The 205397-nt window shown below is 40.4% G+C and overlaps 3 protein-coding genes and 2 long non-coding RNA genes across 22 annotated transcripts in view; 3 read left to right on the top strand and 2 right to left on the bottom strand.

Annotated features, from left to right (window-relative positions):
- Positions 1-1399, bottom strand: part of STAT1 (signal transducer and activator of transcription 1) — a 41605-nt gene extending 40206 nt beyond the window's left edge. The window contains exons 1-2 of the mRNA XM_049615294.1: positions 1213-1399; positions 757-909 (exon numbers count right to left, since the gene is read on the bottom strand). The gene's annotated coding sequence lies outside the window, so the exon portion shown is untranslated. The remainder of the gene's footprint in view (positions 1-756; positions 910-1212) is intronic.
- A 13249-nt stretch (positions 1400-14648) lies between these two features.
- Positions 14649-127954, bottom strand: STAT4 (signal transducer and activator of transcription 4). 15 transcript variants are annotated; one of them, XM_049615279.1, is made up of 27 exons: positions 127846-127953; positions 126001-126418; positions 125368-125463; positions 125135-125256; positions 120037-120129; positions 102176-102304; positions 100740-100884; positions 52317-52415; positions 50092-50184; positions 49138-49216; positions 45948-46033; positions 44331-44482; positions 42385-42543; positions 41578-41670; positions 38623-38682; positions 38298-38315; positions 38117-38210; positions 35830-35874; positions 25852-25935; positions 24272-24370; positions 21441-21576; positions 19840-19889; positions 19483-19577; positions 19056-19192; positions 18310-18501; positions 17098-17164; positions 15272-16746 (listed from the first exon to the last, which is right to left on the bottom strand). In XM_049615279.1, the coding sequence occupies exons 6-27, from the start codon at positions 102301-102303 to the stop codon at positions 16545-16547; spliced, it is 2313 nt and encodes a 770-aa protein (XP_049471236.1). In that variant the 5' UTR covers position 102304; positions 120037-120129; positions 125135-125256; positions 125368-125463; positions 126001-126418; positions 127846-127953; the 3' UTR covers positions 15272-16544. The 15 variants fall into 15 exon arrangements, with proteins under 15 accessions (XP_049471247.1, XP_049471248.1, XP_049471249.1 ...); XM_049615280.1 differs by having other exon boundaries at positions 126001-126410; positions 127846-127952; XM_049615285.1 differs by lacking the exon at positions 120037-120129.
- Positions 105446-130082, top strand: LOC125911434 (uncharacterized). Of its 2 annotated transcripts, none has more exons than XR_007454326.1 (5): positions 105446-105814; positions 106339-106390; positions 111240-111377; positions 112291-112396; positions 116754-117000. It is a non-coding gene; the product is annotated as an uncharacterized LOC125911434 (long non-coding RNA). The 2 variants fall into 2 exon arrangements; XR_007454325.1 differs by lacking the exon at positions 116754-117000 and adding an exon at positions 129784-130082 and having other exon boundaries at positions 105447-105814.
- Positions 130083-158712: 28630 nt separating this feature from the next.
- Positions 158713-160240, top strand: LOC125910891 (uncharacterized). Its single transcript, XR_007454207.1, has 3 exons — positions 158713-158839; positions 159147-159317; positions 159785-160240. It is a non-coding gene; the product is annotated as an uncharacterized LOC125910891 (long non-coding RNA).
- A 33215-nt stretch (positions 160241-193455) lies between these two features.
- The window catches only part of MYO1B (myosin IB), a 187025-nt gene continuing 175083 nt past the window's right edge, over positions 193456-205397 (top strand). For all 3 annotated transcript variants that reach the window (XM_049615267.1, XM_049615266.1, XM_049615264.1), the window contains exon 1: positions 193456-193719. The gene's annotated coding sequence lies outside the window, so the exon portion shown is untranslated. The remainder of the gene's footprint in view (positions 193720-205397) is intronic.

Below are 205397 nucleotides of genomic sequence, written 5' to 3'. Positions count from 1 at the left end.
ATATATATATATATATATATATATATACATATATATACATATATATATATATATACATATATATACACACACATATATATATGCACATATATATATATACACACACACACATACACACAAACTCTTCGGTATTAGACACAATTTTTTCAAAGACTAATATGGGGGTTTGCAGGAACTTTTATATTCCTGAAAGACATTAAGTTCCTTCATCTTTTTTAAAAATATTTTTTTAAGTTTATTTATTTTTGAGAGAGAGATCGAGACAGAGTGCGAGCAGGGGAGGGACAGAGAAGAGAGGGAGACACAGAATCTGAAGCAGGCTCCAGGCTCTGAGCTGTCAGCACAGAGCCCGACGCGGGGCTCGAACCCACAGACCCTGAGATCATGACCTGAGCCGAAGTCCAAAACTTAACTAACGCTTAACCGATTAAGCCTCCGGCGTCCCTACATTCCTTCATCTTCAAACACAGATGCAGGGGTGCCTGGGTACCTCAGTCCCTTGGGCGACTGACTTGGGCTCAGGTCTGATCTCACCGTTAGTGAGTTGGAGCCTGCGTGGGGCTCTGTGTTGACAGCTCAGAGCTTGGAGCCTGCTTCAGATTCTGTTTCCCTCTCCCTCTGATCCTCTCCCACTCGCACTCTGTGTGTGTTAGTCTCTCTCCCAAAAATAAACATTAAAAAAAATTAAACATAGAATCAGAATTAAATTTCCAAAATTATGCGCTCATTCATTTGCTTCCATGAACAATTACTGACCTGTCACCTTGTGTCCCAGCAAGGGGCTAAGGATCCAACCCAAACAGCAGCTATTCACGTCAGATGCCAAGACTGTTGGGTTTGCATGCACAGGATGTGAGCGTCTAACCTAGACAGCTCTCCAAGGATGGCACGCGGCAAATGAAAACTTTTCTGTGAAAAGAAGAAAAGATGACTGTGGTGGAAAGGGGCGGGAAGGAGGAAAAGGTGGAGGTAAACGGGGAAATGTAGTGTTTTATGTGGGAAAATTCTATTTCAGAAGACATCTTTACTGCCAGAGCACGACTGCCAGGAACAATCGAGTTGTCACCAAGAACACCTGTGATAGTGGGTACGCATTCTTTCCGGGATGACGGATTCACCTGCAAAGCCCGTCCTCTCCGTCCGGCTACCAGGCCCCGACAGGGCGGTCCTGGCATATCACACCCCGGCACCCGGAACCTCATGCCTACTCACTCTGAGCGCTGGGTCGGGCAGCAGTGGGCGGAGGCGCAGCAGTGCTGCCTTACCCGGGCTCCCGGGTCACCTCTACTGGGTCTGGGGTCTAACGGGCGTCGTCCCGCGTCCGGCGGAGCCACTCCGCAGACTCCGTGCAGGAAAACGAAAGTACCAGCTGGGAGAAAAGACTGCACCCGGCGCCCCGCCTTCTTCCGCTTCCGCCAATCACCGAGAGGCTGCTGCAATCCGCCAATCGGACGTGGCTGTTCCGCGGGCGGGCTCTCTCCCCTCCGGAGCCGCCGCTCTGCCAGCCCGCGAGGTCCTTCCCTAGTCTTTGAGCCGAGCCCCGCGGTGGGGGTTGGTTGACGTGAAGCTTCCCCTGTGTGTTGCAACTCGGCAGACTGCCGGTTACCTCTAAACATTTTAGAGAACAAGTAAAAGGAAGTCTGTATTTGCAGAGGCCCAAACTTGAACCCAAGACAAAGGACACAGGTGGGGACGTTGTCTTTCTAGAAGCAAAGTTTAGCAGCTGACCTGCGTGTTGTTGAGCCCGGGGCGGGGGGCGCTTTTTCTGTCCTCACCTTACTGGACCACTCAGAAACAGTTGGCGTCTCCATTTCTCAACATTTTCTCCATGGCCATGCAACGACATCCTGCTTGTTTCTTCCCACCTCTCAGGCACACTTCTTCATCTGTGCTTCACTCCACTGCCAAACCGGTCAGTGTTAAATGTTGTCAGGGTCCAGATGTTGGTTAGCTTTACCTACATTTCTCACACTGTCAGTGATGATCTCACCCACAACTTCAGTTTCCCTCTAGATGTGAAGGGCTTCTACATGTGGATTCTGTCCACACCTCTCCTGTAAGTTTCACACATGTGTATAGTCTTCACTGGACTTAACACATGGATGTCTAGTAAACTCTGCAAACTAGTTCTATTCAGAACCAACTCATCATCTTTCTCTTCAAAACTGCCACCTCCCTTTTTTTTTTTTTTTTTTTTTTTTTACCTAGAGTTAGCATGTGTCAGAGAGCTAGGAGTCATCTTTGACATTGCCTTCTCCCTCACCCCCCACACCTGGTCCTCCAGCCTTGCTGATTCTTCCTGTTAAACATTCCTCAAGTCTCATCAACTTCTTTACAACTCTTATACCATCTGCACTTTTTTCTCATTTGGATTATTGCGGTAGATTCCCAAATGGCTGCTTCACTTAAGCTCTTAATTCCACCCTTTTTTAAAAGTTCATTTTTGGGGCGCCTGGGTGGCTCAGTCGGTTGAGCGTCCGACTTCAGCTCAGGTCACGATCTCACGGTCTGTGAGTTCGAGGCCCGCGTCGGGCTCTGGGCTGATGGCCCAGAGCCTGGAGCCTGCTTCTGATTCTGTGTCTCCCTCTCTCTCTGCCCCTCCCCCGTTCATGCTCTGTCTCTCTCTGTCTCAAAAATAAATAAACGTTAAAAAAAAAAAAAGTTCATTTTTTTTAAGTAATCTCTATACCCAACCTGGGGCTTGAACTCACGACACTACGATCAAGAGTCACATGCCCTACCACCTGAGCCAGCCAGGCACCCTGCTCTTAATTCCCTTTTAACCCATTCTTCTAGAACAGTTTGAGTGATTTTCTTTTGGATTTCAAAGCAGAGCATGTTTGCCAACTTGAAAAATCCCATGATGACTTCTTTTTAAAGTCTATTTATTTTGAGAAGGAGAAAGTGCATACGTGCATGTGTGCCTGCACCTATGAGGTGGAGGGAGGAGCAGAGAGAGAGGGAGAGGGAGAAAGAATCTTAAGCAGGTTCCACACCCAGCGCAGAGCCCAATGCAGGGCTCAATCTCATGAACCATGAGACTATGACCCGAGCCAAAATCAAGAGTCAGACGCTGAACCCACTGAGCGACCCAGGTGCCCCTTATAAATTCAAAATTCTTAATAGAGCATACAAAGCCCTGGTTCCACTATCACTTTCTCTAACCCCATCTTGTGCCACTCTTTCCTTTCCATACTTCAGCATTTTTGTTTTTCAAATATGCCAAGCTCTTTCCCCAAACTCAGGACCTTCTCACCAGCAGTTCTCCATTTGGAAAGTTACTTGGGGCAACATCCCCTTCCCCCATCCTCTTTTCTGGCTAACTCATCTTTTATGTCCTAGCTAAAAACTCAGCTTAAATGGCACTCACCCAGGTAGGCATCCCTGAGTCCAGCCTAGATTAGATCTTGGAAGGTATGCCCATATGATAAATTGACTCCTTGAAGCAGATGGAACTGGAATAATAAGGCAACTTCAGGTAGGAAAAGGATCTAAATAATTTTCCAGGGATGTGTTTATACATGTGTCTATTATTTTTCTCTTCCCACATCTATATACTTCTTCTTGTCACATATTCACTGACCTGTGATAACAATGACCCTTGTTACCAAAGTAGCAGCCTTCTGTAAAAAGAGGTGCCAGTCCACTGTAAAAAGGCTTTCCCCTCCTACTCACCTGCAGAAGGGCCCAGACCATGTTTGAGTAAATGTGACTCTAGGAAGTCAGCACTTATTATCAAGTTCTGTGGGTGTCTCCTTCCCTGTGCCTTTATCCTCCTTTGTTTTACCATCATTGACCATACTCTGTAGCTCTCATCACTTCAGCACTGGAATGTTACCATAGGTACCAGGTACACCACCTTCTTCCCATCCCTTTCTTCTCCACTATATTTGCCAAATTAAGTTCTCTAAAACTTTAACCACACTGATACACTTAATCCATGCTCAAAGGCCTTGACGGCTCTTACTGCATTTATGATAAACACAAACTTTGTCTACTAGTCTGGATCTTCCACAGAATGTCCTCACTTTTCTTTCCAGTCTTGTCCCCCACTGTCCCATTTACCCAACTAAACTCTATTCCCTGTTTCCCCCTGCCCCCATCCAAGGTTTTAATTTTCCTGTTTCTGTCCCTTTGCCCATACCATTGACAAGTACTGCACAAAGTAAATGGCATGTCCTGCCCCTTAGTCACTTTACTTATGAAATCTTTACCCAACTTTTAAAACTAAGCCGAAATCCTGTATTCTCCTTCTGGAACCACCTCAGACTGTGCTGATTAATCTTGTCTCTGAAATAACCTGATATATAAGTGTCTCTATTTATGTTGACAGTCACCACACACTCCCTATATAATGGTTTTGGAAGTGTCCAAGTCTTATTCCCTCTAAGATTCTAAGTTCCTGGAGGGCAAACTATATGTATTTTGTAAGTGTGATTATTTAATATGCCGACTGATGAAAAAGCAGCCAAATAAACCAAACCAACCAAATAAACAAACAAAAACTAGAGAGTCAGAAATACAAGACCCAAATGTGTGATGACTCCCTTAGAACAGTCAGTTTAGGAAACTCTATCTCTATATCAACAGTGTCAACTTTGCAAAAGACACAAATCTGGAAAAAAAATAAAAAAGCTAATACCATGTTCAGTAAATTGCCTTATTTTCATTTTTTTTCTTTCCCTTCCCACTCCTTGCCTCAGTTCACTTTGGCCTTGACATGCTGAGTAGTGGAATATAAGCAGATGTGAGGCACAGTCCAACCAACCTGAGACTTTGAATGGTCCATGTGATTGACTTGTCCTTATATGCTCCTTCTCTGCTCTAGGAGATGTCAGGCTCAAGCAGCCACTGCTCCTCCGGGTTGAGTCCTAGAAGAAACGCTGCGTGGAGCCCCCTCACCCACCCCCGAATGTACCAGAACTGGTCTAGCCTAACCACATACCCATGAGTAAGACGTGTTTGTTTGTTGTCATTGTTGTAAGCCCCTGAGATTCCCTCTCCCCCCACTGAAATAACTGACTAATTCACAGATGACAGAATCAAAAGTCTAAATTATCTTGGGGTAGAATGTTGCTGTGCTGAAACCAACTGGATAAAACTTGAAACAGTAAATGCAAAGACGTGTATTTGAGTTTAAAAAAAAAAAAGGCAACAAATGACAGGGTACTCTTTGCTGCCAGTGCCCAGCTTCTGAATACCTTTCCATGTTGTATCTGGTAAGTCACAGCAATCAATCAGAAATGGCAGGTAAGATAAAACTTATTATTTGCCATCCCTCAACTGGCATTTATTTAAAGGACAAAGATGGTGAGGAGTCCAGATGCCAGATTTTATTATTATTTTTTTATTTTTAAATGTTTATTTATTTTTGAGATTGAGAGAAAGAGACAAAGCGTGAAGAGGGGACGGGCAGAGAGAGAGGAAGACACAGAATCTGAAGTAGGCTCCAGGCTCTGAGCTGTCAGCACAGAGCCCAACACAGGTCTCGAACCCCCAAACCGAGATCATGACCTGAGCCAAAGTGCAACGCTTAACCGACTGAGCCACCCAGGAGCCCCTAGATGCCACATTTTATGATGAGTTATTGAAAGCACTGTAGTAACTCATAAATTCCCATGATGATACAGTGGAAAGATTCTTAGAAACCATCCCAAACCTCCTATTTGAAGCAAATTTATTTTTGCTTGGGGAAGTCATCAAGACAGTATCATTCCTCTTCTTTTTTTTCTAATTTTTTAAAAAGCTTATTTATTTATTTTGAGAGAGAGAGAGAGAGAAAGAGAGAGAGAGAGAGAGAGAGAGAGAGAGAGAGAATGAATGAGCAGGGGAGGGGCCGAGAGAGAGGGAGAGAAAAAATCCCAAGCAGATTCTGCACAGAGCTCAATGCAAGCCTCGAAGTCACAGACTGTGAGTCCATGACCTGAGCCAAAACCAAGAGTCAGACATGTGACCAACTGAGTCACCCAGCTGCCCCATCATTCCTATTCTTCATTCATCCCTTATATTTCCAGTCGCTCAGTTCTATTTATTTAATTATATCTACAATAACTAGTAATATAAAGAATACAGTGCAGCCTACAAACCAAGGCAAAAAGATATTATCAGTTATATAATTCTCATTAGAATTAATTAGGAAGGATGTTTTGGTAGATTGTTTTCAATAATAGCCACATGATCCTCTTCCTCTTATGCACTCATTTGCAATGTGACTCTGTAGCCGCTTCCAGCAAGAGGCAGGGATGATTCTCCCACCCCTCATATCTGGGCTGACTTGTGACTTGCTTTGACCAATATTGCACAGCAGATGTGACATTGTGCCATTCTGAGCCTGGGCCTCTGGGGCCTTACAATACTCCATTCCACAAACCCTGCCCTGCCTCCAAGGCAAGTCAGCCTAGCCTGCTGCAGCACAAAAGCCCACGCAGAACACCACTGAGTCTGCAGCTGTCAGGGCTTAGGCCTCAGGCAAGTAAGACAGCAAGATCAGAGATCTGACCCAGATAAGCAGAACTGCCCAGTCTACCAAAGACTCACAGGCAATGATAAATGGTTGTTGTTTTATTCCCCTCTGAGTTTTGGGGATAGTTTGGTTTGTTACGTAGCAATAGATCATGGATACAGATCTTATGGGGGAAAGCAAAGCATTCTACTACCGAATTAGAAAGTGGATTTCTCAGGTGGTGCAGGACCATTGTCCTGCAATGAAAAACTTACTCCCTCTGTGTTTTGTCTTTATGGTCTTGGCCTGTCTCAAAATGGCAACTATAAATCTGATGAAAAAAATCTATAGTACCATATTGCATTTTAGGCATATTTTTCCAATGTTGTAGTAATGTTGGTAACTGAGATATCTAATTGTAGGAATTACACTTCATCAGTAGGAATTACACTTCATTGGTATAAACCATATTTGTTAATCTGTTAATATAACAGGATTAAAATAAAGGATTTCTAAACTTTTTTTTAAAGTTTATTTTCAAGACGGGGGGGGAGGGGCAGAGAGGAGACAGAGGATCAGAGGTGGGCTCCACACTGTCAGCTCAGAGACAGATGCAGGGCTCTGTGGGGCTAGAATTCATGAACCATGGATCATGACCTGAGCTGAAATCAGATACTTAATGGGGTGAACCACCCGGGTGCCCTCAAAATAAAAGATTTCTAAAATTCCCAGTAATTTTCTGGATTTTTGATACTCATATGCTAGAATATGAAAGTTATGCTTTCAAAGATTATTTAGTTACATTGGAAAATACCCACGTATAAAATTAAATTAAAATGCAGTATAGAGGGACGCCTGGGTGGCTAGTCGGTTGGGTGTCCGACCTAGGCTCGGGTCATGATCTCACCGTTCAGAGTTAGAGCCCTCCATTGGCTCTGTGCTGACAGCTCAGAGCCTGGATCGAGCCTTTTTCGGATTCTGTGTCTCCCTCTCGGTCTCTGCTCCGCCCCCACTCGTGCTCTATCTCCCTCTCAAAAATAAATAAACATAAAAAAAAAATTTTTTTTAATGCAGGATAGAAAACATAGAAGGTATTATCCTATTGCTATAAGAACATGTAGAAATGTAAACACATGGAAATAGAAAGGGAAAAAAGGAGAGAAGGAAGGAGGGAAAATATTTGAAAGTGTTTAAGTTTCTGGGTGGTGGGTTACTATATAATTTTTTCTTTTTTTCCCCCTACAAATGTCTATAGTGAGCATTCATCATGCAAACACCGTCGTGAACAGCTTTTGAAGTCCTGTGCTTTCTGGAGAGCAGCCCATGCCTGCCCAGGATGCGGTATACTGGGAGGTGCAGGTAGTCCGGCTCTTTGAAATGTTTCCAAAACAGCCGGCCCGGCGCGCGGCGGGAGGGACTCGGCTGCTCAGAAGAGCCGCCCCACGTGCTTTCGGGGAAACGGCCCGGGAGCGAGAAGGAGCAGAATTGGGAGGAAACCGAAAAGCGAAAGGCTAGAGACTCAGGGAGTAGTGCGCAGGCGCGGCCCGGGGTTTTCCCGCAGTCTGGTCGCCTGGTCAGCGGTTCCTTCCCACAGCCTCCGGGAGGAAGGAGGCGGGATCCGCACGCTAGTGCCAGCACCAGCCCTGCCACTTGCCCTACGCCATTCCGGTCGGCAAAGTCCTTACAGTAGTGGTCCTGGACTAGATGAAAGGCCGAGGCGGGGGGGGGGGGGGGGTGTGCCGGGGGGGGGGGGGTGCCCGCGGTGCCCGTTAACTTGGGAAGGAGGAAGGAGGGAGGGGAATGTTTTCTAACTCCTGAAGGTGCTGGAAACCTTACTCTTCCCACTTGCATCTTTTCATTCTTCCCTTGGCCTGGAGACGACCCGTTTTCCTCCCTGTCTTCTTTCTACACAGTCTGCACGCGTGCTAACTCAGACCCTGTTTTCCAAGCTCTGACCTTCACCCAGCTGGTGTGAAGGTGAAGTTGAAGGGCTGGCTGGCTCTTTAGGTGTCCCTTTGCAGTTATCTGCAAAAGGGGCTTTTCTTTTTCTCCTGTGATTTTCTTGCACCCCCACCCCCCCACCCGCCCTTTCCCTTATGGTGATTATACCAGAAGGAGTGGGGGAGAAGTATAATGGAAGAGCTCCAGCACCAGCACCAGCAAAGAGCCATAACTACGTAGGGTGATACAGGGACCAACCCAGGACCTCCAGTGTGTGAGGGTATCCATCCTACTGTACCATAGACTCCAGTCTCATGGGAGAGTGAGCACCGGTCCCCATGGGGACCAGTAAGTGTTCCTTACATAATTCCCACAACACGAATGAAGGTTTATCTTCCCGTTAGAAGGACAGGACAGGCTGGGGAGCCTGGGTGGCTCAGTGGGTTAGTGACCGACTTCAGCTCAGGCCATGATCTCCCCATTCTTGAGTTCAAGCCCCACATTGGGCTCTGTGCTGACAGCTCAGAGCCTGGAGCCTGCTTCAGATTCTGTGTCTCCCTCTCTCTCTACCCCTACCCTGCTGGCAGTCTGTATTTTTCTCTCTCTTAAAAATAAACATTAACAAAAAATTAAAAAAAAAAAAAAAAAAAAGGACAGGGCAGGCTGTACAATTTGCAGGACCCAACAGTAGGGCATTAAATCAAGCATGGAGCCCTTGTGAGTGCTGGCTCTGTGCAACTGCTCAGGTTGCACCACCACGAAGCTCCTAGTCCAGGAATTGAAGCTGAATTTTTCTGTAGAAACCTTGTTATATATTTACTTGAAACAAATGAAAACTTCAGTATAATGAAGAAACAAAAATAATACCACCACTCTTTCCTATAGCACTTGTAATAAAATCCACAGCCTTCGGCTTTCCCTCCAGACTCCTACATGATCTGGTCTTAACCCTCTCTCCTACCCATGTTGCCCCAGTCACTCCATGTCTCCCCATGCTCCACTCCTTGTGGCCTCCCTCTTTTCCTCAAGCACTCAAGATTTTATCAGCAGGGGTCTTTTTTAGGTACTGTTCTTTTAGGATGCTGTGTTCCTGACTGCGTCTATGAACTTGCTCCTTCTCATTCTTTAGGTCTCAGATCAAGTATCTCCCCAGAGAGACCTTCATTGACCACTTCTTCCAGTTACTCTAGTCTTCATAGCACTTATTAAATCTCTCGTTTATTATTTGTCTGTTTTCATCTCTCCTCACAACAGGAGGGACTTTGTACTGTGACAGTCTGCCTGCTCCCAGGTTCCGTGGAAGAATTAAGCCTAATGCTCTGAGGCATCTGTGTATGAACTACTGTCTCTCCCATATACCTCAAAGGGCACTGCGTACCATCCTTGGGTCAACTGAGAAAATAGTCAAGCTAATTACTTACTGTGTCTTATGGTTCAGATGGGAAACTCTAGTTGAGAAAGGCAGTCCCTGATACACAATCTCAGTATTTTTATAATATACATTTTTTAACGAGTGCATAATACCATCAACCAACACCGGAATCAGGAATCACAGGTTAATTCAACCATTCAGATCTCAACACTGGCTCTAGACTTCTTGAGCTAGAATTGAGGGGAGGAGAATAAAGGACATGTGTACTCTGAAAAACTCCCCAAAGGATTTTAATGAGAGCACCACTGTTCGACATCCTTATCAACCTCTCCCTCATCTCCACCCTGTCTAGACAGCCTCTAGGGTTCTTCCCATTGACAGCAGTCTGTGAGGCATCTAACTGGATGACTGTCAAGCCTAATGTAAGAGTGTTGTGTAGGGCTTTCCCCAGGAGTAGTAAAGGCAATGAGTTTAATGAAGGCAGAGTTAAGGGGAACTTTCAAGAGCACTTGGTTCATCTATGGATGAACAGAAGTCTGGGATGTTAGGCACGTACGTATAAGGTTTCTAAATTAAAGAGAAGTTAGAATAAGCAGATAATCAGACAATCTTATCCAGAGCATTTCTACAGAGTTTGGAAGTTATGAGTGAGGTGAAGTAGAGGGAAGCAATGGCAAGCATGTTTTGGTTACTAAATTTGAAGTATAATATTAGTGACTGTCCCATAATTTTAGAATTTGGAAGGTTGTATGGAGAATTCTAGCTTAGTCTTGCAGGCAGGTCAAGGAGCAATATAAAGAAAGGAACTAATTACTGTCTTCTATGTGTTCAAATATTAAATCATTAACAAATATTTATTAAGAGGCAGAGACTACATTAGATTTTAGGGATATAACTGTTAACAAAACCTTCTTGGTCCCTGTCCATAGAGAGTTTGCTTAGAGTCTAATGAAGAGGACAGCTAATATGCCTTTACAACAAGGTTGATAGGAACGGTGCTGGGGGATCTGGAAGCATGATGTGACCTGGGGTCATTCACATGTGCACATGGGGAGTGTGGGGGCAGAAGGCTTTCTAGAATCCTCAGGATGTATGAACATTATCCAGGTAGCAAGGTGGATAAGGTGGGGTTGGAGACTTGAGAAGATGCAGTGGAGGGAGGCAGGAGAGCACCTGGGTCATCAAAGAAATGGAGAGTAGCACAGTCTTGTGGGTGTATGTTTTGGAGAGTGAGAAGCCATTGTTGGGGGAGGTGATGAGAGAGGAGTTGAAGACTAAGAAGAGACTAAATAATATATGACTTTGGAAAGATCCCTTGAGAATTATGGTCATCATCCCAGAGTTGGGATTCTTAAATTTTTGTGCCACAGGCCCCTTCAGCAGTCTGATGAAGCCTATGAACTCCTGCAAAGAATAATATTTTTAGTTGAATAAAAGAAAATACATGAGATTAAATGGAAAAGCAACCACAGTGAGATGCAGATATCAAAATATTAAAACCAACTTTGTGATATAGTGATACAAGTGCCTCTTTGTTAATGGCATTAAATAGGCTCTAGCAGTGGGTCTGATGACAATTTCAAAATTGTGCTTAGCATAAGAAATATTTCGAGATAATTGTAACAACTCTAATGTGAGAAAAAGGTGCGGGTTATGGTTTGTTGCCTTTATTCATAATTGAAGGAAATTCTAAGTTTCAGTTAGAAGTCTGTGAAAACTCTTTTGCCATCCAAACTCATGAGTACCCCAGGTAAGAACTGCTAATCCAGAGCACCAGAAACCATTTGAAGGTTATAAACAGAGGGTAAAATGATCTGATTTATTTTTTTTGAGTAGGCTTCACACACCCAGCATGGAGCCCAATGTGGGGCTTGAACTCACGACCCTGAGATCAAGACCTGAGCTGAGATCAAGAGTGGGACTGAGCCACCTAGGCACCCCCCTGATTTATTTTATTTATTTATTTTTATTTTTATTAACTTTTTTTAATGTTTATTATTCTTGAGAGAGGGAGAGACAGGGCTGGAGTGGGGGAGAGAGAGGAGACACAGAATCTGAAGCAGGCTTCAGGCTCTGAGCTATCAGCACAGAACCTAACATGAGGCTTGAACTCACGAGCCATGAGATCATGATCTGAGCCCAAGTAGGACACTTAACCGACTGAGCCACCCGGGTGCCCCTCCCTGCCCCCAACCCCCAATTTATTTTAAACAGAGCTGTCTGCCTACATAGGAAGCTGCATGGAGTTGTTTGTTGTATTTAAGGATGTTGCAGAGAATGTCCTTACTCATGTTTTTCTAGCGTCCTCTTTGTGAGGACTCTGGTGGAAATGTTCTTACAGTGGTAGCTACACAGCTGTATGGGCTTGTCAGAAAAGGGTGAATTGTATTATATTATACTTCAATAAGCCAGACTAAAAAATGCAGTCAAATCAATGAATGCTCATGGTCAATTTGAAAAAAAAAAAGTATCTGTGAAAAATTGGAGTGTGCACAGAGGCAGTTTGCTAAGTCCAGACTACACTTATCTGCTGTTGGAATATAGCTCTGATTGGTTTGACCTCTACTCTGTTCCTTCTTCTGCAGGGAGTTCTTGGGTCTCCTGAACATGTAAAGAAAAATCCCTTGGGTTTGCCAGAAGCATACTCATTCTTTATGGGTCTCTGGGGGGTCTTCCTTGCCACCTGAAGACTTTGAGGAAATCCACTGACAGCTGCCTTCTTTCAACATTATAGACAAAGGCATTGATATTTGGGACAATTGGTCAAAATGAGTCTACATGAAAAAGAATTTGCAAAGGGGTTAGCAAAATGGATGTCTGTGATTGGTCTGGGATGGGTGAGGGGAGAAGTGAAAATGTGATTCAATATTTAAAAAATAAATCTACACTATGTTTCATTAAATGCTACTTATTTGCTGCCGCCAGTTGTGAAAAAAAATTTTTTTGAGGGAGGATTTGTTGGAAGTGTGGTCTAAATTCCCTTCCCATTCATTGCACTTCACCTCATGTGGCACACACCTTGCCCTGAACTAAACAGGGATATCCAGGAATACCCTGCCAAAATCCCGTTACTCTCACAAACATGATTTCTGGAATGCAAGACTCACACTCTTGGGAACTAATTCTATACTGGGATCAAGAGCTTGGTTTTGCTTTTCTGAACCGAAAACAGGCACTTGTTGAACTCTTATTCTTACTACATGGCCTCTGTTTCTATTATAGGGAGCAAACTACAGATGTCCTTGTATTATCTACCCTCAAATAACAATGATGGTTGAGATCATACATGAGACCTTGGCATTCTGCTACCAGGCTCTATATTAGGCAGTTTCTAAAAATTTTGCTGAATAAGAGTGCATAATACTTTTAATACATTCCAGGGAATGAAAAGCTTCTGAAACCTTTTTTAGCTTCTAAATCCAATTGTTTAAGAGTATTTCCAGGTAGATTTCCTGGAGATTACTTCTTTAAGGTTTACGATGGTTTAATGTTGCTGCCAATTGATATATTTGAATTTCAGAAAATGGGGCTTATGGAAGAGAGACTGGGAGAATGCACCTCAAGTTAGCCTGATGGTCTTCCATCCAATAAACACCTTGACCATAAGAGTACTATTCAGGAGCTTGCATAGGAATAAGGGAACTGGCCTTGGGGCAGGTGCAGAGCTTGCCTCTCAAAGAACAATATAAGATCCAGTCGGGCGCATGTGAGTGGGTATAAAGGATGAAATTGGTAAGATGGACTCTCTTTAAGAGAGAATACAGGTTATATTAAAACCTTTTTTTTTTCTTCTTTGTAACCTTTTCCATTACACATTAGCCTCTCTCTGTGTGGCTTGCCTCAGGAATAAAAGGTGGGCAGAAGAAGTTACAGAGAGATCCTCCAGAGGGAATGGTCATCTCTGATTCTGCAGTCAGACCTCACCTTGAACACCAGCAACAAGATTTTTTGTAGTTGGTCATGGCAGATGTCTTGGTATTGTGACTTCCTCACCTGGTTCAACAACTTCCCTAGGGCTTATAGACATAGAGACCTCTCCAGGTCTTGGGTATTGGGGGATCCTGCATTAGTAACTAAGGGCAGTATCTGGGCAATGTCACCACTAAAGCAAGGCAAGGATCAGAAAAGATCTGCAGCTTATATACTTGTATTAGCATCCAGTAAAACCCCTCTCCTCCCTCATCACCAGAGAAAACTGAAGGGATGGAACTTCTCTTCATCCTAAACTGCTTTCCCAGACTCAAGTTGGATTCATGGGACTGGAGACTCAGAGCTGGAAAGGATCATAGGACTCACCTAGTCCAAGCCCTTCTAGAGCCCTTGTTTCATGAGATTTTTACCTCTGTACCTACTTTCAGTGCAATTTACCTGAGACTACCACCAGAGAATGATACTGAATTCCTTCCCCTAAGGAGAGGTCGTCCCCGGCAGTGGTACCAACAGCTGTAAACCCCAAAGTTGGGACAGTATTGACATGGCAATCACGAGGCTTCATAATTCATTCCAGGACACCCTGTGAATTGCTGTTGTTCGTGTCCCACCGTTCCTTCCATCTGGTATCTATTGTGATGACTCTTACCTGCCAGAACTCAGGACATTAGCTTATTTGGCTTTTCTCTTAGGCCTTCTTGCTGGTTTTTGACTGATGTAGGTGTGACTCTATCATTCTTGACCTATTCTGAAATCTTTTTTTCTTTTTTTTTTTTTTTAAAGATTTTATTTTTAAGTAATTCTACATCCAATGTGGGGCTCAAACTCACAACCCCAAGATCAAGAGTCACATGCTCTTCTGACTGAGACAGCAAGGTGCCTCTATTCTGAAATCTTAATACTTAATCCTTCTGGAGCCAAAATCATAAGTAACATGTGAGAAAAAAATCAGAAATGAAACAAATATATACAAGTCTTTTGTTAATGTTATATTAACAGTGGTTTCTTCAAGTGTCTTATCTTGCAAGTTTATCTGAAGCGTTGGTTTTTAGCATTCCAATCAAAACATTCCCAATTGGTGGTGTCATGCCAGTGAAAGGAGAGCTTCAGACTTCAACCATTTCCTGGAAATTGGTCTATACAAAGCTGAAGAAATAAGATATGATTGTTGGCAAAGATCAGTCTTTAAGCTTTTTCATTTGCTTCCTTCTTTTGAGTGTCAAGGGTTTATCCTGTCATTCAGCAGAATATGGAGACTTCATCTAAAATTGGAAAATGAAAATGATTTTTGAGGAAACTATTAGTTTTGCAAATAAGCCATAATTTCTTAGTAGATAATAATTTCTTATCTACTATATACATCATAATATTTCTACTAATTAACTACTAAGTATTCACAAATTTCATCCCGCAAAAATGTAATGAGAAAATGCTTGTAAAGTGTAGCAAAAGTTCTCTTATAGCTAAATGATTTAAGACAACTAACACTGAAATAAGCTGTCAGAGGGGACTATGGATTTTCCATCCCTGGAAATCTTCAAGAGAAGGACTAAAACTCACTTGATTTATAACCTGTGTAGAGGAGTAATATTTTCCACCCCAAAATGTGTCTTTTTAGCATGTGGATTATTTTAGGATGATGATGATTATTATTTTTTTAATGTTTATTTATTTTTGAGAGAGACAGAGACAGAATGCTAGTGGGTTAGGGGCAGAGAGAGAGGGAGACACAGAATCCGAAGCAGACTCCAGGCTCCGAGCCGTCAGCACAGAGCCCGATGTGGGGCTCGAACTCACAGAGCTATGAGATCATGACCTGAGCTGAAGTCAGACGCTCAGCCGACTGAGTCACCCAGGTGCCCCTAGGATGATTATTTTTAAGAAACAAAAGGCTCAGGAAGAAACTTTGACTTTCCGCCTGTCTAAAAGCATTTAGATAGAGGAACTGCTCCAGGAAGGGAGCTATCACCATAGATAACTACAGTATAATATGAACTAGGTATGGTAGACAGGGAGGAATGAACACTTTGTTTGTTAAAATTCTTCTCTGTGTCCCATCGTTTCCGTATGGTCCAGCAAACATTTACTTATGAAATGTTTACTCTTTTTCATCTTCCTGTGAATTGTCTTCATTCCTTTGAAGTCCCATACTCCTAGCCCCTTTTCCTTGGCTCAGAATGGCATATAAGCCTCAAGTGTCTGACTGTGAGCCTCAAATTCTAATGGCCTCTCTCTTAGTACTTCATTTAGTTAGTAATTATTTGGCTTTCTCCTATTCATCCGTTTCATGTCAATTTAATTCTTAGATTAGCCAAATGAATCTTGATGGGTAAAGTAAAAATTTTTCTCCCAACACCAGATAGAAATCTCGTGGGGCTCAGGGTCTCTCCAAGATTCTATTATTCTAGTATGTTCATCCGTATGTAAATTGGGGGTTTGAATCACCTGATGGTATTGAGGAGCAATAATAGATAAAATGCATCCTAAATCACATTTCGCATTTAAGATTGTGACTCACTTCTCAGGAGGGTATTATTATGCTGCTATTGATTGTAATTCATATACTACTTGAAGACTAATGTAAGTGACAATTAATCAAGAAGAATTGGAATTTGTGATGCGTGAACTAAAATAAATATTGACCAGTGGCCAATGGTGAAAGTAGAGACAAAGAGAACATGAGTGAGGCACAGGAATACTTCACCCTTTAGTGGCTTTTGATGGAAAGAACATAAAGCAGTTCAAATGAGGGAAGGTGTCTGCTTTCAATGCCCATAATGTCAGTGACCCACAGCAACATACAGACACACCCAGTGTTATGCACATGGAATTGTTCCAACAGATGTGTTTTCTCACTTCTCAGGCAGAACTTGAGCCCTTTTGAGTAACAGGTACCACATTTGCTTCATTAGGAGTGCCCCTGACCAGCAATGGAAAAGAAAGGGAACATACTGCAGTTTCAATTGTTGTGGGACTCAGGTTTTCTCTCAGCACTGCATATACACTTGGAGACATGGGAAGAAGATCTGTTGGAGAATGTGGCTCAGTTGAATCACTTCGGCTTAAAGAGATAACAAAGTACATATTGAAAAGGATTAAATGGCACTCATCTCTAGGGCTTCATCTATTTGTGACATGGAGATGCCTAATTCATTGTTTGAAATGAGAGCACTCAGCCTATTATGGAATATACAGCATATAGAAGGGCAACTTTATAATTCCAGTTATGGTAGACTATGGAGCATTCTGAAGAGTCGCTTTATGTATTAAAGAAAATGGGACATTGAGCATTGAAATGCTTTATTGTCAGGTATATGTACTCTGCTCTATCCTTCAATTTCCTGTAGAAAACCTTAGTTTTTAAAAAATAAATTCAATAATAGATATTTTACATGTGGCTAAGGTTACTTACATTGTTGAAATGGGGATAAATACAGATGGAACATAACCTTTGTCCCCCCTTTCTGTTGGTCTTGAGACTAGAAAAGAAAGGCAGGATAAAATGTTACCAATATTATTGATAAAATTATTAAAGAGTCTAGAAAAATATAAGTAATGTTAAAAAGAAGAGAGATAATATGATTGTTTAGCGATTCACAAAAATTTTTAGCTGAATAGATGAAACAGTATTTTAGAGAACCTGAAATGTGCCAGAAGAGAAAAACAAATCTCTTGATAGGCCTAATCTGACTTTGCATATTACTGTCTCCAAAATGCATGGGAAAAATTGAGAATGAGCTATATTACCTATCTTCTATCTTCTATGTTATGTTTAAGTTTGATTGTAAAGACTGATTTATTTGTGTGCTGGAGGGATTTAAGGTAACTCTAGGGCAGTAGCAAGTCACCATCTAGGGGTTAACTACTGCAGGATATTTCACAAGATGGTGCTCATAGATTTAGTGGCTATCCATGAACATTGTAATGGATCATATACGCTTTTATTAGAGACACAGAATGGTGAACTTACATTACAGTTACATAGCTAATTTTATTTATGTCCTGTCATGTATTTAACAAATATTTACCAATTGCTTATTTTGATCAGGTGTTATTTAAGCCCCTTTGCAACCAGGAAAGGCAGGCATGTCAAGACTTGTTATTGGTAGGCCAGCAGTAGTGGGGAATGAAGCACAGACCCCTTTGTCCCCTCCCTGCCAAATAACCATACAATCTGAGTTGTGCGATGATAGTAGGTAAAAAATATAAAGCTTGTAAACCCCAGGCTTCTTTTGCAGAAAACAAACTCGCCTAACTTGTGACAGCTTTCTAATCATTACTTCCTCATTATTTTTCTTCTCCCAAAGTCATAGAGGTGAAGTCAGCACCACTTCTATTTTAGGAAGGAGAAAACTCAAACTCTACAAGTGGCTGTAAGAGGCCACCATGCCATGGTTAAGTCCTGTCACAACTATTGATTACTAACTACTCTGCTGGAGTTGGACAGCCCCAGCCATCCCTCCTCAGAAACTGACACACTACTTCATTTCTAAGGCTTTGACCTCCATGTACCCCCTAGGTCTTATGATGATCAAAGTAAACATAAAAAGAAGAACTTTGTTTACTCCAGTATGAGGTCATTTTCCAAAATCTGGACAAAACAAGCAAACTGAAAGAAACTAACCTTCGCACGGCTGGGAGCTGTAGTGTTTACCGAAGGCTTTGTCTTTGGGAATGTCAGGATAAAGGAACTTCAGAGGGTTTTCAGGAATGTTTTCAGCCATAATAACCTTGTAGTCTCGAAGGATATCAGCAAATGGCAGAGCAGACAACCGGCCTTTATTGTAGGGTTCTACAGAGTGGAATCTCACTTCTCCTGGAAAAACAGAAAGGGTGAGGGGCCTCTGGGTGGCTCAGTTGGTTAAGCATCCAGCTCTTGGTTTGGGCCCAGGTCATGATCTCATGGTTCGTGAGATCAAGTCCCACGTCATGCTCTATGCTGACAGTGTGAAACCTGCTTGGGATTCTCACATGCTGCTTCTCTTTCGCCCCTCCCCCATTCTCCCTCTCTCTCTTTCAAAATAAATAAACTTAAAAAAAAAGGGTGGGTGAGGGGAGGAATATTCAGGCTTCTGCAGGGCATTCTTTGCGGACATTCTTCCTACCCACGTTATCTTTATGTCACTGGCTATAAAACAATGCTAGCCCTTTTCTGCAGTGTGGATGGTACATATGGCCATATGATAGAGGACACCCACATAGGCTGTGAAAAATTCACGGTTCTCTCTTCTGGGACAACTGTAACAACTAATATTCAAGCTCACCGAACACATGAAAAACAGAACACACACTACACACTTCTGAAAACTGAAACACCAATAGTCAAAGTGAATACTAACTTCACATGAATAAACAAGAGTAAGCATGTACCATTTTCAGAATGGTCTACCCAGGTGAAAGTTATTCCTCCAAGGTGGCTTTCACTGAATCTTAACAAAAAGGTTCCAGGCATTTTATCCTTTAGCAAGAGTCGTTCCTTCTCTTTGCTAACAAAGCCCATGACATACCTAAAAATAGAACAATGCATAGTTTTATCTGATCAAACACTATGATTTATTACACTTGCATTTATTTCATCCACAAAGAACAGATTTGTACTGAGTGTAATAAAAGTCAATGAAATAGTCTTCTAAGATTAGATATCAGTACTCTGTGAAGAATGTAGGAAACCGAACCATTCCCACCACCCCCCTGACACTAAACATGTTTAAAAAGAAAAGAAAAAGAAGGGAAAAAAAAACCAGCATAAAAATAAGAACCTAATGAACTCTTATGGAAAATAGAACCTGTAACTCACCCATCGATCCAAAGAGGAAGAATGTGTTTCTTAATTAGATCTAATATTGCTTCAAGCCATGTCCAGAAGGTAAATGATTTACCAGGTAAGTGTTCCTAGTGGAATAAAAAAACATGTTAGGACAATGATTATTTCAATGGTAATAATCGAATATTATTTCAAATACTATTTCAATAGTAATTGATATAATAATTCAAGTTTCATTTTTCAATGAAATATTTCCTCTAAGTCAGACAATAGAGTTAAAAAAATAACTGCATCCAGGAAACCCTTAAAACCCCAATTATACTATGGAGGCTTTAAAAGAAGCACTACTAAAAAATGATCTAAATGATATTCTTGTTCCCCTGTTTGTACCTTGCAGAACTTGGCCCAGGTGAGATGACCATCATTGTAGCTAGACTGGACTAAAATGAAAGAAAAGAATGAGATTTTTATTAAACAATTAAACTCTTCAGTATGGTGCTCAATTTAGATTTTTCCCAGCCCCTTTCAAGAATTTCTTAAGCACCTGCTATGGGTTTACAGTGTGCTTAATACTAGCAACAGTAAAGATGTAAGATACGAAATTTATCATCTAAGAAAAATTCTTTCTAGTGGAGGAGCTAAGATAGTTTTAGGAAGAGGGTGAGTTTTTAGGACCAGGTCCCCAGTGAATGAATAGGATATAAGTTATCACAGGAGGATGAATAAACCACTCCAGTAGTAAGAATAATGCAGGATGAGGCATAGTGGACATGAACATGGCTTAGGTAGGAGACAGTAAGAGCTGCCTAATGTTGGTTAATAAACATAAATTTATGTAAGTTAGATACAGCCAGATTACCAGGAGTCCTGATTATTGCCATGAAAAGAATGAACTAGAGATCCATTAGGCAATAAGGAGCCTTTGACTACTCTGATCCAGGGAAATGAAAGGATACACAAGTTTCTATCTACATTTTTAAGGAAATTATAACCCACAAGGATAATTTAATAATAATCTGAAAGGGTATGGCCACTATCTGTACTATATATTTAAAAACTTCATTCAGTTAACAAATATTTACTGAATGCCTACTATTGAATTTATAAACTAAAGTTCAAAAAGCATATTTACATTAACTAAAATTTTCAATATTCCCCAAAGGTCTGATTTATTTATTTATTTATTTATTTTTTCAATAGTTCTGATTTATTTAAATACCTATTGATCACATAGTAGGTACAAGTGGCAACCCAGCATCACTTGCCAAATTACACACGATTTCACTGCTGTTGCTCAAATCCATCTTTGGCCCTACTTTAACTAGAAATGCATACAAATCCTATGCTAAATGTGTTCACCCAGACTTGTCAAAATGTAGATATCTTTTGAAATTCTTTTAGAAAAATCTTACACTATAGTCACTATATGAAGTATCAATGACTATTTTGCAAGTTTAAAAAATACTAGTCAAAACTGAAACTTTCTTGATACGGAGGATTAAGTATTGCATGGGTGGCTTTGAATTTCTAGTAAATTCCCTGGTCCTGGAATCAGCTATTGTCCAGTTGTTAATGACCATTGTGATATTAACGTGAAGGATCAAGGCACCATCAAGGCTTCACATCACACTCAGTGGAAATGGCACAGAAACACCCTGGAGACTGGAGAGTGGAATGGAAAGGAAGGGGCTTTGGACCTGGACAGACCTGGCCCGTGTCTTGGCTCTGCTGTGTACTAGCCACGCAGCCATGGCAAGTCACTTAACGTCTGAAACTAAGTACCCTCATCTATAAAATGTAGAAAACAATGAGATACCCTTTCTGAAGAAAGAAAACATAACATTTAGCTCTGTGCCTCACAATATGGTAGACAGTCAATAAATTATGACTATCATTATTATTATTATCAGTAGTAGTAATATCACCTTGTTCTCTAAAATACTTGAGTACCCAAAACAGAGGCCAAGTCTTCTACATCTACCAGCTCTCACCTGTAAGCTTCTCTGCCAACATATTGAGTTGATCTGAGTTAAGGCCACGACCTACATATGATGAAAACTGCCAGCTCATCACTTCCAGGAGTTGACTCAAAGTGGCAGACGGAGGATTATTAAAAAAAACCAAGTTCTGAAATAGAGTTTTTAATGATGATTATATTCATTAATTACATTGAGCACACTATAATTCAATATATAAAGTTCCTGTTTTAAACTCTTCATGCCAATCTAAGTTAATACAGAATATTGTCTCATCTCTCTTGTGCCTTTCATTTTTACTTCTTTAGTTTTTTAAAGTTGGGGTATCTTTTGAACTGCTTTTTTTAAAAGGATTTATTTTATTTTTAGAGAGAGAGAGCATTAGTGGGGGAGAGGGGCAGAGACAGAGAGAAAGAGAGAGAGAATTCTAAGCAAGCTCCATGCTCAGCACAGAGCCAGATGCAGGACTCAATCCCACGACCCTGGGATCAGGAATTGAACTGACATCAAGAGTCAGGGGCTTAACCGACAGAGCCACCCAGGTGCACTTCTGTTGTGCTTTTTAATTGAACCGATTTTGTCTTTTCCTAAAGAGTTCCTTAATCTTTGAGTCCAATAACATATATGGCTCCATCTATCCTTGAAAGAATAATTGGGCATCTTTTAAATTTCCATAGACTATGGGCTATCAATTAACTCATATAAGTACTTAACATTGTCCAACAAGTCATCGGACAAATACTCTTTTCTGAACTAATAATCTTAAACAAAACCTATATCAAGTTATTAGTTTATCACGGGTTGGTACAAGTTACACCTTGAACAAACAAAGCATCCCACAGCACAAAAATGGTTAAGTTTCAGGCTAAAGAAGGTGACCCTACACTATGAATTCATAATTCACCTGAGTCCTGTTTTATGGATAATAAAGTAGTCTTTTCTTTTGATCTGGACAGCAGCATCTTCTGTGTGATTAACTGCAAACAAGATTGCTTGTACCAGGAACTGGGTCAACATTAATGAAAGAGAAGACTTTATCTCAGATTACTGGGAAGCAGAAGGTGTGAAAGCCAAAAAAGATGTCCTAAGGAGAGTAGCAGGGCAAGAATTAACTAACCTAGTGCAGTGCAGGGAGAAGGCCTTTGGTGAGCGGAAACTAAGCTGGGCAGCAAGAAAAAGAATCAATCCAAGAGATTTCAGAAAATGGGACTGGAAGAAGACACAGCACCCAACACCAACAAAGAGTGGGAGATAGGAAGGGGAGGAATGGTGAGAGAGAGTTTCTGGAAAAGCAGTTTCCCCTGAACCAGAAAATTGTGTCTGGATAAATGACCAAAAAGCATAGAATATAATCAAGGTATAGGAGCTTGGGTTTTGAAGCAGAATAGAATAAAGAAGAGAACCAGAGTTCATTGTTATGCTGAACTCTAAGTAGGCTGTGCATCCAAGTTTTAGGAGCTATATATGATCTGCATCTCCAGATTCCTCATCCAGGAGCAGAGTAGAATCTGGGATGGTCAGTATGACAACTTTGGTGGCTTTCTTACAGAAGAAGGATGCTGAGGAAATCTTAGTGCAACAGTACTGTGCCAAGGACAAAGAAGTGACCCATCTTCCCTCCTACATCCTGGAGTTGAATGAAAAGCTCTGAATATGTGTAGCTCGCAACAGGAAATGGCATTTATTTCCAGGGGTGTAGGCTCTTCTTGGCTTTAAAGACCAGGCGGCTTCTCTAATGAGTCCTGTTCTCACTATTATCCTGAGAGGAAGCGAGGTACCATGTACCCCGTGCAGCCTTCCTCTCTACAGTTTATCTGTTTCCTCTCTACAGTTAATCTGTTTCAGATGCCAGGGCACCGGAGGATGAGAAAGAATAAGGCTGAGTCATTTTCCATGTTGTTTCCTTATTAGGCCCACTTTTAAAAAAGAGAAAGAACACTTAGAGCCAACTCATTATGTCTGTTCTTGTTGCTAGAACCCAAGGTAAAAAAAATTCTTCCCTTAAGAGTGAATATTTGCTTTGAATTAGGAAGAAATGTTATTTACATTTGACCTATTTTCTCTAGACCTTGGTGGTTTCCAGGACAACACTGAGGTTTTGTAAGATGGAGCAAAGGGAAGGGCTGACTCATCTTTTTTGCCACTCCCTTCGCTGGTTGTCTTTATAAGAAGAGCATCTGTTTTGGGCTTGCTTTGTAACTTAGGGCCACTTTTTGATCTATTTTTCAAATAACCACCAGATGGCATTAAAACCCAACTTGAGCCTAGAATGGATTAAATCTATAATCAACCTGAAAATATTTATAATCGGAGGGTAGGTTAGGCAAGATTGGTTAATGTTCTAGTCACTTATTTGGAAGCCAATTTTCTACGTTTGTAGAAAAGTCTCTTTGGAGGTGTGGCCAAAAGTAAGGAGGTAAACACAGCAGTCAGATACTAAATTCTAGACCAAGAAGTCTCCCCAAGCCCAATTAACAGAGCCACAGGATGGGCTTAGAAGTCTCTGTGATGCACATAGTTGGAAGGTGACCAGACCCTCAGAAGAACAAATACCTGTCTGTCAGTTTTGCTAAATGGAACCTTCCCAGCATCCAAGCACATCAGAATATATTGCTTTAAATATAACATGAGAGAGGATTCATACAACTAAGTATATTGGAGTTCTGGAATAAAATAACCCAAAAAGTCATGCCAAATTTCATATATATAGATATATGGATACATATTCAAAATTCATGTCTATATATCTATCTATATATATATATCTTTTGATGCATATGGGTTTTATTGACAATAAAACAAATCAAATATAATTAAAGGAGGAGAAATAAGAATAGAGACTCTACCTGGGAATCATTGGTTGACACATTGTACCAAATGATGGATGCCCAAGCATTAGGTAACTGACTGACATTGGAAATCATCACCACAGGTAATGAGCTGGTCTGGTTAAAAAAAAAAAAAAAAAGCACTGTTATTACAGGTAGTTGCACCTTGCACTGATTTTATACTTGACTCTGTCCCCTGAAGGGCTATCTCAAGGCAGCTCCACTCCTTTAATCCTGGTGTCTACACTGCCTTGGATACTAAAATGACTTGTGAAGGTACGGGCACTTTCTGAGCATGTATGAGTCAAAGTACAGGGATGAATGGAGCCATAGAAACAGGAATTCTTTCAGACTGCTTGGTCAGTTAGGTTCTCCAATATCTTCCCTTGACATCATACAAATATTTATATTTTCTCATATATATAGACTAAAATGCAGCTAATTAGAGGTTGTATTGATTTTGCAACTTTCCTCTTAATAAGTTACTTTAAAGAATTTAATTTTAAATTTATCTCTGAAATGGTCAATATATTCAAGTTATGATCTGACAGTCTAATTAATGTCAGTACTAAATATGGGGCGTTTTAACTGCAGAAGATGGAGAGGTGAGCAATTCTGGAGAAACATAGCTGCCTGGTCTGCTGTGGAACTCACCCTAGTAGCACTGGTACAGAGTTTTCAACCTTATGGAATAAACAGGCTTTCACAGATAGTGTGTGGAACCAATCAGCCTACGTTAGTCCCTTCCCCATAACAGGTTAGATCTTTGTAGACAGTAAAATACCCAGCTTAAGAGGTCACAGAAATAGAAGTTTAGGGAAAAGAGATGAGGAAGGCATTTATGGAAACATTTTACAAATTTACATTCATCAAGACAACAAAAGAAAGGCAGGACTTTAAAACAATACATCCGACAAATAAGATCGTATCTGGGGTGTGTAAAACCGTGTTTGTTCATTCATGCACTGGTTCATTCATTTATTCGACAGATGTTGAACAGCTACTATGTGCTAGACATTGAGTGAGTCACTGGTAAGGAGTGACAAAGTCATGATGTCCTGCCTTCAAGTAGCTCAGAGTCAGTCATGTTCAATTTAATCCTCAGAATTTTCTTTATTCCTTTTTTGAGCACAACGGTGACTGTTACAAGAGAATCAAATCAATGCACTGTTAAAGTTCCTATCATTTGTCTTTACTCATTACGCTAGAAAAACCTTCCTTCTGAGGGATTTTATGTAAAGGTTAAAATTTTGAAAATACATCACTATGTGACATAGTTTAAGGCTTTCCACTGAGTATTCATGACTCAGAAGAGTCCAGAAAACGAACCAGCAAACATGCAATATGGGTAAGAAATTCAATCTGTATCGAATTGATAATGCCCATGAGATTTTATCATTTATATTTAACTAGAATGGTATACATTCTAACAGTAGAATGTTGACTAATTAGTAACTGACATAATGATTTTCCAAAGTAAAACAACAACAACAACAAAATAAGAGAATGTACTAAAACCTATAAAAGACTCAGCTTTCATCTACAAATGACAACAAATTACTGAAAATATTATTAACAAAGAGTTAATTGATACCTACCTCTAAATCTATGGTCAGGCCATAGAGGCAGATCTGTGTTTCAAAGGTTATAGAATGAAGCTCTTCAGTCACCATGTGACAGCCCTAAGGAAGAAAGAAGTAAGTTGTTATCTTCCAAATGCATTCCTGCTATCTATTAGTAGGCCTGCTTCTATACAAATTAATACATTCTTGAATGCCCTAAACATTCCCTATTATGGAACATTCCCTTTTATTATTTGAAGAAGTTATTTAGAGTATTATACAGAGTGAGAAATCTTCATTTCCACAAGCAGAATGATTTTAAGTCTCCATAACAATTTAACTTCTGACTCAAAATTCCAGCATATTTTTATCAGTTTAAGTGCAGACAAATAATTATTTATTTTTAATTTTTAAAAATTAGTCCTTTCAACTTACAAACTATTAATAAAAGTGAGGCATATGTGTGTAGATATAACAGAAACAAGTGAATATCATAATTAATTTATTTAAAAAGAAAGCAAGATTTCCTTCTGGTTAAACATGGCAGGTGGAAAACATGTATTTTCCTCTGCTCCCTCCAGAAACTGCAATAAGTTTTGTTAACTTTTTAGTAAAGTAAAACTATAATCTAGATGCCCAATGAGAGGTGGGGGAGTATGGAGTGAGGGTGGCAATGAGGGGCAGTGTCTCTCAGAACAAGGGGTTGGAAGCATTGAGGCCCTGAGGCCAGAGAGTGAAGAGGGCTGAACAGGGGAGTAATTTTGAACCCATGTAATGAGGTCCCCACCCCTCCCTGTCCCTGGAGTGGGACAGAAGGTTTACTGTCTAGAGTGGATGAATCAGAGGAACTAGAGAGGCTATCTGCATTTCAGATCCAAGGCCAAACTGAGGGAAGGGATAAGATACAATGCAGAAAAGAGGAAGATCCTGTAAAAGTCTATGAAGAAGTCTGTGCCCCTTTCTTTGACATCTCCAGGAAAGACATCTGGGAAGTGGACACGATCAAGGAGACAACTTACAGACATTGCCTTTGGGGGCCCCCAATAAGACATTCAGGTCCTAATAATCACCCTTAAGTCTACAATTCCCAACATGCACATAGAGCTTCCAGACTTTTAGTGCCTTTCTCCTAAATAGCAAACATTTGACAATCACCAAACATGACAAAACCTGTTACATGAATATTGATACAAAAATCAACAAGAAAGAACTCAGAGAAAAGAGATACTGCAAAAAAGCAAATGAAGAGTTTACAAAAAATGTATCAGGGTCAGTTTTATACATTAGCTTAACAAATAAATGGCATAAGAATGGGGCAAATCAACCAATCATAATGGGTGGACATCAGTTGGATACTGATTTGCACAAACCAACTGTAAAAAGATCTTTTTGAGAAAATGGAGAAATTTGAATAATGGAGTTTTATTAAGGAAAGATTTTAAGAAATTGCCATTTTTTTTTGTTTTTTTGTGTGTGTTAAGTGTACTGTGGTTAAGGTTTTTAAAAACCTCTTATCCAGAAGTTTTGCCTACCAAAATATCAATGAGTAAGATGTTATCCTATCTGGAATTTAAGTACTCCAGAAAAAAAAGTGTGCATATAGGGGGAAAACAGATGAAATAAGACAGGCAAATGTTAATCATTGTTGAAGTTGAGTGATGTATAAATGGAAGGTTCATTGTATTTCTCTCTCTCCTTTTGTGTGTGTGTGTGTATTCACTAAAAAGCTCTTCAAGATGTTTAAAGCTCTTTATTAATATCCTTAAAGATGTAACAAATGTATTACATCAGTGAAACAAGACTAAGATTCTATCAAAAGGAACATTCAGAAAATAATAATTAATAATTAAAAATATAATAAGAGAAGTAGACAAGTCAGCAGAAGGACTGGAAACAAGGTGAAAGAAATGTCCCAGAAAGTAAAACAAAAAAAATGAAGAAATTAAAAAAAATAGGATAGAAAAGATAGTAAAGAATTAATACACAAACTCCAATAACAAGCTAGCAGAAATTCCAGAAAACTAATAGAGAAAATGGAATAGAAAAAAGATCAAAAGTATAACCCAATGATAACACTCATACACTGCTGATGGGAGTTGGTAACATCACTTTACAGAATAATTTCTCAATATCTAGTAAAGTAGAAAATGCACTTCCTAGGATGATGGTGAAAGGAATTAAAAAAACCCAAAAAATAAAAAAATAATTGTGCACAGAATCATAGGGCAATCAGCCCAAATTAGAGCAAGTGATGGAGGATTCTCAGAGGGATGTTGCCAAGAAAAAAGAAAAAAAACAAAAACTCAGATTGAGTTGTTTGGCCATATTGCAAAAAGTTTTCAAGTTTTGAAGAAAGGTTTTGGGCTATTTTAGTGACAGGTACATAAAATAAAGTGATGAAATAAAAAAAATTGAGGCAACTAATAAATCCAGGGAAAATTAAAAGTAATACAAGAATGGAAATACAATTATACTATGATATATGGTCAGCTGTTAATAATTTTTATATACTCATAGTAATGTAAACATTGAATATATTGACTAAGCCAAAATATATTATATAATGATACTGTGGGGGGAAATTTACATGTATGGAGATCTGGTATAAAAGAGCCATAGTTTAACCTTTTATAGAAAGAATTCAGGAGTCAGATATATAATTTAAAAAAAAAATCAAGAAATGGTAGGGGCGTCTGGGTAGTTCAGTCAGTTAAGAGTCCAACTCTTGATTTTCCTCAGGTCATGATCTCACTGTCATGAGATTGAGCCCTGCATTGGGTTCGGTGCCAGGCATGGAGCCTGCTTGAGATTCTCTCTCTCTCTTTCTCTTTCTCTCAAAAAATGCTAGTATGATGTTAGTATAATACTTCAACTCAAAAAATGATCACCTCTGAAAAGTGGGTTTAGAGTGGGAAAGAGTGGGACAGAGATTGCTGTTTTCCTTGATGAAATCTTACAGCACCTTGCTATGTTCCCAAGACCAGCAGCACTGTCATATAAAAGCTTGTTAGAAAAACAGGATCTTTGGCCTTATCCTAAGCCTACTGAATCAGATTCTGCATTTTAACAAGAACCTCGGGTGGAATTTGTGAGGCCACGAGTCTCAATGTGCTGTATCCACATTATGTTTAGTCTCAAAAGAGTTGTGGAAAATTTGGAGATGGTATAAAAGCCTTCAACAATTAAAAAAAAAAAAAAAGCCTGTGGGAACCTGTAAACAGAAGTGGAATTATTGAGACTAGAAACTCAGGGTAGGATTGGAGGCAGCAGAATCAGCTTTAGGAGAAATGATCTAATATTAAATATGTATTAATAACAAGTTGGAATCTTCTTGTATTAAGCTTCAAATAATAAAAATAGTTCTAATATGATGATATGAAGGACAATTACATGAAGAAGACTTTATTGACAATGAGGAATGTTAAACTTAGGATTTGTTCCTGAAAAGGAAGCAGAAAGTTAAAGACTCCTCTCTCCCTTGGGTTAGACCCGTGTGATATCTCACATTGTCTTCAGGTAGCTGGATTCATGGGATTGCTTCTTACTGGGTTACTAGAAATTATGTTAATGGAAATTTTGCTTACAAATCCCTTAGACCATCCCTAAAATTACTCCCAGGACATCCAACGCATGAAATAGCTACTTTCCCCCCAAACCTCTCCTGTCTTGAAATAAATAAATTGCTGTTTCTTCGGTTGAGCATGAGATGAAGGAGTCAGGTTGTGTTTAGGCACCAAGTTGAACAAAACCCATATTTTTTAAACAACAGAGAATCTCACTGCCCTATATAGGGTATTTACACTATGCAAACCCTGGGACAAACGAAGAATCCACAATTTCAGGTTCACTAACGGGTGCCTTTCACATTCTCACTAAGTTCAATGGCAGACAGGATGATATAAGCCTGCGTAGAACATTTAAGAGGCTTGAGGCAAGCACAGATGGAGACCCACATACCATATGTCTAAACATTTAACCATTATAAATCAAATTAACAAACTGATATATGATATAGCCTCCTGCCTTGACATCTAACCTTTCATATTACCTAACTGGCCAGGTTTCAACTCCTCAAAGTTCCACTGGAACATGGTGGCCTGGAGAGAGGTGAGCCAATCTGGACCATTGCCCATTCCCTCTACCCCCACTTCCACCTCTGTGAGAAACCTCACTGACTAGCGTGGCCCACTGGCCTCTGCTTGTGCCTAGAAATATTTGCATTGGTGGTGCCATCTGTGCTTGGGACTCTGGGAAATCACCCTGCCTTGATCCCACAGACATCTTTCTCAGTAGGCGGGGGGGCACAGCTGGCAGACAGCTAAAGGGAGCCTTTTTGAGTATGAGGTCCTATCCATCCCCTATACTAATAGCCTCTATAGTCTAATTTATACAATTAAATGTAAATATGATATAATTATTCATGATTATAGATGATTTCCTCAGATCTCTGTGTTATGGCACCTGTGTATTCACAATCCAAAGTGTGAGAAACCAGGACTCCACAGACAGAGCAATGACGCTTAGAGTTGTCCATTAACATTGGGAAAAGGCTTCGTGCTTTGGTTATTACTTTACTGAACTGGAATGTAGATGGTGAGAGGTTTCTTCAGTGATTCAAACTAATATCTAATGATTAATTAAAACCTCTAATGCCGTTGTGAGGCATACTGAGAATGAAATCCAGCAAGGAAGCTGACACACAATACACATGACTGGAGAAAAGTGCTCTGACAAAAGGAAGCGTCATTAAATTTCAAAGCTTGCATGGCCATCGGTCAAAGTCTTTATTACTTTATCAGTGTAGTCCAAGCCAGGGACGCTATTCAATTTCACATTCTCAGGGTCTATTCTTTATAGACTGGGGAAAACATTGTGGAGAACGTGCACCATTAATGGCTGTGTTAAAAGCCATCCTAATCAGCTGAGATGATTATGGATTTAAAACATCCATATTTATGATATTTATATTATATGGCACTGAAAATATAAATGATTGACTTTATTGTACGTGTAAAGTCACTGTCCAGTGTACACACTGGATAATCTGCTAAGAAACTGGAAAAGTGGCAGAATAGCTTGACCAGGCTCCATCTGGAAAAAAAACACACAACCTCAGGAAAGGTAGGTATAGATGTCACCATATTCTTCTTTTCTCTGCTCAGTGCCAAATAATACACCCTGGAAACCTAGACTATGTTAACAAATAGCTATGGCTTTTGACTTGACAGGAAACCTCCGTTAAGAAAATATGACTGGGATAAAGCTAATTTTCACCTAAATTCCTTGCTTATCTCTTAACAAGCCACAGTCTATGATAATGTTTCATGGGGAAGACCACGTGGAATAGAAAACAATCATCCATTCACCTAGAGTGTATTTGTTGACTACCTATCATGTGCTAGACACTGGCTTAGATGCTGGGAAACAATGATAAAAGGGGAAATGATGGTACAATCACAGGAGATACAGACCCCAATCACAGAATCATAAGAAATAGATGGAAAATCTCAGCCTCACACAGTAAAATAAGGGGACTGTGTGAGGGTGCCACATAAAAAGTTAACGTTTTTAGTGTTATCCTTGTACTGACGTCTCTTCTAAAAAGTGTTGCCACTTCTTAAATTGTTCAGAAGGAAATCAACTTCCTGTGACAATGCATGGGCTAGTTGGCGTGTGAGTAGTGGATCTGTGTCTGAGAACCCTGAACCTTGAAAGAACATCTGTTTGGCTACTCTGTTCAATGAAACTCAAGTCACCCAGGCTTTGCTAATGGCTTCTTTGTGCTTCATGACTTTCCACCACATAAACAAAATTACCCAACACCTCAGTCTAAGACTAAAACTGTCATTTATCAGTTAAAGCCTACCAACAAAGAGCAAACTCAAGAGACTGCACTTCCAGCTTTCCTGTTCGAACAGTTTCCACATTTCAACAATCACTCTCTAGTCAGCATTTTGCCAGATAAGGACCTCTGGGAAAGTCTCCTTCCTGGGAATGTTTATTGTATAGGGATGAACTGATGCCTTCCAAGTTTGGCCACTTGGGAGGTGATGAAATTGTTTCTTCACAGTGGTTCTTCCAAGGAAAAGAACAAAGGTGGGAGAAAGAAGGAGTAATTGTTAACCTTGATTCTGTGACAGTGTGTCTACAGATTTCCCAAGGGATGTTGTGAAGTTCCAAAGCAAATTATTGAAATTAAATTCATTTTTTTTCAAAAAAGTAAAGCTCCTATGCCATGTTGCGCTCTTGCAGATTATAGAACCTTAGTCAAAAAAGCTTCCGAAATTGTCTAACTCCAATGGTTTTCAAATGTTTTTTTAACCTTGAAACACATTCTTGAAAAGAAATTTTCCATCTGGGTTCCAGCCTGTAAAATATATAAAACAGAGCTATCTTGACTAAAACAGGGGTGGGGGACCCAGAGCTCCACCGTTCACCTCCCCCGCCCCCCAAAATCCGGAGGTGACTTCTAAGGTACCTCTTTGGTCCTTCTGGAACGGTATGGGTCTAATGCAACTTCCTCCCTTCACCCAGTCCTATAGCCAGGATCCCTGTACAACCAGACCGATCACCTCTTTTTGGATAATGTGAGTCAAAGAGGCATGGGGGTGCTAGGGAGGCCTGGAGTGGTGCCCCTGGGGAAACTATCATTCATGACATCTTGGTCTGTTCTCAATCATTCAGTAATCATTCAGTCCAAGTTCTGACAACCACAAAAGCAGAACTGAGGGGCCCCATGTGTGCCCCGTGTGTGTGTGTGTGTGTGTGTGTGTGTCTGTGTCTGTGTATGCACGCGTGCCTATCAGACAGGGGGTGGGGACATGTGGGGTGGGAGTAGGAACCCGAGATATGTGATCCTATAAGAAGGGCACACACACGTGGTGCTTTGAGGTTTCAGGGACCTGGGGCCAGAGAAGGATGTGCTCACGGGCCCTAGAAAAGGAACATCTGCAGCCGAGCAATTTGGCAGTGGGCAGAGAAGGATAAGGATCAGCAGTTTGTCCTGTCAGGTACCATCTTTACAGTCATTTCTCCACTCGTGTAAATACCCGTTCTTTACAAAGGGGCAGCCTGGAGGGCTGATCAGGAAGAGCCATAGCAGACATCTATCGCACAGCACAGCACATCACAGTTGATTCTCACACATACCATGTCATTTGGTCCTCTTAACAACCCTCTAAGTGCAGATCAACATGATGCCCATTTTACAGATTAGGAACTGGGAGTTAGTGAGGGTAAGTGGCTTGAGCCAGGTCAGTTGCCTACAGGGGGCAGACCCCAACACGGTGCTATTTCCATCCCCCCACTGATGCACATTAAACATAAGGGAGAGGTCAAAAACAACATTTTCTGAGAAAGAATTCTTTTAAATTTCTTCTAAACTTTATAAGGATTCTGGCTAAGGTAGCTACGTGATTTCTGCGTGGGTGGGTACAGTGAGAACAGTAACAGCAGCGGCTGGAGTAGAGAAAGGATGAGATGCTCCTCACACACCTGCAAAGACCTCCCTTCTTGGAATCCCAGCAAACGGAGGGAACATGATGAGGTAAGGGGCAGGAGGAGGACAAAGATCAGTGCCAAACGATAATGCTTCTCCCAGGGCAGATCTTCCGATCCCAGAGGCAACATCGCCTAGTGGCCAAGAGCATGGATATGGGAGCCATGCTTTGAATCTTGGCCTGACCGTTCTGTGCCTCAGTTTCCCTAACTAAAATAAGTACACTAATAGCATCTGCTTCATAGCACTGTTGCAAGAATTACATAAATCAATGTCAGTGAAGCTCTTAGTGCCCAGTATATAGTAAATGCCACAGGAGGATTTGTTAAATAAGTTCTTATCGGGCTGTGAACTCCTGCTGCAGGTGCTCACAGATAAGGAACAACTACTATTTGAAATTTGAAAATGAGGTATCATATCCTACCTTCCTGTTTTCCTGACATTTTGATTACTACAATCTTTGGCCCTATGACTTTATGAACTCCATTTTATCACTAGATCTTCCCCAGGCTCTTTCCTGACTTCCTTTGATCACTCCTACTGCCTGGCCAACCCCTTGGGTTTTTTTTTTTTTGTTTTCTTTTTGGCCCATCTTTCTGAGCCCACTTGGTATATTTTGTGACTTCTCAGTTATTCCCGTAGTACATAAAACAACTTTCAGGTCTATGGTTTATTTTAAATGTACCTAGGAGTCATATTACAATTCCATCAACAGGGGGAGCTCAAGGAATAGCTTAAATCAAATTTTCTTGCTCTAGCAAACTTAGGGGGAAAAAAGGAAGAATACAATCATTCTGACACAACAGTACGATTTTGTTATTAATCCAAAAATAAGAGGAAATTCATTCGACGTAATATAAGTAGACAGTGTTAATAAGACATTGCTTGGTTATCATACGGTAGTAGATGATATACTTAGATTTCTTCTCTAAGGAAACCGGGGTAAAGATTTTGATTTTACATTTATAAAGATGACAACGTATTGGAGAGTTGACTATTTAGATTTATTTCCATTTGATCTGTTTTACTTAAGAAAAGTTAAGAAGCATTGTGTTTCGTCTATTCACACTTAGCAAGTACTATTCAAGGATGTTATGCTGCTTGAAGTGTTTGCAGCTCGGTCCAGAATTCCAGTGAGATGTGTGAAATAGATTTTTATTTATAATGTGCTAATGTGGTCAGAACAATAACTCTACTTTCCGGTTTACTAGAATATCCTTAAACTCAAAAGCTCTGCTCCTGTGGTATCTGGGTGGTAGAGACCCGTTTGCAGCTCTGGCTTAAGACAAGGCTTACCCTGGGAGGAAGGCTTAGTTCATCTTTGGTGTGGCTGTAATATTTGGCAAATGCTCTCTAAGCCATTAAGAGAATGAAGAATTTTTGGAAGAGAAAACGTAGTGTATTAAACCTGTTGTGGTCAATCATTGCGGTTTTGCGGGGAGAGCTAGATTGATTGCAGTTGAAAGCTGGATTTTATAAGGTGCTTTCTCCTTTCAAATAATTCCAAGAGATTTCTCATAGAGGCTGTGACTGACAATAAAGCCAGGAGATTGAATCCATATCAACCACACCAGAGATAAGCCTCACTATTTTACAACTGCATTGTGTAGATGATCTTGCATATGCAGCATCTCTGAACAGAGAGCGTTGGGCATTATACCCTGATCTGTAAAAGGAAAACATTTTCGCTATCAGATCATTTGCCAAAGGTCACATTTTCAGTCACTGTCAGAATACTCTCAAACCCAGGCTTTCTAATTCCAAATACGTTTTAGTTTTAGTATATTTAGTCCTAGCATCTAGTCCAACAAAACATGATCCCCAAGGCCACTTCCAACCCAGGATTTGCCCACTCTGTCATTTACTGACTCAAATGTAAATACTGGAATGGCATCAGTTTGTTCTGTTAATCAGTTTCATCCAGTGGAACACAAGCCTGAAGTAAAAAGGCAAGGTAACTGATACCATAAAGTAACAGGGCTGTTTTTCACGTCTGATTTTCATATAATATGTCATGAAGTTTGAGACTTAACTCTTATCTGTGGAAAATGAGTGATTTTAAGATGTTTTATAATAAGGGAGAACTGACTAAAGACATTACAGCACACCTGTGAAATGCAATTCAGTGCAGGCACTTTAAGTGATGTTCTCTAGGAGTATTTAAGGTTATGGAAAGCTGTTCACCTTACATTGTTATGTGGGGGAAAAGCAGGTTATGAAACAATGTGTACATATATTGTAAAGTAATATATACATAGATAAAGATCTAGAATGATGTGAACCAAAATGTTAAGTTTTTCTTTTAAAAGGGTATCATTATATGCAATTTCTATTTTCTCCTCTTTAAGACAAAACTTCTTAGACTGTTTGCACTTATCCAGCTTTACGTTTGTAACCAGAGAAACATGAATTTGACTTTACATAAAACTATAAAGGGCAGTTTAAAAGCTTTGTAAAAATAAGATATTATAGAGTTATTTCCTAAAAATAATTATCTTGTAGAAATCATTTTGTACCTCATTTCCTTTGCTTCCAGCACTGGACTTCATTTCCTTTGGTTGCTTTGCAAAAAAAGGAATAACAGCATTATCAATTAAATATCGAGTTGGTCATACCTATTGGAGTGATTTTCTGGGCCACAATTCTGCTTTCTAGAACAGTAACCCAGATGTCTTCTAATTACGGAAACCTGACACAGGTGCCCAGATTCAACAGAAAGAAGCTGACGGTTTCATCTCATGGGATGTCACTTTAGAAACTTTCACTAAGGGACGTGACGAAGTTGGCATACTGTTAAGACTATGATTTTCAGCCCACGTTTTGGAAAGAGGAAATCATGCTGGTTTTTTAAAATCTACTCAGCACTCCTTTGTACCTGGAAAGCATCACCTGAGCTAAGCTGCAATGGTTCTCAATCCCTGTGAAACCAACACAGAGGATTGGGAAAACAAACAATGGGAGGTACTATGCCACAGGACACAGCAAGCTACTACATGGCGTTAGAGACTCAGGGACACAGAAATATTCATGATATAGATGACTTCATTTTTAAAAAGGCAGACAACAGTTTACATAGTGTCTACAGTCTGATCTCACTTAAAAAGTACATACACAAAAGTTAGAAAAGAATGAAAATGAAAGTAAAGATGTAACAGTGCTATAAGGTAGTGAGATTACAGATGATTTTTAATTTTTTTCATTTTTGCCTCTCTGGTTTTCTACATTTAGTTTTGTATTAAAAAGCAACTAGAAGTTATTATGCGGGGCGCCTGGGTGGCTCGGTTGGGTGAATGTCCGACTTTGGCTTAGGTCATGATCTCACAGTGAGTGAATTCGAGTTCCGCATTGGGCTCGCTGCTGTGGACGCAGAACCCTTTTCGGATCCTCTGTTCCCCTCACTCTGCCCCTCCCCAGCCTCAAAAATAAAGTTTTTTTTAAGTTATTATGCAAAAGATAATATATATATAAATGCTTTGTAACTAGAAGAGCACCTTAAAAAGTAAGATTTTATTTTATGTGTTATCTCTCCTGGAGTAAAGACCTAACCACTTTTTTGGTATGTTCCTTGTCCTTTCCACATGACCTGTTTTGAGAGATAGACATCTCTAAGTTAAGGTCTCTTACAGCTTTATTTATTAGCAAACATTGTCCATTATTGAAAATTTCTTAAGAATAGGAAATGAACCTATGTGAAAAGAGTATTAGTTATAAGGATGTATAATACATAACTCCTCCTTACATTTTATTTATTTATCAGTCTCACACTGGAGGGATTCAGTGAAAAAGAAATGTACCCTTCAATAGTACAGACCAAACAAAAAAAAAATTAAAAATAAAAGCCAGCATACATTTGTGTATGCAGATATCTATTAACCTAAATTTTATCTTTTAGAAATTAGACCCTTTGAAGCTCACTTAGTGGTACCCCAACATTCGGGTGAGGTCCTTTCTAAGTGCTAATCATGAGTATCATGCATCTGGCAAGAAAAGCAGTAGAGTCTTTGGGAATCTAAGAACTATACAAAGAATTAGAAAGAAAGCAGGAAGAGAACTCTAGGTTAAGAGGAAGTGGTATGAACAAGAAGCAGCAGGTTGAGGCTGGGTCAGAAGCTTTCTAGACATGCCAAGGCAAACTCTGTGCAACCGCCAGACCCAGGAACTCCTACCTGCCCACAAGCTACTCTAAAAATGAAAGCACCTTCGGCCAGACATGTTGTTGCTGGATATCATTTCGTGGGGACATTTAAAAAATGAAACCAGGAATTCCTATCCATTACAAGACCAATCATGTCTGTTATTATTTCCAAAATATATTGAACAATTGCTGTATATACTCAGGTACTATCTCACCATTTTTGAGAACTTGGACTTCTGAGTTAAGTTACTGTGGTCTTTCTAACATTTTTAATTCTTCAATAATGGCATGTTTTATTTCTCAATGTGGCCCTTAATCTCACATAAGAAATGCCAGAAACCAAAATATATTTAATTATAAGGCCTATTCTTTTTTTTTAATATTTTTTTAAAGTTTTTATTTATTTTTGAGACAGAGAGAGACAGAGCATGAACAGGGGAGGGGCAGAGAGAGAGGGAGACACAGAATCTGAAACGGGCTCCAGGCTCTGAGCTGTCAGCACAGAGCCTGACGCGGGGCTTGAACTCACAGACTGTGAGATCATGACCTGAGCTGAAGTCGGATGCTTAACCGACTGAGCCCCCAGGCGCCCCATATAAGGCCTATTCTTAAGGATGTGTCTGATTTGGGAGGGGGAGTACCTTGTGTAATTTTACTGTTGAACTCACCAAATGTCGAAATTCTACTGAGAGACTCCCGTTAGAAGATTCTTCAATGGACATGGCTTTGACATGAGTTCCACAAAGAACAAATCTTCGATTGCTAGACAGAAAATCTTAGCTATTTACATGGTCTCAGGTAAAATACATTTATGGGACCATCAAAAAATATATAAAATAAATTTCTTACCTTAGAGTTGAAACATTCCTGTAAAACCAAGAAGATTCCTTAAGATGAGCTATTTTATGGATCTAGTAAAAACTTTCTTTGATACTTTAGAGAGTAGTATAATATAGTCATAAATTTTCATTTCAAGACTTTATAGTAAAATTTTTTAAAGAAATCTTCATTGGAGTTCTATTAAATGTTTGAACTTCAAAGTCAAATATTTGAAGTACATTGATATGTAATGTTAGAGAAATATATTTAAAAGTTTGAAATAATTCTATAGAATGAGGGAAGTTCTTTTTACAAAGTCTCATTTTCATGTTTCAAAATGAAATTAGAAACTTACTTGTCAATAGATGCTTTCACCTTTACCTGATAGTTCAGTTCTGGCAATTTTATTAGTAGTCTGGAAAGACACATAAATAAGAATCAGAGCCAAAAATTGAAAGTGCTAAGAGCCTTTTTATATTTAAGTATATAAATATATTGAATTTAGGTTATCTTCAGTTATATGTTAGTGTGATTCGTGGTTGAATCACTATATTGTACATCTGAAACTAATATAACACTGTAGGTTAACTATACTGGAATTAAAATAAAATAAAAATAAATAAAAATAAAAATGTACAATTCCTCTTTAGTTTGTCATGTTACTAATATTGACACCAGCCATTTCGTATCGTATTGACAAACATTTGTGAAGTACTTCCATATTGCTTTAGTTGATATATGTTGGATAATACATTGGCTAGGTCAGAAAAATAGCTATATATTTTGGCTAAAGTTCAAATTAGGGTTAAGTGTATAAATATAAGAAAAACATTCAAGTGTATCAATATGGCTCCATTTTATTCTCATATCATAAAAAAATTGTAAGCTTGGTAAAACTAAAATGTTTTGATGATAACTGTTTTATGGCAAAAAGTCTGAGAAAGACCACGCCTCTGGGATCTGAAAAATTCCAATTCAAATGTATTTGCAATCTTTAAGTACACTATGTAAGTCCCAGCAAAAATGTTCATAACTTAAAAAGATTTAATTCCAAACAAGTGATTAAAGATCAGAGTAAGAATTCCTTTAATTTCTTCTTCTGGTGTCAGATTCTTTATTCTTTTGCTTTTCCCAATCGTTTGAGTCATAACCTCTAATATACCCTCTCTGTGGGTTCAGTCGATTTCAGAGATATTAATCCAATCACTCATTCACTCATCCCAATCATGCACTCATCCCAAAACTCATTCATTCACTCAGCATGTATTGAGCTCCTCATGTATGGCCAGGACAGCCCTAGAAGTGTGGACGTAGCTACACATAAAGGGAAGAGGTCTAGCTAAATATAATAGATGGAACATGGAAAATGGAAATAAGCAACTAATTGGCATTAGAGAAATATAATCATAGATGATAGACAGCTCAAACAAAAGTGTGGGTAGAATGTGACAAAGGCTCCTTAAAAATCCTGCATGAAGCACAGGTTTGGTGTTAGGGTTTGGAATATGATAAGTGTGTAGTTGTTAGTAGTGAAGGGTGAGGAGGTCATATGAAATAGGGCAGCAAGTTTTCCCTCTCTGCCTTCCTATCATACTTCAGGAAGGATCTGATCCACTGTGAGATGCTGATGACTAAAGGGAATCCCATGTCACTGCTCCTTTTGAAATAGGAGGCTGGAATTCTTTGGGAAGGAGGGGTTTTAGGGAAAAAGTTTGAATATTAGTAAAGGATCATCTATCAAGACAGTGAAGAACAGGGTACAGAGAAGGATAGGGAACCAACAGTCAGGTGGAAGAGAAAAGCAGAACGCTGCTTTCAAATCAGGGACTAATGGTCTAGGCTCCTGGCAATCAGTTCAAACAACATGTAAGGTGATGCCCATTCAGGGAGCTTCTTCCACTCTGAACTCTTGGCTGAGAACATTCCCTAATCATCTCCCTTTTTGTCCCAGAGAGCATCTTAGACTTACCATTTCATCTCTGGGGGTATCTCAAGGAAAAGTAGGATGTTCACCACCCCTCTATCCTATTTCCCTTTAGTGTTACTCTCTTCTGGGTTGTAGAAATGTAGGGATGAGGAATGAATGAACAACTTTTGAAAATCATGAAATTTTGAAAGGGAACCTGGCCTCTGCCTTTTGTTCTTGGTTTTTAAGTCTTCCTACAAAATTCACACAAAGGAAATGATTAAGAATTTCAAGTCAGGTATTTAAAATGCAAACTGAAGAAAAATGCCTTCCCTTTAAAAATGGAGTTCTGAGGTGATGGATGTTAACTAAACTTATTGTAGTAATCATTTTGCAACTTATGTAAGACAAGTCGTTACACTGTACATCTTAAACTTCTATAGTGTATGTCAGTTACATCTCAATAGATTTGAAATGAATAAAATAAAATAAAATAAAATAAAATAAAATAAAAATAAAGTTCCAATAGTGATGTGTGATCAGGGACCCTATTGTGGGGCCTTAAATCACTATCTACCATGGCATCATTACCTCTCGTATGGTAGTCAGAGGTGACTTAGTGATTAGGAATTTAAAGCTTGGCGGCCTTGCAGATTGATGCATGATGAAAATCTTTGAAAGTTTGAGTTCAAATTCCTTATTTTAAGTGTCACTAGGGAAAATGATACGTCTTGGTTTCTCATGCTAATGGAAAGGATCAAATGCACAGACAAAGCAGCAATAACACAAAAGTCATATGTCTTTAAATCAGGTACATGGTAAGGATATATTGAAAATTAGAGCATTATGAGTTTTTGTGGAAAATCCTATAAGCTAGCTGCTGGGCAATCACAGGGGAAGAACATACCATCATATTTCATGGGTAAGATACTCAAAGCCTTTCATATTCTGTCCCCAATCTACTCAAGTCTACCTCTCCCTATTTCACATGCTTACAAAACAGACCCAGAAAGTCATTATTTCTGTCGTCTTGCTCTCCTACAATCCCACTGTCCTTCCTGTCTCTGCTCTTCCTGCAAGGTCCTTCCTCATAGGGACCACAAGGCTTTGCTAGCCTCTACCAAGTCAGCCTTTTCAGCCATTAATCCCATGATGCCTGACGTTGGGATTCCACACTGTCATGATAATACCCTTCAGGCCTTCATCATTATTGTCATATTCTTTACAAGCAGGGCCCTCATATTAACATTTCTGAGGGTATCTACCAAAGCTCAGTGCTGGGCATGCAGGAAGTGCTTAATAAAGAAGAGTTGAATGAAAGGCACTATGAGAGAAATGAGTTGTAATTAACGCAGTGGCCGAGGCTCCACAAACAAATGAAACGATAGAGCACATTCTGCCTACCTTAGCTTTACAGTGAACTGAATGAGAGTTTTAAGTACCATCGGTCTCTGAGGGTGGGTTGGCATGCATGGCTGTCGTTCAACCACAAATGAGCTAGATTAAAAGGAAATAAAGCACGTCTTGAAAACACTGAAAATATTGACAGGCTGAAAACCACAGAGAAACAGGATGCTGTCCTCTTAAAAGATCCAAATTTTCTACACTTAGAAGACATTCAAATGTCCATTAAGTTCAAATCTTTCCAAAGATTTCTCATAAATAGTTACCAGGAGATGGAAAAAATGCCTAAAGATTGTCCCTAAATAACAATGGTAAATAATTCTTAATTGTTATACTTGAGTCAAGAATAAAAGTCTATTTTTATCATACTAAACATAAAGGAAAAGTTAATTTCATGCCATCTTTGAACTGGATATTAGAATTTCCGGATATTAGAATTTTTTTTTAGATGAGCTAATACACATAAACATGGTCTCCACCCTTCATTTCTTGGATATATACTTAAGAAGAAATCATTGAAATCTTGTTTTCTAAAATGTGAAAAATGAACTTCAGCTGGATGATGTGCTTGGCTCATGGAAAATTGAGTCAGCTCTTGGGAGAAGTGTTGAATAAATAGTGAGGAGCAGAAAGGCTTCTGGAACTCTCTGTAGCTTTATTCCCTTTACCCTGAGGCTCACTGTTTAACACTTGCCTACCGCCCGCCCCCCCCATCACCTTAACACTAAAACCCCAGCCAGGGTGTCCTTACAACCCCACAAGACTGAGGCTTCCATGAGGCATTTAAATGAATAATACTTCACTTACTTCTTAAAAAGGTTGTAGATCAAGAAGGTGACTCTTTCTAGCAGATGGGCTCTTTGCATGGGGATGGGATCCCCTTCATATGTCATTTTAGTCGACTGCTCCTCTAATTTCTCCAATTGCCTTCTGAGTTGGAACAGACTTTCTGCCAACAGTGTAAAGCTATTGAACAGCAAATGAAAATCAGCAGATAGTTTTCCCATTTAACAAGCTACCGTTTTAACTATTAAACACACACCAGCAAATAATAAATTATTAAATAATTTTTCAATTAATACAATCATTTACTTAATTCCATTACAAGTTAGTGACAGTTCTGTATGTTTATTTCCCAAATTAGTTTTTTCTCTAAGATGTATGATGCATGGGAAACGTTTTCAACGTTTTCTCATTTTTACCTATAGTTATAGACATCATTTACAAAATTTTGTCAACATCTGAAACCAAATCCCTTTTAATTTTTTTGTTTACAAGTCTGTTAAACATATATATGTTAAGGATATGGTACTCACTAACGGGTAGAGAAAGAGCAAATTTAAAACTTTAAAAATATATGATATGAAGAGTGTTATGCATAAGAATACTAAAGAAAAAAGACAGTATGAAATGAACTGCCTTCCCCACTCCAGTATGTATTTTTCAAATCCTAAGTATTAGCCAAAAATTATCAGTGTATCTGTCTGGAGAAGGTACATGCTTAGAGTTTTACTCACTATGTGGCGATCTCACCTCAGAAATGGAGGTGGGCTCTTGGGCCTGAAGTTTAAGAGAGAGGCTGAAATGGATACTGAAGGGACTGTCCACTCCCAAGGAGGCAGGATATCTGGACAGACTTGCTAAGTCTTTCTGGCCCTGACAGCAGCTCTTTCTACTTAGAAGTTTATTCCCCACTTAGTGCTATGAAAAGATCTGTCAACCCCCCACAGAATTTGGTGTAAGCACACTTATCTGCTAAATTCTTGATGGCTTCCTTTGTTGTTTATCTTGTTTTCAAAACAAGGGATTACAGTGAGGTTAGGGAATTAAAGCATCTCCCCAAGGAAAATCAGTATGTTTTAAAAAGAGCCCAATTCCTTACTCTTCTTGACAAGTGGGACTGGCAGGGTGCAAGTGGCCCCAGTTATGCCATATCTCCCTTGTATTGCTCTGTACCCTTTGAAAGCAATTTTAGATTTCAACTGAACATTTTCCTTCTTTTTCATTATTTTTTCTAAGTGCTCATTCGATCAGATAATTTTATTTGGCACTGATGAAAAAGAAAGCCCTATCCACATTTTTTTTTCGAATACAAAGGATATCTGTATATGATAGCCTATGTGTATACAGTAGGGGATGCCCTGTTGTATTAGCCGTTTGAGATATTTCATTTAAATACAAAAATAAATCACTTTGTTGAACACACAAAACTAACGTTGAACCCTGACTTCTTAAGATATACATTTAAAAACTAAGATATCTTTTTTTAAGCTTTTGAAGTTAGTGCTTCTTATGTCCTTATAGAAAGCTATATTTATTGCAGGTTTCAAAAACTCACTTGAGTCTTTTAAGATTAATATATTAGATGAGAAAAAGTAAGCATTTCTGATGCATTCTATAGACTTCTATAGACGCTTTGTTTTTGCCCCAAAGGAATAAAATTAAAAACACATAGGGGCGCCTGGGTGGCTCAGTGGATTAAGCATCCAACTTTGGCTCAGGTCATGATCTTGAGGTCTGTCAGTTCAAGCCCCGCGTGGGGCTCTGTGCTGACAGCTCCGAGCCTGGAGCCTTCTTCAGATTCTGTGTCTCCCTCTCTCTCTGCCTCTCCCCTGCTTGCATTCTGTCTGTCTGTCTCTCTCTCAAAAATAAATAAACATTAAAAAAAAACACATATACATCTCTGGCTGAGCTACACTGAAGCTTTGTACTTCCTGTGGTTTTCACTAGAAACTAAAGTCAATTCGCTTTACCAGTTTTGAAGCTGGTCGAGCCCATTGTGGAGCGGTCCTCCAATGCAGGCGATCTGCTGGCGCCTCTTCCAGTCCTGCAGCTCTTCCATCAGCATGCTGTTCATTAACAAGTCCGTTTCATTGACTATTTGTGTCATTTTACTGAGGGCTTCCTAAAAACAAAGGTGACTACTGAAAAGATTTTCAGGAGACACAACCAAAGTCACTTATAATTCAACCTGTAAAACAATTTGTCTGACCTGGAAGATAGAGGCTTGGTTACAATTCTCACTACATACTTTATGAAATACTACCTTATAGTTATCATAGCACTGCCTTTTCAAACTATTAAATTATCACAAATAACATCACAAAGAAAGAAGCATGACCACAGTTAGCAATCTCGTAATGTAATATCATTTAGTGTAAATGTATTGAGTTTGTACCTCCTATGACAATATTGAATCTTCTAGTCATGCAGCCATTTCTCCATTATTTAAAAAGACACAGATTAAATTTATATTCTTATAAATATGTTTATTCATTTATTTTTAAATGCAATGACTAAAATTGGAGCCTTTCTGTATTAGTTTTTATTAGGTCTTTATCTGAATTTAGGAAGTATAGCTTTCAAAGGCCTAAGGATTAGCAGTTGTGAATTCCTATCCTGGTTCTGTGACAAGCTATGTGAATTTGGATAAACCACTTAATTTGCTGGAACTTTACATTTTGATCTATACAATCAGGTGAATGGACAGAATTATTTCCGAGGTTCCTTCTGTCCTTAAAATCTTATTTCTGAAGTAGAATAAGATAGCATGCATAAAGCATATAGTATAGATTCATTATGCATAAAAGCATTAAGCTTATCTTGGATTAAATACTTGCATGCTTAAAATCTGATATCTAACTGTTAAAGTTTATAATTTAAGGTGAAAATAAATTGTACATTTATCTGTGCTCACACAAATTCCTGCACAAAAAACGAAGCCAAACTTTTAGAAATAAACTCTTGACTTATCAGTAACAGCTCAGATTTCAATGCATTTATTTTCAAGGAGAGATAGAAAGTTGAAATAGAAATGTTTCCCTTTTTAAAAAAATATTTCATTTTGTCAGAAAGGAGTTCTTCCTCTCCGTGAAAGGAGGTTAGATTGAATACGCTCAGTTGTCAATGAACTATCCTGAAATCTAAGAAATTACTTAGCATGAGGTCATTTTTCAGAGTAGAAACTGGAACATTGATTTTTCTATTAAAATTTTAGTAGTCATCAAATAATATTTTAATTATACATGTGTAGGAGAAACCACATCAGCATATTAAGTACAGAAACTAAGACAGCCAAGTCTGAAATAGTGGCAAATAAAAATTGGGTAAAACATTCACCTTGAAATTAATGGTAGCTACAGTAAATGTACAGCATAAGCAAGATAAATAAACTCACAAGAGGTCCAACTTTGTGAACTTAGCAAGAGAAGCATGGCAAACAGCATGGCACTCTTTCTAGAAACATTGCCATCTATTCATTCAGCTTAAATAGAACTGAAGGAATCCAAGAGCTTGATTCTTTTCAGTAGGATCAAATACAGGAAAAGGAGAAAAACGGGCAAAAGGCCAAATTAAAGTTCTTTGCTAACCTTTCTCTTGAAGTCGAGACTGTTAAGCATTTCTTGCAGAGTCAAAACTTCTTGATTCATTAGGGCATTGTTCTTGTCCCCCTGATCTGTGAAGGAAAAGAGATGAGATGTGGAGTCCACTCCAAGGCAAAGGTCTCTGTCCTGAAAGCTACATCTGCTGCAATTCCCATCCTTAAGTCTTAAGATACAGAAGCCTAATGCAACTGTTAGAGATGAGCATGAAAGTAAGTCCCTATCTGCTCATTTGCCAGGAAGGATCACCACCAAGTAAGCCAGTGAGCTCTCTATCATACAGACCTTGACGGAAGACCATTCTTCACACCATGTTCCTTTTTGGGGCAGAGAGAGAGGTAAAAAAGTTTTTGAAATGTATTCCTTTTTAAGATACCTCTACATTGATAGTAACCCTAGCTGGTTGGCGTAAGTAGGAAAGGGACCTGTCTTTGTGCCCATTAATCATATTTGACTCCTCCTGATGCCTTTACCCATCTGCCTCACTCTACTTGATACCCAGGAATTATGGAAAACTGCCTGAAGAGTTGCAGTTTTACCTACTTAGTCTCATGAACTAATAACGATGAAGTCCTTTGCTTTCCTTTTTGTCCTTTGGAGAATGGGCTTGCCTCACAGTAAAACTAAAAGCAGGAAAGAGTTACAAATTAAGAAAAATCTCTGACTGAAAAAAACCTGAGATGGTTTATCCTCTTAAATGGGAGATGTGCAATAAACGTTGTATTATTTAACTTGAACATTAAACTTTATTGGTATAGAACAAGTGGTTATTTATAGTAACTGCTCGTCGGTGAAAAGTGAAGGGTGGAAATGCCAATCTGACCTGTGTGATTGTGAAAAAGAGGCCCCAAAACAACGTGGGGCCCAATTTCTCTACAAAATAGCACTGACCTCCAGGAAATCATTCTTGGTTGTATTCACAAATTCGCTAACTCCTAGATCCCACATGTAGCAAAATCTTGCTTCTACAGCATTTTATTAACTCAAAATTCATTAGCTAATACTTTCAGTCTTCACCAGCAAGATATAACTTGTGTTCATGTGTCTTTCATTTCACTTAAAACATTTCATTTCACGGGGTTCATGGGTGGCTCAGTTCAGCTAAGTGTCTGACTTTCCAGCTCAGGTCATGATCTTGTGCTTTGTGAGTTTGAACCCTGCATTGGGCTCTGCGCTGACAGCTTGGAGACTGGAGCCTGCTTCGAATTTTGTGTCTCCCTCCCTCTCTGCCCTTCCCCTGCCCGCGCTTTCTCTCTCTCTCTTTCTCTCAAAAATAAACATACATTAAAAAAAACCATTTCATTTCACTTATAATCAACAAAATGAATACTTGTTGATTTAAGTGATAGAATGATCAATTTGATTGTTCGTAATGCTCGTGAAGCACTGATAATATCAATATAACTCTAATTGTAATATGCTAAGTTCAAAGCAATTCTATCGTTTAATGTATTTTGTTGCATTCTACTTCTTTTTTAACAACTTTTTTTTAATTAAGTGGGCTTCATGTCCAACCTGGGGCTTGAACTCATGACTTTGACATCAACAGTCACATGCTCTACCTATTGAGCCACCCAGATGCCTCTACATTCTACTGTTTAAATTGGTGACTCACATATGAGATTTGGGATGAGACTGCATTCAATGGGCTGGAATGCTTGATTAAATTTGTATTTCTAAACCTTTTTAGGATCGTGGACCCCTTTGATAATCTGATGAAATGCATGTTTGTGCCATTTTTTTCTGAAGGGAAAAATTATACATATAAGCAACTATGACTATTTTAAACATGACCTCATAGGAGCCAACACATCCTGAAGATGCCAGGAGAACACGTCACTTGTCACCTATGCCAAACAAGATTCCTATCCGAATATCTTTGCTTTTAAATCTTAGATCACAGTTAAGCATTTGGTCACAGTCATCCATAGTTCCTTCCAGAAGTTTTAAGCTAACATCTCAGTAGTTAAAAATGCTTCAGTAAATAAAAGATTTCTATCCGATTTGTTTTGAAAAATTATTTGAAAATAATTTCAGAATTACGAAAGAGTTGCGACAATAGTACAGTTTCCATCTGTTCTTTATCCAGCTCCCTCTAATATCTTACATAAGTGTAGTACAATTACCAAAGCCTGCAAATTGTTTGGTACATCTGATTAGCTAATCTAGACCTAATTGGAATTTCCTCAATTGTCCCACTAATGGCAGTACACTTCGAATGATCAATCCGTTGTTACTTGTAAATTTTAGACCTTATAAATATTCTCATTCTTTCATTGCTTTTTTCCCTTTCCATTTTTTAAAAAACATCTAATTGTAAACAAACTCAGTGTTTAATCACAAAGATAATCAAATAATTGCAGTGTTCTTACGTTCTGACATTCATACAATTATTGAAATTATGTCTTTGAAGATTTTTTATGATACAGGGAAATATTTAAATTAAAACTTCAGTTTAAAATGCCATACACAAAACTGTGTGTTATTATTATTTTTGCAAATAAATAGATATGTATGTATTTGAATATATAGGGAAAAGGCTGGAAGGAAATATACTAACATTTTGACAGTGTTTATCTATAGATGGTGGAATTTTGTATGATCTTTAATTTTTTAATGCTTTTGTCTACTTCCCAAATTTCCTACAGTGAATCACATTTCTACTTACAATTAAAAACAATTTTTTTTAAAGGAGGCTCTACGCTCTAGGTGGAGTTTGAACTCATGACCCTGAGATCAAGAGCCTCATGCTCTATTCACTCAGCCAGGCAGGCACCCTGTATTTCTACTTACAACTTAAGAAATTATATTTAAAACACTCATTTAAGGATGATATTAGTAATTTCTTGATAATTCTAGGAACTATTATTACTTTTCTTAGTTGTGATAATGATATTTTGATTCTGATTTCTCTTGAGCTGTATAATTTACTTTGAATTGGTTGGTATACACACACACACACACACACACACACAGACACAGACACTCACACACAGAGAAAGAGAAAGAGGGAAAAGGAGGAAGCAAAATACTCTCCTGCACTCTCTCTTCAAAACAAAAACAAAAGCACTTCACTCGGGGAAGTAGATCAATTTATCAATTTTGTCAGTAAAGAAGAAGTCCTAGTCATGTTGTCTTTATGTCCCTAGGTCGAACTATAGACAAAATAAAAACTTACCCATTGTCTGAATTGTTTTATACCTGTAGTCAAATTCATCTTGCAGGTCTTCTAAATATTTGGTGTCTTGTTCTGTCATCTTTTTACAAAATAAAACATAGTCTGTTGTTACATGTAAGCACATCCGGGAAATATCATCATCAGTATTTCAAAATACACTATTTGGGGCTTCAGTCATGTCCTAGACGAAGTGTGTACAATCTACATTTCTAAAGAGCTAATTCCCATGAAGTTTGAATAGCACTGGAAGAACCAGACAAAATGTTCTCTTCATTTTTTCTTCCTGATTGTTTGAAAATCTTTCAGCATCTTGCCTTTTATCTCTCGGTTCCAAATGATGCTACTAATAACTTTTTTTTTTATTATTGGAGAATATGGATACCTTTTCCCTTTTAGTTCCCTACAACTCTGCACTAATGGATCAGTTATCTTTTCACTGAAAGGCTCTATTCTAATCTGCTGTACTTTATGACAGTTCAGCCTACAGTCCCTCTCTGCTTCTTAGAAAAATATCTATGCTTCCTCTATGTCTCCTGTTTGTTTATGTTTCAAGATTTCACTTTGCTTTTCTCCAAACGTGGTGATATCTTTCTGCTCAGACATAATAGGTATTAAGTGCCAAGGTCTGGGCTAATGGCTTTCCTTACATCATCTCATTTGTCCTCACAACAAGCCCGTGGTGGTGGTTATCCTCACTTTTGCAGATGAAGATGCAGACATTACAGATGTGAAGGTTAGAGGCTTAGAATTTGGGGGGCGGGGAGCTCCAGTCTCCAGTAAATTGAAGTTGAAAAGTTTCCCCCAAAGAAATCTTTTCTAATATGAACATAGTGTGTGAGAGATAGTTATCTTATTGACAAGTTACCCTATGATTTCTGTATGTACTAGCTTTGGGCACATAAGAAAAAGAGGCACAATTAGGGCCACCTTGCTAATTTTTCATGAAACACTCACCTGCACACTATTTTTAATGGCAGTCACTTTGTGCTCCACATTCCTCTGCCTTTCTGAAACTGAAGAACTTTGTAAGGATTTCTCCAAAGGTCCCTAGAAAAAAGATGTCTTGAACTTTCAGTGATGTGGATAAAACAAGTTTATAACAAATAACAAATGTAGCATATGTAGCATACTTTGAACTGAGGCTTGGATCAGTATGATACGGAACATTCTACAGCTATTAAAAAGCATGCTTTAGAAAAATATTTAATGACATTTAAAGTAGCACTAAGTTGTTAAGAAAAAGAGCAAATTATAAAAACACCATGTGTTTGTGATCTCTAGTTCTTATATATGTATATGTATGTAGAAATATATGGATATATGCATAGACATGTGAACTTAAGTACACACACTAAAATGTTATCAGTATATAAGTGAAGTTACGGATGATTTTATGGCTTAAACTTTTTTTCCTAACATTCTACAACAGACCTATTGTTACTTTCGAAATTCTATAAAATGAATACATGTAATTTAAAAATGAGTATAGAGGCTACGTTAAGTTGGACTTAAATTCAGAATTAGGGATGTTGAATCTGCTGGGATGAGATTTACTTTTACACCGGAACAAAAGGGAGCTCACTAAAGAATATCTGAAACTGTTAGCCTAGTTAAACAGAAAGGTGCTAACCAACTTTTCCAAGCACCATTTCTTGGCCATTCAAATAATCTAACATTGAGTGTTCCTCAGATACAAACAAACAGAGTGTATTCCTTTGGTATCAAAGTATACAGATACCCAGAGATGAGAGAACATCAGCAACCTGTTTACCTTATAGCTGGGCCAGGAGCTACGGTTAGAAAGGCTGATGACCTGACCAAGCAAATCGGGTGGAACCTCAAGTAGAGCCGATGCGGTTGGCTGGCAGTCAGGTGTTCTTTCAACTACACCACATTCTTCAGATTGGAAAATATTTATAAAGTTCCTTCTCTCTCATTTTGTCTTCAGTTATTTCTCTCTGTCTCTCACTCTCTCTCTATCTATAGATCCATCCAGATATTTGTATATTGGTTTGAAGGTTTGAAATTTACAATAGTGCTTCTTTTATGGTAGCATGTGGTACCATGCTGTGGCATGCATCTGGGAGATTATTTGTAGCTTCTAATTCGACTGATATCTGACATTTGAAGAGAACAACACACACACACACACACACACACACACACACACACACTACAATGACTAGAGATAAGAGGGATATAGAAAAGCAGAGTTGAGGATATATAAGAATATCATATAATAGTAGTCATAGAACCTTAATTTTTACCCAATTATGAATCAAGCTATATTTACTTTAGCAGCACTATACTTTAGATTTTAAATTAAATAAAAATGATACTGCCCTTCTTCATCTAAGAAAGAAGAAATTGTTAAAATTTCATCCTTCTCCCAAAACAACCATAACCTGACAATAGTTAAATCTAAAAATTCTTAATAGTTCCAAAAAAATATACTTTTCTTGGGCTTTTAAAAATAAATATAGTGGTGTGATTTACTAAATTATGGAGGATGTCATTTGGAAAACTGATTACTTACATATTCTTTCCTTTTTATAAGGATTAACTGAAAAAGTATTCCCAAGGGCTTCATTCTTTCCTCTATGAGTCTTGGTTGGGGGCTCTGAATTCATTCAGGATAGGGTGATAAAATAGAATCTCAAAAATGGCAGGTGCAAAGTACATTGAAACAATCCACAAGCAAGTATTTGTGGAGTTTCTAAAAGATAAAGTTTTTGCTTGTGGAGTAGTTTTGGACTTTTGGGGTAGGAAATTGGGAGATATAGAAGGTTTTGAGCAACATTAATCCCTAAGGATAAACACGCTGAGGGAAGCAAAATCCAAATGGTAGTTAGGAATTCAACCAGGAGATAGTTAACTATATTCCCCAACTGGTGTTTTAAGATCATGAATCAGAGGGTGACCAATGGAAACAGAGAAGAATGTATAGATAAGATTCCAGAAACAAACTCTAGACAGACGAGGTAATTATCTCAGTATGAAGGCAGGGACAAAGAACTACTCAAAAATGATCCTATGACCTTGATTCCAAGTGATTGGAAGGATGGTTGGCACCATTAGCATAGGTAGAAGGAGATGGATGGGAAGAAGATAAGAATTTATCTGTTTCAGAAAAATTGAGTTCAAGGTGATAACAAGATCACAAGCTCAGAAAATATTACCTGAACGGGCATGTTGGCTGCAGCCAATATCCTCCTCTCTTCCCTTAAGCAGTTTGAAATGACCACAGCTACATGCATTGGATTTCCATGAAATTTTCCCTGAAAAAAGTGAGCAAAAACAACATAAAAGCTTAAATGTATACATCGTAAAGAAACATCACTACTTGCAAATCAAAAATAACCTTTCATTAAATATAGGAAATGACTTGGGATTTATTTCAACAATTTGCCCTAAAGCCACAGCAACTTATATTGTGAATGAAACTCCTATGTAGCATATTGCTGTGTCCTCAAAAATCATTTTTAATAATTAAAGAGTTCTTGAACACTTCTGTAGGAAAGGCTCTGAACGCACACTCAGGAGGTTCCGTTTATTTTATGCGTAAGATAAGTTTTAGGTAAAAGAGTTACTTCTTCGCAAATTATTATGAACCAGGTGGTCCCAGCTGTTCACTTGTTAACTCTGTACTTTATGGTATGCTTCAAGCATTCTTCGGTCCAAGCCTTTCATGTCGACTGGCTTATAACCGTGAGTTTACTAGAGTGGAACTATCACACATTTCAGCAATAATATGTTTTTTAAATATTTATTTATTTTGAGAAAGATAGATTTATTTTGAGAAAATATTTATTTATTTATTTTGAGAGTGAGAGCAAGGGAGGGGCAGAAAGAGACAGAGAGAGGGAGAGCACTCTTGTACCGTCCATACCGAGCCCAACAGGGCGCTCTGTCTCACGAGCTGCAACATCATGACCTGAGCTGAAACCAAGAGCTAGATGCTTAACCAACCGAGCCACCCAGGCGCCCCTTAGCAGTAATACTTTTATCACACCTAAGCATATACTTTTTTATTACCTATGCAGACATTGGCAGCTGGCAGTCTGTGGGTTTAATTCAGCCACTAGGTATGTTGTGTAAGTTCAAATATTGTAATCCCTCCAGGGGAAATGTGTGCCAGATTGTCCACCACTGAGAAATCCAGGCACTGATTTACCTCACTTGCCAGGGCCCTGCAGGGGTCTGAGATGTCTTGATTTATAAAACTATCTGCAACAACACCATTATTTTAGGAGTGTTAAACTTCTTTGTTACGAGGACTTTTCCAAGCCAGGGTTAACAGGATGCTTAATAAATGTAGAAAAGTATTTAGTTTCCCTCCACCCTCCTCTCTGAAGGAGGTGATAATTATCTACGAAACGGTCAAAAGGTCAATAACAGAAAAAAAAAAAAAAAAACCAGAATAACGACCCATAAAGTGGAAAATTGGCGATTAATCAAAAGTAAGATTATGCAGATTGATAAACCAAAGGATTTTTCAAGGAAAGAAATGAGGTTGTAAACATTTTTATGACCTTCACTGCTGCCATAACTTTATTAGGTGATGCACATCAGTTGGGACTTTTATTTGTAAACCTAGGGTAAACACCAAGTTTCTGAGTTCCTGCTCTTCCATATTCTACAACCTGCAAAAACCTTTCTTCCCTCTTAAATAAGAAAGCTCCAAAAGAAAAAAAAACAACAACAAAAATAAACTGACAACAGCCCATAAGGTAAAGAAATGAAAATGATTCTATTTCTTTAGCAAACATACCAAATTTCCCATTTCTGCATGCTGACAATTTCAGACAGTCTCTAGTTAGAAATTTGCTCCTGTTGTTAATTTTCCTATCTATTGATTTTTTTCCAAATAACTCCTGTTCAACTTCCCAAGAAAGATAATGCTTTCTCATTTTGCCTTTAATTTTTAAGTATTCTGGTTTTAAAAATAGAGGGCTTCTTCTTCTAGGGCTCATTTGGAGGCTCTGTTATTTATGTAAACTTGAAAACTCTTCCCAAGATCTGGAGTTCTGCTAAGACCCTGAGAATCACCATTATTTGTCTTTGTTTTTCTCACCCTTATGGGAGCTTTCCCGTGATCATTCAGATACTATCTTTCAACATTTCTCAGCTCTGTTGTGTACATTTTCATTTTCCTTTCCTGCTTGAACTATTTTACCTTCCCTTTCAGATTCAACTTCCCCTCACATCTTACAAGGTTAAACTGTTTATTTTTCTCCCTTAGTTAAAGAGAGCACAGCATCACCATTGTTTTCATCTAGCCTATCTTTTCACTTTTCCTTCTGCATTTTTCTAACTTAGTCCTTCACTTAACTGTATGAGACAAAAATGTCTCATGGAAAATTGATCACTACAGATTCAAAACCAAATTAGTGCTTTTTATTTTGGTAAATATCAATGATGTACTCCTGTTCATCTTTCAGTTACCATGTGTATGAACCTTAAAAAAAAAGAAAAAAGAAAAGCAATCAAAACCGAAACCAAACGCAACCCAAACAAAACAAAATAAAAAACATCCCTGTGTTGGTGGGAGGAAGGAAGGAAGATAACGCCAGAGAGAGAAAACTGCCCATTTGCTGTTGGGTGTGTGTCTGTCTTATATATGGGTAGCACATTATCTTCTGCCCTGTGGCTGTGCTTTCATAAGTGCCAATGAATAGAAGTATTTATTTTGGTGAAATCAAACTTATTAGTTCTTCCCTTTATGATTAATGCTTTTTATGACTTAGGAAGTTTTTCCCTAACCTGAAGTCATGGAGGTTTTTTCCCTGTTACCTTTTTATCATATTGTTTTTCACTGTAATTCTCTTGGAGCTTGTTGGTAATGAGAGGTCCTTTTCACATTTTTCTATGTGGGTACCCAGTTCTGACAATATTTACTGACTTCTTTCCTCCACTGTGCTCTGCTGGGTTGAGTCTCATACATCAAGTGTCCACATGCGGGTGGGTTTGCTTCTGGACTCCATTCCATCTAGGATTCTACCTATCTCTGTTTTATCAACCAGCTATCTTAATTACTAGAGCTTTATAATAAGTTTCGACGTCAAGCAAAATAGGTTTCTTTGCATTTCCATATAAATTTTAGAACCAGCTTGTCTGCCTGCAGTCACGCACATGATCATGTTGAGAATTTAAATGTTGCTAAATCTTTAGATACATTTGGGAAGCTTGGCATCTTTATAATTGTGTTCTAATCCATTTATTTAGGTCTTCTTTAATGTCTCTCCATTAAGCATTATAATTATCTATGGAGATCTTACACATTGTTTTGTTAGGTTTATTTCTATATAACTGGTATTTTTGATAATAGAATAAATTATATCTTTCTTTCCTAATTATTTTTGCTGGTATGTAGAAATATATTTGACTTGCATATATTGATTTTGAATCTAGCAACTTAGCAAAAATCTTATTGACTCTAATAATGTGTGTTATTTTTAACTTTTAATGTTTATTTATTTTTGAGAGAGAGACAGAGTGCGAGCAGGAGAGGGGCAGAGAGACAGGGAGACACAGAATCGGAAGCAGGTTCCAAGCTCTGAGCTGTCAGCACAGAACCAGACACGGGGATCAAACTCACAAACCGTGAGATCATGACCTGAACCTAAGTCTGACACTTAACTGACTTGGTCACCCAGGCACCCCTCTAATAATGTATTTTTAATATCTCTTAACAATTTCTAGCAATTGATCTGTAAACTCTCTCAGATTTTCTACGTACACAAATCATATCTTATGTGAATGTTGATAACATTTTTCTCCCTTTTCTATCATTTAACTTCCATCAGGATTTTACCTTCATCCTACGTCTTGTTTAGAAATAAATGTTTTGGTTAATTTCCAAGCATAGGGGTTTTCTACTTCTCTGGGGGTTTTTTTTCCCACTCATTTTCTATAGATTAAAAAATTCTAATCAGAGTAGATGCTCTGAGTGACTTTAACCACTTAAAATTTGCTGAGACTTGCTTTGTGGCCCAGCAGATGAACCTTCTGTAAGTGTCCCGTATGAGCTTGTGGGGAATGTGAAGTCTGCATGCAGTGCAAATGTCTTACACAGGTTCATTAGCCCAATGTGTGTCAGTTGTTTTGTTCAGATTTCTGCATCTCTGTTGATTTTTTTTCTGATTAATTTAACCAGTTATTGAAAGAGGCATGTTAAAATCTATCTTGTGGATTGTTCTCCCTAGGGTTCTCTCACACACATTCAGACGTATTATATACTAGTGAGTCAATCCTGCCATTTCTGTGAACTGAACTTTAATGATGCGTTTAGCTTTGAGGCAAAAATATAAACTATGACATAATGCTTTTTATCACTTGGAAATTTTATTTTATCCTTATTGAAAGAACTCTGGATTTATTTCTATAGAGATATAAATATTTAAAATCACATATCAGCACTGTGCATATATAAAAAGGGTATTACATGTGAAGTAAATTGGTTAATGTATTCCTAAAACTTCTTCACATACTTAGAATTCAAATTTTCTGAATCTCTTTTCAACTTAGTCCCATTGGCATTCATATTATTCCATAAAATAATGTCCTCTGGGACATCAGGAATGTTGGTGATGCAGCATTTCTTTAAAGTGTGCACAGCTACTGTCTCCATTCTGTAAGTTTTGATGCTAGCACTTTCTTGATCTTACCAGAAGGTCTGAATAGAAAACCTTCAAACAAGAACCAGGACTCACATTCCTTCTGCAAATGGTCCTTAAATGGTTTGTTGACTGAAACATTGAGGGGTTGTAGCGGCCTGGTCATGCCATCTTTATTAACAACCATATCACTATGCTTTTAGGTGGAATTATTCTTTATTCAGAAACATGTCCATACAATCATTGAGGACAAGAATATATAGTAGGTTCCTGGATGTCTATTCCAGAAGCCTACTAAGCAGTCCTCTATCAGCTGGACTTTCATCTATATTTTTTTGGTCCACTCAATAATATCTTTTTGTTCCTTCTTTCAAGATTTTATTTAAATTCAAGTTAGTTAAATATAGAGTATAGTGGTTTCAGGAGTAGAATTTAGGGGTTCATCACTGACCTATAACACCCAAGGCTCATCACAACAAGTACCCTCCTTAATGCCCATCCCAATAATGTCTTTGAAGAAGTTCTTATTCTTAGACATTGTTTAAATTAAATTAAATACGGCAGTAACTTCAGCAATTGGCAGGTATAAGATTACAGTGACACACTGCTTGTCATAATCCAAACTCATACTCTTGATCCCTTTTGCACTGACAGTGTAATTTTAAGTCTCATCAAAGAAAACAAATTCCCCATCCCAGGCATTACCTATTTGATTAAACACGTATTGAACTTTTTCCTCAATGGCATCATGCTGGAAGTTAAGTGCATTGTGTTCCAAATCAGCAGGAAGTTTCTGATAAATAGATACTATGCATCTTAAAGATTGTTCCATGCAATGCATGATTTGTTTACTCTAGTTTGCTATTGCACTGGTATTTCATTCCTCTATTGTGAGGAATTTGGCAATTTCTCTTCCCACTGTTGCTTTGTGTATGATAGGCAGTCCTTTTGCACGAATCTCAAAAACAAAATGTAACACAACTTCTTTTACCTGTGTGCATCTTCCTTTGGTTCATCCTGTAAAGCACTTTACTGTTACTTTCCATGGAAATATGGAATTTAGGATCATCCATCCAGTGACAAATAATTTGCTTAACAAATATCACATTTATACCCTGCTGACTTGTTCCCAACCCATTTTGCATAAATGATAGCTATTTGTTTCAATCCTAAATCAGTATTATACTGATGACGCTTTAAGCAGCAATTAAACTCAACATATGCTATGCCAACAGTGCACATAATTCAACTGAAGTGACAACAACGCGAATAGCTATGACCGACTTTCATATCACAGGCAATGACAATGACATTGTGTTTGCCACCTGACAACCGTAATTAAGAGATGCTACTGATTATAAGATGCATTTTCATTTCAGAGATTAAAATGCTGAAAAAAGGTATTTTAGGATTAATGAATATGCTGTTTTATTCTTTTTGCTACTTTATGCCAAATTCTTTGGCTTTCCTTCAAATTCCTCTTCTCCAGCCCTTCCATTTAATTTCTAATTTTGACTTGTCACTTAAAAGTGACTAGTTAATCTGCTTGTTTTCTCCCAAATGGTCCAAGGAGTACCACAATCAGAGGTAAAGGATATGAGAAGTCTTGCTCAAAATAATCTCCTCCATTCAGGTGGCACAGAATCTGAGATTTCACAACTAGACATTCATTCACTCCTTTGAGTTCTTTCTCCAAGGATCCCCTTTAAAATGCAAACACATGAGGAAGAGTTAACACTACATTTAATTAATTGCCTCTGCATTGTGAAAGAAGAATCGGATATTGTTTTCTGGCTGCAGTCAATGACTTGGCAACTACAGGATGAAAATAATGAGTCTCAGGTCAAATAAAGGGGGAAATTTCATGGGAGCCTGGAAAGAGGGAGGCAGTAGGAATGAAAGGGGATGTAGGATTCTGAAGAAACATGTAATCAACAACTGTCTGAGCCTGGGTTCCTCCAAAAGCTAACCCTGCAATAAGAATTTGAGTGCAAAATGTATAATTGAGAGTTGATCCCCAAAAACAGTTATGGGAGGGGGATAAGTGAGACAAAGAAAAGGTATCCAGTAAACCAGGTGTTATCAAGCCATTGGCTAAGATGGGTTAGGAACCAGTGGAGAGAGCAGGTGACAGAGCTATCTACCCAAGGGCTTTGGGAACTGGAGCATTTTTACACCAACTCTTATCTTCATTAGCCCTGAAGCAAAAAGAAAAAATATATATATGTGTATACATACAGATGCTAGCACTTATCACGCCACTAGATTGAACTGAAATGATGGGGCCCAAGGGGATATGGGTAGGGCACCCCTTGGTTCTGCTATACCAGCTCTTCTTCTAACCTCAATTAGAGAAATTTTGACTTCTCATTGTTTTTAACTACCTATAACCATACTGCACTCAAATGTTGATATTTCCTCTTTTATGGTATCTCTGGGATATGAAGCAGTTGTCTCCAATTATGGAGTCAAATGTTTTCATTCACACTTTTATTGGCAATCTGCAATCTACTGCACACTTCTGGTTGCCAATGAGCTCTTTCCCCTTTTATCATCCCAAATAGTGCTCTTAAATCATTTTTATCCTTGCCTCTTACCAGTGCCAAACACAGTGGCCTGTTTCTACTTGACAACATGTTCTCAGCTTCAGCCTTTTCCTATTTCCTTCTCTTTGTTCTGGGCACATGATTTTTCTTAATAGCTTCTACCTAGTATTTTCTCACTAGAATCATAAGAACATGTCTATGGCAGAAAAATCCCAATCAATTTGAAGAGCTGACTTAGTTGTCTTAAGGCTGATTAAGATGTAGAAGGATCACTCTAATAGATTTAAAAAGCAGTTATCTTCCAGGATAATTAAAACAACCATGAGATACCACTACACAGCTATTGGAAAGGTTAAATCCAAAACACAGACCACACCAAATACTGAAGAGGATGTGGCACAACAGGAACTTTCAAATGGTACAGCTACTTTGGAAGATAGTTTGGCAGCTTCTTACAAAGTTAAACATACTCCCACCATATGATCCAGCAATCATACTCCTATTTACCCAAATGAATTAAAAACTTAGGCTCACACAATGTGGAGGATAAGATTAGGAATTGCCTGGGCTTACACCAATGGGTTAACAACGCATAAAGAAATACAAAGCCATAAAATGTTCACACCCGAGTTTGGGTAAACCAGATTGGCACCCAAGAATATGGGGGTGCAAAGGCACCCCAAGAATAGGGAGGCACAAAGACACCCCGAAATAGAGAGGGGGTGAAGAGCCCCAGAATAGACAGGGAGAGGCAAAGGCCTAAAGTAGGAATGGTGCAAAGGTACCAAATACATAGGTATATGAAATAAACAAGATTAGATATTCAGGGTGGAAGCACCCCCAATTTAATACTGTAGCAGAAAGCTACTTTTCACAGGAGAATAGGGCCAGGTTAGGTAAATTGGTGAATTGGACTATGGACAGCTGTGCTGCAGGCAAGCAGCCCAGAGCGAAGATGGTTAACAAAAGAAAAGGTGCCTTATTAACCCTGAGGTTACTCTCCCTATCTGTCTCATCCCCTAGGCTAGCTAAGATAAACAGAGGTGCTGCCTCATGTCCTCTGTAAACAACATTACTCCCCAACTGCCTGGCACCCAGATTTTGTTTTGTATTGACCCAAACCCCAAACACTGTATGTCTTCAAAACCCTCCTCTTCCTTCATGCCACCAAGTTAATGTTCACAGTTTCTTTGTCTCTTTGTGCATGCCCATCACGTTTGTAAGCCTTCTGATCTGAATAAATATGGGGCAAGGACCCTTATTCAGGGCTCTTGTCTTTTCCCAGACATTAGTCATCTCTCGCTTTCAATCCTGCATCCCGCTCTCTTGCTAGACAAGAGAGAACTTTAGACCCAGAGTCTACGACAACACAAAAGCCATGATACGATGGGGTGTCTGGGTGGCTCAGTCAGTTAAACCTCCCACTTCCGCTCAGGTCATGATCTCATGGCTCATGGGTTCGAGCGCTGAGTCAGGCTCTGTGCAGACAGCTCAGAGCCTGGAGCCTGCTTCAGGTTTATGTTTCCCTCTCTCTCTCTGCCTCTCCCCTATTTGGACTCTGTCTCTCTCTCAAAAATAAATAAACATTGAGAAAATAATTTTTAAAAAATTTTTAAAAAGCCAGGATATGAATGTTTATAGCAACTTTATTCAAATTATCAAAACTTGGAAGCAACTGAGACGTCTTTCAGTAGGTGAATGGATAAACATAATGTGGTACATCTATACGATAGAATATTATTCAGTGATAAAATGAAATGAGGTATCAAGTTATGCAAAGAGAAAACTTAAAGCCATTGCTAAATGAAATAAGCCAATATAAAAAGGCTAGGTACTGTAAGGCAAAACTATGGAGACAGTAAAAGAATCAGTGTTTGCTAGGTGTTGCGGGGGTAGGAAGGGAGGGAGGGAGGAATGAAGAACAGATGGAACACAGGATTTTTAGGGTGGTGAAACTTTTCTGTATGAGACTGTAATGGTGGCTACATGATATTATGTGTTTATCAAAATTCACAGAACTATGGAACACAAAGAATGAATCCTAAAATAAACTATAGACTTTCTTTAATAGTAATGTATTACTGATTCATCAGTTGTAATGAATGTGCCACACTGAATGCAAGCTGCTAACGACAGGGGAAACGCACTGACACGGGGGAGGGGAGGCTAAGGGAGTAGATGGGAAATCTCTGTACTTTCCACTCAGTTTTTCTGTAAACTTAAGACTGTTCTAAAAAAAATCAAGTCTATTTTTTAAATTGTCGTATTGAAGTCACAGGTCTCACACATCCTTATGCTATTTCTTTTGCCGGGAATGAACAAAAGCACATGAATAGAGTGGCTTGCCTCTCCTGTTTAGTTAGCTTTATTTTTTAATTTTTTTAAAGCTTATTTATTTATTTTGAGAGAGGGGGAAGGGCACAGAGAGAATCCCAAGCAGGCTCGGTGCTGTCCACGCAGAGCCTGACTCGGGGCTTGATCCCACGAACCCAACTGTGAAATCATGACCTGAGCCGAAATCAAGAGTCTGATGCTTAACCAACTGAGTCACCCAGGCACTCCCTTGTTTAGTTAGTTTTAAATCCTCTAATCACCACAAAGAGTTTCTTGATGAAAGAGAGGTGAGGTACAGATTCTCCATGGATGGAAATGATTAATGCCTTATTTCTATTTATGCTGATAATAATGCATCCATCTTAAAATCCAGTAGCTAAAAATTAGCTGCAGGTATATATAGCTTGTCTTAGCTTACTCTTTTAAATGAAAAGAAAACACTTCTTAAAGGAATCAAGTATGTCTTCTATAAACTCTGAGTATATTTCCTAAACTATGTTCTATGTCTGTGAAGGCTCGACTCATCCTGGACAATTGACTCTGTGAAGCTGCCTGAGAACTCTCTAAGAAACTGAGGGGAACTGGGTTTGTGACGGTGGCTGTGTGACCTTAGGCAAGTCGCCTTTTAACCTTTATTACTTTAATTGTCCTATTAGTTGGGGAAATAATGCTTGCCACTCATCACAGAGTCACAGTGAGGAGCATGGCAGACATTTGAGAAAGAGCTTTGTAATCTGTAAAGCACTCTGTAAACATAAGGAGTTTTCTTTGTTACCTCCTGGGGGTGTTAGGAGAGCTGAAAGCTCATAATGGCAAGTCACAGAAGATATAAATCTTCCTATTAATAGGTTTCACAGAAAGGAACAAAAAAACTATTATAAAGGCAATGAAGACTGAGCTATGTTCTAGGAAGTATATTTACATGAATATAAAGCCCTAGAAAAAGGAAGACTATGTATTTGGGGCTTTCAACACATCAGACAGGAGGGACTTCCTTGTCTTTTCTTTAGGACTAACTTGTGCATGCACACAAACACACTAAAAGCTGCTTTGAATTAAAAAAAATTAACCCACAGGCTCGGAATTAGAAATAATAATAATATAGTGCTTTCACCTCAGCATAATTCATATAATCTTTGGAAGAAAATAACTAATATTACACTTTCTATGCATAGAAATAAAACCTGGAATGAACACATCACACTCTCATTAATGGTTCTCCTTGGGGAAATGGGATTGGGAGGAATGGAAATTTTACTTTTCCCCAATTCTTTGGTATTAGAAGTTTTAAAATAATTAAGCATGTGGAACTTTTATGATTAAAACAAAACAAGAAGTGACAGATTACACGTATATACTTCATATCAGATCTTTCTCTTTGCTTTGTTTCAGCAAAGGTTTTTGTAGAAGATGAATGTTGGCTTTGAAACTTTGTCATTCAGTGAAAAGAGGAAGAAAGAGTTGGAGGCTAGTTAAATCATTAGGATGACTAAAATTCAATGCTCTTTGGTAATTCACAGCCCTGTAATTAAGAGATAAATGAACTGCTTAATTCAGAATGACAGGAAGAACACAAGGTAAATGTTAACAAATTCCACTTACTATTTACATGTTTGAACATAACAATAATGGAGCATGTGCGTTACTGAATACCGATTACATGCAGGGTGCTTTATACAATTTGTTTTTAATGCTGATAATAGCCTGCAAGGCACATATTAGGAAGCCCAGGGCTTAAATTATTTGTGAAAAGTCATGGAACTGGGAAGTTAGACAGAAGAAACTCTTCAAATTGGGTGTATTTTATTCAATAAACGATGACCTTTCTAAATCATTGCTGCCTTTTAAAAAAATGCATTCCTTCTTTATTTAGCCAACCCCCTTGAGCCACAGCTGCATTTTGTTTTATTTTCCCTGGAAATTAGAATAGTTTCTTTGATAAATCTGTTCAAGGACTAACCATTCTTCATGAAACCTCAAGACAGCTGCCATGGTGAAAACAAACCAACCAACAGAAAATGAGCCTGTGTTTGGTTACAAGATTATTAAATGACTTCCTGAGACAACTGGGGCCTTAATACCTGAGGCAGTTATACTTGATTTTGGTAGAGGTAATCTGCCGTGGACCCTGGGTGTCCCTGCATGATCTGGCTGGATATGGCAACAGTGCAAGGCCCTGACAATTCTTTTACTCATCTCATTTTTCAGAGTTGTATTTGTAGCAGGCAACCTTAATGAGGTAAAGGCTCCCTCAGCTAAAGAGCAGGCTTGATTCTCTACCTATAAAAACAGTAAATTCTTCAAGTTCACTGTTCTTCCCCTGTAACGCCCAATGGGATCCTCACCCCGGATGAGCACTATCATTGGTAGTGAGGCTGCCTTGGGGAGGCTTGAACCATGAAAGCTGTCCCCTGAGTGGGTTCATACCCACGCTGACTCTCCAGCTTTCTGTGTAGTAGGACACATCTTTTATTGATGGTAAAGGAGTCAGGGTCCTGTGCTTATGTCTGGTGGGATCCTTTGGTCACCCTTTTACCACTACTCTTGTGATAACAAGGAGACATCATTATCATAATTAAAGAGTATTTAGACAAGAGTATAAAGACAGGAAAATGGAGTATTAAATGTAAATCTTGGTAAAGAAGGTATACACACATCTCTCCTACTGATGATATAACTGTATGTACAGTAAAAAAAAAAACCCAAGAGACTCTAATAAAAAATGCTAGAAGGAATAAACAAGATGACATTTTTTTTCTACAATGGCAATAACCATTTAGAACTAGACATGGGGAAAATGTTACAATCAGAATAATAAGAAAAATAATTTTTAAAACAGGAATACATTTAACAAGAAAGGTGCAAGTCATATGAAAGGCATTGAACCAGAGTCATATTGAAGACTTTGAACAAGATCTAAGAGGGCATAAACTAAAAACATAACACAGAACAAACAGAGTTCCAGGATGTGACACATAGTATCATAAAAATTTTAATTGGCCCAAAATGAATACATATATTTAATGCAGTTGAAGTTAAGACTCCCAAGAGTTGCTTCCAGAGGGTTTGGGTTGAAGGGAAGAGTCAATGATGTCCACAAGAAAGAAATCCTGTACAACAGTTAAGAAATGACAAAGGCTAATTTTTCAGTGCTTAGCATATGCCAGGGAATTTTCCAAGTGTTCTATGTTAATCTTCATAACAACTGTTTGTGACAAATATTATCATCCCAATTTATCAGATAGGTAAACTAAGATATAGAGATGTTAACTGACTTGAAATCAGGATTCAGTTTGACACCAGAGTGTGTGTTTGCAATCAATTAACCACCAGATCATTGTCTCCAAGTTGGGGGAAGGAAGGCTTGTCATACTAGGTTTCGACATACACTATGACTTGTAGTATATGTCTAACTCATAAGTATACATTATAATCAATAATATTGACATATAGCTAATCAGCGGAGCATAACAGAGAGTGGTGGAGAATTATCATATGAGAAAATTAACATAGAAAGCTGGTATTTCAGTTCAGTAGGATTATTAAAAAAAATCTTGCTGGTATACTTGTCTATCAATCCAGAAGAATTGGATTTCTCTAAGAATTCTATCTAGATGAAAGACTGAATTTTTAAAAAATGTTCGAATAAAATTTAGGAAAACTTGTATAATTTAAGAGTTGGGAGACTTTTAGCCAATGGCAAGATCCCCAGAAACTATATGAAAAAGATGGATTTTTCACTACCTTTAAATATTTTTTGTATGGAAAAAGATGTCATAAATCCAAAAGGCATATTAGACTAAGGAAAATATCAACTCATGTGATAGTTATGTACTGTGAAAGATATTTTTAAAAATATTTAAACATTCTTTACTGATGTGTAATAACCAGTGTTATATTAGTTTCAGGTGTGTAGTATAGTGATTCATCAATTCTATACATTATTCAGTGTTCATCATGATAGGTGCACTCTACTCCTCTTTATTTCATACCACCCCCCCCCCCACCTCTCCTTTGGCAACCACCAGTTTATTCTTTGTATTTAACAGTCCGTTTTTTTGGGAGGGGGTTGGTCTTTCTTTTTTTCTTTGTTCACTTGCTTTGTTTCTTAAATTCACATATGAGTGAAATCATATGGTATTTGTCCTTCTTTGTCTGACTAACTTCACTTAACGTTATACCCTCTAGGCCCATCCATGTTCTTGCAAATGGCAAGAGCTCATTCGTTTTTATGGCTGGGCAATATTCCATTGTACGTATATACACCACATCGTCTTTATCCATTCATCTATGGATGGACACTTGGGTTGTTTCCATATCTTGGCTATTGTAAAGAATGCTATAATAAACATAGAGGTGCCTACATCTTTTTGAATTTAGTATTTTCATTTTCTTTGGGTAAATACTCAGTAGTTCAATTACTGGGTTATATTGTACTTCTAATTTTAATTTTTTGAGGAACCTCCTCACTGTTTTCCATTGTGGCTGCACCAAATTACATTCCCAGTAACAGTGCATGAGGGTTCCTTTTTCTCCACATCCTCACCAACTCTAGTGAGGTGATATCTCATTGCAGTTTTGATTTGTATTTCCCTGGTAATTAGTTATGTTGAGCATCTTTTCATGTGTCTGTTGGCCATTTGCATATTTTCTTTAGAAAAATGTCTACTCAGGTCCTCTGCCCATTTTTAAATTGGATTATTTTTTTGTTTGGTGTGGAGTTCTGTAAGTTCTTCATCTATTTTGGATATTAATCCTTTATCAGATTTATGATTTGCAAGTATCTTCTTCCATTCAGTAGGTTGCTTTGTTGATGGTTTCCTTTGCTGTGCAAAAGCTTCTTATTTTGATGTAATCCTAATAGTTCAGTTTCTCTTTGTTTTCCTTGCCTCGGGAAACCTATCTAAAAAAAGGTTTCTACAGCTGATGCCAAAGAAATTACTGCCTATGTTCTCTTCTTGGAATTACATGGTTTCAGGTCTCACATTTAGGCCTTTATTTTTATTTTTGTGTGTGGTGTAAGAAAGTGGTCCAGTTTCATTCTTTTGCGTGTAGCTGTCCAGTTTTCCCAGCACCATTTATTGAAGAGATTATCTTTTCTCCACTCTATATTTTTGCCTCCTTTGTCACAGATTAATTGACCATAGAAGCATGGGTTTATTTCTAATATATAAAGAATCCTTTGGTATTGATGAGAAATCCCAATAGAAGAAAGTAAATAGGAGATTGACAAAAGAGCACATTCTAACAACCAATAAATGTGAGAAAGGATCCCCAGCCTCAGTCAGAGAAAAGCGAATTTAAGATAGAAAGAGAGATATTATTTCTCAACAATCAGGTAAGCCAGAATGAAAAGGAATGAAAATACCTACTGCTAATGGAGACATGAGGGAGAGGCTCCTCAGACACTTTACTGATGAAAATGTACATTCTACAACCTATTTGGAAAGCAACCTGACACTATCTCCTAAAATTTAAAGTACTTATAGCTTTGACTACTAAGCCCATTTCTAGGAATCTATCCCATAAAAGTAAGAGCACTAGCCCATAAGGATGCGTGTACAAGGTTGTTTGTTACAACACTGTTTATGATAGAGAAAAATTGGTGGTGAAGTGCTTGCTCACCCAGCAGGAATGGTTTAATAAACTGTGGCACGTCCACTCCACAGACCATTTGCTACCATAAAATCTAGAGATTTCTGTGATGTGAAATTTGGAAAGCAGAGAAATGAGAGCTAAAACTTCATGTTTGTAAATGACAAAATCTTGACTTCTCCATTTACAAAATTCCACAAATACACATAATATATCTGGGGATAAATTGAACATTTTCCCATGTTATTTAAGTAATCAGGTATAGGTACGGAAGAGCACACGTTGGTTAACAATGATATCTTGGGGGGTGATGGCGTGGATAGAGATAAGGGGAAAAAGAGAAAAAGTTTACGATAAAAAGCAGCATGTATCATACCTAATTTATGGTAAATTATATGAGTGTGTATGCAGTAAAAGCATGAAAAGGCAGTGACAAAAATGTTCACAGTGGCTTTCTGATTTTGGTGGAATTTCAGGGGATTTTTAGTTTCTTCTTAGACTTTTCATTATTTGATTTTTACAAAGTTTTGTGTTATTAAGCAATTGGAAAAACATTTTAAAGCCATTTTCATAACAAAGATTCCACTCGTAAAAACTTTTTTATTAATTTACATATTGTGCAAAAAATCAGAAAAGTAGAACTCCTAAAGCGAGAAATGGAAAAATCATTCCAATCTGAAGAAATAAAATCATTCTCTGAAGATTGTTGACATTTACAAAGCAACCATCAAAGTGTCCCTGTACATTTTCCATTGAACAAAAGTCTGAAATCTATTTTGAAGTGCAACAGAAGTATTAATACAAACTATCCAGCAACTGAGAGAAATGGAAACTGAAAAACTGCTAATAGTTCATAAATAGTGGAAAGTGAGTCCCAAATGGCCCATCACTCAACCATGAGCATGAAGCCAGGTCACAGATCCAGTGATCTGAATGAATCCTAATGTTGGTTTGCAGATACCCAGGGTGACATTCAAAGTGATCTTTAGTCTGGCCTAAAATGCAAATCACAGAAACATGTTTATACTTAAAGTATCTTTCTTCTCCCAGGGTACCTCTAGAAAAGATGCTAACTAGGTAAAATTTGTCCCTCGGGTGATAGAACCTTTGAAGCTGACCAGCTCTGGCTTCCCATGACTATTTCCACTTTCAGCTTCCATCAAAATGTATTATCTTATTCCCTTAGCTCCTTGCTCATTTAGAGCTAATTAAATATTGTCACCTCTTTCTCCTACTATCTTGGATGCAACATCTTATCAGGCTGTATGGGTTTATTACCTCAGGGTCATGATCACTTGACATGCTGAACCAGCAGCATTTGAACATGGCCTTTGTGGAGGCATGGTTTACCCAGAAGAATATCCTGGAAAGTCCTCAGGATTTGGGGTCAGAAGTCAGAGTTTTACCCCAGCCCTGCTATTAACTATAACATTAATTAAAAAAAAAAAAGCAATGTTACCTCTCTGAGCCTTGATTTCCTCCCATATAAAATCTGTACCTTTTCTCTTCTATATTGTGAGAATCAAGTGGGATGTTTGTAAGATCACAATCATTAAACAAAGGTCAGTTATGTTTTTCTCTGATTGAAGAGGCAAAAATACCCTTTGAAGAAAATTTTCAAATGGAAAAATCACTAAGAAAATAATACCACCCATAATCACAAGATCTGGAGATGACTGATGTTAATGTTTTGGGGTACCCATTTAGTTTCTTTTCTTTGTATATATATTCACATATGTTTTACACACACTTTCAAAAATAAAATTCAGAGCACATCCTATATATCATTATGTATCTGTTCTTCCATTTAATGTATAATTATAATGTTTTTAAAACATTTACAACATCATTTTAGAGATGTTAAATGGTTACTCTAGTCCTAGCCTGATTTATTTAATAAATTCTCCACTGTTGGCATTTAGATTATTTACAATTTTCGCCATTAAAATGATGTGATATATTGTTAAACAAACTTCATTAAATTATAGCATTTAGATCTTATTCATTTGTTTTTGCCTACTTGATAGGTCAGAAACTAAGAAAGGTGTATTAAAGTGTCTCACCGCTACTTGATTTGTCTCATCCCTTCTAGTGTTTATTATATTTTTTGCCTCACATGTTGATTCGAAATGATCTGTTGCACACTGATCTGTGAACGGTATTTGTTCACTTGAAATTGCCTCTTACGGTCGTATCATATTTATCCTGGTTATTGCTTTTGGGCTGGAGTTTGGCACTAACAACCTCATAACCATCATGAGGATTAAATGAGATGTTATATGTCCTTAGTACTAAACAAATGTCAGCTATTATATCTCATTTCTATTTTATGATGTTATTATAACATCATATATAGTGACCGCGCCTTCTTTTTGTCTGCATTTGCCTGATATATCTTTGCCTTGCTTTTTACTTTTAACTTTTCCAGCACCTCGTTTTATGGGTTGCTTGTTAACAGCATGTTACTGAATTTTCTGTTTTGATTCTAAGTGAGAATCTTTTTATTTTTGTATTTTTTAATGTTTATTTATCCAGTGAGTTTATTTATCCTTTCCTGTGTTCAACACAAATTTAATTCTACCCCAGTTTCTCTTTTGACCTCCTGAGAAATCCTCCGTATCTTAGGTACCATCTCCTTCTTTTCATATAATGCTTTTGAATTTTTAATTTCAATCTACTTGCCTCTGTCAGTCTTTGAGATCCATAGTCTTAAACCTTGGTTGCTCTCCATAGAGACAGAGCAACTGTTTCTTAGTATAGGAGCAGATGTTTGAAAAGGAAAGGTAAAAGCAGATCTGGTACTATTTTCAGGAAAAAGGCCTGCTATACCCAGTGGTCTTTGTTTTTGTTTTTGTTTTGTTTTGCTTTTTTGTTTAGGCTCCTCACAAGTTACATTGAGAAAATAAAGATAAAAGACATATTTAAATCCCCATGTAATAAATAAATTGATAAAATTTATATAAAAGACATATTTAAATCCCATATAATAAGTAGGGAGTTTTTGGGGGTTCATCACAAGTTCCACTGGTAAAATATACATAAGACATATTCAAATCCTTGTATAATAAATACATTTTAAAATGGTTCTTAAAATCTAACATCATGATGTATAACCAGCTAAAATCCAATTCTTCTCACTACCTGTTCTACCATTACCATCCTTGTTTAGTTTGGCTAAACACCACAGCCAGAGTGACCTTGTTAAAATCAAGCCACTCCTCCACCAAAGCCATCCAGTGGTTCTCATTTCAAACTAAAAGCCAAAGTCTTTATACCTTCTGACCCAAGCCAAAGTCATGAGTAGATGGCACACGCTTCATACATCATATTCATGCTGACATGCTCTTTAAAAGAAAAAAAGATAGTTCATATAGCTATGACTCCCTTCTTCCAGTTGATCATAAATACACTGGATTATTGGAAATAACATTCTTTGTCTTCCAGATTATAAATCTAATCCCTATCCACAGAATAAAATATGTAAAAGTATATCTAGGAAAAGTATACATGGAAATACAAAAAATCATCCCTAATTTTACCTACCACAGAGAAGCATCAATAATATTTTCATGTCTTTCCTTCCAAGTTTTTAAAATTATTTTTTAAATATATACAGTATGATATAAAATTGATATGTAAATTTGTATTCCACAGTTTTCACTTAATAAATAACACACCAGGATTATTTTTCCATGTCCTTAAACAGTCTTCAAAAACATGGTGTTAAATAAACGTACACGACTCAGTTATCTGCCTAGGCACAATCTGTGGAAACATTTCCCTCTTATGGACATTTGGGTTGTTCCTGATTTTTAAATATAGTATTTAATGATCCTTGCTAGTAGACATGAACCGACAATAAGTAACCCCTAACTTCTGGAGTGGGACTTTGTTGGCATCAGCAGCGTGGGCTTGTAAGGGTCTGAGATTGGAGGTGGTATCACTGAACTTTCTGTGAAAATTGCAGAAGAAAGAGCAGGATAAACACCCTCAATCAAGCTTTCTGTTCCTAAGGAGTTTTGGTCAGGTCATTACAGCCTCAATTGACTCATCAGTAACATTAGGAGTTGGAGTAAAAGGTGTTAGAATTCTAGCTCTCTTAATTTTTGTTTTGCTATCAATCTGTCTCAAGCCAAAAATAATTAGCCATCCATCAGAACACAGATATTACAAAAGAACTTGTAACCCTTAAGGGTCTCATTTGTGCTTTTGCGGTTTTGTTGGCAAATAAATCACTTGCTGGGAACTTTTCCAACTTGGCAGAGCAAAAGACAAATCAAAACACATGCCTAATTCTGTTTAAGTTTCACGGTTTAGTGGCTGCTTAGAAAAAAAAAAATTAAAACATGTCCAATTCAAGGAGCTTTCTGGAAAAAAAAATGTGTATGAGTCAACAAATCATTTTAGGCAAAGCAAACATACATCCTTCAGGGCCAGAGCCAGATTGCCTCCCTGTGACACCTGTGCCTGTGGCCTGCATTCGAATTAGGCCAGATCCCGTTAAGAATAGCAGGGTATGTGGAAAAATCTCATTTTTATGGGGGAGCCTTCCTGGAATCCTCCAGGTGAGAAAGACAGGGAAGCCTACACAAGGATGCTGCTGCCTGAAAAAGCGACATGTTCAGTGCTTGGTGATACACCTAGAGCATCAGTCAAGTGATACTGAAGTTGACATTCATAATTAAATTTACAGAATTCAAATACTTCTAAACATTTAACCTCATCAGTAGAAACCTATGATTGGACAAAATAAATATAGGTTTTTATTTTATTTATTTATTTATTTATTTATGTATTTATTGTCCAGGGAGGTCAGTAAGATGAATACTGTTTAAAAGCTTCAGAGATTCACGTTCTTGTTCTTTGAGCCCTTTGGTGTGATAGTCCTCCTTTTATCCCCAGGGTTAAACTTCGTGAGTTGACCTCAGTATGTGCGGGAAACATGTTTATGGGCCGAAACCCACCAAATCATCTTCTTTCTTCTTTATGATTGTCCTGCCTGTACTAATCTTTTTTTTTTTTTTAAATATTTATTTTTTAGAGAGGGACAGAGACAGACTGTGAGCATGGAAAGGGGAGAGAGAGGAGACACAGAATCCGAAGCAGGCTCCAGTATCCGAGCTGTCGGCACCAAGCCCGATGCGGGGCTAGAACCCAGGAACCATGAGATCGTGACCTGAGCCCAAGTCGGACAGGTAACCGACTGAGCCACCCGGGTGCCCCTGCCTGTTACTAATCTTAAAGAAACATGTCCTTTATACTCAGTTCTAGATAACCATACTATTTATTAAATAATATTTACTGAGGGCTTCCTGAGTGCCAGGCACCACGCTTTTACGAATTTTGTCATCTAGCTCTCTAACAGCACAGTGATAAATACTGCGCAGTACTCTCGCTCTCTCCATTTGATGTGAAGATAAGGAAAGCAGGGAGCAGAGGGAAGAAGTCACTTGCCAGAAGTCACTTAGGCAGTAAATCAGAGCCAGGATGCAAACTAGATAGTCTGATTCATGAACACATGTGCACGTAAACATTAGGTTATTACTATCTTTTTTCCAGAGAGAGAGAGAGAGAGAGAGAGGGGTCGGGGGTGGGGTGGTGAGGGGCAGAGGGAGACAGACAGAATCATGCAGGCTCAACACTCAGTGCGCTGCCTGACACAGAACTTGATCCCATGACCCTGGGATCATGACCTGAGCTGAAATTAAGAGTTGGATGCTCAACCAACTAAGCCACCCCAGAGCTCCTTATGCTATTAGTTTTAGATTTCCATTTCTACGATTTGGTTTTGATGTGATATTTTTCCTTAAGTTCATTGTGTGTGGCTTCAGTTTACCCAGACTAAGTGGAAGTATTCAAGGCATGATTTCTTTCTTTCTTTTTCTTTTTTTGTTTTTATGGTTGTAATACAGATTATTACCATCCCTTCCTGCTGTTCTAATGTATGGTCACAGGAAGAGAATCACAATGACATCTCTGGTTTTTCAGCAATTATTTATTATGTGGGGAAGTCCCCCAAATTTCTGCAGGCTGAAGAGCCCCAATTTCTATAGAATGTTTCTTTGTTAATGACCATATTTTACAAACAGAGGTAATTTCCATGTTCTCTGAAAACAGTGATTATGATTTATGAAGCACGCCAAGGATGAAATAAAGAGATTACTCACTGTTTAACTTACATAGACATAAAAAATCAGGGAACTTATTTAGAAAGAAGTAGAACACATGACTATAAAAGTAATAATAGTTACGGTATTGTTCTAGATAAATATCCTTTTGGAAACATGTTTTTTCACCTACACACAGTGATACTTTGAGAAACACGTTCAGAAATGATTTTGGAGTGTTAGGACAGGTAAATCAAATATGAAATGAAGAGGATGGGGGCGGTGTGGGAGGAAGAGGGACAGGTGAAATATTGCTTATTTCACTTCAACTCATGCATGCATGTTATATAAAGCTAAACAGATGAATTTTTTTCTTACTTAAAAAAGGAAATCTTCTGGTCAGCATCAGCAAAATAGGGGTGGTGAATAGGTTAGAGGGAGAGAAAACAAGCCTGTGCCCTGGAGCCATGATTCTGTGGTCAGACCTGACAGGTTTAAACCAGCCAAAAGGTCACAGCCAAAACAAGCCCCGTTCACTGATGGAAACTCCCCTAAAATTTTAAAACACTGGGTAGTTGCCCTTAAAAAATCTGATAGAGATTCACTAACAAAATCATTTTTCTTAATTGAATTTTCCATGTATACTAAACCATGTGGAAAAATAAAACTGCATGCGTGACAAATCTCTTTCCATTTGGCAAAAACAGAAACCTCTTGGTTTCAAATGGAAAATTACCAAATATTAGCTTTGTTTACTTTCCTATTTATCAAAACCACTCTGCTTATCTGAATAATTCACACACTGACAAGCCTTAGCAAGTACCTGGTGTGCACCAAGTACTTTCGCTGATTTTCTGTGGTTCTCACGGAGTCCCTGGGAGGCAGGTGCAATTGTCCCCATTTTACAAATAAAGAACTGAGGCTGAAAGGAAATTCTAGTCGTTTTGACGAAAATTCTTCGAGCTTTTCATAGGCACATAAAATATGATCAAATATTGTTTAAAGAGAAGGAGGGGAGCCAGAATGCTTCCATTTGGATAACTAAGAGGAAGAGGCCTCCTTCAGTCTTCTACACAACAAAGATCTACTGAACACCTTCTATGTGAGAAGTTCTGTGTGTGGTTTGTCTCTCCACACTCCGGTCCCATTTAGTTCTCTTCCAGATAGTTCGGTTAGACAGGTACTATGAATTACTAGCTCGAAGATGGGAGAACTGTGCATTCTTGAAGCGAGGTGGCCTCCCTGGGCCATTTACCTTGTTAGAGGCCAACCTGGAACTCAAGCCAGGTTTGACCACCCCACCAGAAGTCTTCTGTAATAGTGGAAGGAACAGTTTAGACACATTAGCTGTTTTTTAATTTTTAAATCGCATTGGATTTCTCTTATTCCAGTGCTTCTTAAAATGTTTTCATCCCCTTATTTCCCAAGCCGCACTCCATCTTTCGAAAGCAACCCCACTGTTGGCTTTTGGAGTCACTTAGAGTTCTGACTCTGGCTTTTGTTTTTGGCCTCCCACGTCTGTGAGGGGAAGGCAGCAAGACAAGGCACAGATGACGGAGGCCTAGGACACACAGCGCATGTACACTTCTCACCAAACAAACCATCGCTGGGCAGTGGCCTGACTGCAGACCCGGAAACTGTGCTGGAGCGAACCTGCTGATTTTGGAAACGATGTTGCCATTTTCTCTTTCTCACTCAACATGGTCAAGTTTCTATGTTTTTAAAGACTCACAAGGGTCTCTTGATGGACTACCTGGAAACTTACTCGGGCTTCTCACAATAGCACTGTATCTGGTTTACTAATGGAGGGTGTACCAACCCTCTAGCTACACTAACTGGTCCTTAATAAGATGTTACATTTCCCAGTGGGTTCCATTCACAGAGAAAGGCCACAATAATCAAACCCTTGGTTCCCAACCTGCTCTGTCACCTCCCACAAAGGCTCTAACTACCGCACCATCTAACAAAGCCCTGTGCAACGCCAGTCACACCACTGCCTCAAGCCCCAGGAAAAACTCCTTCGTGATTCTCATGGGAACAAGGTCAGGAAACAATTCCTTCCAGTCCTCGGTCTGCACAGCCATGGATTTGTTTTGATGCCAGTGCTAGGAAGAAAAAGTCTCCTTTGGGCATTTATTCAACAAATATCCCAGTGACAGGTTCATGCCTGGTACTGTCATAGATGCTAGTAAAAAAAGTGTTTGCAAAGTGCTGAAAAGGAATGAGTAAAAGCCCTTATACTTCCTGGGAGCCTGAAGAAGTCTTAAGGAAAAAGGCCTTGGGAGGGGCAGGAGGAGGAAAATACCATTTATCAGTATCTTCTATGTACCATGTACTCTCAAATACCTTCTTACTTAAAGCCCAACACAGCCTTCCTCCTTGTTCTCAGGGCAACTGGGGCTCAGGGGAGCCAGATTCCAGCCCATTTCACTGACATCCACGGGCTTTCCGCCACACAATCTGGAGCTAGGTGTTATATGGATTGCAATCTGCAAGTCCGAAAAAAGAGTCACCTGTCTTTCTTTAAAGTATTCTTTCATGGTATAAATGTGCCTAACATGGAAGAAATCACTGACCACTTACAACTGTTTGGCCAAAGAAAAGATGCATGAATTTCAGTGGCTGTATCACGGAGAGAGTTTTTATGGTTTATAGCACCACGTTGGATTACTTTGATTTGAAATAGTATTTCAATTTTAGAACTTTACATATAGAATGCAAAAATATAGATTTGATATGCATGCATTCAAGGAGAAAATTTCAAAACTAACTTATGGCTTTAAAAAATTGGAGTGGTATTACACCCGGGATACAATTCCATTCTCTCCTCTCCCCTATCTCGACTCCCTATGTCATTCCTTTTCAATTTAGATACCTACTTCATATTTCAAGAAAACGTGTACAATAAAGTATTAAAATAAATATAAATTAAGTAACGGAATACTACCAAATTTATGAATGTGATTGGTGTTTTTACTTCTTCCACATTCTAGAGTATAGAGAATTGATAAAAATTATCATAAATAAACAAGTTTCAGTACATCCATACAATGGAATACTACTCAGGAACAAAAAGGAATGAACTGTTGATGCATGCAGAAATATGGATATATCTCAAAATAATTATGCCGAGTGAAGAACCCAGTTAAAAAGGAGTACAAAATGTAGAATTCTATTTATGTTGAAATTCTAGAAAATGCAAACTAATTTTTAATGAGCAAAAGCAGATCAGTGGTTGCTTGGGGGTGGACCCAGGACAGGGAGGGGTGGGAGGAACAGATTACAAAGTGGCCCAAAGAAACTTTTAAGGGTGACGGATATGTTCATTATCTTGATTGTGGTAATGGTTTCATGGGTGGATACTTATGCCAAAACTTGCCAAGTTGTACACTTTAAATAGGTGTTTATTGTATATCATCCTACCTCGATACAGTTGTTAAAATTATCATAAACTGTATTTTTTTTTTTCAGAGAAATATAAAGATAAAATTTGGAGAAATTATCTACATGTGTATATTTGGGATGCAGGCTCTAGATTCAGAAAAAGTGAGATTGTGTCTTAGTTCTGTCACCTCTTAGCTATGTAACCTTGGTAAACCTCAGTTTTCTCATCTGTAAAATGGAGGAAACAGCAGTAATGACCTCACAGAGTTGTTTTGAGGATTAAATGACCTAATGAAAGCAGTTAGCACACCACACCCAGCATCCACTGAGTGCTCACCATTATTCTAAGATGTACACATGCATATGTATGGATATATGCATATGTATATATTTTTTACATAAACAGATAATGTGGCACAATCTATGTGCAGTGGAGGATGATGATGAGCTCCAAAGGAACAATGAATCAATCTGTGAAAAATGAAGCTTTTGTTATCACTGTGACCTCTTTTCCATTTTATTTTTAACAACTAGGTGAGGAAGTCTTATTATTACCACCATTCTCCAGCTAAGAAAATTGAAGCAGAGGGAGAGTAAGGTCAACCAGCTAATGAGCGGTAGAACCGGAAGTGGAATACAAGACACTGGGCTTCAGGGCTATGGGTGTTCACACAAACCATGGGAAGAAAAGTTAAGGTCATTTCTCAAGGGTAGTTAATAATTATTCTGTGACTCAGCTTAGACACACACTTTCTAGTCTCATAGTAGAGCAAATAGTAAGAAAAAGAATCTTTCTGCCCTACACCCCTATGCCAGTTCCCTGGGCTCCCTCCCATGAAGGCCGTTGCCATGGTTCTTGGGTGCTCTGGCCATCTTCCCACAACTCAAGTGTGTGGGCAAAGGATGCCCACAGATTCCCCAACCCAGGCTTTTATGTCTCCGCAGACTGCTTTCCTATCACTGTGCCTTTGCATACACAGTTTTGCCCACCTGTAACACCTGCCCACACCTCTGTTTCTGAAGGTCTTACCCACACACTTACAGCCAGTGACATTACTGATGCCACCCACTCATTTGTTTGTTTAGTCCATAAATTTGTACTGAACAATTATCTCCAGACACTGATCTGCGTGCTGAGAAACAAACAAACATCATTTCCTCCATCTTTCCCTTTTTTTGAATCTGAGCCTCTCTTTTAGTATCTACATTGTAGTTGTTCCTTTACCCCTGAGGGTTATGGTAGGGGCACAGAGCAGAGCCTGAGTCATGGGAGACAAAACTTATTCAAGATGCATTGAATTTAAGAGAAGGGAAATGCTGAATTCATACAACAAAAATTTTTTTGATATAAATAATACTCAGACACTTGAACAAGGTAACCAAATCTGAGTAAGGCTGACCTGGTTTAAGAGAATCTAGGAAATTTTTGGCCTCACAGGGAGGTGCAGGAAGGCAACAGGTGCCACCAGAGCCAACTTTTGCCTTTTGTTGTCATTTGGAGGATGACAATGGTAATTTGTCCATTGGAAAACAGAGGAAGTTTACCCAAGGACAGCAGAGAATGTTATAGTTTTTTAAAATAGAAAAAGCGATTTATATAGAGAAAATGTTTCCAGACATATCATTTTGACAGGCTTCTCCCTTCTGCTCAAAACTACCATAGACAGGAGGAGGTTTCCCTTGAATTTCTAGCTATCAAATCTGATGTTTAAATACATCATTTCTTAAGAAAGCTGTGGTCTGAGCAAAGGTGTGACATACAGGAAGCTGCTGTTATAATTTAGTCCGGGACACAATTGTTTTATAACTTAGGCACCTCTTCAGACTTAGTTTACCTAATTGAATTACGATAGAGATGGGGGGATAATTATCAATGAAAGTAATGAAAACCTCCAACCTTAACTGTTGTTGTACTCAATGTTAAGCTGCTAATATAATTTTTAAAGCTGAATAAAACATAAAACTTAGAAAAATGTATAGCCTGAAGTCTTACCAAAGTCATGGTAAATGGGACCATATGCCAAGAGAACGTTCGTTTCCCTAAAAAACACATTCTGCTGGTTATTTGTTGCATATGTATGCATTATGTCTAAGGTCTTTTCCATGACTAAAATGTTATTTCTCTAAGATACATAAACATAGTGTAATAAACAAATCATGTAGTAGACTCTGTAGACAGTATAGAGAGTGGAGAAACCAAAAGAAGAAACAATTCATCAAAAAGAAGCATTTAAGAATAGTTTCTCTCTTACTGTTCTATTCTCACCTCCTCCATAATGTTGAACAGGAAATCACAACTCTCAGTTGCATAATTCGTGTTTTCCATTCTCTGTGTATTTTTCAGCTGAACATTTATTAGAAATATGAAGTCAGTTCTAGTGAGAATGCCATCGCAACATACGTCATCACATGTGACATCACTTCCATTTGCAATCAAAGCCTGGGGCTCTCCTGCCACAGTATTTCACCTGCCATAGGGTCATTGCAGGTGATCATGCCCCTTAAGGGGTACAGAGATTAGGAGATGCCTTAGGAGTTAGGAGACAGTAAATATGAAAATTGAAGAGGACGACATTTTGCTTCCAATTCAGTTTGGTAGCCATGTAGTGTTTTGTGGGGCCGGTGGAAAGGTTGATTCCCACCCTCATTGGCAAAATTTCATGTGTCTGCATATCTGTGTTGTCATCATTGCGACTGTTATTTTTTTGTTCCCAGAACTGATGTGCTGATGTGCACTAGTCTGTGTGCTTTAAAACGTAAATTTATTGATTTCCCCCTCTATATTCCATACTTTGATTTTATGTTTTGACAGCAAGCATGGAAATGCATTATTTTTATAAACAGAGAAAATGTTTATCTGGTTTTCAATTCCACCAACACTTATGGAGAACCCCGCTGTATGCCAGAGATTATGCTAGGTATTAGAGGTCCAAATTGAATGAAATCTAATTCCACCTGCAGGTGAATTCATCAAAAATCAGCTCACCAGGAGCCCATTTGTCAAAGTGATTCCTGGCTGTTTTGCTCTTAGAAACTCACAATCTAATACAAAACGTAGATGTGTAAGCAGCCATGAGATGGCTGCTTTCTTAGCAGTGTGAACACAGCTATTGTTCAAAGCTCAGAGAAGAAAATTATTCCTCTTTGGGGTTAGGAACTGATCCAATGCAAAAGTGTGACTTGATCTGGGCTCTGAAGGAGGAGTTGGATTTAATCTGTGTTTTGTCCTTTAGGTTTTTTGTTTTTTGTTTTTGTTTTTTTGTTTTTTCCCATGACTTCAAGCAGGGAGACAGAAAGGATACTTTTTTAAAAGCCAGTTTGAATTCTAGATTTCCTTCCAGACTAAGCACAAAGGTCTTCCTTTCACTTATGTGCTTTCACCTAGTGCTTATAAGAATTCCTAAAAGTATTTGAACACAGCCACCTCCTCCACACAGGACTCACTGAAGCAAAAAAGCGCATCTCCATTCTTCCAGCTCCTGGTCTGTTGGTCAAGCCGTTTCCAAGATATGTATATACGGGCCTGAAGGTGGGTGGGCTTACAAGTTCTGACCTCAGCAACGCACTCCAACTGCCTCTGCTATTTGTACCCTTCTTCTAAGCAGTGCCCTACTAGCTGGTGGCCATATTGTCCCTCATGATGTCAGTCAGATTTATAAACAATACTGACCCAAATGGTCAAGAAACTGGATGTATCTCAGCTGAGGAAAGTTAGGGCTCACAGGCAGATAAGACATTAAGGAAAACCAAGGCAGCTATTAGAGCATATGATGACTGAATGTGACCTACCAGAAAGCAACCTGGGCAGTCTAGCAACAGGACACACAGCTTTCTAAGGGTAGTCTCCCACGTGTCCCTCTGCTTGGTGCATTCCTACAGGCTACACCCTGTCAGTTATGCTTGAACACCTTTGAAAGTTCTACTGCTTTGGAAACTTCCGCTTTGGTTTTGTGCTTGATGCTGCTTTATCAGGCTCCCCCAAAGGCCTCTTCTACTGTGTCTCATTTGGTCCTTTTTCATCTGTGCACAGAATGCAAACTTTCAGTAGCTTACAGCTCCATGTTACCCGTAAGGATCTTAGGCTGCATTTAGTATTTTGGACTCTGGGCTAGCACATGACCTCAGGCCTCAGAATTATCAACTTCCTACCAATGCCCAGATAATGAAGAAACTCTTACTAAGTTAGGGATCTCCTTATATATGTGACACCAGAAGTATAGTAATCAACATATACCAGCTCTTGGAGGTCTGAAAGCGTGCTCTGGTTTTACATGCTAGGTTTTTTGTGGCCTAGCCAAGCAGGGCTACATGAAAAGGTCAGATAAGGTTGTGTCTATTATACAGGGCTGCTCAATACTTGCAGGAGTAAGGGATTAGTCCACTGGGACTGATGAACCTGAGTTCAGGAAACCCATGGTTCAAATGAACTTTATGGTCACGGAAAAGACTTTGAATGCTTCTGGATCGTCAGTAAAACTTCATTTGCTTGGATGTACTCTGCTCATAACATGAAACCCTTTGGTACAACCATCACCGACAGAACGGAAATCTTTATGGTTCCCTTTTATTGTTTCCATTCTCAAGGTGAAGCAAAGGTCACATGTGCCCTTCGTCCACTGGTGCTGACAACAGGGAAACCATTTGATGACGCAATGCCTTTAGAACTATGATCCGGTACCACCCTCCTCTACAGGATCATAGAGCATCCATTACATTCCAAGCTGGGCTCACATGCCCTCATGAGCTGGCCTTGTCGCTCTACAATTACTCTGCAATCTAAAGTTTACATAAAGAAGAATCACCTCAGCCGTAATAAAAAATAGCCTAATTAAAGTTGAGAAATGTTACTTCAGGTTAGAAAGAAATAACCCTGAGTAGCCTACAAAATTATCTCCTAATAACATAATTGTAGATTCATATTCCATTAGAAGGAATAACCTCATAGAAAAGGTTTTTTTTAAGCACATTGTATTCAATTTGGACAACCGTGGCATGTTTTGAAAATGGTCCGTGCTGGTTAACTTTCATAGTTAAAACAGGACACCACTGGAGACTACTCACAAACTCAGCTTCAGTGCAATTACTTATTTAACTTCCACCTTGTAGGTCACCCACATCACGAGGGCAGTGTCCCCAACATGAACAGTGCTCCTGACAGAGAAACTCCTCAATGCATACTTGCTGAGGATTGAATGACTGAATAAATGAAAATAAAGTTACTCAAACATCTCACAAATGACACGAGATTTGAGGGAGATAGTAAATAAATCTCTGGGAATCCATTACTTCCTCTAGAAACTCAAATATCCCCTCCTCTTAAAATAGCAAAGAATAATGAAATACATGTGAGATCTACACAAGGTGTTTTTTGTTTTTTTTTTTGCATGACTTCAGACAATGAGTCTCAGTCTTAGCTATACATTAGAATCATCCAAGAAGCTTCAAAAAAAATCCCAATTGAAACAGAATCCCTGGGGTGGGGCTGAGCATGGCTCATTTTTAAATGTGTGTCTGATGATTCTAATAAGCAGACAATGTTGAGAACATCGGTGGAGAGGTACTCTTTTCCAAACTTGTCTGATCATAAGAACCACTTGGGTTGCTCAGTCCACAGCCATCCCTGAGTGGTAGCAAGGATTTTTAATCTTTGCCATTTTGGAAGATAAAAAGAGACCTCTGTTTTGACAGAGCAACACTCGTTTCTAATTCTTTAAGGCTGTGTGACTTCAAATTTCACCTTCTATAGAGTTGCCATTGTTTCTAATTTAGTGTCAACACAAAAGTAATTTATTGCAGGATTATTTTCCAGGCTATCCTGGGGCATTTCTTTTTGTCCTGAAATAATACTTCTCCAGCTTTCATTAGACTATATCTTTATTACTGTAAGTCGATTCTCATCTATCTAAAGTAATTGCAGCGTGTGATTAAGTGTCAGGATGAGCTGTTTGGACATCGAGGGCCATAGGAGTGCAGAGGGAAAGAAATCGATGTGAATTTTCATGACAAGTAGAAAGGACTAGGGCTGGAGCTTGGTGGATGCTAGGAGGCCAGAAGAGCTGTCCTGGGAAGAGGGTACAGCAAGTCAGAAGCAAAGGATCTATTCTAAGGATATGAAATACTCATATTCTAAATCCACCGTTGTTCCCTTTTCTTCTGATGCTCCTGCCTGGGATGCACCTGTCCTTTGTAAAGTCTCTGACCCTATCTCTCCTGTCCATATTCCCAAACCCTATCCTGGACTTGATCAATTAGAATTGGAAGTGTGTGTGTGTGTGGGGGGGGGGGGGGAGGTGCTCAAAATCTACATTTTTAACGAGTTCCCAAAGTGATTTTTATAATGAAACATTAACTTAGGGGGATGAATCTACCCAGTTCAAGAGAAAGACAGATGGGACAGAATGTCCCCTAAAGAGAACCAAATGCAACAAACCAGCGCTTATGTCCAAATAAATCAGATATACCATTTTTCATTTATCAAACTGGCAAAGATTAAAACACTTTGCACCACTCAGTGCTGATGATGGAATGAGCTTTTACACACTGCTGGTGGGAATGTGAATTGGTACATTATGAAAGGACAATTTGGCAATTCTTATCAAAGCCTTAACATTTTTCATACCCTTTGACATAGTAATTCCACTTTTAGAAATTTATCCTAAGGCTGTAGTCTCAACCTTGGCAATTTATCAAAATCACTTGTGAAGCTCTTATGAACTACAAATTTCTGGGTCCCATCCCTTGGAGATTCTGATTCCATAGATTTGGGGTGAGGTCTGGGAATCTGGGTTTTCAAAATGCTGATGTAATTTGGGCTTATTTTTCAAATTTCAAGTAATAAAAAAGTTTAAAAAATTGGTGAGAGGGGCACTTGGATGGCTCAGTTCGTTGAGCGTCCGACTTTGGCTCAGGTCATGATCTTGCGGTTTGTGAGTTCAAGCCCCACATCTGGCTCTCTGCTGTCAGCGAGGAGCCTGCTTTGGATCCTCTGTCCCCTCCCTCTCTACACTTCCCCTCTGGCTCTCTCTCAAAAATAAACAAAATATTTTTTAAAAAATTGGTGAGAACCCCTATCATCTTCCACTTTCTCCCCTCACTCCCTGTGTGTAATCAGACTGGGCATATTTTTCTATGTTTTTCCATTCGATAACATACATTATGGTCATCCTTACATTTCAAGATATACAGATCTAATATCTTAATAGTTATCGCATACACTGAAATAATTCAATGTATTTAGCCATTTGTTGTTATAAATAACAGAAACAATGAACATTCTTGTATGGATATCCTTCTCTTTACCTGTGTGAGAATTTCTGTAGGAAAAATATTCAGAAATGGAACTAGTGAGTCACATTAAACTTTGTGGATACTGACAAATTACTTTGCAAGCTGGTTTTGCCAAAGTAGCAGCCATACCTAACTGTCCACTAAAACTCCTTCTTCCTCTCTAGTAGGAGGCAGTAAGTCCTTGGCAGGTCAAGTGGCAGCCCATTCATAGATTACATTTCTTAGCATTCCTTGCATGGTTCAGGAGGCACACAACTAGTTCTTCCTAATGGAAAGCAGAGACAGTGTGTCATTTCTAGGCTGAGGGATCCCAGATATGGGTGTGACTTCATGCTCTTTCTCTTTATCTCCTAGCTATGAAGACATCCAGTCCCCTTTGGAACAGCTGAGCCACTCTATGGAAGGAACTTGGGCCCTTGAATCACAATGAAAAGGAAAAGAATAAGGTCTTCTTATCCACAGGATAGCCAAACATTAGACTGTTATGTGCAAGATAAATAAAATCCTATTGTCTGTTGTTTAATAGAGTAACTAGTGTTATCCTCATTAACATGCCAGTTTACATTCATGTCAACAGTTGGTATCTGTATTAAAAACAACTCTACAAGTGATTTTGATGCATGGAGTTAAGACCCACTGTCTTAATAGAATAATCATAAATATGAATGAGCTTTTAACAATAGATATGTGCACTTCATTTGTTTATATTGGTGAAGAGCAGGAAAAATTAATAAATGCCCAATTAATAGGTGAATACAAATGATGCTGAAAAAGAATATTAATGGCATAGAATGCCGTCCCATGGTTGGTTGATCATTTAAGTAAATGCATTAAGCTTAGGGAAGAGGTAAGTAAAACAATAATAATTTTTAAAATAGTTAAAATATAGATGTAAGTAGGGGCATGTGGGTGGCTTTGTTGGCTAAGGGTCCGACTCTTGTTTTTTTTAAGTTTATTTATTTATTTGAGAGAGACAGAGACAGTGCAAATAGGGGAAGGGCAGAGAGAGAGGGAAAGAGAAAGAATTCCAAGCATCCTCTCCACTGCCAGCACAGAGCCCAACGCAGAGCCCAACGCGGGGCTCTAACTCAAGAAACCGTAAGATCATGACCTGAGCCAAAACCAAGAGTCCATGCTTGACTGACTGAGCCACCCAGGTGCCCTAAGGATCCAACTCAGTTCAGGTCATGATCCCAGGGGCATAGAATCAAGCCCTGTGATGGGCTCTGTGCTGACAGTGTGGAGCCTGCTTGGGATTTTCCCTCTCTCCCTCTCTTTCTTCCTCTCCCATGCTTGTGCTCTCCCTCAAAATAAATAAATAAACAGTAAAAAAAAAAAATATATATATATATATAAAGCATATATATATGTAGAAATATCAGCAGGAAATATACAAAAATGTTAACAGTGGGATGGGATTGCAAATGAATTTTTAAAGATGGGATTACAGATGAAAGTTTTCCTTTTTATTTATTTTTGATTTTCTGAACTTCCTTTATTGGATACATATCATCTTTGTAATAAGAAATAAAGTTATTTAAAGATCCATTGGTATGATATTAAACTGCATTAGCAAAAAGATATAACCTAAGGAACTCAGATAAACCATCTAAATGGATTTGTGTGGTTTGAGGCTCAATAACATATGAAAGTTGGCTACCTCTGGGAGGAGACCTGAAACCAATGTGGTTCACATGCTTATTAAAAGGACTTATGTAGAGCAGTTTACCAACAAGCACATGCTTGTTAATTCATTGGCAAGATTGGAAATCAGGACCTATATGTGGAGCTAAAAAGAGTTATAGACAGCTACAGACATAGGAAATTGATAGTCCCCCAAATACAGTTTCTGTTTTCTAATGCACAAAGAACTAGTTTTTAGAAATGAGAAGCAGATGTTCTTCCATTCACTGATAAATTCTTTCAATTGCTGATAAGTGAACAATGGGAAAATGGGTATAATTAACAGCACAGTGACAGAAGAGACTTTTTCTGATGACCATGTTGGTAAGGCTTTGGAAAGGCTCTGAAGTCTGTTCATGCAATACCTTTCCCTAGAGATTTTAAATAACAGGAAACAGATTGAGGTGGTTCAGCTGTGGTTTTAAAACCCAAAAGATCGGACACTGAGGCGGGGGGCAGGGGAGGGGCTTCTTTGCTCTTTGACTTCTTGCTTGTAGATAAGAATGCAGGAGGGGAGAATGAGTGGTGTTAGATACCAATTATAGCACTTAAACATGACAAACAAAAGTTAGATGTGAGGTTTTAAATTTCGTTGTGCTTACAAAGATGAAATAGAGCAAGAGCGAGAAACTAAAGGCTCATTTCTGCAGGACTGATTAAATTACAGTACATCCATAAGATGTGAAAGACCTATATAAGAACACTGGAAAACCTTGCTGAAAGTAAAGACCTAAATAAATGAGTGTTTCATGTGGTTACCAGAGACAGGCAGGGGTAATGTGGAACGGGAGACGTGGGTCAAAGGGTACAAAGTTGCAGTTATGTAGGATGATTAAGCTTAGAGATTGAATGGGCAGTATGATGACTATAATTAATAATACTGTACTGAATATTGGAAATATGCTGAGAGAGCAGATCTCAGGTGCTCTTATCACACAAAACTGGCAATATATAAGGAAATGATATGTTAATTACCTTGACTGTAGTATCTCATTTCATTACGTGCAAGTATATCAAATCACCGTGTTGTACACCTTAAATATACACAATTTAAAATATATATATATAATATACAAAATTAGAAAACTAGACTGTGTGTTTGTATCCCATTTGGGAACTCGGCTTCGGAGCACAAGAGAAGAGGTAACAGTTCCAACTCATTTTATAAAGTTGGTATAACCTTGAAATCAGAACGAGACAAGGACCGTAAAAGAAAAGGATATATTTGCAAGTAGATGAAAATCTTATATAGAATATTAGCAAATCATTCGGCAGAATGAAAAAACCAAAAAGTTTATCTCAGGAACATAACAATGGTTCAAGATAAGAAAAATCTGTGTCACACACCTAAGTGTGGATTAAAGGAGATAAGTATAGAATTATCTTAATAGGTGCAGAAAATTCATCGGATAAAATGTGGTAGTCATCAAAATTTCTAAAAACCTCTGTAAACCAGGATTATAAGGGAATTTCCTTAACATCATAAACCTACAGCAAGCATTATCTTAATAAAACATTTCATCTGTTATGACTGCTTCACTTTGATATAGGAATGAAATTCTTAACTGATAAGAGAAGAAAAAGAAATAAGCATAAAACTTGGAAGAGAACTAAGTCTTTCCTTATTTGCAGATATGATCCTCTGGAGAAAATAAAAGAGAATCTGCACTAAGTTGGAATCAATAAGACAGTTCAGAAAGATTTGTATTCAAACATCAGTAGTATTCCCACAGACTACCAGTAATCACATAAAAGAATGTAATAGAAAAAAATACCACTCAAAATATCAATAATGTGTAACAAAAATCTAGGGTTTTTTTTACATTACCATGACTTGTTTATTTTATAATAATTCATATTTATTAATTTATTCTATAGGAAGTTTCTACCTTTTGACCCAAATTACCAAGTTTTTTTTTTTTTAAATTACAGTGTAGTTAACATACAGTGCTAAATTAGTTTCAGGTGTACAATATAGGAATACAACAGTTCCGTGCATTGCTTGGTGCTCATGAAGACAAGTGCACTCCTAATCGCCTTCACCTATTTTACCCATCCCCCCTCACCTCCTCTCTGGTAACTATTTGTTCTCTATAGTTAAGAGTCTGTTTTTTGGTTTCTCTCTCTCTTTTTTTCCCCTTTGTTTATTTTGCTTCTTAAATTCCACCTAAGAGTGAAATCATATGGTATTTGTCTTTCTCTGACTGGTTTATTTCGCTTAGCATCATACTCTCTAGCTCCATCTATGCTGTTGCAAATGGCAAGACTTCATTCTTTTTTTATGGCTGAATAATATTCCATTGTGTGTATATAGTATGGCATATATATATGCATATATATATATATACATTATATATATATATATATATGCACAAATACCACATCTTTATCCATACATTTATCGATGCACATTTGGGTTGCTTCTATAGTTTGGCTATTTGTAAATAATTCTGCAATAAACATAGGGGTTTATATATCTCTAGGGATAAATTTAAGGAAAGATATGCTATAATTTTATGGGGAGGATTTAAAAACAGCATTGAAGAACACGGAAGACCTGAATAAATGTATAGTTGACCTTTGAACACATGGGTTTGAACTGCTTGGGACCACTTATATGCAGGGTTTTTTTTTCAATAAATATAATGGAAAACTTTTTGGAGATTTGCAACAATTTGACAAAGTTTGCAGATGAGCCATGTAGTCTAAAAGTATCTAAAAATCCATATAGCCTAAAAGTATCTAAAAAATTAAGAAAAGTATTTTTAGGAAGTTCTGATTTCAACAAGAAAAATCTCATCATCTGAATTTCACTGATGTGCTCTAAATTACAATAATGACATGGCATTTGTTCCATTTAGTTAGGGATACTCATTGAAAAAAAGGCATTGATCACATTTGTAATGTCAGCTTAACTCTTCATTTATTAAACAAGACACTGAGCCCTAGTATGTGCTGGGCTCTGTGTTAAGCACTGGAGATGCAAAGACGAATGTGCTCAAGGAGCTCTCAGTCTTGTGGAAGAGACAGTTAAGTATGTAGACGTAATAGTTCCAGTTAACTCCCATTAACTTCCTACTGCATTCCACTTAGAACTGATCAAACTCATCTTGCTAGCCCACTTCCTTCCCCAAACCTAATCTTCATTGTGTATCAACATCCACATAGTAACCCAAACAAAAACCCTCAGTCATCTCTTATTTCTCGCTCTCGCACATTTCATATCTATTCACTCATCACATGCCCAAACTTTTACCAAATTACCTCACAATTGCAGCACATTATCCCCCGTTCTCATTGTCACTGCCCAGCATCCAATTTCCTTTCCCTTTAACTATTGCAATTATGTCCAAATAGGTCTCCATGCCCCTGTTTTCACCTAAGCCACACTATCCTCCACATTGTTCCTGTCAAGTCTCTGTCTCTATCTCTATCTTTTTCTCTAGGAAGGCTTGTTATTGTTCAGGAAAAGAAATACAAGAATCTAAGAAGATGTGATGAGCTGATGATGTGCTGAGCTACAGAAAACCAATGAGATATTAAGTTTTTCCAAAATAAATCCTGACAGATATGAGGTGAGTTATGAGAACCTGGTAAGTATGAAAGGCAGCTAGCCACTTCTGTTTCTCACCTCTGTATCTTTCTACTGAGACAGAGATCACAGATTAGATGATAGAAAAGAGGAACCTTCTTGAAAACAGATAGATAAAAGGGTCGTCTCATTTTTTAGTCACCAACATACTTGTTGGCTACTTGTACCACATTAGCACCTCATTGTACACGTAGGAACTCACTCAGCAGTGGCAGTGAGATCTATGTTCCCCGCCAAAGTAGCCAATCAGAGAATTATGGTAATAGAGCGTTGAAGATCAACTGTGTGCCAAGTACTGGTCTCCAGATCCTCATTTTTTTGGGAGAAGTAGAGGGGAGAGAGAGGTTTCAACTGGGCAAATCTTTTGTCCTTTGGTCATCTCTGGAGAAAGTAAGACAAGTTTGGTGGGTGCCTGGTGGCTTGGTGAGAAAGGCAACTTCTTTCCCAATCCTGAACATCTCATTGATAAGTTAAAATGGATGCCCTTAATGTGATTTGGATCAGTTAAAGGCAGTCACTCAATGCCTATGTACTGAAATGAGTTATCTACTGAGTTCAGATATCTACTTGATCATGATTCAGTCAAACCACAATTTTAAATATAAACAGAAATTAGTTTCTAGATGACAACTGGTTTCTAACTTGTTGACAGGTGGATTTGGTTTTGCTCCCATTTTTATGCTTTTGTTTATTAAACCAGCTTCCACAAAATGTACATAAAAGCGTTTTGAAAGCAAATGTTTAAGGTAACAAGTCTTATGAACTGTCTTGGTTTTGGTTAAGTATCTTTTTGGAAAGCTTCCAGATCACAACGGATTCGGATCAGTACTGACAGGTTTCCTATAGGCCTTCTTCTTCATATGATAGGGACAACTAAAATAGAAAACATTTAAAAAGGAAAAACTACTGGCAGAATGACACAATTCTCCTACTTTTAAGGTGAATATCTGCTCAATTTTTTCTTTGCAACCACCATGACCCTCCTAGCAAATGAAACCAATGGATACTAAAGTCAACATGGACTCTAAACATCTTCATATCCTCCTTTTCAACTAACATCTGTGTCTCTACTCACTTTCCCAATGGCGTGGGTGTCTCAATGGTGTCGCTCTGGGGTTGACAGCCCCTCTATAAGCTTCTGTTATAGTCTGTCAGGCCAACAGGTTCAGAGGCCATATCAGGATGTGTGGAGTTTCCATGTTGGTTCCTGGGCAGATTATGCGGGCTTCCTGTTTCCCAAACCAAGAGTTGGACCTGACTTTCCATCATATGAATATTTGAGGGTTTTTTTTTTCCTTCAGTGCCCTACAGCTAGTTTTGTGTTAAGAAAATTAAAATGTATTCAATTTCTGGCTCAGTTCTCTAAATTCAAATAATTTAAGGAGAGGGAATATAGTGGGTGGAATGAGGAAAGAAAAAAATTTCAACCTTAGGAGACTTTTCTAATATTCCTTTGCCTATAGCAAATAAGGGGCAGGTTGTCCTACAGAGAAAACTAGCTCTGGATAGGTTTTCAATAAAAACACATATTCACGCCACACTTTGGCTTAAAAACTATCAATTGCTCCCCATTGCCAAAGTCCAAACTGCCTAGCATGGCGTTCAAGATCCTCATATAACCCCATTTTAATGCTTTAGGTGTCTAGATTGTTTGCAAGATAGGCATTCTCTTACTATGTTCCCACTCTTGCTTTTCTTCTCTGTACATGACTCCCTTACTTCCCTTCTCTTCACAGTCCCAAATCATCCTTCCAAAATCAGCTCAAATGCTTCCAGTTCTGACAATTATGATTGTATATACTTCTACCATGGTGCTTACCCCACCACATCATAAACATTTGCTCTTTTGTCTCCATTTTAAATTGCAAACTTTTTGAACATCAGGGTTTTATCTATGTCCTTTTCACCTTGTATGCTCAATAGAGCCTGATGTTAAAATCCATATGATGAAACCCATATTCAGTCAACAAATATCTATGGAGTAGATACCCAGTATAGCCCAAAGCAAATTATATGAGCCCTACTTTAAGAAATCCAAATCGTCATTTGTTGTTTTTTTTTTAATTTTTTAATGTTTATTTATTTATTTATTTATTTCAATATATGAAATTTATTGTCAAATTGGTTTCCATACAACACCCAGTGCTCATCCCAAAAGGTGTCCTCCTCAATACCTGTCACCCACCCTCCCCTCCCTCCCACCCTCCATCAACCCTCAGTTTGTTCTCAGTTTTTAAGAGTCTCTTATGCTTTGGCTCTCTCCCACTCTAACCTCTTTTTTTTTTTTCCTTCCCTTCCCCCATGGGTTTCTGTTAAGTTTCTCAGGATCCACATAAGAGTGAAAACATATGGTATCTGTCTTTCTCTGTATGGCTTATTTCACTTAACATCACACTCTCCAGTTCCATCCACGTTGCTACAAAGGGCCAGATTTCATTCTTTCTCACTGCCATGTAGTACTCCATTGTGTATATAAGCCACAATTTCTTTATCCATTCATCAGTTGATGGACATTTAGGCTCTTTCCATCATTTGGCTATTGTTGAGAGTGCTGCTATAAACATTGGGGTACAAGTGCCCCTATCCAAATCGTCATTTGGACACAAAATAATTATTGCATAAAGAAGCTCTGGACTCTGGTATAAACTTCAAAGAGAATCAGAATTCAGAGAAAAGACAAATCACAATGGACTCATGCGATAAACTGTTAGAAAAGACAGTAAGAAAGGAGAACAATCCAAGCAACCTTGGATAAGATAAGAGAAAGGTTTGGAGGAATATAGACAAAACGCTTCAAGACTGAAACTTCAGGTGGGTGGGATCTTGAGTTGATCACACTGGATTCCAGGTTAGTGTTGATGTGCACAGGGCAAGGAGTGGCAAAGCACACCTTCTGGTGACTATCCCAAATTATGCAGCAAACAAAATCTTGACAAGTAATTCATGTGCCATCTTAAATAGCACAATAGGTAGGGGTGCCTGGGTGGCTCTGTCAGCTAAGTGTCCAACTTCGGCTCAGGTCATGATCTTACAGCTTGTGAGTTCAAGCCCCACGTTGGAGTCTCTGCTCTCACTGCAGAGTCCACTTCCGATCCTCTGTCCCCCTCCCTGCCCCTCTCCTGTTAACATTCTCTCTCAAAAATAAAATAAACATTAAAAAAATATTTTAAACAGCACAATAGGCAGGTCTCTGAGCCTATGAAATAGAAGCATTGTGATACCAGCATCCGGCCATTATCTCAGATGAAAGCAGATTTAGGGTGTGTGTGTTGTGTGTGGGGGTGGTACTTGGGGAAATAACTGTGGAGTGAATGACAAACAGGCTGCAGCTCATGAGCTGCAAGGTGATGTGAAGGACTGAACCCTCCACTCAGCTCTTTCAGAGTTAACACAGTGGCGATACAGGGTTGTTTTCAGGTCATAGGTTGAGGTCACGCCTTCCCTTCCCTTCTCTTTATATGTGGTCTACAGACGGGAAGGAAGAGGAGTGAACTAAGAAAGCAGCATGCGTTAAAGGGGAAGATCTGGCAAATTCAGAGTGGACCCGTAGTTAAAGTGGCTTTTTTTTCCTCCCTTTATATTGCAAAAATGTTTTGAATCCTCCATTTTGTCATGTTAAAAACCTCACTGCACCTGATCCTCAGGCCCACAATAGGACTTCTGCAGACTAGGCAAGAAGGAACCCACCATCTACTCAACTTTCGAGGAGCTTTTAGCTCCAGCGCATATTTTTGTTGGGGCAAACCCGCATGAGAAACCCTCTGAGAAAGAGGCCACCATGATGCAAAGAATAGAACTTGTGAGGTGTGGGTTACACTTGTAAGCACCCCCTCACCCACAGGGTTTAAAACTCTCACTAACAGAATCGTTCTCCCGGTGGGTGAAAAATGCTCTGTGGGTGGTGGGATTACTAACCACAGAGTTAACGCCAAAACCCTGAACACATTTTTTCTATCATCAGACAAGATTGCTGATGCCTTCTTTCCCTTACCTCGCTAACACTCATTTTTGAGGAAGGCCCATGGAAGCTCCTGTAAGTTAAAAAACAAAACATAGGAGGTGTGAATTGTTTAGACTATAAGCTTCATGACTTCCTCCAATAGTATCCCTAGTGCTTGAAATGGGATTGGTAACACAGTAAGAACTCATTCAATATGCATTGACCAAATAATAAGATTGTCATAGAATATTTATAAAAGGCATACCCCAGTACAAAGTGAGGTAGGAAGTATGAAAAGGAAGAGATGAATTCATTTACTGGTTACCAAATGGCAACAAAAAGAAAACCACACCATAAAATTTCAAGATGAAAAATGGTAAGTGGATCAAAGAAAGGTATTTTAAATTGTTTTTTTAAAGTTTAGTCCACCAATATTGCCTTATATCTAGGCTCCTCACAGCATATTAAATAGATAAAGCCAAAGCTTCTGAAGTTTAGAAGTGGTGATAAATCCACCATAATAGAAAAAGATTTCAATATGTTGATTTAAAAAAAAAAATCAATGAATTTTCTAATAGGTCTCTCCAACTTCCTCTTGACTCAGAACAGTTCATTTAGCAGCCAGAGTGAGCTTTTTAAAACAGAGATTAATTCATGTTACACCCCCGTTCAAACTTGCCAATGGATTCCCATTTCATTCAGAATAAGACTAAGACTCTTGGTCAAGATCCCCAAACTTCTCTACAAAACAGCCCCAGCACACCTATTTGATCTCATCATCTTTTGTTATTTCATATTTTTAGATGAATCCTGTAAAATTCACAATTTCTCTAATAATTGATGAGTTTTGTACATTTAACAGACATTATTTGGATTTTTTCTGATATTTCATTTTGTGCTTTCAATTTTTTTTTTTTTTTTTACAGATTCTAAATATTTATTTTTTTATTCCTTCAATTTCTTCTGCACTTTATTTTCATTTGTTGTCGTGGTACTTTTGAAATTTTACCATGCATGCTTAACATCTGTGTTTAATTTCCATTAGTAGTATCTGCATGGTGAACTTTTAAATTTGTATAATAACTTAGCTGGGTATAGAATTTTAAGTTGGTGGGTATTGTACTTCAGCTCTGTGAAGAAATTATTCTACTCTTCTTTCATTTCTGTTTTAAATTGGGCTTTTAGGTTATCTCTCATTTCTGTGTAGGTAATATATTTGTTCTCTCTTGCTACTTTTGGGAACTTCTCTTTCTGATGTCCTGCATGCTTGGGAATCTGAATTTTAAGAATCTGAGAATGTATTATAGTACCCAGTGTAGTTCCTATTTACAGCAATGTTTTATAGTTAAAATTTTTTTTTTGATTCTAGAATTTCTTTTAATGTGATAAGCTTGCCTATGCAATTAAAAGCCTGTTATATTTGGGGCAACTAGGTGGTTCAGTAAGTTAAGCATCCAACTTCAGCTCAGGTCATGAACTCACAGTTTGTGGGTTCAAGTCCCACATCGGGCTCTGTGCTGATAGCTCAGAGCCTGGAGCCTGCTTCAGATTCTGTGTCTCCCTCTCTCTCTGTCCCTACCCCAATCATGCTCTATCTCTGTCTCTCAAAAATTAATAAATGTTAAAAAGCTTTTTTAAAAAGTCTGTTATATTTTATCTAGTATTTCTATATATTTTTAGTGGGATGGTTTTTTAAGTTCATTTAGAAATTATAAGTCCATACTGAAATTATGAACTATTTCAATATGAACAGTAAAAGCACTACATATGAAAGCACATAAAAAGTACCTCTCAAAAAGGTATAGAGTTAAATTCATTTATAAGAAAAAAAAAAGAAAGTTTCAACATAAATAAAGCACTTGAATAAAAAGTTAGAAAAGAACAAAAAAATAAGCTGAAGAAATAAGACGGATACACCACCAGATTGATATGTGGTATATGACCACTACAAGTATGTACAACGATATGGAGCCAGAATTCTTACTCTGTTGGGAGAGTGTAAACCAGTATCACCATTTTGGAAAACAATTCTGGCATTATAGTGCAATTAAAGATGTGTATACTCTGTGATTCAGCCATGCCACTACTAGTTATCTATCCTAGAGAGTTTCATGCACATTTCAAGCACCAAAGAGCACACACAAGAATATTCAGACCAACATTGTTTGAAATAGTGAAGAGTGAATAGTGAATAGAAAAAACCCAAATGCTCATCAATAGTAAAATGGATAAACTGTGATATATTCACACAATGGAATACTACATAACAATGAAAACAAATAAACTACTGTGACACACATCAACATGGATGGATCTTAGGAACCATGTTAAGTGAAGAAGGAAAATTATGAAGAATAAATACACTTGATCACATTTATGTAAGGTTCAGTAACTTGGAAACATATATTATGTTGTTTAGGGACGCTGACCTATGTGGTAAAACCATAACAAAAAGGAAGAGACTGACAAGTGCAAAATTTAGATTTTGTGGTTACTCTGGATGGAGAGAGAGCAAAGTGGAGTTACAGAGGGGGCACAGGAGACTTCCAAGATTCTGGTAACCACCAGGCCTTTTATCCACATATGTATGTATAGACATCTGGAATGACACTCATCAAATATTAATATAGTTAAATGTAGGCAGTGGATTTTGAATTATTTCCTATTTTTTTTTGCATTTTTTCCTGTACTACTTCAATTTTTTATAACAAATATGCACCATTTAAATTTTTTAAAATGTCATTCTGAAGGAGACAGAGAGGAAGGTTGTTATAGCTATGTGTCAGGCACTGTTGTAAGCACCTTGCATTTTTTTTTCATGTTTATTTATTTTTGAGAGGGAGAGAGAGACAGAGTGTGAGCAGGGGAGGGGCAGAAAGAGAGGGAGACACAGAATCCGAAGCAGGCTCCAGGCTCTGAGCTGGTAGTACAGAGCTCCATGTGGGGCTCAAACTCACAAACTGTGAGATCATGACCTGAGCTGAGGTTGGATGCTCAACTGACTGAGTCACCCAGGTGCCTCAGAAGGTTGTTGTAGATTATTTGTGTCTTCCCAAATTCGTATGTTGAATTCCTAACCCCTAATGTGAGGCTGTTAGGAGGTGGAGCCTTTGGGAGGTGATTAGTTCATAAGGGCAGAGCCCTCATGATAGAATTAGCACCTTTATAAAAGAAAACCTAGGCGTGCCTGGGTGGTTCCATTGGTTAAGCATCAGCCTCAGCGCTGACAGCAAGGAACCTGCTTGGGGTTCTCTGTCTCCCTCTTTGTGCTTCTCCCCCTACTTGCTCTCTCTCTCTTTCTCTCTTAAAATAAATGAATAAACATTACAAAAAGCCAGAGAGTTCCCTCCTCACTTGCACCATGTGAGGCCCAGGGAAAAGACAGCAGCCTCTGAACCAGGAAGCTGAATCAGACACCGAATCTGCTGGCCCCTTAAACTTCCTTGCCTCCAGAACTGTGAGAAATAAATGTCCCAGAAAAAGACACAGTGAGGGAGATGAATAAGGAAAAGAGCCCTGCAGGAGACAGCCCAAGAACAAAGATCCAGCAATCAAGCTTCTAGGTCTTTACCCAAATGTGTTGAGAAGTCATGCCCACACAAAAATTTGCACATGAATGTTAATATCAGTTTTATTTGTAATCGCCAAAATTGGATCAACAAACTATAGTATATCCATACAAGGGAATATCATTCAGCAATAAAAAGAAATGAGCTATCAAACTACAGAGAGACATGGAGGAAACTTAAAAGCACATTACTAAGTGAAAGAAGCCCATCTGAAGAGTCTATATACTGTATGATTCCAACTATATGACAGTCTGGAAAATGCATAACTAGAGAAAAATTTAAAAGATCGGTGGTTGAGGCGCCTGGGTGGCTCAGTTGGTTAAGTGTCTGACTCTCAGTTTTGGCTCAGGTCATGATCTCACGATTTCGTGAGTTTGAGCCCTGTGTCGGGCTCTGTACTGACAGTGCAGAGCCTGCTTGGGATTCTCTCTCTCTCCCTCTCTCTCTGCCCCTCCCAGGCTCATGCTGTCTCCGTTTCTCTCAAAATAAATAAATAAATAAATAACTCTAAAAAAAAGATCAGTGGTTTCCAGGGGTTTGGGATAAGGGAGGGAAGGATGAACTAATAGAGCAGAGATTTTAGGACAGTAAAACTGAAATGGTGGATACATGACATTATGCATTTGTCAAAACCCATAGAACTGGACAACATAAAAAGCAAACCCTCACGTAATCTCGGACCATAAGTTAATAGTAACATATCACAATAGGTTCATCAAATGTACTAAGTGTACTACACCAATCCAAGATGTTATAATAGGGGAAATGGGGAGAGGCAGGTAGAGAGGGAGTATGTACTTTCTGCTCAACTTTTCTGTAAACCCAAAACTGCTCTAAAAAAAGTCTAAAAAAAAAAAAAGGCCCAAGAACATGGTGAAGCATTCTTGAAATATCTAAGGCAGGTATTTGTTTTTAGCAAATCCTGACCTTACCACATTCTTTACAATTTTTTTAATGCTTCTAACACCCCTGGGGTCCATACCAGTGTGATTCTGCTCACACTACTGAGGAAACTGAGGCCAGAGAGTGTAAACTTCTTGCCCTGGGCCATGCAGCAAGTAAGTCACAGAGTCAAGATGCAACCTGGGACAGTCCTTGCTCCTGGCCTTGACCTGAAACTGCTTTCCCGCTAAAGGGGCTAAGGTGAGCTGGACATCAGTGTTCAACTGCTTCCCATCTCAGAGGAAATTAAAATATGGAAACTGGAGACCTCAGCTGCTCTGTAAAGAACTAAAATAAATCTGCCTTATACTTGTTTAATTCTCCTGGAACTGTATCATCTGTGCTTTTTTGCTATAATTGTTTAAACGGATTGTATTTGAAATATCAGAGGATGAAAATGTTCAAACCAGATAAGCACAGTGTCAACAGTGTTTTGATAGGAGGTTTTTTTCTCTTTTAATTCTTGGGGAAGCAGGGGATATTGTTCTCTCAAAAAGACTTGTCAAAAACAAAAACAAAAAAGAAACCATAGTGGGAATGTGATACATTAGAAAGAAACATTAAATGCAGGTTTAAGTCTACAACCATAGTTGACAATGTTCTTTATTGCTATTTTTTACTGTATTCTGAATTAATGCAAATACCCAATAAGTATCACTTATAAAAGGAAGGAAAGAGCAAGTGTTTTGTCAATTCAAAATATCTTAACCAACCCAACTGTTTTTTGAGTTCCTAGTTTGTAGTAGAACCACAGTGGGTACCAGAGGGAGAAGAGAGGCCAAAAAAGGAGGTCAGGCTTTTACTTCAAAGAGCTTGTGACCTGCTTAGACACATCCAGCACAGAAGAGATGCTGGTTATCTTGCCACCTGTGCTCCATGAAGGATGAGAATAAGGGCTAAGGTGGTGAAGATTTCCTTGGTGCACTGGGACATCCATAGGTCCTCCAGGAACCACTGGAAACTGGGCTGCAGTAAGAGGGATGGTTTTGCATTCCTGGCCATGGTATAGTCATGAGCGAAGGCTCCGAGTCTTTCGAGAGTGAGTTTGGTGTGTTTAGGAACAAGGAGAAGATTTATTCTTCTGAGACAGGAATGTTGAGGAGCTTGGAGCAGTTTGTTGGGAAGGGTCTACAGAGAGAAGATGCTGGAAGGCCAGTGACATACGCAGAAGAGTTTGTGCTTGAGTCGAAATGTGAACGGGAGTTATTGCAGGTTCTTGAATTCCCTCGAAATCTTATCTCCACCCTCCAAAAAAGATGGCCTTTAAATTTACTCTTCATTTATGCTAAGAAAATCCTGTTCTTTTTCTACCAACAACAAAAATCCTTTATTGGAAGCCTATTTATTTTGCCAGAATAAAAACTCCCATATTCTTTACAATCCCAAAAAGTAAATAAAGATCATACTCATTTACATGAAAAGATGTGAGAATTCAGAAAGATTAAGTGATTGCCCAAGGTCACATTTTGAGAATTTCAAATTTCAGAATTTCCAAAGACCATGCCTCAACCATTTTATCCATCTATGTCCCTCTAGCAAAGTGACCTGTAGGACCTTTGCTTCTAGACCAGATAAATGTTATTGATACACACACACACACACACACACACACACACACTACACATACACATTTTGATTTTAGGCTTTAGGGGTCACTCTGTCACAACTGCTCAACAGTGCCACTGCAGTGCAAAAGCAGCCATAGTCGATATGTAAATGAATGAGCATGGCTATTTCCACTAAAATATAAAAATTTGAATTTCACAGAATTTCCATGTCACAAACTTATTAATATTTTTAATTCTTTGTCAACCACTTAAAAATGTAACAACAATTCTTAGTCATGGGCTCTCCAAAGAAGCAGTGACCACATTTGACTTGTGGGTAATGGTATGCCCACCTCTGTTTTAGGCTTATTGATTACAGCACTAAGCTAATGAAGCCAAGGTTAACTGTCTTATCTCTGTAAGAGATTGTTTGCTTTATGCTGTGGCAAATCCTGTTTTGTTGGCAACAAGCTATTTTCCTACCTAGGCCGAGTGTCTTGCAAATTTGTAGGGCATTACAAGGGCAAAATTGGCTCAGTGCAATCCAAACAATAGGAAAAACAATGTATATGCCCTTCCTACAAGCGTTAATAACTTCCAGCACATTTTTCTTATAGCCTAGATGAAATTTTCTAAAAACATATTCATCGGAACTTTGGGATTTTAAGAATGCCTCACTGAAAAATGGCACATGCATTTTTCATGTTGTTTAATACATTGTATAGACACTCAGGAAATATTACAGCAGTTCACATTAAGAGTTTGTTATGTGTGTTAGCACCTCTGGGTTTAACTCAGTATTAGCCTGCCTTTAATTCTTTAGATCCCTGTTTCACTCCCTTCATTCATTCATACCTTTAATCAACAAATAGTACACACCTGCTATATATCCAGTCTTGTGATGGGCACTGGGAATTCAAAGGTGAATACTAAACTCCACAGTTTTGGGGAGAAGACAAACACATATTTGCCTGGGTGAGCCTTTGGAGAGCTAGAGGCTAGAAAGCCAGAGATAGGGGTTAGAGAGTACCAAGGAATGCTTTTGGAGGAGGTGAGATTTGAACCAAATCTGAAAAGATACATACAACCACGATACCTCTATCTATAAATGAGAACAATACTAACTAAATTGTTACATAAGAGAGAAAGGCAAGGGAGGACTGGGGGAGAGCCATGAACCTATTGTCTTTCAAATTCTTGTTCCGGGGAGTGTCAAATTTGAACATAACTAGTAAATAGTCACATGCGAATCACACACACCCTCCCACTTATAGTGTATTTCAGATTCAGAATTTCATGAAAAACACACATTAGTTAAAATGTAAAATGGTAAGAGAATTCAAATCTTCCCTCTTAAATCTGAATTGAAAATAATATTATAAGGGTACATATATTTTTTTTTAGCTGAATTTAAGACACAGAAATCCAAATATTTTTGAAAAAGTAGAATGCATTCTCACCTGGAGGACTTTCCTAATTCTTTTTAGATTGTGTATCAAGAGCAGATTTTTCTCTTTGGAAACGCGACCTAACTGTTCATCCAGTTGTATTAACAAGTTTTGAAGAAGAATTGTTGCCATGGTTTCATTGTTGGAAGCCGCCTCCCTAAAAAACAAAAGTGTTATTAGTCAGCAGGAAACAACGTCCAGTAAAATGTCTACTTCTTTACCATACTAGTTTTAAAGAGAGATAAATGTATTCCACAGTGATAAGCATTTAAAAGCTTTTAAAACTTAAATTTTACACATCCAAGTATACTCAACGTCACTAATCATTGGGAGATGCAAATCAAAATGTGAGCTACCATTTCATACCTATTAAATGGATGGCTATTATTGAAAACCCAAAATAACAAGTGTTGGTGGGGATGTGGAGAAACTGGGGCCCTTGCACATTGCTGGTGGAAATGGAAAACAGGATGGAGATTTTTCAAAACATAAGCATAAATTACATACAGCAATTCCGCTTCTGGGTAGATACCCAGAAGAATTGAAAGCAGGAATTTGAACGGATATTTGTACATCAGTGTTTGCATCAGCTTTAGCCACAATAGCCAAAAGGTAGAAACGACTCAAATGTCGGTTGACAGATGAATAACCCAACAAAATGTGGCTTATATATACAATAGAATGTTATTCAGCCTTAAAAAGAGAAGGAAATTCTGATATATGCTACATGAATGAACCTTGAAAAAACATGTGACATGACATACATCAGCCACGAAAGGACAAATATTGTGCAATTACACTTACATAAAGTACCTAGAGTAGTATATTCAGAGAGACAGAAAATAGAATGGTGGTTGATAAGTCTGGGCTACAGAGAATGAAGAGTAGTTGTTTAATGAGGACAGAGTTTCAGTTAGGGAAGATGAAAAAGTTCTGGAGGTGGATGGTGGTGATTGTTGTACAGCCACATAAGTATACCGAATGCCGCAAAATTGTATACCTACAAATGGTTAAAATGGTAAATGTCATGTATATTTTCTCACAATAAAAAAGAGAACTATTCAAAGCAAAAAAAAAAATAACTGTACAAGGTAAACAGAGCTTTAAAGAATGATTGTAAAACATAATAAAAAACAATTATTTACATGGAGTCTGTGTTGAAAATTGATGTAAACAATAGTTTTATTCCTTGGCCGTTTAATAGTTAGGAATTACTGGGATTGGGCTTACCAAAAAACCCAATGCACTAGAAGCATTAAATTTTCATCTACAACAGATGAAACCAGAAAAGATGATGATTTTCTTCCTCAGAGGAAGCTTTCCAAATCCTTGATGAAAAATATGCATCTACTCAGTCAAAAAAAGATCATAGAATAAATCCACATGGATAGAGCATAAGGCATTTGTATATCAACCTCTAGGGAAAATACAATAATGTTTGGTCCTACCAGTCTTGATTTTCAATCCACTGAGCCAACAGATGTCGAATTTCCATAGGAAAGTTGTCATCGTAGAATTGATCTACTTGCTCCAAAAATTTGATTTCTAATTGTTGGACTTGATTCCACTGAGACATGCTATAAATGAAGGGTAAAATTAAAGTTTACAAATGTTAGTAACTGTGGTACATGTGTTTTTTTCCCCTTAGATTTCAGACAAAGACGATGTTGTCCATTAGTTAAGTAACCGGTGAAAAAATTTTCTTTCATAGTCACCTTATTTAAGAAAACAGTAAAGAGAAAATGCTTTCAATCCAAAGATAAAAGCAATTCTCAGCTTTTTCCCAAGTCATCCCTAATGCACGGAACATGATTCTTTCTCTTTTCCCAAACCATGTCCTGCTTTGCTCTAACAGGAACTCCAGAACTTTCTCCAGAAAGATTTCATTCCCTGTCAACACTCCTCACCTTACCCCCATTCTGTCCTGCAAATCTGTGTTCTCAGCAAGCTCACTTGATCCCTCTGCACTCTTGACTTTGAGCAGCCTGAGGCAAATAACATACTTAACTGCACCTTCAAAGACCTTCTTAGGGCTTTCTACATGAGGAGTACCCAATAAAAGCTTCCTGCGTGTCGAGCTGCCCAGTCCTTTTTCTTTTATTTCAGATTTGTCTGGCTTCCAGAGTCAGCTTCCTATTCCCAGACTTCTGATCAAATTTGGTCTTAGCTTTTATGAAGAGCTTCATGTATGCATTTTCATGGGCTCTAATTCTTCCAGTTCAAAATATCTGTGAACCAATGCATATTTATATTTCTCTGTTTGATGATACACTATGAATGGGCAGAGCTTTTAAGGTCTACTTTTAATTCACCTCTGATGTACCACTGACAGTGGTTAAACCCTCAGGTTGTTTAAGGAGGAAGAAACCACACTTGAGATGTATGTGGCAGCCCGTCACAAAACAAAAGTATGTTTCCCTATGTTATCCTACGCTGGCCAGTTTAGAAGCTTTAGACATTTCCTAACTCAGGGAGATTAATATGACGTCTTGAAGTTATAGTACTTTACTTGCTCCAAAGTCAAAAGTTCTGATTGTTTTATCGGCAATTTTAGATCAAGGAACAAAACTTTTACATGATTAACCACCATAATATTTCGGCCTATCTTGTAGGTAAGTTTTCCTTTTGCTCACCGAAGGTCACAATAATAAATTTCATGTACTTCATACACATATTCCTCAGGTTTCAAATGGAACAATTCAAATTCAGATTCTCTGATCTAAATGTATAGAAGAATGTTTTTCTAAAAGAAACTGGCAAAAGAAATAATGTTTTATTTTCATATCACTTTGTGTCTTGAAGACCTTTACACGCACAATTGTAGGCACGTTGTGGGGGCTCAGTAAGTGCTTGTTAAATGCAGAGTGAGTGGCAATCCTGATTTTGTCATGAATAGGGAAGGTGGATAGTAAGTTTGACCCCAACTTTAAAAATGACAAACATCTGAGGAACAAGTAGGCAAAATGACCCCTGCCTAAGATGCACAGCTCCTAAGGACGGATCTGAGGTTGTCTTTGCAGATGCTGGGCATATATACACACACCACATAAAACTGGGATGTTTGTTCCCATGCCACAGTGCCATTGTCCTGCTACATCCCTGTTTTATTCTAGTTAATGGTGAGAGCACATGAGCTGAAAATGTCATTACAATCTGTTTTCTAACTAAGAATTAACTGGACTGAACTGACCCCAAAGTCAGAAAAATTACTCCTAAGACCCGGGTCCACCTTCCTGAGAGCTGAACTTAAGGGTTCAGCTGAACCTGAAGGGCTGAAGAAGGGAAGGATAAGGTGTGTGGTCCGAGGACCCTCTTCTCTGTTGCAGCCTCTAGAAATGCCTTTACTCATCCTCCCCTCCTTTGCTTTCACTCTCTAAGCGCTAAGTCTCCCATCACAAGAAAACTATAGAACATTTCTTTTGAAAACTGAGCGCCTCTCGATTCTCTTGAATGTCTGGCCCTAGATAAAGGGGCATTTTGTCGCGCTGTCTGGGGGCTAATAGTGCCACGCTGGCTCCGTGACACATAGCTTGCAAAGGAGATGACATGTCCGAAAATACCCCCTCTCATCAAAGCCACAGCCACTGGCCAGCCTAGCTCCAGACTTTTCTCTGAAACCCGTGTACTCAGTCTAATGTCAGACATTATAGCTCAGAGAAGCTGGTTAAGAAAGAGAAGGGGGGCTCACTTTCAGCACTCCGCGAGGACACACCTCCGCATCAGCCACCACGGTCCCTCCCGCCGTGCAGATGTGCGGGCTGAGCTCCCGAGTCTCGCGCACAGACCTGCGCGGGAGCGCATCTTTGCCTCGTGGAGTCGGACGCTGTTCAGAAGAACCCATCCTCACACCAGTTAAAGTGAAGTGAACTGTCACACCACCAAGTGCACAGCCCCGGCGGCATTCTGCATAAGCATTTCCTGACCCGCGCTCCTCCGGAGAAGCAACTCCAAGGTGTGATCTGCCTACTTACCTGGCTCTCTCAGCCCAGGCCCCAGGCGGTGCCAAAGTCCAAAGTCAGAATCGCCCCTCACAGTCCCCAGGACAAAGCCGCTGACGCCATTGTCAGTAGGGGATTTGCATTTCTCCTCCCACTTGAGGCTTTCCTGTGCGTCAGTGGTAGAGTCTCTGGGACTTTACTTGAGTCGGTTCCCACCCACTCTCTATTCTAGAAATGCTAAAGAACAGAAACAATCAGGCTGGAGCCCCTCTGTAGGGCGCCTTCTCTTTATCTCCCCCCCCCCACCCCTCCCCTGCCCGCCATCATTCCTGCGACTGCAGGTGGTCTGAGGGTGTCGGGAGGTGAGTGAGTAGGTGGAGTTACGCGCAATCATTTTCCTCAGGGGGGTCCCATACATCTGAGACCCCTGCAGACTTGTCTGGAGCTAGATTCCTGGCTTCCTGGCTTCCTCCTTTGAGGCTCCACACTCACCCTGGTGAGCCAGCCCCTGGGATGGAAGGGGTGCCAGGACTGAAATATCAAACTCCTAGACTTCACTGTGCTCCAATTCCAGCAGGGTCTGCTCACTAGGAAGAAGACAACCTCACCCAAAGGTTTGGGCCAGCTCCTGTGTGGGCCACTCATGCCCGCTGTCACTAGTCCAGGATTCTCCTTCCCACTTGCCAGGTAGCCCTGTTCCTGGTCACCGTGGTATGCTTTTCTCCCTTTGTGACATGGGCCTATTCTAGAATCACAGAGCTGGAGGGAGCTTTGGTCTCATCTGATTCTAACACCTCTTTCATATCTGGAGAGACTGAGGCCCAGAGAGGTGACAGGAGTTATTCAATGATTTAGCTTCTGAGCCTGGATAAGAGGCCAGGGGTTCCATTCCCTCCTTGGTGGTCTTTTTATTTCATCTTCTCCAGGCTAGATGGTAACCCTCAGCACACACGAGTTCTATGAACTTTCAGGCAAATACAGACAGAAATAAAGGAAGATAGACCGAACAAGGCAGAAAGAATGACTCGGTTTGCTTACGCCTGAGCCTACAGCAATACACCAAAGTAAAAGGCCTGCTTCCTCACTCCTGGACCAGCCATCACACATGTGCACTGCCCCGGATGCTCCTCTCCCAGGTGACATCATCAGGTGCTTTAGATTCACTGCCCCTCTCCCTCCCTCATACACAAAAAGTCAGTCAACTCCAAAGTCATACTCTCTACATCACTCTACTCTGATCAGGTAGGCCTGGTCTTGGCTGCTTGCTTCCTGGGCAGTTTCTGGGAGCTTCTACTACTCTGTCTGCACCCGAAGAAAGTGCCTAATTGAGGGTATTCCAATAAGCTAAGGAGCAAAGTCTGGTTTGCTCTGGGGAAGCAGTCACTGCCTTTAGGCAAAAGTCCAAATTCTTGGTACTCGAAGTACTGTACAGTTTGGTCCCAACCTATCCGGAAACTCCCCTCCCCCTCCTCCTCCCCCTACTCCCTACCCAGAAGCCTGAGATCTGAGGCAGACTAATCTGTTCTGCTCCCTAGATTAACCTCTCCTATTTCTGTATTGATTCAGCGTTGATTCTCCTTTCAATGGCAGCTTCCTCCCCCAATTTGTGTAAATTTTTAAACATTTAATTTTAATTCCAGTGTAATTAACATACAGTGTTATATTACTTTCAGGTGTTCCATAAAGCAATTCGGTGAGTCCATATATTACTCAGTGCTCATCAAGGTAAGTGTGCTTCCAACCCCTTTACCTATTCACCCATCCCCGCACCCACCTCCCCTCTGGGAACCATCAACTTATTGTCTATAGTTGAGAGTCTGTTTTTTGGTTTGTCCTTTTTTTTTTTTTTTCTTCTTTTTTTTAAGATCCTGTCCCTGGTAAAGATGTCACTGTTGACTCCATCTCACAGCCATTTTCCCTTGCTCTGAATTCTCATCACACTTCTCATACAAACTAGCACTTTCCAAGAAAAAAATGAAATGCAAGCCACGTGTTTAAATTTTCTAGTAGCCACATTGAAAAAGGTAAAAGGAACAGGCAAAATTAATTTCAAGCATGTAAAAAATCCAATAATACAGAATATCAACATTTTTCAATATAAAAATATTAATGAGATACTTTGCATTCCTTATTTCATACTAAATCTCCAAAGTCTGGTGTGCAATTGACATTTTCAGGAAATCTCCATTTGGACAAGGCACACTTCAAGTGCTAGTCTCCATTTGGATAGCCTCATGTGGCTAGCGGCTACCCTATTGGACAGCGCAGATCTAGACCACTCATTTAACACTTTTCACTTCCTGCCTTTTACTGTTAGTCATACTGGTTTTGTGTGTCTTTATTCAACTGTTGAGTGCCTGCTATACAAAGCAGACTTTGTTCTCTTCTTCCTTTTAAGGACCTCACTCCAGGACTCCCTCAGCAGCTTTCAAACTGATCTTATGACACACTTATCCTATTAAAATTGTTGACAACTCCAAAGAATTTCGGTGTTATTATTATGTATTAAATTCCTATTTACTGTATTAAAATTTAACCTGAGAACAAAATTAAAATGTTTATTCGTGGGAAATAAACCTATTATGTGTTAAACTTTTTTAAATATTTATTTATTTATTTATTTATTTAGATTGGGGGAAGGGCAGAGAAAGAGGGAGAGAGAGAATCCCAAACAGGCTCTATGCAGTCAGCGCAGAGCCAGATGTGTGTCTCCATCCCATGAACCATGAGACCATGACCTGAGCTGAAAACAAGAGTCAGACTCTTAACTGACTGAGCCACCCAGGCCCCTGTGTTAAACGTTTTTAAAATTAAAAACAAGTATATTTCCAATATAAAAAAAAATTAGTGAGGGGGCACCTGGCTGGCTCGGTCAGTGGAGCATGCAATTTGTTGATCTCGGGGTTGTGTGTTTGAGCCCCATGTTCGGTGTAGAGATTACTTAAAATTAAATCTTTAAGGGATCCCTGGGTGGTTCAGTCATTGAGCATCTGACTTCAACTCAGGTCATGATTTCACAGTTCATGAGTTCGAGCCCTAGCTCACTGCTGTCAGCTCGGAGCCTGCTTCGGATCCTCTGTCCCCCCCGTCAGCCTTTCCCCTGCTTGTTCTGTCTCTCTCTCTCTCAAAATAAAATAAGCATTTAAAAATATTTAAAAAAAATAAAATCTTTCAAAAATTAGTGAGAATGAGTGGCATTGATTTACATTTTGAAAATCTGTAATGTATGGCTTGAGAAAAGACGGCTGGATTCTTATATCTGCTTTTGCATTTTATCTTTTGCAAGATATTGTTTTGGTTGATGTATTTGAAGAAAAACTGGACTTGCACAGTTATGTAATTGGAAAAGGAAGAGCATTTTAATAGCCTTTTCAGATAAGGTGGATATCCTTCTTTGATGCCACAAAACTCAACAAGTGGTATTTTTTAAGGATTGGTTGCACTGTGGGATGTGAAACTCTATCAACCAACTTTACATATACTGTTACGTGAAAATCTGTTAATATATCTTCTAGTTCAAATAGAACTTTACTCACACATGATTTTGTAATATCACACATTAGTTATTTGGAAAACATGAGTCCACTAAATTACACATCCTGTAAATGCTGACACACTTCATCATACAAATCAAAATCATATTAGCTAATACCACCACTGATCTCATTAGAAAAGTATTTATTTTTGAGGGAGAGAGAGAAAGCACGCGCCTGTGCATGCACAAGTAGGGGAAGGGCAGAGAGAGAGAGAGAGAGGGAACACAGAATCCAAAGCAGGTTACAGGCTCCGAACCCGTAAACTGTGGGATCGTGACCTGAGCTGAAGTCGGATGCTCAACCGACTGAGCCACCCAGGTGCCCCTGGAAAGGTATTTTTAAGTATTGGGAAGTTGTAAGGTTCATAGCAAGGATACAAGTTTTCCAAATTCTAGTTTTTGCTTGAGAACTCTAATTTTATTATTGGAAACAGACATTGCCAATTGTTTTCCCTGAAATGACGGTCACACTTTGTTCATTTTCAGGATAATGTGTTCCAAATACCCTAGTTTGAACAACCACTTGTCAAGTCATTCTTCCAAGTAGAAATGATGTTCTATGACAATCACACAAGTGCTTTGCCTTGAGACGATCATCATGCCTTAACATGTGTACTTCTCATTCTATGACAGAATATTAAGGAGACATTAATTTAAAATTTAATAAAATTAATTTTCCCACTTTACTGAGAACATTATTAAGTCAAACTGGTATTTAAACATTTTTAAGTGTTTGGTGCTAAAGAGTACAATGACTTCTAGAATAATACGGCATCACTGCCTTGGTTCATGCTAAGGCACTGGCATTACCCACCATTGCTTTGGTACCATCAGTGCCAATGTCAACAGAGTGAAAAAGTAAAACATTATTGTTATAAAAAGTTTTATTTTCAGATTTCCTTAAAAAAAAAAAAAGTCTTAGGACCTACGCCCGGGAGTCCACAAGACAACATTTTTGAAACCTCTCCTCTGCCCATCATATCCTATCTACCATAGTCAGTTTACCCAGTAGTATATTATGAGGGAATCTGCCCAAATGAACGCTTTATTTCTTGGTTAAAGCATCTGCCTTAAACCTCTGTTTGCCTTCCTGTTTCATGAACTGAGCCAGGCTTCTGAGAACAGATTCTTGATGTCTACTTCAAGAATCAAGTCTAAATAGCCACGTCACAGTATTTTGGCCCTACATCTACCCTGGCTTCATCATTCCCAGAGAGCCGGGGAAGAGAAAGAAAACCAAACAAAAGCACCCTAAAGTGAAATCCCTAGTTTACCAAACTCAAAGGCCACCACAGATTCCACTCCCCCATATAATTGATGCCTCAATTGTCCTACTTAGAAGCCCCACTTCTAATTTTTTTCTTGCCCCATCTTAACAGGGAGATATCAGATTATACACTTGCAGAAAAATAGATTCTAGTTCTGATTGTGCCACTTCCGAGCTGTACAAAGTCAGATCAGCTACCTAATGTCTCTGAGCCCGAAACTCTCTGTAAAAATGGGGATATTATATCCCACATGGAATTGCTGGGAAGATTCAAAGATCTAATAGAAGGAATGAGATGAGAGAAAACACTCAACAATAGCTACTAGTAATAGAATAATAATAACCAAGTTGTGAGGAACTTCGAAAGTTATTAGGTTAAGCCTCCTCCTTCCCTTCTCTCCTACTGTATAGATGGGGTTTCAAATGGAGATGAAGAGAGATCAGGTGAGGTGGGCAGGTTCACATGCGTGTATCAGAGTCAGAGAGAATTCAGCCAGTTCTTCTTGACTGCTTTTTCTACCATGTCTAAGTAGAGTTGCTTGTTTAGGAGTTAGCAAGAGAAGAGAAGGGGTTATCACTGTCCCTGCTGCAAGTTATAACCCAGATCCACCTTCTCCCAATTTTTGTACAAAGAATAAAACATTTGTTGGTTTTCATTTTTGTGGAAGCACCTTCCCTGTCCTGCCCAAGCTTCTCTAACGTGTCCTATGAAAACCAGTGTGAGTTAGAGTTTGATGTTGGAGAGAGGGCACATGGGCATACAGAAGGACATACTGAGTCTTCAAATGAGTGGTACAGCAAAGATAACTGGGACAAGGCAGTCTGGTGTGTATCTTACCAGCTCATCTGTATGCAGTTTCCTCAAGCTCCATCAGAATAGGGACAATGTTTCTCATACAAAAGACTTTAAATACCTACCTTCTTAGTTTGCTCAAGTCCAGTTTCCAATGACTGTGCTCCCTCTACTGCCATCTCAGGAGCATTACAATTTATAAAGGACAACATTCTTTCCAATAATAATAGGACTTTTTCAGCTATAACTGCATGCAAGACAAAGTGCTGAGATTTACATGCATAATTTACCCAATTGTCAAATGCCCCATAGTATTAAGTATCATTCTTATTTCCAATTGACAAAGAAATTAGGCTTAATGAGGCTCAAGGACCTGGTCAACGGTAATCAGATGGTAAGGTGCGGGTTCTGGAGTCAAACTTAGGACTCTCTGGCTCCAGAAACATTTGTGACCATTTGTCCTTGCTAAAAATCTTATCTGCTCGTACAAGAAAAGTAATAAATTTCTCAGAAACCTATTGAGGAAGTTAGTTGAAGGATCTAAACACAAGTTCCAAAATAGAGAGGCTCATTGTAAAGGCTATTAATTAAAGGTGAGGCATATTCTCTGATTTTCCAGCTTTCCCTGGGAACATATGGACAGTTAGCCATGCATTTAAAAGTCCTGGGTGTGTCAGGATGGTGGCCACATTGCCAACAGAGTTCCAAATCGTTTAGCAAATTATGTGGCTCTATAACATCTTGTTTCTATTGTACATAAGGTGACTGTTTCTGCTGAGTCACAAATTAGAAAATGAGGTCCAACAGAAGGCTAGGATATTTGAAGTATAGACTTGTCCAAAAAAATTCCATGCTTCTGGTCAGTTAAATAACCCTTAACTGCCCTATTCCATTTAATGTATTTTTCATGTGTTGGTCTTTCTCAGAATTGAATATTTAGAGCATCAAGACCTAAATGTAATTTTTCTTTGTATTACAGTGCCTGGCATAGAGCAGCTATTTAAGAAATATTTACTGAACTGACAGAGGGCTGAAGGAGTGCCCCTTTACCTTCGTCGGTCCTGAGGAGGGCTTTTTCAGAAGACTTGCCTTGTCCAGGCACTTCATTCTCACTAAGGTTGTCACTACCCTTGATAGTTATAATAATATCTCACATTTATAGGTTTATAAATGGTTATATAAAGTTTATATGATGATTTGATGTACATCAATTCTGTCTAAACACCAAGTTGAAGAGGGTAGAGGAGGTTATCTTTCCATCTCTCTCTCAAATATTTTAGGGAGAGGACTATCTTTGCTTAGGAAAAGAATTTGGTTAAGCTGCTTGGGATAGTAAGAAAAAGTGAAAAAGACAGCTAAATATGCTCTATTTAAAGACAAATAGAAACTGGGAATGTGGAGCCGATAGCAGAGAAAAGAAGAAAGGAAGGAAAAGAAAAAGATACAAAGGGAGCTAAAGAGGAGGAGAGAGTGGGAGAGAGAAGAAAACATGGCACAAAACTTGCAAAGAATGAAGGGGCTCAGTATAAAATCTCTGCTGGTGCAATCTAATGACATGGCTAATGATTTATATCAAATTACGTTCTGTCTTTGTTGCATACCTCCTCCTCCCTCCTCAGTCTTCAAGAATGACTGGTATGGTTTTTACTGTGGTCATATTGAAGGAAATGAAAGAAAGAAAGGAGTATTAAAAAGTGTGGTATATCTTTCCATTTACATAAGTCTTATTTGGTTTTTTTCATTAATGTTTTGTATAAAAATCCTAAACAGTTTTTGTTAGATTTATATCAAATTACTTTTTATGGCTTTTAAAATTTCAAATTCCAGTTGTTCATTGCAACTAATTTTTGTATACTGACAGTGTATCCTGTGACCTTGCTAAACTCCTCTATTAGTTACAGAATGTTTTTGTAGATTCTTTGGAATTGTCAGCATACACAATCACATTATCTGTGAATAAAGACTGTTTTTTTCCCCTTTGTAATCCGTATGTCCTTTATTTCTTTTTCTTGTCTTATTACCTTATCTAGTTCTTCCAGTGCATTGTCAAATAGGAGTGATGAGAGAAGACATCTTTGACTTGTTCTTGATCTTTGGAGGAAGGCATTCAGTCTCTTACCATTAAGTACATTAACTGTAAGTTTTTCAAATATACCCTTTAATATATTAAGGGTATAAGGTTAAGTTCACTTCTATTCCTTGGTTTTTTTTTGTTTTTGTTTTTTTCTTTTGATAATTTTTATCATGAATGAATGTGGAAATAGAGGGTTTTTTTTTTTGCATCTGTTGATATGGCCATATGTTTTTTTTCTTGTTTAGTCTGGTAATCTGACGAATTACATTGATTTTCAAATGTTAAACTAGTCTCAGATTCTTGGAATAAACTCCATTTTGTTGTGAGGTATATTCCTTTGTATATATTGCCAGATTTAATTTGCTATTATTTTACAAGGATTTTCAGCTCTATTTTTATGAGATATTGGTCCATAACTTTCTTTTCTTATAATGTCTGTGTTTTATTTCGTTATTAAAGTAATACTGGTCTCAGAATAGGTTAAGAAGTGTTTCCTCCTCTTCAATTTTCTAGAAGAGATTATGTAGAGTTTGTATTATTTCTTCCTTAAATTTGAACCATAGATCATGACCTGAGCTGAAGTTGGATGTTTAACCAACTGAGCCATGCAGGTGTCCCCTATTTCTTACTAAAATTTGAAAGAATTCACCAATAAAACTATGTCTCCCTGGAATTTTCTTAGTGGAAAATTTTTACTCCACAAGTTCAATTTCTTTTTTTCTTATTGAGGTATAGCTGGCATATAGCATTATATTAGTTTCAGGTGTACAACATAATGATTTGATATTTGTATATATTGCTAAATGATCATCACAGTAAGTTTGGTTAACATTCATCCCCATGAATAGTTACAATTTTTTTTTCTTGCAATGAGGACTTTTAGGATCTACTCTCTCAATTTCTGTATTAGACATAAAACTGTTCTGGATACCTAGTTTGTATCATTCAAAGAGTTTGTTCATCTGTTATATTTGTAGGCATAAAGTTGTTAAAAATATTCTCTTCTTATTATTTTAATTATGATCTATAGTAATGTCACCTCTCTCAATCCTGATATTGGTAATTTGTATCTTTTCTTTTTTCCAGGACAATCTGACTAGAAGTTTATCAATTTTATTGATCTGAAAAAACAAGCTTCAGGTTTCATTGATTCTCTATATTGCTTTTCTGCTTTCTGCTTCATTGATTTCTGCTCTTGCCTTTATTATTTCCTTCTGCTAACTTTGGTTTCAATTTGCTTTTCTTTTTCGTGTGTCTTAAGGTAGAAGCTTAGGTCATTGATTTTTCTAAGATAAACATATATGTTTCCCCTTTCCCATTGCTTTAGCTGTATCCCACAAATTTTGATATATTATAGTTTAATTCTCAGTCATTTTGTTCAAAATACTTTCTCATTTCCCTGTGATTTCTTCTATGATGTATGCATTTGTTTTGTTTTGCTTTAGATCTGTGTCACTTAGTTTCCAAATATTTGGAGACTTTTCTAGATATCTTTTTATTATTTATTTTAACTTAATTCCATTGTGGTTAGAGAATTTTTTTAATTTGAGTTATTTTAAATTCATTGATTCTTTTCTTAGTGACATAATATGGCCTATCTTGGTCAATGTTTAGGGTTCACTTAAAAGAATGTGTTCTCTGTAGCTGTTGGGAGGAGTGTTCTGTCAATATCAATTAGGTAAAGTTGGTTGATAGTGGTATTCAACTCTTGTATTTCACTCCAGATTTTCAGCGTATTTCTTCAGCTATTTTTATCAGAGAAGTGTCAAAATCTTCAGCCATAATTCTACATTTTCCTCCAGTTCTGTCACATTTTGTTTCATGTATTCTGAGGCTTTATGTTTAGGTGCATAAACATTTAAGATTCTCTTGCCCAGTTGATGATTTTTCCCTTCATGATTATGAAATGACCCTTTTTATCTGGGATAAATATTTTTTGCTCTGAAGTCGACTTCATTTGATATTTATATATCCACTTCAGCTTTCTTTGATTCATGTCAGAATGGTATATTCGTTTCCAGATATTTTAACGTATTTATTTTATATTCGAAGTGGGCTTCCCATTGGTAGCGAATAATTCGTCTTGCTTTTTTACTCAATTTGACAATTTCCCCGCTCTGCCTGTTGACAGCATGTACTAAGCGCTGCGTGAGCTAAGTTGTTCCCCCCACTCCTCTCGAGTGGTTTTATTCCCCTAACTGTGGGTAGTTCTCTCACACACATGCACTGATCAGTAACTGAAGAATCAAGGGGAGTGTTCAGCAGTCTCCTATCTGGTGCTCTGCCCGGTGAATTTTGGCCATCTTGGTCTCCCCAAATTCTCAACTCTGTCTTCTCATCTTGGGAGACTGCCAGGGTCTGTTTGAGTTCCCGCTTTCTGTGTTGCGTCCTGGAAACGTTCCCCAGAAAATAAGATGGAGCAGAAAGATGTCTCATTTCTTCACTTCTTCCAGGGATCATTCTCTTGCACTGCTTCTGTTTGCCAATGCCTGAAAACCCATTGTTTCGTATGTGTATTTTTTCTTTTTCTGTTAAGGGAGGAGGATAAACCGACCCCTGGAAGGGCTGCCAGATTTAATAAAACAAGACTCTCAGTTAAATCTGAATGTCAAATCAACAGCAAGTACTTGTTTAGTATATGTATGACCCATAGTTATAAGTATGCCTGAAATTCAAATTTAATGGGTCTTCTTGGATTTTATCTGGCAACCCTAATCCCTGTTCAATCCATCACGTTCAAAGCAGAAGTCCCCAGATGCTCTTTTAAGTGCCAGAGCTATATACTTGTTTGGAAATCCATTCAATTCAGTATGAAATATTTACTGAACTGCTACGGCGTGCTTATCACAATGAGACTGATTCTAGGTCAGAATCTTCTTGAAGATACATCACATTGGCAGAGAAGACAAAATAAGCATATGAAACTATAAGTGCTCAGTTGACCTACAATACTAAGCACAAATGTCACAGGAATTCAGAAAGTTAAAGGCTAAAATGAACCGAAGAAGTCCGAAAATACGGAGATGTGGTTAACAGAAAGAGTGAAAAATTAAAGAATTGTATTCGGTCAGGGGAAAGGGCAAGGATGTTCTACCTGCCTAAAGAAGGTAAGACTGGCAGCCTTCCAGAGAGTGAGGAAAACAACCTGAACAAAAGATGCTTTGGGCAAGTCATGATAAACAAGGTTAATTGGTACCAGGACATTTAGGAACAGTTGTTCTGTTTGTTCATTGCACAAGGGAGCCCGGTTGGGAGGATGAGTGAAGACTGAAGTCTGAACTGCTCCAGTTCCCAGGACATGAGCCTCTATGCAGGGCCTCATCCAATGAGAGAAAGGGACGCTTTTTTCTAATGCTAAGCTGCTTTGTGGGACATTTAAGGTCCTAGGTGGGAACTTCGGTATCTCCCTTCTGAGTAGTCACAGTACGTCTATACCTGTGACCCAGATTCTCCCATGTTGGAATCACTGTGAGGAAAAGTGGGTGGAGATGTTACAAGGCGCAGCATCTCTGAGCTACAAACATTGTTCTACTGGGCTACTGTGGAATAAAAAGAGTGGGAAGGGACAAAATAAAATTTAATTTCATAGTTTGAAGGAGCAAAGTAGGTAAGCAAGATTGGAGCTGATAGGGTTTTGGATAGAACCCCTCTGAAGTTCAACATCAGTGCTGTGTAGTCTGTCTATTAGCAGAAGGTTATCCAATGAAGAATGGCCCTAAATCCAGTGCTGTAAATTCAAAGGCCTCCTGGAACAGGTAGTTAATGGACTTGTGGAGAACCTTTCTAACAGGCACCTGAAAATCTTTTTTCTCTGGAAAACCTTTCAGGAGGAGCTGCAAATCAAGACTTTTAGGGAAAATGGAATCTCAATTTTGGCATAATTTTTAAAATGTAGACCCCTCTATGTATATCTCACAAAGCACAGTGTAGACTTACACTGTTCCGAACAGATAATGCAGATCCGTAGACGTGAATGCTACTGGTGCGCTTTCTCTGTTCTAAAGCAGTATTTCCGGGGAGCCTGGGTGGCTCAGTCCATTGAGCGTCCAACTCTCGATTTCGGCTCAGGTCATGACCCCAGGGTCATGAGATCAAGCCCTGCGTCTGGCTCCACACTGAGCTTAGAGCCTAAGAGTCTCTCTCTTTCTCTCTCCATCTCTCCCCCCTTCTCTCTTTCAAAATAAATAAATAAATAAATAAACAAATAAATAATAAAATAAAAATAAAGCTGTGTTTCCTAGCTCTAACCATGGTACACACTAGCTCCATGACCTCCCCCAAAAAAGAAGAGAAAGAGAAGGGGGAAACAGAGGAGAACCAAGGCAGACATTACTCTATATATCAAGACAGGATGAATGCAAATATTTTGGAAGCCGTAAACCACAACAACTACTTCCTTTTCTCTCCTCATTTCATCAGTTTGATCTTCTTAAAAGGATGAGGCAACCCAATGCAGACTTAACTGGTTGGAACAATAGGCTCATGTTCAGTTTTATCACCCACATTTCATACTAGTATCCCTGTCTGGAAACTCTGAGGGTTTTTATTACTCATCTCTACGGAAAAAGCCTCTATAAGATCTTCACCAGCTTGGAAATCCTTGATACAAGAAAAAAAAAAAATCCCCAAAGCAAATAACCACCTGTAACAAATAAATGATTTGTGAAAAAAATGTCATTGGAAGGGTGAATCATTCTTTCTTACATATATAGAAATTATCAAGGACTGTGCAGTCAAAAATGAAGAATTGTTGGGGCTCCGGGGTTGCTTAGTCAGTTAAGTGCCTGACCGGCTCAGGTCATGATGTCACGGTTCGTGGGTTTGAGCCCCGAGTCGGGCTGTGTGCTGACAGCTTAGAGCCTGGAGCCTGCTTCAGATTCTGTGTCTCCCTCTCTCTGCCCCTCCCCGACTCACGCTGTCTTTCTCTGTCTCAAAAAAAATAAACATTTGAAAAAATTTTGTAAAAAGTGAAGAATTGCTATCTTCTTTCTCTGAAGAATTGTTCGACTTCTCAAATCGTTGCTGATGAGGGGGCAATAAATGCATGTCTTACCTTTTCGGCTACTGCCTGGGTCGATCCTTCTGTGTGGACTACCAAGTTCCTGCTTAGTTTTATACTCTATTAGAGCAAAGGGGGAAAGTCTAACACAAAACTAACAACACAGTTTTTAATGGAAAAGTGCTATTTTAAGGACAGCCAGTCCTATCACATAAAGCTGTCTATATTGGTCAAGTTGTAAAGGTTTTCTTTTCCTTAGTTTGAAGGCTAGAACCTTAACTGAGCACCAGAGGGTACTCTTCTCACAGGGAAGCCAACTGGCAGGGAGATGAAAAATGAAGGCTTCTGAGTTTCCTTCACATGTAAAACAGATGAATGGTATTCTCTAAGCTTTTCTCATTCGGGATTGTGTAATGGCCTTGACCCTGACATATCATGGTGTTTACAGAATTAATAAACTAGGCCCCACGAACTTGCTCTGTGGCTCTGGCGAGGGTATGGGATAGTGTTTTACACCAGGATGGATGTAGGGGGAAGGAGAGGGGAATGTGAACAATAATACTTAGGTCAAACGATTACAGAGATTTATTCCTGGTTTTGCTTAACTCGAATACCTGAATGGTGACATTGTTAGATTCATATCTAGGTGAGATCTGAGCCAGGAATTTGGTCAATTGAGATAAAACCTTTCTCTGCACTGTATTTATTTAGGGTTGTCAAGTTTACACAGAGTGGTAATGCCAAGGTATCAAGGATCTCTTGCCTTTCCATAACACTTTCCATAGCACTCCCCAAGATATATCATCAGAGTAAAGGTGGTGTACTTGTTACACAAATGCACCTTCAAGACAAGTCCTCTCGTTGTCCCCTCCAGATAAGTGACCACTTTTAAATCCTCTTTTTGGAAATTCTAGAGCCACTACTGCTTATTGGCTGGTTGACTGGCTGCTTTTTTCAGAGAATGTTCTCTAATAACCCAATTCACTTTTTATATAAAGGCAAGGTCTCTGCATTCACTACCTTATTTGCTACAGGGAGTAGAAAAATTTGCAAGGAAATCACAAGAGAAGTATTAATCTTTAACAAATGTTGTTATGATATAAATGATTAATAATCATTCATTACACAAAATAACATCCATTCTCAAATCCTGACATCCGTGGTAATGTACTGAAAAGCTATCCTTTCAAACTCCCTTTTCAGCCACATTCAATCTGCAGATTCTCTCGGGGTGGAAAAGCTGGTCATGTGTGGTCGTATCAGATGTAACGTGAAACTTGACGTGATTGCATAGTGGTAACTTGGACCAGAAGCGCATTGTCCTCTTGCCCACACTCTGCAATACTGCCTCATTGTAAACAAGATGTCTGGCTTACTTGGGACATCCTTTCAAAATGTTTAAACTAAAATAAAAGCTGACATCATAGGGGAAGTCTGTATTCCCCGTGTATTTCTAACTGTATGCCATTCCCAGAGAAAGCCACTGGATGTTGCTTAACGATGATAACAATGGATCACATACAGTGGTTGGCAAAGGGAAAAAAAAAACAATTAGTCATCCAGTCAACTCATCTTCCCGGCAAAGGGCAGAATACTTAGATAGGGAACCTAACACTCTATTTAAGGCAAATGGCCAAGTATTAAGAACTACACTGACATCGTTGTCTCCTCTAGCAAAACTGACCGAGCACCGAATCTGTGTTAGTTGGCTGCACCCATGCCCTACTTGATTCCTTAAATGGAAGGTTCCAGTACAGTGCTGCTCTTCTCTTTGGAGATAGCCAATAGAGTAAATGTTGTCTGGTGGAAGGTAATTAACTCTTATAAATGATGCCTGCGCAAAACTCAAGGTCAGGTTACTACAGAGAATACCTTGACAAGCCAAGGCCAACACAGAGGAAAAGTCCTGGAGAGTCCTCCTCTCTGGAGAGTTTATCACCTTTGCTGTGAACTGTATTGTGTAAACTCTGGCTCAGAAAGGGCTATTGTTTCAGCCTTGCTTATTCACCTGATTGAGTTTATTCAAAAGCACAGCTGAAATGCGTGGTTTCTCACCCTGAGACTTTGGTTTTTATACTAATTGGAGAGTCTACCTTGTTCCTAGGTATATTTCGTTTTAAGCTCAACTGTATAGGTAATTCAGATTCTCAAAGTAGATTTTTTGTAATATTTGAGGGTGGGAGACTAGAACTATCCAGAATGGCTGCCAGATGCCGATTTCACTTTGGGCTTTGTTGTGAAGAACATAGAAGTCTCCATCCAGCAATGTTTTATTCCTCATTGTGACCCAGGCTCTTGGGCCCATGGTGGGACCCCAGTCAGGGCACTCAATCTCTCTGGCTCTCTCTTTGGAATGCTGAGTGGTAAGGACCATGTAAGCCACTTTCAGTGGCCTCTTCTATCTATGGAAGATGTTACTGAATAAAGACAACATGTGTCCCCGGTTCTAGTTGTATCCATAACCCTGGACCCCTGGACCTCCCAGTTAGCCTCGGACACCTAGTTCCTTTTTTTTTTCCTTAAGCAACTTGGGAGTTGAACTTCTATCAGAAGCAGCCAGTTTTTGCCTGATTGGTAGAGTATCAATATAGTACCACACTATGGACTAGAAATAAGGACAGAGAACCCAGAAAGAGAACGGGAAACAGACAGTAGATTGTTTTTAAAGAAGCTGTATTCAAAGTTACAAGGAGTGTGACTTACTTCACAGTGAACTCGCTGAATTGGTTGACGTTTTGCAGGGTTACATCTGTTACTCTTTAACATTTCATGGAGGACTGAGGAAGTGCCAGCACACTGGGAAAAGAGCCAACATGAAATGGTTGTATAATAAAAGGGAAAAAGGTTGAGTTCTGGAAGTTAAAGACCGGTAAGCTCAAGTTCTATAGCAAGGGGAAGAAATGCCACAGTGAATGATGTGAGTAGAACGAGGTATTGACTTTACATGAACTACGTTTTCCCCCCACGCCAATCTAATATTTTAATCTATTGACAAACGAGGGGCAAATTATAGCTGGGTGTCAGACCTGGAGCTGGTGGTGCAAATCCCACAGCCCAGCCAGAGAGGCCACGAGAAGACTGAGAATTCCAGGTCAGAGGAATGCAGATAGAGACCAGAACTGGGGACATATTTGTGCCAGGGGTCTAGAACCAAGATTAAGACAATCTAAGATGCCATGCCGTTTTCTGTCCCTTAAAAAATTGCATTTTCAAGCATGGGCCTATGAAGATTGTTCCTTTGAGAATAAAGAGCCGTCACCAGGTGACTGCTTTGCACGTTGTTAATTATTCATGTGTCACTCATTCACTCGCTCATTCACCAAACACTTATTAAATGCCTTGTTTTTGAAAGGTACCTTAATAGGTGTAAGAAAATAAAAATGATGAACAGTTGGTGAGGTTTCTCCCCAGTGACAACAGCTGCATCAGGGAGCATTTGGATTATGATCTCATCAGTACAAACTGTTCTATTTTAAAAATTACCAAACTAAGTCAATTACTTTTTCCTCTACTTTGAAAATTTGATACAAGATAGGACAAAAATTCAAAAAAAAAATAATGTTTCAAACAGCTCTTTTCATCACAACTTGGCTCCTTTTTAACTTAAAAAAATTTTTTTTAATTTATTCATTTTTGAGAGATAGAGTGCAAGTGGAAGGAGGGGTGGAGAGAGAGGGAGACACAGAATCCCAAGCAGGCTCCAGGCTCCGAGCTGTCAGCACAGAGCCTGACGTGAGATCGAACCCATGAACCACGACATCACGACCTGAGCCGAAGTCAGACGCCTAACTGACAGAACCATCCAGGTGCACCTCCTTTTTAACTTTTTTTAAACTTACAGTTTAAAGTATGGTTCCACCCTTGTCTGTAGGTCCCAGATTTCTAATTTTTTTTTAACTTACTGCTTTATACAGTTTCAATATGTTGCTAACTAGTACCCTGTTCCTACCAACTAAAAGTGCCATCTTTCATCTGCAACTTTGTTTTTTTCACAGTCAGAAGCAAAACAAACATGAAACAAAACATATGGGGAAAAGATTATTTCAGACTTTTCACTGTTCACTTCTATTTTTACTTTTCTCATAAATCAGTAAACTGTTATTCTTCCAAGCATGTTTCTACATCACTCATTTTCTGGGGCTTTTCATTCCTCTATATGTTCTTTTGCATAATAACTCATTAAATAAATCTCATTTACAGATCTCTGACAAGCTTGTATATCTTGAACTCTCATGTTTCATTATGAACTTGATGTAAAACATCCAGTTTGAATACATTTTAAGCTGTTACTAAATAATTTCCTTATACCTGAATACAGGTGTCTGTAAGATAAGTCAGCGGGTGGTTTATTTATTCATCTATTAATTCAGTAAATTACTGAGAACCAGCAGAAACAATGAGCTGCATTAAGTTAAAACCAGGTGGAAAGTCAACTTGGTCAAGACATGTCCCTGCCATCAAATCTGATCCCAATTGCTGGAAGAGACAAATGTTAACATTGAACAAAAATACCTCAAAACAGGTAATTTGCGACTTGTATCGGGTAATTTGAACAAACCAAGGAAGGCTGGGTGGAGATAAACCCTAAATGGTGGTTGGGATTTTTTTTTTTTTAAGTAAGCATCACACCCAGCATGGAGCCCAATGTGGAGCTTGAACTCACAACCCTGAGATCAAGACCTGAACTGAGATCAAGAGTCAGACGCTTAACCAACTGAGCCACCCAGCTGCCCTGAGATTTTTGAGAAGGGCTTGGAAAAGACATCATAAGTGAAGAGAAATGTGTCAGTATAAAGTGAATAGACAAGAAAACACTGTGTTCGGGCAAGGTAAAGCAAGGCACATCAGCAGAAGCTAAAGCTCCATATTAGCAAGTAGAAGATAAAGCCAGCGAGCAGTGAGCGTTGTGGTGTTTTGAATGTCAAACTCATGAATTTGGAGGATTTCTATGGCCCAGTTGTCCTCCCCTAACTTCGTTCTCAGCCACTCCAACCCGTCCTTAAAACTTTTGCCAAAGTGAATCTCCTAAAAGATAAAGTTAACATATAGCCCCTCTGTTGAAGACTTTTCAGTGGGTTTCTTAAGCCCGCTCAAGAATGGGTATCTATGAGACTGTTCACAGCTGAGCAACAAAATGAAGGCTCCCTCTGGCTGAACTTGGCCCGTTAAGATCCCCTGTGACCCTGTCTGGGATTGTAGGTAGCTGGGTAAATGAGACCACTCTTTAGCCCAAGCAATCGTCTCAGACAAAGATGGACAAGGGCCCTACAACCCATCATGTCATGGCAAACAGGCCAAGAGAGCTCTCCAGGAGCTGAGCTCCTGGGACACTTATGCCACGGAACTGGATATCGTTAGCCTCACTGAACCCAAACGGACCTTTGCATAACTATGTCAAATTCACATTGTCAATGCATTTAATTTCAGTGAAACATCCATTCTATTGAATTTATGTTGTTTATTTGAATTTTAGAGATTATATTTTCATTATAAGTTGACTTTAAAAATTTGTGTTGTACGTGTTGGAAAGTAGGGGTGGGTGTATGTCTTAATGAATTTTTGTCTAGTTTTATATGTGCACACTTAAGTAACATTATGATAAAAATAATTTAAGTAAACAGTGAATTTTACATAATCATTTTACTTTAAAGGAGTTGTGTATGTTATCCAAATAGGGAACATAGCATTATCTCATTTGGTCTTAAAATAATCCCTGCAAGATAGTTATCACTATCTGCATATTATAGATGAGGAGACAGAGAGTGAGAGGGTCCAAGTAACTTAGGCAAAGTGGTGATTTTAACCCATCTCTGTTTGATGTCATTTCCTCGGCGCACACAGATTCAAAAGTCACCTTCAGGGACATGAGAGTAAAATTTGGGAATGAGGGTTTCTAAGACGTAGAAGCAGAAAAGTACAAGAACTTAGACTCATCCACAAAACCAATTTCTAGGCTGCATCGCTTCAAGAGAAAACTATGGATTATAGTCTCATTAAGCAAGGAATTCTGTTGGATGACTTCATTTCTTCTCTTACCCACTGAATTCTGATTGCTTAACAGATTTCGACTCCCCAAACATTTCAGTTTCGAGAGCTAAGTTGAAACAGTGAAGAATTCTTTGACATTTGGAAGGAAATGCCTTTTATAGTGATAGGTGCCTATTTCCCCAAACACCAAAAGCAGACTTCAAACACCATCCCCGTGGCTGCTCTTTTCTGTCCACGTCTCTTTCAAAAACAAGTAACAGCAGCAACCAAAACCCAACAAAATTGGCTCTAGCCTGCTTGGAGTTGAAGCCAGATCTGTTCTTGGTTTCCCAAGCCAAAGTGGGAGATGTAGTTAGTTGAGTTCTAAGCCCTTCACAGTGCTAAAGAACAATGGAGTGAGAGTTTCAAAATTAAAACCATGCGTTCAGTAGTAAACAGCTCCAACTGGTGCTTGATTACTAACTAGATGTTCTATTTCTGACATGATTTGAGCAAACACAGGAAACCTCATAGGCGTGGATGGAGAGATGTTTTCCCTTTCAGGACAAAAAAGAGCAACATCGGATGGAGTTATGATTATCGTGATTCTTTTTTAAAATTAAAAAAAAATATTTATTTATTTTTGAGAGAGAGAGAGGCAAAGAGAGAGGGAAACAGAATCCGAAGCAGGCTTCAGGCTCTGAGCTGTCAGCACAGAGCCAGACACGGGGCTCAAACCCACAAACCGGGAGATCATGACCTGAGCTAAAGTCAGATGCTCAACCAACTGAGCCACCCAGGTGCCCCTGATCTTTGTGATTCTGGACACCATCAAAAGCCAATGGCTTTGAAGGGGTTCTCATTTTTATGGCCTCAGAGGGAGCCCTTTTCTTTCCCAGGAGTCCTCTCCAGAGGGAGAGGCTGTGTAGAGTTTTCCTGAAGGTAATGAATGTCAGCACATTGCCAGCTAGGCCACGTGTTCCTTTCTTATCAAATGAAACTGACCTTTCTGACCCAGCATGCTCTCCTTATTCATCACTGTGATTAATTTCAAGTTCATGGTGATGCAGGTTTCTAGATGAATTGCATGGTTCACTCCAGATGGTAAATATGTACCTCTGGCATCTCCTCACCCTTCTGGAGAGGTCATGTGCTAGCATACAAGAACGAAGGCTTTTAAAATAGTTGGCTTACACTCAGATCTGCACCCTACAAAACACTCTGCCCAGACTAGTCTCTGTCCTTTCAGCTGGCAGAGATCTTCCCCTTCCTACTCATTTTCCATTAAATGCCAAGCGACTCAAGGGAGTTATGAGCAAAATGAAAATGTTTAGCACATAATTCAAGATTTTAAGGTTGTTTCTTTTTCAGCCAGTGGAAGAACTAGGACTCATGAGAGTTCTCGAATTGACATTCACTAGGCCCCAAAATCATGCTTATCCTCTAGAAATTTCCAAGTTAATTTTCCTGATGCATGCTACTGCATTTCCTCTAGCGAGCGAAAATCTTGTTCCGTTGGTCATCACTATCAACAGGGACAAAATATGCAAAACAGATTTTACATATTTATACAAAATTTGCTGGTCAGAAATTGCTCTATGTATATTCATTTCTGCATCAGGAGGATAGTTTCAACATCGATTGTACTCAGAGTTTCCCCCCGCAAGCTTTGTTGGAGGCTATAAGTGGTTCAGGTCATGGAGAATAAGTTAATTCACATTTCTGTCTTCTCCCTTTTCAAAATTAAGTTTTCATATCTAGGCATTTTCTTAGGATTCCAAATAAAAAGGAAGGAGATTGTTCTTATGTGCATCTGGGCAGTTCAAATACCTACATGGACGAGTGGCTGCTTCAGCCCATCTGTCGTCTTTGCAGCCCACAACCATCACCTCCAGAAGCCTCTGCTGAGGTTTCCATGGAGCTTTGGGAAAAACCTGATTGGAGCCTGTAGAGGATCTGTGGATATAAACGTGGCCGAAGACAAGGAAGCAGAGTGTGGGGATGCAGAGACCTACCCAGGGCTGGCCCACCCGCCCGGGACGCCCCGGTTCTGTAGCTGTTGCTCACCTATTACACGCCACTCCTCAAATTCACTGACAACACACCCACTGAGTGCCTCTGAGATCAGTGGGAAAGAGTCCTTGTCTTCAAAGAGCTTGCGGTCTAATGGGGAAAGTAGGAGCTTTGTAATAAGCTAACCATGTCTGAAGGAGGCGAAAAGACACCAGGGAGGTGATTTTTGAGCTAGGTTTTGAAGGCCGAGTGTGAGATTGCTACAAACAAAAGAGGGAACCGCATGTACAAAGACGAGGGGCTGATCTGCTCGGAAGGGGTATGAGATCTTCGGGGGCGGGGTGGTCCTCGTAGAGGTGGCAAGGCAGGTTGGCCAGATCAGGAAGGCCTGTGGTTTCATACAGAGAGGAAGAGGTGGGGTGAATAGCCATAGTGTTGAGAATAGACCCAGGCGGGTGGGTTTTAGAGGGAGAGAGGCCAGGTTGAGGGTTTTGCCGTAGTCTCAGCAGGTGTTCATGACGGCTGGGAATAAGGCAGTGGCAACAGGATGAGAAGGGAAAAAGCCACTTCAGAGATTGTTTTTGAGGCAGAGATTGGATGTCAATGAGTGAGAAATCCACAGAGGTTTCTAGTTTGGGGGAGTAAGCTGATGGCAGCCATTCTGAAAGGGGTTTCTCTCTCACTCACACACGCTCTCTCTGTCCGTTTGTCTCTCCCAGTCCTCTCTCTTTCTCCACCTCTGTTCCATCTCTTTGTCTACTCCTGTTGTTCCCTGTGATATTCCTTCTCTGTCTTTGTCTTTCATTCTCTTGTGGTGCCGGCTTCTCTCTGCATATCAGCTCTGCTCTCCTCTGTAACGACCAACTTCTTCACTATCCACATGTGCTCTGCTCCTTGGTAACTTCAGATGACAAGTCCCTTTGACATTGCATAACCCTGCTCAGTCCAATTAAATTCTGTCACTTTCCATTGCACTGCTCATTATAAAGTTCATTCCATTTTTCTTCGTTCAAATTTGCAATAGAATCTAATTAGACCAGCTCTTCTTTCTATGCTAGCCCAGAGAGTCTTTGGTCCTGGACGCTTCTCAGAACCACCTAAAGGGCTTAAAAAAAGTACAGTGCATGGGTCCACCCTAGGCCCACTGAATCAGAATCTTTAGAGATGTAATGCATAGCATGCGCATTTGCTTTAAAGTTCTGCTGGTGATGCTGATGTACAAATAGGACTGAATCCACTGCCTTACGTGACAAGTCATGAATCATAATTCATAGCACAGACCTTGGCTCAGGGGCTCGTAACGATTCCAGTTTCAACTGGAGGGGGTCGGTGGAGTGGCCTGGAGGGTCACACTATGCAAACATGGCCATCCGGGGGTTGTGAGTAGGGAGAGCCTCTTAGAATAGCCTGTGGTCATACAGACGCCATGAAATGTGTTTGCTAAATTGGTCTTGTGAGGGGCAAAATGTGAAAGCATGCATTTGCAGTGACTCCCATGGGTTCTGTGGTAGGATGCAGAGGAGGGGCCCCTAGTCTCGATGGGAGGAGTATGGGATAAGGAGGTGACTCCTAAGTTGAAGCTTGGGGGAACACTAGCAATTCATCTGCTGAAGAAGATGAGAAATGGGACCACAGGCAGATGAGAATAGTGTATTCAAAGCAAAGAGATTTTTGTGCAGAATGGCATTATAAATTCGTACTTCGAGCGTCCGTGGCCACCCTTCCTAGACACATGGTAAAAAGCTCAGAAAACTCCTTAATTTCTTTGTCCTGGAAGTCTGTTACGTTCCTGGCAGAACTTGTAGAGATAGTCAATCCAGAATGGGGTGCACTATAAGGGGGCCGTGAGAAACTAGACTGGAGAGGTACGCAAGGGCTCCATTGTGAAGCTTCATGGTCACTTTAGTAGAACACTAGCTACCATTTATCAAGCAACTACATGCCAGGCACTTTATGTACATTACTTCCTTTCATCCTCCCAGAACTCAAAACGTCAGGATTTTTACACTCATGTTATACACCTGGAAACAGAGGCTCAAGTAGCTCAAATCTACTTGTCACAGTCACAAAGCTAGAAAACAGCAGAGCTGGAATCTGACCAAGTCCTCAGCCTTAAAGTGTAAAAAAGGGAGGGGAGGAATGCTGTATTTAGAAATGAAAGAAAAAGAAATATTTATATGTATAAGATATTGCATAATGGGGTCATTTCAGCCCTCAAATGGTTTAAAATATTCATAATCATATCTGTATGGGTAAATGTTATAAATACTCTGAATCTCATATTTTTGGTCTTTTCAAACACCCTAGCAAGATAGAGAATATTTTCATTAAGCAAAACCTGGTGTGTACACCCAGAATGCAAAGTAAGTAAATAAAAGGGAAGTTGTGCAGGGTACTTGGAAGAGGGAGATCAATGAGGAGCCAGCGTCCTTCCATCTCCCCTGTCAACTACTTTCCCTAAATTCACGAACTCCATGGCTCTAGCCTATAGCCCACAATAATTTCTAGAATCTTGAACATTTTTCTACATACCGTTCAAGCCTGTGGATCCAGGAAGCAATCAAATATCGTGTGCGGGTGACAGAGTGTACCTTTGCCAAGGTGGAATGGTGTGGCTGTGCGGGAAGGCTCTGGCCACCTGGTAGACCCACTCCTGTGTTGTCACGGGTGCTCCTATGACCTAGACGAGGGCAGAACCAATCATGGACCTGATTTAGTGCCCACTACTAGGACAGCCATCTTTTCTCAGAGCCGCAGAAACAAACAGTGAGCTTAAATCTTGTTTTGGATGAGAACTCACCAAGACTGTCCTTGGTGAAGTCCCCAGTTAGCCACAGCACATGATAAAGTCACCCAGGGCAATGTCCCATTGCTGGTCCTCTTTGCTTGTTTTAAGATTCTTCTCAAGGAGGAAACATGCTAAAGTAATTCACACATGTTTAAATGTAAATTATTTTATGTGGCCAGCACAAGCCACCCCTAAATCCTTGTTCCTTTTGGGAAGTAAAGAAGTTTTAAGCACAGCACCCTATGGTGACTGGTGTCCTGAGGAGTCTCTGAGGGAGTGGAATTTTAGCACCCAAACTGAGAGAGTCCTAGGAAAACAAGACAAATTGGCCACCTTCTAAACCCACCATACCACAAAACTTTAAGTGTTAACTGACCACACTTAGGGCCAGATACTGCTTTGGAGTTCACAGAGAACAAATTACTTTTATGTATATTAAATGTGCTCTTTAACCACCAAGTCAAAACATTTGTCTTGCGAACTCAACAAATACATTCATTGTCTCAATGTAAAGAAATAACTATAATCCAATTAAATATGCTTGAATATTCACTTATTATTGGTGATGGTTAATTTCATGTGTCCACTTGTCTAGGTCACAGAATCCATATATTTGGTCAAACATTGTTCTAGATGTTTTCACGAAGGTATTTTGGATGAGATTAACATTTAAATTAATAGGCTTTGAGTAAAGCATACTACTCTCCCTAATGGGGGTGGGCCTCGTCCAATCAGTTGAAGGCCTTACAAATAAAAAGGACATATACCCTCTGATATAAAAGGAATTTTGCCAACAGACTGCCTTTGGACTCAAACTGTAATTCTCCCTTGGGTCTCTACCCTGCCAGCCTGCCCTGCAGATTTTGAACTTGTATCTCCACAGTTGTGTGAGCCAATTCCTTAAAAGAATTATCTCCTCTCTCTCTCTCTATCTCTGTCTCTCTCTCACACACACACATGCACACACACACACACACACACACACACACACACACACATATCCTATTGGTTTTGTTTCTCTGGAGACCCCTAACAATGTACTGTTAATGCAGCATTTAAGTCATCTTTTCCAAATAATTAGTTTTACAATTACTAGAAACTAATAACCTGATAATGTTGTTTGTTTGAACCTTTATAAATTCAGAGGTATTTTCTAGCATTGCCCTAAAATCTTGTAGCAACTGCTCTTCATTCCATAAGTATTTATTGAGTCCTCCCATAGCTCATCACACATGTTTGTATTTTGAATACAAAACTAGCCTACTACCTAAGCAAAAACTGTGGGGGTGCTGTGTAGGGAGATCCTTTACAGACACCCAGCTTAGGTCACTGAATCTTGACTTGTCACATAGACTGAATTAATCTGGACTCTGGGTTTATTGTCTTTACTGAGTCCCAAGAACAGTCCTTTCCATGGCTATCTGAATCTCAATCCAGTGGTTTATCAGTGGAGACATTCCAATCCTGAACAAATCTCTAGTCTGTCCTCTTCTTCAATTCAGATTTCAAGCACTCATTGATGTCTGTGTGGGGGGGTGCGGCTCTGTGTATATGCATATCCACACAAAACATTTGAGTTCTTATTTAACACAAACTGTGCAACGGTCTTCTCATTTTCTTTATTCTGCCTCCTGGTTCTAAGGCAGCTGATCTTGTTAACAAGAGGTCTGTTCTTCCCTCAGTGACTGCATTTCTTGGAGAAAACTTGGTGAGCAAGCATCTGCCCCACTGCACATCAAGGACGTTCCAGACTTTGAGCCAGTTTATACCCTCAGGGCAGCACGTGCAGGCTCTTCTTGCTTTTCTTAGAACCATCGTTGGAATCAAGAACTGGCTCTTGAATTACTCCCAGCTGCCCGTATTCACCCTCCCCTGATCTGTGCTTCCCTAGTTATGCTTTACCATGAAATACTGTTTGGACTGGTTTCATAGAAACACCTTGATTCTTCCCTCGATGACGGTAAGCATTGTGACAGAGTCTGAGGGTGTGAGTGATGATGGTAACAGGGTAGCTGTCATTTCACACGCAGCCCAAAGAAGAGGGAAGGAGAGGCTGTCATGATCCTTTTCTTGGGCTGCTCAGATCTGATATCCTGACTTTATTAACCATATGATAATAAGTTCTTACTTTTCCCATAAGGAAAAAAATACAAGTTCAGGTCTTTAAGGTAATGGCCCATTGCAATCCCTTAAAAGGCTTAACGAAGGTTAGCAAATCAAGCTACAGCCTTTGCGGCTGCAGCTGATCCCAGGGCAGCACAGATACTGGTGAGTCACGGTGTCCTTAACACCCATTCTAGATTTTCCTTATCTTTGACAAACATTTTGATCTGGCTCAGTTGCGTGCCCCATGTGGTGACAGAGACCTTCACCCCTGAGGGGTTTCAGCCCTGAGTTGTTAGTCTTATTTAATCATTCTTGATGCAACTTCCGTTAATAGAGATTATTAGACTCAGTAATAAGAGAAGACCAAGAGAAGCCCCAGGGAATCCCCTGGGTTCTAGATAGACACACCTGCGTGTAGCAGCAGCCCTCGTTCTTCAAGGGAATCATCATCGATCATGCCTTCCAGCACAGGAACTCCTTTTGTTGCCTGTAGGTTCACTGACATAGGGAGCCCAAAGTGGCCAGATGGCAGTTGTAGCCCCCAGTTCAGTGAAACTTATGGCAGAAGAGTTCCTGCCCTGAGATCTAAGACCTCTAAACTAGCAGAGACTAAGTTTGTGGAGATGAGAGTCTCAAATTCTGCAATTGTATCTGTGAGTCACTTGGATTTGTGGTGAAACAGAGTTAATCCTATTTCATATGGGTTGACAATCTATCTATCTATCTGTCTATCATCTATGTATCTATCTGATCAATTACACCAGGAAGGACTATACCCCAAGCCCACAAGGTGTTGTCCCTTTGCTGGTACCTTAGCTGAGACTTCTACAGGCCATTCCACTATTCTATCAAGGTGGATGCTTCTGAGCGATGAAATACACGCTAAAACTAGTGAACTACACAGTCATGAGCCTGGTATTACACTTCCTTTGCTGTAAAATAAGTCCTTTACTCTGAGCAAATGTCATTTTTCTGTGAGTAGGTCAGACATTTTGTAGGTCCTTAGATGGTAGTGTTTGCAGAGTTACTGTGGGCAGGAAGGCAAACCTGTCTCCAGAGTATCATTTAAGGTAAGTATGAATCACTGATTTTACTAAGGGATCTGATGTAACTGACCTGCTACTAGCTGACTGGCAGGTCTTTCCAAGACTGAGGCCGTGTCAAATGCTCAAGGTCATTCTCTGATCCTGGAAGTAGAGAATTCAGTAGCAGCAGGAGCTAGATCTGCCTTAGTGAGAGGGAGCCCATGGGTTTTGATCCATGCTTAGTTTCCATCTGTGGCACCATGGCTTCATGGCCCCATGGCAAACAAAAGCACTAGATGACTCAATAAGCAGCTGACCAATTCATTGTCTACTTGGTCGTTGAAAGCTTTGTACAAGATAGTTGATCTCTAGTAGGTTTTAATATGTGATAAAAGATCTGCATGTACTGTGTTCACTCCCATTAGCCTATGTACATACATTTCTGCTGGCCATTCTTGTCTCATGTCTCTGTGCCTTGTTCCTCGTAAGTACTGATCATCTTATCAAATCATTTCCCACTGATCAGGAGTCAGGATATATCCTTTCCCCAGGCTACTTCTCCTTCAATATGAAATGGATAATCACGTGTATTGCTCTTAAATCTTCCCAGTGGGAAGATTTCTTTTAACCACTTGCCTTCTGGGGCAGTCTCGAGGAGGGCTTTTGTACGGTAGTGGCTCAGTCCTGGCTAGGACCAACATATTACACCTACATATTTGTGAACCATATCCAAGTCCTTCCTACCTCTGTCAGTTGGCCACAGGGAATCCCCAGTGATGCCATAGATGTAGATTAAAGGAAAGGTAATGGTACAACAGAGTTAGGGGAAACGAACCTGGGCCGCTTGTCTGTATAATTTACTCAGGAGTTCTGGACTGACCTCAGTCTAATCCTGAATGTACCCCTTCCATTTTGGAATGGACTACTGTCATACCCATGTGGCCTTAGACTTGGTGGATCTGATAACACTCAGCTCACAATGGGCAGCTCTATTTCATAGTCATTTGGTATTCCATGATGAGGACTAAATTTTTATTTGTGAAAACTGTCATGCTATCTAAGTAGGGACTTGTTCTCTCCCACAAAAGATATGGCCTTTACTCCCAAATCTTTAAGTATCTGTTTTATGATTCTTCTAATGAGACTTTTAAGAAGTTATATACAATATTCTTACCCACAGACACCTTTAGAACTTTCAAACCAGATGAGTCATATGGCTTGTGTGGCAGGACAGCTTTCACTGCAGCCTGAACTTGCCACAGGTCCCTTCTTCCTCTGGGCAACATGGAAATTGGCCCTTCCTCTGTACATAAATATAGTTAGATAAAATGAGAGAGAGAATCCGACATTCTAGCGGGTTGTCTATCCATCTCACTGCTGGGAACGTCCTGATCTTCCATCACCGGCGGTCCGTGTGGATCAAGGCATTCCCCTGGCCAACGGGGCAGATCTTGAGGAGCACAAGTGTCCTCATATAAGACTTCAGATGAGATCGCTGAAATGTCTCAGGACAAGTAGAAGTCCTTCTCTTCTGGGGAAGGAGAAAGGGCTGTTTCTGCTAGCCGGGAGGGGCCAGGACTCTTGGACCTTCACAATGATCAGGCTTGTCTACTCATATGCGCTCATTCCAGGTCTCAGTCTCCTGCTCCTTCCCTATTAGGGCTCTCACTTTGACATGGGAGCATTTGGAGGCTGTGCATTTTGTCTCCTTTGTAGGTTTGCCACCCAGAACATGTGATCCTGGACATGATTTTCTTCCTTGTCTTTCTTGCATCTGCAGGAGACAAGCTGCGTAGAAGCCCTTTGGCTTTCACAGCATGCTTTAAGTGGGCAATTAGCTTCTCTGAGCCTGTTAATTCCTTTTTTGCAAATCTTCCAGTGCCATCAAAAGCAGCCATCCCACAAGACAATCCTTATAATTATCATTTCTCCTTTACTGATGAAGGACAGCAGCCACGTGACGTACCAATATCTTGCCAATTAAACCCAGGTGAACATTTTAGCAACTGTGACATCAGTGCATTCCAGGGATGAGTGATGCCCAGTTTACCACCATATATGGGGGCCCAGAATTCTATCCTGAAGGTCTGCTTTCTAAGGGCACTCCGTGTACCACTGTCTTGGCCTGGATTCCTTAGAAAACAGGACCTGAGGCAAAATGTTGTTATGTTAACACTCGGCCGAAATCCCAGGGGAAAAAGAGAAATAACGCAGGGAAGGAGGAAGAGTCATCACAGGGAAGTTCATGACCAAGCTAGGCAGAGCTTCACTGCAAACACATTAGTTGCTCAGTCTTGAGCAGACATCTCCAGAGGTACTATACAAAAGTATTTGCATTTGGAACAGTCTGGGGGGGGGGGGGAGAGCAGGAGGAGGGCAAACAACTTAAGCACAGATGGTCTCTCGTTTCTTGTCTCCCATTGGTCAGAATTCATCCATTGTGTCAATTTCCCCCCAAATCAAGTGGCATCAATACCGCCTCCAGGAAGCCACTGGAGCTTCCGAAGGCCCAGTCCAGGCAGTGTGTGGTCACAGTGTCTGTCTTCCTCAGTTAGCTGTGTCTGTTAAAGCTTCTCAGCTTGTGGTGATGACTCCAGCATCAGCTACCAGGCCTTAAGGCTGCAAGAATGGGTAGGAGGCTGCTAGGCCTTCCTGGTTGGCCTTCCAAAGCCAAGCTCTGGAAAATAGGTGAGAATGAGTGGATCTGGGTGGCACATAAACCGGGCCTAATATATTCATTTTCCCTTCGAGGAAATAAAGCTTGATTTTAAAGTTAAAACCCCCTTTGTTTTTAAAGTGTATTTATTTATTTTAAGAGAGAGGGAGAGCATGTGCATGCAGGGGAGGGGGAGAGAGAGAGGGAGAGAGAGGGTCTCAAGCAGGCTCCATGCTGTCAGTGCAGAGCCTGATGCAGGGCTGGAACTCATTAACTGTGAGATCATGACCTGAGCCAAAATCGAGTCAGATGCTTAACTGACTGAGCCACCCAGGCACCCCAAGTTAAACCCACTCCTTAATGGTATAGCAAGTCAGTGTTCAACTTCTCTTAATGAGAACCTTTCCTCTTTTCAAAATTTTACAGACTCACAGGACTGGAAAGTTCTGGGATAATCATTTGGCTCAGCCGCCGTAGTTTTCAGATGAGAAGCATGAGCTTTAGAACGCTTAGGTGACACTTTCAAGTCACGTGGAAAATGGAAAAAAGAGACTGCCCACCTCCATCTCAGGCTTCAGTCCACAATGTCATGAGGCAGGTGAAGGGGGAGAGTTGTTGGTACCCCCACTTTTGCCTTTATCAACGATTTTTGATGGTGTTGGTTTCATGAGGTAATGTCTAGAAGCTATTTTAAGAACATTCAAGAAAAGATGTCATGTAATTTTGAAGCAATATTGTTGGTTTTGGAACACAAAATTTGAAAACAATACTAGCCAGAATTGTTGTTGAATCAAAGTGAACTTTATGAGAATCTACATTTCCGGAAGCAAGCCCTGGTCTTTGGAAGTGAAAAAGAATATGATACAGAGGGGAAGTGCAATAAACAGAGGTGAGTGTGTCAGATAGAGTTATCGCCTTTCTTTAATTCTACAGATTTCCTCGACTCACAATGGGTTTACATCTCAATAAACCTGTCATAAGTTGAAAATATCGTTAAGTCGAAAATGCATTTAATATACCTAACGAACCCAATGTCATAGCTTAGCCTAGCTCACCTTAAATGTGTTCAGAGCACTTACATTAGCCTATAGTTGGGCAAAATCACTTAACACAAAGCCTATTTTATAATAAAGTGTGGAATATCCCACGTAATGCGTTGAATACTGTACTGAAAGTGAACAACAGAATGGTTGTCTGGGTACAGAAAGGTCTTAAGCATATGGGTTGTTACCCCCATGATCGCAGGGCTGACCAAGAGCTATGGCTCACGGTGCTGCCCAAGGTCAAGAGTATCGTACCACATATCACTAGCCTGGGACAAGATCAAATTCGAAATTCGAAGTACGGTTTTCTACTGAATGTGTTTTACTTTTGCACCAGAAAAATCTAAGTCAAACCATTGTAAGTCAGGGACTGTCTGTAAAGTGTTTGTGTTAAACAACTCTGAAAGATTGGTGCAGAGGTCTTCTTCCTGTGATCTTGTGTTCACACCCAAATGGAAACACAGCATGCTGCCCTTTCTGCCCTCTTTAGCACAGCGATGGAGGCAGCATTCATAGCTGTCACGAAGGAAAAATATGCTTCTTGAGCAGAAACCCCTTGTTCCTTGAAAATAGCCCTATTCTTAGCAAATCTGCTTGCTTTCCCGTTGGTGGATACATTGACTTTGGTGCCCTCCTGACATGAGCACTGACAGTATAAAGACCTGAACTCTTTCTTCTGACAGCCTCTATTTCTAGAGTAACTGAAGCTACCCTAGATGTATTGGTCTCCTCTCATTGTGCTCCCAATAACATCCTAACTTTTTGTTTTTATTTCTCGTCTAAGAAAATTAAAAAAAAAAAATTCTGGCTTGCTCAAATCTGTTTCCTATCATGTCTGAAATTAGCCTGGCACCAATCTGTTTGAATATCTGCCCCGGTTCTGTGGGAGGAAACTGATGAGCTGGCCTTGAATTTCCACCAGTGGATGCCAACCACGGTGTATCCTGGCGAGAGTTTTGGCTCCTTTTTGCCAAGGGCAGAGTTTCACTTCTGATTTCATAGAGAATCAAACCCTGAATGAGAAGACAGCTACAGACAGGAAAGAAAACAGCATCTCTTCAATCTGTCAGCTCTCTTCTCCTTCCATCCCTCTCCACCACAGAAGGATCCATTGATATGCAGCAGGAAAAATACAGATGAAGTGCAATTCAGTGAAGTGTGGGGGAAAAAAAAAAAACCTAGGTAGTTTCCAGACAAGGCTGTCACATTAGCAGTGCAAGTAAAGCATTTCAACTAGAAAGGATTTTCCACCGAAAGGATTCTCGCTTCCAGGGCCTGCCAGGTGCTACGCTAGATGCTAAAAACCTCTCCTTCAATGGAAGGAATAGCACACTTTTGTGCATGCAGAGTTTCCTATTTTACCTCTTTTAGTCTGAGAAAGACTATTGCCCTTCTGTGGCACCATCATGCTGAAGACTGAGAAATATATAATCATGCACTCTTTTTGTTGTCGCTTGAGTTATGCAGGGTGTTCTTTCCAGTGAATTCTTCTTTGGAGGCTTTCTGAAATGTCAGGTCTATGACCTCCTGCCCAGGAAAATCCATTACGGACTTGCACAAACGGAGCCAAAAAAATAAGACTTTCCCCACTAATGGAGACTGAGCAGGGGCTGCAGAATTGAACCCTCTGCAAGTGCTTTTTTGGCTTTCTCTCCCCTTCCTTTTATAGTAAGGAAGTTTGTTGAATGCACATGTTTCTCAGAGCTGAGAGGTGTGGGAAAGCCCACAGAAGTCCAGGAGGGACAATCTCCAAGTCTTAAATAGATATTGAAGGATTCTCTGCCTCTCCTTGAATATACACCCTTAGTGGAGCGATCTGAGTAACAGCACTAGAGATATTCCTGGGTGCCTCTGGGATTAGAACAGATATTGGGGGGCCCGACCTCCTACATGACCACGGATGCAGAGTGATAACCAAAACGAGGAGCAGGAATGCTCGTGAGCGCTATGCACGAGGATAGATGAACCATCTTGTATGTGTATGTACAAATACAAAGCTGTAGCATGATATAACTGGGGTACTGGCCTTGATACAGTCTCCTGATCATATTTATATGTATAGTAATGGTGTTACTCATAAAATATAAATTCCTTTAAAAAGGATATATGATAAGAAATGAAGGATATTTACAAAAGTATATGCATGGAAGAATTAATTATGATACAAACATGGCAAAAACCAAGAGTAAATTGTATTATGGCATAGCTCTGAAAGGCATACTATTCAAGTTATTGTCAGTGGTGAGAATGGAAGTGATTTTATTTTATTTTCCTTACTTTCATTTCTATATTTTTTCATGTTTTCTACAATTAAATAGTACCCTTATGATAAAAATATAAACCATTTAAAAAAAGAAAAGAACATTTTCCTTTGGGTATGATAGGAACACAGCCTGAGAGTGAACATACAAATATCTTGAATGGTCAGAATTACCTTTTTTTCTCTTTCTTTCTTTCTTTCTTTCTTTCCTCTCCTCCTCCTCCTCCTCCCCCTTCTTCTTCTTCTTCTTCTTCTTCTTCTTCTTCTTCTTCTTTTTAGAGAGAGAGAGCAAGAGCAGGCTAAGGCAGAGAGAGAGAGAGGGAGAGAGAAAATCTTAAGCAGGCTCCACATTTAGCATGGAGCCAGACACAGGGCTCAATCTCACTACCCTGAGATCATGACTTGAGCCAAAATCAAGAGTTGGACACTTAGCCAATTGTGCTACCCAGGTGCCCCTCAGAATTACCTTTAAAATGGCCTGGTTTAGGAGGCTGGCATGTATTGTTAGTTTGGTTGTTACTACCTCAATCGTGTACACGTATACATATATATATATATATATATATATATATATGAACTGAGGTAATTATAAGTTCACATGCCATTATAAGAAATAAGGCAGAAAGATCCCTTGTACACTTTACCCAGTTTCCCCCAATGGTAACCTTTTGCTAAACTATTAACTATATTATAAAATAATATAATATCACAACCAGAATATTAACATTGACACAAAATACCAATCTTATTCAGATTTTCCCAGTTTTACTTCTGCTCGTGTGTGTGTGTGTGCGTGTGTTAAGTTCTATACGATCTGATCACCTGTGTAGGTCTGTGGCTACCACAGTTAAGAGACTGAACAGTTTCAACACCAAAAGTATCCTTTCTGTTATTGCTCTCTTATCACCACACTCATCTCCCTTGTCTCCCCAGTCTCTCATCTAGGGCAACCACTAATCTGGTCCCATTTCTAAAGTTTTGTCATTTCAAAGATTGTTCTATAAATGTCCACTATGTAACTTTGTGGGATCTGCTGTTTTCACTCAGCATAAATCCCTAGAGAGCCCAACCCCTGTTGGTACCGCCATCACAGTAGTCTGCTTCTTTTTATTCCTGAGCAGTGTTCCATGTTGTGTATGGAACACAGTTTATTTATTTTTTCTAACATTTATTTATTTTTGAGACAGAGAGAGACAGAGCATGAACAGGGGAGGGGCAGAGAGAGAGGGAGACACAGAATCGGAAGCAGGCTCCAGGCTCTGAGCCATCAGCCCAGAGTCCGACGCGGGGCTCGAACTCACGGACCGCGAGATCGTGACCTGAGCCGAAGTCGGAGGCTCAACCGACTGAGCCACCCAGGCGCCCCTGGAACACAGTTTAAGCATTCACCTATTGAGGGACATCTGGGTTGATTCATAGTTTGGGCTGTTACAAGTAAAGCTATGAATATTTTCTATACAGGTTTTTGTGTGACCATGTTTTTCATTTTTCTGAAATAAATACTTCAGTAGCACAATTGCTGGATCAAAAGACAGTTGCATATTTTGTTTCATAAGAAACCTCCAAACTGTGTTCCAAAGTGGCTGTATCATTTTTTATTCCCAACAGCAGTGTATGAGTTACCCAGTTTCCCCACATTCTCCCCAGCATTTGGTATTATCAGTTTTTAAAACACTTTTTAAATGTTTATTTATTTTTGAGAGAGAGAGAGAGAGAGAGAGAGAGAGAGAGAATGAGTGCGGGAGGGGCAGACAGAATCTGAAGCAAGCTCCAGGCTCTGAGCTGTCAGCACAAAGTTCGATGCAGGGCTCAAACTCACACACTGTAAGATCATGACCTGAGCTGAAGTCAGACGCTTAACCAAGATGCCCCTGGTATGATCACTTTTTTATGTTAGTCATTCTGATAGGGGTGTGATATCTCACTTGTGGTTCCAATGTGCACTTCCCGAATGTCCAATGATGTTGAACATCTTCATGAACTTATTTGCCTTCTATATATCTTCTTTGGTGAAATGTCTATTAGTGTCTTTTTGACCCTTTTCCAATTGGATTTTTTTAACTCTTGAGTTTTGAGAACTCTTGACCCATGATAGGTATTAGTCCTTTGCTATGTATGTGATTTGCAAATATTTTCTTTCAGTCTGTATCTTTTCTTTCTTTCATTTCTATCCTTTTCACATGGGCTCTCATAGAGCAAGAATTTTAAATTTTATCATGCCTGATTTATTGATATTTCCTTTTATGGATTGTGTTTTGGTGCAGAATCTAAGAACTCTTTACCTAGTCTTAGGTCTCAAACACTCTCTACTATGTTTTTTTCTAAATGTTTTATAGTTTTACATGTCACATTTAAGTCTATAATCCATTTTGAGTTAATTTTTACAGAGTGTAAGGTTTAGGTCAAGGCTTCTTTCTCTTCTTCTTCTTCTTCTTCTTCTTCTTCTTCTTCGGCCTTTTATTGAATTGCTTTTGCACCTTTGTCAAAAATCAGTTGGGTATATTTGTGTGGGTCTATTCCTGGGTGTCAAGAGCATTTTTAAACAGCATCCAACTTCACCTGGAGAGATGGAGAATGAGAAGTCACCGCTTCACTGTGCATGAAAAGGGAGGGCTCTCTGTGGGGTTATTAGTGTAATAGAGCCAAATGGAGAATCAGTGAGTGAGCACACAACCTAGCCTACAGAGGGAACATCTGCTTGGAAATTGTTGAAACATCAGGTCTGAGCTTTAAAAAAAAATCCCTCTTGCTTAAGGCATACAGTGGAAGATTATAGTGAGTTCTCTGCCCGCCCATTGTTTCTCACTGTTTATCACTTAAAGGAAATGGGGCTGTTTTGATTCCTCACGATTTTCTCTTATAGATGATCAAAGACTAATTTTTAGGATATCTCTTTGAGCTTTCAGTGTCCACCAGAGGCTACAATGATCACCTTCAAAGTGGTGGTTTCCCTGCTCAGTCCCCTGCTGCTCACGTATTTGCAAATGTCCAGACTTGTGGCTGAGTGGGGTGCCTCTCAGATTTTCCCTCTAAGAGGTCCCTATGAATCTGGAGGACCCCATGAATCGTTTTCAAAAATCCTAGTTATGACCCACTTACCTCAGGCAGCTGTCTCACTATATTTTTTTTGAATCAGTGTGATTAACATGACTTTGTCTTAAACTTATTCACATTCTTTGACATTGGAGAGGTCTTTGAGGGATAAAGGATCTGTAACCTTGAATTTGCCCCGACCATAATTACTGTCACCTTTGCTCTTTTAACCTTTCTTTCAGGCATTTAACTCCTTATACTCAGAATAACCTACAACGTGGATGTATGCACACAACAAATACTTAGAAGTTTTCTTAATTAATATAAAGGGAATAAATCACCTTTCTCTCCTCCTTCTCCATAAGATATTTATACCACCCTGTCCTTTGACATTTTCCCATGAGAGCCTCTCGCTTCCTTGTTCATGTGTCTCATAACACAAATGAGAAAAAAATCTCATCCTCTTGTGTGTGTGTTTCTCTCTCTTTCTCCCTTTGTGTCTTCCTCTTCCTCATTACATTTTCTTCATATTTCTTCGTGTCTTCCTTTCAGCAAGGGTAATGAATTACAACTTCTGTGGTGTGAAATACTTATGAGGACCAAAGAAGGTATTTCCTTCATAGATCCTTAAAATTCTGGCTTCTTCGACTACATGCAAATAGTTTGCACATGCAGGTCAAATTAATTCTCAAACTTCCAGCAGTGGTAAATGGCACTTGTTATTCAATAAGTCCATTAACAACTGTTTACTATCAACCTACTGTGTGGAAGGTATAGTGTGAGCACTGGAAGTTATCAAACAATGCGATCTTCTGGGCATCTTTGGTTCATCCCAATCCAGGCCAGTCTCACTGTCCTGAGAAGCCCATGGGGAGGTCAGTGAAGACACACAAAGACACACTCACTCGTGGGACACTTCATGTGAAATGTATGGCAAAAGCTTCTCATAGGAAAACACCCCTGTAATCCTGGACCTTTTCTGCTTAGACCACAAGGCATTTGGCTTTGCTAAATCATGCCCTATGGTGATCCCTGCAGTTTCTTTGACCTCTTAAACGAATCCACCAAATAGTCAAATGAACAGTTATTTCTCAAGAGATAATTTCCAGTCCTTAAGAATTAACATGCTAAGGGCTTTGATACATAATCCAATTTAATCTTCACCTTGAAGTCAGTAATTTTATTATCCCCATTTTATAAATATATATTTTTAATTTTTTAAATGTTTATTCATTTTTGAGAGAGAGAGAGACAGACAAAGCACAAGTGGGGGAGGGGAAAAGAGAGAGGGAGACCCAGAATCCAAAGAAGGTTCCAGGCTCTGAGCTGCGAGCACAGAGCCCAATGTGGGGCTCAAACTCAGGAACCACGAGATCATGACTTGAACCAGAGTTGGATGCTTACCCGACTGAACCACCCAGGCGCCCGTATTATCCCCACTTTATAGGTGAAGACACTCTAGCATAGAGAGTGTGGAAACAAATGAAGGTGACCCAAATGAGGACAAGCACAGGCTATTCATTCAGAACTTGCTGTAGCAAAGGAGTCAGCCTGCATCACTTGCGTGTGGCAGAGACTCAAAGGCAAGTAGAAGGGTGGGAAAACTTTTCAGTGGAGAAAAGGGATGGTTTCAGGTCTGCCTTGCTTCAAGGCTGTTGGCGTAGGGAAGCTGTGGACAAGCTAACTAGAAGCAATCATCCTATGTGATTGATTATGGGAGCGTATTTGGCTTTCTCTGGTTTTTCTTTCTAAGTTGGAAGTGGGGGCAATAATTATGGAAGTTGTCAGATATCAACCAAGTCCTGGCCATTTGAAGTCAATTGCTACAGAGGTATTATTTGGTTTTGTGAGCTGCTTGCTAGAGATAATGGTCTGACTTCCTGGACCGGTTACTATAGGCAATAGGTTGGCTTTCTGGGCTGTTTGCTGCGGACTGTTGGTCAGACTTCTATTTTTATATATGGTCTGGTCATTGTTCATCTATATAATGATGAGCCTTTCAAGATTTTAAGCAGCTTCTCCATCAACATATAGCAAGATTAAGGTTCAAACTCATGATGCAATGAGAGCATGAATTTTACCACCTCAGTATAGTCTGTGGAAGGATCCCCAGGGAAAGGGTGGCAGAGACAGTCAAATTGGCAAATATGGTTGCACTTCAGCTGACACCTGCTAGTGGATACTGTTGGTTGTTTACCCCTCCAACCCCAATCCTCCTTCCTAAACAAACCCTAATTTGATTTAGGTATTAAGTACTTTTGCCATGAAGCCAGATTGACTCAGGAGAATTGACTGCTTCTCTCACTCCAAGAACCCTAATTTTTCTAAACCGAACAGTGGGTGGCATTGCCCTGGTCACTTTTCGCCTCTACCCCCATGTGGAGCTAATTTGGCCCAGAAAGAATGAAGAGGGTGGGTGGATTTGTTTCTATCTGGGTGGCAACAAAGGGGCACATACGTACCTTTTGCTACTGGTTGCCATCCCTGACTATAACAGCAACTAATCTGATGTGAAGTCAATCCTGTGGGGAACAGAATCAGAAGGCAAGAGACATCAATGAACTAGTGGCTTGACCAATTCTGCAGCTGCCCCTCCTCTTGATTTCTATTACATGAAGTAATAAATTTCTTCTTTGTTTAAGCCAGTTCGAGTTGGGCATTCTGATACAGAGAGCCAAAAGTACCCTAGTGAACACAGCAGCCTAGCAACGAATCTTTGCCTTCATACTCTGTCTCAAGTCCAGTGGCAAAGCCTTTGGACATGCCGCAAGATGGCTAAGAGTCATTGCACTGGGCACAGAACATCTGCATTGCAATTCAGCTTCACCTCTTGCTAATAGCTGACTTCAGGCAAGCTACTTAATTTCCCTGTACTTCACCATTTTGTCAGTAAACTAAAGATAATGATAACATCCAACTTACAGGATTGTGCTAATTATAAGAGCTGAAATGTGTCAGGTGCTCAGAACAGTGCCTGGATCATTGTAAGAGCTAGAATGGTGTTCAATGTTGGTATTATGAGAGACTCAGCAAATATTCCCTTACCTTTGTTTCTTCGAGAATTAAAAAAAAAAAAAAGAAACTTTCTTTTTATCGTTCAAAACCTTAAAATCATTTTCATCACTGAAGCCAATGAGTCCAGTTCAATGTTTTCACCTCTGCTTCAAATGTATAGCCAGGCTCCAGCATCCCAGGAGCCAGCACATCAAAGGGGGCCACTCTGCCTCTTTCTTTACGTGCCTCAGGTTCTGACAGCTCATGACTCACCTTTGCTTTCACTCTGCCTCTTCTAATAACTTCTAATAACATCTTAATAACTACCATGTCAACGTCTTTCCTTTAAAAATTGTTGAAAAGCCACCACTTTTAGGCAGTGTGTTCTGAGGAAGCTGACATGTAGTCCATTTGTGATTACATCAATGTTCTGTCTCCTTTTTCAGTGGGGAATGTTCAATAAAGAAATGAGAACCTACTACTCAAGTGCTCACACTGTGCCAGGTACTTTGCTTAGACAATACATTTCTATTAATGGCATACACACAAATTGAGTGGTTTTCTCTTTTGAGGGTTTTGTGTCAGTCAGAATAACCTGGGTTATATATGAGTAACAAATAAGCCCCCAATTCTTGTTATTTTAAAATTACAGAGGCCTGTCTCTCCCTTCAACCTACATGTCCTCCTCGAATAAATGTGGGTGGAGGTTCAGTGTTCTGTATCAAGAGTTGGCATAGTTTTGCTTAGAGGGCCATTTGGTAAGCATTCTAGGCTTTCAGGCTATATAGTCTCTGTCCCAACAACTCAATTCTGCCATTGTCACTGGAAAGCATACATAGACAAATGGGTATGGCTGTATTCCAATAAAACTTTATTTATGAAAGCAGGCAGCCAACCTGGGGGCTATAGTTTGCTGATCTGTACTCTACATAACCTCATTCTGGCACCCAGGCTGGTGGAGACTCTGTCACTTGGAGTGCCACCCAGCAAGCTGGTGCAAGGAGAGAAGACCATGGAGAATCATGCACCAGCTCTTACATGCCTTACCCAGGAGTGACCTGTATCCCTTGCATGCACATTTTGTTGATTATAGAAGATCACATGGCCACATGTAAGTTCAGCACAGGGAGATGGTAAGGCAGTCCTCTGTGGGTCTAGAAGAGGAGGACCACGGACACTGACCAGCGGCAGTGATGTCTATTGCATATTACATCATTCTTCCATTCATCTCTTTCTGTGGCTCCATTTTTGCTGCGCTGTTATAAATGAGTTATAAGCAGTGGTTTTGTCTATGTTCTTACAGGTGTATTAGTCAATTTCTAGATAAACTGGGCCTCTTCCTCTTTTTCTTGCTTTTCTTGCTCAGCTTCTAGGCTTGTTATTACTCAGCAACCAGAGCACTAAAGAGCCAATTGGAAAATGATGAATAAAATGCAAATTCATCCACCTCAAAGGTGGTTGGCTTTGTGCTACCACCTAGGAAAGTTTCTTCTGGGGCTCACTGTCAGGTTCAGGATGGGACATGCAGAAATTTGCATATTATTGATAATATGCAAATAAATTAGATAATTCTAATTTATATAATCTATTCAAAGTAACCATTCTTTGTGGCAATATCTGCCTTGTGTTGGACAGCTGTGTGTATTAGAAGTGTGTGTGTGGGTGTAGGATAAATATTAAAGAACCAATTTGGTCAACTTTTTCCATAGTTTAATTTACATCTCGTTATCATGGTATTTTCCTCTATTTCCTCTTTACATTTTCTCTCTCTTTTCTCTTAATGAGCCCATAATTTTTTGTAGAGTCAAAGTTAGGTTGGAGGGAGTGGGAGTTAAGGATAACTTTTTAGTTAAATTCCCTTTGCCTGTGTGCCTGATCATACCTTTCTCCAAATTTCTTTCTCTCATCCATTCATCTACCCATCCAACATCTGAATGAGTACCTACTATTTGCCAGGCCCTGTGCTAGGCATGTAATGGGGCTATAACTGCAACTAAGAGACACAGTCCTTGCCCTCGTGCAGCTGAAAACTTGAGTGAAAAAAAGATTGTGATAATTGATGAAAGAACCAAGGAATCCTGGAAGTTGGGGATGGTAACAGAGCATGTGGTGGGGACGTCAATCTCCTGGAAGATGAGGCATCGGAGGGGAGAGTTCTGATTACTTTGCATGAGTGGAGGCACTATTAAGGGATTTTATTCGAATATTTTTGTTCTTTAACCTTTTGCTTCCATTGTTTATACCACTGCTGTCCTTTGCTCTGTTTGGAGAAAGGCATATAGCCAGCAAGTTCTCAGAAGATTTCCCGTTTGTAATAGGTTTCTCATTTATCTAAGTCTGGCTTAAAGATCAAATTGCCTGTAGGCTTGCTCCTGCTCCTTGCCAGAAGGAGCTGGCTCTTTTCCCACCCATCTGCGTACAGCACTGCTCAGGTGAGAATTCACACAATTTGAATAGGAGCCCTAAAACTTTCCAGGAAATAAAGGGAGCAAGAAAGGTGTAGCTTCTTTATTTTGTTACCTCCAAGGCTCCAGATTGAGATTTTATGTTCTCTATCATTTTGTAGCTTTCTTTGGTTTTAATTTTTTTATTTTGTGGGGGAAAATGTATAACTAGTTGGAATGCTGACCAAATAAAATGAATACAACACATAAATGTAAGGGAATTTTAAGAAAATAATTCTTTTTTTTAAGTTTATTTTTATTTTTGACTGAGAGAGAGAGAGACAGAGTGTGAGGAGGGGAGGGGCAGAGAGAGAGGGAGACAGAGAATCTGAAATAGGCTCCAGGCTTGAGCTGTCTGCACAGAGCCTGACGCAGGGTTTGACCCCGAGATCATGACCTGAGCCAAAGTCAGACACTTGACTGACCAAGCCACCCACGTGCCCCAAGAAAATAATTCTTAATAAAATCAGCACAATGTTCAAACTGACAGAACCCTACACAGTGACAACTCATTTATTTTGCAACCTGGAAAAATCCGCTACTCCATATTGCAGAATTTTCAGAAAACTTACTACTTTTCCTTCCTCTTTTGTGGACAAAATTAAAAAAAACCACTAAACTATTTAGAATTAAAATATTTCTATGGCATTTCATATTTCTTTTTTTCTTTTTTCTTTTTTTAGTGTTTATTTGTTTATTTTGAGAGACAGAGAGAGAGAGTGCAAGCAGAGGAGAGGCAGAGAGAGAGAGAAAGAGAGAGAGAGAGAGATGCGGGGCTCAAACGCACAAACCATGAGACCAGGACCTGAGTGGAAATCAAGAATTGGAAGCTTAAACAACTGAGCCAGGTGGCCCAAGGTATTTCCTATTTCTTATACCAAATATATTTTATTCTTTTCTTGATGACTCCAGGTATTATTAATTCAGATGATTCTAATTTCCTATAGCATATTGATACCCTTGGAGCCTACCTAAGAGGTCTAGGACAATTTATTTCAATAGGTATGGCTAGAATGCTATGCTTTAAAACTATTTACATGAAAACCCATTATAGAGTTTATTGATTTTTTGTTTGTTTTCTGGTTTGTTTTGTTTTGTTTTTTGGTGTCTCCTTCACTTTTAGGAGACACCCAATGTTCAGATGTTCCTTCTCCCAGGTAAAATGTGTCTGTCTTTAGCAACCACAAAACTAAAAATTTATTATTTTTTATTTATTCTGAGCATAGTTATTAGGATAAACTTGGATGCGTTTAACATTTAGAACAAAACTAACAGTGGCTAAAACAAGATAGGTTCTCACGCATAAGAATTCCAGAGATGGGCCATCCAAGATGAGCATAGCACATCTTGAATTTCTTAGGGATTCAGGCTCCTTCTAGCTCTCCACTGCAACATCCTCAGGGCATAGCTCTCACTGTCACAGCTCCAGATGGCCCCTACAGCCATCATATCAGGGTTCCAGCCAGCAGACTGCAGGCAGGAAGTCAGAGAGCTGGGTCTCACCTTTATGGGATACTTCCTGGATGTCTTACAAAACATTTCCGCTTGTATTTCATTGGTCAAAGACTTGGCACACTTATAGTTGTAAGAAGACTGGGAAATATCATCTTTATCTGGGTGCATGGCTTCCCCGAACAAACTTGAGGTTCAACTAAGTTGAAATGGAAGAAAGGATGTTGGGGCTAACCACTGGCAATCTTTGCCATGTTCCAATACCAAATATCCACACCTATTAGAAAATTGTGTAGAGACTTTGAGTAATGTGGGTTTCTCCTAGGAAGTAAAATGAATGGCATTTAATACATGGACCTATCTTAATCATTACAGGCCTTTGATCATTTTCCAGATTCTCAGCTGGGTTCTGAATACTGCATGTGCTACATAAATGGCATTTGCACAACTGAGGAGCCATTGTGGCTGAAGTGATACTTACATATAAAATCCAATTGTAGAATTCAAAAAGTTCTAGTTTGCCCTACCATATAGATGCATTCTAAATATAGGAGTTTCTTCTCAAAGTATGTGGTTCAAGTACATGGGAGAATTGTATGCTGCCTGAACAATTTGGATTGGAACCTTTTACATTCTGTTACATCTACTTCCCTTATCACTGTTTCTCAACTTACACAATTTATGCCAGGATTTACTAGAAATAATTTTTTCACATTACATAATTTCTAAAGTATAAACAAAGTCTTATATTTGGCTTATTCCTGCATTTTATCTCTCTAAATATGTTCCTTGTGATATTTGAAACGTTGGGTGAAGTACATGTGAAAATAGGATGCCAGTTTGTTTGTATAATATATTCGTGTTTGGCACAATACCTGTGGATATTATTTCTTTGGTTTCCTAACATTTGGTTTAAAGCAAAAACAACACTTGGGGCACCTGGATGGCTCAGTCAGTTAAGCGTCTGACTTCAGCTCAGGTCATGATCTCATGGTTCATGGGTTCAAGCCCTGCATCGGGCCCTGTGCTGACAGCTCAGATCCTGGATTCTGTTTCGGGTTCCCTCTCTCTCTGCCCCTCCCCCACCTCTCTCAAAAAGAAATAAAAACATTAAAAAACTAAAGAATAAAATAAAAGCAACACTTGCATGAACTGGACACGTATCTGATTCAGACCTGGCTTTGCGTCCCCAAGTCCCTGAGTGACTAAGTTCTCTGAGTAGCTCTTACGGCAGCACACATACTCTTCTGATGAATTGTACAGGCTGCTGTGATTTAGCTGTGACCACAAATGTGACTTTTGCCTGTGAAGCAAGTGTGGACAGTGGAATCAGCAGTTAGCTCACTCCAGGGCTGATGAGTAACGGCTCTGCTCTAATACAGTGGCTCTGGTTGTCTACAACTGATCTACCTGGTGTTAGATATTTTGAGTATCTCCCCTATTAAGGGTTAGATAGATCTTCCCAGTCCTATACCAAGGACTCACCAATGCAAGATTTCTAGCCGACCTAGGAGGAAGTTTACCCCCCCACACCATCTTCTGTATCTCAGGTTGTCCACCGGGCAGGAGTCTGGCAAGTGCCAGCCAAGCCTGAGGAGACAGGTGCCTGAGCTGGGGCAATGATGCAGAATTCTTGTCTTCCACATTTGACATGGCCATTGTTCACTGTGTTTTCACTCCGGCAGCTCAGCCATCCCTGGCCTCAACACGTTCACATGAAGTTTTAGCAGTGGGAGTAAATGCCTTCTTGATCTACCATTAAAAGTAAAAGGTAAAATAACAAGATGGCATAGGCATTTGCCTTCTGCACCCTCTGCAGGCATCTGCCTCCACTGTGTGTTCTGCCTGGCCCTTCACACATTACCACAGGAGAAGAATCTGCTAAATGCTAAACGCAGACAGCTGCCTTCTTGCTTCTCTTCACATGGCATTTGCTCTGTCTGTGCACCGGGGGGAACAGCCTGGCAAGCTGTCTGGTGTCTCTTACAGGAATACGAATCCTTTCAGACCCTAATGAATTGATTTAACCTTCATTACGTTCTTACTCCAAATACAATCACACTTGGGGTTAGGGCTCCAACATAGAAATTTGGGGGAAGACACATTCAGTCTATAACACCTGGAGTTCCTCTCAAACACCTGGGAGGGGCAATGGCTCTGTCTCCCCAATTTCATTCTTGTTGTCTGGAAGATTTACTTGAAAACCAATGACTTCTTCCCTTGAATTGTTCCCATTTGCATGACCCCCTACCTCCTAGTTTAGACCCTTAGCCTTAGAAGCTACTTCCATTTGGGTGGATGATGGTAGAAGTCCCAGAAGAGACCCAACTAAATGCCCAAGTGGAGTGGAAGTGGTGACATCTTGATGATCCTCTGGGTGGAAGTTAAGAATGACCACATTTCTAGCACTAAAAGCAGGGCAGAGGTCCAGATTCATACAAAAATATTTAAAGTTGGAATTTCTCCAGATAATACAGAGTTTATGGTTGCTCTTGGGTGGGTGCAGGAGACAGCGGAGGAAATACAAGACTATGTAAAGGTAAAGAAGTGAAAGAGAAAGGAACTTAGCTGAGGAGCAAGGTCTAGCTTTTATCCATAGCTCTAAAAAGGACCTGAGGTTTACGTGTACATTCTTAGTCCCCGTATGTTCAAGATCTATATCTCACCCAGGATACTTCTTTCTGTGCCTTCCTGGCTTTTAAGACTGCTCTCAGGGTTCCCTCAACTAGATTTCCCATGTCTCGGTCTATGTATGTGAACAAATACTGTGGGAATTTTTTGTTCTTCTCCTCATCCTTTCCCTAGTTGGTTACTAGAAAGCAGGTGTGGTCAGGGAAAACCAGTGGACTGAACTTGGATCTCTGGGATGTGCATTGCAAAGCTTTCTAGGTCCCCGTTCCTGGGGATATTGCTCAAGTTTCTATAACTCTAGAAAAGGTATAGACCTCTTCTAGTTTTGTGGTGTAGCACAACCCCAGAGGGTACAATTTGCACCAAAGTCTACATGAAAGGTGGCCTAGGGTTGTGCCGTGCCTAGGCTGCAAGTTCATCTGAAGTGACCCTGCCTCTACGCAGTGATTCCCTAGTTCCGAAGAAATCAGTTTTTGTACCATCATCTCTGACAATAGCAGGAATGCAAACAGGGCCAATAATGACCAGGCCAAGGTTTATTTGTGTGCTTGTGCAAGAAGTTTGATTTTCCCTACCATTTTTTCCCTAGTACATACCTTGCTGTTGGAAGTGACCTGTACTTTCCTGGATCTCCACTCATCAGATCTCTTCTAGCTTTGCAAGGGGAAATTTGCCTAAGAAACCTATTTATTTATTCTGGCTAAATGCTGCTTTCATTCCCTCATATATCTAAATCTCCTGTGGGGAAAAATAGGTTAATAGTTGTATTTACAAGCCTGACTTTGTGGTGGACCTAACGTATGCAAAATTATTTAAATTAGGACAGGAAAGTGCACGGTGTTTCTGAAGCTTTCAAAGCAGCCAAAAAGAGTTTTCCTTAATTATTTAAAATCTAGCAGTGATGCATGCTAATATCCAAGAAACTCTAAACCAGTGGTTCTCAAAACGTGGTCCCTGGAACAGCATCACGAGGGAACTTGTTAGACATGCAAAGTATCAGGTCTTACTCCAGACCTACTTAATCAGAAAAACTCAGTGTGTGGGGGGAGGAGCAGGCAGTAATCCGTGTTTTAACAAGCCCTCCACGTGAGTGTGATGCATGCTCATCTTTGAGACGCCGTGCTCCAGGTCTAGGAACATGGTCCTCAGTCTTGGGTAGATATCAGAATTCCCTGGGGAGCTCTTAAAAAATCTGATGGCCAGGCCCCACCCCAGATGAATCAGACTCTCCAGAGGGGGAACGGAGGCTTACGTTTTCCAGGCGATTACAATGTCTCTTTGAGGTTAAGAACCACCGCTCTAGGAGCAGCCCTTCTCAAACCTCAGCATGTATAAAAAACGACCTGAGGGACTCATTAAATACGCAGATTCACCCCCAGCGATTTTGAATTAGTGGACCAATGGTGAGGCCCAGGAAGTTATCATTTTAGCCAATAGCCCAGGTGACGTGGTTGCAGAAGGTCCATCAACCACTCCTTAAGGAACGCTACCTTAGGGCCGGGATTGCTTACAGAATCGTGAGGAAGGGCTGCGCTTGTGGGCGGGAGTGAAGAAGCCAGAGCTCTGAACACTTAAAGTGCAGGCTAAAAGAATTCAACAGATGACTGCATGGAGGAGATGGGAAATGAAACTGCAGAAAGGTGGTGAGGCTGCTTCATTACGATGTCCCGGTCAACCACTGCTTTTGCTGACCTGGGGCGCTAATGAGCTCTCATTGTGAGCAAAATAATGATACTGGGAGACTGACCCAAATAACCCATTAAGCCGCACAGACCTGTGCCTGGGTGGCTGCTGCATCCTAACAGAGTGAACACCCAAACCAGGAGCTGGGCAGCAGCATGGAAACAACAGGCTTCAGACCTGGATTTGAACGTGGAGGTCACCACTTGCTAGCTCTGTGACCTTGGCAAGTTCCTCATCTCTCTGACTCTGTGTTCTGACCTGTCGAATGAGGATGTGGCTATCTCCTTCACAGGGTCATTATGAAGATTAATACGAAAAGCACTTGGCACCCACCAGCCTCACAACAAAGGGTAGCTATTGTTACTCCGCTGACCGTTTATCTACCAGAGTCTGTTTTCTAATGTATTTGTACCAGATGCCGTCCAGTGGCTTTGACATCTCGAGAAGTTCCTCCAGGACCTCTGCGTAGACTCGTAGAATCCACAACGAGCAGAGACACGAAAAACTGCCATGGTCTTTAAAACCAAATAAAAGCAAGCAAGACTAGATAGTCTGGGGAATATTTTTTTCCAAGACTTGCACTTGCTCAAGTCCTCCAGACGATTCGCCTCCAGTCTGTTGAGCAAAGTATACCTTTAGCAATTTAACCGGTAAAAAAACAAACTTGGGGAAAGAATCTTAAATACTTTCCCAGCTGTGTCCTAATTGTACGTTTAGGAAGAATATATACAGTACATGCGTTTTTTGTTTTTTTTTTTTTTAACTGTGGTAACATCAAGGCTAGCTGCTGCTACAGAGAATTTTACAGTGATTCATTCAGACTGTGTTTCCTTATTCAAGAAAGCTCTTTCGAACTTTCTTCTCATAAGCCCAAAGGAAATGAAAGAGAATATGGTAGAGAAAAGCAAGAAGAATTAAAGTTGGGATAGAATTCAAGGAGTCACCCAGCTTATTTCTTTGTTTCACACAGAAAAGTGTAGCCTGGCCCGCAGCAGACAGAGGCTTCTGTCAGCCTGAAGTAAAAAGTCAAAAGCTCCCTGTTGCTGGGCCGCATTCTTGCTGCCAGTGTAAACGAGGCGGGTGGGGAGGGTAGGGTGCGGTGGCTTTGGGAGGGAGAGCAGCTGGGTATGGTTCCCATCGTAATTACCGCTCAGATCCTTGAAGATGACAATTGAGTCATCCCCTTGTCCTTTCTTTTTCCAGGGAAAAAATCCAGTTCCTTAAAATTTGCCTCATAGGCTCTGTCTTCCAACCCTTTAATCACGCTGGCCTCTGTGAGCCCTGGCCACGCTCCCCGCTTGTCTTCTCCGCCTTGGCTGTCCCAACTGGCCCTGGTCCACGGACCAGCCGCGCTGGCAGGAACAGGAAAGCCCCTCTGTTTCCACAGGCGCTTGGAAGCCAAAAAAGATGCTACCAGGGGTCGCCCGGCACCTCCCAGGCGTTGCTCTGGGTGTAGAAAACTGCCGTCCACGCGGCCGAGCAGAGACGTAATGGGACGGGAGACGACGGTGCCAGGTGCGAGCGGGCGCATTCTGCCAGCCCACGGCGGGCAGCCCAGATGGCTCCATAGCCTCTGGCCTTGAGGCCCGTTGTTGCCGGGTCTCCCTCTTATTAAAGATGTACCGCATCGTCACTCTTTTCCATTTGAGCTGTAATCGACGTAGAACATCATAGGAGCTTCAGGTGTAGAACATAAATGATTCATTATTTGGGTTTTTTTTTAACATTTATTTATTTTTGAGACAGAGAGGGACAGAACATGAGCAGGGGAGGGGCAGAGAGAGAGAGGGAGACACAGAATGTGAAACAGGTTCCAGGCTCTCAGCTGTCAGCACAGAGCCCAACGTGGGGCTTGAACTCATGGACCGCAAGATCATGACCTGAACCAAAGTCAGACGCCCAACCGACTGAGCCACCCAGGTGCCCCTAAATGATTCATTATTTGTATACCCCGCAAAATGATCGCGATAAGCCTACCGAACATCCCTCACCGTGGGGTTCCTTTTTTTTTTCTTGTAATGAGAACTTTTATGATTTACTTTCTTAGCGACTTTCGAATATACACCACAGTAGTAATTAAGTATAGTCATCAAGCTGAACAGTACATCCCTGTGACTTATTTCTTTTATAAGTGGAAGTTTGTACCTTTTGACCCCTTCACCCACTGCCACCCCCTGCCTCTGGCAACCACCAGTCTGTTCTCTGCATCTATGAGCTTGGTTTTGTTTTTGTTTTTCATTCCACACAGGAGTGAAATCGAATGGTGTTTGTCTTTCTCTGTCTGACTTATTTCACTTAGCATAATGCCCTCAAGGTCCATCCACACTGTTGCAAATGGCAAGATTTCATTCTTTTTATGGCTGAATAATATTCCGTGATATATTTTATGTATTTGTGTTTGTGTGTGGGTTCTCCCCACTACTATCTTTTTCCATGAATGGTAGTATTTTATATTGCTGTTTATTCCTTGTTTTTCTTTTTAACTTAGGAATGTAATTTGTTCTTTTATAAATTTTTTAAATGTCTTTTAAGTTTATTTTTGAGAGACAGAGAGATAGAGCATGAGTAGGGGAGGGGCAGAGAGAGAGGGAGTCCCAGAATCCACAGCAGGCTCCAGGCTCTGAGCTGTCAGCACAGAGCCCAATGTGGGGCTCAAACTCGGGAACAGCAAGATCATGATCTAGGCCAAAGTCGGACACATAACCGACTGAGCCACCCAGGAGCCCCTTAAGAATGTATTTTGAATAACTGTAACATTCTTTTTAACCAGATCCCTACTGATGAATACATAGGTTGTTTCCAGTCTTTTATAAGTAACACTTCAGTGAAAACCCCGTGCATCATTTCACACATGCAGAAGGAAATCTATTGAATAAATATAAGTGGAATTGCTAAATCCAAGGGTGCGTACATTTTTAATTTTTAAAGCTTGCCCAATTGCCCCCTGATAACACCCAATTTATACCCTCACAAACAATGTACAGAATGCTGTCATCCTATTTTGTAAAAATCTACTTTCTAGTTTATTCACCTACCTGCATGGTCACACTCCAGACAATCAAAAACCATTTCATTTCTGAAAGACAACATTCGAACATGCATCACATCTCCGTTACCCCATAATGGCCATGTTTTAGAGTACAAAAAGTAACAATAGATTTCAGAGTACAAAAAAGTGCCTCAGAAATTCCATTACGAAACATTTATCATTATTAAAATCAGAGATGTACACAAAGATGTATTTATATATATATATATATATATATATATATACATATGTCCAACAATCTGTTGTTCTTAATGGCAAAGCATTGAAAATAACCTACAACAGCAGCGTGGATCAGTTAAATAAATTATAGTATAGTAATATACTACAATACTATGCAGCCAATAAAATTTATGTTTTTGAAAATATTTAACAATTTGGAAAAATATCTACACTAGACCATTAAGTGAAGAAGCATGTGACAAAAGTTACACGTAAGCATGCTCCCTGTTTTAAAAATATGTATGCACAAAAAGGGGCACCTGGATGGCTCAGTCGGTTAAGTGGCCGACTTCGGCTCAGGTCATGATCTCGAGGTCCGTGAGTTCAAGCCCCACATCGGGCTCTGTGCTGACAGCTCAGAGCCTGGAGCCTGTTTCAAATTCTGTGTCTCCCTCTCTCTCTGACCCTCCCCTGTTCATGCTGTCTCTCCCTGTCTCAAAAATAAATAAACGTTAAAAAAATTGTTTAAAAATATGTATGTACAAACAAAAAGACTAAAAAGCACCCACTAATATTTTAATAGTTGTTATCTGGTTAGATCGTGTGTGATTTTCTTTTTTTAATGTTTTAATAAATTCTCAACAACAAATATGCACTTTAACAAACTGTTAAAATGAATACTTAGAAAAAAGAAAAGAGAGTGGAAGGGAAGCAGGAAGAAACAGGAGAGAGAAGAGAGGAGAAAGAGAGTAAGAACAGGGCTTCGGGGTCAGGACAGCTGAGTTTGGATTCCAGCTCTATTAAGAGGCCGACCGTTTTAGGCCAACTCATTTCATCTTTGTGTCTCAACTTCTCTCTCATCAAATGGGAATAACAGGACTTACCTTGCATCATAGAATTGTAAATATAAAGCAGTAGCGAAGGCGCTTGGGGAAGGTACCTGTATTTTGTAACAGAAGGTGGCATTATTGTTATTCATATGGAATATTGTTTAATCACAACTACCTTTTCTGTAACTTGCGTTTTTGGACAGATTTTTTTTTTTTATCTAAAATGGTTAAATCGAATGTACTATTTCCTGTGGGGCTTTCCAGGCATTTGAGAGACAGACTAAAAGGTTCAGTTGGTCAATAAAGGTATCTGTTTTATTGAAACAAAACATAAAAATTTGTTCCACTTTCCAAACTATCTGAAATCCCCATCTTCTTCATACCTTTGGGATGACGTACTAAAAGCTGCATGCCAAAGTCAAAAGTTATTTGAAAAGGAGAATATTCTGCGGAAAAAAACATGTGGTCAGTGGCTTGTGAAGAGAACAGGGAAGATGCGTCAAAGAGCTGAATCACGGATCACCGCTCTGGGGAAAGGTATTCCTCACTCCATCGAGAGGGTCTGAGTAGCCAGCAGATCCCCTACAGCCTCAGATACCTGCAATTAAACTACTTAGACTAGCATTTAATATTCTCCATGGGTTAGTTTCTAAGTGCCTTTGTAAGATTATTTGTAGTCCACACTCTACCCTTCAGCCAAACTAGGATATATTGGAGTCTTATTGTTTGAAATTTTAACCTTTTTTTTTTGGTATTTTTGCCAATCAAATAAGTATAAAGTGGTATGTGATTTAGGTCTTTATCTGTACTTCTCTAATCACTAATAATATTGAACATTTCTTCCTATGTTTATTGGATTTCTGTGTTTCTGCTGTACTAATTTCTTTTGTTCTTTTTTCTAATTTTAGGTATTTTTCTTTTGTCTTTTTTTTTTTAACGTTTATTTATTTTTGAGACAGAGAGAGAGACAGAGCATGAACGGGGGAGGAGCAGAGAGAGAGGGAGACACAGAATCGGAAGCAGGCTCCAGGCTCTGAGCCGTCAGCCCAGAGCCCGACGCGGGGCTCGAACTCACGGACCGCGAGATCACGAGATCGCTACCTGAGCTGAAGTCGGACACTTAACCAACTGAGCCACCCAGGCGCCCCATTTTAGGTATTTTTCTTACCTGATGCAGGGCTCAAACTTGCAAACTGTGAGATCATGACCTGAGCCAAAATCAAGTCAGATGCTTAACTGACTGAGCCACCCAGGTGCCCCAAAATCTTAAGATTCTTAAGAAATCTCATGAAATTGCAAGGTCTTTTTTTCTTTTTTAGTGAGGTATTATTAACATGTAGTGTTGTATTTATTAGTTTCTGGTGTTCAATATAGTGATTCAATAATTCTATATGTCACTCACTCAGTGCTCATCAAGTCCTTATTACTTCATAATGGCCATGCCCTTCATTTTACAAAGATATTTTTGCTAGGTATAGAATTCCATGTTGGGGCTCTCTGTGGGGAGAAGGAGAGGATGGTCTCTCAGATCTGAGGATTCTATATTGGCAGCATTTTTGTTTTCAGCATGCTAAAGCATATTCTGCTTTACAGTGTGCTAGAAATGTTACTACCTGCTAGCTCATGTTAATTTTGACAAGAAATTGACTATTATTTTGTTCCCAATTACTTACTTTTCTCCTGGTTAAAAGTCACATTTCCCTGCCTCTTCTGTTTTTAGTATTGTATTATCTGTTATTATCTATATTATCCAAAATAATATTATCTGACTTTTTAATATTTTTTATTAGATGCTGGACATTACCCTTTTAACATTGTTGGGTGTCTAGATTTTGTCATTCTTCTGATTTCTGTCTCCCCACCTCAGTGAGTCCTCTGAACTCTGCTTGGGTTCCCCTGCTTGCTGCATAGTCTATAAAGTGCCTCCATGAAGAAAGCCAAAGTGGTCATAGATCAACTTTATTTGAGCCAATTTCCTCAGGGATCACTTCCCTGAACAACTCGTTTTCCAATATCTGAAATCTTAGTCTTTTCCTACACTTCATCCACTTTTCTAGTTGTTTACAGAGAAAGCATAAGTCCAGTACCAGTTACCCTGTCATTTTTTTCCAAAAGCAGAAATTTTGTTACATTGTAAAAATAACTATCCAACTAATAAGCAAATAAAGGTATCCATGCATTAACCAAGGAAGAGTGTTATCATGAACCATGAACTATGACTAGTTCAGTCCCACGACCTTGAGGCCCTTTGCAAAATAAACTGAAAACACCAACTCCACATCTGTATTGTCTGTTAATTGCCTTCAATCCTGAAAACCCACTTCTTTTTGCAATATACAACTCTTGCTACAATGCATTACTGTGGTGCTGGCATAGGACTTTTATTTTTCTCTGTTGTAAACCTAACTCTCCTAAGTATCATAAAGAAGTATGAAATGCTATAGGAGTATTTATTATTTGGGATAGACTCATAGGTTTCTGGATGAATTCTTCCAGAATAAAAAGCATGTACTATGCCCTAGATTTTCTGAATTCACTCCATGCTCACGTTATTCCTTCTCTCTTGCATATCTCATTGCATATGTCTGTAGCTATTAAATTCTGCACCTTCCTCAATACTCAGATGATATATTACCCCCTTTATTTATTCTTTCCTTGTCAATATATTTAAAAGATTTTTTTTTATGTTTATTTATTTTTGATAGACAGAGAGACAGAGCACAAGTGGGGGAGGGGTGGAGAGAGAAGGAGACACAGAATCTGAAGCAGGCTCCAGGCTCCGAGCTGTCAGCACAGAACCCGACATGGGGCTTGAACTCACAGACCGTGAGATCATGACCTGAGCTGAAGTCGGACTCTTAACCGATTGAGCCACCCAGGCGCCCCCCCCCCTTTTTTTTAAGATTTTTTTTCCTTGTAATATATTTAAATTGAGACTTTGTTTTCTCTCCTCTATGTTTCCACTTCTTTCGATTTATACTTCACGAAGGATAATTATCAATTCTAACCTGTATCATCTTCGTACAGCTGTCACATTTCCCCACCCACGCCAGTTCGTTAAAGGAAGGACCCGGGTATAATAACCTTTGTGATTTCCTAGCACCTTGGCCCAGGCCTGTCAAATAGTAGTGCCCAGTAAATCATTGTTGAATGCACGATGTGAGTAAATGGAAGGGCCTCTAAGATAAGCTGCCCTTGATCCACTTTTTTTTTTACCAGAATCCAGCTCTGTTCATTGCAGTCTCTGAATGCAGGCACCACTGATCTCTGGATGTGTGCTTCAAAGGTCAATGATCCTGTTGTGGTTATAGCTCATGCCAACTTCTCCTTACCCTGGGTTGCCATGGAGATAGCATGTTCAATGGAACTGGTGGTAAGACTTCATGTTTCTTCTCCTTTTCATCTGTTGTATTCCTCTGCCAATCCCCTGCCCCATTGTCAGTCTCCCTCAATCACTGAAGCTCTGGAAGCTTCTGTGAGCTAAGGATAACAGTGGTTTCTGTATGCGTACTTCCTCATGGAGAGGAGGTATAGATGTGCTTAAATGATAGTTTCTCAGTCCCTCTCTGATGCAGTTTCCAACACTAAGAACACTCTTTGCTCAGGGGCCTTTTGCCTCTGTAACTTCTCCTCTCTTTAGTGTGTTGGCTTATTTGTCCCTGCCCACCGTGTGATTGCAGAATTAGTCTTCAAATTGCTGTATTCTTTGGGAGTCTAAGTGAGCTGGAGGTCACAGTGCTACTCAAACAGAGGAAGGTTTATTCATGTACTTTTGGATATTTGTTGTGAGCAGTCCATCAGAGATTTCTTCATGCCATGCAATGCCCTCGGTACTGGAGGTGCAAAATTGAGTAAGTTTTGGTCTCACGAAATTTATCACTCAGATAGAAACGTTGACAAACAAAAAGTAACCATGCAATGCATGACTGCACTGGCAGAGGATGGGTAACAGGGTGTTCTGGAAACGTAAAGAGGAAATAACTCTGCCTAAGGAAAGTAGCATGGTATCTCAGTGTCCTTGGGAAGGGAACATCGAAGCTGGGTTTTCCAGAATGAATAAGAGTTCATTAAGTGGAGACAGTAGGGGACATATTTCAACAGGAGGAAATGACATGTGCAAGGGCACAGAAACATAAAAGATTATGATGTATAGTATGTTTGGGAGGGAGGCAGTGAGAGGAAATTGGTGGGAAAGTAAACACGACTAAGACTGTACTTCATGTTTCCTATATATTAGCCATTTTTTTTACCACCTTCACATTATCACCATGTATACTGTAAAAAACCTGTACCAATGTTTACTTTTTTTTTTTTACAGGAAAATTACTTTATTGATGACTATGGCTTACTATACCTGCTGAGATACAAGCAAAAAGTTCTAACTTTAATTTGGGTTGTAATCAATAATTCTCCTAATGTTTACTTAATACTTTCCTTTGAAACAAACTTCACCCACCTTATTTAAAATCGTGTGTTCTGTAGTATTTGATTACCTTAAAAAGAATATCTATCACATACATAAATTCTGAATCAGAATAGTAGAATGGATACTGGTGAACTCATTACTCAGTATAAGAAGTAAATATTGCTATCCAACTTAAGAACTAAAACATTTCCGGTTCCACTGCTCTAATTATATGCCTCTTCCCTGTGTCATCTCCTTGCCTCCCCTAAGAGATTACCACTCTTCTGTATTTTGTGTTCACTTTCTCTTGCTTTTTGAAGAATCTTATCTCCCACGAATAGATTCATAAACAGTATATTGTGGATGGAGCCAGAGAGTAGTATGCTAAGTGAAATAGAGAATGACAAATACCATATGATTTCACTCATATGTGGAATTTAAGAAACAAAACAGATGAACATATGGGAAGTGGGGGGGAAAGAGAAGAGAGGGAAGAGACTTTTAACAATAGAGAACAAACTATGTGGGTTGTCAGAGGGAGGTAGGTGGGAGATGGGCTAGATGGTTGATGGATACTCAGGAGGGCACTTGTTGTGATGAGCACTGGGTATTGCATGTAAGTGATGAATCACTGAATTTTACTCCTGAAACTAATATTTCACTGTATGTTAACTAAAATTTAAATTAAAACAATTAAAAAGAGGGGCGCCTGGGTGACTCGGTCGGTTGGGTGTCCGACTTCGGCTCAGGTCATGATCTCACGGTCTGTGAGTTCCAGCCCCGTGGCGGGCTCTGTGCTGACAGCTCAGAGCCTGGAGCCCGTTTCGGATTCTGTGTCTCCCTCTCTCTCTGACCTTCCCCCATTCATGCTCTGTCTCTCTCTATCTCAAAAATGAATAAATGTTAAAAAAAAATTAAAAAAAATTAAAAAGAAAATAAACCTAAAGACTTAGTATGGAAAAAAGAATGTAAAATATCTCACCTATATATATTTTTTATTTATAAAAAAAAACCCAACCAGGATGTTGTTTCTCTTTGTTTGGTTTTGAGCTTTAAGTTTTTGCCCTGTGACAGCCTTGTGGAAGAAAGATCAGCACAGGAGCAAGCTTGGAGGTGGATAGCCCATTTAGAAGTGATTGTCGTCATCTGGAAAAGAGGGGGAAAGGAGGGGAAAGGGTCAATATGAACCATGTCAAAGACAAGATTGCTGAAACCAAGGAATCATATAAAAAATATCTAGTATTGGCTTCTTTTTTAAAAGTTTATTTATTTATTTTTTGAGAGAGGGAGAGAGAGAATCCCAGGCAGGCTCCACACTGTCAGCACAGAGCCTGATGTGGAGCTCAAACTCACGAACCGGGATATCATGACCTGGGCAGAAATCAAGAGTTGGACGCTTAACCGACTGAGCCACCCTGGTGCCCCCTACAGTATTAGCTTTGTTAGATATCTGCCCTTTGTAATATTTCTGATACTAAAAATACAAAATTCTTTGCTTAATTTATTGATAAAAAGAATTTGTATTTAGACCCTTGATGTGCTAGTGGAACAGGCAAAAGCAAACCCATATGCCTCCTTCCTAGAAGGTCTGCTGTGTGACCTTTAAAGACAATTAAAGAAAAGCCATGTCCCTTTGAGTGGTGTTTAAGGTGTGGTACCTTACGATACTATAAGGTAGCTGAACCCCTACTCAGATTATTTTTTAACTCCACAGCAAGTCCTTCTCTCTAGGTCATAATTTCTTCAATTTGCTTCGTAATTCACCACACCCAAACTTTCCCATATCTGTTTCTAAACAAAAATCTCACCATCTTTTTGTAATTTGTCGATACAGCATTGCTATTGTTTTCAGAGTAACTTTGGAAAGACCCAACAGTTTGGGCAATAATTGCAAACTGTGGTAAATTTAAGGCTGTCTACACCACGGGAGATTTTTAACTTTAAAATAATAAGTTGAATTAGCCAGTCTTATTGAGACTAGAGCAATTAACTTGTAATTTGTGGTTGGCTCGAAACGACCACACACTGGAAGGGGAATCTAGGTACTCCCCTAAGTCCTCACCGTGACCTGAATTGGGCGATTTGAGCAAAGCAGAGTGGCCTGGAAGAAGCTCTCTCTGGCCAGGAGGACATTCATGCTATACCAATTAGACTTGGAAACTGGTTCAACTCACTGGAACAACCACACAGCAGGAGCGTAAAAAATACAAAGTGATTACTTGTGAAAATACAGGCAGAATACAGTAATTGTCAGGTTAATTTAAGTCATCTTTGCAGAGTCAGTATCCCCTCCCATATCCACCATCATTTGATCAAGCAGTTTTCTTAGTTTGTGCCAGAATGGTTTTCAGCAAACTATTTGACGGACTAAGAAAGCCAGTTAATGGGAGAAAAACATCTTGGATAAATTAGCCATGTTCATCAGTGGTGGAATTCGGACAGTCTCTAGTGGTTCCTCATGCCTCCACATGGCTATGCCCTCTTAGACAACTCAATTCAATTACTCTAACATTCATTTAATGCCTATTATGTAGAAGTTCTGTTCCTGGTGCCCTGCTAATGCCATATTACTTTCCTAACGAACTGGGCAACTTGGGAAGATCTCCAACAGGTTATATAATAGGATCCTCTTTCTCATTCTGAGGAAGTGATATTATTTGTCTCAAAAAACAAAATAATTGGGCAGATTAGGGAAAGGAGGGAGGGTGTGGGCCACTGCGAATGGAGAAGTTGAGGAGAGCAGGTCTGTTGTTTCATCCTGCCCAGTGGAAATTCTGGCAACTTGAAGCATGAAGCCTAGTGCAGAAAGGAATTTGGTGGTTTGGGGCCTTAGGAGGTATGATCTACTGATGCTAGATAAAAAACCTGGGACTTAATTCTACCAGAATATGATACATTCAAGATTTTGTGGCCACCTTGATGGGTTGGCACACATCCCTTTTGAATCCCTGTTCACTCAGCCATTAATTTTATTTAATTATATACCTCTATTCTGGACTTTTCCTCTCTGAATGAGAGTTTAGCTTTGTTTTTATTTTTTATATCCTGGTGATTGATGGTGGGGAGGGGAAAGATGAGACAGGAAGCAGATAGATACGCTGACAAAAAATGACAAAATATGATTTTAATGTTTAAGTCAGAAGAACAAAAAGCTCTTTATGTGTTGTGATATTATTTGGTACTAAAGAGGAACACAAATATAATTAAGTCTTTCAACTCAATGTTTTATCCAGAGAGATCTTTTCAGAGAGTCAGGTAGTATTTATGTCATAAAAGCAGGCCTGTTTTATGGAGCTCATTTATGTGACAGCTGTTATAACCAGCATGTCTGGGCCTAGGAGCCAGAAATATGGTCCCAAATTGAACCTCTCAATATCCATGGCATAAGGGAGTAAGTTATACATACACAGGGGGAACAATATCTCACATCTGCACAGTGCTTTTTGCTTCTTTCAAAGCGCTTTCACATCCATTAGAACATGAAATTATGTTGTTTGCTAAAATTCATTGTTAATTTTTTTTTCTGATCGTCATTTGGCCACCATTTTCTAGACTGTGTGGTTTAACTGAGTTTAAGTAAGAATCATAAGGTTGGAAAAGACGTTTGGTGACATTTTGGTCTGGGTTTGGACTGTGAGTAAATCTTCTATAGTTCTTCCCTGAGGAGCGTCTGGGTGGCTCAGGTTGAGCATCTGACTTTGGCTCAGGTCATGATCTCGCGGGCTTGGGAGTTTGAGCCCCACATTGGGCTCTCTGCTGTCAGTGCAGAGCCTGCTTCGGATTCTCTTTCCCCCTCTCTTTGCCCCTCCCCTGCTTGCACTCTCCCCAAAATAAATAAATATAAAAAAACTTTTTCAAGTTCTTCCTTGGAATGCAAATGCCCCTTGGAAGGCTATGTGACTAGGCAACAGCTGAAGATGTGATTGTTCACATCTTAGCTTGGATTACTTGACAATGACCTGAAAAAGAAGAGAGAGAGAGGGAGTTGCAAGGTGGTAAAGAAAGTTGGCTAGAGGAAGAGGATACCTCCGGGAGGGGACGGAACACTCAGCAGGACTACCAGAGACAAAGTCTGTCTCTCCAGGGGCAAACTGCGGCAGGTGCTTCTCTGAACAGAGCGACGTCACACTCGAGTAGGTCGGCCTACTCATTCTGTCCCAAGACTCTAAGTTCTTTGCAGGCAGGGACGCTTGTCCCTCATCATTGCTTTTCTTCTCTCCTCAGCATATGGTGGAAACTCAGGAAATATCTACAGCATGAATGAAAACTTTAGCCCATAACTGCATGCCTAGTTGTAATAGTTAAGCTTCTCTCTTATGCCATCCTTGTTTTCAAAAGGAATGACTCCCAGGGTGCCCGGGTGGCTCTTGAGCATCTGGATCTTGATTTTGGCTCAGGTCATGATCTGGGGGTCGTGAGATCTAGCCCTACGTCAGACTGTGCACTGAGCGTGGAGCCTGCTTGGGATTCTCTCTGTCCCTTTGCCCCTCCTCCCCGCTCATGTGCTCTCTCTAAATTGGAAAAAAAAAAAAAAAAGACTCTGGAGCATGCCAGACTTTGAAATGTTTCTTTGTCGTAATCCTCTGGGAAAAAAAGTATCCAATTTCCCTGTGGGATGATACAAGTAATGGACAGACGACATTTACTGAATGTTGATCAAGAGTCTGGCAAGACCCTCTCACTTCATACAGATTAATTTATTTCATTCTCGCCACAGCCCTGGGAGGTAAGTGCTACTATGATCACCATTAAAAAAAAAAAGAAAAAAAAAAAAAAAAAAAAGACACAAAATTTAAATCTAATTGCAAACAAATGTTGCCTTTCTTATGAAAAAAGAAAAAAGTGCTGAATGACAATGACAAAGGACTTTCTTCTGTTTGTTTTGTCAAACTTTAGTGGAGACTCAACAAAAATTAAATGTGATTAAAAAAAAAAGACAAAAAGAGGTATTCATCCCTGAAGAGCCTAGCATAATGCCCAAGTATATCATTGCATAACAATCTATTAACAAGTTCCTAAAATCCACCTGAATGTGGAATTGCATTAGAGATAACAGTTAAGAAGTGGAGGAGCCTGGGGCAGCTGGGTGGCACAGTGGGTTAAGCATCTGACTCTTGATTTTCGTTCAGGTCATGACTTTGTGGTTCGTGAGTTTGAGCCCCACGTCCGGCTCTGTGCTGACCATGTGGAGCCTGTTTGGGATTCTCTCTCTCTCTCTCTCTCTCTCTCTCTCTTTCTTTCTCTCCCCCCCCTGCCCTCCCCTCCCTCAAAATAAATAAATAAACAAACTTCAACAAAAAAAGTGGAGGATCCAAGCAAGATAGCACAACAACTATATCCACCAGGTGGCGCTAATGTCTCTATATGTGGGGCTTGCGAGAGCACACTTCCGTTGTTCTGTCAACGCCCTGGGCAAAAAGATTCAGGTTTCCCAGACCCTTGGCTTTGTATCCAGGGCTAATCTAGGAGATGCCAGACATCAGCGCACTCTGCCTACTGTGCTGTCAGAGGAGGAAAGTTCTCAGGTGCATAATCACCGTGGTGTAGTGGATAAAGGCAGGTCTGTTTCAAATGCAAATTCAAATGCAGGCTTTTTTTTCAAATGCAAGCCCTGTTAGTTGCTATCGTATGACCTTGGGCAAGTTACTTAACCTTTCTGTGACCCAAGATCCTCATCTGTGAAATGAGGACAATCGTGGTACCACCCTCATCCCGCATCACCTGTTATAGGAGTGCTCTGCTCACAGAAGACCCAAATGCGTGTTCTATGAAATGGAATTGATAATATGACCTTTAGTAGCTGGACACTTAAATGTAATCAACATTCACTGGGCTCAGAATATACCATCAAGAAGAGGAGTTTTAGTCTGAAGTGCTAATGTAAAGCTGTGGCTATTTACCAGATGTAAGATGGTCACTAGAAGCAGAAATAGGGATTTAGCATTTGCAATGAGCTGGCCATTTCTCTGTGTCCTGCTGCAAAGATAAGCAAGGCAGGTATTACCCTCCCCCTCATGAAGCTTCCAACCTAGTACAGAAGATGCGTGTTAAACAAATACCGACACAAAAGTAAACAATTACAAATGTGCAAAGTACCAGGTCTTACAGGAACGTAAGACAGATGAACCTATCCTGGTCTTCAGCTCAGGAAAAGTGTCCAAGAGGAAGTGATAGTACAAGGCGCTCAGGATAATTAGCCAAAAGGAGGGATGTGCATTCCAGGCGAAAGAAATGATATTTGCTTAGGCCCGTAAGCAGGAAGTAGCCTGCTCAAGGCAAACAACTGAGAAGGTTCCAGGATATATAGCTCAAGGGGAGAAAAAGTGGGACAGAGAGGCCAGAAGTTGAAGAGGTTGCCTGCTGGGCAGTAAGTATTAAAGCATTTTAAATAGAAAAAAGACACGATCGTGCGCATTGTTTTTAAAGGATGTTATGACTGAAATGGGGAGGCTGGGTCGAATAGGTAAGACGGGTTGGGAAGGAACCAGTGCAAAAGCTTTTGTTTTACTTTAGCCAAATATTGATGATGGCAGCCTGAACCAGCATGGCAGGGTGAGAAGAAGGGAGGTGATTCATTCTCAGAAATCCCAAATAAAAGCTGTGCTAACAATAGGTTTACAACCTATAGTTATGTACAAAATATGTACGAGCCCATCCCCCCCAGTGGAGTCCCAAACCCTTAGACACTTCACTTCCTGATTCTTCTTTCCTTCTCCGTTTCACGGGCTTCTTTTCACAGGCCTTGCAATGAGTATGAACCTCAAAACAAAGGGAGGAGAGACTGAAAATCTCCGTGTCACCTCAGGGAATGTACATTTGTTCCAGTTAGACTACTCTTTACCTTGTATGGGCATGGGCGACCTCCCAGTAAGGCTGTAGCTTCTGTAGTACTCAGCCAATGAGAAACTGGGGGGGGGGGCGGTGGGGGGGACTTGCATGCTAGGGGATAAATTGTCTGCTGTGACTGTCCAGGGTGTGCCTGTCTTTTGGACACCTGCTCTTGCAAGAACATTGATTAAAGCCTCACTTCACTGTGCTCTGGGTTGCCACGTCTCTCCTTTGATCGGGTTGATGGGCTTATTTCTAACAGCAGGAAGCGAGGGGCTCTGAGAGACACTGAAAGTGTGGATTCATTGATGGGATGTGTAAGAGGGAGGAGTCAAGGTTTCTGGCTTGAACAAGAAGATTGATGACATTATCATTGCCAAGGTAGAAAATATTGGAGAGGTAGCAATTTTGGAGGAAAATTCTTGTGTTTATTTCAGGATATTTTGAGTCTGAGGCACTTAACACTCAAGAGGAGTTGTTAAGAAAGCACATATATATGTGTCGAGCTCAAAAGAAAGATTGTAACTGTTCATCCAGATTTAAGTCTTATCAATATACAGATATAATGGAAACTCTGAGGAGACCTTCTAAGGAGCAAGTCAAGTGGGACAAGGGAAGTTGTCCTGGGACAGTTCTTGAGGGAACGTCACCATTTTCCAAATTGGTAGCGATTAGGAATCAATAATCAGTAATGAAAATAGAGGCTGAGCTCAGAGGTATAGAAGGAAAACTGGGAGGTCCAGTTCCCCTCCCACCGAAAAATGATTATCAAAGAGGAAAAAGTCAATGGTATTGACAGCTATGGAGAAGTCAGGGGAGCTAAGAACTAAAATGTGTTCTTCGGATTTGGGGACAAGGAGGTCACCGGTGAGCTCGGTGGGATCAGTTTCTATGGCACATTGAAGGCTGGGGCCAGAGTGCAGTGAGCTGAGAAGTTAAACGTGAGGTAAAGAAATGGTGATAATACATGCTAAAAACATTTTCTAGAACTTTGGCTAGGAAGGTGACGTAGAGGAGGGAGTATTTTTTTTCCCATGAGAGAAACACGAGCAATTTTAATGCTGATACAGCAAAGCTAGTAGTTTGAGAGAGAAAGAGAGAGAGAGAGAGACATTGAAAATGCAGGCAAGAGAAAGATTCATCAGAAGGCAGCAGGGGATTGGACCCAGGACCCAGGAAGAAGGACAACTTCCTCCTGAGAAGCATGAGAATGAGGTAAGCTCAAGAACGCCTAGAGCATCGGTAGCCGGAAGTTGGTGTGGTTGTCTATGTGGTGCTGGCGACTGGCTCTTAAACACAAAGGGTGTCATCAGCTGACAGTCAGCGAGGGTGGGGTGGGAGCAGAGGGAAGATCTGAAGCAGTCGACGTGCTAACTAAGCAAGATGAGCACCCAGGTGAAATTGCAGACCCCTGACGTGCAGCCACACGGATAGAAGGTGAGCGACGTCTGTGGCCCAGAGGTTACCCAGAGATGGTGAACTGTTGGGCGTGTTCACTCTCACATGTGCATCTGCTCCGCGCCAGCCCCTCTGCCGTGTGCCAGGTGCTGCCGGGCAGATGTCACAGGACAGACGATGGCAAGGTAATGCTGGGTGTTAACAAAAGAGTGACTTCAGTCGGGAACCACAGAATCTGAGCCGTGTGGGGGAAGAAAGACTTTTCCTTTGGCCTCGAAGGTTCTGAGCCTGGGCCTGGGAATTAAAGTGACAAAAGACGAGCATTCGGGTCTTACTTGGTGTGCCTGCTTTCCCGTGGCACAGGAGCCTTCAGAGAAAAGACAGCCAGACCCAAAGGAGCTGAGAGTTCAGAGAGCTCACAAACCACTTCAACAATGAACCATATGTTGCAGAGATATGACAAGACCAAGAAAAAAGGGTTTGGGGCAAGGGGCAGTACATTATAAGACAGTGACAAGTACATATATGGGGGAAACTAATGAAAGATAAGGGGTTTTTTTTAGTGGTCTATTTATACAGATTCATCTCGTTTCCAGTGATAAGAATGTTCTCCTTTTCCTAGTACAGAGGGCTTCTCTCTCATGGGATATTTATGTCCTGCTTTTAGGTAGAAAGGGGGAGGGCAGAGAGCCCTTTCGGCACATGCTGTTTCTTCTGCTCAAAATAATCAGTATGCCAAAGTGGTGTATTTGGGGGTGGCAGGTTCTGATCCCCTTCTGCTAAACGGGGGGAAAGTGAAGGAAAGAGAGAACCAATGAAAATGTAGACAGCAGAGTGAGAAGGCCACTGGAGGTCTCCACGAAATGAAAGAGAGGGTATCCTGGGGTATTTGTTATCACCACAGAAGAACAGCATTTTGTGGCCAGTGACTGAGGTTTCTGAGTGACTGACGTGAACTGTTAATATGGCTGTAGGAACTGGTGGCTGAGGTGAAGGAGGGATGACGTCCCAGCAAACAGAGTGATCATTTAAAAAAAATTTTTTTTAACATTTATTCATTTTTTGAGAGATAGAGAGCACAAGCAGGGGAGGGGCAGAGAGAGAGGGAGACACAGAACCTGAAGCAGGCTCCAGGCTCCGAACTGTCAGCACAGAGCCCGACGCGGGGCCCGAACTCACAAAACGCGAGATCGTGACCTGAGCCGAAGTCGGACGCTTAACCGACTGCGCCACCCAGGCGCCCCAGAGTGATCATTTTAACATACAAATGTGAACATGTCACACATAAAACTCTGGGTTGTTCTTAGGAAAACCAAACGGCAAACAAACAAACAAAATTCTTAACACTTTCTGTAAAGTTATGCTTTCTGCTTCCAGCTTCACCTCGTGACACCTCTTCCCAACCATTCTGGTCTCTAACCTTTGAAAAATGCTGTTTCTTTGACGTGGGCTCCCACTCTCTCCTACCCCTCAAGTCCTGTCAAGTTAACCCCTACTCAACCTTCAATATTTAGGTAACCGCGTAATGTCCCAAAAAGAGCCTCCTTTGCCTTCAGGCTAGTTCCACGAACTTTTCCCTCATAGCAATGATGTATGTTATCACGTATTTGTGGGATCCTTAAAAAGTTATTTTTGAGGGGCGCCTGGGTGGCTCGGTAGGTTAAGCGTCAGATTCTTGATATCGGCTCAGGTCATGATCTCATAGTCATGAGACCGAGCCCCGTATCGAGCCCCACATCGGGCTCCATGTGCACTGTGGAGCCTGCTTGGGATTCTCTCTCCCTCTCTCTCTCCCTTTTTTTAAAAAGATTATTTTTGTGTCTCCCCCACCAAATCACAAGCCCCGTGAGAATAGCAAATATACATGCTTTACTTCTAATTGTATCCCAGTCATGAGTCCTGTGCCTAGTACACACTATGACCTCAATAACTATTTGTTATTTAGTAAGATTTAATTGGATAAAAGGTGAACTTACCCAAAGCCATTGATTGGACTTGCTAAGAATAACAACAGTAATGTTTATAAAATGTGCTCATTAAATTTTATACCCTTGTGACGTTTGCATGTATGTCACAACGGATGAATGACACCAACAGGCATGACCGATGGCAAAGAATACGAAAACTAAAGCAAACAAAAAGAATACAAAAACTCAGAGATAGTGATGTAACACGAGAGGTAACACAGCATGGAGGTTTGACACCCAGGAATCTTCCCCAGGATTTTGCCTGTAGAATGAGGGTTGCAACAGAGCAAAATGACCCCTTTTCCATAATCACAAGAGGCTGTATTCTATTCTGATCTTTCTTCCTGCCTGACCATTGTGGAAATTCTAGCCACCAAATGCCTACCCACCAGGAGCAAGTAGCACGTGTGAGACAGCCAGTGCACATCGTTGAGACTCGACTGCCAGGCTGAGTGAGGAGGTCAGGTTCTCAGGGGTATCCCCCAGCAGGCTCCAGGCCTGTCTGAGGTCTAAACCTGCCCCCCTCCTCCCTTATTGTCTTAAGCATTCATTTAAACAATTGATAGCACAACTTTGACCCATTACTCAAGAATTGTGTTCATGTGTTTTCTTGCAACCCTATGGCACTTCTCCCATTTTGCAGCTAGAGCACAGGCCATCCACTGACTCAGAGAAAAAAAGAAATATTTTCCTGACTTGAGTTCAAATGTATAAACCCTACAGAGAACAAGGTGTTCTCAGGTGACGTTAATGGATTTGAGAGCATACACAATGATGCAGGAACAAGATTTTGTGCCCCAAAGGATTGTTTGATGAGTTAAGAGTGAGAAGTTTCCCTGAATATCGGAGGGGAAACAAAGAACGTGAGCTACCAGCTTATTCCTAGAAAAAAGGCATCTCCCCCACCCTCGGTGTTGGATGAGAGATAACAGAAATCCCAAGTAAATACAGGTAACCGCTGCTAGCTACAGACAGGGTTTGAAGAAGCTTCGAGATGTCAGAATAGAAATGGCTATGCAGTTTGTCAATGAAATGTGTCTCAATTCATCGGCCTGACACTGTCTCACAGAGCGCCTCCCAGCCCAAACTTGATGTGGCTTTGGGGAATGATTCCAGTTTGCTCATAAAGAGCACAGAACTTCTGGAGGACCTTGGACAGTCTTTCAGGCCACACCACCTGACATTCAGGCTTCAGGAAGGGCTCTGAGAGCAAGGACAGTCCCCAACCACGAGGGGCCCTTTGGATAGGAGCGAGGTCCAGCCAAGCAGCCATCTGGCTGGCCAATCCCCAATGACCAGATGAGACAACAGACCTCAGTGGATGCCAGCTTGGGCACCTACCTATGCCCCCCTTCTTCCCCCATCGTGTCAGCTTCCTCCAACTTACAGGGGTACCATGGACAAGGAGAAAGAAGGTCTTTGCATTGTCTAGGATTACATTTCTGCTCTTGGAAGAATCTGAACCTGATATCAACTGAAGAAATGTACCTTTTTACTATTATTAAGGAATAAAACTTCTGTTTCTTGCACAAGTGAGTTTGTGAAAAGAGATGGATTTTCTACACACATATTGCCGGTTATCTTTTCTTGCATTGATGTCTAGTCTCTACAGCTGGACTGCAAGATATCCAAGGCTGGAAAGTAGCCCTTTCCTGCCTTCTTTTTTTTCCTATTCAGCACCCTGTACATGACAGGCCCTGTTTTTGAGAGAACCCCTACGCAATAGGATGTGCATAGCTGTTTCATTTACGCATTATTGGCCAGACCATCAGTTTAAGAGTCTCTTGGCTCTGACTTCATTTGTAAGTTACCGCAGATATTCATTTGTCACATTAAGAGATAGCAAATATTTGTCAAGCCCTTACAACATACATACAAGGCCTTACTTCTACCTCTTCCTGGGGTGCAGTCCTTGTTGCTAAGTAGCTCATTATTGGAGGTGCAGACAAGATGTAGTTGCATAAATTGAACAAGCATTGACTTTAGGAAAACACCTAGGAGGTTTGTTGCTCATTATTTTAAATCCATGTATAATTTGATTACAAAACTAACAAATGTTTATCTGAGAAAATTTGCAAAATTGAGAAGTAAACAAATTGCACCCAATGGCTCAGAACCTATAAAATTAGGAGTAGTCAGTGTTAACATTTTGGTGTATATCACTAGGTATACATTGTAAAAATGTATCATTATCTATTGGAGTGTGTTTAAGAAATCCCCGATACACTAGGGTGTGTGTGTGTGCATATGCGTGTGCGTGCGTGTGTGTGCGTGTGTGTGTGTGTGAGTGATTTTTGCTTCCTCCTTTTTAAGAGAATGGTATTTAGGGGATGATGGTATTTGAGAGTTTCAGTGACTAAATGTATTCAGTGACCAAATACAGTAAATCAATAAAAGAAATTTGAAAATGTATTGCTGATTAGAAAAAGTTAAGGGGCACCTGGGTGGCTCAGTCAGTTAAGCATTTGACTCTTGATTTCAGCTCAGGTCATGATTTCATGGTTTGTGAGATCAAGCCCCACATTGGGTTCCTCACTGACAGTGAGGAGTCTGCTTGGGATTCTCTCACTCCCCCTCTCTCTGTCCCTCCCCTGATCGCTCTCTCTCTCCCTCTCTCTCTCTCTCTCTCAAAATAGATAAATAAACTTTAAAAAATCTTTACAAAAAAAAGAAAAAGTTAAAAATTAGATTTCTGGTGACTGGGTGGTGGAAAACTAGATAAGGCATATATTTGAGTCTAGTCTGTGATGTATCCATAAAAATAGCTCTGTGGGTTAACTGAAATGTCACCCCCTCCCTGAGGCTCTCCCATTTTTCCTCCAGCTGGGTTAGCCAACTGGCCCCTCTAAGCTCCCAAACATTTTTACTCTCTATGTTTTACCATATATTCATTATTTTAACACAAATAATAGATACTGCTATTTCTGTATTATATTTTAGGGAGGACGCATAGTGTTGTGATTAAGAACATAGTGGGGCGCCTGGGTGGCGCAGTCGGTTAAGCGTCCGACTTCAGCCAGGTCACGATCTCGCGGTCCGTGAGTTCGAGCCCCGCGTCAGGCTCTGGGCTGATGGCTCAGAGCCTGGAGCCTGTTTCCGATTCTGTGTCTCCCTCTCTCTCTGACCCTCCCCCGTTCATGCTCTGTCTCTCTCTGTCCCAAAAATAAAAAAAAAAAAAAAAAAAAGAACATAGATTTTGGATTTAAACAGCCCAAGTTCAAAGTCTAGCCTTATCATTTGCTAGCTATTTGGCCTTGAACAAGCTATTTAGCCTCTCTGAACCTGTGTCCCCATCTGTAAAATGGGAATAATAGCACTTACTTCATAGAACTGTTGTGAGAGACAACTAGGACAATATTTGCAACAATGCTGACCCGCCCCCAAACACAGCCAATAAATAATAGGTATAATTATTTTTATTACAGAACTTGCCATGTTGCATTGCAATAACTGGCTTAGGAATGCTTTTGTCCCTTGACTGTGAGCATCCAGAGAGCAGGCCCTGCGTCCTGACCTCTCTCCTTCCCTGCAGAGTAGCTCATAAACAGCAAGCAAAAAGTAAGTAAATCTATATGTGTTTGCTGGAAGATAAGATAGTCATGGAAAGTGCCAGACCAAATGCTTTATCCTCCAGGGTACTGTACCCATACTGAGATTTTTAGAACAAGTTCTAACTACAAACCCTTGACTCTTAAAATCAATATTATACAGGGCCATTTCCACACTTAACATAAGCTAACACTTAATGAGTGCTTACTGTGTGGCAGTTTTTATCCCAATGGTTTACACTGTATTTAAGCCATTCTGTGAGGTAGATATTGTTTCTTCTTTAACAAATGAGGAAATTGAGGCCGAGAAAGGGTGATGTGAGCTCTGCGATTTCTGAGATTTTGTTAGGGTCCTCAGGAAAGTCCTGGCTCTCTATCTTTCCACTTGAGCTCCTAGGAAGGCAGTGAGGAAAAGAAGCGCCCAGATGTTTTTCTTTCTCTTTAGTAAAACATTTTATTTATTTTGCATTCCCTTGTCTCTTCTGGAAAAACAAACAAAAGAAATTCTTGCTTCATTCATGATTTTACCCCTGCTGAGGTCCAGGGCAGAATTTCTTCCCTGCAGAGCCCCATTAGGGCACTAATGAAGGTGACAATACTCCGCTGAGTACCCCAAGCAGTAATTATTTTTTTAAGACCGGTTTGAAATAGACTTTCAATACATTAAAATAATAATAACAATAATTCATATCCCACCTATGTGTATAAAAACAAATCACCTGTGAAATCGTAAAACTACCAATAAGCTAAATGAAATTGAGGGTGGAGGGTATTAAGAATTTTTCAGAAAGCAACTTACTCTCACAGAGAATTTTTTTCCCCGCGTGGTGGTGCGGTTCCATTAATGAAATTTATCAGTCACTTGTTCGTGTTGCCTACACGAGTGAAAGATGTTTTAGAAATAAGAAAAACCTTGAATTTATTTTACTTCAAGGAAGCTGATTGGAACCTGTCCAGATTCCACATTTGTTCCTATTGACCAGAAGTCTTCTGACTTGGGAAAATATTTTTACTCCTCTCCCCCTTTTCCAAATGTCCGACAAAGACCTGCATTAGGATGGGAAACATTTTCTGAGTCCCTAAGGAGTCTTCCATTGCCTGAAAGAGACAGTGGAGCTGCGTGCTGTGAGGGGGCCCCTCAAGGACGAAGATGTCTCAGAATAACCTTTTCAAACATTCTATGCATATTTTCTTCATTCATACTAACATCTGCCGTACGACAGACAAAACGTGATTCTGGACAGCATTTACGATTTCCTTCCACATACATATTAAAAGATGGCCCCCCCCCCACCGTTGTCACTTTTAAGACAACTATTGCATGGGGCCTGGCATATTTATTACTTAAAAAGTTGGTTTCAAGTTTACTTCTGGAATCAGAGAAATAGCAGAGGCCACTACATTAGAGAGAGCTCAACTTTTGTTCCTCTCTCAGGAAATAAATAAATTAAGAGGAATGAGGGAAAAGACCGACCAGTTCCCTGAAGTGGGAATTTTGCCTTAGTTTTACTAACATTCCCATAATAGTAATAAGCTAGAACACATTAAGTAGGAAACTGAATTCCATGTACTGAAACCATCTTTTGATGTACTAACAAGAATTCACACGTGAAATATGTAGTGAATTTTTAAATCAGTTGAAGCATAACGGTAGCTGGTGTCATAAAGGTAGCAGTGTTTTCTGTAGTGAAACAGGTAGCCCTTCTTTGGAAAAATACTTCGAGAAATACTATCACTGTAGAATTTTGTCCTGAATTTGAGGATGGGGTTGCTTCTGGCTTTAACTCTTGGAGGGAGATGATGTTCTGAATGGATGAAATAAGAAGCGTTGTGTACTGAGTGGCAGATAATGTCTTCACTGAAGGTACTCATTAAATGTTTGGTAAATGAATGATGGAGAACGCTATTGGTTGTTTGGAGCATAAGGGTTGCCATTTGGGATACTCCAGAAGCAATGTGTCTCATTTACTTCCTTTAGGAATGGGTTTATTCTTCCTTTTTTCCTTCATTCATCTGTTGATGCCTGCTGTATGTCAGGATCTGTCCTTGGAACTGAAAATACAACTATCACTCTTAGAGACATTGCTCTTAGAAAGCTGACATCCTAAAAGGTGGAGAGCAAAACAAACAAACAAAACTTTAGTCAATAACCTCAGGTTGAACAAGCGTTCACGGCTCTGATCCTGTCTGTGTCAAAGTTAGGACGTGCCTGGTATGAGAAGCAGCAAAGATGGCCGGCCTCTCTTGGGAGCTCCTGTCTCTGGACCTTTCCTAGGGGGCTGATTGGCTCAAGCTTTATCATCTGAAGCTTGCAATTAAAACAATGGAATCAGAAGAGGGCACTGCACTGAGAAAAACCCAAAATTGTCAGGATAATAAATGAATCTCTTATGCCTCCTTTTTTGAAAAATGCTCATTTAGGAGTGTTAGGCTTTAGTTTACTTGGTTGTACCCACCATCAGAAAAATCGGTCATTTTAAAGTGAATGCATTTCCTTGAGGAGAATGGATATTTGACTGGGTCTATAGAACAGTGGTTATCATACAAGTTTCCTGTCTTCCCTGACTGCCCCTTCTCCCTACCCTTATCATCACCATCCTTCCTTGCTTTGCTTTATATACTATCATCAAGTAAAAAGGAGGGTTTGGAGTCTGCATTTACAATGAGGCTAGCCCACATCATCTTCTGAGACAAGACCATTTTCACTTCATTTGTGGCTCTGTAAAAAGGGTGCTATGTCCCTCTAGCTTTCCATGTTAAAGTAGTCATAATTTGCCTTTTAAAAAAAATAAATGTTTTATTTATTTTTGAGAGAGAGGAGAGAGAGTGGGTGTAAGCCAGGGAGGGGCAGAGAGAGAGGGGGACAGAAGATCCAAAGTGGGCTTTATGCTGACAGCAGCAAGCCTGATGTCGGGCTGGAACTCAGGAACCATAAGATCATGACCTGAGCCAAAGTCAGACACTTAACCAACTGAGCTACCCAGGTGCCCCATAATTTGCCTTTTATGACCAATATTTTTCTACCATGCAGAGAAGGAGGGAGTCAAAGTCTGGTTTCATTTGTTGCCAGTGGTTCTAGTTCAGGCAAGCCCTTCAGGTAGCTAGCTACAGATGGGGGAGGTCCCTAACCAAGAGATTGACTCTCAGTCTCAGATTTTAAATGTCTGGGCTGTTGAATTAGAATTCCTATGTATGACTCTAGTGCTTGGATGTTATTGCACAGCGAGTGTTTATTTTCCAAGTGGGTCCACGGTTGTCATGTGTGAGCCATTGTTACCTTTCCTATGAACCGGCGTGACTGGATCCTGAAGAACAAGGGCACGGAATGGAGCCAGTCCAGCAGCACCTGGGGACTGCCTATCCTCTTCTTAGTGCTCTGGGCAGGACCATACAGAGTCAGGGTGGCAGCAGGAAATCCAGGCTGCTGTAGGGGAGCAAGCGCTGGTGGCCCAATTTCAGGCCAAGCAGATGGAAGAAATGCCATCAGTCACCTGACATACAATTCCGGGCCGTGTGGCATAGGTGTGGGAGGACTGGCAACACCAAGATCAGGACACTTCTTAATCAGAAGGGAGGTGGCCTTGGGGCAGTTGGGTGGCTTAGTCGGTTAAGTGTCCAACTTGGGCTCAGGTCATGATCTCGCAGTTTGTGGGTTCGAGCCCACGTCGGGCTGGGCTCTGTGCTGACAGCTCAGAGCCTGGAGCCTGCTTCAGATTCTGTGTCTCCCTCTCTCTCTTCCCCTCCCCCACCTCGTGCTCTATCTCTCTCTGTCCCTCAGAAATAAATAAACGTTAAAAAAATTTTTTTTAAAGAAAAAAATAAATAAAATCAAGAGTTTGAATCCCAGCCCTCCAACTTAATAATTGTGTAACTCTTGGGAAAATTACTTAATATCTGTGAACTTGAACCTCCATTTTTTTAAAAATGGGCATGATTAATTTACATTCCACTTAGGGTTTCTGTGAGGACCGGATGATGTAATTACAGTGCCTGGCTTGTAGGAGGTACTTGAAAACTTGTGGATATAATGATTACCTTTGTAAGGAGCTCTCCGGGGTGCAGAAGAGAAAAGAACCACTGACTGATAACTCAGGTTGGTCATTTAGCTGATCCTCATAAACTCGGAATAGTATCTCATGCTCTCTGCTCTATCAACATCTCTTATCCCTAGCACGGACCCATACGTTCATGAGTTTGAAAACTGTGTCCCGCAAATTACAACAGGAATGGCCAAGGTGATGTGTTTCAGAAATGGCATGTCTTCAACATTCGAAACGGTAGAACCAAAGCTACTATTTTAAGAAAACCCGTGGAAGAAGATCATTGGCCGTTTTAATGCTAGGAACTTATTAGTACCTTAGAAATGGTTGCCATGAACTACTTTCTATTAATAACTCGGTTGATTAGGCTGAATATTGAATGGGAACTTTCCCATAGCAATAGTCTCTTTGAGCGGCTCAAAACACAAAAAGCAAAAACTAAAACTATTCCTGGATGAGGTCTCGATCCTGGCAAAATTATTTTATAAGACACTTTAGAGCTGCAGGAAGGCTTTCTGCTTCCTTTCTCATGCAGTTGAGCGTAGCCGGGTGAAGCGAACAGGGAGACGATGGAGTTTGTACAAACTCCACGCCCACAGTTCCGATGTGCCCTGCCTGACGCTCCTCCTACCCTGCTTTACAGGTTCTATTTCACACCAGCCAACTGGCTTCCTTCAAAAAACCTGTCACATGTTTCCACATGGCCATCTACTAGGCTCTTAACCAAAGTACATGGTTGGGCCCAGACGTCTTTGGGCATCTGACGGAACTCACATACATCATCCCACATAGTAGGGTCCATGGAGCCCAGGAATCCAGTACTGGGCTTTGAAGTCCTACTCAATGGTGCCCAAAGGAACAGACACAGGTTCCAGGGATGCCTTTCTTGCTTCTCCTAAAAAGATAGTCTCATCAAAGGCCCGAGTAAGGAAAGACAAAGATAGCAGTTATTTATCTGCATGAGCAGATTAACAGGAGACGTTGAGAAAAATAATGCGGGCAGAATTCTTTGCACAGACACATTAGCATCACAAAATAAACAGGCCAGGTGTAAGTGTTAATAGACCTTTTTTCCCCACTTAAGCACAGGCAGTGCTGTGCTCTTAGCAAGAGTCTTCTCTTTCTCAAGGAACTTCTTTATTTATTCTCCATTCCAAAATTAGTTCCCTAATTTGAAACAGCAATAAACAAACATTACTGAAGAAATCCCTTGGGCTGCCTTCTCCCACACCCTCTCCCCCCACACACATTTTTTTTCTGCCGCTTTGTTTGTTCTCAGTTCTCTTTGCCTTTGTGCCCAACACAAGGGCCTGCAGTGGTTTGACTTTCCGAAATCTCTTTAGAAGAATCTCAAAAGATACTTAAATTCCATTTTGACAGGAGGGAATTAAATTCACATTAATTTCAATCAATTATGTATTAAATCCAAACAAATCTCGGTTCCATCAAAGTAAGGATTTTAGTACTCTACTGGTTTTTAGGGCTCTGTAATTCTTCTGTTGGCCCGTTCTAGATACCGCTGTGCAGGGATACAAATGGAGCCTCTGATCTAAGCAGTTGCTGGAGCAGACTTGGAGAGAGATCCTTCCCCTCCCTCCTATCTCTTCTCGACTTGCAATCTTTGCTCCCTCCTCTTTCTTTCCTACCTTTCTTCCTTTGACCTCCCCTCCTTCTCTTCTCCCGACCAGCAAAGAATTCCATAGCCGTGTGGCTTTTCTTTTCAGGCTCGTCTGAGCACCGTCGTCATTAAAAGAACGCGCTGGTCACTTGCCTGGTTGCTCTGGCATTTCCCCTGCTCTGCTGTGTCACAGGGGACTACATTTTCTGGTTTCTTTGCCTTCTGTCTCCCACATAGGCTGAGCCAAAGGGAGGGATAGGTAGAAGATCGGGGGGTGGAAGGAGGGGAGAGCCAGGGAGTTTCTCCTCTTCTCTTTCTGTTTGGAGCCGTTTCTCTGGCAGTGGCTCCTTCTCCTCCATGCTTCCAACTGCTGTAGGACAGCCCCTCCCTTCGTGGTCTCAGCATCTGCCAGGAATCCTCCTCTGCGCTTCCGACTTCTCTCTGATGGTTCCATCTTCCAGTCTCTGATAGCACCACCTTCTCCCTCGGCTCCTCCAGCCCTAGGGGGTTAGCGCTTTCTGATTTTTGTTAAACTTTGGGTTACCCTCACCATCTCTGCTTAACTCTTTGGTTCTGGTTCTTCCATCACGTGTTTAACAAGTTCCCGTAATAAAATCCCTTTGCTTGAAACACCCACAGTAGTTTCCATCTTCTCACCTTGCTCCTGACTGAACAGAGGGCTAACGATGGTAACAGCAGCTAACGGCAGAACCTTCTAGATTGGTGCACACGTGGAAGTGCTTGGGAGAGGGGTGTGCTTGAAGAGAGTGTGAAGTTCTGCGCCCTTTTCCACATACTTGATCTTTTGTGTCTCTTCCACCTGGCTGTTCCTGAGTTATATCCTTTTATAATAAACCAGTAATTGGGGGGCACCTGGGTGGCTCAATCGGTTAAGCATCTGACTCTCGACTTCGGCTCAGGTCATGATCTCACAGTTCGTGGGGTCCAGCCCCGCATCAGGCTCTGTACTGGCAGTGTGGAGCCTGCTTGAGATCTTCTCTCTCCCTCTCTCTCTGCCTGTCCCCTCACCTCTCTAAATAAATAAATAAATAAATAAATGTAAAAAAAAATACAAACCAGTAATCTAAAATCAATTTAAGAGATTATGACCTTCTCTGAACCTCTCAGTTCTCAAGTCTTTTTTTTTTTTTAATTTTTTAACGTTTATTTATTTTTGAGACAGAGAGAGACAGAGCATGAACGGGGGAGGGGCAGAGAGAGAGGGAGACACAGAATCGGAAACAGGCTCCAGGCTCTGAGCCATCAGCCCAGAGCCTGACGCGGGGCTCGAACTCACGGACCGCGAGATCATGACCTGAGCCAAAGTCGGACGCTTAACCGACTGTGCCACCCAGGCGCCCCTCAGTTCTCAAGTCTTACAAAGTCTTCATGAACTGAATCCAGATGACAAGAAGTCAGAGAACGGCAGAGCCTTAAGATGGAATGAACCCTAAATGACCACATGGAGGAGGGCAGCCTACCGAACTCACTCACCACCTCAAACTGGCCCGTGCACAAGAAAGAAGCTATTACTGCCTTTGTGCAGTTGTGTATTTGGATGGTTATTTGTTATAACTGCTTATTCAGCTCCACTAGAGGAGAAAGTGAGCTGTCTGTGGAGAAAAGATCATTCTGATAATTCTCAGACAACAGCTTAAATCTTGAAAGTATAATTTATAGGCATGCCTGGGGGGCTCAGTGGGTTAAGCGTCTGACTTTGGCTCAAGTCATGATGTCGTGGTTGGTGAGTTCGAGCCCCATGTCAGGCTCTGTGCTGACAGCTCGGAGCCTGGACCCTACTTGGGATTCTGTGTCTCCCTCTCTCTGCCCCTCCCCTGCTCATGCTCTGTTTTTCTCTTTCTCTCTCAAAGATAAATAACATTTAAAAAGAGTAGTTTATATAAATAATCATAAAATACATATTCAACTGTTTACTGACTTTTGGACTAATGAGCTCATCAAATTTACATGTAGTAATGAAATTTTCCTTGTGTATAACTCAATCAGCTCGGCAAATGTGTTTGGACTAATGTGTTAGTAGGTCTGTCAATGTTGAAAAAGGAATACAAAATTCCCAGACACAAGGGGTTAATCATAATTTTGATGTAGTAAAACAACAAATGTGAAAAGAACAAATAGGGGTACCTGGGTGGCTCAGTCGGTTGAGCATCCGACTTTGACTCAGGTCATGATCTCATGGTTCATGGGTTCAAGTCCCGCATCGAGCTCTGTGCTGACAGCTGAGAGCCTGGAGCCTGCTTTGGATTCTGTGCCTCCCTCTCTCTCTGCCCCTCTCCTGCTCACACTCTGTCTCTCTCTCTAAAAAACAAATGAACATCAAAAATAAAAATAAAAATGAATTAAAAAAAAAAAAGAACGGAACAACAGCAACAACAACAAAATAGCGACATCTCAGATCAATGGTTCTCCAGGATGGAATGCTGCTATGGAGAACCTTATTCCATGTCCCTTTGGGGGTTTTATACATGCAACAAACCTTATAAATTTTTTTTTGATGTTTATCTATTTTTGAGAGAGAGAGGGAGAGAGAGCACGAGTGGTGGCGGGGCAGACAGCGAGGGATTCACAGAATCTGAAGCAGGCTCCAGGCTCTGAGCTGTCAGCACAGAGCCTGACGCACGGCTTGAACCCACAGATCCTGAGATCCTGACCTGAGCTGAAGTCAGACACTTAGCTGACTGAGCCACCCAGACACCCCAGGCAGGAAACCTTATAAAACTAACAGCTGTCAAAGGTAGGTTGGGGTGCCTCTGAGGGGTGCCCTAGGGAAACAGGTGAAGCGTCTTTTCCTCTGCGTGCCTGGGGCACCCTGTTGCTTGCACTCTTCTAAACATGCAGAGGAAGATTTTCTGGCCTTACCTCGCTAATATTTGAGTTTCCAGCAAAATGTTATGTGGAGTTCGTGAGTGATTTTCTTTCTCATTCCCATCTGAGTGGGCAATCCCAGCTGCTCGGCACCACTGTCTCAAGACCCCAGTGATGTGGTTTTGTTCACCGCTGTGTTCCATAATCTTGAATCTCAGCTGACAGTAGCATATCTTTGTTTATGAACCTGGGAAATATTTGCCAAAGAACAGTGGTTGGTAACTCTTTGTGAGTCGAAAGTGTTTTGGGAGAATCTGAAGACTGGTCAGAATCCTCCCCCAGAGAGATATGCATATGTGCCATAATTATAAGCAAGCATGTGCACACACAGGGGCATGCACATGTGCACACATGCACACACACACACACACACACACACACACACACACATACTTTGACATAAATCCCAGTAGGCTTATTGATCCCAGATTAAGAATCTCTCACTCCCCTACCCTGCCACATAGTCTTTGGTCATATATTGTTCTTCTATCTATAATCAAGATGCCCTGGTTATGGCCTATGTATGTAGCTGCAGTTTTATAAATAATTTATTTTCTTCCCATTCATCCCCCTTTTTTAAAAAAAATATAAAACCTGTTAGACACTATTTGGAGAGAGTCTTCCTTATTTTGGACTTATCCTAAGGCAGATAGTTCCATGTCTTACTTATGTTAAAAGATTTCTCTACAGCGATATTAAATGTTTCTGCACATGAAACAGTAATTTCTTCCTGCTGTTTTAAGATATCTGTCTTTCTTATTGGCACCACATGAGATAAAGTTCTGTAACTGGGACAGAGATTTATGGAGTGTTATTGTTGAATGTATGTTTATGTTGCTTTCCTGTGGTGAAAGACCCATAACACAAGACTTCCGTTTGGGGATTGATTTGGGGCCTAGTGTAACATGTAGGCTGTAATAAGTCACAGCAGATGCTGCTTATTCAGTCCCTGCTATCCCATGTGGTTTCCAGGGTGGATAATTTTGCTCATTCTTTTGGCCTTTGCTATGGCTTGTCAGGAACCGGACTCACGTTCATAACTCTGAGAAGTGCTCGGCTGTGAAATAAGTACTGAAAAGATGAAATGCAATTGATCCCGAGCCATTGTGATCTTTCAATCCCATGTAAGCAAGAAATAAGTATTTAAAGCGACCCAATGCATCTTTTTGAGTTTAAAAGTTCATAGATTAAAAATATTTATGAATTGACTTGGGCAAGAAGGCTGGGGAAAGCATACGTATTGGTCCGGCAAATAGATGGGAAGAAAGCAGTATGGAACATCGGTGATAAGCTGAATGAGGTCAGCCTACTGTATCTGTTTCTATCAAAATAAGACTGCTTTAGCATTAAAGTATTCTTTAATGTACATCAGAAGTATAGGAGATGGCAGTTCCAAGATGGATTAAAAATGAAAAATTGGCTTTACAAAAACATTTAGAGCTATTTGTTGTATTTGAGCTTATTAGAAGAGGATATGACACCAAACATCTTACTATAAGAGGAAAGTGGCAATCTTTCAAATTGAGCAATCAAAGCTGTGCAGGAGCCACAAAAGAAGATCCTGGAAAAACTTTGTATTCATTCGCTCATGTCACATCATCCTTTCTCAGAGGAGGTGATGTTTTCCAGAATGAGAAGGCGTTGGCCAGGAGAAGAGGGAGGGGGAGGCATCTCAGGCAGCAGAGACAGCATGTGCAAAAGGTAAGTGGTACTGAGAGGTCCGGAGCTGGGAGGACTTGGTGGGAGAAGCCTGGGCTGGGGGACTGGCGTAGCAGTCACAGGTATGCCAGTGGAATATCCTGAAGTCAAAGGCTTTAGGAGAAGAAGGCAGAGCAATGAGTATGGAGAAAAGAGCATGGATACTTGAGTCAACTGGGAGGTAGAAAAACAACAGAACTCCCAGAGAGGCAGAGTCAGACGGTAACTAAGAGAGCAATTTCGGATGACGTTTACTTCTGGCTTGGGTTACTGGATTGATGGAGGTGCCATTCACCATGACTGGGGATAAAGGACGAGGACTGGGGTTGGGATGGGTGGAGATGATGATTTCTCTTTTCATGTAGTTTCTCTTCTGAATATATTGAGCTTGAGGTAGGTGCTCAGTAGGTACGTGAATATTTGGAACTTGAGCTGAAGAGATAACAGATTCGGGAGTCATCAGTAGTTGAAGCCTTGGGTGTGGGTGAAATTAGGGAGAAGGAGGGTTGACAACAGAATCTAAGATAACATCATATTCAAAGGAAAAAGGCAGGGAGAAAGGAATGATAAACAATATTGAGAAAAAGCAGTGAGACCATTAAGAGGACAAGAAAGGGAGGTAGCAAACAGAAGCCGATAAAAAGAGGGTCCAAGAAGGCGGTAGGGAGTCATGTGATACAAGGACTTAAAACTGCCTTTAAGATGTGACAACTGAAAGATTGCTGAGGACGTTGGTGAGATCAGTTTTACTGCAGTCATAGGAGCAAAGGATTGAGGAATGAAAGGGAGGTGAGTAAGCAGATGAAAACCTACTACACTTCTGTAAAACTTGACTGGTGGGAGAGAGAGCTTTTAAAACCCAGGCTCCTTTTTCAACAAACATAAGAATGCAACCTTATTACCTCAAAATTCTGATCAGGTAGAACTCCCTTCTTGCAGGGGATCATGGCTCAATCTTCTGGATATTTCAGTCAACCAAGCAGATTGTTTCTAACTTTACTTATAATAATTTATACTATAAAATAATATTTTTCCAATAAGATACTTACAGTATAGAACAAAATATCATCCGCTCCCCAAGACTTTGATATGCCCTGCTACCCATCGAGGTTGCTAATGGAGACCTCACTTGGACAGCTCAGCACCGTGATAGGGGCTTGGGGGGTTGCTTACACTCTTTAAGTTTCAAGGTCAGTTACGAAAGCAAAGAGTCATGGATAAACTATTATTAAATGGAAACCACGTAGAACTACGGTGTCTTCAATCGCAACTAGCCTAGGAAACAGCTAATTGGGAATTTGAAGATTCCATATGTAAGTTCTCCCATGTCTGTAGTGAGCCAGCCACTTTTGAGGTTTCTAAGAGACACATGCCCTGATGCCCCATCTCTATCAGCTCTAGCTAAGATCTTGATTCCATTTTTTTTCCTTTGCATTAAGGCAAGGCCATCACACTGGCCCAGGGATTTTGGATGCATTGCCCTTGGCAGATGTGTCTCCACAGCCGTCATTCTCCTTTGAGGTGACCATCATAGCCAACCACCAAGACCTTGATGGAGAGACTTCCCCGAGTGCTCCTTCTCACCTCTTATCCCTCCCACACGCTGCCCACTATCTGTGGGCACAAGACAGAGAGTGAAGCAGAAAGGACCTCTTCCACTGAAGAGTGTCCAATAAAGAAATCCAAGGACTTTGCATTTAGAGCAAATGCTGTGTGTCCTTAACACAAACCCTCACTCGGCAGGGGTTGGTTATCAGATTTGCCAGTTTCTGACATATCCTGATGGAAGAGATCACCAAGTACGGAAATACTGATGGGAAGGTATTTTTAGAAAGTGTGTGTGCAATATTTATTTGTTTGTTTACCTACTAGGGTCAATTCAGAAAACACCACCACCCCCCAAATTTATAGGCTACATATTTTGCCCAAGATAAAAATAGCTTTATTATATTTTTCTGATTATAAATTAATACATGCTTAATTACTACAAAAACTTGGACATCATTTGTATGAAGAAGTAAATGTAGTTTGAAATTCCAAAGCCCATAGGAAGCCATAGTTTAAAAGACAATTCAAGTGATTTCTTAAATATTTTACTTTATGACTAGAAAAATGTCAATGAGTGCCTTTTAGCCCCTAAATTTTTGAATATTTGAAAATTTATATTTAAATGTATGAAATGGAGGAACATAAAGGCAGCTTTCTAATCTTCCATTGAGAATGGAAATCCTGGACTGCACTGTAGCCATCGATCAGTTGCCTATCACTGATCAAAAAAATGCTTGGGGCAGCATATGAAGGGCTAGGTGGATGGTGAGGCCTGAGGGTATGCAGGGGCAGTATCAGGACTCCCATTGCCTATAGGAGTTAGAGGGCATTACAAAGGAAAAGGGAGTTATATCCATGGGATGAAGGTGCCAAAAACCTGGAAAGCTAGACCGTCCGTTCCTGGAAGTTTCCAGACCCTGACCATCATGTTCACCATCCCATCCTAGTTATGGGCCAGCACAGGACTGAGCAGGCACTCAAATACTTCTTGATGTCGGTCAAGTTCCATCTTCTTCACTATTTGGCCCTGGGGTAATGATGGGAGTCCCCAATGATGGGGCAAGAATGGGAGTCCCCAAGGTTGAGCTTCTTCCATGGCTGATAATCTAGAGCAATTATGTAGCAATCAAAATCACTCAGTGGGACCAGACCATTTAGGCATGGAGAGCCCATGCGCCAAGAAGTAATGAGATTCTTTTTCCTATGCCCAAGCTAAATCTGGATAGTGACAACTGCTTTAGGCTGATAAAGATTCACAAAAAAAATTAAAAAGTTTTAAGCATGCTTTCGGATTCAGTGGAACTGTGGAAGCATGCTGGACCCTGCAGGACCCCTCCCAGAGTAGATGCTAGGGTTTTTATTTTTATTTTTAGCTTTTTAAAAAAAGTTTATTTATCTATTTTGAGAGACAGAGAGAGCACGCATGCAGGGGAGGGGCAGAGAGAGAGAAAACTTCAAGCAGGCTCTGTACTGTCAGCACGAGTCATGGCCGGAACCCACAAACCACGAGATCACGACCTGAGCTGAATTCAAGAGTACTACGCTTGACCAACTTAGCCACCCAGGGGCCCCGATGCTAGTTTTGATACGAGTTGTAAGACGACTTCAGGAGGTTAGGAACTCTTGAAGCAATTTATAGGCCTAATGCACCAGAGAGGAAAAGGCATTTGAGACCCCTGAGCTGTGTCAGGGTCATTTTAGGTGCAGACTCAAGATTTGGAGAGAACTTGTCAAGCACCCACTTGCTGAAATGGGGGCTGGTGCAGGTGAGGCTTAGGCATGGCAAAAAGGTCCCAAGGGGATGAAAGACATAGGCCTGTGCTCCCTTCCTTTAATCATATTGACACGTATGGATTTGGGGAGAAACATCCGCATTTTGGAATGTCTGATGGGAGAGGAGGGTATGCATCTTTTCAATAGAAGTTACACTTGTTTTAGAAGTTGAGTTACTTTCTAGTGTCCTGGCCCATGTGGTCTCCTTCTTCCTCTGTATAGGGTGGACTATGCCTTGGTGGTATTCTCTTTAAACTTTTTCCAGCTTTATTCAGAATTGAGATAGATCATCACTGTGAAGCCATCATAGGACTTGTTTTGTTCTACCTTGCTGTGAAAGTCCTTGAAATTGCTCTGAGATCCATCTGGAAATAATTACTGAGATTATAGACCAGTTCAATTTACTTAAAATAAGAGTACACGAAATTTGTTTATCAGTTCAACAATATTTATTGAATATCTTGTATGTTCCCAGGCTCTGGGGCATACAACAGTGAACCAAAGAGACAAAAATTCTGCCTTCATGGAGACTCTCACACAGATGTCAAGATTGAGAACACTGCAGAAGCAATGAGTGAACGTGCTATGAAGCCTTGGTTTATATTTCCAAGTTACATTTCAGTTGATTAGTCAATAGTACTTCTGCCTGGATTATATCACCTTGGTTGTTAATAAATTAATTTTTTTTTTTGTTAAGCATTTTCATATGCTAACACTAGTGAGGAGTGTCTACACTGGACTCAAATAAATGGGCATCTAGTTTTGGGGACCTACAGCAGAAACAGAATATTTTTTCACATTTGCTAAATTGCTCTTCATTTGGGATAGACAGCTAGTACTCTTTCCCTCTGCCCTAATATTTGCTTTTCCTTACGGTGCTCCTTGAGTCTCCTCAGCAATGAGATGACAGCTCCCCAGTTATCATCGGAAAAATGAAAGTACTTTTTCAAAAAGATTGGACAAAAGTCTGGCTGTTTTTCAGACAGATTTATTGTTTAACAGCAAGGTTTTGCCATAATGCTACAGCTTGAGAGGAATTTAAAAAGACAATTATTTTAGTAGTTAAAATGACAGAATGCCAAATTATAAAAATGTCAGGGGAAAAATGCAGGCAATTTAAATTTCCTGGCAATGGGTCTATAATTTATTTGTAGGATCAGAGTATTCTGAGCTACGGACAAATGCAGTTTGTGGAGAGAAAAATTACACCCAGAGTTTCAACTGCCTGATTTTAGTGCTCAATTATACTGTTATATTTTTATAAAGAATAGTTGCTTTTAATCTTCACATAGGCTAATACCTATAAGGAACCCTATCTGTGAGACCTTTGAATTCTTCTTCTTTTTTTTTTTTTTCATCTTCAAAAAGCTTTAGGGGCGCCTGGGTGTCTCAGTCGGTTAAGTGTCCGACTTTGGCTCAGGTCATGATCTTGCGTTTCATGAGTTCAAGCGCTGCATCGGGCTCTGTGCTGACAGCTCAGAGCCTGGAGCCTGCTTCGGATTCTGTGTCTCCTCCTCTCTCTGCCCTTCCCCTGCTTGTGCTCTCTCTCTCTGTCTCTCAAAAAATGAATAAATGCTAAAAAAAAAAAATAAAAAAAAAAATTAAAAAAAAAAAAAAGCTTTAGTGCATGTTCCTGCCCAGGAGAAATTCTATCAGTCATTTTACCCTCTAACATTCTTGTTGTCATTTATCTACAGTTTTTAATTTTTTAAATTAATCTTAGTTTTTATTGATGTATAATTGAAATTGGTATAACATTAAAGTAGTTTGAGGTGTACAATGTAATAGTTTGATATTTGTATATATTGCAAAATGATCACCAGTTGACAGTCCGGTTACTGTTGTATTTTTTTCTTCTGATGAGAATTTTCAAGATCCACTCTCCTAGCCGCTTTCTATATACAGCTTCTTAAATACTTAAAGTAAGAGCAGTGTTTTTGTCCCGGAGGCTGAAAATGCCAACAGAAATATTTTTTACAATACCTAATGTGAATTTCAAATAATACTTTCAGTATTAAGCATTTATTTTCAAAGCACTCTTTAAATACATAGGAAAGATTTTCTTTCGCAGGAAACTACATAAGAAATACTAATTCAGTGTTTACTGTATTTAGAGCACTATTCTAAACTAAGAGATAAATACTAAAGAAATAAGACAGTACTTGTTTTTTGACATAAAAGAAACAAAGAGCTCACAGATTAAATGCTCACAAATGTGAGAGGAGGTATAGGGTCCTGAGGTGAGAGACTGTGCCCTGAAGCAAGACTGGCTAGATTGAAATCCTGGCTCTGATGTTACCATTGTGTAACCTCACGCGAGTAACTTAATTTTCCTCTGCCTCAGTTTCATCATCTGTAAAATGGGATTAATAAAAATTAAAGTAATGATCGTATTTGCTGTAATTATTGTGTATAACAACAATTTATAATTAATAACCCACCTCGTTGGGCTGTCGTGAGGGTAAATAATGAATTAACATACATTCAGAGCACTGAGAACACTTTTGAAAACAGAGCAAGCTCTCTGAGATCATGCTTATTGTAATGGGCCTGGTGCTTTCAGACTGCATTGTTCTATTCATTCATTCGTTCATTCATTCATTTTCATTTTACAAGAGGGAGAGAGTGCCTGAGGGAGGGACAGAGAGAGAGAGAATTCCAAGCAGGCTCTGTGCTGTTGGCCCAGACCCCGATGCAGGGCCTCGAACTCATGGACTGTGAGAGATTCTGACCTGAGCCGAAATCACGAGTCAGATGTTTAACTGACTAAGCCACCCAGGAGCCCCTGAATTATTTCTTTAATCTCGATATCCATCATCTCTAGTTGGAGAGGCCAAACATTCATAAGAGAAGAACTAGAAAGATGTTATAACCTGGAATAAAAGAATAGGTACCGAGAGTCTGTGGCATTAAGATGTTACCCTGGAAGAGAATGCAGGATGCGTCTCAAGAAGATGGTGAGGGTAGAGGAGAACGGAGTTTGGTCCCAAAGGATAAGTAAAGCGGGTGAAAACGAAGTCTTTGGGTGGGCAGATGAAGAGAGAAAATATGGCAAAAACAAAGATGCTTAGGTTTTTTAGAACTGGAAATCCCTTAACACATTCAGGATGATGTAAAATAACGAAGGACAGAAAGCATGAAGTTTCTGGTTAAAATGCTAAAGCTGGCTGCAGAGAGGGCCAGTGAGAACATGTAAAATCATGACTTCCGGCCCAGTATTTCTTTTGCTACACCAAAATGAGGTAGAAGCAGGTCATATGGTCGTTTTGTTGTTCATTTCCCCACAATTGAATTAAAATAATTTTTTTTTAGAGAGCTCCAGTTAAAAACAACTAGGATAAAAGAAGAACAAGAAATCCTGCGCATTTCGTGGTAATTCTCTTCCTGGGACACACAAATGTGCTTTGTATATACATTTTCCCACAAGGATGGCAGGATTTCCCTTGTTTTAATTTAAATCACTGCATGTTTTCATTGAGGTGAAGTACACCTCTTATAGTCACTTTACTCCTATAATTTGACAATTTATGTCTCTCACCCTAAAATCATAGTGAGTCCTTCTGCTTCTTCATACATTCTACTTCCTTTAAATAGACTGATGGGAAAGTAAAAAAAAAAAATGCTTTTGTAGTTGGTGGATTTATTATCCATGCTTGACAGTTATTATACCTGTGGTCTGCTTCTCTTAAATTCGAAAGTTGTTGATTGATTGACTTTTGAGAAGAATGGCCAGGAAGGTGAAAGTATTTAAAAACCTCATGGTATGTCTTCAGGAGTTGGATTTTGAGATTTATGAAAACTATAGGTTAATGGTGTTTTTAAAAGACAGGTAGAACTTTGCTCTAGAAACCCTTTTGGCTTTCTAATAGCTTCTTGGTTCATTTTCTCAATGTTTATTGGGATGAGTTCAACAGTTTCTCATAATTTCTTGTCTCAGGTTGCTGAAAAAGAGGGAGAGAGCCTCAAGTGTCCCCACTATGATAGGTCCTTCCAGAGGCAGAATTGTCCCAACGTAACCAAATTCCCAACCTTTACCTTGGGGCAGGAGCTCCGAAGTCTTCCTAAGAGCCCCTCTCTCAGTAGTCCTATTCAGCACATACTTGTCCCAAACCTACTTTTGAAGAAAACTTGGCCTTTTTCAAAGAAGAAAAGGTTATAGAGTTCCCCTACTCTTTCAAGCCATTTGTTCACGTTTTGTGTTGGCAAACCTGCCACTTGAATTTCTGTTAATGTTTGAAAAGCTGGACTGGATAGAGAGGTCAGGGGCCTCCTCATTGCCAAACTGCTCTAAGCGTCTGTTTGGAACCTGATATCAAATGCGCAAAATGGAAAAGTGAGTCTCAACGTGTCATCAGATGGCAGGCCCATACACTGTTGTGAACGCTGGTGTTCATCAGGCTGGGTTATCAAGGTCCGAGGCGGTAGGATTGTGGCAGAGACTGTGGAATCAGACTGCCTGGGTTCAAATCCCAGCTCCGCCACTATTTTCAGTTTCAGTTGCTAGGTAACGACCACTCCAAAGACAATCTCTTTTTATTGTCCTCTCTCCTGATTCTGAGCACGGACTAGATTTAGTTAGGTTTTCTAAGTCTCTCATGCAGTGTGGTCAATCAGTGAGTGAGGCTGGAGTCATCTCAAAGGCTCAGTAACTCACATACCTGACTGCAGGCTGGGTTCTCAGCTGGCACCATCAGCTGGAGCACCTGCACATGACCTTCCATGTACACCAGGCTTCCTCTTAGCATGGCAGCTGGGTTCCCAGGGTGAGTGTTCCAATAAAGGTCCAGGTGAAAACTGTAGCTCCCTTTATGATCTAAAATCAGATCACATAGCATCACTTCTGCTGTGTTCTTTTCATTAGAATCAAGTCACTAAGTACAGCCCACATTCAAGAGGAAGGCAATTAGACTCTTCAATGGGAAGGATGCCCAAGAATCTGAGAACGTGTCTTCAAACCATCCTTGCCACTTATTAGTCGGAAGACCTCTCTGGTTTTGGCTTTCCCGGTCAGTAAAAGAACAATGAGAGTAACTTATCTCAGGATTTTGTGAAGATTAAACAAGAACAGAACAGTCCCCGGTATTCAATACGCCTTAACTTAGACCACTGTCATGCAGATCTGAATTGATGCGGATAGGGTCCTCAATGATGATATGGCTCCAAGCAGACAGAGTCTGGGCAATTGCCACCTTTCCAAAATCTACTGGTGACATTTGACAAATCCCAGTGCCTGTGTTCTTATGGCTCTGGGAACAGAGTTACTATATATGGTCTGAATTCTTTGGTTCACCTCATTTTAGTGACAGTTTCCAGATATAGGTCAGTCCATTTAAACCTGGCCCCATTTATGGCAATTTATTTCGTTATAGGATAAAGTAGTTAGAATCATGAGTAATAATTACTGTGCCTATATTGCTTTTCACACCTTAGCCAAGTAATCCTCACCTCACCCAGTGAGTAAGGTTGGAGGAGCACCCTTCCTTCCTCCGGGATGAGGAAACCAGGACCTCGGTTAAGTGGCTTGTTCTACATTCCACAAAGAGGCAAGAGGCGGGCTGGAGTGAGAAGCTGGAGGTCCTGACTCTCTGGCCCCTCCAACATGCCTAAATAATATGTAGACTAATACCCCATCTCTGATCATTACCCAATGGCAGTTAATATGCTATTTTCAGATATACGGGTATTTGAAATTCCTTTTAAACTATCTTTCATTTTTTTGTAGCAGAGAACTGGCCAGTGTCTACTTAGCATAATGTGAGATATTACAAATCCTGTAAGTAAAAGCATACTTGGCTACTCAATACACCTTTTTTTCCGTTTCGGTCAAATTAATCCTTTCTGATATTCTTGGGTATCCGAACTTTTTTATCTGGGGCAGAAGGAACTGTTGAGAACACTCCCAGTGTTTGCTGGTATGTGCCCCCAGGCTGGCTCCTAGTCGTCATCCCTCCTGCCCCAGTTATTACATTTCTAGTTTGATGTTAGTGAATTCAGGAGTAAAAAAAGGTACAAGGGCCGTGCTCTCCGTGGGCGCTGAGCGGGGACGCCTCCCTTTCCCTCTCCTCTCCTCCCCTCCCCTCCCGGCCCTATCTAGGCTTGCCCTCGGGTGCGGAGGCTGCCGCTCGCGCTCACCGGGGGGGCGCTGTGCAGCCGGCACCGGGCGGCCGGAGGTGAGTCGGCTCGGAGGCGGCGGCTCCCGGTCCTGCAGGCGCGCGGAGGGGCGAATCCCAGGCGGCGAGGTCGCCGCCCCCGCCCCTCGGCCAGCCCCTCCGTCTGCCGGGGAGAGGGGAGTGGCCGCACGCCTCCCGCCGCAGCCCTGCTCTCCGCAGCCGCCGAGCTCTCTGCAGTCGGGCGCGCACCGGAGCCCAGCCTCGGCGCGTGGAGGCGGTGCGGGAGCGCGGGGCGCGCCAAGGGTCGGCAGCCGCAGGACAGCGTCCGCCCAGCAGCCTCCGCCGAGCAGCCGCCGCGGGAGCCCCGCAGCCTCGCAGTGGGCCCGCGCCCCGGAGCGCGAAGAGGACCAGGAGGCGGAGTGGCGCCCGGCGAGGTAGCGCGAGCGCTTTCCCCCTCTCCCTTGCCCTGCCCGCCCGCTCCAGCCGCGGCCCGCCAGGGGCGGTAGAGGGGGCGCCCCGCGCCTTTGTGCCCGAGGTCCCGGTGGCCCCGCCGCAGCCCGCGGGGCACGGGTCAGAGGGGGCTGCGGCGCTCTCGTCCCGGCGTGGCCGCGCTGCGGCGAGAACTCGCGCGTGCTGGAGGTCGCGCCCGGTGGTCGTCACTCCGCAGTCGTTTCGGGGGAGGGTGGGAGAGCAGGCTTGTGAACTAAGTTGCTCTTACTTTGCCCTATTCTCCTAGCACTGTGGGCAAAGTGGAATCCAGATCTTCCCCGTTCTCACCCACACCCCTCCATTTCCCTGGCCCACAGCTGTTTCCTGGCCCCCTCGTTCTTTGGAAGTGGCCTCCTCCGGGAAGGAAAACGGAGGGAGAACAATGGGGCGTCCTGGGGAGTGGGGTTCAGGTGCGGCGTGCCCCGGCGGCGGCGGCACGGGAGAAGGGGGTCCAGGACCCGATGGGGCGTCCCGCGCGTGCAGCTGCGCCTCGCTCCTTTGTTCCGCCGCAGCGGAGGGGGCTGCCCTGGGTCTCGTTTCCTGCCCGGGATGGGATTGATTCACGGTCGTTGAGAGGGAAGGGGAGGGAGCGGGGCCGGAATGAAAACCAGATTAGGTACGGGAGCCCTGGAGGGTGCTAGCGGGGGCCGCGAGGAGGGTTGGGGAGGCGTTGATGAGAGTGCCCTGGAGAATGGATTGCAAACACACAACATGTTGTCTAGGGGCCGTGTGGGTTTCTGAAGCTTCTTTGTAATGCTTTGTTCAGGCTGTGGCCCGAGCGTTTATTGCCTCAACAAGTTGTGCACTTCCTTGAGTTCTAGGCGCTCCCGGTGTTAGTTTGCTGAAATCAAATCTTAGTTACGGTGGAGGAAGACTTTTTTTGTTATGGATCAGGGTGTTTGTGTGTATGTGTGTGCCTCTGGATCTGTGTGTGTGTAGCCAGTGGATATTGGCTTGAATGGGTATGAGGCAAACTTTATAGAATTGATTTTGACATAAAATAATTTTCTCTATTGTAATATAGTATATAACAATTTTCCAGGAATGTTTGAGGGGAAACCACTATAAAATTAGACATTGCTAAATAAATGAATCAGATTATGTAACACTTGAGTTGAAAAACCCTTTTGCAGGCTTTCCCAGAAAACACACCCCGCACACCAGTGTTTGGATTTTGAGTTGAAAAGCCACTGCTTCTGTGCTTTCACTCTCCCCATGTGGGCCACCTGGAATAAGAAAAAGAACTCTTACCATTATGGTGAATGGGAATTTTTTTTTTTTAAAGGGGAGGTAGAATTAAATGTAATATGTTGCCTATTTGTTGAGTGACCCTTTTCTAGATTGGAATCAAGAAACCCAGGAGGAAACAAGGTTGACCTGCTGAGGGAGCCAGGGGGCATTGAATGATGAGTGTTGTTTGAATGGGGTATTCCAAGCAAACCTGTTTTGGGAGGAGGCTGACATTTCCAGGCGTTCATGGGTTTGTGTCTATGGGACAGTAGTGGAAGGATCCCAAAGTGGGACTGAAGGTTAGAGTTACAGTGGTGATAATTTAGGAGACATTCAGGTATAGTAGTCTGGCTGCAGGCAGGGGCGGCAGATGACCCAGTGCTGTGTCTTTGACAGCTCTGAGGACCCACTGTGAAACCACCCCATTGGGCATTCATTTTAGGACAACCAAGTTTGAAAGCCTCTTAACCTTAGCATGGGAATTAGGAGCTTACTCCAGGGGGAAAATATGTTTCCTGCCCACTAAGTGGTAATGGAAAAGAGCTGTGCAAGCTGCTGCTGAGGGTTTGTCTTTTTCGTGGGGGGATGTGGTCACATTTTCAGGCCAGGCTGAGAAGCAGTGGGACTTGTCCTCAGGAGCCATTATGATGTGAAGCTGAAGTGGGATGTAGTCCAACCATCAAGCTGTTTGTTGTTATAACTAACACATTGCCTGGCAAAACATTGTGCCACAGGCAGCAAACAGAGGGAACAGAGGGAGACTCCTTCCTTATTGTTGTGTTGCCATTTTGGACTCTTCATGTGTGCTGTGAATAACTCTGTAAAATGTAGCGCAGTTGGATTCCTCCCAAGTACTCCTTGGGATATACATTAACAACAAGCAAAGCATGAGACTGTGTTAACTGTTGCTGGGACACGGGGTGCGGGTAGGGGGTTTCTCTTCCATAGCTTGTCTCTGGCCAAGGGCTCTCCCCGTGGAGCTCCTGTTGTGCGTTGAGGCTGACTACTGGCTGCACCCCCTTCATGGGATGGGATGAATCATCACTTTGTCAAGCCTGGCGTTAAAGACTGACTCTCCGTGGTTGCCGCACAGTTATGCAAAGCAAGGAGGAGCTGTGGATGTCAGTGGGGAAGGAGTGGGGGTGGGAGTGGTTTGGCTAACAAGGGATCTTCAGAGTGTAAGATCCATGTTTTTCACATTTGTCCTTCTTTTTGGTGAGACTCTCCTCTCCTTCCCGTCCCTTCTACTGTTTTCAGTAGCTGGATATTTGGATTTTAATTAAATAGCCTAAGAGTAATTGTCACTATCCTTTAGTAAGTGTTTACCATGTGTGACGGGTTTTGCATACGTAACTACGAATCCTTAGAGCTTGATGAAGTGGGTGTTATATCCATTTTACAGTTGAAATGAGGCCTAGGGAATTGAGTAGCTTGGCCTCTTACACCCTACTTGTGTAGGTAACTAGTAAGTGGTGGACGGGGAATTTGAACCCTGATCTCTGATTCCAACGTCCCTAGTCTTTTGTGTAGACACTGTATGGTATGACATCTGTTAATAATAGGAATAACAACAGTTTGATCATTTGATTCGCCTTTTGCAAAGTTCGTATCACTTTCCCGTATATTATCGTAACTGATCCTTTGAGGAACCTCTGTGAGATAGGTTTGGAAGGCACAGTTAGTGACATCACAACCCTTAAAACTGTGTTGTTAAAAAGCTTTATGCTGTGTGATGGCCTGTGTGACTAAGCTTTAAGTGAAGGAAACTTTATTTTTAAAAAGTTAGGCTGCCAACACTTAAAAAAACTATTCTTTTTTGGAGACCTTTAAAAGTGGTGGAATAGAATAGATCTTACATAGTGTTTAAGCATTTTATATTTATTGAAATCCATTTTAGCTCCTTTTATCTTACAGCCTTTTCATAGAACAGCACACTTTGGAGACCCAGTGCCAGAGTGTCTTTTTAGAAGAGAAATAAGGAGGGAAGGAATGTGATTATGAAGAGGAAGTGGGGCATCAGAATTGGAAACATACGCAGCAGCAGGCCGTACATTTTCCCAGCACATGCTTTGGGTCCTGGCAGGCGCCTTTTACAGAAGACATCCTTCCTTAGGGAAGTGTCGAGGGCTCTTTTTTTACAATACCTCTGAGATCATCACATCTCTGTGCTCATGGGAACACATATTTCACGGGACTTCTGTGCTCATCCTTCCCCACAGGGGAAGCAAACGAGCTTAGTTGTCCGTGTGAGAAGGGAATGGGAGCTGTCTCCAGTCCTTGGGGTGGAATGGAGAGCGGTTGTGGGCAGGAGGCACCTGTCCTTGACCTGGCAGTGACCACCCAGTGTAGGAGCGGAATGGATTTTAACACTTGGCATCATCGTTTGTTTATGGCTTTCTCAGAATGCTCCTGGGCGAATGGGAAAGTCAATATTGGTTTTGTTTCTAAGACAAGACTGTGAAGACTGTAAGTTCTACTTACGTGTGTAATTGTTTCAAGCTAGGACCTCATTTGGGGTCTTCAGGGAGTATGGTGCAGGTGCGGTAACTTTTGTCTTCTCCTCTTTGCCAGCTATTTGGAGGGAGCCAGACACGAGGTCTGCTGAGCTCTATTGGGGAGCACCTTCCAACTTAGCAGCTGAGCAGGGTGAGGGATGCGTAGCAGCGTCTCGCCCCTGTCACCTTTCCTGGGTTTCTCTTCAGTTGTCAGTGCCTTCTTCATCCATTCATATTTTATTAAGCATACGGGTGATGGGAGGCTATGCATTAAAAAGCAATAAAGGAAATCCATTGTGCCTCAAAGGACGCACAGCAGGGCGGGTCACTGTGCCCAGAGTGGATGTTGGTGACACGAAGAAAGTGACTGTGACAGCTGTGGTGACCAGGGCCACGCCAACACTTGCTGCCAAGACAAAAGCTGAAAACAAAAGCAAGAGAGTGAGGGGGACCCCGAGCACAGTGCCCGCTCCTTCTTTGTCGGAGGTTTCATTTCCTCCAGCCTTTGATGGTGCGCAAGGGCCCGGGGTCTCAACACCTGCCTCTGAAGGTTGGATTGGCTGCGATGTTAGGAAGCAGTTTCCTGAAGGACAGCGCGGGGGATCCTTTTGTGGATCCTGAGGATGTCTAAAGTGCCCTTCCATGGGGGAAGGTGCCGACCTGCGTGGTTGGCCCTGGCGTATGGTAGGACCTTGGTGCCTCCTGCTTTCTTTCCTTCACACCTGCCAGTGTCCTGTCCTCCTCCTGTGTTCAGCCTGGCTGGCGATTCAGTCCCGTTGAGGCTGTTCACAGACTTCGGCTGTATTTACCTTATGGACAAGAAATGCCAGGTCCCCAAAGAATGAAGCATTCATATTTTATATGACGGTCATTACTCTTGTCAGTGAAGTGTTGGGTGCTTTCTTTGTGTCAGGCCTCATGCTGGGTACTCTCTACAGCTGGTTTTGTTGAATCCTCCTTGCTCTCCTCCAGTAGGAGATATTTGTGGATGAGGGAACTGAGTAAGCCCAGGAACTGTGCTTTCCAGAACAACATGCTGCCTCCTGGTGCAGTGTTCTTTGAAGCTTTGGGCCACTTTTTTTTTTCTTTTAAGTTTATTTATTTACTTTGAGAGAGTGTGAGAGAGTGGGGGAGGGGAGAGAGAGAGAGAGAGAGAGAGAATCTCAGGCAGGCTCTACACCACCAGTGTGGAGCCGGATGTGGCCCTCAAACTCACGAACCAAGAGACTGTGACCTGAGCTGAGATGTCGTCTGACGCTTAACCTCCTGAGCCACCCAGGCGTCCTGCGTTGGGCCACTTGTAAGGAGTATATTTTAAGGAGTTGGAGGGAGGGCCTGCCCTTGACAGTCCCTCCCCGCTGCCTTCCTTGCTTCCTTTGTCAGCTGGAGTCAGGGTTCCCGTGGGTGTCCTTGGCCAGTCCAGAGCTGGGCCGTTTGGTTGAAATGCTTCTCAGTTTCTCCTTCTTTTCTGGGCCTCATGCTTGGCTCTCCCATCGTGCCTCAGTCTCCCCCAGATGAGGGCGACATGGGGAACAGGATTTAGCCTGCTGGTGAAGACCCGTTCCTTGCCTGTGCTCTTTCTTACTCTCTCCTGGCACTTCTTTATCTGCAGGAATGAGACGGCCATCTGGGGCTTTGCAGGGGCCTTGTCTGGTCTCTGGTCTCTAGTCTGTCCGAAGGCAGACGGTGTGCTGCTGGTCATCCAGTTGGAGGTCAGGGCCCGACGTGGGTGAGTGGAATGGTGTGAGCACCGCTGTGGAGCTGGGGCTGAGGGACCAAGACGTCAGACAAGGCGGGGAAAAAGAGGGTTGGTGTAGAATTTATATTCTTCCAAGATAGGCAGTTTTAGAAGTTGAAGTCTGGAGAAAAGTGAAAATTGACATTCTTTCTTTTCTTATCAGATAAACAACACTGAGCTTCTAAAAATACCAGGTGCCTGGCTTTCCCTGATAGTTTGAGAGGCCAAGAGGAAACCAGGTCTGTGCCTTCCAGGGACTTTCCCACTGATCCTGGGTGGATCCAGGAAGCTTGGAAGTGCCCAGGTGTCTTCATTTTGCTGTGTTAAAAATGAAAATACAATTCAAAATTGTACCTTATGTATTTTTAAACTTGTTAAAGAGAAAAGAGAGGAATTCGACATCCTTAAAGAGGTTTTCAAAAATTGCATGGAAAAGACGATGGAACAGGTTGTTAACTACTGAGTTTTGTGAACGGGGTGTTCATGTCATTTCCCTGCTGATTTTCACGGGTTGCACGAAAGTAGTTTTTGTACACTTCAGTCAAAACAAATAGCAACAACAACTCTTGTTTTTTTCAAAAACTTTTCAGCCTTGATGGAAAAATCCCTGCTAGCCTGCTTGCATTTTCCATCGCACCTTCCTTCTTTCTTCTCCCTGAATGCTGCTTCCTTTTAAGTTCTTTGTTATTAGACCCTACAGGGCTACTTGCGGTTCTTAGCTGATCTTTTTTTGCCCCTTGAAAGTACTTCAGAAGGATCATCATGATTTTATTCATTTTAGAATCCCAGGCTAAATGCTTTTAGGAAAAGCTTAATTTAAAAAAAAATTTTTAAAGTCTATTTATTTTTGAGAGAGAGAGTGAGTGTGTGGCACCCAAGCAGAGGAGGGGCAGAGAGAGAGGGAGACAGAGAATCCAAAGGAGGCTCCATCCAGACTCAGAGCTGTCAGCACAGATCCCGATGTGAGGCTCGAACCCATGAACCGTGAGATCATGAACTGAGCCGAAGTTGCATGCTTAACCAACTGAGACACCCAGGCACCCCAGGAAAAGCTTAATTTTTATGAACCCTGGGCTTAGGTCAGTGTGCATGGCTAGTGTTTTGTAGGCACTCTGCTTAACAGTTGTAATAGGCTGACCACAGTTTTGATCTACCCCTGATGTGGTGAGCCATCTAGGAAGAAGTTCTCATTTGCCTGAAATCTTCAGGGTGTTGAGAGGTATTCATAAAAACATATGAATTGTCACATTGGGTGAGATTCAGGCTTCTGCTTTGTGCAGCAGCAGAATATAAGTTAACAGTATTCTGTGACATCGGGGCAGGGGGCTGGAGTTAGATTTCATAGCTTCATAGGTTTCATGGATAACTTTAAATATCTCTAATTGCATGATCTCTTAAAAACTTCTCATTCATATATTTAAATTCATATATTCAGATTCTTGAATTGTTTATTTTTGTTCTATCTTCTATACATTTCACATCTTCAAAGGAACTTGATAGGAACTTGGTATTTTGACTCTCAAGTGCCCAATTTTTGGAATAGTAGAGTATTAAAGTTGAAAGAGCCTAAAGGTCACTGCTGTAACCCCTTCATTGTATCTGAGACCTGCTTAGGTTCATGAAGTTGACCTGGGACAGATCTGGGAACTTGACCGTAGTCTTCTTTTCTTTTCTCACTGCCCCCCCGCCCCAAGAGTGAGCATGTGGGAGAGGGGCAGAGAGAGAGAGGGAGAATCGCAAGCAGGCTCTGCATTGTCAGTGCAGAGCCCTAGGTAGGGGTCGAACTCATGAACCGTGAGGTCATGACGTGAGCCGAAGTCAGATGCTTAATGACTGAGCCACCCAGGTGCTCCTTGACTGTAGTCTTTTAACTTCTTGCTCAGTTTTCCTTCTAGGGGAATATTTCACTGTCTCCCCAAGTCTATCTAAATTCAAGCTCAGTACCCAGTACCTAATAGTTGATCCTCTTTTGACTTGGCTGTTTGTGCTGATAGGATTCCCATCATCATCTGGACTTGGGATTCCAGAAGCATTCCCTCCTTCTCCACTTTCTGTGACCCATCCATTCAGTTGTTTTATTTGGTTGATTATTGCCTTTAATTTCCAAGTCCTTAAGCCTCTGCTCTGGCTCAGGCCTCTAAAATGCTGGGTTAGTAGAATGTAGCAATTACCAAAGTGGGTTGTTCCATAAAAAGTTAGCTTGAAAAAAAAAATCCCATAAAGTGAGTAGATGTGTACTTCAAAAAGGGTTCCCTGGAGAAGTAGGTGTTGGTTCAATAACATTTTAAATAGGTTTCTTTGCAGAAAGACTTGTTATGGCCTTTCATTTGTGGTTGCGGACTATGACTATCGAAGAGAGAGATACAGTATGCACATGTCCCCATTGTGTGACCACTGAACCCCTTCTGGCAGGGGTCATTATTTGACAACACTGCTATAGTTACTTCATAGTACCATTTCTAGAGCCATTACCAGCTGACTTTGTAGGAGAATGTGTATTCGTTTGATGTGAGCCACCCACACTTGGTTCACTCTCAGATGTGTCTTAAGCTTTTTGACCTCATTATTCTCCTGGAGCTTTCCTTCACCCTGGAAGGCCCTCTCCACCCTGTTACACGTCTTTCACAACCGGGTTTGTTCTCATCTCAACCAGTTTCCCCCAGACTCTTGCTCTTCTGAACTTAGAGCATTTACTGTTTCACCGCTTAAAACAAAGAGAAAATATTTAAAACAGTCAAAATATTAGAAGGAATGTTGCACACCCCTAATAGTTAAATTACTGGAATTCACAAAAATGACACTTTCCCTATTTGTGTCTGTTGATGTGTCACACGCACATTACACTCTTGCCTCTTTCTCCATACTGGGGAGCTTGTTCCCATTAGCTAGGCATGTGGCTTTTAAAAAAAAAAAAATTGTGTTATTGTTATTACATTGCATGTATATAGTATGCAGGGAGAATTGAGATCTTTAGGGCTTCATGGCTTACCATCTGTGACCTGATATACCTCTCTATTTATTTATGTCTTTTATGTCCTCTGATGAAATTTTACCATTTTGTGTCTGAAACGCTTACATCTTCTGTTAGATTTGTGCCAACGTGCCTCATGGTTTTTGTGGTCATTGTGAATGGATTTGTGTCTCATATCTCTGATTGGTGTTGCTGGTGTACAACAGTGGCATTGACTTTGTGTTTGTTTGTAGATTGGTCTTGACTGATCAAGTTTCCGCTTAAACTTGGGTTTGTGCTTGGAGCCTGAGGTTGGGTGGCTTACCTAATAGAGCACAAAATACACCCTGCGGTGGAAATGTCACCTTTCCCACTGGTAAGATTACTGCAGTACTTTTCGAAGTAAGGGGAGGTGACTTTTTTAAATTCTTCAGTGTATGCATTTATTCATTCATCAGATGTTTGGGTGCTTACTATGTGCCGGACCGTGGACTGGACCCTGTACTAGTCTTCAGTGGTGGTAGCACAGGCATGATTTCCGCTCTCATGGCATATGAGGGGAGAGAGATGTTGCAGAAATGAACGCAGATATTTATGATTTATGAATTGTGATTGGTGCTGTGAAGGAAAAGGACAGGGGACTGTGAGAATAAGAAAGGCTAAGAGAGGTGATGTTAGATTGAGGCTCCAGGGAGGGCCTGAGGACGTGGACATTGGTGCAGTGGTCTTGAGAATGAGTCGGTGCTGGAGGAAGAGAAGCCCGAAGAGCTTTCCAGACCCTCAAAAACAAGCTCAGAAGCCCCAAGATGGGGCTCTGCTGTTAATGGTAGATTGCTGGAAATTTTAGTAATCAGTGACTGAAATCAAGTTACTGCCTCTTAGTAAATCATCATGATAGTGGTATTCAATAGTGTGTAAATTATGATGACATGGGAATATTTATTTTTGGTCAGTAATTTCCTCTTCCGCCCCTTCCTCCTCAAATGAAAATGCTCGAGGGGTGCCTGGGTGGCTCAGTCGGTTGAATGTCCGACTTCGGCTCAGGTCATGATCTCTCAGCTCATGAGTTCGAGCCCCATGTCGGGCTCTGGGATGACAGCTTGGAGCCTGGAGCCTGCTTCGGATTCTGTGTCTCCCTCTCTCTCTGCCCCTCCCCTGCTCATGCTCTGTTTCTTTCTGTCTCAAAAATAAATAAACATTAAAAACGTTTTTTTTTATGAAGAAGAGAAAACGCTCAAGTTAAGAGAGTGCCTCCGTGGTGCGGCTTGAACTGGGCTGCTTGCTGCCCATCCTCCACCCCCAGTTCCCCATCTGAGTGCTGCCATTACCCCGTGTACTGGCACCTGCTGGGCACATCAGAATCCTGCTCAGACTGGGTCCTGCTCTGAGTCTGGACAAGCCCTCTTCCCTTCCCGGGAGGGGTTTGGAGCAGGGCCACCTTTGGCTCTTTCAGTGGCTAAGCCCTTACCCCCCCCCCCCCCCACCCCCCCATTCTCCAAAGATACACTGAAGGCTTTGGGGTAGGTGGAGGGGTCCTGTGTGAGTTACACTTAAGCCCACCTAGACTAACTGCTCTTTGGTCATTGAAGCTTTGCACCGGGGTAAGTGTGACTGAGTCTGGTTCTTTCTTACATGCCTCAGTGGGAGGCAGTGTGGTGCAGTGGTGACAGGCTAGTTCTAGAGAAAGTATTGGTTTGGAGACTTGACTCTTCTGCTTAATAGTGCATGGCGTTGGGCAGGTAGCTTAATTTGTCTATGCCTCTGCTTTCTCATCTGCAAAATGCAGGTCACAATAGAGCCTTCTTTTGGGGCTTGTAGTAAGGATTCAACATGTTAACACGTGTATGTGTCTAAAACAGCGTCAGGCACAGGCATCACTCTGTGTAAAGGTTAGTTACTACTCCTTGATCTTTCCTGAAAATGGATTCCTGGGGTTCTCCCTCCTCCCTGCCAGGCACCCAGACCTGTTTGAATCCGAGCAGTGCACATAATTTATGATTTGATACGGGACTCAAGTTACTCCTAAAAAATAATTAGGAATAAAGATGGCAAAGAAATAAACCAAAATGTTCATGGTGATTGTGTTGGTGTAATTGTGGTGACTTACTTTTACCCCTCTTATTTTACACGTTTCCCATAATCTGGTTATGTTACTTCTGTACAGATGATAATATAATAACATCTTATGGAAAAAGGCCAGGCTGGCACTTAACCCTAGTGGTTCTTTAAAGTGGGGCAGAAGAGGAGGGACGCCTGGGTCCTGCCTGCTCAGATTGCTTTGACACGTGGTGGAGTACCTTCCGGTTTATGTCTCTCCGGGCAGAAGTACAACGGTATTTAAAAGTCTTTAGTAGAGATGGCCCCGAAAGTTAGAAGGTGGGGGATGTGGTTCCTAGTGAAAGGAAACTCTTCATTCTTTGTTTCTTCTTCTGTTTTTCCCTTTGTGTTCCTTCTTGCGCTCCCTGAGCAGGCCTCCAGCCATCTGTCAATCAGTCTCTTTTGGGCTCCTCATACTCCCCTCCCCCTCGAATATGTTCTTTTTCATCCCCCATCTTTCTCCTTTACTTGTTGTCGTGCAGTAAAGGAGATGCATACGTTCTACAATTTAAAGAGTATTTTTTTCTTTATTTTTAATCATAAAACTAAATGTAACTTTTTGCCTTCAAAAATCTAAATTGAGTTGCCTTTTATTTACTCACACCTGTAATTAATTGATTGATTGACTTAGTTTCTAACTAAATCACTAAACTCTGGGGGCAGGGGGAGGTGGGTCTGTGCCTCCTGATAGCTCCAGGAATCATGGGGGATTGGGAGCCTGGAAGAAGGGAAGATTGAGGGGATGAGGAAGTTAAATTTCTCCTCTTTCCCTGTTTTTCTTAGGATGATCTGTATTGTTACCATTTCATTATGTGTCAGAATTTTTAAACGTTTCCAAACTGGAAGAACAGAATTTTGGACAATTACCAAGGTGCATTTTTACAAAGAAAACCTTGCCAAATCTGACACATTTCCTCAAAAGTCCGTTGCTTTTAATTACTTTTTAAAAAGTTCGGCAAGCTTTCCAGCTCTCCTTTCATGCTCTCTTGTATAATTGTGAGTGGAGAAATGGTCTTTCCTGCTAAGTTTGTTTTATCTGCAGGAATTTATGCGTAAGCAGTGGTATTCTATGAGTATCTCAAAATAATACCGATACAGGTTTCAAGGAGGATA

Source organism: Panthera uncia, assembly GCF_023721935.1.
Source record: "Panthera uncia isolate 11264 chromosome C1 unlocalized genomic scaffold, Puncia_PCG_1.0 HiC_scaffold_3, whole genome shotgun sequence".
NCBI classification, from domain to species: domain Eukaryota; kingdom Metazoa; phylum Chordata; class Mammalia; order Carnivora; family Felidae; genus Panthera; species Panthera uncia.
This window is presented reverse-complemented; position numbering and strand designations above follow the sequence as displayed.

Bases quoted from the DNA above. Each gene is read 5' to 3' on its own strand.
- STAT4 (XM_049615278.1), bottom strand. From the start codon at position 102,303: ATGTCTCAGTGGAATCAAGTCCAACAATTAGAAATCAAATTTTTGGAG. The intron at 24,371-25,851 runs GTAGGTATCAAT...TTTTTTAACCAG, and splicing joins GCCTGACCATAGATTTAGAG to ACCAGCTCATTACCTGTGGT. The intron at 19,578-19,839 runs GTACAAACAGGG...TTATTCCACTAG, and splicing joins CCTGGGCCAAGTTCTGCAAG to GAACACTTACCTGGTAAATC.